Raw genomic sequence first — 245,149 nt, forward strand, 5'->3', positions numbered from 1 at the left:
TGGTTTGGTTTTTCTCAAAGTGAAATACAGGCCACCTGACAAAATGATTCCTGTTTTGACAAAATAATTACAACCGAGGAAGTTAATGTAATAAAGATCATAAACACAGACAAAGTGTTGTCACTGTACACTTAATGTGTACAGGTTTCACGACTGAGCCATCTAATCCCACCACACATCATATTTTGACAGGCTACCTCTGTTCCAGCTACTTACTTTATCTTTTTCACCTGAGGGGAGGCCTGGCTTCAGTTGCTATAACACCTAACCACCCAATAGGCTTGTGAAACATGACCCTGCCATCTTACCTTTCTGTGTGCCTGTTTACATTCATTTCCTCAGCAATACCCAGTGGCAGCGACTTTATGTGCAAGGGTTTGTGTCACGGACGTAGCACAGCTGCCTGTTCCCAGACCCTGATGTGGCATCTGATCCTCAAAAATAAAATAAAAAATGTAACGAAAAAAAAAAGCCCTGCAAACATCTGTCACATGAGTCAGCTGAGGTTAGACATGCGAAGAAGACAGAGGGACTCCACACCTTACAGCTGTAATTCACTTAAGTCTCACATAGTTTAACCGAAAGCATCATTAACGGTCCTATCAGACTCAGTTCTTTGTTCTAAGTCTCCTAATCTTGTGGGGATGGCCATCAGCCTTGGAAAGCCAAAGCAGTGCATCTTTAGAGGAACCCAAAGAAGCTTAGTACAGGGCTTTACAGTGAAAGTCATTTATCAAGAACAACCTGAGAACTAAGTATGAGTAAGATTCACTTGTGGCCATTTTATTAAGCAAACCTGTTCAATCACATGTTTATGTGAATATCTTGTTTGTTTCTTTGTTATTTTGATCATGTAAACAATATAGAGAATTTCATTTAGCAATAAAGAGAAAAATAATGCTAAACTAAAGCAGAACACATTTCAATATCGCTTCACCTCTTCTTATTCAGTAACATATGGAAAATGAGTGGGAAGAAGTGCAAACTTATCAAATCCCACCGCTTCACCATAAATTATACGTTAATATTTATTCAGCTTCCTTACCGATATAATCTGCCGTAATAATAATGATGAGCTAATGACATGGCACCAACTCAATGGACAATCTGGTGAAGTTCACTCTGAGCATCGGAGTGGGGAAGAAAGGGCGTGGTTGTTGGTTTGTTTCAGAAACTGCTGATCTGTTGGGATTTTCCCGTCACACAACCATCTCTAAGGTTTACAGAGAATGCCCGAAAAGGAGGTCTGCCTCCTTTGTTGATGTCAGAGGAGAATGGAAAGACTGCTTTGAGCTGAAATGAAAGCAATAGTAACACAAACAGACTAACATGCTAACTAAGGTACGCAGAAGAGCATCTCTGAACTCACAATGCGTCATGTGCGTGGCCTCAAAACTTTTGGTCAATAGAAGATAACGATTGGATGTCTGTGAAGGTTCTCAGTCATCCAGGTCATCGTAGTCTAAGGAGCTTGGAAAGAAAGATCAGAAAGAAAGATCCACTACCTAATCACATGAGCCAAATGTCAACTTTGACATCCTCGAAAGAGTGACCTTTTGACCCTAGAACTGAAGAAGCTCCTCGGATGAAAGGTGAAACGTCTTCAAGCAACTTAAAGAAGTCCAGACACTTTTCTTTCCAAGCTCCTTAGATAACGATTGGATAAACATTGCCTGGTCCGAATTGTCTCGATTTTTGCTGCAACAGAAATCGTCATAATTGGCATAAACATCATGAAAAAATTGATTCATCCTGCCTTGCATCAACAGTTTAGGCTAGTAATCGTGGCGTAATGGTGTGGGGGACATTTTCTGGCATTCCTTGGGCTCTTTAGCTCTCTGTAGTCCATCCTGCTTCCAGCAGGATAAGGCACCATGCCGCAAAGCTGAAATCATGTCAAACTGGTTTCTTGAGCACAACGATGAACACACTGTACTTTGTTGGCCTCCACAGTCATCAGTTTTCAACCCAATAGAACACCTTTGGGATGTGGTGGCATCATGGATGTGTAGCCAAGAAATCTGCAGAAACTGTGTGACGCTGTCATGTTAATATAGACTAAAACCTCTGAGGAATGATGAATCTGTAAGTGAAAGGGAGCCCAACCTGGTACTAGCATGGTGGAACTAATAAAGTGGCCAGCAAGAATATATCATGTCATACAAATGTGCGTAAAACTGGGAGCTCAGACCTTAAACCTAAGTGTAGAACTATGAAATGAGTAACTTCCAGTTTGTGTTACTCATCATTTGTTAAACCGCTAAACGTTGATGTTACCACATTTGCTTGACTGGTGCACATGTTTGAACCAGCCATGCTCCCTTCCGTCAAACAGACACGCTAAGACAACGCAATTTAAAAATTCATCATGTCATTGCTTTTTAATTTTACAGTCATACAATCTTTTTTTGTTTCTTTCCAGTGTCTCAAAACCATAAAAAATAAATATACATTATGTTACAAAACATTTCCAGTGTCTCAGATTATACAAAAACACACATCTTATCAACAGCATTGATTACATAAGGGCAAAACACTGGGCGTGTACAGGATGTAAGGTACAAAGGCATTTAGCGACTGTACATTGTAAAATGACCTTTTACTAGCTGCATAATGCTTCAGAGCTGCTGTCATTTTGAGTTTTAACCCACATTTGAAAACTTAGCGATTAAAAGGCAGCATCAATTACGCAATTTCTGAACAGACCCGCTTAGTCTGTTTCTTACTTTTACACTACGAAAGATCAACAAATGGCTTTTTTTTATTTTATTTTAAAGATTCTGCACTAAAACGGAGTTAAACCGAGCTGACGGCCAACTCTAATCTGCTTATTCACCAGATCTCATGACTTTGGTAACCAGGAGTGTGTCTTGCATTGGATAAACAGGCTCGACAAACACTGGAAAACAAGGCTTCAGGTTCACAGTGCTCCAACTGCAAAGCTGAGTTTTCAGCAGAGGAGGAATTCCTCTTCATTCCACATAATTAAAGTTCATTTACACCGTACTCTTGCGTGTGTGCATGCACTCAAACACAACAGCAGCAGCCTGTGAATGCACCGCCGTAGAGTGGAAGTCCACTGTAGCCTTTTACAGTATTGTGTGAGCTTGTAAGGCCTCGATGCAGCATGAAGGCACGCGGCGCATATTTGTTGTTCTCTGACTGTTAGACCGGCGTACGATGTGATTTGTTCTTTTTTTTCACTACTGCTTTCTTGCTAAAACTGACATAGAAAATAGATCATTTCTTCTTCACTTTTTAAAATTATCTACATGTTACTTACACTCTAAATACACTGCACCGAGAGGCTGTGGAAGCCTTTCTTTAATTAAAACAAAAAAGAAGAGCACTTTGTGTTTCATAGCTCTGCCCAGCATGAACTGTGTCAGACATCTGAGGGACCTGCAGTCTTTGAAATCATTTTGGATTACAACTGTGACGGTACCAGCCTTTAGAGGTTCGTGAACAGTGATTATTACATCTGACACTTTGCTAACTTCACCTAAAGAAACAGAACATATTGATGTGCTCCTCGCCAACACTAGAGAAGAGCTTCATGTTAGGGCCCACAATGCATTCTGGGTGTCATTCTTCATCTTCCGACTCTTCCTAATGATTTCCATTAGTGGTTTTGGCACACGTGGCTCAACCGTGTCTTTACACAGTCCAGCACAGCGTTCCCTTTGTTATCGCTCACATCTCTGCTTATTTTCTCATCTAAGGCAGTCCTAACGTCTGCAATTAATACTGCTCGCCCGAGAAAGGAAACATGACGGGAGCGGCGATGCTGACAGGATCAGGCTTCTCTTCATCCATCCTTTAACACCTCTCCATCTTGCAACTTTTCCTTTCATGTTCCTCGACTCTTGGTCCCCTCAGCCCCGACCTGGCAGGTTGTTTAGCTCCTCCTCTCATAAAGGCAGGCTGGTCTGGGTTTGCCTAACAGGTCAGATCGAAGTCTCGTTACTGCCACTGTTAACAGAGGGGAACAAAAGGACAGGAGGGAGAGGAGAGGGAGGGGGATGCAAAGAGAAAGAAAAGAGGGGAACATGCAAGGTAAAATGAGTGCAGGGATGCGGGAGGGTCCTCATGCAGCATTTAATCAGGATGGTCGCAGTATTTCATGCTCGAGTTAAAGGAATATAGTCATTAAGAGGATTGTTAACACATTTACAGTTTAAAAACCAGGATAGCTTTATCCCAGTTATACTGGACATAAGGGTGCCATCAGTTTTCTCAACTTACTCGCAACAACAAAGCCTTTATGATGCATGCAATATTGCATTAGTTGGCACTGTGATCAGCTTGATTGTTGCTCATTTAACTGTAAATAGTGCTTGCTTGCAAGGTTTTTAAACTTCTACGAACACTGTTAAACTGATTTCGAATCTTTTATTTGTTGGACACACGCTCAGGTGTACTGAGCGGCACCGTTAGTGAGACCTCTCAGTTTCACATACTTGAGGCGTAAGGGTGCACTGTAGAAAACTGCTCAACATCAATTTCTAGGGGGTTAGACAAAGTGCTCCACATTTAAAATGTCAGTCACAATAGGGCCACACTCGTTTGTGTAAAACTGTCATGGCAGCACCTCGGCAGTTCTGTAAAACTTGCAAGCGTCTACAGTCACGGGGAGTCTGCAGCAACTTCCAGAAATCACACTGCAGTTTCCCCTGGAACTGCATGTATTAGTCACTACTGTTGCCATTAGTGCTAAAAACAAGCAGTATTCTTTTCTTACTCTGAGTCTGACTCATTGCCTCCGTTGACCGTCCCAGACTTCAAGTGCATGGCAACTCCGCCATTTGTCTCCCGGTAGATACCCCCTGGAGGAATCTGAGGTCGTGGGGCGACAGGCGGTTTGATGGGGGAGCCGCTCTCGTGGTTGCCGAGTCGGCTTCCTTCGTTGGCTTCCAACGAAGGCGTCCGGGACGACGGGGTCATGATGTTGACGGAGGGAGGGGCTGGGGAGGTGGTGTTGTTGTTGTTGGGGGGAGGGGAGGTGATGGTGGGCGAGTTGTAGTCGCTCAGCTTCTCCCTCAGACGATTCTTCATGTTCTTGTCGGTCAGCGGAGGAGGGTAGCTGATCTTATTCTTCAAGATGCCTGAGTGAGACGAGTGATTTGTGTGAGCAGGCGTGACATAAAGTCGATTCAGATCGGCTCTAAACACTTCTCCCCTCACCTTTTCTCTGCTCTGGCTGGTGGTTGCTGTTAGGCTGACTGGCAGGCGCTGAGTCTTTCATACTGGTAGGAGTCTGTCTCTCTCTCTCCTGCAGAGCCTCCCTCTCTCTTTCACCAACGTGGTTGAGCTTGTTCTCTGGGTGCAGCTCCACGTTCACCTTGGTCTCCACCCTCAGCCTCTCTGTCCCACCGGGGTCCTCGCTGTCACTGGCTGTAATGGCATCTGTTGGCCAGTAAGGCTTCACGTGATTAGATGTTGATTGCCCTGCTGAGAAGGGAAGAGAAAACTTCAATTTAATTCAACATCATATGAAGAAAAAGTGTTCATTAGAGCAAAAAGATGATATCTTAAAGGCACAGTCGATCATTTTTTGATAATTTAACAGAAAAAAACAATTCTACGAGGGCAATCCCAAAAGTAAGGTCTCCTATTATTTTAGAAATACAAACAACCATTTATTTTCCATAATATTTACCTAATTTTAAAGCTTGAAGACTTATTTATTTCTATAAATAATCGCTGTTTCGGTCGATGCATTTTTGTAAACGCTGCGACAGTCATACCCTTGTAGGGTGGGGTGGGTGATGAAGTTCCAACCAAAGTTTTGCAGGAGAGCGACAGTTTGAGCAACGTGTGGACGCGTGGTGTTGTGGAGAATACTTACGCCCTTGCTCAGCATTCATCTTCTCTGGTTCTGAAATGCCCTTCTCAGATTTTCCCAGTACCTGTCAGCATGTATTGTGGTCCCAACAGGCAGGAAGTAAACCAACAATACCACCTTTTGGTCCCAAAACACAGATGCGCACTGTGCGTAAGCATTCTCCACAACACCGCGTGACGGTTTGCTCAAACTGTAACATCTCCTGCAAAACTTTGGTTGGAACTTCATCACCCACCCACCCTACAGTCCAGACTTCGCACCCAGTGAGTACGACCTGTTCCCAAAGTTGAAAGAACATTTGTCCGGAAGGCGATTCTGTGGCGGCGGCTAGCGGGTATGACATGGGCATTGTATAACTGTCACAGAGTCTACAAAAATTTATAGACCGAAATAGCCATTATGTAGAAAAATAAACAAGCCTTTAAAATTTAAAATGATGTAAATATTATGGAAAATAAGCTGTTGTTTGTATTTCTAAAATAATAGGAGCCCTTACTTTTGGGTTTGCCCTCCTATAACAATGAAGAATGCTCATAAATTATTAAATTATTAAAGTGAAAGCAAACTAGTTCTCACAAAATGTCATAAAATACGCAAGCTTATTTGTGTCCAAGTTACATGTACTTCAAAGAGAGTTTCACAAGTGCCAGCTAACAGCAGCTAACAGAGGCTAAGAGGAGCTAACAGAGGCTAAGAGGAGCTAACAGAGGCTAACAGCATCACTTACCAACAGAAAAGTTGCTCAAAAATCCTCAAAAACTCACCTCAGTATCACTGTCGTTGGACAAAAGTGAACTTCACTGATTTATATCAGACTCCTTTCAAAAAGTTTTACAGTCTTGCTCAGAGAAAATAAATGTGGACACTTTTCACCCTGCATTGACAGCTGAGGTAAACAATAGACTAACTGACAGCCTACACAGTTACTTTGTACACTACAGATGGTTTTAAGGTGACAAGGGGTAAAAACGTATTACTGCAAAATATATAATTAACCACATCTAATTTTTATTTCCCAATTTATTGCCGATGTAACAGAACTCAGCTGACAGTAATCTGCAATCAACTGAATCTTCTGCAATCTGTAGTGGGGAGAATTTTACACGCTGTAACTTTAAGAGACTTGTGCATTTACCTTTTGGAGTGCTGTGAAGAGGCCTCTCGTTGTTCCACTTTGGCTTGACATCAATATCATTATCCTCGCTGTCGGAGGAGTGGGAGGAGGCATAGGAGGAGCTGTGTTCATCTACTGAAAGCTCGCTGTCTGAGTCAGAGTCTAATTGAAGAAATGATGGCGAAACAGACCAGTGAACAAATACAGTACATCAGTAAAACAGACCTGGAAATGAAACATTGGAAATGCAATTCAATATAAAAAGCTTACCATCTCCTTTGGTGCCATTTCTATGGAACAGAGGTCCATCCAGGTCCGTGTGGCCTTTAGCTGTTCCTGAAGAGCCACTGGGCTTCTGACCAGACTCCTCCCTAGAAAAACCAAGGACGGCATAGGCAGGCAAGAGAGAAACAGGAGCAGATGAACAGAGGTGTAGATTTAGAGGAGACACAGAGGGGAAGTACATCATTGCTGGAAGTTAATTCAAGCCCCAACTTGTGGTTTTACACAACTGATGTTTAACAGCTGATGCAGCAGACATCTCTCATTACAAAACATCTGGTACTGTTGATTGCCTTGACACAGACAAAGCGAATATGACATTTAGTTTGTGTGTGCTGCTGTTTGTCTAATGTCAGAAAGTCCCAGCTTGATCATTAATACTGAAAAAAATCGAATACAGGTTTACCCTCTCTTCATCAGTTACCGGTCGTGGTATAATTATTGCAAGAATTCAGAATTTTAGCATGTTTAGTAATCATTTAATGGATCAAAATGACAAATGGGTTACGTTTTTCTCTCCTCTCCCGTCCTCTCTGTCTGAAGCCGTTTATTCCAGGTTGGAATGAGAACTTGGCTGGAGGGCAAAAACTGCTACTAGAGACTCTGACCTGTCTGATGGCTGATCTAAGAGAAGCTTCTGGAAGCAGCTGAAGACGTGCCAACAGCTCCAGGGAAGAGGTATGCACGTCTACATTGCATTCCTACCTCAACAGGTATAATTCCATCCCCCCTTCGTTTCTGCTTTTTTCTTTCCACATCTCTCCATTATTTTTCTCCTCTTCGTCTCTTTATAGTTTCCCCACTTTTTGCTCTCTTATCTGCTTCTTTCTACGCCTCACCTACAGACAGCTCGCCACATTTCTTCCCCCACAGCGTTACTACTCTTATTGACCCTAGAGTCAGCTCTTATTACCCAGATGACAGCTTTACGGGCTAGGCGTACAGTCAGACGAAAGTGTGATACTGTAAAGCGCTTAAAAACACCAGGTATATGAAACACAAGCCTACTGTAATGAAAGCATGTCAGTGAACACTGAACAGATACAGCTTGTAGAAGAGGGGAGATTAGCTTAAGATGACAAACATCTATATTTTGGCGCAGATTCATCTTTCAATGTCAACCTTTATAGATATATCAAGAACACACCTGTCACACAGTCAAACTTAGCTTTCTGATTTAGCTGTACTGCTCAAGATCAAACATGCTAGTAGTCTGTAGCTAGCTTGGACCACAAAGCTATATAATTATTATTGTGATGTATTAATGTTATGTCTTTAGTAAGTTCAGTTTGAAGTACAATAATTTCCAGCAAATTTCAACTGCAGAACATTGCAATAACGCATGTATTTAGAAATACCAAGCTAAAATTTTACTAGCTAAACCGGTGTTACTTTAGCAACATATGTAAAACTAATGGAGTTGGCAAGAACACCGTGACGGTTAAATTTTGAGATTAAATTTCATTCAGTCTTATCATCTTATACCAACATGTTCTCACTCCCAAAGCGCCAGGTGACAAATCTTCAGTATATTACGCTTCTGGGCACCGAACACGTCCCCATATTATGAGATTGATGAAACATGAGAACCGTTTGGAATGAATCCACACATGTACGTTTTACTTACAGTGGGGCAAAAAAGTATTTAGTCAGCCACCGATTGTGCAAGTTCCCCCACCTAAAATGATGACAGAGGTCAGTAATTTGCACCAGAGGTGCACTTCAACTGTGAGAGACAGAATGTGAAAAAAAAAATCCATGAATCCACATGGTAGGATTTGTAAAGAATTTATTCGTAAATTAGGGTGGAAAATAAGTATTTGGTCAATAACAAAAATACAACTCAATGCTTTGTAACATAACCTTTGTTGGCAATAACAGAGGTCAAACGTTTACTATAGGTCTTTACCAGGTTTGCACACACAGTAGCTGGTATTTTGGCCCATTCCTCCATGCAGATCTTCTCGAAAGCAGTGATGTTTTGGGGCTGTCGCCGAGCAACACGGACTTTCAACTCCCGCCACAGATTTTCTATGGGGTTGAGGTCTGGAGACTGGCTGGGCCACTCCAGGACTTTCAAATGCTTCTTACGGAGCCACTCCTTTGTTGCCCGGGCGGTGTGTTTTGGATCATTGTCATGTTGGAAGACCCAGCCTCGTTTCATCTTCAAAGTTCTCACTGATGGAAGGAGGTTTTGGCTCAAAATCTCACGATACATGGCCCCATTCATTCTGTCCTTAACACGGATCAGTCGTCCTGTCCCCTTGGCAGAAAAACAGCCCCATAGCATGATGTTTCCACCCCCATGCTTCACAGTAGGTATGGTGTTCTTGGGATGCAACTCAGTATTCTTCTTCCTCCAAACACGACGAGTTGAGTTTATACCAAAAAGTTCTACTTTGGTTTCATCTGACCACATGACATTCTCCCAATCCTCTGCTGTATCATCCATGTGCTCTCTGGCAAACTTCAGACGGGCCTGGACATGCACTGGCTTAGGCAGCGGAACACGTCTGGCACTGCGGGATTTGATTCCCTGCCGTTGTAGTGTGTTACTGATGGTGACCTTTGTTACTTTGGTCCCAGCTCTCTGCAGGTCATTCACCAGGTCCCCCCGTGTGGTTCTGGGATCTTTGCTCACCGTTCTCATGCTCATTTTGACCCCACGGGATGAGATCTTGCGTGGAGCCCCAGATCGAGGGAGGTTATCAGTGGTCTTGTATGTCTTCCATTTTCTGATGATTGCTCCCACAGTTGATTTTTTCACACCAAGCTGCTTGCCTATTGTAGATTCACTCTTTCCAGTCTGGTGCAGGTCTACAATACTTTTCCTGGTGTCCTTCGAGAGCTCTTTGGTCTTGGCCATGGCGGAGTTTAGAGTCTGACTGTTTGAGGCTGTGGACAGGTGTCTTTTATACAGATGATGAGTTCAAACAGGTGCCATTCATACAGGTAACGAGTGGGGGACAGAAAAGCTTCTTACAGAAGACGTTACAGGTCTGTGAGAGCCAGAGATTTTCCTTGTTTGAGGTGACCAAATACTTATTTTCCACCCTAATTTACGAATAAATTCTTTACAAATCCTACCATGTGGATTCATGGATTTTTCTTTCACATTCTGTCTCTCACAGTTGAAGTGTACCTCTGGTGCAAATTACTGACCTCTGTCATCATTTTAAGTGGGGGAACTTGCACAATCGGTGGCTGACTAAATACTTTTTTGCCCCACTGTAAATCGTTTTGTAAAACACTATCTAACGTCATTAAAGTGGTGGTTAAGGTTAGGGATAAGGTTAGGGTTAGGGCTGGAATACATGGCTGGAACGTCTATTACCACGGGATCGTCGTTCTACTGGATTTCATCCACAATCCGGCGGGTAGCATAGGAACGCGGAAAGTCGGCTTTTGCGTTCTCATGGAAATCAACAAATCCCCAGTATATTACATCTCAGGAGTGAGAATGGGCTCCTTATACATAAACTCTAAAGCACATGGACTCTGTCTCCTCTGTGCTTAAAACTAACGTGAAGTACAATAGAAAAGAAAGCTTTACACATTTTGGCAGCACCTACAGTGGTGTGAAAAAAGATTTATGTCTAATTTTTTGTATATTTGTCATGCTTATGTTTTAGATCAAAGAAATTTTAATATCAGACAAAGATAAATTGAGTAAATACAAAAGGCAGATTTTGAATCATGATTTCTTTTATTAGGTTTGGCTTATTTCCCTTAATAAATCCACTCATCATTTGAAAACTGCATTTTGCATTTACTTGTACCACATCAAATTTCACATAAGCAATAGTAGAATCTAATCATCTAATTTAATAACACAGTAATATGGAGGAATATATGTCTATTTGTGTGCATTTAGTTTTTTGCAAACAGGCCATGCATTGGCAAATGTCAGTAAAATTTTCATGCAGAAGGTGCCAATATGTGGCAGAATGCATGTGGTGTAAGAAACAAGATACCTTTGGAGAATAAGGGTGGACAGGGCGTGTGTATACTTATGCAGCGCGCGTGTGTGTGTGATGCAGTAAGGTGTGTTAGTCAGTGTGAGACTTCTGCATCTCAGACATGCAAAAAGGGCACCAAAGAAAGAAATCTGAAAGGAATACCAAGACACGCTCATCACACAGCAGAGTGCAAAAAGCCATGCAGTCAGTCAGCGTGTTGTACCTGAGTGTGTAAGCCAGGTAGCTACTGCGGCTCTTGGCTGACCTGTCCAGTGAGACGGTAGACTCGCCAATGCCTGAACGGTACACTGCGCCGTCCTCTGTGTACATGTTGTTGCAGTTGAGAGAGCGCTGAAGATGGAGGAATATAACAAAGGTTATATTTTAAACAAGAGCTATGTGACCGAAAACCAAATTAAACAAAAGAGCATATAAAGAAATAAGAAACAATGTTGAATAACTTGATGAAATCTTAAAGATACATATTTAAATGTATCGATATATATGTATAGGGATGGGGATTGAGAAGAATTCAGCGATTCCATTATTGATATCACTTATCGATTCTCATTGGCGCCATTTTGAGAGAAACCACCATTGCTAAGGAGCAATAAAGAAATTACATTCATTCAAATGGATTGCATGCTGTGGTTTGAATGTTTGTTGAGGTACTTCCCCTCTTTGTTGGAGCCATTACTTAAAAAAACCAACACAAATCTCTTATGAGGACACACATCTCTAATAAAAAGCTGACTGCACAAAGCCAAGATGTAAACCAGCACAAAAGAGCGATCTCCATAGTGACACTGCTTTAGAAACGTGAACAGGTAGAAAGGGAGCAGCCTGACTGCTCATCTCGTTGTTGCCTGTTGAAGTTAAGGGTCTGGCTGTTGGGGTTGCGATTCACTCAGCTTTCGCTCTAAGTTCTTGGCTAGCTTAGCATCAGCATGCTGACGGCAGATGCTTATAAAGAACCGAAGTTGTGTTAGCAGCATTATGCAGTTGTTTCTGTCCTGGATGCAGTTTTCCACTTTACCATTTATCTCGTCCTTTAGTGCAACAAAAATAAAATAAATGTCCACATTACCAGAGGCCTGGTAATGAACTAATAATTTGATTCAGGTGTGTTGACCCAGGGTGAGATCTAAAACCTGTAGGACACCGGCCCTTGAAGCCTGGAGTTGGACACTCCTGCTCTATACTGAGTCGCTTTTTTCCTCCTCTGATACTTGAACTGAAATCAGCTGATTGTAGTGTGAGTGCAACTGATGAGTGCGATCAGTAGGCAGGCATGCCAACTGCTAACCGGTTTTCCACAAGAACTGGTTCTCGATTCCCATCCCTACTATATGCATGTATATAAAGTAAATGTTTGTTCACTTACTGTTAGCAAAGAGCCCCTTGTGGTGCTGGACTCGTCTTGTATGCTCTTCTTTCCTTTGAAGATGTTCTTGAGGTTTTTCCTCACCTCTTTGTTGAAGACCACATGGAACAAGAAAATGAAGACTCCCTGAAAAAAAGCAGGAGAACGTATGTATGTATTGCTGAGGAGAGTAAATAATCAAATGTGAATTGTTTTCAAAAGTGTGTGTGGATTATCTGTGCATCCAGAGCTCAGTGTGGGGTTAGCAGATACCTGCAAGCAGCTGAAGACAGCAAACAGGTAATGGAAAGTCATTACATTGCTGTTGACTGCCATTAGACCGAGCAGCCAGGTGGCACTGATGAGCACCAGAAGGAGGAAGGCCATACGTAGGGCAGGACTGCGTTGGGAAACATAAAAGTTTTAATAATGGTATAAAAAGACAAACTCAAGGTAGCAACTGGATCCTTTGATGTATGTGAAATGGCTAATGTGATGTGGGAACCTACATAGCTCCTGACTTCTCTACAGCCTTCTGTCTCCGACCACAGGAAGCCTTGGCAGCGAGAACAAAGATCACTATGTTCACCTGTAAGGGGAAGGAAAATATGGAGAATTTGAACTAATATGAATATAAATAAATAAATCTATGAAAAGCTCTTTTTACTCAACTGCTGATTGAGACATAATTAGCGTCTTTTATTATTTTAATGATATGTATGCATTGAGTCCATAGTAACTACATAAATTGCAAAAAAGTGCAATAAACTACAAAAAATTGAAAATCGTTTTTGTTGTTATTACATATATTTCTAGTTAGAGAAATTTAAGAGGTTTATCCCTCAAAACTGTAAATACAAAAAAGTTGTACGAAATAGTTTCTAGCCACAGGAAACTTATTTTGAGTGTCTTCATAGTTTTATTTTTGAGATACACCAATTTTTATATACTACAGGAAAACACAAAAATAAATATTATAATGCAAATTTGCAAAAACACAGCATATGCATCAAAATAAACTATTTCCAGCAGTGCAATTTGAGTTCTAAGCATCCCAGAAACGATACAGGAAAGCACAAAGTCAAACATGACTTTTAAAAAACACCAATATAGCCTTATAAGGTTCTGAAGGAAAAAAACAACTACATTCTCCATGAAAATTATGTCACTTCCGGTTTCGGGCAGGTAATGGCGGACATGCAATAGTTCGTGCTGACGTCTATTCCAACATAGGAAGTGTTACAAACAACTGATCGGATCGGCAAAGCGTGTTTCTGGAATGGATGTGGAAGGAAACCGTGACCTAGGACAAACTGATGGTACAAGATGTAAGTACAACTCCTCCGGTTTGATATGCAAAAAAAATTATTGCGCTAGCTTACGTGGTTGCAGTTCTACTGGGATTTAAAAATAGTTACGCAAAACGGGGCATCCCCGTCACCAGTCTTAAAGGGTTAAAAGAGATATTGGACATACCAGCACGACTACAAAGATGGGCCCTGCAAAGCTCCAGATGAGTGTGTCATGGACAGAAAGCCAACAAAAATCTGGGTTTCCATAACCCTGAGGATCGAGGCCAACTGCCAAACCTACACACAAACACAATGAAAACACAGTGGAGAAATAACATTTTGATCAAATCAGTCTGACTTTATATTATTAAAATATTTTGGATTCTTTTTTTCAGTTACACATCATAATCGCTCACTAATTTTGTCACATTTGGACCTCCGTATATATTTTATATATCTATTTGCCTCTTCCAAAAACATAATCCAAGCATCCAGTGCTGACGAAATCACTATATCACACAGCATCTGGTAAGTGTTTAACAAATTTTATAAAAGTGACACAAGAGTAGCCCTAAAAGGAGGAATCAGACAGAAGGAAAACATATAAACATGACACAAATTGTTTAAATTATATATATATTATTTTTACGCCCTTCTTTTTTTCTCATTTTGACACAATGTGAGCATCTAAGTAACAACCATTTCCTTTTCATTGTTTCTCCTGCTGTCTCATTCAGCGATCTTCCCACAGGGATCATAGCCTTTTCAGAAAAGACGAGTCATGACACGAGTCTCCCGACAATCTGCCATCTCCTATCGCACTGTTGCTTGTCCTGGCGAACATGTGTGAGTGTAACTCACCAGTGATGATAGCCGGTATGCCCCAGCCCATGGCGTAGTAGAACCTCATGTGACCGTAGTTGATGTTCCGCAGCTCGGTCAGCATGCGGTAGATATGCAGCCCCTCCACGAACATCCAGGCAAAGGTGCACATGTAGAAGTAATGGAGGAGGATGGCGATCACGGTGCACACAAACTGCGAGTTTGTAGGACGGGAGAAAAGAAGAGAGTGCCAGACTTTTAGGTACAGAACAGTATCGGCCACTTTGGTTCTGCAGTACCATTAAATCTATATATCAGTGCACGAATCATCCAGCCTTTCAAAATAAGACAATTTTCTGTTTGTTCATCTTTGGATATTCAAGCAGACAACCGGGAAATAAACCATCCAATTTTTGAATATTTTTTAAAATCTTGAAAGCCTTGTCAATAAACTATTCAATTTGTCAAAAAAAGCGATAAATTCGTGAACTGACAGTAAACGTTTTTATGTCACAACGTCTTTTCGTAACACGGCAATGATTCAAACTGTCCCCACATTCCTGTATCTCCCCTCCTCCCATTTTGTGCTGTCTGGTGCTACAGTAGAAGAATGGTGTGTGTCAGTGAATGCTGAGATACGGTGTATTTTACTAATGTTTTGTATTGCTGTGGAGATCAGAGAAGAAGAAGGAGAAACTACTTTGACAGCGTTATAAATCATCCCTGGAGATGGCCCTGGGCACACACCGACAGCATTCCACTGCTCTGATGCACGTTTACCTACACACACACCTAAACTTTGCACGCACACTAGCAAGCGCTTAGCAAATCAAAGGCTACGTTCACACTGCAGGCGAAAGCGCATCAAATCCGATTTTTTGGACCCTATGCGACCCATATCCGATCATGGTATGACAGTGTGAACGGCACAAATTCGATATTTTCAAATCCGATCTGGGTCACTTTCGTATGTGGTACTGATTCCGATACATATCCGATGTTTTAGAAAGCGACTGCTGTTTGAACGGTCATGTCGCATTAAATCCGTCTTTTATGTCACTGACACAAGACAGACGCCAATTATCAGTTCTGGAGAAGACATCGCGAACGCTTCCTGGCCAATAAGGCTACGTTCACACTGCAGGTCTTAATGCTCAATTCCGATTTTTTGATCAAATCCGATTTTTTTGTCTGCTCGTTCACACTACAAATAAAATGCGACAGCAAACGCGCTCTAGTGTGAACGCTCAAAGCGGCCCGCATGCGCAAAAGATGTCACACACAACGCGCTCTGTTTAGACCCAGAGCAACAGTATTGTTTGACTGATGGCCCTTAATATGCAGACTTCGGACTTCGTTTCCCAATTTTTGCTTTAAGTTATTTTGTTATTTACATAATAATGTAAATAACCTAATAATGATCCTTATTGCTGTTTAAGAGAGGAGCGGTGCTTCAAATGATAGCTGCAGATTTCTGTCAGAATCTGCAGATTATACAGTACAAATAAAATGTTCACATTGTCTTCCCAACAGTTTCACTAACATCTACACTGGATGGCCAGGAAGCGTTCGCGATGTCTTCTCTGGCGCTGATAATTGGCTTCAGTCTTGTGTCGGTGACGTAAAAGGCGGATTTAATGCGACTTGACCGTTCAAACAGCAGTCGCTTTCTAAAACATCGGATATGTATCGGATTCAGTACCACATACGAAAGTGACCCAGATCGGATTTGAAAATATCGGATTTGCGCCGTTCACACTGTCATAGCATGATCGGATATGGGTCGCATAGGGTCAAAAAAATCGGATTTGATGCGCTTTCGCCTGCAGTGTGAACGTAGCCTAAGTGTAGATGTTAGTGAAACTGTTGGGAAGACAACGTTGGGGAAACGTGAGCATTTTACTTTCACGTATATTTTATGTACTGTATAATCTGATTAGTTTAATTCTAAAGTCCGAAGTCTTTATATTAAGGCCCATCAGTCAAACAATATGGTTTGCTCTGGGTGTACAGAGCGTGTTGTGTGTGACGTCTTCTTTTGCGCATGCGGGCCGCTTTGAGCGTTCACACTAGAGCGCGTTTGCTGTCGCATTTTATTTGTAGTGTGAACAAGCAGACACAAAAATCGGATTTGATCAAAAAATCGGAATTGAGCATTAACACCTGCAGTGTGAACGTAGCCAAAGAGATGCAAAAAAACCCAAAAACCCCAAAGAGATTAAACTTTCTCTTTTAAGCATCTCCTTGCAGACTTGGCTTCCACTCCACAAAACAATACTCCATAAATATAAAGCAGCATGTGCTTTTACCACCTCATCCCAGTCAAAACATGGTGAGTCAGAACATTTGTACAGACCCAAAGACAAAACTCCCACAACTCCTCTGGCGCCTGTAAACTTACTTGCTTCTCTTTCGCTGTGGTGCATGTGCACATTTGTACTTTAGGGTAGCCACAGTTGAGAAAAGGGCAGTTAATGATGAATACCGATACTCAAGCCGGTTCTGTCAGTCAAATCCAACTGTAAGCTCAGCAGTACATATGTGTGCATGTGTTTATTTTGACATCTGCAGATATCCTTTTCTTTTAGATTTATAGCAGGTTTATCGAAATGTGAAGGGGCTGCTGAATCACTCGTTGTAGGATTCATTTATGGGACCTAACCTTGAAATACGGGGCTGATTTGACATCTTCTGTCATGTGAATGATGAGGTGTGAGATAGTCGTAAATAAAGCACAAACCACTTCCTCTTGAACAGGCTTCGCTTTCATCCCCGATTCATTACCACTGCAAGTACTATTCAGAAGCACATGTATATCTGTTTGACAGCTGGGGGTGGTAGTTACAACCCTCCATGGAGTTACAGGACTGACAGTGCGTCTCCCGATGCCTTGGGTTAAAACATCTGGTTTAACCAGACTACGTAAAGCTGACTCATTAACCTTTAACATGTTGTACTTACAAGGGTTAAGCTTTGAGGTGCTAGTTGTCCTTTTGAGCTGCTACTTATAGGCGGCGCTAGGATCACAAACCAGCACACAGAGATAAGTAAGGCAATGATCTTCTCTAACTCTTGGCTAAAGGGCAAAAAAGTACACCTTTAAATGTATCCTTATAGCTCCCTTTTTAAACCTGATTTCTTCTACTTGTCAATTAAGAGATTAATGGTGTTGTCTGTACCACAGACATTTGAGATTTTTTATCAAGTAAAAACTAAAGCTGTTTTGGGAAAACCCTTGCCAGGACTTACCACCCTGAGGCCAGCTTTTAGAGACAGGTACCAGTCACAGCACGTCTCCACTACTGGCCCACAGAGGTTTGTGTATGTGTATGTCAACAGACTTCAAAGATATCCGATACCTTTTGATCCTTTACTGTATGTATATGGAACTGAGAGTAGTTACTAGCCATATCAGTGACTAACAAAGGCTTTTAACTCAATTAAGGTAGACTACATCCTCACATAAGATTTATCCAGGAATGGCAGCTCACTAACATGAACTTACACGAGGTTATATTGGAAAAGCAGTTTGGTAAATAGCACATTCCTGACTATTACAGTCATTAGTCGACAATCACAACGCATAATCTGTCAGATAAAGAAAGACTCTCAGGTAGGTCTTGGCCCATTAAGTCTTGTACTGCTCTTGTCAACCCAGCATTAGAGGGCTGCCTGAAGGAAAAACAAATATGGTAAGCTTCATGTAAGCTCTGATGAAGTAAACACCAGAGAGAAAGCTCTTTATCCCGCATCTCAGATGCCCCACACCACTCATGTTTGTAGCATATGACTTCATGGTCTGGTTTTTAGACCATGTACATATGTACTCTATCTTGCTTTACATGGTAACGATCAGAATTTAATCATGGTGTAATTTCTCCACCAGTAGTTTCTTATTATATACTGATCTAATTCACTAAATAAAAGAGAAATGAGCCAGATTCACAGTGTCAAGAGTCTAATCCTAGAAATATTCCTACTGTGTGTCAACCAACCCACCTTTGTAGGGAATACTGAAGTATTCCCTACAAAGGTGTGCAGTTTATTCTTTTAAGTTGTTAAATTGCAGCTGTGTATTTGGGGATGCTGTCTGCCAAATCCTGCACGTATGAAGGGAATCTGTAAAGAAATTACACGCATGGTTCGTTGGCTTTGTAACTGATCGTGCAGCTGCTGTGATGGGCTGTAGAGAGGAGCAGCCACACTCCTGAGTGAAAAGATCAGTTCTAATCTGACAGTGCATCATTCACAAGCTAGAACCTGCAGTCCAGCACGCTGTAAAACACTACACAGAGACATTTTCAAATACGTATTAAATCTTAATCGCAAAGGTTTGCTGCTGATCAAAGATTTCCAGATGTGGGTAACAGTGCAGATGACGCTCTGCAGGAAAGGAGAAAAAGCCCATCATCAAAGCAGATTGGGATCTTAGGAATATAGAGGAATCTTTGTTAATTTATATAGCAATGGTATTTTGAGATTATTTCACATTAAATATATGCTCATTTAAGCTGCTATCTTGACAAAAGGTGTCACTACAGCAAACAATCCACATGTTCAGGTGTGTTACACTGGATCCCGTTCATGACACAACCTCGTAGGGGATTTGAATCTACAGCTGGAACTAAACCAGCCTACACTATGGAGCCACACACCATTACACACTGCAGTTAAATGGAACAGCTGCGCAAATAATGCTAAATACAGGACAGATTTAATTCTGGCACGTTAATATCTTTGTATTTCTTGAATTAATCAAATATGTCTGAAGAGGAAAACATGAATCTGAGAATACGGCACACATTAATTTACCTTTTTTTTTTTAAAAGCAGTAATTATATATTTAAATTCTCAACTGTTTTAGTTAAAGTCATGGATTCCTGCAAAATCCAGGTCAACTTCAGCAAGAATTCTGTGGCAGAGGTCATTTTTTACCAAAATTCTTAAGCAGAGCTAGCCCATAACAGCTTTTTACCTTAATAACAACAAACAAACGGGGATGCATACACTGTGACATTTATATAGTTCAACTCACCGCTTAGTAATGAATGAAGAATTTGAAAAACTGCTGCTAGTCAATAACTTTTCAATGGTAAGCCAAAAGTAAATGATAATTATAACTAATTATCCAAATATTTAATAAACACTGCTAGCTAAAATGTCCACCTCTAAGAAACTGAAGCAAACTAGAATCGAATCATTGTCATAATTCGCTTCAATTAGGAGAAAGATTATTGTTGATGAAGAAATATTCATATGACATAGGAAGCTCACATGACAGAGCTACAGGACATCTGACAAAGACGGCTGGGAATAACCGTGCAAGATAAAAAACACTTTGCAGGAAAAAAAAAAATGCACTTACCACATTGTCAGTCTGGTTGATGCCCAGGAGGAAGACAAGCTCGGAGAAGAAGAGCGCTGCCACCAGGTTCCTGTGGATGGCGTGGAGGTTGGTACGGAGCCTGCGCAACAGGCACAGCAGGATGAAGGTGATCAGGAGGAGAAACAGGGACACGGAGACTGTGGTGTACGTGACGATCTTCAGAGGCAGGACATCGCCGTGCTGTGGAGAGCAGTTCCAAGACAGCGAGTTGGTGATCAGTAACAACCACTAGGTGTTTTAAAACGAAACTGAAATGAGAGAAGTTTTAAGCTCTACCTCTCTTTTGGAAATGTCCATCAACACAGCAAAACTGGTCATGTGGTTACACTGACAGCTAATGTGGGTGTTGTTCCTGTTGAGCACCTCGCAGCCTTTAGAGGACCAGCCGCCTGTGCCTCCGCTCCTAAACACGCCAACGAACACAAGCACAGGTGAGACCAGTAATGTATACTCTTAAAGCCATGTGAAAACAATTCATTTAACTACAATGTATTTCAAATTTAACTCACCCGACTGAGTGGTCCCAGAACACGCAGACGGGTTTGGTTCGCTCCTCTGTCTCCAGCAGGGTGTACTCCAAGATGACCGGGGGGTCCAGGACGGTAGGAAGAGGCTGACCTTCGCTGTGGATCGTGGCGCTCACGATGGCTGTGTTGATCACCGGACGGTTGGGGACTCTGGAAATACACATTGTACACTAACATTCGCATAAAGTTTTCTCTGCACCTTCTGGTGTTCACCACTTGTTCATTCTGAGCAAGAAGTCAAGCACAATAGCAGTAGATGGCTTTCACAGAGGTCAGCCATAGTTTACCTCAGACTCCTGCGGTCTGCGTCGTATCTTTCAGGAAGGAGCTTTCCCAGCGACTTGTACACTATCACCACAGCAACAGGCAGAGGGGCAGGTGGCTCGAGATGGCGGCGTTTCCTATCTGAAACTGTGTGCTCCTCCTCTAGGACAGCTTCTGTCTGAGCTGGAGGGGCAGGAGTGGGCTCTGCTGATGTCAGAAAGAAAGAAGATGAAGCTTTAAAAGCAGAAAAAAATTTAATCGAGGTCTGATTGAGGCATCGTTCCCACCTTTGTTTCCCTGAGTACCGATATTAAACTGTGGGAAGCGGACAGAAGACCCGAGCTCTTTGGGGTAGGCCTCCTGGATTTCCTGGAAGCGAGGAAATGTTGCCCTCTCTGGATTCGACACATCCAAGTAGTCCACAGTTAGAACTGAAATAAACAGGAGACACAGTAAAGACTTGTGTTATCGTTTTTTTCCCGCAGCTGAAGCACAATTCAATTACAGTTTGGAGACTCACTCATGTTTTCAGTGACGATGGTGAAGGGCTTCAGGTAGGTTTTCCGGACATTCTGTGCCAGCGTGCTCGCGTAGTCCTCAAAGTTTCGGAGCAAATGTGCGGTCCCGCTCTCTGTCCTTTGGATTTGGTCCCAGTGGTCCTTGGTGTTGGGATCCAGTATGGCGCTGCCTGCTCGCACCAAGTTCTGGAAAAAACACAAATTGCCAAGCTACGATTGAAAAAGGAATTTATATATTCAAATAAAAGCAGTAATGGGTAAAGTTGTTCACCCAGTGAGCATCAACCAGTGGAGGGCAGCATGCCACCAGTGTTCCCAGTGCTCACATCATATATATTTTTTATAATAATTAAGTGCATAAGGCTACCTCATTAAACTCTGCATCCTTCATGGCGGTGAGATCAAACCCGGCCTGGCGGCTTTCGTACTGCAGAACATAATTCAGAAGCTGGGCGGCCATCTTCACGTCATTGCCGTAGTAATGTGACGTGTTATTGGTGGCACTTTGAAGCAAACGCACAATGGTCTTGGAGCGTTCGCTGTCCATCCTTGAACTGTTGCGGTGGAGATCGTCATTCTAGAAAAAGAGAGTGGAGGATGTAAAGAGAGGGAGAACGGGCAGGTCAAGGTAGGGAAAAGCTCCTCGGGTTCAGTCTAATAAAAGCCCCTGTCTGCTTTCATGCTTATTTCTGTCTTTTATTCACCAGTTTTTTCAGATGTGTGAAGGCGACGGTGGTGCAGTTGAAGAGCTCAGGTGCCAGCCAGCCCTTCTCATCACTACAGTGGCGGATGGCAGTGCCTGGAAAAGAACAAATAACATAAAAAAACAGAGGACATGGAAATCAATTTCCTCACAACTGTTACCAACACATGAAGAGAGAAGAAAACACTGTGAGGAAATTCTGTTCTATAGCATTAAAATTATGCATTTGTGCAGTTACACAATTAGAGATTTTGCATTGAGGTACAAATTTGCAAAAAGGGGCAAAAAGTGTAAGTGCAATCATGTCAGAACATTTGACTGTTCTACTATGATCACATATTTTCTCGCATACTTTAGAGATTTCGGTTTTATTACGTGTTTGTCCATGTATGTTTTTTAAATAACGTATTTCATATCTTAACTACTTAACAACTTTTTATTGTTGCCTCAAACAGTTTTATTATCTTAAAATACTTTTCTTTCACATGAAATTAGATATGAACTGCATGTTATCTGTTTGTACGGAGGAACGAAACTGACAACATTATAAAACCAAAACAAAATAAACACAATTACATGAATAAATGTATATGCCATTAAATGCATCAAAGGTAATATTAAAAAATCATAGACATTATTGAATGTATAAAATGCTACATAAAAAACTATATAGTTATATAATTATACAGTCCTGTCTTGCTTTTTTCATTTTGTATTTAATTATTCAATATTTGTTTCTAATTTTAATTTGTTTGTATCTTTTAATAGATTAGCTGGAGGCAACTATTTTGTATGGTAACCAGTCAGATAACAGGGACAAACTGACTTCCCAATAGAATAGAATAGAATAGAATTCAACTTTATTGTCATTGCACATGCACAGGTACAGGGCAATGAAATGCAGTAGACTTTGAATAGACTTTGAATAACAGCCTCCTCACTTATATGAAGAATAAATGAAATTTAAAAAAAAAAAAAATGGGTAAAACAAACATAGCAACGCAAAGGGAAAATTATACAGAACATATACATTTAAAATGTCACACTTTATATATTTTAAATAATTTAAAACACATTAATGATCACAACTAATTATACCATTCATTTTTGAACAGCAATTTTTCAGAAATTTATTTCTTAGTTATTTTTTGATTTTGTTAGTTAAGAAAGATTTGACTGGGCTAGTAAGTAGTATTAAGTACTACTAGTAGTATAGTAAAGATACACATTTTTTAAAAAGGCACAGCAAAAAACTCCAATCAGATCGTGATCAGAACTGTTCTGAAGATTTGCAGCACTTAAATACCTGATGAATGTAAGACCATTCGTTCCAGTCTCAGTGCTTAAATGTAAAACTACACCAAGTTTTTACAGTCAGGTGGTGTTTGGGAAAGTCTCACTGTTGTAAAGGGAGAAATGCCTGCCACTTGGAGCTAAAGGAGGGCACTGAGCAATGCTCACAAATAAATTCCCTATTGAGTGCTGGGAGACAACAAAAAGGGCACCATGGTGACTGCAGTTACCAAGGGAGTAACCAGGAAAGAGGCAACGTTTTACTGGGACAGGTCACTGACCTCGACTCTTGAGCTCACCTTTCTCATACGCACAGTGAGCAAGAGGAATGGTATCGCCGTCAGCTCTTAATGTACCTCACGTACCTTTACACACAAACCTCTACATGATTGGCTGGTTAAAAAGCTCCTCTGGACTCATGAACCAATCAGGGTGCTTTATTGCTGTGTTGTTAAGCCTTGGAGAGTGAAAGACAGTGTGCAGTTAAAAGTACTCACCAAAAGATCCTTCGGGACATTTCATAGCAGCAGGGCGTCCAAATTTTGTCTTGGGCCACCAGATGCCAGAATCAAAGGCCTTTGGGCAGCCCTCATACACCACTGTGGACAGGAGGGTAAGGCTTAAGAACAGTCTTAAAACACAGTAATTACTTTTTATATTGCACGTGGTATGATGCTTAAACTGGGCCTGCTAAAGACAAATGCCAAACTGAGGTTCAATCAGCTAAAAAACAAAACAAAAAAGCATCGCTTTAAAAGGCAAACGTCCGACCCGGCTGATCCGTTTTAACCACCTTATAAAACAGCCAGACGGAAAAACACACAGAAATTCAACCAAATTAATCCTGCAGAGCTGTTGCACAAGCTGCAAGACATAATTCATGTCAGCGTATTTGACAGCCAGGACAAACCAGATTTGGACCTGCAAGCTTGCACAAGCTATGATACATAACTTAGCCAGTGTACTTACTCCAAGCTTCTCCATTAAATACAATAAGAATAATTAAAATAAGGAGTGGTTGAAGGTCTTTTTTTTTTTAAACCAAATTAACTGTGAAGCTGTGTTTAGTCCAGAACAGATATTGTGGCATGAGGTCTATTAAAGGCAGCTACATCTTAGAGTCTTATGAATCTGAAAAAACGCACTAAATCCACTCCAACATTTTGGCTAAACAACAATACTCAGACCATGGATTAGGGTTTCATGTCCTTTAAAAGTCCAAGCACGTTCTCAGCCTCCAAAAGGCTTCCTATTAGGTCAAACAGTAAGCACACTGACATTCATTTTCTGTTCGGGGGCTTTGTCTTCTGTTCATCTCTACTGTATTGTGTGTGTGCAGTCCCGGTGCCAAGTTAGCCACTGAGCCAGACTTGCCTCTTCTGCATGACTGGGTGGTGACAAAGATGCAAAGTTAGCTCGACTGCAGCACCAGCAGATGTGAGCGACACCATTTGTCTCTTTTTGACGCTTTGTTGAAGGAGCCGGACCCAGTTTGTGAACCGAGAACAGCTAGAGTTAGAATGCACCCGACTTTTGAAATGACCTTTTATTACTGTCCCCTTTAGTTATTCTGATCTGACCTTCATGGTGTCCCTTTTCATACACAGTTAATTATTCATGGGCTTCTATGGGACTCAATAAATGTCTATCTATATTGCATCCTGATTTATTAATTTTTAATCCTTATTCACAGAAGTTGAAGTGTACTCTTTTATAAAGGCTAATTAATCAATGATATTTCTACCTTCTCAAATATTTCTTTCACATACCTTCGCATCCAGTGGGAGTGACTTCTGCGAAGGGATTATCGCACTGGTTGCACTGACGACCGATAACTCCTCCCTTGCAGGGACACTGCCCAGTGATGGGGTCGCAGGTTCGAGACTCAGAGCCTATAGGGAAACAGTCGCAGGGGTAACAAGCGTCCTCTCCCTCTGGACGATAGTGATTATCCTGCAGGAGGTTTGGGAGAGAAGACACACATCACTGAGCAGGGAGGAGACTTTGAATATTACATGAATTTGCTGCTAATATGAACTAAAAACCTCCTTCAAGAAGAAACACCGTAATATTTGTAAAATCTCTCTTATTATGTACGTATTTACCTTGCAGCGGCACTCCCCGGTGGTCTTGTTGCAGTTTTTATGAAATCCTCTGCTTGTGTCACAGTTACACGGTCCACACATGGGACTGCCCCACCAGCCCTCGTGACATTTCTCTTCCACTCTGCCATTAAAGACAACAGTAGATGTCAAAATCAAACGCAAACTGCAAAGTACAATTACACGGAACAGAGATAAGGGTGTCGTGGCCAAGGCGTGCCCTTCTCTCCTCAACCTCTTTTCTCTCAAGATCAGCATTAGCTCATAGCAGGTTAACTTGATAAGTATAATTCAAGTGATTTGATTATGTGATTATTGTTATTTGATTTGACTTTTGCTTTGCTCCGGCTAAACTTTAATAAAATATACTGGAGTCAAAAAGTCTAAATTGTGGACATTACCTTTTTAACCCTTGTGAAACACTAAAGGCGAAAACCTGTGTATTATTGTAACATTACTCAAAGGGTGAGGGGCGGGGCTTGACCAGAGGGCACCCTCGGCAACCACACCTTCAGTGGTAGTAGGACTGACAGAGTCTCCTCCCCGGCTCCATCCAAGCTACTGGAGAATACTCATAGGATCAGAGACTTTTTAAACAGAGAGCCAGCTCCAGACCTTCCTGTACTGGGTTTTGCCTGGTCGAGATCTGGTACCAGTCTGATTCCAGTTAAAGACACAAATCCTCTTTGGGGTTGCATCAGGAAGAGCATCTGCTTTAAAACGCTTCCAAATCAAACATGTAAATCTACCTGCTATGGTGACCCCTGTGACCAGGGTGTGGCTGAAAGGAGCTTTTCTAAAAAGCCATGCACTGCGTGATCTGGTTGTGACATGCTGCTGACTCGGTATCAGCGCCTACAATCAGACAAACCGTCGATTATCTCCTCAGTTTATCACCAAATAAACAAATCTACAGTAAACTTCCTCTACACTTTTAAGCCAGTCACTCAGACACACACAGACTTTCTTTTTCTTCCTCGAGATGCGATCACTGCTGGTGCAATGCGATCTGACGGAGGAAGAGCGGCAGGATGAGGGAAGCAAAGACTAAACACCTGTGGAGGAGCAGTCAAGCATTCAGGGGGAATCCCACATCCTGCTTAAGACAGGAAGTGATGCGTGTCATAGGGGACAGGGTTCACAGGGAAATGAGTGATTCTCGATCGGGGCTGGCTACTTTGCAGAAATGCTTACACCACTGCTCGACTAATTCCCAAATAAATGGCTGATCTGTCCCTCTCTCACTCTCAGGCACCCATACACACACTGTCAGGCTCAGATTACTGACTAATAAAACTCCCCTGAAGGACCGGCAACAATACAGAATGAGAAAGAAACCTCGGTGAACCAAAGAGGATTAATGAGCTTTGTCGGAGGCAATATCCATGTTTAGTCTGGTTTGTTTATAACATCTGGATATTGTGTCTCGCACACAGGTCTGCTTTCAGTCTGCTAGCAAATTGATTCCATGTTATTAACATTTTATTACCATCTCAATTCACCAGAGCCAATGGAAGTATCTGACCTGGAGCCTATCTTCAAAGCTACCATTCAAATATCACTGCATTGCTCCAGTGGCGTTATACAAGTTGTACATGTGGTGTGCAAGAAAACCCTTCTCCCTGCTTGCTCTCAGAAAAAAAAACCTTACTTGTTTTCACAGTACTGGCCGAAGTAATTTTGTCCACATTCGCAGGTGTAGCCGTGGGAGGAGCTTGGTTTGCGGACGCACGTGGAAACGTGCTCACAGGGGTTGAGCTTACAAGCGTCCACGCACTGTTTCCCAAAGTAGCCTGCAGGAAAGACAGACAAACAAGAACTGAATTCAAGCCTAAAGGCGTGAAATACAGATGTTTACGTTCACACACTTTCTTAATAGGCAACGTATTGAGCTTTCTCAACCAACTTATGTATGTTTTTTTGCTTGTGCATCTTACCTGGGTCGCAAGCACAGGTGTGTGTGCTCCAGTCGTCAATGCACTGGCTATTCTCTGGGCAGATGTTGGAGTCGCACGGGTCAGCCAGATCACAGCCGTTTTCCACACGGATCTTCAGGCCCTGAGCCATGTTCACATTGGCCACGTTGTTGGATGTCTCACCCATACGCACACCCTAATGGATAGCACACATTCATGAGGGAGACGATCAGGAAAGAAGGTTGAAGAAGAAATAAAATGCGACATTTAAAGTGCACGCCCACCCACCTGTATGCAGCCAACAAATCCCTTGATGACATCGTTTCTCTCCCCGGGCAAACCTCCAACATGAAGAGTTTGCAGCTTGAGGCCTGGGAGGTCATTGCCGATCTCGACTGACTTCTGCTTAAAAATAAGACAATAATTAAAATTAATACAACCTTTCTTGACTACCTTTATCATCTCTAAAGGAAGACGCCCTGTACCTCATACATGCCGTAGTCCAGAGAGACAGCTGCCATGTATTTGATCTCCTTGCCATCTTTGATGCTTTTCAGTTCAATCAGCAAGTGGTGCCACTCCCCGTCATTGACACGCACTTGAGGAAAGCTCAGCGATGCCACCAATTGGTGCCTCAGCAACACTTCCATATGGACCCGCTGCTCACTCACCTGGAAGGGAGTGTGGGGGGGGGGGGGGGGGGGGGTGCAGAAACTGAGAACTTCCCACTCATTTTAGAGGTAGTCTAGAACCTGTATACAAGCTTAAATTGCAAACTGCTGAGGGTGACAATTTTTCCAACAATGCTTCTTACCATGAGGTTGATGGTAGAGGAAGGCCCAGCATTGACCTGCATCAGGGTGCCAGCAGGACGCCGGGTGCGGAACATTAGGCCAATATACCAGGGAACAGCAACAGTGATGTCCGGGTTGCTCCAAGACACCAGTGCCTCTCCGCCAAAGAACTGAGGTGATGGCATCACTGGGAGGGACGAGAATCAGGTCGTACGCACAAACACATTAGTGTTGGAAATAAATGTGTTTAAAAGTCAGATGAGAACTGTAGGAACTACATATGAATCAATGCAGCATTAAGCATAAGAAAACATTTTCTGTGCTGTACATAGCAACCATAGGTAAATAGCAGCAATGACTTTTCTGTAGTTTTTTGGGTTCTTTTTAGCTTTACACCTTTTTTTCTTATTTGTGTATTTGTCTATTTTTAGATATCATTTAAAACACGCAGTTGCTTTAGTTCGTTTACTTCTATAATTTGGTTGCAGTGTTGAAATGATGAGTTTTTTTCCAGCATTTACGTTCCAGCATGTCATATAATTACTACTTTATTCTGGAAAATAAAAGATTACTTCCCAAAAAAATTCTTCTATGAGCATAGTTAAAAAGAATTCTTAAAGTCTAATTAAACTCCTACAGATGCGAGTTTTTATCTAAGCTCTAATTTGATGCTGAGTAAGCAAACAATGTCCTCGAGCTGTCTGCTCTCCTGAGGGTCGATCTCAGTAGGGCACGCAGTGTTTCCACCTCAGCTATACCATGTTCTCTGGTCCCCGGGCTACATACTTCAACTGAAGCATTCACAGATACACTCACACAAAAGCTGTAATTATGAGACAAAGCATTTATTTGTTCATGGTAGCAGGTAACTATCGTGACTTTAGTCTCCTTTGCTGAAGCTTAGTCCTCCGCGAACTAAAAAAACCCTCTTCACTGGCGTAAATTCTCGACCATCTCACACTTCTGTTTAATCATTTTTCTGTTTGATGTTTATTCAGCTGTGTAAAAACCAAGGAGGAACCCACCCGGGGGATTAATAAAGTTTTATTTTATTTTATCTAATCCAATCGAATAACTTTAATCTCAGCCAAACCGATTTACTCATGAACAAATAAAACACTGAAAAAAGCCAAACAATAACATTTTTAGGTTATCTAAGTGACTTCTATATTACGTTTAACCCGAGTAGCGAAAGTCCGCGGTGATCTGAAAATGATGTGCCGGGAGTTGTGCCGTTCTCTGCGGCTCTAGTGACCCTCGAGCTCCCGGTTAGCTATCGAGCTGGTGATTAACAGACGTCTCAGAAAACGTCGAAGCACTTTTGCAAATTTGCAATATCTTGATAAACCGAGCAGATATTTGAAGTTTACACTCCCACATTCTCGCCTGAAAATATGTTAAAAGTTTATTTTGTGACCCAGAAAGATTAATAAGAGTAATTTTAAAACTTAGTAGCGGCCACCATTGCCGGAAACTGGAGTTTGGCTGGGCCGCACTATGAATTTTGGGATATGGTGGGCCACGAAGGACACACCCGACCCATCCGTCAAATTTGGGGAAAAGGAGGACGCATTTGTCGGCTGCATTCGGAGGAGTCTACGAATTTGGACAGCCTTCGGCACGTTGCTGTGACGTAATCAGTCTACAAATGCGGCCTCAGGAGGATGCAGCCCATGAATTTGGACACCCCCATAGTCTACAGCCATGCCATGACGGTGGTCTAAGTGAAATGAAAGCATGTTGGTATTCTAATATGTTAACAGAACTAAAAGAAAAAAAAAAAAATTAGCATGCATCTGTTAGCATGCTAATCCATGCTAATTAGTTCTAAAAGTGTTATGTAGGCTAACCCAGAGTTTGACTTAATGGTGCTAGCTAAAATGTCACAGAAAACGCTAGCCTCTACGGACCATGAGTACCGATCAGAATTGACTTTAAGTCCTAAAACACTTACAGTAGTAGAGTTTAAATACATTAAGATATTTTAGTCTGGGCAGCTTCATGTCTGGAGTCACAAGCGGTGTTGGTAGCTGGGCAACATTAAGAGAACCAGGTAAAAGCTAGAGATAAAGCTAACACCTCAGCTAATATGAATTGCTGAAATGGACTTGTTGATGGTTTCTATTATATATTTATCTGATAAAAATAGTGAGGTTCTTGAAGTAAAAATCCCATTCATATTCGCCATACAGATTCTTATTATGGTCATTATGCTGTGGACTCAAGACTGTTCATTGTCACTGTTAGCCTACTAGTAGACACCTACATCACCTTCTCAACTTATTGCATTTACGTGTTTTTCAGAAAACTTACTCTGACCTTTAGGTCGGGGTCACTGAGATTTGACCTTGTCAGAGATTTTTAGTAGATGCTCCTACGGTATCAATTTGCTCCTATGACACCTCGTTCTCCAGTTATTGCATTCTCAAACGATAATACCCCATCAGCTTTTAGAACAAAAAACATCTATGTATCTGAGGCATTTCTGTCTGTGCATTGCACTCCATCTTGTAATCCAAATATGATCACCTCTGGCTGCAGAAGTCGTTGCAATTGCTACCACCGTCTTTTACATACAGTCTGTGGAATGATAGTGAATGCACATTAGAGCAATTGAACCAGGTCTAGGGACGGGTTAAATTTCTTAAAAAATACACACACACAAAAATAGCAAAGTCCAGTAGTTGGTATCAGAACAATCAAACAAAACCAAGCCAAGTGGGTGACTACCAGGGAGATTCTGTCTCTTTGTGTCAGTCTAGTCTTGACGATTTTGGCTCCACAGCAACAAAATCTCACGTTTCTCATGTGGCAGCGAAGTGTGTGAAGCCTCAAACCAAATGTGTCAACAAGCAACCTAGCAGCCAAAACCTCTTCCCGGCTTGCTATGATCCCGGCCCAGTTCAGATACAGGATACTAGGGCCTGGCACTGACTGGGCGGCTACCTCATAGACGAGAGGGCGAGGATAGGTATTCACACCTTTACACATTGTTTGGAACTCGCCCTGAAGCAAGGATTCAAAGATTCAACTTTTTATATAAGAACACGAGAGGGGTTATGGAGCATAAATAATAATACCTGTTGGCAGATAGAGATGTGGATATCAAGATACCCTTAACAAAACCATTACCTTACACTTTATCTTTCAATATTGTTATCTGTGTACTCTGATTACCCATCTATTTACATGTACCTTTTCCATTATAACATAAGCCACTAGTCACATGTTGGCTGAGGAGGCATCAAAGACAGCTATGCGATCAGTAGAGCTGATATCACACAGAAATTTGAAATCTGTTACACTTTATTTCCATCTTCAGTCTGACACTGTGTGTTTACTCTAATGAATTTCCAAGGATGAGTCCTAATTAGCCACTAGTGACCAGTGTTTGTGCCTTATGCCTCAGGCTCGTGCACACACAGCCATGCAAATTAGTGGTAGTAGTGAAGTGAACTTTGAGAGGCTTCCAAAAAACCTACAATCCAATTTTTCCCATTGGAAGTGTTCAGCTTGACAGTGTTTAGAAACATCTTTAGTCCCGCCCATGGTGCTGATTGGCTAATCATTAATTCCACCACAGCTCTCATTGGTCTTTTTAAACTGAAAACCTACCATCACATCACAGATTAATCAGTAAGAGCACGTAAGATTGAAATTTTCACAGCCCCAGGTGAGTGTGTGTTTATCTTTGATTTCAATCTGTGAGTCTGGGTTTTGATAAGTGACTCAGAGCCAAAATTTGATCTTTTGTCTGAAAACTCCACACCTAAGGCTGTGGTGAGTGATTCTGGTGAACAGAGGCTGCGTGAGTCACGCTGAGTCAAAGAAAATGCTCCTTATCCCATGTGATCCCCCAAACATACACCATTTCCTGGAAATAGGTAAACAAATGTACACACACACACACACACACACACACAGATGAGCAAGCGGACACTTGCACCTTTGGCCAGAAACACGTCTGTCTATAAATGCAATAATATATTATATAAGGAAGCACAATGGATTTATTTTACACTGGATTCCCAATATCCCCAAACACACTGTCCACTTTTGCTTAAAAACTAACCAAATCACCCACACACATTTCTTACCTTGCTCACAGTTCTTGCCACCGTAACCAGTAGGGCAGCCACAAATGTAAGTGTTCCACTTGCTGACGCACGTGCCTCCGTTTTGACACACACCATTTGTGCAAAAGTCTTTCTTTGCTGGACACCCTGAGCATATAAAAGTAAATAAAATCAGGGGAAATTTAAGCTTCGTTTTTGATGACAGCTTTAAAAGTCGGTTCCAGAAATGAGCAAGGATAGAAACGCTGCAGAGGGAACATCTTAACCTTCTGTGGTGCCGTTGTTAGCAATGAAGCTGCCCATGTCGATGGGCTTGCTGTCGATGCGCAAGTTTCTCATGCAGCCTACAAAGTTCCTGTTCCTGACTGGGAAATCCTCTGGCAGGTTGGGAACCCCACCCAGTAACAGCGGCCCTGTCAAGTCCAGTGATCTGCAAGAAAATGCAGACAGACCATGAATGAGATAGATCAAAACTGCAAAATCTTCAAAGTGGGTCTTTTGTGATCTTTTTCACTTACTTTTAGAGAATGGAGTTAAAGAGAGTAGTTTTGGCTTTGGTGTTTTAGCTGCTCCCTCATTCACCTTCACTATGATCGGTATTTCTGGTTAAAGGTTATTGTTTTCAAAAGCCATCACAAAGCAGCTAAAAGGCAGCATTTCCAAGGTCAGATTTAACGTACTTGGTCATATATGAAGCCGCTTACACCCAGAGCTTCTGAAACCATCAAAATCAAAGGTCTAAAGACATTTACGTGGGACATTAAATGTGAATTTTGTTCTTACGGTCTAAATCAGCGGATCCCAACCGGACTGGTACCGGCCCGTGAGTCGTTTGGTACCGGGCCGCGAGAGTTGAGGCTCGGGTGTGAAATTTATGGTTTTCAGGGTTTTTATCGTTAACTCTGTTTACCCTGGGTCTTTTCCCGCGTTGTAGTTGTGTGGCTTATTTTGAATGAAATATTTACGCGTTACCATAGCGACCAGAGAACATTAAGGGGCAGAGAGGAGGATGTTACTCTCATTTCAGGAGGACGCTGCTAATAAAGTTACACAATTACACAGTGAATTCTCGTTTATTATTATATTTACAAAATACCACAGTTTTTGTCTTGGTCGTATCATTTTATTTTGTTGTATTTATCCGCGACACCTTTAAGCCCGTTCTGTGCAAATACTGCCTGACATTAAACCGGTCTGTGGTGCAAAAAAGGTTGGGGACCGCTGGTCTAAATAACATCGCCTGGCTGGGAACATGAAGGGCTCAAACCATGAATCTTCTAGACGTTCAGCAAATCAGCAGAAATCTGCAGGCTTCTTTGAACCAACGTTCAGCCATAAACTTCAGCGCTCTTGGGTGATGTCTTAACAGTTATCTAGAAAGTTCAGATTTTCGTTTTGTTCTTTTATTTAAATACACAAGAATGCAAAAACCATAGTGTCAGACACTCAAAAGCCCGAAGTTCAACTTACAGCTATGATCCAGAATTCATTTGTATGAATATTAATATAAATATATAGCAGTAGAGTTAATGGGTTTTGATTTTTTTTCTGAAGTATTGAAGGAATCCGTGTTATGGATATTTGTGAAAAGATATCCAGTACAGAGACTCCAGTGTCAATACAGACTTGTAGGATATATTAAACTAGTCTTTAAATCCCAAAGGTTTCTTTTTCATAAATTTGTTGGGGTTTTTTCCCAGATACTCCTGAAATTTACAGCAAGAAATATTGTTGGGAAATCCCACCCAGCACTACAGTTGTGTCAGTGGAGTCATGTTTTTCTGCCTCAACAGGACTCACTCTGCAGCTTAAGCCACACTCTGGATTCTGTCAAGACAGCTTCGAAAGTGAAACCTCTCAGGCTCTCGCCACTTTCCACCACATAAGACGCAGCGGTCTAATTATTCCAGCGTGATCAAATTAAAGCATCCTCAAAACGCCTCTCAGCGTCTGTGACCGGTGCAACAAGTTCCTGAAAGTATGTAAGCTCATTAGCTCCCCTTTGAAGCTTTCTCTCTCGCTTCCTTTCAGTCCCCACCCTCTACAAAGTAAATGGGCCTCAGCATGCAAGCTTTCCAAAAGAAAAGGCACACTGTAAAAATATAAATTGATGAGTGTGTAATAAACACACAGTTAATCCTGTAAAGCCTGCGCTGAGATGAGCTTTTGGTTGTCTGACAGCAGAGAGACCACATGGATGAGCACGGAGATTAGGAGATAAAAGCGGGAGAAGATGGCAGAATGTGAGTTGTGTAATCTGCTGTAATGAAGGCGAAGCCCCTGAGGCGCAACACATTCCCTCATTAGTCTGACTAGTTTGAGTGAATGTGTGTGGGAAGAGGTCCAGAGAGAAAAGAAAGAAAAGAAAGTTGGTGAAAGAGGTTCCCTCTTACTTCTTCTGTCCAATCTGGGTACCCTGCGCGGCGCAGGAGTAGTTCCCGATCTGCTTTCCGAAGCGGATCGCCATGGATATGTCACAATCGTCAATGGCGACCATAGCCACTTTTTCTCCGGACGGTCCAAAAGGGTTCCCCACGCTCACCATTTTAGGCTGAAACACAGAATGAAACAGATCACGGTCATTCATCGGCATTTAAGAATGATAGTGGGGATTTGAGAAATCCCACTAACTGTATCTTATTCCCTGCGTGAGTGTGCTTTGTTACAGTAAATTGCCTCAGCTGACTGAATTTGGTTAAAACATTTAATGCTCGATTTCTTTCTTTGTTTCTTTTCACACAATGTTAGAAATCTGGCAGGGACGGCAGCGCGATCAGCGCGGGTCAGCGCTACACAAACAACGTCTAGCTGACTTTAGCGGCGGCGCTCAGGCCTCTCTGGGCTTAAGATGACAAAAAAGCCCATTGTGTATTAGCTCGCACCTAATGATTACAAAGTAGCCTAATTCTTCCATCAAGGCCCGTGGCCGACGAATGCTGATCTGAGAAAATGTGGCTCGGCTTAGAAAATCAGGCCACAAAATCGCTTTCGAGTTTCTAATATCGAACCTGAGAGCAAAGTTCAATGGAGCATTTCCCTAACAATAGCAGCTTTGGAACAGGAGCAGAGTTAAAACCCAAAAGAGTTTCCACCAGGGAAAAAAAGGAAGTGCATTCATGGTTAAAGCTGAGATTTATTTCAAATTCTTTACAAATGAAGCACTCGTATCTTCTTGTCTTGCGTTGAGTGCCTTACAGCAGATGGAGTCATAAGTTATGTCACTCTGCTATCTCTACTAGGGTTATGGTATATTTCTGCAGTGCATAAAGACGGCGGTACTGAAGCTCTGAGATCTGATCGTGGCGCTGTGTTTATATAAAGTTTACATAAGGCTGACAGGCTGAACAATAGCAAGAGAGGCTTTCTAACCACTTAGCAATAGGGGTGGAAATCAGAGAAACTATACCGAAGCGCCTGAAACATCCGGGGAACTGAAGGAGAGCAAAACACCCCCTCAAAACTCTGAGAGCAGGGATCAAGTATTTATTCTCAACACTGTGATATCAGGGTTTACGTGTCTAGTTTAGTATATTTAATGAACCTGAGTGAAGGCTTTATGGTTACGTATGACTCTGCATTATTTTAAGATGAAAAATTAATGCAGTAGAAGAGATGAGGAGACACAGATAGAAAGAAAATGTGTGTGTGTATTCTCTGCTACATTAATCGGTGTAGAGTAATGAGATACTGGTGGGGCTGATACAGGAAACAAAAGAAGAACACAGAGGGGGGAAAATGGCAAAGGACAAAAAAAAGGAAGTCCAGAGAAAAGAGACAAAAGAGAAAATGGCAGACGGGCAAAAACTGAGCAGCACAGGGCTGCACTGTCTTCTATTTTGGCTCAGGTGGGCTCCGGTCCAGGCATAACTCTAACCCACAGGGAGGGTTTTTTGATCACGGCCACTCCCTTCAAAATGCCCCATTTCCACAGATTCTACAAAACACACTTTCACACTTTCAATAAGAAAAACAGGAAGCATGGCACGTCTGACACCGCTGCTGTTTTCTTTCTCTTTCACATGTAATCTCATTTGTACAGGCTTTAGGTGGAAACGTCGTGCACACATACACATAGAGACACAGACAGATAAACAGCTGAGTACAGACAGAAAGCACGAGGCCTTATCGGGCATGGTTGAGCAAGGCATCATGGATGAATTCTCTCATTTTTGCCCGTCTAGGATTCATAGAGTGAATCGATATGAACAAACAGTGAAAATGACATCAAAATTCTCCAGAGTCCAAGGACGTGTCTTAACAGGTTTTACTTTCCTTTTCTCCACACAACAAGCAGCAACTTTAACGTCTGAAAAATGAACATGAAAAACGAGCACATGTGCTAAAAAATGGAGACAGCAGTTCCTTGATTGGCCGCTTGGATCTGGCCAATTTAACAGCAAAATAAACACGTTCACAGCCTGCTGCAACAAACTCTTCTGGTCTCTGTGGCTACTTTTCCCATGAAAACCAGCTAAATAATCTTGTCAAATCTGACCGTCACTTCAGTTCGTTGACTTTAAAAGAAGGCTATTGCCTTCAGGTTTCTAAATTTGAGCCTCTGAGTGACAACAGACCAGGTGGATGCTACCACGTGATTAAATTCTCCCCTCCCAAATAATTAGGTGGTTTGGCTCAAACAGCTTGAGCCGAGTCTAAAACCCGAATCACAAAAATGTAAGACCAAGAGGAAAATATGTGATTGAAATCGTGCTTTTGTTCCTCACCGTCTGAACAAAACCCAGGCTCACTAAGCTCACTGTAGGCAGGTGACACCCCACAAACTCCAAATATGAACCTCTTGCTGGCTGAGCGCGATGCTTTATCGCTGAAAATCTTCAAGTGTCAACGTCATTAGTAAGTTACGTAAGTTGGACTGTTCCTCCTGAGCGGACATGTCGGCAGCCCGTGATGAGACGCTGCACTTTGGGAAACCTGCTTCATAGCACCACTCAGATGAAGGAGTTAAGACACAAAGTATGTGCTTGACAGGCTCGTGGCTGATTTGACCCTGATAATAACGAGGACCTTTACTGCTTAACCCCGCTGTGAAATATGCACAAAAATGTCCCCTGTGGGCCATTTGTGATTAGGGGCACCACTGGACTCCAGAGGAAAATAAGAGCAACATGTGGCTTTCTAAGCTGTAGAACAGGGTTGTCAAACATAAAGGCATGGGGGCCAGAATTAGCCAGGTGAAAACTCCAATCCGGCCCACTGGACAAATTTGGAAAATATGAAGGAAGAGATAAATTTGGGGCTTTTAACTATATTTTACAACTTTTCTTACTCCACCATGGCCATTCATTTCACACCAATTAAGGAATAGAGAAACAATTAAATAGCAGGGTTTTTTTCACTGATTATACTGCACTTCTTTTTCTTATACTGAGATATTTCAAGGATCAAATGTGTCATTAAAAATCTTTACATTGACACAAGGGGAAGTTTCACTGGTCCGGCCCACTTAAGATCAAAGTGGGCTCTATGTGGCTCTATGATGAGAAATGAGTTTGACATCCCCGCTACAGAAAGTGTTAGCACAGTGTTAGAAGAAGCTAAACAGACCTAGGTTTAAATGATCCACATACACACATTATGTATTTTTACATTTTTAGAGCTGCACCTTTATAAAATCTAGAGTTGATCGCATTCAGATTTGATCAAAAATAAAAAATAAAAACAAGGAAGGAGAAGTAGAAATGATCCGCTTTCTTTCCTCGAGCACTTTAGATAAAATGAGATTTAAAAAAATGAAACTAATGATTAAACAATGTAAATATGAGCAAGCGTGGGAGCAGTGCTGGAGAAAAGCCTTTAAAGGGTGAAACAGAAGGTTCTTGACCTGCAGCTGCTCTGATTAACGTCTTATCAGCATCTCTTTAGATTTCAGTGGATGGTGAAATAAAAGCAGGGAAAAAACAACAAAGCTGGGAGAAGAAGAAGAAGGAGAAGAAGGAGAAGAAGAAGAAGAACCGAAACCCGGACTCTTGCAGCTGTTACAGGTGCTGATCACACAGTAAACTCACATGGTATAATGTACACTACATTTACTTGGAGCCTGTGTGTTTGTGTGTGTGTGAGAGAGAGATACTGAGAGCATAAAGAAACATCGACACACACACAAGTGGACGTGCTTTAATACGTGAATGTTTTTGTCACTGTGTAATGCATACTTGCAGCTAAAACTAAGACTCTGCTAATTCATGTAAAGCTGATCACGAGCTAAAGATATGGGTCAGCGATGCATTCTGTGTGTGTGATGTGTAAGCATAGTTCAGAGTTTAAGGTTTAAACGAGGCCAAGCAGAAAGAGTGAACGAACGTTGGTCATGTATCCCAGAGATATCAAAAACATCCGTTTTTGTTAACAGAGCTTTGAGCAACAAGAATGTTTCCGGATCACCAGAAATTCCTTTAAATAAACATATTTTCCTATATTCTGCTGAATAAGACTTGAGACTTCGCTGATTGCCCCAGAAGCAGCAGACTCAGGGCTGACAAAGGCCCCACAAGTCAGCCCCTCACCATAAACTCCCACGCTCAAGCACCAGATGTCGAAAATGGAATTAAAATGTTTAATCAACCGTTTTGGTCTCCGTAGCCATCTTTGGTGATTGGATACTGAATGTGATGACGAGGGTGTGGATCTGACTGCGAAGCTGCACGCTCATTGGCTAAAGATTTTAAAGACTTTAACCCTGTCCTTGGATTGACCATAAATTTAAAAAAATGTAATTAGGATTGCATTCAATATGAAGTCTTCTATAAAAGTCATTAAGAGAATGCAGTTTAGGCCCCACTATAGCTCACCGTGCACTGAAGGGCGGAGTCCTTACTGGAGTCTGCCCTGGGCCGCTATATGTGGCACCCACCCCTCCAATAACACACACACACACACTTCTGTCCCCACCTTCTGCTCAGCACTGTTGTCCAGTAAACTAACGGACAGTTTACATCTTTTGTGTATTCACTTTTCAGATCCAGAAGTTACATCTATCTTTTACCGTGTCTATGGATGTATCTGTGGATCCCTACTGGCAGAGTTGTCATGTCTGTATGGCATAAACAGCCCAACATCTGATCAAAACTAGTCTACTAGTTGCGCCGAAGTCTGCCATCTGTCAAAGTTTTAGAGTTTACGCAAATGCAAAATCAGTTTGTGCTGCTACTACTTTTGTTTTTATGAATTCCCATTTAAATTGCTGTAAATGTTGCCATGTCTATAACTGAACACTAAGTGTGCCTGTTAGCTTCAAACATGAGCTGCTTCAGGCTTCTCTCTGACCCCTTCTTTTAAAGTGCACTTGGCCCTCGCTTTGAGGGGCCCCATGAGAGGCTCTCATTTACCTTCCGCCTGACTCGGGCCGTTGAGGATTCCCTCTCTCTAAGGTGTCGTCTCCAGGGGTGATAGGCTTGCTGCAGCCATGGCAACGCACTTGATCCCCACAGCTTACCACAAAGACGAGGAGGGCGGAGGGCGGAGGGCATGAGGTGATTGGCCGAAAACCCGCGTTGCGCAAGCACACGCACGGATACACACAAGTTCTAGCTTAGGCAAAAATGCAGAAAAAGTGTACACTGTGTGTGTCTGAGGGGGACACTTTCAAGCCCACACACCGTTTTCCTCCCACCAACACAGACGCACACACTGACAACTCCATTATTACGTGCCTGTCTGTCAAAGCCGACATGATAACTTAGTCAGCCCCGCGGCCAGGATAAAGAGCAATGCTGCACAGACTGTTACATGTAGCTCAATGACTGACCCAGAAAACACCTTAAACACTGTCACAATGAGCAACAAGCAACCTGAAAGTGTGTGTGTGTGTGTGTTTGTGTGTGTGTGTGCGTGTGCGTGTGCGTGTGTCGAGTGGGCAGGACAGAAGTGGTGATTATGTCCTTGTTCACGGATGTGCTCGGGGAGTATGGAAAGGATGTCTGCAGAATGCGTTTACAGGCGTGCACATTGAGTGAGTGAGTGGCGAGCTCGTGCGTGCGGGAGCGATGCAGGAAGCGGCGAGCAGCGCTGCAAACGTCCACATAATTCACTGGGATCATAAAGGAAGGAGAGCGCACAGTCTTTTATTTTATTTGCAGTCGCCTGAGGAAACGCCATTGTTACTCTGATGACTGGATGAAAATGGATGCCTGAAAATGTGCCCTTGATGGTTTTTGGTGCTTGCGGTTAAACTGTGCAAACTACAAAATAGGACCAAGCGTGTTTTTATTTTCATAAAGTAGCCGCAAAAGAATGGTTTTAATCAGGGAAAAGGCTGGAGCCAAAATAAAGACGGGCACAGAACCAAAACCAACTCTGGTGTTTGTGTATGTGAGTGAAGTGAAGTGATTTTCGATCATGTCACACACGGGCTCGCGTATCCCACCTTCCCTCTGGCAGCAACAAACTCTATCATGTCCACATTACCTCACCTGCCCTGTGGCTGTGTAAACCTAGAAGTGTGAACACACACACACTTTACACGAGGCTACAATGTACCATGTTCAAGAATATATGTTACTGCCATCCCCATCGTCTCACGGCTTCGATCTATCTGTCAGTGTAACAGACGGACAGCAGCCATTGTTGGCTTGAGGCTTTCAAGAGGCACAACCAACATGCAGACGACACATAAGCGGACGCAAGAGTAACTTTATCCTGTTTGGACCCTCTCGAGAAAATTCCTTCCCCCTAGTTGGCAAAGTCAAACAGCCGGTATGCTGACATCAATGGCATTACCTTCCGAATGATGTGTTTTATCTGCTTGTTGTAATGCTTGAGGTATGTCATAGGCGCCTTTTGTCTGCCTCTTTGTCAGCAAGCTAATGCAAAACTACTACAACTAGGAATCGTGAAATTTCTGGTGGAGGATGGAGGATGGGCAAAAGGAGAATCCTTTTGATCACTTTTTTATTTTTTAAAGTTGACCTTGGTGGAAGCACAGTTCATAGGCAGGCTTTGGCTCTTTGTCTTCTTTTGCTTAATTAATAACAATAAACCTTTGCTCTTCTTTTACATTACTTACTTACATACACAACTTTAGGACTCTGCCTGGTATATACATGTACATATGCAATTAGTAAAAATCCTATTTTTTGTTGCATCTTCAACTAGACTTTGGCTAATTATGATCATGTGACACAGAGGTCTGAGTCTGGCCTCTGAGGTAGGAGCTACTGCTGCACAGTGACCATCTAATTGTTATTTAAAGGGCCTCGCAGAGCTCACAGCATAAAGCGATTAAGGATCATCAGGGTTGATGCTAATGTTTTGCAGGAAAAAAACCTAATGGTGCAATAAAAGCCGGATCTGACAGGGATCACAGAAGAGATAAAGAGATGCAGGGAGAAGAATGAGGAGGCCAAGAGGCAAGACAGGAGGAGGAGAATATTTTACTGCAGGGAGGGCAGAGCAGCTATAAACTGTGTGGATTTTCTCTTTCTCTCTTTCTACTTTTATGCCCACCTCCCCACGAAAAATTCCACTGAATCACTGTCTTTTGCACAGTTAATAAGAGGTTTAGGTCATGCTAGGTGAGGTGTGTGAAATTTCCTCCCCTTAGTAACACCCACACACACACACACAATATTTCACATCGCAGCAGAGTTAGGAAGGAATGTCAAAAATTGGAGAAGGTGCAAAAAAAGCAGATATAAGACAGAAAGGTGTAGTTACTGTATCTCCACAGTCCAAAACACACAATCCACTGTTCCTACTGACCGCTAACTCTGCACAAAACAAACCCGACCCAATAAATTGCAAATGTACTGCATTCATCTAACTTCTCACTACTATTTCATTCTGAGGGCAAATCTTTGAGCGACACAACAGGTGATTAATGATAGCATTTGAAGTTAGATGACAATCTAAACAGAAGCGTGCAAGCTCATGATGATATTTATCATCTGTTATTATTACCAGAGCCTAAGCTTAAAGTTTAGACTTGCCACTCTGATGTTGCCAAGGAAAACACAGCCACTGCTCAGTGGGTGTCTACCCACCTGTTTGTCTGCCTGCCTGCCTAGACTCGAGCGTGTTTATTTCACCTGAGTGAATGCTTATATAGGAAGGCAATGAGAACTGACAGATGATGAGCAACAGCACTGTAACTGTGTCCTTTCTGCTTATGCACTGTTTAGGTATTTGTAAGTAGCAGACTCTCCAGGCAGGCGGAGCAGTGGAGCAGAAAAAGATACAAGTGCTGCATGAGGAGACTCCCTTAGCCCTGGGCAGTATGTTTCTGAGTATTAATCATAAAACTGAATATCATGACAATGTTAGTGCCTACCAAAACTACAAAGCAAAAACCTTTTAATCAGATGTTACACATAAAATTGAACTCCTAAAAAAAAACCCTGACATTGACTTTATTTACTCACTTGAGTATTTTTATACCACCAACTTGTGCTAAATATTGTTTTGAGAAAAGAAGAGGCTCAATACATAAAGCTAGACTGAACCATGGAAAGACATGAGCGTACGCATCAACTGTACCATGTGAGTTTACAGCTGCAGAAGCATAGATTGTATTTTAAAGATGGCCATTCCCATGACGATGTCAACCACCAGTTTCTAAAATCCACATGTTGAAGCTTCAACTTTAGCCTCAATGTGGTTTGAAAACTTAACTTTAAACCCATGTTGGGGTTTTTGGAGCTTGGTGTTAGCATATTTACACGAGTACTAAAATACCAGCTAACGCTAATCAAGGTTAGCTAGCTTTAGCCACAAACTGTGTGGGTTCAAAACAGAGATGATTTCTAGTTCAACCTAAGTATTATACTAATAAAATGCAAGAATGCACTCACCTAAACTGAAGTACAAACTGAAGGCACACTATTTGTCAGATAATTCCATCAAAAGTCTTTTAAGAAGACAGCCTTCAGTGACTTGAATTAGTGGATATGAAGCCTTTAGGCAGCATAGCGATCACCCTACAAAGAAAACAAGCTCCTAATTTGAAGCTTCAACAAAACCTAAACAGGTATAGATTTTGTTTGTAAGCCCTTATGTTTATAAGTTCCTGTATTTTATGAAATGAAAATGTTTTGGACCTGGGTGTGCGTGTTGATCATTTTTTTAGTATTTTGGAGCCAAGTGGCCACTCGAGGAAGAAAAATATTTGGTACTTTAGTCTTGCCTTAATTTTTCATCCCTTGAGATTTAAGTTTTCTAGTAAACAAAGTTTCCAGGTCTGAAAAATGACACAAGCAGAACTCATTCAAATAGTCAGGAAATGGCAACTGCTTCAAAATGAACTGAAAGTCTAACTAGACAGTCTTCTACAGTTTCCGGCAGCTCCACTTAGAGGTTGAGTGGATCATCTCCCTGTATTTTACCTTGTCCATAGCATCCTCTTATGTCACACCTACACTCTGCACGTCCTTCCTTCACTACATGAATATTCTCTTTGGTCTTCCTCTTTTCCTTCTGCCTGGCAGCTCCATCTTCAACATCATTCGTCCAATATAGCCACCATCCATCGCCTCTCTAACTTTCTATCTAGCCTGAGCTGTCCTCTTCCACCATGACAACCTTCAGCTTGGCCTCCTGTGTTTTATAAGAAAATGACCCAACTTCTCACCAGATTTATGACCTCATTAAATGCTGTATACACGCTTTATGGGGTAACTACCTTGTGACTGAGAAGTCACTAGTGTCTGTGGATGCAATGCCCTCATTTTCTTCAGATCTATCCCTTTTTTGACATCCAATTTTTAAAAAACAAGGTGCCGATGGCCTCAATGTTCAGTTCAAGTCTTCACAAACTGATGCATGACATACGCATTAGCTAACTTATTTATAGAGTGTTGGAAGAACACTGTGGAGCAATGTTATGACTCGTGGGTCCCCCTTGTGTTTATGGACAAACACAGGGATGACGTAATAATCATCCCTTCTACCAGTGACACATTGTTATTGGCACGTTGCGGTAATATCATGCAAAGAAGCAAGTGTCCACAAAAGCAGTGAAGAAGCAGACCGCTAGCAAACATGTAAAAATGTTACGATTTAACTAAATATTAGAAGAAGAAAAAAAACGGCCTTAAAAGTGATGCATGACTTCATAAAGAAGTCTAACAGAAAAGCCAGGTCAAAGCCTTCAACAGCCAAACAACAAACCAAAACCACACCATCTACGACAGCATTTTCTACAGTGGAGACTAGACCAGAGCCAAGTGACAGAGTTAGTCCAGTGGACTGTACTAGAAGCAGAGCGAGGACTAAATGAGACCCAGGCGAAGGGGGAAAAAAAGCCCAGTTGGGGACTAAGCTAGAGGTCAGAGGTTACCTCCTTCTTATTGAGCTCCAGCCAGGCGGTATAGAGAGGGAGCCGCAGAGCTCCGCTGGAGTCCACCAGACTCCACCCGTCCTGGGAGAGAGACACCGTGAGAGAGAGACACTGCATTAGACCTGCAGCTCACAGCCAAGCCTCATCAGCATGCGTGTATGCTCTTTACTCACGTGAACGTGTAATTAGTGCATTTTTTGTGATTCTTTTTATACTTTTTGCTTCTTTTGTATGTGCAGATTAATTGCGTCTTTTCATTAAGAAAAGCAATAAATTATGGAAAAAAAAAAATCAAAAGTACGGTGACGGAGTGCGTCTGAATCTTTGTTCCCATCAGCACAACAACAGCGCTGCACGCGAGATGCCTTCATGCTCCGCGGTTACATTCGCTACCGACCAATTTGCCGACAATAACGACATCCTACTTGCCCACTTCAAAAACACCTCTCCCACCACCTCGCACAATAGGCAACAACTCACGCACTGCCGCCTTTGGACAAAAGCGACTGTGGCAGATTTACGTCACGCTGTGAAATGCAACGCTGTGTGAAGAACAGGTGAAATTTACAGCAGGAAAAAAACAGTGGAAACATTCAAACACGTGAACGTCCCGAAACCCGGCTACCAGCATGTCGACAAAGCCAGTAACACAACAGTGACACAAGAACATGTGCAGCACTATGTGATGATTACAGTAAGTTAGTAAAAAGTGATCAATATTTTTCCTCTGAGGGGGTGTAGGTTTACCTACAATGTTTGAACATGAACACATGTTGCTGTATCGTATTACAGTTGGTAAAATAGCAGCTAAAGGTAGCTAAAGGCACTGTGTGTGTTTATGTGTGATGATAACCTCAACTGTCTAAGGTCTGTGGAAACATCAAGAAGAACAAAGAATAACATGGCCTCTTCCTCTGAAAACACACCCTGACTGGGAATGCAGAGTCTGAGGCTTCACCTTAAAAAAAAAGAGAACTACTTAACCTTTTTTAAAAGCACTTAGTAAAGACAACACACAAAACCTTCACCCATGTCTGTGCAGGAACACGAGATAGCACGCACAGACACAATGAGCCCTGTGCCCTTCATCTGCAGCAAACACTCACACAGAAGTGTATGAGTGAGCGTGACACAGTTAAACACCTAAAAAGGAATGCGTGCCACTCTGTTGTGCGACGGCCACCCGGGCAAGCTGATGTAAAACTGCAACTAAAGGAGGATGGATGACTACTTCAAAACCACTGTCGGGCTCTTTGCAGCGTATCTTAAAAACAGTTATCCACTGAGCGCGTGTACGTAAGGCTGCGCGCGCGCGCGTGTGTGTGTGAGTTCACGCTGCACACCCAAATAAATCCTGAAACATCAACAAAGAGATGGATAGAAGCACGAAGACGAGGGTAAGAGTCTGTTTATTTTACAGCACAGACTGAGATAAGTGTTTGGATCCACTCTTCTGGTGACTAAAAGCGAGACAAAGCAAAAATCTGCATTAATATATTTGTATTTGGTCTTTATTTACAGAGACTATTACCAGGAGCCTCCAATATTTTACCCTCTGAGACCTAATAAAATTTCGGTATGCATGTATTTTGAAAAAAGTTGGGATGTCGTGCAAAATGTAACTAAAAGTCAATTAAACTGACACAATATGGAATGGATGAGAGCATATGATGCTATAAACCTGTGTACACCTTTCACCACTGACGGTATACACCAATTATATAAGCTTCCAACTAAATAAATTAGGCACTAATGTACCCCCATACCACCAGAGATGCAGGGTTTTGAACGGAGCGCTGACAACAAGCAGGATGGTCCCTGTTCTCTGTATGTTTTGTTTTTGTTTTGTTTTGTTTTGTTTTACTTTTCCAACATTTTCTTACCCTTGTTTCAATGTTTTTGAGCTCCTTTGAGAATATTTTGACAATAATTGCTACGTACATATTGTTTAACAGATAACCAATTACTTAACTGAGCTGAAAAACAAGCAGAGTGAAAATCAACTTTGTTAAATTTAAGATTTGTACGTTTTCGATACCTTCATAACACAAAACCATTTTTTTTAAATATCAAAAAAAGCCTGTCAGTGGGGGTGAGTAACAGGTCTCTAATTAACCGAGAGGTTCAGTCCTGCAGAGGTGGAATGCAAAACAAACACACACACAGCATATTAAAAAACATTTCACACTACGCTGTGAAGCAATTTGCACTTATGTTCTGATGATTAAAACGCCGCCACACAAGCAACCTCGGTGAGTCCGAGGGAAGAACAGCAAAGGCAAAAGTAAGAGTGAACTTATGGTACTCGCTAAGCCTGTCTGGGAATGCTGTCTGCACACCCTAACTGCAATTATCACAGCCAATATTAGCCGGCACGATACTATGAGCATGTCTAACATCATGTGGGAAAAACACTATAATAAAAATACTGCAAACACACGGGCACGTCATGTCTGCAGACCTGGATTTAGGACCATGAGGATGGGCTACATGAAGGTTAATTATAGGTTATTTTTACATTGTTTTAGCTTTAAATATGATATAAAATGTTACTAAGATTGTTGCTGTAAATTCCAACTTATTAATCATTTCCTTGGTTCCCTTGTGTAAATGTACTAACCAACAACATATTAATAATAATAATACATGAAATAGAGCCACAGGATTATTGGAGTACAGCATATGTGGGAAGTAGCAAACTTATATTTACTGTTAACACTCTGATAGTAACTAAAGAGGTACCTGTGGAGTTCATGAAATTAACTTTAAGGTTGTAGTTGCTGCGAGGTTGAGTGAAAACCTCCATGCAGGTGGCCTAGCAGACACACAATCACGATACAACTCATATCCTGCCCAGTGTCCTAAATTGCATCATTTCCTGCAACAAGAAGCATCACTTCCTGTAGTTAACACACATCAAAACCCAGGAGAAAACCTCCAGCTGCTCCAGGAATATCACTTCAACACACTTTTTATCTGTGTTTGCGTCTGTGCATCCTGTTTGAGTTTGCTAACACAGTCGGCTGTCCTTGAGTCTTTGCTCTATGGAATCTCAACAATGTCTTTATCCTTCCATTGGTATTGTGTGGCATTCTCTAATAGGGGTACACACATTAGCACACATTCAGAAACACGCACACTCTCGATTTGTCGGCCCCCCTCCCCCGGATTTAACCGCATGCACACCCAGCTTTCCAGTCGACTCTCATCACCGCAACAATTGCAAATCCATGTCTGTTGTCATGCCAACCCTCCCCTGACCTTTGACTTTCAGTTTTTATTAAAGGCACCCTAATTCTTCAGATGACAGCTACAGACACTTGAAAAAAGGGGGCAAACATAAAGTCGTACACAGCTTCACTCGCCTCATCGTTTGACCCAAAAACCATGGTGTATGTGCATGTGTGTGTGTGTGAGGACTGCGTGAGTGTGCCGTTAAACAATACAATTAGATTGTATGTGGGGCCAACAACCCTGGATTAAGTTGCACCTCCTTGGGACAACTGCTAACTTGTTTAAAGCCAGTGATTAAAAATAAAGCAAGCCATTATCACGAGCTATTACAGGCTTGAGGGAGCTTTGACTTTACTTTGCGTGTGTTGTTTGTTTTCTTTCTATACAAGGAGAAATGTCAGTTTTGGGTTTAAAAAAAAGTTTGCTTTTAACTGGTTGCCCTGAAGATGGCGACCAATCCTATGACTACTTGCAGTCAGTTGCTGTTTGTGACTGAATGGGGTCGAGATGGCAATCGCATGCAATCTGTTTGAGATAAGATGACTGTGTTAAATCTGTTGTCATCTGCATACAATGAAATTCACATTATCTACTTCATTCAGAGTCCAACCAAAACCTCAGATACACATCATGAAACAGAAAATCCCTCTATTAACAGTGACCTAGTTGCTGCAGGATGGCAATTTAACTGCAAAAGGACATCGGCAACCTTGCTTTTATACGGGAATACAACCACAACACAACCTGTTGGTGCAGACTGACTCACACACTGCGTGTGTTTGAGACAAAGACAGAGAGATCCTATGTGAGGCTTCATCATGTTCCTACATACACATGTCAACAGGCCTAATCTATTGTGAGAACATTACTGCTTTCTGCCATATTCATTTCCACTAATCCCCCCGCCAGTGCTTGGAGGATTATATTACCATCAGTCAATCTGACTTCTGATCATTCAGCACATGAGGAAAAGCTGACCCGGTGTCAGCGCTGCAGTCGGCCTTGGGCTAATTTCACGGAATGTGTCGCCAGCTCTGAAAATCACTGGTCTGTATCAAGACTGACAGAAGCGAAACGCACACGCCCCCCTCCTTCACACACACAAATAACGCTTGTGATACTGGGGCTACAAATGCGTGCGTTCGTGTGCTGCCTACTTGTATCTGCATGCTGGGGAATCGAAAAGGAAGCCTATAGGATCAGTAGAGTTAAATAAAAAAAACAAAACAAAAGCAAACTGCACAGAAAGGGAACAAAGCAGGAAATCTGTTCAGACATGGGAATTAATCTCTCGTTTCCAGGGTGGCGTTCTTACAAATACCTGACAACCCCATGGACAAACAAAACAAAGAAGTCTTCCATGTCAACAGACTGTATCCAGAAATAATACCTGTAGTAGCGATGAGCCTTGCAGCAGCACCGAAGCTGGTTTGAACCATTGTTTCTACAGCATCACTATTCTGTCAAGAAGTTGACAAAAAGGTCATACAACCTCAAACAATAGACGTACAGATGTAACCCAGAAGCTAACACATAAAGTGCGGCAGCCCGATTCATCAGCTTTGATGAATACGTCCCTGTCAAGGCAACCAAACATGCTCAGGGATCTATAGCTCGTGGACACAAGAAAGGCGAGCAACCTGTGAAATGTGAGAAGCTGTGCATTGTAGGCAAGTGTCAGGCCAAGAATCGGGGTACTCTCTTTAACAGGTTGCAAGACCCAGGTGCTGCAGTAATACGACGCCGAGTCAGTGATGCTACAGCTTGCGGCCTCACGTACATTTAGGGAAATCACGAAAGTAAAGAATGAAAAAGATGGAACAATATTTTTTGGATAGCACGAGCACACCTCTTAGCTTCCAAAGAGTAAAGGTAGCACATGCTGATCAGGACAGGATCCATTAGCATCGGGAAGATGGTGCATTAATGCTGTTTCAACTTTCATACACTGGGTTGATGAGTACTCTGTTTTGACAGCAAACGTTAAATGCAGTTATCAAACGTTCAATTTTACAGCAACCAAACACGACACAAAAGCTTGTTCATCCTCAGAAATAGAGCGTTCTCTTATTTCTCGTCTGGCTTAAATTATAAGAACAACGCCTGCAGGGTGGAAGTTTGTCAAGTAACACCAGGAACTGACTGCAATGTAAACCCTTTTAATATAATATTGCAGCTGAAGAGGATACTCAAGCTACACTGTGAAATAATCAAAGTCGGGTTTTTTTCTCATTTAGAAAACAGGACCATCGTGGGAACATTTTAGGAAATCACTTTGAGCTGTGAGTGAAACAAACTAATAATTCCCACGGATGTTGGTGATTAGGAATACCTCTAGACTGCGGCATTATGGAAATATGCTTGGGCTGCATATGGAGGTCATTCACGCTTAACTAAGACAGACATGCTACATTCACTTTAGTGGCCCAAAGGTGAACTTTAACACTTGAAGCCAGGCTATAATTCAGAATTTAGGACTGAAACACAGGGGAACAACCTAACTACACTTTTAGATAATCTCACAAATCACTGGTGAACATCAAAGAAATCCTCTTCACTCTCACAACACAATTCCTGAACTCACTAATCCTCAACCCTGGCTAAACACACTATCACCCCAGTATTATGGATCGCACACCAAAACAGGAAAAAAAAAATCAAATTCAAGCACAAACTCTTCTCTCCCAACTTTGAGCCAGGATCCTTTGTTTTAGTGGTGAGAATGGAAAAAGTTTTCTGGAAGAGGAGGGAAGAAAACACGGAAGTGACCTGACTGCTTGCATTTCTTACCTTGTTGTAGTAATGGAGCTGGACTGAGTGCCACTGACCGTCACTGACTCCACCCGGGACGTAGGGAGCCACTGTGGTCTTTGTCTCACCTGCATGAGAAACAAATTGTTATTAGTTAATTCTGCAACTTGATTTGTGCACATGACTACACGGGCATGCTACTTCTCGATTTGTACACAAGGGCTTAAAATAATCAAATCAAATTGTCAATCAGTGTCAAACTGCTTGCTAAAATTTGCAAAGCGGAGCTGCTTGCAAACATTAGCAGAAAAGGAAGGAGGAAACCCCCTTGAGGATCTTTTATTTATACTAAGGCTGTACTCTCTTTCTTTTAAAGGTTAAAAAGTTTTACCTCGTTGTAACACGATACATGGATCACTTCAATTTTTAAAACATAAACCACTGGCTATTGATAAGTTACTAATAAACATTCACTGTGTCTTATCTTGACATGCACGCACACCACACAGATCATAAATCAACACGCATTAGTCTGCAGCATCAGTGATTCTCAGTGTGGAGACTGTAGTGCACAACGGCACCAGATTTGCAGAGGGTTTACCCTGTTTGTCAAGGGCAGGAGCAGCCGGGGCACACATCCCCTGCTCTGGGAAATCGGCAAACAGCGCGGCAACATTAAGGACTTGAGTGTGTGTGTGCGCGAGTCTTTGTATAGAAAGATAAGGAGCAAACACGATTAACTGATGTCCTACTTCGCCAATGAAAAGCACAGAAAGAAAATTACTACGACTAATCCTGAGAGCTTCCCTCCTACTCCTCTCATTAAACGTGACTCATAATTCAAAACATTTAATTTGATGATTCATGCGTCGAACGTTTAGATATATGTCAGTTTTGAAGCAGGGCACAAGGACTTGGCTTCTCTCCCGAACAGGCTTCACCCAAAATAGTCATACTGAACTGGATTCCTCCCTGTACGCGACCATGGGAAAGTAGACTCAGCTCGGAGAACATGTGTTTGATCTGCATTCAACAGTTACCAGTTGTAACAATGATGCTGGATGTGTGAGCACACTTGAATGAGTTTAAATGCGCTAATGTTTGTACGAATTGATCTTTCAAAAATGTTTAAAACAAATAAGTTGCCACTGTCGTGCTGCTTATGGACCTTAGCCATCATGGATTTTGTGGTGGTGTTTTTTGGCCAGTTAGGTGTCACCATTAATCAGTCCTTTCAAAATAAAACACTCCTATCCTTTAAAGCATCATGTTTGACTCTACTATATTTGGATAATTTGTGTATGCACTAACGTGCATTTGTCAAAATAAAGTGGAGATAGATAAGAATTATGTACCTACGTCTCTGTAAAAGTCACTTTAGATAACGCGCACTTACGCCATATTAATCTGCTTATAATGCAGCCGAGAACTGATACGCATCAGTCGCACACACAAAAGCAGACGATCACGCATTACGGGGCCTAACCTCCAGAGAAGGTGAGCTGAATCTGTTCAGCGATGATCTCCAGGGCGATGAAGTCATGTTTCTCGTTGAACCTGCCGTTGTAGAGGAGCAGGGCGTTTCTTTCCCTGGTAGCAAACCTGAAAAAAAATTTTTTTTGTAAAGATGATTAACTTTGATAAAAGGAACTTTCATATATGTGTCATAGAAAGGGCTGCATGAATTACAGCTGTTTTTCTTTACGGGATGCTCGTGTTTCCCATCACATTTTTTAACGCCTCTCCAACTCAAACAGTGCAGGACTGAAAGGTCGAGAACCTTGCAGAAAGTTTTATGACGAAAAGAACCGAGGCGTTCTTGAGGAAAAGTCACTTGGAAAGGAAAGGAAGGATGTGTAAAGCACAGAGGAAACGGCGCTTCTGAAGTAGACGGTGCATGACTGTGTCTACATGTGAAAACGACACAAAAGACCTGGCAAATGAGCCAGCACCTACTTGTGTGTGTGTTCTACGGGGTTCAAAGTTCAGATGTGTGTGTGTTTGTCTGTGTGTTTGGAGTGTAAGGTGAGGGCAGTGGAGTCAGCCGGCAGATGCTAGTGAGCCCAGGAGGGCAGGAAGTCAGGATGGCTGAAGCCAAACACTGATAAGGGAATCTAGGAAACAAATCACACAGCCTTTCCTGTTTTCACCTCACTGGCAACCTTTCTCACCGTCACTCTGTCCACAGATTTACAAAATCATCTCACCTATTACTGGTAAAAATGAGTTAAAGTACTTCTTTTTGTAATATTTACAGTACACCTGTTTTTCCTCTGGCGGTTTCACTTTGTTTTAAAAAGTGTGAAAGGCACAAATCATAAATCTTCATGTTCAGATGTACTGTGTGAATTATACCTTGGTTGTTCCTGAATGTGCATCTCTATGTACGTATTCAAGGAGGTGAGACACAATGGAAAAGTGCATGCATGTCTCAGCACGTCCCAGCTGGCACACTTAAGTTTGCTGACTTCCACTGTGTTTAAATTGCTGCTTATGACACGCACAAATGCTCACAGGGTGCTGAATTTTAAATAGTGACACTAAATTCTGAAACCATTCGGAAAAATGTCTTTTTCCATAGTTATTCTCAGCTGCAGTCATTAGCATGTCCAAGTAACTAGCTATTATCAGGGATTTAGCTGAAGTCATATTCGTTTATCATGTATATAATCATTGTGCATCTATTGGCTTTACAGCTGCTCTGATCAGAGTTAGCTGGAAGCAACAAAAAGTAAGGCAAGCGTAAAACTGTGATACTTTGCTAACATTAACGCGATTAGCTATCAAGCTAAAGCTGCTAAAATTTTCTCTTTGCTTTTTTAGTGAAATCATCACTAGGGTTTTTATTTTTATTTGGAATGATCATTTATATTAATTAAAATAATGTGTTTCCACACATTAGGCTACCTGTTAATGAATGCCAGAGCTGTTTGGGGTAAACACTGCGTGCATTGGGATTCAATACTTCATTATACACAGGGTGTCATTTTTTGATTTATTTTTTTTTATTCCCACAATATGATCCCATTTGTTTTAACTTCATCATCCCATCATTTTACTACTGCTGTTTAAGAGTGGAAACTACCACTTACTAAGTAAAGGAGAAATTAAAGGCAAAGGCATGAACTTGCTGAACTGCAGGTATACACTGGGGTTGCTGTCTGTGGCATCCTACATTTACCAAGAACTGCTAAGAAGGGCATCTCTGAGTAATGACTATTTTTGTGAATCTACTACAGTGGAATATTTATTAATTCTGACAGCATTTATTGCTGTTGTATTTTGAAGTTGTTTCAGTGTAAATACTGAAGTTAAATTGGCCATGTAATGATAGATGGAAGGGGAGTTTAATTGTGGGATGTTAAATAATGTGTACTGTAGCATTTTACTGTGAGTGTCAGAAAAGGAAAACATGAGGCTAAGACTATTGAATGTATTCATTTTATATATCCAGGGCTGCACATAAGTGGTCCGCAGGTGCGCATTCGCTGTCAAAATAAAAAACGCGCACCAGATAAGAAGTTGCAACGCGTGTTTGCGTACGTCAGATTTTCTGGAGGAGGACAGACATTTGTTTAGAACTATTAAAGATGTCAAAGAAGTAAGCTCCTTTAAGCAATTACTTTGGTGTTTCTCCACCTCCAAAGAAATGTCAGAAGGAGTCCGAACCGCAAAAGAAGCGTGCATTCTCGGAAAAGTGGTTGCAGGAGGTGAGCTGGCTTCAAACAAATGATGAACGCATAGAGATGTGGTGCAGAATATGCCGTGAAAATCCCACTCTAGCGGACAACTCCTTATGTGGTTTGCGTTTTCAAATTTTATATATATAAATAAATTTGATTTCATAGAAATCACCAGCTTAAGTAAAGAAAACGTCCTTCCCTCCCACACTGATCTGATATTTTTGGACCATTTTTGGTGCTAAAAGGTTAAACAAACTTTTCTGCGCACATGGCAAACCCTTTGTTTGTTTGTTTTTTCATAAAGGTGTGGCTTTTTAGGCTTCCTCTTATCATGAGATCTCTTTGTGCAGCACTAGAGCGTGAGACTGAAGGTAAAAGTGTGTTTTAGATGTGAGAGTTGGCAACCATGCTCCCATAATAAACTGTATGTGTGCCATATAAGAACAGTAATCTTGACAGTTGTAATGGTGATTAGTAAGCAAAGAGGTAGACACAAAAGATACAAAACTTACATGAAGGAGACGGTGAAGTGGAACCTTTGCCGCAGGCCTCTGAAGGTGATGAAGGACTGTCCAGGAAAGCTGCGGGTGGTCATCTCACAGTAGGGCTTCTCATACTCCCCGGGTGGACACTCGCACATGAAACCACCTGCAAGCCTGTTGATGCACGTACCACCATTCTTGCACACACCTGGTACACAGCGGTCTGATGATGCATTAATCTCACAGTGCTCGCCTGCAAGAAAAAGAGGGACCAAGTTACACAGAGCTGTTCTGCATCTTTTTTACTGTGAGAAACATTTTGCTGTTAATTGATATGGCCTGTGTTTCTCAGCTGCAGCACTACCAGGGGCGGAGCTAATGGGGGTTCTGGGATGGCACTGGCCCCAACACTATGTTGACATTTTAATGATATCATGGATGCAAATTGTTGACTTCCTCAGTGCATTACTATGAAATGCATAACTAAAAATTAAATAATATATTATGAAAGCTCTTGTGTCAGCAACAGATGCAAAATGAAAAATTTTGAACTAAAGCTTGCATGAGATTTTTTTTTTAATTTCCCATTCTTGCTGGTGCTTGGTCCACCCCCAAATGCAATATAGCAATGATAATAAATGTCATCTGATTGTCTCATCAATTTGTTATCATTATGTTATCTTTTATGCGAAGCGTACCTTCCACAGTTGACTGAAATACAGACCTCACTCAGCCTTAAGGAATCCAGTTGTTTAAACAAGATGCCTTTGATTATCAGCAAAGCACATTTATTCAACTAACATGCACACGTTAAACGTGGCATTAACTTTCTGTTGTTAAAGTCCCTCCAAAAACATCAGTTCAAGAAAGGCACGCCTCCCTCCAAACAGTTAATAACACTGACAAAACCTTGTTTACTGGTCTTTTCTGAGAAGCACACTTCTTAGCCAGAAGGTAATTTGGCCATGTTTGGAGAGAAGAGAGAGTTTGGAAAAAGAGTCACGGTGGAGGGACAAAGACTGCAAAAAGAAAGCAAGCTGACAGGGATAAGACTGCTGGCTTTCCTTCACTAAGCTCAGTGCATGGCTAAACTTATATTTAACTGCACTTTTAAACTTGTAAACCGAACAACGATCAGATAACAGCTGATCAGTTAAATACCTCTTAGAGTGATTCAAGGTTAGGAACAAAAGAAATCCACTTTTGGATGAGTGCATTCCTGTTTGTTTTTACCATCCTGATAATAAACCTTAGGTTAAGTCACTTTGGCAACATTTTCTGATATGCCCGCAACTAAAGGCATAATACCCCTGCAATTAAACAGAATTTTGATATAATTTATTTATTTAGCAAAGGTAGGCACACTTAAGGCTACTTAAAGGTAGGTACACTAGAAACTACCTTTGGTTTTTACAGAAAACAAAAAAAATAACTATACTAAATTTACTAAATTTAAGTACTTTATTAGCAGTGTGTGATTTCATGTTAATTTTGCAGAAAAGCAAACAATAATTCCCCATCTTACATCATAAATACGCTGTGGTTTTTGGGGTACGGGGCATGTTATGGAGTGGATTAATCTTGCCTTTTTTACATCTTTATTGTTTTACTTCTTGGCTAGCAGTATCAGCGAACATGTTAAACCTGTAGCCTCAACCCTTTTCATCCATCTGTGGCTGCTTTGCTTGGCTTCCTGTTCGGAGCTGCTTAAGGCCTGGTCAAACTTACTTGACTACCCATTGGTCATGAGGTTATCGCTACCCTCATACACTTCTCCTTCTCCTTCACATGCTAACTGCTTAACTGAAGCTGCATGGTGGTATCAAATACATGATATATTACATTATCTAATTTAATTTCGCAACAGGTCCGGGAAGGGAAAATTCCTCTAAATGACCATGTGGTTTTAGCTTTTCCAAAATCAGCCAACTGGCCCCAGCTTCCTGGCTCTGCTCATTTAAAATTCCTACGTAAATACGCCAGCAGGCCTCTTTCCGACTGTAATGATATTTGTGATAGGTGCCACCGCGTCCCATTCTGCGTTTTGTGTCAATCTGATGTCTAGACAAGCTCTACTCTTCCAGGGCACACACAGACCCCCAAAACTGCACAGCTTGGAACCAGGTAATGGCCCTTCTCTCCTCAGCATAATCCTTTTTTCCTAGGGGGAATTATAAGGATCTGTTTCCCTGTAATGCAGGAAACCTGAAGAGGACAAAACAGGCCTTCCCCTTGTCATCAGCCCCATAATAGTCCCTGATGGCCCTTGAGTATCAGGAGTTGAACTGTGACCTTCAAAGAGGGGACACCGAGATGTAGGTAAAGGAAATATGATGGGTGGGTGGAGAAGATGGACATGGGCACAAGGAGGAGAAGGCGAGAAGCAGTATGAGTGACAAAGTCAGATATAATCAGGTAATTACTTGAGATAAGATGGAGGATGAGAAAGAGAGGGGAGGCAGAGCGTCGGGAGACACAGAGGGGTGGGAAGCAGGAGGCTGTCAGAGCCCGTTTAGGCTCTATTAGGGAGAGAAGAGTGGAGACAGTCAGGTATCAGATGTACAAGGGGGAAGTATGGGAGGAAGATCACTGATATTCGGAAATATTTTGCAAAGTGCTTGAATGTGAATGATGAAAGGTTCCGAACTTTCCCATAGCTCATCGACTAACTGAGTAATGAGTTACTTTAACACTTGCAAAACACTTGTAATCTCAGTATTTGGAATATTTAGCTCTGCACTGTTTACGTCCATGTTTGAAGTTAGCAGGCAGCTTGCTGTGTTTTGCTAGTATACTGCTAAACGTCTCATAATTAAGATCCTGCAGTGGTTACTTTGTTTTTAGCAAACAGAGCTTAACGTTTACCTGAAGTAGTTTTTCCTTTTATTTTAGACCTCTTGTGGGAAATGTGCAGCTGTTCGTTTGATATGCTCGATTATTTTTAGACTTCACGATTCAGTTTTTCATGCTTTGTACCACTTTCAAAGAAATATAAAACGTTAGGAAATTCTCTTCTGAAACTGACTTCATGCAATCCAGCAGGATACACTACTCTAGCACTCTTTTTGCAGGATTACCCAGATCATTAGTAGGATGACTTCTCATTCAGACTGATTCAGAATGAAGCAGGAGCCAGACTCCTTACACGAACATGCTAATTTGACCATATTACCCCAGTGCTGAAGTCACTTCTCTGGCTCCCAGTTCAATACAGAATAACCTTTAAAATCCTTCTACTGGTTCATAAACTCAATGATCTGATCCCCCACTACACTGTGGACTTTCTCAGTGTCTATAATCCAGCGCAACCTCTCAGGCCATCAAGTGTGTTGATGGTGCTTTCAGTTACTGCGGTGTTATTCTTTGGAACAAGCTGCCCTCTGACCTGAAGTCAATTACACTTGTGTCTTAATTCAGAAGAACACTTAAACCTTTTAGTCTCACATTTCTTTTACATTTCACTGTATGTGCGCATTTTAGCTTATATTTAGATCTTTGTAAAGTTATTCAGTGTTTACGGCACGGAGTTTATGTGTAAATAAATACGCTACATAAATAAAACTGTTAAAAAGTTACAGGTTAGAAAAACAAAATAAAGATGAGCATAAACACGCTGAGATGCTCTGCAGTGCCAAGATGGATTACAGAGATTAGTTATAATTCTCTGGATTTGTCCCTACAAGTCATTCCTTTTTTAATTATAACTTTCCCACTGTTAATAGAAAAATATTGATAGGAGCAGCTTTGAATTGTACTGATCTGTTGAGTCTTGGTGTGTGACTCACTGATATATGAGGATTAACAGGCAATTTATTTACTTGCCAGTACTCTTTACTCGTCAAAAGAAATTAAAGCTACTGTGGTTTTGGAAAACAGGTGAAATGTTATTTCAGATGAAGCTGGTCTGACTGGTGTAGTGAGGATTGTGTACACCCCTTTCCAGCAATACATTTCATGTACTGTATGCATGTGTGGAAGCAGGTGGCTTTACCTGCGGTACTACAAAGCATGTCCTTTCTGTACTGGGGTCAACCTCAAGCTACAACAATGGGCTGTGAGACCTTTTACAACCCGTCTGTGCGGTTTAGCAGCTTTGCACAGGTTATTTAAACTGTTATCACAAACAAAATGAGCTCTTGCACATGCTTATAATAGACTTTTCATATGGTATTGTTGTATATGTGTAATCGGGGATACACAACATAGTTTAGGTAAAAAAGGCAAGCTGATTGACAGCTTTGAATCACTCAATACCTTCTTCTTTGTTTATTTCTTTTTAACTCACCTGTGAAGTCCTCCAGGCACTCGCAGGTATAACCGCCCTCTCTGCTCCGACACCTCCCGTTGTTCTTGCAGGGCCCTGAATAGCAGAGGTCGATCTCGGTCTCACAGTATTCTCCGGTGAAACCGACCGGGCAGCGGCAGCGCAGCCCGTTGATGGGGTGGATAGGTCGAAACAGAACCGTGTCAGAGGCGATGAAGGGAGGGGAGCTGTCAAACTTCAGCACTGATACACACTTCATGTAGTTCTCGCAGGGCTCCCGTAGGCAGATGTTATCATCAAACGGCAACACCTGAATGGAAGAAGGAATTTTAGCTACATTTATTTCTTCTACTAATGCTTCTGATGTTTTTGACCTCAGGACTGTGCGTTACCTCTTGAGTGGATATGAGCCTGAGTCGAGTCCTGTGGAGGTAGATCTGCTCCTGCAGCTCCTCAGATGGGAAGAACATGCCTTTACCAGGAGCCCCTCCGGGCTGCAGCGCCGAAAAGGTTACGTTGAGGATGGAGCCTTGGACGTCGGTGTCGTTTTGGATGTTAAACACAAACACTGCTTCCCGCTTGGTGGAGAGTACATCCGCCACTCCCTCAAGAAAGAGGCTGAGCAGGGGAGATAGAAAACGCTCCTGGGACATGTTCTCCAGACGAACCGTGATGCTGTTTGTCAGCATGTCATCAGTGATGATAGTGACCCGCAGTGTGCAGAGGGCAACAACACGATGGATACCATCTGGAAAAAAAGAGGAGGAAGATATTTTTCCTTTACTTACGGAAAGCTCCAGATTACAGTAAAAGTCTAACAAGGTAAAAAGTTCAGAGAAAACAATGTACCTTTTTGGAATAAAGAGCCCTCGGATATAACAAGCAATGAAGTGAACTCATACAAAGGTATAATGACAAGCAAATTTACAGACAACTGCACAAGGAACCCAACCACAGTTTACATGGTTAAACTTAAGGCTCACAGTGATCTTGGCTCACAAACATGAGACACAATACCAAAACTTATTATCAAAACAGAAGAAGGTCAGAACAAAAGTTGTAAGCCAAAACATTCAATTCATTTTTTTAATATAGTACCAAATCTTAACATCAGTCACCACAAAGTGCTTTAAGGACCCGACAATTCCCGAGAGAAAACCTCAAAAATTAGACGGCACACTAGGAGCAAGCACTTGGCTACATTAGAAAAGAAAAACTCCTTTACATGTCATTGTATGTAGACTTTAACACAGAAATAATTTTACCTCCTGAATAACTTCACATCTCTTCTCTCATTTCTCTCCTGTCTCTTCACCCTTCATCTCAAGAAAAGTCAGGAGGAATCACATCTGTTATCTCTGCCAATTCCAGTCTGTGTTTATCTCAGACTATCTTCAGGAAGTCCAAAAACTCATCTAACAACTTGTATTTGAAAATAAAAAAAATCCAAGAGACTCTTTGAAAATGTATTTATTTAATTTTAAAAACTGAATTACTCTGATTTTGGACAGCGGAGGACAAAATCGGGTATTTATTTTCTTTATTTATCTTATTTATTTATTACTTCCAATAGTGCTAACATACTACACAGGGCATGAACAAGATTTTTTTTTTAATTTTCATTGTAAGTGGGCTAAAGTACTTAATTAAAAGTAGTCTAACATAAATGTAAATGCTGTGATTTGATTATTTTAATAAACCATGTAACTTGGATGGATTCAACGCTGGCGTGACCACAGTGCACACGTCTGCTGTTGCTCACAGTGGTCCAAGGGACGCTCAGGGAGTTTGTGCGTTCGCTCAGACACGTGAAAAATTAGAGGGAACATTGCTATCAAGCCTTTTTTCGCAATAGTTAGCTTGCTAATTAGCCATCATCATATGAATTCGTAATGTTTCTCAAAGAGTAAACAGCAGATTTACATTCCACTTACATTCTGGTACAAGTTTATAAACCGTGGGGTGGGATGAAAACAGGCATTGTATTTTTTTTCATCAGATAAAATGACAGTCATCCATGGCTAATTTTATTAGCAATAGTTAGCCAGCTTATTAATGCGCAGCTAAAAACTCTGCCCTTCAGGAACTTTTAATAGTTCTTAAATGAGAAGTTCACAAAACTGTTTTCAAAAGCAAAATGAATAATTTGTAATTTCTCAGGTTATTGTGCCTGGGAGCCACTATTAAGTATGTCTCAGCTACATGGAGTACCTTTAAGCCACATTGTCTGGACCCAATCCCAAATCTGCACTACTGCTTGACAGCTTGACTTGTTTACTGTGTAACACTTTTGCTGCTAGATTGAGTTAAGAAATTTCAAGTTGGTGTAGACTCAATCTTATTCAAGCCTTGACTCGGAGTAATTAGATTAGTCTAGGATTGCCGCCCCCAGGGTCATGCCTACTTCTTGCAGAGCTCTGTTGCTTATGAAGGGAAACAGAAGGCTCTTGGCCTGAGTGAAATACAGCAGGCAACAGGTGGTGGGGCCAGATGAAATTTGCTGGTGGGGGATAATACTGTTGAAGCTACGAAGGGAGATGGGTCGCATTGCACAGCTTTGCTAGTCCATGAGCACATGAGTGTGTCATATGTGTTTTCGGGTTCACGGTGAGGTCCGACCACAGGTGCCCTGTCACTCTCAGGCTTGCATGAGATCACTTCTCAGGCACTTAAACTCTTCTCGCACACATGAAGATGCACAGATGTCAGTCAGAGCAGGGTGCGGACAAGCGAGTTCTGGATGCCTGCTAACCAGACTGGAGGTCATTTCCAACCACACACAGATGAATAACTCACAATGGGAAGCAACATGGGGGTCGGCTACTTCAAAGCAACCGAGAAACTGCTACGTTGGGGCTCCAGGGATTGTAAGGGAATCATCGGCGGCACGGATAAAACAAAACGAACACACAAGTGTAGACACACATTAACGTCACTCTGCAGGGCAGTGAAATTACACAGCAGCTGCTCTTTATCAGACTGCTGTAATGTGCTGGAATGGAAGTGCTCATTCAGCACAGCACTAACAGGCTAGCTGCTAGAGTAGCTGCTAGCCAGTGTGTTTATTTCTCTAAAGTTTTCAGCACCTGCCTCTCAGTGTGTCTCTGGGAGGACAATGTTATCTCACTTGCTGCAAGAAATCCATCACCTGGTATGCTTAAATACACATATCCTGCACAGATGCAATAAAATATAGAGAATATATGAAGTTATCTTTTAGGAACTGATTTTCGACTTTGATTGCTTGATGATTTTGTACACTTCCAGTGCCAAGTGAAGACATTATACCAGAGAGGCCTAGCGGCATCATCAAATAACTGCCTAAGCATACATAATAGGTGTAGACACAATATTTTATTGTTTTCCCTTATGGTAAAACAGGTAGATCTTTACAAATTGTTAGCTTCTTAGACCGTGTGAGCGGCATATGAGCAGTAACACCAAAGAGCGCTGTGGGAGCCTGGCACTGGGTCTAAAAGTGATGGACCATGACAGAAAACATAATAGAATTTGTAAGGCAAATCTCACATTGGCCATGCACTGACGGATAGTCAATCGTAATCGACACAGTGTGACAATTCTGCGTTCATTATGACCTTTTGGCCAAGAAATAATGCAAGAACAAGTATTTACATTTTTAAAGGTTTCACAAGGTGTTTGTTTCCTTTGGTTTTCCAGAGACATCTCAGGCCAGGCTATTTATAGAGCCCACCAGCTGCTAACATGGGATCACACACATGCAGAGGATGGGCTGGACTGTGGAAAGGGTGTGTCACAGGCAGCCGACGGCATGGAAAAACACATTCTGCGTAAGTATGCCACACACAAACTCACACACAGACAGACACACCACAGTCACACATAGGTGCCAACAGGTCTGCAATGTTTTAATAGACAACCCTCTGATTAAAAACAAGCTAGCAGCATGCAAGCCGTGCTGCTGGCCACTTTGGATGGAAACAGTTTATTATATACACGTTCCCTTATCTTAATTAGCTGGCAATATTCTGCACTGCTTGATTGACTGGCTAAGTTCAGTAATGATAGGCAGCACGTTCAGGCTACATTGTGACTCACTTATTGCACCTTTACAGTCTTACAGCGTCAATAAATATGAAAAACACAGATTAGAGATAAACAACAGAAAAGGAGACTCATCAATGGGCCACACATGCTTTGCAGGTGGTGAGGTCTGCAGAGGTGATAAGACCTGATAAAGAACTGTGAGGCAAGCCACACCGGTGACAACTGACCACACACACACAAACAAACACACACACATGGATGTATACACATAAAAACCTTGTGTCGATCGACAGTCAGTGTGCTTCCCTGACCACATTTTTCTTAAAAGTAGAAAGGCTGTCTATCTCCTTGAGAAGACCCCAACAATCAGATGATCCCCTATGAACTGGCACTCGGCGACAGTGGGAAGGAAAAACTCCCTTTTATTAGGAAGAAACCTCCAGCAGGATCCAGCTCAGTAATATTGCAATAAAGCGGCTCGACTGTTTGTTGTGATTTGGCGCTATAAAAATAAAATTGAATTGTACTGAATTGTTCCCGCTAACTCACGCACTCTGTGTTTGTGGTTGGCGCTGTCATGTCAAACCCAGAGAGCTGACACACATTGTGGCCAGCTGTCACCGTGACGGTCACAATGTGTGCAAAAACAAACAAGATGCTCGCATAAATGCAAACGTCTGTGGTTGTTGAAAAGTAGAAATGTGCTTACGCTGCAGTTCAGCTTCACTTTGATTTACATCAACCACTAGTAGGTAGCACTATTAAGCCTTACAGTTTGAACCTGTGCTCATGAGGTCACGCTGTAGTCCCTTTCAACTCTGGTGGCAACTGTCTGAACAGTGTAAAAGCCAGCGCCGGTGTTTAGTCAGGGGAGGGCGGGCAGTAAAACAACAGAAAACAAACAAGACATTTGTATCTGTGGCAGCTTTCAGAGAGGTGACAAGCCCACCAGAGAGAAACACACACACACACACACATTTCCCCCCATCAGCCCCCACTGAAAGGTAGATGCTAACACACGTTTTCCTCTCTAACATTAGAACGCTATTTTATACATCTTTTCATTTTAGCTTCCCCTCTGAAGATAAATCCATCCTGCTGGCATTTATATTTATTTCTGACTAAAGAGAATGGCAATTGAGAGCTTAAAATGCCACAACCACAGGGGACGTGCCCTATTAGAAAAGACGGAAACCTGTAAGGAGACGGGGGGGTTGTGAAAATTCTCTATATTCCAGCACAGTTCGTTTTATAGGTTGTTCTTTAAGCTAATTTTTCCCTTCAGTTTTCTCTTTTTTTTCTCTTCTGCCTCTGGTTTAGAAGAAAAAGTTTAAAATTTTTGAACCAATACAAAGCCTGTAACCTTTACTGGCTTGCAGCCAATCACTGGGCTGAAATTCAAACAACAGCCCCTCCTTCTTGGACACACCTGAACACCTTCAGCCTATCAGGAGGGGAAAACAAACGCCAAGCTTGACTTCAGAGGTGATCTAACACAGAGACTCTTTGAATAAGGCAAGCTGGCAACGTTCCACCCTCTCTTTTTCTCTTTTCCGTTTTCTTTTCCCTTCTTTTTCCAGCCCACCAATAGGAAACGCTGCCCAGAACAATAACTTTCAGGTGCTCTGAACTGATCTTTCTCATCTTTTTGCTAGTCCGCTCTGCCCTCTTTATGTGCTTCATTAAAACGTTTTAGCTTTCCTCAAAGGAAGCCTTCCCCTCGACAATAATCTACAACTGTTCTGTTCGTCTGTCCAGCAAGATGTCAAGTCTCCTCTCGTTTCCTCTCTTCTTCTCTCTCACAGCAACCGGCGCCAACATTGGATCACATATCAGCAGCCTGCAAACACACGTACAGACATCCTGTATGCTGAATGTGGAGGGAAAGCACACTGCAAAGAGTAACTTAGGTTAGCTCAATCAATGGGTCATCAATCAAAAGACTTAAAGCCAGCATAGCAGAAAAAAAAGATGAGCGGAAAAAGGACATTTGTGAGGGCAGGAAATGAATGAGAAATGCCTATGCAGCACAGTACCACCTGAAACAAGTGAAAGAGTGACCCTAAAACTAGAAATGAACTCAGTTGGACTCAGTGTGCAAATTGTTGAAAATCAAAATCACTGTTGCTTTCTACATAAAAAAAAAAATCACATTTAACTATCACATTTGAGCTCAGCAACCTTCGAGCTCTATAGGAACATATCCAGAGTCGAGTCCCAATGGCAACACGTTGGTCTGCAAATGTCTGCATTTGTAAATTGGATAGCAATTATTTGCAAACTTTCAACAGTCTCTCTGAGAGCGATTGCTCTCAGAGCAATCCAGGTCAGACTGCAACTGTTAGCAGAAAGGTTGCCTCCTGTCAAGTGACCTGTGCAAACACTTTGCGATCGAACGTGGTCATGAATGTGCACAAGCTGTAATCCATCGCAGAATGTGAAAAAATTCAACTTAAACACCAGACGCCATCTTTTTTTTTGTAGTTGCAATGAGGTCATTGTCCTATTTTTACTCGTGTGACTGATCCATCAGCTTGCTCTGTATTAGGAAGCAGCTTTGTCAAGCTAAGTGTCTCAAGTATTTTTTGGTTGAGCTGATTTAATGTAAGTTTGCTTGGCTAACGTTATTTCAGGAACACGGTACATGAGATGAGCCCTCGAGTTCATAGTAGTCTCAGACTATTTACAAGATAGCTTTTATTTAGTAAAATTTGGTGTCCATGCACTGATACAATTAAGCTAAAGAAAATATGCTGTATCCCCCGCCCTTTATTATGCATCCCATAACAAAGCATGATTTACAGTTAAATGTTTAACTATGACAAAGTGGTCATTTTAAATGCAAACATGGGTTAACCAGGGGTTAACTGCAGGAATGTCACAGGCAGCAGGTTAACAGATACAGAAAGAAATAATAATTTACTGGTTCTAAGAAAAGTCTGTTAGGTCACATTATAACAGTGCCTTTTCCCCCCTCCCTGACATCTCAAAACAACCTAACCCTAACTTCATGCAAGAGGTTAAATTCTTGCACTCTGACAAAGTGATTTCTGGAGGAAGAGCACAAAAGTTCAACTGCAGCCAAGCATACCTCGCTATCACAGCTCTCCCCTTCAGCGCTATGGAGCTTCACTCTGCAGCCACTCGCCTGCTCATGAGTTTGAGTGTTTTCTCTCATATCTGGAAGCACTCAGCGAAAGCCCCTCTCATCTCCTGCCATAATCTGTCGGCCATATTTTTTCTCAGGTATGCCTATTTGATCAAAGTGTTGCAGAGAGAGTGAGGCTAGGTTTTGAACCCTCACACTGACACGTGGCGATAAAGCTGACAGGAGAGCGGCCCTGCAATCATACGGACAGGGGGGAAAAGGGAGGGAAAGAGGAGAGAATCTCTGGACACGGAGACAGTGAGAGATAGGGAGGAAGGCAGTATTATACCACATGTTGTTTCACATGCAGTAGTTGAAAGGGAAGCTGATTAACTGCAGGGACGGGGTTATCTTGTAGCTCTCAGGGTGTTACACAAAGCACCTTCCATCCTTCTCTGACTGTAGTGACCATTAGCATTCCATCGTATTAGTACGATTCCCTTTCCTTTAATTTATATCGTTTCTTCAAGTTATCAGAAACCCCCTAAAAAAGTATACAAAAGACTCCATTCACCCCTGCACTGAGTGGTGGAGTAGGGAAGGGGCGTTTGTGAGGTATGGGTGTTGGGTGGACGGTTGAGCGCTCAGGCTGTCAGAAAGATAACATCCTGGCCACAGCCGGAGAACAGGTGGGATTACACGCAGACACACTGACTGAACCAGGATCAGTGAGAGAACAAATCAAACAGAAGGCAAACAGGTGGGATGTCAGAGAGAATGAACTTTTGGGTCCCACGGCACAAATGTACAGCTCACATTAGAGAGCCCGCTTGCTTTAAGCTGCCCACCAGTTCAGTGGTAGTTCTCTTTTGGTCACAGTGACAACGTGTTTCCTTTGTTTTTTTGATGACTATCCAAAAGTTACTCTTAGATGAGAAATAAACCATGAAGGTTCCACTGTCCACTTCATTTTTATCTCTTTTTTGACCTGTCCCACTGTTAAGATATTTGTCAGCAGATATCTTCCAGATAGGGAAGATATCTGTTACAGCCTAACTCATTATATAGCATTATGCTATAACACATATAATGCCAGTGTAGACTAACTTAACTAACTAACTGTACTTTTCAAAACCAAAACCGGTACTTCTTGTTCTCGACTACTGTTGGTACGTACTGAGTAGGGTTGTCAAAAAAATATTCACTTTAATACTACTGATGCTAAAAATTATTATTGGATTAGCATTAAAGCATTAAAATGATAATGTTAATGCTGCAGCTAAGGAAGAAAACGTTATCAGTACAGCCTGTTTTTACACAGTATTAATTTAACAGAACACAATTATTTTTCAAGTGCGACTTTCTTTAAATCCTTGATTGAAGCCAAGAAAGCAGCAACTAGACAGAAACAGTGGCAGCAGACCTTACCGAACCAATCAGATCAGCACTGAAATGTGGTGCCAAGACACCAGAACCGCAGGAAGTAAACAGATCTGTAGCTTTATTGTTTGAATCTTTATTTTAAAAGATGTGCCTTTTAATTTTGCATAATTTCCTAGGTATCAATTTCAAGTTTGAAATTCTATGTCTCATGACAAACTTATTTGAACCATCTGTACACATGATTTAGTATCAAAAGAACAATTTAAAAAAAATGCATAACAAAAGTAGCCACATAGCCCCATGTCATGTCCACATTCAGTAAAACCACCTTTTTTCTCTCCTAAAAATAAAAATATTTCCAAAATTGGTTTTATAATATATTAAAAAACTTTTTTCAAAAACTGTGAAATGCTGGTTTGGGTACATTATAAAGTGGAGTGGAGTAACACTTGAAGAAACACCTGTTGTAGACCAACTTATTTTCATCCCAGGGTGTCAGATACTCTTGTTTTTGTTGTTGTGTCAGTAACACAGACAAAGTTAGGGACAAAAATGGGCATCGTACCCAAAAGTTCATAGTTTTATCCCATATAGTGTGTCATATGAGTGATACCCGATGCTGCATCTGAGAAGCCTAGCGACGTCTCAACACAAAGAAATTAGAATTTTTTTTCAGATCTTTCGTGCCAGTTTGATCTGTCCTGTTGAGTTTTTTAACGCTATTATAACAGATGTTTTCTGATCTCAGCATTAAGTCATAAAAACCGTGGTGAACAATGTTGGATTAAATTTTATATACTCTTCTTCTTGGTCCTACCCACATATCTGTAAGGGTGTACTATGGGGGAAACTCCCCCTGTATAAAACCTTTGACTTGCCACACAAGGGAGTTCAAAAGCTCCCACTGCTGTATCAACTACTCCTCCACCTTCACCTTTAATCAGAATGGACTTTCACAAGCTCTCCACAAGTGCCCTTAGTGGCAGTGCTTAAGCAGAGCACTCAGGGGCATCGAGTGCCAGGCCAAGAACCCACCCGGCTAGAATATCTATGTCCCATTTAGGATCCCTGGGAGAGAAGGGGTGAAAAGAATAGAAGCCCTGTTCCTTCCCAGACAATGCTAAACAAGCCCGGATAGGGAGGCTAGACAATGAAAATGAGCCCAAATGAACGCCTGGCTTGATTTTGTGCCTGAGGGGTGACTGGTATTAGTGTACTTGTTAGCTCATCGCCTTGTAGACAACTGCCATAAAATGGTAATTAATCACAGGCCAGGAGTGCAGATTTGGACATGAAATTGAAATCAAAGATTGAGCGAAGAAAAGGCATCCGGTTTGTTGTTGTGACAAGATTCTTGATGATACAATCATTACCTGGTAGTGACTGACATCACATTCTGGTGTTAGATTGAGAATACCCTCGAGATGGGAGGATGGGAAGTGAAAAAGAGGAGGGAACATTTTGGGGAAACAAATTTACTCATCCACCCAGTGTAAATCAATGAGACATAAATTCTTTCTCTTCAAAATTAGGTAGATGTCATGTGGCGCTTACCCTTGCCTGGATCACACAAAGTCAATAATGACATTTAAGAAAGCCAAACACCAGTTGTGTTGCACAACATTACGACTGGAGGAAGCCCAAGCTCGAGAGTGAGCTATCACCCAACATTAGCACTACAAATGTGCAGGCAATCGAAAGTGCTATCAAATCTCTCTCAGTGCAGCACTGCTTTTATAATTGATTTTAAAGCCCTTTTAAATCCACTTAGCTGAGCACTCTGGGACTTTGGTATTTTAGTTGTCTCTGCTCTCGATCTGTCTTCCCAAGTCGTCGCTCTCCTCAGTCAGCTAATCAACTTAAAGCCCTCCATTTCAGCTTATTACAGGTTCAAAGGTCACAGCTTCCAAGCACAGTCTGGCTATGTTTTCACAAGATGATACAAGAGCAAATAAAAGAAAAAAGGAGAGAACAATCCCCTATGGCAAAAGTCTGAGCAGTTTTACCCCATTCTGAAGGTAAATTAACAAGACAGAGAAATGATCTGGGAACTGGTTCTCTGTCTTACTCTAAGAGACAAGTTAATTGATGACTTTATTACAAATTGCCTGTTATTTTCTATTATTCATGCAGTCTCTTCTAATCCAAAGGTTAACTGTCACACGGTTTCCTCAGGAGACCTTCAACTGGTTTCACAGATAGATCTGAGTGCTAACTTATCAACTGTACAATAACTTTGTGGTACATGTTTTAATAAATTGGGAAACAAAGGAAATTAAATGAAGAAAATAATAACTTCAAACACTTCAAATACTACTCAGATCAAGTGCTGAGATGTATGGCGAAACAGCTTATATCAACTGAGGCAAAGAACACATCGATTTAAAAGCTCTGATATAAGTCCAAACTCTGTTGGGTGGATCTTAACATCGTATAACACTTACAGTGAGCATAATTATGGCCTGTCATGACTAGAAGGTGAAAAGAATCCACTCGAAAATAACGTCCAGTTTTAATTTACATAAAACAGTTCCTTATTTAAAAGAGAGCAATGCAACAGGGTTGGGTTACAATACAAAATAACATGTTTTTAACAGGTGTCCTACCAATTACCAAGTGTAACAGCAACAGAGTGACACAATGTTTACCAGTGAGCATGAATGTTCAGATAGTTTCGGTGTGCTAGATTGAGCTGCAAACTCAAGAAGCGATGATAATAGTAACTGAGTTTTTACATAAAATTACTTTTTATCTTGTTTTCATCTTCAACCTGTTAGTCATATTTCATATTATATAAAGTCCAGTTTCCTCAAATGAAAATGCCCATGAACAATGAATGTAGCATTTCTTTGTGAAAGTAGAGAATTTAAAGAAAAGCCTAAGCCACAGCTATGTGCAGCGTGACTTCTTGCAAGTCATCCAATTTAGGTTGTTGTACTTATGATGCAGGACGTCGTCACCACAACTCTAACAGGCCTGTGTTCTTCAGTTCTTCCTGCAAAGTCAATGTCAGCCAACTCTACTGGAAAATTTCATATGGAAACAGACGTTTAAACTGCTTCAGCCTACATACAGTTGCTGCAAGCCACTTTGCAACCCTCTACCATTTCATGCTAATCACGCTGTTTCTGACTTGATAACTGCCATGTTATTTATGGGATAATGTTGCTGTCCTTTCTTTTTTCCTCTCCATATATGCACATGGAAAGTCTGGGAGGTCCCAAAACAGAACCACGCCACCAAATATGAATTACTGCAGATGGAATAATATTCATATTTTAACCGAATTTGGGCTCTACAAAACAGAACAGAAATAAATAAAACAAAAAATTAAGTTTTTTTATTTGACTTGATGCAATACATCAAATTAAAGATATGAATTGTTGGAATTTTGCCAGGCTATTAGCATAAGAACCATGGATACATTTCCTTTGATTTCATTTCATTATGTTTTGCAGTGAGTTCTAATGATCTCCTGCAATATTCTTTTGAGCCTGTTATCAGGCAATTCTAAAAGTCTATCCTTTGATATGATAGTTTTGGTTTAAGCTTGTCTATATTAAAGTTTCCTACCTTTCATATGTAAAGTAGGACATGGGATGCACGCTCACAGGCGCAGACACATGCAGTAATGGTCTTCATGGACAGGGATAGCTAGTAGCCACTGATGTATCACCATGGCGAAAGTCCCGTCAGTCTGTGTGTGGCGGCTGATTAGTATTAGCAGTATAAGATCTTTCCAAAGTCCCCATTCAACAGATCACAGAAAAGGTGAAGAGTCAAATGGGCCTTTCTCTGTTTCAGTGGAAGGGATCACTCAGCTATGACCAGGAATGTGTGTGTGTGCATGCAGACACACACACACACACATGCCCAAACCAGAGCTCTTGCTCTGCCCACACAATCTCCTCACACACAAACATGTGCTGTCACATTTCAAGCAGCCAGTGCAAACAAATATGATTATACACATATATGAATGCAAAAAAATTAAATCAGATTAGCATTTATCTAATTCCCAACAGTGCACACACGTATTTAAATGCACATGCTGCTCTTCCTCTCATGCACTCTCTATCAGTGATCCCAATTTGATAAGCTGACAGCAGACAAATAGTTGGTTTGGTGGGAGGTGCACGCTGATCAAAAGCCTCCCAACAGGTCGGCTCGCACCGCTCTCTTAAGAGCTACCCAGCCATGAATGGCCTAATAGGACCCACGTATCTGTTACACTGACACTAGATCCCGTCTTTCTCTCTGCTTCTTTCGTTAGTTGCTGCCTTCCCTCGCTTATCCCATCTGTCATCCTGCAAATCTGTATGTGTTATTCAGTTTTATTAGGGATGGTATTTGAGTAAAAATTTTAAGATTTGAACTAGTAAAGTATTTTAGAAGAGTACCCATAACATTTAAAATATATTCAAAGACATAAGATAATGCTAAAGACATAACATAACATAATCATCAACAGATTTTTTTTCTGGAAATTTTTTTCTTCCGTTTTTATCTCTTTGCATACTTTTCTTTCGTTGTCTTGTTCCAAATCTTTCTGCTTTCCTCTGTCTCTTTCTCTCAAAGGAGGTGTCGGGTTACAGTTATTGTTGGTGCTGGTTACTGATAAATAGGGTGCCTAGTTACCAGCCAACGCACGATTGGCTCTTTTCAACAAAGCGCAGAAGGAAAAAAAAGAAGGGGGTGGGGTATACGAGGGTCGCCCAGGGAAACCATGAGACTTGTGTCAGTTTAAATAGAGAGTCGGGCAAATCTTGGAGGCATTTGCGTGTGACTGTGTGTGTGTTCAAATGCATAAATGTGAATACGTTTCGCCATTACCGCTAGGACAAAGCTAGGGAGACACTGACCCCTCCAACGTCCCTGAATACCGCCGTCAGCACCTGCTGAATGCCTGCTGTGTACCCCATCCTCCCTCCACCCCTGCTGGCATTAAAGAAGCCCTGTGCCAAAACTCCACCCACAAAAACACAAGCTGCCAGAATAAAGGGACAATAAGAGTGAAGTGATCTCATCTGAAGCTTAACTGTTATCACGAAAGAAGTTCACACCAATAGACATATAATACTGAAACCTAAGATGCCAAAAAAGGTAAGTGATAAATGGCATTTTATGCAGAGTATAAATGCTGAAATTATATGAAACCCATTCTTCAATAAACACTTGAATATGAGGACTGAAGCTCTCGGGTGCACTAACTAAAGCTTAGTAAAGCTGCAACTTAAGGTTAACATAAAATGCTCACACTCAGGTCCATTAAAACAGATTAATTTGCTATAATGTTCAAAACCATTTGAACATTATAGCATATGCATTACATAGTGATGTAGAAAGGTGCAGAAAGACCACGTGGGCTACAAATAAGACAAAGTTTGCATTTAGGAAAATGTGTTTTCTGTAGGAGAGGGGATACCTATGTTTGGCATGTGCTTGAGACTTTACAGCTTCATTTTTTATACACAAAAAGCCAAAGTGCACTAAAGGAAAGGGGAAAAACCCACAAAACAATGACATTCTTTGGGTAAAATGCCCTGACTTATTTATAATTTTACCGGCTAAAATTGATCTTTCAGGGATCTTTGCATACATATAATATTTTATCTCTGACAGCTTACTTATTAGGCTAGTTTTTTCTTCAAGCACACATATCCTCCCCCTTTTTTAAGATACCTGGACCCCAAGCAAGTGGCAGGATTGCTAGTTACAAGGATGAAAAGAATAGCTGACATTCCTCATTTGCTGTTTTTACCAGGACAGGAAAAAGCAAATCAAACATGAGGGAATAAAATAACTTTCACAAAAGCAGACTGCTATAATTGTTAGTTTTCATTCCTAATTAGCCACAGTAAAAATGTCTCATCCTCTGTTCTCCTGTTGAGTGATTGAGGCCTGGAGGTTTGCTCTCAGCCCTGCTGTCAACTTCAGGAAGTCTACAGAAATATTATAAATTGTTAATGTATTAAGCAGAACTTTGATGCTGACAGTTGAAGAGTGAAAGCTAACAATTATCAGAAGACAGCACCACAAATGCTGAGCTATCACAATCTTTAATGGACTAAGGTGTGACCTTTGAGATGCTCAGAACAAAAATCACTATGGTATATATAGTGATGGTATGCAGTTACCTCTCTTTATTGTAGTTTTTAATCTAAAGTGGTATGGAGTGGTATGCATACATAAAACAAGAAGTCTCATTGCTAGCTTCCTTTGGCTAACTCCCCTGACTGACCCACAGTAGCAACATATGCCGTATATCAGCTGTTAGTTTCTGCTAGCCAGTTGGTCTCCCAGCCAAACATTTGTTCAATCAATGAGTCATTCATGAATTCTATTTAGTGTTTAAATAAGTCAGCAAGGCAGCAAGTGAAGCAGTCAAAGCTCACTGATTCATTCATGCGTTCAGTTTATCAGTTAGTCACCAGCAAACCAGCAAGCAGTCCAAAACAGCGCTGAAACAGAGGCAGATGTCTCACTGCTGCTCGGACTCATCCGGCCCACCTGGAGCTGCTGGCTGCCAGCTGATCTCTTGATGTTTCTATCCTCCCCTGGCCCCGTGCCGCCACCCATCCGAACCACATCTGTGACATCTTACTCGCTCTCATTCTTGGATTAAAGATAAATACTGCGGAGGGCAGCTTGGGTGAATTTTTGAACCGACTGCTGTTTACGTTACATGTCCGTTCTTTATTGTCAAGGCTAATAGTGGGTTTAATTTCATCGTGTTTGTTTTTGTTTTGGAGTGGACATCTTTGCTTTCATAACCAGAGAGAAACAAAGAAGCACGGCACCATTAAAAGCTTTTGAACAGAGCTCTTACTAAGACTACTCTCTGTGGAAGCAATAAGTAAATGCAGCCTCGATGGGGGCTGCAGAGGGAGAGGGCTAGAGGAGCGAAAACAGCAGTGTAACAAAGCAGTACGGTTGAGCGGAGAGGAATAATTCCTTCTCACCAGGAGTTTCTTTGAAGTCAGTAAAAGAGGGAATGTGCGGGTAGAAAAATGGAGATTGCCCCCCTAATCTCTTTCTTCTCTCTTCCCCCCTCCTATTCTTACTTTACCTCATTTCACTCTCTTCACTCCAACTCTTATCGCCGCCAGAACTCGCATCCCTCTCCCTGTATCACTCTCCTCTTTTTCTTCTCTTAGCTTCATTTTTCTCCTCCCTTTCTCTTCTCCAACCCCGGGTCACTTAGATGTCACTGTATTGTACTGGCTGACATGCATGACAGGAACAGTGTGTGATAGTGAGTCAGCTTCAGGAAAGAAAGAAGGGGTGGTAGTGAGAGGTATTAGTTTCAACAGCTTACCTGTTGAGCATCTGCTTACATGTCTACTGTATTAGACGGTATAACAACAGTACAGTTGATTTTTCATTTCACTGGCGTCTGCTATTAATGCAGCTAAATAACACTCTAGGGCAGGGGTGTCCGACTCCAGGCCTCAAGGGCTGGTGTCCTGCAGGTTTTAGATATTACCCTGGGTCAACACACCTGAATCAAATGATTAGTTCATTACTGGAGAACGTCAACACATGTTGAGGAGGTAATTTAGCCATTTAAATCAGCTGTGTTGGATCAAGGACACATCTAAAACCTGCAGGACACCGGCCCTTGAGGCCTGGAGTTGGACACCCCTGCTATGGGCCTAGGTCATCAATAAATGGGCCACATTCTGGATCAGGGCCCACATGCTGTTCTTTACAGTTCTTTATAGTAATCTATACAGTATAGTATGATTTATAGTATAGTAAACTCACCTGTGAACTGTATTAAGGTTGCTAACACTGACCAATAGTTGCTAGCTGTCTGCTATGTATCATCTCAGTGTTTAGAAATCACTGTATGAACCTCTCCACTGACTTTTTGCCTACTTTGATTGCCATTCTTGTAGTATATTATTATATTTTAGCACTATTAGATGGTATGTGTGACTGGTTTACCTGTACAGGCTATGGATTCACCTTTGCTAACTAAGCTGGCTAGTTAGCTAGTGTTAGCTGAGAGCTTTACCCTCCATTCCACCCTCTCATCCATATATATGGTCACTTTTCTAAAAAAGCAAGATGAAGACTTGGGGTTTGAAAACAGCAGTCCATAAATCAGTGGATGACATCACCCCGTAAATACTATCTGACATATATACAGTCTATCTGCGTAGTCTAAGTCCTTATATACTCATTGACTGGAAATTAGCAGATCTAGGAAACATAAGGTCATTGGCTGCTTTCTGATTAAACACATTTCCTTCTTTCCCTCATCTCATTTTTCATTCTGTCATTCATTCAAAACCTTAAGGCAATGCTAAACAAACTAATAACCACATCTCGGCAGGAATCTCTCCCTCACTCTTTATTCTGCTACTCTCAGCCCCTTCCTCCTCTCATGGGGGATTTATTAGGGTGGGGAAACAGTAAATTATGACTTTGACTAAGCTTGCAGAGACACGCCTCGACATCACACAGCCATTTAGCCGACCCCAAAGAGACAAATTTTAATAGTCCAAAGAATTACGGCCTCAGCACTACACCTCTGTCAAATGCACTACATCATCACTCTTGAAGAAATGATTGTTATTGAAGTTTGGAGGTTGTGCTATGACATGTTTTAATGCATTCAAACCGAGCGAGGAATGGGTTGTAGGTAAAATAAGAGAAGTGTGATCACTGTAATAACACTCAGGACCTTAGGGTTTTCTGGTTTGTGTGTGTGTGTGTGTGTGTGTGTGTAAGCATGCTGACTGAACAGTAGGCGGACAAGAACATTTTATAAGGCGTCTCCATTGTTTCTTTGGAACAATTTACACAATTATATCTGCATTTCCTGAAAACACACTACGTGTATGAAGATAAGGATGACTGTACATGCACACACAAGCACGCACACTGTCAAATTATGAGGATGTTTCTTGGTTTTGCTTACAGGTGAAGTCATTCCTGTGGTAAAAGCTGGAATGCTGAGATGATTAAAAAAAGCCAGCGAAAGACATCCAAACTATGCCTGTTGATCCGGCACTAACTACAGCTAACAAGATGTTGCTGAATCAAAGTGGGAGGTCCACATTTTAAGACCAAAAACCAAACAACATTGAATTTGCACAGTTGTAGAAAATAGTGGGCAGTTGTATCTGTATATTCAGCCAGTATGTCTATGTCAGAGAGAAGACTGCTGTGGTCTGCAGTCATCCACACTGGTTACAGCAACCCTAGTCACAGTTATTAACGTATCCATAGAATGCCAGATATTTGCTATATTTGCCAAATGGTGGGAAAGAGTGAAAGATTTATTGTATTACCCTTTACAACTAGTGCAGCTGGGACTTTTAGAGAATGGGATTTCTCAATCTGGAACGTTGGGATTCCAGTTGGAATATTTAACAAGATTAACAGTTAAATATAATATGTCATCTGGTAATGATAACTAATAACAAGTAACTAAAGTTATTAGGATCCATACTTATATATGGGCTGATATTAGCTATCTGCCATGGTATCAGCGAAAAAGTCAGCACGAAACAGAAGAAAAACATTCGAGTCATTAAAACATTTGCATCCCACACACTCACTTGGCAAAATGAATTATGGAATAAAAACGTATAGCTGTGCTACGTAGCAACAATGTGAGTGATCAAGAGAAAACTACAGAATACTGCTGTGCAACACATGACAGCTCTGAGGTATGCCAGTGTGTCATACCTGCCCAGAGCTCCTGTCATCGCTTTAGTAATAATAGGCCATTTCCACCTTATCAGCCCTGCAGCTTTTTGGACCCCACTGACTGTAGAAAAGGTACAGAGGCGAAGACTAGACTGACTGTATATGCATTCATGTTAGTGTGTGTGTGTGTGTGTGGCAAATGATGATCATCACTAAACCGACTTCCCCCTGAAGCAAAACCACAACTAACCACAGCACTGCTCTCTCTCTTATTTTATTGATAACATCTCACAAGTCTGATGGGCCTTGAGTCATGCCAGTCTATCCTCGGAAAGCACACTATAGATCACTTGGGAGTAGAGACATCATAAAGGTACAGATGGTCCTCGTGTGTGTTTGTACACAAAATCTGTGGGAAAGGTGTGCAGCGGAAAATGGTAGGTTTGTTTCGACGTGCCTTTCCTGACCTTAAAACACACCTCGTTGAGCAAATAAGAGCACAAAGCAACACAGCTCAAAGAAAATCTGTGTATTTCTTAAAGAGCTTAACAATCAGGCCAACTTATGGAGTCAGAGTCATGAATCATCAACAGCCAATCAGATGTCAAGGCTTTGATTTTATTTTCAAAGAATCTGCTGATTAGTTTCTTTTATTCAGTAAGAGTTTCTTTATAAAAGAATGGGAAAAAAATTTTCCCATTCACATAAAAGTAAACATAAAATTGCTCAGTCTGCAAAATATAATTTACACATGCTTAGATTTCTTTTCTAACCCGTCTCGACTATTAGGGGGACTTTACTGCTGCTCTCTGTGTGAGTGTTGGAAGAGTGATGGATGTGTTCTGGACGTTGCAGTGAACAGCAGTATGTCAGGCATTGAGAGACAGCTGTTGGACCCCCAGTAAGGAAACTGTAACCAATAGACTCTGGAGCCAAACCAGCTCATTCCTCACATCACACACATGGATGAACTCTGAAAGCGTCTGTTTGTGCCCCTGGCTATCCTTCCCTCCAGTCTGAAATACACATGTGGTTTAAGATATATAGTTGAGGACTAGAGTCCAGATATCAATATCAGTATTTGTTGCCCAATATGCAGTGATTTGAAATGTTTTGGTGCACAGTCAGGCAAAGTCTGACTAAATAGCTAATAAAGACAGACACACTAATTTTCTTTTTTAAACATATTTTAAACACACTACTTGTGTATATGCAAGGTATACCTGTTTGTTAATGCAAGTGATTGGTCAATCACATTTTAGCATGTAGACACGGTCAAGACAAACAGTGAATGTTTTGCCAGGCAGGCTGGTTTGAGTATTTCCATAACTGCTGATCTACTGGGATTTTCCCACACAACCATCTCCAGGGTTTACAGTAAAAAAGATGTTCTTCTAGTGTTATTTAAAAAAGCATTGCCTGGTCTGATGAGTCTCGATTTCTGCTGACATTCAGATGACAAGATCAGAATGTGGTGTGAGGAATATGAAAGCACGACTTCTTTCTGACTTATATGAACAGTTCAGGCTTCTGGTAATGGTGTTACAGTGTAGGGGATATTTTCTTGGCACAATTTCACCTCCTACAGATTAAGCATCAAACCTGGGTATTTATACTAACCACGTCTTTCCCTTTGAGATCACAGTGCACCCACCTTCCGATGACTGCTTTCAGCAGGATAAACACACAATGTCGAAATGATCAAATCTCAAACTGTCCTGTTAATATGGAGCAAAATACCTGAGGAATGTTTCACGCAAGTTGTCGACTCGTACCAAAATCCATCAGTTCCTTTTATCACTGCTAGCAACTTTTCCTGATGGTTGCATATTACAGCACATTAATGCCAAACTCATGATAGTGGAGTTTTTGGACACCTCAGGCGAATGAATACATTTCTTTCTACACCTTTTTTTAGACTTGGAAATAAGGTTACATTGATGCTAAAACCTATGCAGGGCTACTTTTCCCCCCCCAATCAAATCACAGGGTGACAAACACAACTGACGGTTTGTGTTGTCATAGCAACAAGACCAATAAACAAGCTCAGAATAGTGAAAATGACCTGTTGTAATACTGTAATTTCATTCTAGTCATCGACTAGGTGTTAATAATTGAAATCACCCAAGAATCATGTAGAGGAAAATTGAAAAAGGCTTCCATTCATTCCCTTTTCAAATGCCTCGTCTTGTGACCCCATTATAACGTGTGTGAGTCTTCACACGTTGAGACAAACAGCTCACACCTACAACACAATGCTCCTGATGCCATGTGTAGAAAAGCAAGCAGCTTTTAAAGAAACATAAAGATCCAGGTGTTAAACGTAATCAACAACAGTGTGGCTCAGCAGAGAGTTAAAGAAAAAGTGGATGAGAAACAGGAAGATGCAAATGAACACAACTTCTGTGAACTCTCGCTTTCCCTGGAGGGCTGGGAGTGGTTAGTTCAGACTGCAATGTGAGTTCTGTACCTGCTTGGCTTTGCCACCTTTATGTTGCACAGTTCAGTTAGAAAACAGCACAAACCTGAATTTCCTGGACCCAAGGCTGTAAATCATTACTCTGAAGTGTAAATGATTGTTTTGGTCTATCCATTAACTGTTTTCATGAGACTGGAATTTAAATGTCTAATCCACCAGAACTTCATTTGGGTGCACCAGTGACATATGACAATAAGTATTTATCTGGCCACTGAGAAAACAATTAAGTGTATTGCACAAGGCTTTGGCCATATAGCGAATCAATAGGAGTGTTGTTTACATGGGGGAATAGTAGAATTAAGTACAGAAGAAGCAGAAACACAAACAGAAGCCAAGAATAGATACAACCAAGCAACCTTATCTGAAAAGAGCTTTTGTGATTGTCAATGTCTACAAAGAAAGACTGACATTATCTCAGACACACAGAAGGTAAGGTAGAGTGGCAGTTCACGTGACCCTGCAACAAGTGGAGTTTTAATCAGATAATGCCACTGTTCACAGTCGCTGAGCTCACAGCTGCTACAATGTAAGACCTGCATTTTGTTCAGAAGGTCAAATGACAATAACCAGAGGTCAAGAATGTCTGACCTGCACTGCTTGATCGGGTAATTTTACAGCCAGACAGAAAACAGGTACTAACTGGTGGCTAAGCTTGATTGGCAAGTTGGTTTTATGATTGACTTAGCAGCATTTACTGACAAATAATTAAAAATAGACAGCAAAGCTTTGTGGAAGGAGATGATTAATCAGTGAAGATCACTTCTGTTGGATGACAGAAATACTGAGGTTAGGATATCCCAAGCTCTTATGTTGGTGAGCGCTGCCATTTTTGCCTCTGTTAGCCTTTGTTAGCCTCTATTAGCTCATGTTAGTTGGTGTTAGTCACGTTTTCTTTGAAAAGGATAACACTGTTATACTCAAACACTACGTAAATAAACTCTCACACGATGTAAAGATTTAATCAAACTGTTTGGGTAAAAGTGTGATTTTTAGGACATTCGGGCCTAACATTAGCTAGCATAATGTTAGCTTATAACCAGCTGTTGTTTAGCTAGCTCAGTAGCTGTCTGGAAATGGAAGGGTTGCACCGCCTTTCTCTACCATGTATTTTTAATGGATTAATTCTAAGTTTGTGAGACTGCATCAGTTTGTTGGAATACATAATTACACATTTATCAATGCATATTTATGGGTACAATATTCTTTTTTCCTATTAAATAACCTAAAAAAGAACTGACAGTACCTTTAGCATGCAAAAATTCAGTATAGTTTCATATTTGGCCCCAGTGATGTGCAGGATGTACCTTGCTTTTTGGTGAATGTTAACTCGGAAAGGCTCCAGCTCCACTCCAAGCCTAAGTTTAAAAAACACACTTATGAAAAAGGATGGATGGATCTTTATAAACTCTATCTCAAAACTCCTTCAGCTTGCCTGCATTTATGTTTAAGTGAGAGGAAATGCTGTAGCTCATCTGCAGGCATTAAAGTTCTATAATGAGTCTATTAAGAGACGATAGGTACATTATAGACTTGGCAATCAATCCTGGCAGTGTTTTAGAAGACCCTGAGTAGAGTGTAGTGCTCAACATCCCAGTGTACTGGCGTTAGTACCTGGGGAAGGACACTGAGCGCTTCTCTCTCTCAATGCATTTTTTGGAGGGTTAGGAGTTGGCGAAAGGCCTAGGGCACTAGTGCAAGTAGCACTGGCCAATATCCTACTTTGCTGCAGTGCATTACAGTTTGCACTGAAGTATCAGAAGAGCGAGGATGGAGCAGTCACAGAGGGGTCAGTGAGGTTGCAGACATTACTGTTTTACAGTGCTTATCTCCTCCAATAGAAACTATCCCCCAATAGCTCCTCTAATGACTTGGGGCTGATTCTTACCATGAACGTGATGCACACCCACAGCCAAAACACACAAACAGATCTTCACTGTAACCCAATCTGTAATTTGATTAGAGGCTGAAGGTAGAAAGCAGCACGGAGGTCATTTTCAAACATCACATGGGATGATGGGAGATAGAGAGAGCCATTGTTGTTTTTTGGTTCTGCTCCGTAACAGAGGTGTCAGGACTGCTGCTAAACATCGAGCTGTTTTCACACATGCAGATGAACTGAACTTTTCTCAACATTACCTGGTGGAACAGCTTTAAAAGAATCCAAATGTCAGAGTAAGTTGCAACTGACATTAAACAAACCTTACCCTAGCAGCTCCCTTACTCCCAATGAAGCCAGTGTGGAAATTAAACAGGTAACTATTCAGAAAATTCAAGGTGGGCAACCTAAGAAAGTGACCAGTAGAGCAGGGCGATATGGCCAAAAATATTTATCACGATATATATTTGAAAATTTGCGATAACGATATAACCGACGATATAATTGATGCGAGACAAAATACAACTCCACAACATTACTAGCGCAAAAAGACAACCTTCCATTTATTTTCACTTAAACAAGCTGGTTTTTATGTACATTAAAGCTTTATAAAAATGTAACAGTGCAAATGCAAATTCCTTGCTGAAAGTTTAACCAAAAGGCATTTCCACTAGAAATGGGCTGACATATCCTGAGCATAACCATGTATAATATCCACTGAAGTTAAAAAGAGGTGCTTTGCAACATTAAACTGCAGTGTGCAGTACGTATTTTTCGGACCATAAGGTGCACGGGATTATAAGGCACATTAAGCGAAACAAAGCAGTCAGATAAATCAAACTTTATTCAACTCATTCTTCTTGCTTCCTCCACTTCTGTACCATTGATTCATTAATGTTGAATTCTCTGGCAGCTGCTCTATTCCCATGTTGTTGCAGTATATTAATGACTAACCTCGTATTGTGGATGGATTATCTCAGTTGTTCTCCTGACTGAAGTTTGGTCCGTTTACAGCATCCTGCCATGCGATTGCATTTGTTTCTAACCATGAAGAACCTTCACGTTAACTTTTATAAGTGGAAAAGTGTTAGTGTTCGTCCTCCAGCTTCACTGTTTATGTTATGCTAACATAGCTGTGTCGCTAGCGATCACGTAGCACATCATTATATACCAGCTAGCCCAACTTCAGTAACCCTACAAACGTCACTGCTGTTTAGTTTCCTGTCTTCATTTATGTTGGAAGTGATAGCAGAGCTGTACGTTTGATTTTTTTTCAGAAATCTCTCAGTCAGAACATGCAATATCATGCTTAGGTAACTAGCGAAACTAGCGAGCTAACTTCCGCTAGCTTCCTGCTAACTTCTAACTCCGTTAAATGTAATAACTTTTGTTTTCATGGATGCCTGGAAGTTAAACTTTATAGTTACACCTGGTAAAGCAGCAATGCTGATCGTTTTATTAAAGATGAAAGAATTTAGACAGTTTTTAACTCTTAAGTGATGCTGCAGTGTTGTTTGAGTTTAGGACCCAGATTACTCCCAGATTTAAGAGCATCTTAGTCCGACAAATACGACAATAACAACGGCCGCTTGCATGTTCTGCAAAAAAATGTGCTTTGTTGTGTATCTGACGGACAAACACCAAACCAGTTCCACATCACGGAAGTTGCACCATTTTTACAAACCAATTCTGGTTCATCTGTTTCACTCAACAATCGGCCATGTGCGTATGAAAACAAAGGCACTGCGCATGCGCGTTTTACTCCCATTCTATTGCGATATTTCATTTTCCTATCGTTGCCTAACATTATACCGGTATTACCGTGAACGGTATAATATGGCCCAGCCCTAGTGACCAGACTTGATTCTCCCAACACTGTCTGGAATTTGGGCGTGAAAACGACGGTTCGATGGATATCTCCCGACGATGTGTTTTCATTCATCTTTAACACTCTACATCAAAGGTCTTCTGCAACTGTGCATCTATTTTCAGTGGTAAAAATACGTCTTTTTACTGATTTGAGTTTATACAGGCACATCTATACACGAAGACTAGAACACAGACAAGACAACAGTGGATTGGAGCTCATGGGGTTTATCACACACTATTGATAAGAAAGTTATCACCAAATATGAGAAACTGTACACCAAATATTGACTTGCAGCTCTTTTAAAGGCTAATGTGTTGTCCTGTCCCCGAAGGACAAAATTTTACTTCAATGCATGTGCAACTGAAGACATTTTGGGAGGGTGAGGCATTTTTTGGGTTGCATATAAAAGGTGGAGAGGATCTCTGTTTGAAACACTCGAGGCAAGGAGATCAGGTGCTGCAAAGTCCAAAGTGTGATCTACATCAACATGAAGGCCGTGAGTGTGCTTATACACGCTTCTGTACAGTTTACAGATGAGTATGTGTAAGAGTCACACTATCCAAAACGTAACAGGAGGATGTCTTGGTTGAAAAAAGCATCCTGACAATGTATCAAAAGGCAAAGGAAATCCATTATACCTCAGAGCTCCCTCTGTCTTCATCTATGTATCTGTATCTCTAGCTCCCTGTTAAAAGACGAGGCCTGGAGGGCTGGAGAAAACATACAAAGCTTCAATCCACACGTCTTAGTCAGGTCCTTTGAAATGCTTACAGATGCCTAAGCCGCTCCGCCTGTAGGTGACAAGTGTGACCGAGGGTGTGGTGCATGATTTGCCTACTCCACCTCCGCTACTCTGTATTAAAAAAATAAGCTACTCTAGACTGTTCCATGTGCACTCATAAATAAATATCTGCTTGATTTGACTATGTATAAGCTCATACGACTAGTTCCTGTTAGTTCTATGGTTACACGTTAATGTGTCACTGTTTAAACACAAGAATTTTTTCCCCTTAACTTGACAAGACGGAGTTACTGTCAGAGTACAACACAGTGTGCCAGGAGGTTGAAAGCTGACACCAATGATGACAGCAGTGTGGCGACAGATATTGCTATGGATCAGGGTTCAAATCCCCTCATGATAATAAACACTCAGGCCGCAGAAGTGCCTTGGAGCAAGATCTAAAGCTAAAGAGTGATTTTTATGCATTCTAAATGTCCGATCATTTCAGAAACTGGCTTCATCAATATGTTGAACATTTAAAATAATGTTTCTCGTGCTTAGATTCAGGGAAACTCCTGACTTTTACTCAGAGATATTTGTTATTAATGTTAATGGACAGTACAACAGTGTTTTCAAAAATTTAAAAAATCAGAGAAACTAAAACGTATGTTTGGATGTTCAGATGAGCCAGTCATACGTTCTAGTGGGCTTTAGAAAACATCTATTACTGTAAAACTGTGCCTCAGTAAGTGGGACGATATGGGCAACTATCTGGCTTTGTAAAGTAATTGTTGTCTCCTGCTTTTCTCTGACAGAGCAGACACCCCATAATACATTCAGAAAAAAAGACACCTGAAAACACCTGTAAGAAACAAGTCAAACCTCAGATAATGTTAACATTTTGTTAAAACATGACTTAGACTCATTTCTGGGGAATGTAATTCAATACAACCATGCTAGGAGCCCTAGGCTAATTGCTAGCAAGCTAGGTACAGAAGGGCTTTGAGCTAATGCTAGCATTCTGGCTGGTGCTCTCATAATGAAACTTACATTACTTGGACTTGAGCAGACCCTCGCAGACTTTCAGAAGACACAAAATTCACCGAAACAGATAATTCGCCAAAGTAAAGCGTGAGGAAACTACCACAAAAATGAGCTCAGAGCCAGCTGAAAGCCCGCAGCCTCAGTATGAGCAATAAAAGGATCAAAGATGTAGCTATCAACACACATGCAGGGATTTCATGAAAATGTAACATTTTGAGAAAATCAAATGCTGACAGCAAGTGAGACAAAAAGAGCCAACAATTTGAGAAGCAAGCGTGCATCAACAAGTTTGCACACAGAAATTAATAACTGTCAAGATTACACCTGTCACTGGCTTCTTCCCTGGCTGAAGGGGAAATGACTAAAACTGACACCTCTGTGAACACAATCTGGCATAAAGTCCTTCTGTGGAGTCCAACAACACTCACACAGGATCAGTGTTAAAGCCCCAATCAAGGAGGTTTTCTATGAGAGGGTAATTACAGAGAGATATCAGCTTTCAGGAAAGCTGCTGAGAGAAACGTTATCAGCCAACTCTAATGCAAAGGGGATTTCTATTGAAACCTGGTATTTAATCCATCAAACAATATATGGAACAACCTTCTTGATAGTAATTTTCTTTTATTTAGAGTAAGGAGAGCTATGTTGGTCACTTTTTATGAAATCTTCTTGGATAGCATTTCAGCAGAAGGGCACGTTTTTGTTTAGTTTTTAATTAAGCAACGGCCCTTTAATGCCAAACAGATATTGGTCTGTTTGTGCCTATGAACTCAATCCATTTAAGCCGTTTGACATTTCATCCTAATACCCGCATTGTCAGTGCCAATGCCAAGTCTTTGTGACGATCACAGCCAAAGGTACTGCACATAGGGCACTACACGGGTATCAAAAAATGTTCCTTAGCAACGACTAAGATTACACTTCTTGGGAAAAAAAAAAGGAATGGTGAACGGCAGAACAGAGTGGATGGAGTACATTTATGAAATGTTCTTCTTACCTTCTTCCAAGCTTTTTAACCCTCTCGAGGCAGGCGTTGCCGATTTGCAACAGTTAACCCTTGTATGGTGTTCGGGTCTGTGAGATCCGTGTTCAGTTTTTTTCAAAAGAAAAATTAAACAATTAATTATTTTTTCACGTGTAAATGTGTTGTGTCTTTCCACTCACTCCACTTGATTATAACTGATTTATTTATAACATTTTATATAAAAGAAAAACGAGAAGCACATTAATTCATAAATGTGATCTAACAAAGGTAAAGGGAAAAAATTAACCATGTTTGCTGTTCATATGTCTTGTAATTGGGATGAAGTAAACATCTGTTGAGTAATTTAACATAAAATTGTTTGATAGTGTTAATTTGGAAAGCCAAAACTCTAGCGGGTCCACCAGACCCATGAACACTGGCTGAGTAACAAAAATACGAACACCACACAAGGGTTAAAAACTAACAACCTGATTACCCCACATACATATTTTATGAGTTTTTTTTACTCAGAAGTACCACTGCAGGACTTGGTTGTGCATTAGCAACAAAAAGTTTAATTTGAGCCTGAGAGGGTTAAAAGTAGTTGTGGTTTTTCATGTGAAGCATGACGGCAAGTTATGGGTTGATGGCAAATTCTCTGTACTAACTGTTAGTTAGCCATTAACATTGACTTTCTTGAGTTGCCTGCAACAACATGATGAGTTTAATAAGCATAAGATGTTTTCCACATAAACTCTGGAAAGCACTGTAAGAATTATTCTGGACTTATTCTGAAGTTGTTCCTCACCTTTTGAAGTACTGTGTGGGGTTTAGACTAAGGTGTAGAGCAGGTAAGAGACCACATACATAATGATTTGCTTGCTGGGAATTCACATGACTATTACCTGGCGCTATTCTTATGATGTCACCAATCAGAACTTTTGTGTTCCCCCATAGTCTTGTAACGTCTAGAACATTTCAGGGCTGCTGAGGATGTGTACAAATAGCTTTAGTTACACAAGCCAGCTGACTGCTTTAGCATTACATCTGCCGGAGAAATGGAAAAGGTGTATTTGTTAAAACATCAGATGAAATTGCCTACACGTTAATGCAAAGCGTTAAATATAAGCATTGATTTTACAGCAAATTGCAACTTAGTATTTATCTGGTATTGTCTAAAGCAATAGCATGGTGGTTGTGTTTGTCAAATCACAGTAAGAAGGCCCTGGGTTCAAATCCACCGGCTGGCTGAGGCCTTTCTGTGTGGAGTTATACTCTGGGTACGTTGACTTTCTCACACGGTGCAAAGGCTAACTGATGATTAACCCAGTGACCCTGAATTGGAAAAGTGGAAGAAGACGGAAAGACCTTCAAAAGCCACTCAGAGCACACTAACATTATGATAGTAAGGGCAATTTCTGGATAACTAGGTTGGTGTTTACAGTCTTCCTTTCTTACAAGTAGTCTATAGCAGTAAGCAGTTGCACTAACTGCACTTTGTGTTGGATACATTCATACACCTCTGCCAAGTGAGATTCCAAAAAGTTCAGGGCTACAGTGCATGTGTGAAAATGGTCTAAATGTGATCCACCGGCAAGAGCTGCTGCTGAATTATTTCAGCTGCGGACCAGGTGGCATCTTAAGTATTTAAAGTAGAGGTTGGAAAATGAGTTTATCACTTTATGGCCCGTGAAAATGAATGCTTTACTTCCTCCTGCCTTCACTCTAAAGCTAAGAGCAACCTGGACACTAGAGGGTAAATATCAGTGATGGACCTAAGAGCCAAACCATTCGAGGTTTGCAATAACATCTTTTAAAGTTTGCCTTAAAACAGTTAGTAGCAACTAAAATTTGCATTAAAAAGTTTTAAACTGATGCTACATACTGTATGTTTCAAATATATCCTCATGCGGTCTGAAGTTTAGTAATTGGCATCCCAGAGCACAAGTTGAACAGAGTCACATTATGTTGTTACCAGCACATATTAGTACAAAATCTGGACACTCGGTATGCCACCTACATGTGACTGCTATTCTAAATTTGTCAGTGTTGCTCTGACAACAAGTCAACGTCAACTGCACTTGGAGCCAGCGTCAGCAAGGAGGAAGGGAAAATAAACAAGAGGGTTGTCGCTAAAAGCAGGGAAGCAGAACTTTATCTGGCACAAGTTCTGACTTTTCTTACTCGATGTTTAATTCGCTTGAGGGTCATTCTCAAAAAATGAGACATGACCCTCCTCCATCACAGTCGCACTTGTCATTCACTCAGGTGGATGACAAAGTAGGTGAAATTCTCAGCCCCCACCCCTCCAACCCGCCGTCGCCACTTAACATTCCAGCAGCTGGTCATAGCATATCGTGACGCATGTAATGTCACACTCGTGAGCCGTTAGCAAGCAGCAGAGCCCCCCCCTCCCCTGCATCACCTCCCTGCTGTGAGACACAAAGAAGAGTATTGTGTATTCTGAGTCAGAGAGAATGAAAAAGAAAGCGAGACAGAAGAGAGAGGTGCGTCCAGTTACAAGGACCACCCCTCCACCACCCAAAACCTGTCACCGTCTCACTGTCTTGAAGCATGTAAACAAGCAGCAGGCAAACAAGAGATAGCCTTACCCAAGAGTGTGCGTGTGACCGAGAGGGAAGGGGGGGAGGGGTCGTCTTTAAACAGCACATCCTTCGACACGATTCAAAAATGCACAAAATCACACACTCAAACTTACAGAAAAGCCAAAACTCTAAGGTAGAACCACATTTTTACTTCCTAACCCATCTCTAACCCAAACCCTGGGCATGGGTGTTTGCAAACAAACACCCCCACTCCTTTGAAATCCCCACAGCAAACACACTTGCATGATGGGAAGGCACCTCACTTTCTAGCTGACTTTCCGGGCAGCTACAAGAGATTTCCTGCTGGAAACAAAAGCATGAGGATTAAGTCTGCGGGAGGAAACGTGTCTGAAGTAAAAAAGGTGGACGGATAAGACAGATTTGGATGTAGTTAGATAAGCAGATAATACTTTGGCCGGGAGGCATAGTCGATGTGAAATATCGTTTTTGATCTGGGAGAAAGTAAAATGAAATCTCCAACAAAGACAGTTTTCTGTCATATTTCACACAAATTAGAAGCGATTCCTTTAGTGAGAAAAAAAGTGGATCCTTGTCTAACTTATCAGTGTGCGGCCATATTTCTTTTCGCAGCCAAAGACGGCATCAAGCAGACAGCTTTAGATCCTTAAACGTCCCTCGACTCTCTAGCCTGTAATTGAGGATTCAGACATCAGTGGAGTTCCACAGTGACCTGTCTTGATCCCCTGGTATTTACACTTCAAACTCTAGACTACAGCCTGGAGGTGCACATGCCCACATAGCAAAACACACACACACACACACACACACACACACACACACACACACACACACACACACACACACACACACACACACACACAACACATTAGCCCACAGTAAATGTACAAGATTAAGCATGAATGCGATTCCTTTCTCGCTCATTGAGCACACAAACAGAGACGAGGAGATACGAACACTGTTATTACACTTGATCTGTGTTCTTCTCTACCCCGCCTCAGGCCAAAGACTCAATTGCATTTTCAGCTCTAACAAATAAAGTGCTTTAGACACGGCTGGCCACACATAGGACAAAAGTGTATGGAGCAAGTTAAAAACAATATAACTGTGATATCTTTAACCTGCTATTTTGAGCATTTTTTCCATCTTTATTTTCCTGTTAAAGACGAAAATGTGGGAGAGAGGTCCCGAGCCGAGCCGCCCGCTCAACCAGGTGAGCTAAACTAGCACCCAGAAATTCCGCCTTCTGACTTCAATTGGAACGCATTAATTCACTTCCTATTGCTCACGTTGCTGCCAGAAAACATACATACAACGTATCGTATCGTGAGTGACATATTTCATTATTAAAAGGGGAAAGCGAGGCTCAGTGTGCACGTCTGCATGCCTTACAATTTACTTACCTACAAGACCGATAACTATTTATAGGTCCTCAAAGACTGAAAAATACATTCATGAGGACATCTACTCATCCCTACTGCCAACAGCTGCCCATGTGCACTTTCACAAGGGTTTATAATCCCAACATAAGGGTCTACACTAGGATCACCTTTAGGACTGTCAATCCATGCATGAATTCAGTGTGGACTGAGGCACTGAACCTACTAATCAACATCAACGCATTAAGCCACGTGCCCAAACCTATAACATTAGACGCACGCAAAATGGAAAGGACAAGCAGCTTGACAAGTGAGCGAGACAGAGACAGACAGGCATGGTAGAGAAAGGAGGACAGTAATCTAATAAGTTCCTGTAACGACTCAGGACAGATTTAGCCTCAACAGGCACATGGAAGGAGAGCAAAACTATGCAGGCGCATGTTCGAGCAGTGAGAACCTTTTTGAGGAAAGTACAAGAAGTGACAGAGATAAAAACATGGTGATAGAGAGGGAAGAGGCTTGGGGAAATCGGTTATCGGTTGCTGTGCATGCCAAACGCCAAACACACTGACACAACAGGAAAACTTTAAAGCCAGTGCGATTGGCCAGTTAGAAAGTTTGAATATCACATATCAGGAATAGTTGTGGAACACGTTTCAAGTTAATGCATTTCTATTTCCATTATTGACATTGACTTAAGAGACCAGACTTTTATCCAGCTGTTGTTGGTGAAATGCACAAAAACAGCTACATCACAATTCTCTCTTCCTCCTTCTTTTCCCTATAGTCCGCCCCCTGTCTGTCCCATCCATCAGCCTGAGGTCATGTGTCATGTGTAGAGGAGTTATTTCTCAGCACTGACTGTGTATGTAAATGCCCCATGTCCTGCTTTGATCTCACATGTGAAAGGTCATGTCTGCCTGTGCATCACCACAACTGCTTCCAGTAGAGGAACTCGAGGAAGAACACCAAGAACCAGGGACGGGGGCCAAAGAGAGGAAGGTTGGATTAGACTATGTTTTGGCTAAAGAGATTGAAAAGAATGAAAAGCCACAAAGAGCTGCATATTACACCCAACACTCTGCAGTGTATGATACAAATGCAACTACACTGATGTTTCCTTATAAATTGTAAAGCCGTGGTTCTCACAGGAATGTTTTTAAGTGGTCTGCCTGCTGAAATGAACCAATCAGAATACATTATTTTACTTGGCCTGAATTTAGAGCACACTCAAAGCTGAAGTTCCTGTCTTATGGCAGAAATCGAATTATGCATATTATAAAAGGGGAAAGCACAGAAAGTGGTGGGGGTCGTACAGGGACGAGAACAGAAATGTTACAAAGCTCTGCTATGCAACTCTTCCAACAGGATTAGGAGCCAAACCCATTGCAGGGAGGCTTGGCAAAAGCCCCATGGGGAAAAGATGGGGAAGCAAAAGGAGGCGGGAGGTGGAGGGAGGAGTGGGGTGAATGCATGCGTGTAGCATCATGCCGTCTCAGCTTGAGTGGAAAAAGATGATTTTGCATAAATCATTCCTAATTGTTTAAGTGATGGCGTGCTTTGCTGCATCAATGAGTTATATGGCACAACTCCTCCTATAGCCTGTTATTGCATGCTTTAACAATTATAAACCTTGCCCGAGATATAGTTTCCCTGGAAAAAGGGAAAAAAAACAGGCAATGCGTTTTGTATATATGATGAATGGGAGCTACAGAGATGAATAAGCTAGCAGCTAACATTATTGATCTGCCCAGTCCTAAAAAGGAACATGCACCAGCTTTATTGCTATTGACATTTGCCTTTCCTATGTGCACTGTGTTCACAGTGGTTAATGAAACAGACTTACTTCAATCACATGTAAGATTTCTACTGAGGTCAAACATTAATTAAGATATGTATAAAGTCCCGTTGCACCAACACTTAAAGGAACATGTGTAAACTCTCACCAGTACAGATCAGCAGACTGCTTTCAAGTGATTTCTGTTTTTTTTAGCGCTCCCAATTGAAGTGCATAAATTGCAACCACTGCAGGACAAACAAATCTGGCTGCCGTTCATCTGTAGTGAGTGTAGCCTGACAGCCCACTGTGAGGCTGCATATGACAGGTATCCATGTTTATTTACACCTGGCCACCCCATCACAAGGGCTGGCCAGGTGAGTTGAGGATATCCTGAACTTTTCTGTGATAAAGTGTTGCTGTATTTTCTGCTGTTAGCCTCTGTTAGTGAAACATCCTTTGAAGTGGATCTAACATCGCTAAACTCCAACAAGTAGTGAATAAACTTGCATACAGTGTGAGAATGTAAACAACTCTTTATCAGAGGAAAAGGTAACATTAGCTGGCATGATGTTAGCTAACAACCAGCTGTTGCTGTTTAGCCAGCTCGTTGTCAGCTGTCCGGAGGATCACATGTCTAATCTGCTGACAATAAGTAATTGTGACAGTATCAAGAATAAATAAGTATATTTATTCAAGTTTTTTGTGTCTTACAGCTCTGTCTTAAGTTCAGGAGATAAGGCCTGAGGTGAGGAGGAAGAGGATGAGGTGAAAATGAAAGAGCAACGGTGGATAAGGCAAGATGACAAGGAGGTGGAGAAAGGCATAATGACACGAAGAAAACATACATGTACAAGTGTTAAATGTCATATATAGTTTGAAAGAGGTAACTTCAAGCTGCGTCTCGAGACACGTACATAAAATGTGATTAGGTTAAATAGCGATGTCTATCTCGCCACTGCATTCAAGATGGCAGGGCAACGTGGCGGAAGATGTAATTATACACTAATCTATGTATATTTGTCAAGAAAATGTTTTTTGTCTATTAAAGAACCTAAAAAATTGACTTACTGTACAGTTAAGAACATCAATTATTATTCAGACTGCAAACTTCATGACAAAAGACAATCTTGGCCTTTAGTTTTTCAATTCTGGCCACCAACCAGCATGGTTTGCTTGGTTTTACAGCCGTGAGTGGAACAAAAGAAAGCTGGCTGACCAGTTTCATTTACAGTAAAACTCAAATAGTTTCTGCTGTACCCACTCACAAACCTGTCACTGTCAGGACTTTGGTGCACCAAATGTTTACATATAATCTTACATATAGCAGAAAAAAAACAAAGAGTAGGTACATTACACTCAAATAAAGTACAGCTATGTCTTTGTGCTCATCATAAAATGACAGATACTCATCTTTCAGAAAACAGAGAAACCCCAAAGGTTTAAAGTGAAATTTGACAAGCTAAGATAAGAGCTCTTACAACCGGAACACACAGCCCACAGCTGTGGAGCAGAGCTACCACACACACACACACACACACACACACACACACACACACACACACACTGAGGGAGATTGAGGACAGATGGAACAGTGTTGTGGCTAGCAAAGTGTGTTAAGTGAGTGTATCTCGGTAGAGTTATCAGAGCATTCTTGTGTTTCAGCAGAGAGCTCGGGAAACATTCTCAGGCCTCCTGTTTGCCAGAAGAAAAGCACCTGTGCATGACTTACACAGGTTTTAGGAGGAACTTTGATTAGTAGCATAAGAAGAGTGACAGCTTTCAACCTTTCCCTCTCTAAATGAGACAGTGCTCACTTCAATACATCAATAAGTGGTCTTATGTTCTGCTGATGGGGCTTGTTTAAATGAAAATAATACGGTGTCATCACTCTCATTGTCAGATGTATAACTAGTCACAACCTATTCAAATGATATGTGGAAAAGGTACGCACACCCACAGAAAGACCCAGTATGAACTGGGCCTGATGAAAGGGATACAAAGAGGTCTGCCAACAATTAGACTGGATCCATACGTATACACTGTATAGCAATATGATTTGGTTCTGGTCCTGAACTGGAATTTGGACCTAATTTAGATTTGCGACAAAGAAGAGGTCAAAAAATAACTACACAAAGAGGGGGAAAAAGCCAGAGGGAACCTAATTTAAGACGGACTGAAACACAGCTGGTGTACTGACTCACAGTACTTGTTAACTTGCTGATAGCCTAAAATTCCCCAAAAGCTTTCCTCTCCAGAAAGCCCAAAGGTCAAAAGGCCAAGCCATCAGCAGTAATGGTTGCTTAACACTTGACATCACGAAAAGAAGGGAAAAAAAACAGGGGGTTGGAGCTCTTCAGTGTAAGTGTGCACATCTGTTTAATTGTGCATGAACGTGTGCGTACTTATATTTATGTGTTTGGGCGCACAAGGCCACAACTAATTAAGAAGACTGCCTGCCCCCCCCCCCCCCCCCCCCCCCCCCCGCTTAAGGGACCATCAAGAGGTCACTGTAGTCAAGGATACAGCAAGACCCGTCAGCTGTCAATGACAAGCATGAAAGCAGAGACAGCGAATGAGGGCTATACAGCCTGTAACCTGCTGAGCCGCTGGGGTCTCAGATGCTCCGCAGGTTGACTACAACAGCAATAAAGCACTTAGAAAAGGACAGTCAGCCTTTTGTCTGAGACAAAGACAAAGGCACAAGTCCTCCAGCAATGAAAGGTCTTCTTGTGAAAGCCTTGCACTGCCCTGTGAACCATGACATGGAGGTCTAGCTCGATTCCAGCTGCATTATCACACCAATGTTTCTGTCAGAATACAGAGAGGAGATTGCAAGACCAATATGGCTAACTGACAAAAAGACACACATTTTCTCACATGTAATTTCATCTTAAATACTTTTACCAGTCACAATGATCTACAGTGCAAAAAGCTAGACTGATGGACTGGGAATTCAGATTCCCCTGTTGTACCCTGGATCATAGCAGCTCATCTGCATTCTACCAACAAGTGCATATGTTAGGAGACATGACAGAGTAACAAAAAAAAGCTGGGAGAGCTCAACAGATCAAGCTGTGTTATGCTGTTTGCCCATTTTGGGGGGTTTAAAGTGCTCTGGTTGATCAAGCAGAGAAAGCATGAGAGTGAGAAAAGAATAAGAAAGGCAAAGAGAGAGAGACAGCAGAGAGGTTTTGCAGCTACTGACAGGTAACAGGAGAGCTAGAGAAATACATTTATTCTTCTTGATTAATAGCTAAGTGTGAACCTCTGTATCTGCTCATCTGTGCTGTAGAAGGTATCCTCTGACTTTGGGTGTGAATGTCCAAATGTTTGCATTTGTCTAATCTTTAACTTTAAAGAATAAAGTGTGCTTCTGTCTTGGAGAAAAAGAAGCTCAGTGCAAATTCTTTCTACATGACTTAGCAGGGTTTGGATCTAAGCCTTCAGATCCAACCCCCCACCACAGAAACGTATCCAAACTTCTCTTTCATTCAAAAATCGATGTGTGAAAAACATGCGCAAAGCACGAAAAACTACAAAAAGAAAAACTTCATCCACCGCCCACTCCCTCCTGCAGTGAACCTGCACATTCATCCCATGAACTTTAAAGAGTGCTAGCATGGACAAACTCCAAACAGTGAGAAAAGGAAATCAGCAGCCTTCATATATCTGCACTACATGCATGAGTGCGCGCCGGCTTTTTCACCAAAACCCACATAACTGCAACAACAAAGCCACTGAGCTATGAGGGTGCCCTGTGAACGGCACCTTTTTATTACCTCTACCCACCACTTGCAGACAATACATTTATCAGCAATTACGTAAAGCAGCACAACCGGATGCTGCACAGAGCCTGCAGCAAACACTTCACTGATCATACAGTCAACAGTGCAGCTGTCTCTATTCATGAGAAAATTCTACACTGACTCCAAAGTGTGGTGATGAATCACATATTGGGGGAAATTTCCATCTTTAACACATTTTATGAAACTGACAGGAAAAGTGGGATTTTCTCAGAAAAACATGGTTGACTGCTTACCTGAAACAGAAATAGTCATGGGTGCTTCCAGAGCCCTGTCATTGTCCAAATCCCTGCTCAACCTCAGATCCCCAGTTTCTTCATTCAACAGCAGCAGACTTAGCTCATTTCCAGACTCAAACTTGTAGCGCAGTTTATCCGACACATCCGGGTCATGAGCCGGAACCTTTCCTATTATTCCAGATGGAAAACTGTTGGACTTGTTGGTGACATAGTTATTAAAGAGAATCTCAAAGTTGTGCAGCACTGGTTCGTTGTCATTCATGTCTACTAGGCGGATGTGCACAGTAGCACGGCTCACTAGCGGTGCTGATGTGGCCTGAACGACTATGACATACTCAGTTTTGGTCTCATAATCCAAGTCTGTGAGTGCAGTGAGGTCTCCATTGAAAATATCCAGCTGGAACACTTCTGGAATATTTCCTTCTACGATCTGATACATGATCTGAGCATTAGTGCCATCATCGGGGTCTGTGGCAGTGATCTGGGCCACGACTGATCCCACTGGGCTGTTCTCTTGCACGTCAATAAAAAGCTCATCCTTCTCAAACACTGGAGCATTGTCATTTATGTCTTGGACTACAATATGAATAGAAACAGCAGCTTTCAGAGGCGGAACACCTTTATCCACGGCAAAAGCCTTCAGGTTATAAACATGAACGTTTTCCCGGTCCAGCTTGCGAGCGGTTCTGACGATGCCAGAGTGAGGCTCTACGTGAAAATCCCCGTCACCGTCATCCCCACCTTGAAATGTATAGGTCACCCTGCCGTTTGATCCACTATCTCTGTCTGAAGCAGAGATCTGGAGCACACTAGTGTAGACAGGTGCATCCTCAAGAACACTCCCCTGGTAGATGTCTCTGAGAAAATGAGGAGCATTATCATTGGCATCACTGATGATGATCTCTACATAAGTGATGTCAGATTTCTGGGGGATGCCATTGTCTTTGGCAGTGATGGCTAAAGTGTAGGAGGCCTGATCCTCATAGTCAAGCTCCATTTTGGTTACGATGGCACCTGTATCTGGGTCAATTTCGAACTGAGGAACATTGTCTTCCATTACGTATGTGATACGAGCATTTTCCCCCGTGTCTTCATCTGTCGCACTGATCACTATCACAGTGCTGCCCACTGGTTTGTCTTCACTGATAGACACGTGGTAGCTGGCGCTTTGGAAGACAGGCCGGTGTGTGTTGGCATCGGTGACATTGATGAACACCTGGGCGGTATCGTAAAGTGTTCCATCACTGGCGGTGACTGTCAGGACATACTGGCGTTCCAGCTTGTAGTCCAGGGGAAGGGCTAAGGTGATGAGGCCACCGCCACTCTGGCTAGTGATGGCAAAGCGGTTCCTGGTGTTGCCGCTGGAGATCTGATACGTCACCATGCTGTTAACATCCCTGTCCACAGCGGTCACTGTCAGCACACTGCTGCCGACCACAGCATCTTCGTTGATCTTCAGTGAGTAGGTCTTCTCTGAGAATGTGGGTGTGTTGTCGTTCACATCCAGCACTGTGACGCTGACACTGGCAGAGGAGGACCTCATAGGTGTCCCGTGATCTCTCGCCTCCACGCCAAAGGTGTAAAATTCAATTTCCTCCCTGTCGAGCGGCTCACTAACTGTAATCCAGCCTGTGCTGTTGTTGATGGTGAACGGAAAACCTGGCGTGGTGTCGGTAATGCGGTATTCCAGGAGAGAATTTTTCCCTGAATCGGCATCAATGGCTTGAATGTGGATGACAGAGTAACCAACGGCCACATTTTCCAGCACTGTAGCCTGGAAAGGTGTGCTGACAAACATGGGTGTGTTGTCATTGACGTCCACCACTTGCACCACCACCATCCCTGTGCTGTTTATCAGCGGAGGCCTGCCTCCATCCTGAGCCTTAATCCTTAAATTATACTCCCGAATCATTTCATAGTCAAGAGGATTGATGACATCAATGACACCAGTGGGGGAGTGAATGTAGAACTGCCCTTTAACGTTGCCACTTATGATGCTGTAGTGAACTTTGGCATTGTTTCCCTCATCTCTGTCCGTCGCCTCCACCTGGATCACTTTGGTGTTGACTGGCACGTTCTCTGGGACCTGCACCACGTACCTCTTTTCAGTGAACTGTGGGTAGTTGTCATTTTCGTCTTCCACAGTGATGTAAACTGTGGCGGTGGCACTGCGGGGACTTGGCTCCTTCCCCTGATCGTTGGCTTCGACGATCAGTTGGTACTGGGACCGGGTCTCCCTGTCAGGCCGCTCTCTGATCCTCACCAGGCCGCTCCGGGGGTCAATTTCAAACACAGAGTTGACTTCGTCTGCGTTCACAATTTTATAGATCATGTCGGCGTTGGAGGGAGCATCACCGTCAGTGGCCCGGACTGTCTTAACTTCAAAGCCCACTTCTACGTTTTCTCGGATGCTGACTCGATATTCATTTTGCTCAAACACAGGGGTGTGGTCGTTGGTGTCACTTACAGTGACAGTGAGGTAAGAAGTGGCAGATCTTTTGGGGGTGCCATTGTCCGTCACAGTAACTTTGAACACATGGGTGTCTTTGACTTCTCTGTCCAGAGCCTGGATAGTTGTTATGCTTCCAGTCTGTGAGTCTATGTAGAAAAAGTCATCAGACCTTTTATCAAACAAGGCTTCCATGCTGTACTCCAGCCTCCCCGCTTCTCCATCATCTGGGTCATTTGCTTTTAGGGTGATAACTCGCGTCCCAGCGGGCTCATTCTCACGCACAGACACCTGATAGTTGGGAAGTTGAAACTGGGGAGATGAATTAACCTGCCGCTTTCCCCTTCTGATCAGCACAACAGACTGTCTGTGGATGGTTTCTGACGGGCTTTGGTGTTGTTTGCGCGCTTTAACGAGCGTCAAATGAAGCTGCACAGAGAGCCCGCTGCCCGGAGAGCTGTGCAGCGCGCAGTGAAGCTTCTCCTCCGACTGTCCACTGTGTTTAAGACACAAGTCACTAGCCAGGAATAAATCTCCGTGCCTGATCACCCCGACAACGTTTCTTCCTACACACTCAGTATCCAAAAAGGCAGTGTTTTGCGTGAAAGAGGGTAAAAGTTTTGTTACATTCAAAAGTAGAATACCTGCAGGTAAGCAGGAAGTTGCCTCCAGTTTTGAAAGGTGTTTTATTTGAATGTCTGGCTCACCTGACGCTTTCTTTCTCTTGTATTTAATAAAACAGTCCTGGCCGTGAACGAACACATTAAAATGCGTCAGGATAACGTCTCCGGACGCGGAGGAGACAGTTCTGAAATAAACAGGCGCAGGATTCCTGGGTGTGCGCGCACACTGAACTTTGTGGGACAGGCGGATAACACCGTCGAGCCTCCCAACTTGGAAACAACTCTGAATGAAGTTGGGAGATAAAGTCCTGTCAAGTTTATAAGTCCACCCAGGGCCGAGCGACAGGTTGGCCAAAAGGCTCCCGGGCTGTGAACTCTCCGAAAGGTGCATCTCCAAACATCCCGCGAGCGGCGGCACGGTGAACAGAACCCAAACCCAAACCCAGCAACACATCGGCGGCTCCATGCTTGTAAACCTGCCGAATCCCGTTCAACTTCACCGAAACTCCTCCGCAAAAAAAGTAAAGAAAAGCATTAAGTCTCCCTCTCCCAGCACCGCGTCTTACTTTTCTCCCGCATGGTGAAGTAATTCTCAACGTGGAAAAAGACGCTGGGTATCCATAGTATCAGTGTGTCCAGGCGCGTCACGGCTGCGTAAACACACACTGAGTTTAAAATGAGTACAAAATGGCTCCGCGGCTCTCCTCCTCCTCCACCTCCTCCTCCTCCTCTCTCCTCCTCAGAGACTTATTACCATAAACCTGCTGTGTTCCCCCTCTGGGACGCTTTCGGGTGGGGTGGTGGCGAGGAGGCTTTCTTTTTTTTTTTTCTCATGGAGATTTAGGAAGTGCCGCTGTCCGGGTGACCAATACGCACAGGCGCATTGTTATTACAATAGGACGAGATGTGGGTAAAATTCCTGCTGCGCGTTTAAGTGTCGCTCCCTCTTCAACTTCTGTGTGCTGAAGCGTTCTGAGCTGTGATGGTACAATTAAAACAGACCTGAGGCTCAGTGAAGGAAGACTGAAAATGTCATCATCACAGCTTTAACCAGCTCCTACTCATCTATGGAGGGGAGAAAGTTGAACAGTTATTTATATGTCACATCAATGTAGTAAATATTAGACACAGGGAACTGTGGACTGCACCACAAAACTACAGGAATGTCGCAGAGGATCTCACTTCCTTCACCCGTGCAGTTTACTTGTGTGCGTCATGGTCAGAGATGAGTGTTTTTTCTTCATTTGTAATACAGCAACAACAATATAATAATAATAATAATAGGTAAAATCAGACAGCGTTTCAGGCATCTAAGTTTGTATGATTTTAGAACTTTATGTTCATTCAAACACATTTCCTCACGTTTCATTTTGTTTTGCCTCAACAAAACGATTTTTTTTTTTTTAATTTAAAGTTTAAGCTGACAAAAAAAATGACTTTTCTATTCTGGAAAAAACTCCCACAACAACGATTATATGCTGCACTTTAACGTGTATCACGAGGCAATGCCGTTACTCTCGGGATTCGTTATGTTTGTGCTAAACAACGTTAACTCCAGAATAACAGTTGACGTTAGTCTTGTACAACAGCGCCCCTACGAGGACCAGCAGCTTTACAACAGTTGGCCCACAGCTGCCGTATCCACTGATGAACTTCCTTATGCACACCTTGCTGGTGCCGGGTTGGACCCGTTTTTACCTGCACAACTTCCTTAACTTTCCGTTGCACAGATTCAGCAAAGTCCTGGAAACATTCCTGAGATATTTGAGTCTGTGTCAACTTGACAGCATTACAACTTCGATCCCTCGCTGCTCCAGTCTGCATGCCAATCAGTTGCTTTCCAATGAAGTGTGAATGTTAGACAGCATGTCGCAAAGAGTGCTTGTGTGTAAAATTCTCCAGTAGAGTAGAAGTGCTCTAAAAACCAGCACATGTACTCTATGGCACCAACAACCGTGTTATTTTAAGAGTCACTTAAATCACCTTTTTGTTCAAATGCTCAGTTTGAACATCGGCAGGTCATCTCGACCATGTCTACATGTCTGATTGGCTGATTAGACATTTGTGTTACAAGCAAAAGAAAAAGAAAAAAAAGGTGTGCCTAACAAAATGACCATTATGTACATAAACTCAATTTTGCCCAAGAAAAATCACGACTCTGGACAGAACATGATATGGCACATTTAAACACAGGCGTGTGCAGGGAAAGCAAATGTCACTCTTCGCATTTATTTATTTGTTTAAGTCCATTTTTCAAATGTACACTTTGTACAGAGTTCGTTCTCCTGCGCCCGAAGAAAGCACTGCTGTTTTTTAAAAAACATTAACCTGGCATTTTAAATACAATACAGCATTAGAAATCATCTTTCTTGTAATTTACAACTACTGAAATAAATGGCACAACCGATGGATAAAAACATCCAATACTCTCACATTTCCTTTCTCTCCTATCAGGCATTTTTTTAGGTCATAATTTAACCACCGTCAAATCCACAACAGAATAAACTTGGATCATAGAAGTTGTGAAACATACAAAAATAATTTTTTAGTAGCCTTCAAAGTTTTTAGCTGGTCTGAAAAAAAAAAAAACAAACTACATAAACTCTTATTACACCAATAAAGTACAACAAGCCAAGAGTCAACCAGATCTGCCCACAAGGTAGTGTCCTCTGAGGAAACGTGAGCATTCTGACAGTCCAGCAGAACTTCACAAATCTTCACCCAGGTCTCCCAGTAAAGAGAAAGCAGAGCTTTCAGACCACAAAAAAAGAAGCACCGTCTACAGTTCAGAAAATGCTCTGCTTAACAATGTGAGCTCATTTTTTGTTTCTGCTTTTATGAAAACACACAGTGCACTGTAGAAATGCACAAACCTACTCGTTTACACAATTTCAATTAAATAATTGCATTTCACGAGTGCATCTTTGTCCTCGTAGTGAAGCCAACAACAAGCAGTACCTGGAAGTTATCTCTGTGGTGTTGGTACAGATCTTGGACGGAAAGATTATATTAGGTTAAAAACAGTAGAGATCTACTTATGTAAAAAAAAAAAAACAAAAAAAAAAAAAAACCCATAAACAAAACACTGCTGTTTCCTGGAGCCTTTAAAAAGCCAATCAACCCTCTGCTGCCTCCCTGAGCATCTGCCCTGTGTCACTAAAGCCGGTCCAACCATCTCTTGGACTGGCTTATGTTCCTCACAGGGTGCTCGCAGCTCATGTGCTGCACACAGTGCATTTCCCCCACAGCCGGACTGTGAGCTCCTCTCAGCTGTCTGGTTCAGGGGTCGACTGCTCTTTGCGCTGAAAGGCTGCTACCATCCGCTCGCGGCCCTTCTGCAGCGTGAATTCGCTTGGCCCAAGCTGGGTGATCTTCCCACTGCCCAAACACTCGTCCCCTTTGTAGAGCACGGCAAACTGTGGAAGGAAAACAAGAACACTCCGATAACACAAAGAAGCCACACATGTAGTGTGATGTTAAAGAACAGTCCTGAACATGTTAGCCGCTACCTGTCCAGGTGTCAGAGCTCTGACTGGCTGGGAGAGCAAAATCCACACAGAGCCGTCCATGTTCAGAGTTACTGTGCAGGGAACTGGAACGCACAGTTGAAGCTGTGTTTAATGTTTGAGCCGATTTTCAGTCGGCATTAATAATCTTCTCGCAGGCACTGATAACACAGAACTCACCGAGCGGCATCTGGTGGATGAAGCGGAAGTGACAATCCATCATTTGGGTCCTGGCTAGTTCGGGGGGCGGGTCTTCTGTTACCCAGTGGAAACGCTCCGTTCGCACGGTGTCGCGGAAAAGAGCTGGGTGATTGGTTGTCGGAGCCTGAGCCACAAGAGGTGTAACAAATCAAGTACCCGATTAAAAATGGTCACGAATTGCAACACGTTGCTCAAGAAACACCTAAGATGAATACGCTGCCTCCTACAGGGAGTTACAGGTATTACCATCCTCCGTTTCATTTTACAAACTTGGTTTTTGAATCTACAAGTCTATGGGCTCAAAATGTGGTCATAAATATTTTGTACTTGTAAATTGGTTTTGTACTTGTAAAAAAGATTTGTATGTGTAAAAAAAATTTGTACGTGCGTAAAAAAGATTTGTGTGTGGACTTAGCCAAAAAAAAACCCTGCAAGTTACAACTACGAATTTTGACCCTATTTTTCTTCCTTTCATCTGATTGGTGAATGTCATGTCAATCACAAATGTAACAATCCAATCAGAGAACAGATGGGTTTGGCTGTCGGAGGGGCGCTTTTTTTGAACTGCAGGTCTTTGAAGGGAATAAATACCCTTTTACATGCCAACCCAGCGTTTTCCTTCATCACCACGAAGGAAAACAGTCTGTGGTCGTCTGAGTTTGATGATTTTTGTGTCACAGGTCTACGTGTTTAATACAGGACCTTCCACAGCCTTTTCAACAGCGCTGTGGACACGGGGGGGGGGGGGGCAGTGTTTTGGAAATGACAGTCTTCATTACAAAGCTTTCTTCGTTATGAATTAGCATACATGTTTTTATTGAACATTTGAAGAACTAGCAAAAAAACCAGAAACTCTTGTAGTTCACATAAAGTCAGCGATAAAAACGACAAGGAGCAGGTGCATCTAGTACAGGTAGAGCTGCTGCAAAAACCCACAGAGCCCAGCAGCCAGCGTAACAAATTCTGGATCCTTTGCTTTTAGTCAGCAATTAGCATTAGCAGCGTATCCTGCATCCGATGTGAAAGGACTTTTATGCTGCGCGCTGTGACTCACAGCAATGGTCCTGGGTCAGCCCTGACTTTGTGTTAAACTAATCTTAAAGTAATAATGGTATTTCTAACCACTGATATACCACAACTTTATCCTTTCAACAGCTGCTGAAAGTAAGGGGACCTAACTGCTATCGGATATTTATATAGAAATTACCCTTCAAGGACCTGCAGTTCAAAAAAGCGCCCCTCCGACAGCCAAACCCATCTGTTCTCTGATTGGATTGTTACATTTGTGATTGACATGACATTCACCAATCAGATGAAAGGAAGAAAAATAGGGTCAAAATCCGTACTTGTAACTTGCAGGGTTTTTTTTGGCTAAGTCCACACACAAACCTTTTTTACACACACACAAATCTTTTTTACGCACGCACAAATCTTTTTTACACGCACAAATCTTTTTTACACATACAAATCTTTTCTACGCATGCACAAATTTTTTTTACACATACAAATCTTTTTTACAAGTACAAAACCGATTTACAAGTACAAAATATTTATGACCACATTTTGAGCCCATACAAGTCGACACATTCATGAACATTAAAACTGGAGAGAAAAAAAAAAAATCGCTCCTAATTGTAAGGGAACATCAGGAGAATGTTAAGATGGATGCGTTGACATTTGATAACTTAAACACAGATGTTCTCACCACAAACACATCTCCAGTAACGATGTCTTTGTCCACCACGAACCAAGCGTCTCTCTGCCCGCCTATCCTTGCCCTTTGGCCCAGTGTCAGTGTGAACCAACCTGTATGGACAGAAACACATAAGAATATGAGAAAAGAAGGGACAAACAGGTGTCTGATAGTTTTATACATGCGCATATGGACCAAAACAACCTCTGTAACCTTTAACATGTGACTGCATGGGAAATAATTTGACTTTGAAGTCAGCCTCATGTGGCCATTTGAGGAACTGCATATTTCAGCACTTCAGACGTTGCTTTGTTTTTAGCTCCAGAGAATGCTGCCTGACTATAATACATTTTAGTCAGGTGTACAGTAGTGGCACACTTTTATTTTTTTTAAAAAGATGTTCACAAACACACCTTTGTGGGTTCCCATTACAGTTCCATCCTCAATGGAGACAAAGTTCCCAGGTTTGGGGTCCAGATACTGAAAATAGAAACAAAGCAGCTGAAGATCAAAATGATCTGAGGTCATCTTAAAAAGAGATGGAAGGTTTTGTCATAAATCCTATGAAAATGAGATACTTTTGCCATGTGAAATAAATACTTGCCTCCAAGATGAAGTTTTCAAAGTTTCTCTCTCCAATAAAGCAGATACCCATGCTCTGAAACGACACACCAGTCAATTTAAATCCTGTGTTCCTCTCCTCTCTCCTTATTAAAGTCTGTAATATATTTGAGCACCTCTTTCTTCTTCAGCACGTGGTGAAACCCGGCCTCAGCAGCCATCTTTTTCACAAATTCTTTGGTGAGTCCAGCGAGCGGGAACATGGTTTGTCGTAAGGCTTGTTGTGGGATCTGACTGAGAAAGAAAGTCTGGTCCTTGAGGAGATCCGCCCCTTTGTACAGCTTCACAGCTGGTGATGGGAACGCAAGAAAAAAAGACAAACTTCACTCGCAGAAACAAAAATAGTGGAAATTAGTGTAAAAATCAGAGATATAAGAGGTATAAAGGGAAAGTCACACTTACGATTTCGGATCTCAAATCGATCTCTGAACAGTGTGGTGGGCGGAGCTGTGTGAGCCTGTTCGAAAACTTCGTCATCTTCCTGTGATGTCCTGGCATAGTGGCCTGTTGCCATGGCATCAGCACCTACAGGAAACAATGTGTCTCTTGGAGTGTGTCTGAGACTTAAGTGATCATATTTTATATTTCAACCAATAAGCATGAGAATGAAAATAAAACAGCGTACCCAGGGTGTCGATGGCATATTTGTGGAAGTGGTTAAATTTGATGTGCTTGTTGCATAGTATGTCTGGGTTTGGTGTTCTTCCCCTCTCATATTCCTTCAACAGATTACTGCAAACCAGACAGAGAGAAACTGCATTCAGTGCTCAACACTGGATAAAAAAACAAGTAAAAAATTTGAGAGATTCCACATTCTGATCCTAGTTTTTGTTCTAAATCTCATTGAAGTCAATATCAATTTTAAATGTAAATCAGAACATTTTTCCTTATCAGGAATCCTGGAAGCTCGCCTCATATTGCATTTTTTAAGCTCTTCCAGCATGCACACAGTTGTTGCACATCTGCAAGCCACTTTGCAACCAGCCTCCAACTGAGCTCCTACTTTTTAATGCTGCATATGAACATTGTAGATAGCATGTTGGTTTGATAGTTAGTGCTGTTGCCTCACAGCAGGAAGGTAATGGGTTCAAATCCACTGACCAGCTGGGGAGGAAGCCAGGGAATCTGGAGTGAACCCACATAGGATCTATGTTGCGTCTGCATGTTCTCCTCGTGCCTGCATGGGTTCTCTTTGGGTACTCCGACTTCCTCCCACATTTCACAGGCACACTTTAGGTTAACTGGTGATTCTTAATTGGTCGTAGGTGTGAATGGTTGTCTGTCTGCCTGGATGACCTGCCCAGGGTGTAACCTTCCTTTTGCCTTATGACAATTGGGACAGGTGGAACAAAACAGGGAATAGATGTAGCCCTCTCTTCTGTGCTTACTGCCACCTACAGCTTTCCATGTATGTACACAGAAGGGCAGGAAGCCCACACAACAGAAGCATCCAAATATGACTTACTGCACACAGAAATACCTTTGTGTATCGTGGTCCAAATGACCTGCAACTGTCTTTTTAGCAGCTCTTTAAACTAGTATGTTTAGAAACGATATGCTGAAAATCCCTTTGGAGCATTTTCACAAAAACGGCATTTCTCAAATTTCATTGGAGATGGCATCTGTAATGGATAAAGTATGTTGAACACAGCGCCGACAGGACGATATACAGAGGAGGTGGAAAGGGGATGGAGGCAGATGATAAGCTGCTGTGAGCCCTAAAGGCAGCAGACAGAAGAAGACAGAAATACCTGAAAACTTCATGCCAGTACTCTTTGACATAGGAGACTTGATGAAAGGGGACATCCAGGCTCTGGCACACTCTGTATGCGTCCTCACAGTCCTTCTCTGTGGTGCAGACCCCCTTCTCATCCAGAGAATCCCAGTTCTTCATAAAAACTCCAGTCACGTTGTAGCCTTCAAACAACACGCAATCACAATGAGACTCACTTACAGCTTTACTTTGGTTTTTCTGACTTTATTTGATTGATTGATTGATTTCTTTGATTCGTATACGGCGGCTTCACCCGTCTGGCTAACCTTTCCCCATCACAAAGCCAGTACAGGTGTGCTTCAGTGTTTCCACTGCCAGCTTTTCTCACCTCGTCTCTTCAGCAGTAACGCTGCGACGGAGCTGTCAACGCCGCCGGACATGGCGCACACCACGTGCTTTATCAAAGCCATGTTTTCATATTACTGCAGTCTGTCTTTGAACACTTTCTCGCTCACGAAGCTAGAATATTTCACCCAGCTGCTCCACAGAAGCCGCCATGTTTGCGGTCCACTCAGCAATAACGTTCGACTTGAAACGCATTTTATGCCGGAACCATCGAGCTGCAGAGGAGGGAGACGAAAAAGTTGTAACACTAAACTTCAAGGAGCTGAGTGAAAACAAATAATAAGGTCTGTGTAAAAAATACCGAACAGAATAAATATACATTTTTGGTTTCGTTTAAAGGCGAAACATAGTTGTTTTATATATAATTTAACTTTCACGTTTTTTCCTAATAAATCAGAGGCTCCGAACTGCTTACAAATTAAATCAACTCAATTCTTTACATTTTCCGATTATTAAAGCGGTGAACTCATGGTTGAGAGCTACATATTTTAAATTAACCCTACAGTAACTGCAAAAATATATTAATAAATTAATGAGTGTCTTTTATACGTTTATGTAAAACTAAACTACTGGGTGTGATGATGTTTCTCTGTTTCTGACCCACCCAGATGTGTGAGGTGTCTGCAGACCCTGTCACCCTGGACATGCTAAAAGAAGCGAGAGAGACGGTGAGGAGCAGCCCTCTGGGTGTCATCAACACCCCCATGATCGCCTGGAGGCAGACCACCCTGCCTCTCAGCATTGACTGCAACATCCACATCAAACTGGAAAACATGCAGAGAACTGGTTGGTGAAACCCACTTTGTTTGGCTTCCCTGACACTTTGCTGCAGGTTTATTGACTTCCTGTTTTTGAATGACAGGGTCTTTTAAGATCAGAGGAGTAGCCAATCAGTTTGCCAGGAGACCGGCGGGTGGCCGTTTTGTCACCATGTCTGCTGGAAACTACGGCAAGTCGTTTGCATATGCCTCAAAACACTTTGGGTCAAAGGGCAAAGTGGTGATGCCTGAAACCGCCCCAGAGAACAAGTCCATCTTTATACAGGTCAGAGGTTGTTTGTGGCACAGTTAAGCAAAAGACAAAAGCCTTGAAAGTTAAATACAGACAAATAAATTACTTCCTAATAAGTGTGAATTTATTACTTTGTCATTTTCATGGAGTGGTTATTCTTGTCCTCAGAGTTTAGGGGTGGAGGTGGAGCGAGCGCCTACATCCTGTCTGATAAATGTGGTGAACCGTTGTGTTCAGGAGGACAACATGACCTTCCTGCACTCCTTCGATGACCTGGATCTAATTGCAGGGCATGCCAGGTACAATCAGGGCTGGATGCTAGTGCATAAGAGTGCTTCTATCTTCGTGTTTTATTGGTAACAATTACATTTCTAATATCTCTGTCTTTTATTAATTACGTGTGCACATGCATTTAGTCTTGGTATGGAGGTGCTGGAAGTGATGCCGGAGCCTGATGTGGTGGTGGTGTGCTGCGGTGGAGGTGGGCTGCTGGCTGGAGTAGCTGCTGCCATCAAACTGTCAGGTTGCAGTAAAACCAAGATCTACGGCGTGGAGCCAGAAGGAGGTAAAAAGTCACCGACAAACTGATGTTTAACTTGTTTTTGTGTGCAGAAACTTTAAGTGTGTTTCTGCTTAATGCAGCTTGCACAATGTACAAAAGCTTAATTGAGAAGAAGCCAGTAGAAATGGACAGCAAGAGCATCGCGTCAGGTCTTGCACCACCTTTCGCAGGTAGTTTTTGTCAAATTTCTCTCCAGCATATCTGGGTTGTATGTGAACTGTTTTTTTTTTTTTAATTCCTTGACTTTCTGTTTGCAATACATGAGAAAATAGAAGAGTTTTCTTGCGCCATCACCAGGCAGGCTGCCCTATCAGCTGTGCCAACGTTACGTGGAGGGGATCATCCTCGTTAGCGATGAGGAGATCGAGGCTGCCGTGTCCACGCTCTACAGATCCGGGCTGGTAGTGGAGCCATCAGGCTCTGCTGCTTTTGCTGCCATCGTTAACAACAAGATCCCAGAGCTGGAGGGCAAGGATGTTGTGTGCATCCTCACCGGAGGGAATATCGGAAAAGCCGAGCTTGTGAACTTTCAGGACTGACAAACTACAAATCTGTGACTTCTTACAAATCCGTGCCAGTAACTCTCTCAGATAACAATTTAGAATAAACATTGCTAATACCCATGTTTTTACTGCTGTCGTAATTCTGCGTCTTTCTGGTATGTTTTTTATATTCTTAAAAGTCTGACAGTGTGAGAGAGTGTGCCGATCAGAATGTGTAGGTAAGTGCTTGACTCTGATTGCTGATTGGGAATGACAGCAACTCAGCCATGAAGTGGTATACCACATAACATCACAGAGCGAGGACAGCATATGTTGATGCGCATGGTGTGCAAAGACCACCACCTTCCTGCAGACCTCCAAACTTCATGGAATAGGTTTCCATGGCTGAGCAGCTGCATCCCAGCCATGGGCGATCGTGGCTCAACATTGTGGGAACTGTTTGCAGATGTCCCCTTTCTGTTCCACCAGGACCAGTGCACAAAGCAAGGTCCATAAACACATGAGAGAGTTTGGTGTGGAAGAACCTCAACCTGATAGAACACCTTTGGGATGAATTAGAGCAGAGACTGCGAGCCAGGTCCTCTCGTCCAACATCACTGTCTGACCTCACAACTGTGCTTCTGGAAGAATGGTCAAAAATTCCCATAAATCCCTCCTAAACCTTTCCACAAAGTTTGGAGCCTCTCGGAGCAGTGTAGCTTATTGTGTTATATACTGTTACATTTCAAATACTGTGATTCTCATTAACACTTTGTTAATGAATAGTAATTACTTTGTACTTTGCAGTAAAATGCCAATTGATGATTATAATGCAATGCTCTGTAATCTATAAGCATCTGAATGGTTATGATAGTTTCTGATCCTCCTTCACTACGTCCATGAATCTTCTCTGAGGTCTTCCTCTTTTCCTCGTGCCCGGCAGCTCCACATTCAACATTCTTTATTAAATATTTCTATTATTATCATCAACAGACGTAAAAAGTGCAATTTTGTCAAACCTAACTCCAAACTTTTTAAAACAAACAGCAGATTTATTATTCATGCCTCCCCAGGCTGACAGCCATTGGCTGAAATTTGGCTCGACTGAAGTGCCTTCATGATAGTGCTTCGGGGCATTTGAGCCTTTTTTTTTTTTTTTTAAATTATTCAGAGGTCTGGCTCACATCCACCTCAAAGCAATTTGGATTCATAATTCAGCTCTGCTTGCAAGAGAGCAGCTTTACATCGCTGAAAAATCATCAGAAAACTAACCTTCAGTGCACGGAACCAAAAAACACAGTGAATGAAAAAGTTCAAAGGTAAAATAAAACAAGAAATAGGATGATGCTAAATAATAAGAAACGTAAAGATTTCTCCCTACGTCCTACGACATGGCCGTGGCAAAGAAGAGATAAAAAAGAATAAACAAAGATGAGTTCACTCAAAGGTTTAAGAAAAATAAGATTTATTTTGACTGAGCCCAGTGTACACAGATCAAGACTGACAATTTCTGTTGGTTTAAACTTAAGAGTGTGCTGGGCTAGTATTAAAAACAGACATAGATCTATTGACAACGGATCTATTGTTAAACTGCTGTGAAGAGAAAAAAAAACACATTTTCTCAGATATTATTAGGTATATCCTGGTCTTACAAGGTGTGATCATAAAGTTCTGCAACTCTGCAAAAACAAAAACAGTCCCCCCTCGAAGGTGGTCTCTGGTGCAACACTGCATGAATCTGTTACATTTGGCTTCATTTTAGAGAACAGAGTCGTATCTGGCTGTATGTAACCAGTGGTGAGCTACAAAAAATCCCAACCTTTGGTGTTTTCGATTTACAGTGTACAGATTTACGTCATTTCTACTAGATGCCGTCCCTTGAATGCCTCAGGATATTAGATCCTTGAATAAGTCTGACCTTGGTGCACAACGCATGAATGCTGGGGAAAAAAATCGTCTAGATCCTGATGCGTTGCTTTTGGATTGTGTGCTGTTTGGTCGGTGGGCTGTAGGTGGACAAGCCGCTCTCATAACCTTTGATGACCCTCCGAGTCAAAGCTGTTTCAGCCTGACACAGAAGTTAACGTTTGAATTGCTCCAGTGGACAGAATGAGACGTTCAAGGAGTGATCTAAAAATAGCAGCGGTGCTGGAAGTAGTCCAGTCCTGCACAAGGACAGTGTGTTGAAGTGGAGCTCAAAGCGTAGTCTTTCATTTCTTTAAGGGTGAAGTCATAAAAGTCACAGAAGTTTCTAATCGCACCTAGTATATCCCGCCGAACCTACATAACATCCTTGGTGGCCATTCTGCATACGACCGCATCAAGCAGACTCCCACATTTCTCCTCCTGGGGAGTGACTTTGTACAGCTGTAATGGAGGGAAAAAATAAATTAAAAATATTCTTTAAATTCATCAAGCAAAGTGTTAAAGCGGTAGTGAGGAAACTGCAATTGATTATGTACTCTGTGGGTTATAACATGATTTTAGGCCCAGTTTTTTTTTTCTTTTGTCAGATCTTCCCTGAATTTTTCATTTAGTCTGGGACTGGATATAATCCACATCTGAGAATGTTTTGGGAATAAAGCAACATTAGGAGAAACAACTGTGCAGCCTGTCACCCCTGTAACATAACAAGATACAAGTGTGGAATGCAGATTAATTAAAAGCAGCGACCTTTTTGATCTTTGCGTGGTCTGACAGTGAAGAAATCTCTTCCACTGGAACCTGCCGGCCCTCCACCCTGGCTGCAATGTCTGACACGACCTGGGACTCATCTTTGCTGTCAACCATAACGATCAGAACGGAGTCATCACCATCTGAGATCCCAAATCTTTTAAAGGCCTCTGAGATCTATATTAGTGGAAGCATACAGATAGCTTACATATCTAAAACTACGTTAAGAGTAACATATTTTTTTCAAAAATCGGAACATGGATCACAGAAACATCTTCTTCTTCTCACTTACATTATTTGTAGGGGACAGATTGAAGATGATCTCCGAGTAAAGAGTTCTTGTCTTCATTTTTTCTATTTTCTCTAAGTGAACGGCTTTATTGGCAGCTACCAGCACTTGAAAAGGATCCACCAGCTGGAAATGGAAGCACAGGGTCAACGTAAGCAAACAGCAAGACTCCAGGTAATTCTCAATTTTTATTTTTCAGTGAAAGACACGAGTACTTAACGGTTTTATTAGTATGTGTTTTATACAATAAAACACAGGCGTATTTTGAAAAAAAGCATTGCTAAAACAGACGGAAAAGGCTCACCATCGTAGGGTTGATCAAGGCACCGTTTATTTTCCCTTCCATGGCGCTTTTTTTCAGCTCTGCAGCATTTTTGACTTCTTTGAAGAGCATCTGGGTCACTCTGTGGTCGGGGAAAAGCTCCAGCTTTTGTGTTAGATGCATTCTCAAAACACACACACACAAAAGGTTGGATAAAATTCTATAAACGGCACACGGACCACGGTGCTTCACGTGAAGTCTCTACACGGCGGGGGGAACCATAACACGGTGACACCGCGTCAGAGGAAATCTCCTCCTAGGAGGAAAAAAAAGGATATCACAAGGTAGTAAAACGGCAGTCAATAACATAATCATCCAAAATAAATCATACATATGTGTAAGGCAGATATTACTCGACAGATAATCCAACGCTAAAGTATTTAGCATAGTACCGGAACCTATGGTTTTACACGAGTTTCTGTACCGAGCCTATTTCTGAATCGGACCGCCAGCTGTCAAAAATCACAAAAATTCTTCCGTTTAGCAACGGTGGACATGTTTCAGACAGTTTCCTCTAAATTAACGTTTTCCCGCGGTTTAAATTCTGGAGTCTAGTAGTTATGCGAGATACTCTAAAGTCTAACAGCTAGCTCTGGTCTGAACTTTTCTCAGTTTTACACCGTGTTTCGTCGTCAAACATGGAGAAATTTGAAGGCTACATGTTCACTGCTCTGTGCAGCACCAACTTCTTAATATCCTGCCTGCTGTTCTCCAGAGTGACCCGCGAACAAAGGGAGCCCTATATGGACGAGATCTTCCACGTCCCCCAAGCTCAGAAATACTGCCAGGGAAAATTCAACGAGGTAAAGTGTGAGTGATGAGGGTGAGCCCGCCATTATCAGGCGGATTAAGGTTAGCTAAGAGCAGCGGGGCTTTCGATTAGGGTTAATCTCCACACTGGGCATATAGGGCTGTATCAGTATGGTATGCCTGTCTGGATGGGTTATATTTATTGATGTCACGTGGGCCAGCTTTAAAAAGAGCAAGGGACTTTGTGGTGAAGTGAAGCTTAACTGCTCAGATCTGTATGAAGCTCTGTAAACCTTACATTACTAATGGCTATCTGTAAAGACATGTTGCATGTTCATCCTCATGTGACATGATGCATGGCATCTGACTGACAGTGAAAGCAGTGTGTGTTAGAGGAAACTAGGCTAAACGATGGTGTTTTAGTCAGGGATCCATGAGAGAGTGAGAGTTTTCTAAAAAGTGTTAAAGCCTTGCAGAGAAAAGATTGGGGTGGTTATTATTCATCACAGCCCTGTCTGGTTCACATGCAGCAGAGTAACATGATGCCTGGGTCCAAGCAGATGCCTGCGAGGCTCCAGGCACGTAGGACAAGAGACCAGTAAACGACCGCCTTGGCAGCCCAAAGAACCTTGTGCCTTCCAGCAACCACTAAAGGAATGAAATTCACATTTTCATTGGCTAAGTGGTTGTCATCAGGGAATACACTTTCCTCCTAGCAGTCAGTGGTTGCAAGAGAGTTGGCAATCAGTCTCTAGGACTGTCTGACAGGGGGTTGTCTTTTCCTACAACCAGACTCATGTTATGCCTGCAATCTACTGGAGCCTCTTTCCTTGTCTAGGGCTAAATAGATAAATAATTGGATACAAGCATAAAAATAGTTCTCCTATAACACATCGTACGCATATTAATGCATGACGTTTTATCAAGTTCAAGATAAAGTGACACGTTTAAGTGTGTTTTATAAACTGTTATGAGCTGTCTTTGTTTGGTGAGGGGGACGTTAGTGCCCGTAGTGAATCTGGGAGTTTTGGATTTTAAGGATTGGTAACGCCTACCCGGAGCCAGCAGTTCAAACAGATGGTGACTTGGATGAGAGCAGTCTTTGATGATGATTTGGGGCTGTTCGCAATGTCTGTGAGGGAAGGAAGAGAACAACAGTGTTGGTGATTCTCTGGAGGGCCTTTTTATCTGCTGCTACGAACCCCATGTACCACAGTGTAATGAACTATGCTCTCAGCGGTGGCTCTGTAGAAGCACAGCAGGAGGAGCATTTAACTGAGATGATTCTTCCTGAGTGTCCTCGGGAAATGCAGGCCCTGCTGGGCCTTCTAAATGATGGCTGAGGTGCCACTGGAACAGGAGAAAACATTAGACCCATGGTGGATGAAATTTAAATGACTTTATTTGTAAATTTGTGTCGTCACATACTCCATTGGACGACATTCATATGTATCAACAGACTGCTATATCATTTGGGCTGTAATTTTAAGATAGCATATAGATGAAGATTCTAAAAAAAGGCTTTTGTCTTGTGGCTCAGGAGCCAGAGCAGGTCGTCTACTAATCCAAAAGTTGGTTGTTCGATGCCTGGCTGTAATAATAAAGTGAGTGCTGATGCAAACACAGGTTGTTTTTTTTTTAAATACTTGTATCACAGACTAGCCAAGAGAACTGACAGTGCTATGAAATATCCCTGTGGAGGGCCACAACAATAAGATTATAAAGGGATACAATTAATATTGAGCACCGTGAAGCTCAGCTCAGCTTATTGGTGTGGCCCTTCACAGCGGAAGCCCCCCAACTCCCCACTCAAGAGCCATTATCCGCTCACTCCACATGTTAAGTGAACTTTACACCTTGTGTCGTGTTAACATGTTTTTAATTCATGCAGTGGGACCCGATGATCACCACTCTCCCAGGCCTTTACCTCGTCTCAGTGGGAGTCATCAAGCCTGTGGTGTGGCTCACCGAACTGACAGGCGAGGTGGTGTGCTCCACGGCCATGCTGCGCTTCATCAACCTGCTCTTCAACTGTGGCAACCTTTACCTGATCTATCTGCTCCTCTGCAAGCTGCACCTCAGGGAGAAGGTAAGTCCAGGACACGAAGACAAGACCACAAGTGACTTAATTTTTTTTTTTTCTGATGTCACATTAACTTCTCTTCTAGATGCGGACAACCTCACGCCGAGTCCTGTCAGCGCTGTCTCTGTCCACCTTCCCTGTGCTCTACTTTTTTAACTTCCTCTACTACACCGACGCTGGATCTACTTTCTTCATCCTCTTCACCTACCTCATGACCCTGTACGGCTGCCACAAGGCCTCTGCGCTGCTGGGCGTCTGCTCCGTGCTCTTCCGTCAGACGAACATCATCTGGGTGGCGTTCTGTGCAGCCACTCTGGTGGCAGGGAAAATGGATGACGCCTGGAGGGTGGAGCATACAAAAAAGAGGGACGAGAAGTCTGCACCGTCCCAGATCCCGCTGTCATTCAGCGGAGCTAAGAGAATCCTGCTTTTCACTCTGGAGTTCCTCACCTCACCCAATCACGTGAAGGCGGTGCTGCTGGTGGCCTGGCCTTACGCGCTGGTCGGCGTTGGCTTCCTGGTGTTTGTGGCGCTCAATGATGGGATCGTGGTTGGCGACAGGACGAGCCACGAGGCCTGCCTCAACTTCCCCCAGCTCTTCTACTTCTTCTCCTTCTCCCTCTTCTTCTCTCTCCCCGTCTCGCTGTGTTACCACCGCGTCCTCCGCTTCCTGCAGGCTCTCAAAAAGCAGCCTTTGTTTTTCCTCCTGGTCACCGGCATCTCTTTGCTCCTGGTGTGGAAATTCACCTTTGTCCACAAGTACCTCCTGGCTGATAACCGCCATTTCCCCTTTTATGTGTGGAAGAAACTTTTCCAGAGGCACGAACTGGTGCGTTTCCTCCTCATCCCTCCGTACATCTTCGCCGGGTGGAATTTTCTGGACTCCTTTAAATCGCGCTCTCTCTTTTGGAGTTTGGCTTTCCTGGCTTGCCTCGTGGCCACCACAGTCCCGCAGAAGCTCCTGGAGTTCAGGTACTTCATCGTTCCATACCTGATGTATCGCCTGCACATGCCCCTTCCCTCCCTTCCCAGACTCATCGGGGAGTTCCTCCTGTACACGGCCATGAACGTTGCCACCATCTACATCTTCATCACCAAGACCTTCCACTGGCCGGACAGCACAGCAACGCAGAGGTTTATGTGGTGAGGAAAAGACTAAAGTAATCATTTCAGGATTTTCTCCTGTGTTACAGGGGACCAGAACATCTTAAAAATCAAAGCAAAGCCTCTGTTACATCTCAGTATCAGACCGACACGGTCATATCATTTTTATACACTAACCACACGGCTTTGTTCTGAATTTGTAGGGTTTTATTCTCCCTACAGACAGAATCAGTATCTCCAGTTTGTATTTGACTGGCAAAAAAAAAAAAGTACTTTTCAATGACACTCAAAACACTCATAGGTAAATCCTGCCAGTCAACTGTGAATCATTTGATGACTGAATGAAATTGATATTAACAAAAAATGTTGGTAATAATAACAGTGGGAGATCTCAGTATTGTAAGAGCGCTGGTGTAGATTTAAATCATAATGAAGAATGTTTAATATACTGTACTCGCATGTTGTTTTTACCCCAAACAGTTTTTTTCCCCCTTCAAGCATTGATCCTTGTCGAGGTTAAAAAATAACATTTCAATATGGAATAAAAAAAAAAATCGGGCTCTCAAATAAATTAGCTTCTTTTAAGATTCATAATTCTGACATAAGAAATGTAACTGATTCAGGAAATCAGAAGATTTAATTTGTAAATTTAACAAAATGTTTATTTTGTTGTGTCAAGTCTACTTATGAGGCTTCCTTGTTTTTGTACGGCAGTTTTTTCTACAGCACTTGTAAAATGTAGTACAACAAAATTATTCTTTTGCAAGTATAATTAAAGAGACCAAAAATGATATAATCGTAACGTAAAGGTTAGATTTCTTTTGATGTGGGACGGTTTTTTTAAAGCATTTTGTGCCAGTGATGGACGCTGACAGAACTTTATAATAATGGGACTATTTGAAGATGTACATACATTTTTACCTCGATATTCACTGTGACCAAGCCATACGAGTCCACTGGAGGTGACCAAGATGTGTGTCGAGATGTTCACTGTTAATTTAGACGTTTTTGTTTCTGCTCGTCTGTACGTGCCCTCGTGCTCGATTTGTGGATGTGGTTAATTCCGCTGCTTATTTGTTGTCGTTTTCTTTATATGCACGAGATTTCAATCATAAAATTCATCCTAACGAAAATCCGATCACGTTGGTTTGTGACTCACGCGATCAAAGTCAGTCAAATCTGAATGTGTAATTTGTCGTGTTTAGTTTGAATGCAGTGTGACCTGTGTGTAGGTGTGAACACGAGTAAACGTTGTGCATTGATGCTGTAAGTATGCTGCTCCCATCTTCATTCAACTGTGGAATAAAATATTCAAAATCAAGTCTGTAGAGCACTCGTTTGAGTTTCACGTGAAGATGGACGATAGCGTTATATGTGCACTTGACGGTCACTTTATTAGGTACACCTCCCTACTTCCTTTTTGAAGCTTCTTTTGCCCCCTCGAGATGATTTGAGCTTTTTAACATGCTGCGTTCTCTCGCTGGAAGCAGCTGTCAGAAGATGACTACACTGTCGTCATAAAGGAATGGACACGAGTATTCGGGTCGGCAGAGTTAAAACTACGGGGACTAAAGTGTGCCAAGAAAATATCCCACACATTTGTTACACTACCAGCAGCAGCCTGAACTTTTGCTACAAGCCCGGATGGATCCATGCTGTCATGTTGTTCATGCAACATGCAGACCCTACCACCAGGCAACGTTTCCCAGTGTCCTGATAGGCGTGACCCCGTGTGGTCTTTCCTATCAGCTCGAAGCAGTCTGCCATTCTCTGACCTCTGAAATCAGCAAGACATCTTCTCTGCTGCTCGCTGGATAGTTTCTGTAAACCCTCGAGATGTTTGTGTGGGAAAATCTCAGTCAGTCAGCAGCTTCATCCAGACCAGCTGCCACCAATGTTGTTCACTGGCCATTTTTTCCCCCCTCTACACTACTTCCTCTGTTTCGTGGTTCCACAGAATTGTATGATGAAAACTATGAACACCTTTATTAAACACCTCGTTAATTTGAAGGAACACAACGGAACAGAAATCAAGTCATTTAGAACTTAATCTGATTAATACTGTGACTATTTCTCCTTATTGACATCAAGTGGTACTAACACAGTTTGTCTCAGTCGGATCAGCCAGAGTCAGCCACCAGGAGGCGCTATAATGCAGCGCTAGAGACCTCTATGAACATGAAAGTGCAATTCACCATGAAGTAAATGAATTCAACATCTGAGTAACACTGGAAAGTACTCAAGCATTAATCACTAGATGTTTTGTTTGAAGTCGGCCTTGAGAGATATTTAAGGTTCAAACTGACTCAGTGAATTGATATAAAGGCCCTGACTCTAAGAAACACACGTTTACAGGTGAGCATTGTTATTGTTTTGCTCAAAGAGTATCTGTGATGTAAGATTCCTACTTTAAGTAAATGTAGCACCGAGTTTGAGGGCCGTTTTTGTCGTATTTCACGTTTCATGCATGTAATATTTCCAGTGGGTGACCGGTCTGGGCTTTTCTACAGAGCCATGCTGCTGTAATAAGTGCAGAATGTTGTGGTATTGTCTTGCTGAAATACTAAAGGCCTTCACTGTTAGAGACACCATGTGGATGGCAGCCTATGTTCCACTGTGAGGTATATTTAACGCAACACAAATTCTAATCATTTCTATACAAAGTGAATTTATTGAGACTTTCTGGGGTGTCACCTTCGCACACGGTCATGTTATCAATTAACTGCAGCAGTTGTGCAACATTCAGTTTTCTAACATTACACATTTTAATAATGAGTACCCGGGCTGGTACATAAAAATAGAGAATTTAAACAATTAATACATTGCATCTTTATGTTTTACGCACACAGGGTCCTGACTTTTTGGAAACAATGTGGTAACATTATGGAAAAGGTCAATGCTAATTTAGAGCAGTATTTTAGAAGACAGCAGACTCAACTGTAAGAAAGCAGAAAAAAAACGCATGGCGATGATTGCTCTCCACGCCACCTGTGTCGTTACTGGATTCTAATTACAGTAAGAAACACTGGGCCAGCTCACAGCTCATAAAAGTCGCACTGGGAAGATTACACAAATGTTGACTGCACAGCCAATCTGAGCCTGCTGAAAGGACACACTGTATGTACTGTTGTCTTCAGAGCAGCGTTCACAACATCTGCTCGGTCACTTCATGGTTTATAATTGAGTTTTATTTTACTTTTTCAGATTTGTCCTCCTTTCACTACATTGATTTTTTTTACTCTGCCAATTGATGAAAGTACAAATTAGTCTTTCTCATCAGGGTGTTTGGGCATTTTGAAAATGACAGTCTCAAAGGGATCGTTCATATATTCGATTCATTTCCTGATGCAATCAATCAAAGTTTGTCCTTGACGATGTGGAATATCTTATTCATCACTGATTGTGTTTCAGGAAGACCTGATAAAATAAGAAAAAGGTTGGAAATGATTGACACCAAGCGTGATAAGTATTTCAGGAAACAGAAAAAAATGTAAATATCAAAGTCAAACTGTGACAATTCACCTTTTCCTGCCAGTAGTGTGTGGAAGAGTCATAGTTAGCTCTACTTCAGTAAACCTGTAAACTTGAACCTTTTTTCCTGAGTAAAATCTTGACACTGCACATGTGCAGTAGAGCACATGTGAGGATAGTGTGCTAAATACAGCTTCGGCTCAGTCTCAGTGCAGCCTAGCAACACACAACTAGGTTCAAAGAATAGGTGTGCATCTGTACACACATATCAGTTACAATGATACATGTGTGCTGATATTATCTCTCAAGAAGCAGTTTTTAAAGAAGGTAAACAGGTTTGAGGTACAAAAAAAAATTACACAAGAAGTGGACAGTTTTGGTTTAATGAGAAAGCACTGAGCGTCTATAGCTGTAAAACATTTTCAGCATCACAATGATGCAAACAATCAATGCAGTAAAAGCACACCAGGAAAGAGACAAACGCACAGTGCAACACTATGAGTTATGGATTGGCCTCCCCAGAGCCCGGACCTCAACACTACTGAAGCAGAGTGGGATCATCTCAACAGAGAACAAAACAAAAGGGAGTCAACATCCAAAGAAGAGCTTTGAATGTTCGTCGAGAAGCTTTCCTGAAGACTGCGTAAGAAATGACAAGAAAGCTGCGCAAAAGAGGCTGTGTTGAAGAATAAAAGTGGTCATGAGCTTCAAATACTGACTTTCAAGCTTGTTACATACAAACGAGGGATGACTCAAGATTTCGACAGTATTATAAATAGTGATAATTTTTAAGGTGGGCGCCAAATGTGGAAAGTGGACGATATCTGTGTTATTTAATTAAGGACACGATCTGTATCGTAAATATTTATTTTTCTGTCAGTGGTTGGATAACAGGATTTTCTTCATTTACACTTATAAGAAGAAATTTGTTGGATAGTACACTCAAAAATACATCGTCTCATAGAACAGAGTTTAAAATTTGTATCAATAATGAACCCCCACTCTTCCACAAAACGAGCGCAACTCCCCTCAAAGTGCAAAGACTTCACTTTTATGGCGTTTTTACGCTGACGTCAGCCTGTTATGGCGTCATTGTGACGTCGTAGAGTGTTGAAAATCTAAAGAGTGTTTTCTACAGCTTTCCCATGCCCTTTCATATAAAATTATTACTTTTTTTTTTGCTAACAATGAAGGTAAAGGTCGAATGCTTGGCCAGCTTAAGGTCTAATTTATCGCTGCGAAGTTTGACGACGACCCATAAAAAGTTGTGGGTAATATAAAGTTTTTACTGATTTTCCCATTTGGTGTGACTTTGACCTCGACCCGATTTTCAGCAAAATTGAATCAGCTCAAGCTGTTATTGGTATCTACCATCAAACAACAATTGAAAATGATATCTTAAGCAACTGTCGATGCTAGGCTGCTAACAAACAAAAAGCACTTCCCAGAGGACAAATGTGCTGCTCGCAACGGTCTTTGTCTCACCACAAATCCTCTACGTATATGGAGATTTCAGAATCCTGAGTTTCCTCTACCCGACCAAGCTCCTCATGAGAAATTGTTCAGTCTCTTCTGAGACAGAAACACGAGAATAGCAGGAGATCAAATACACAGAGCTGAGACTTGAATTTGATCACTGAGACGATGTTTTGGTATCGCTGAGGTCTATTTATAAGCCCATCAAGTTTTCCCATTGTGTCCTCTACTTATTCCAAGAACCCATTATTTGTTACAAATAAGAATCAGTGCAGTCAGAGAAAACGTCGGTTCTTTTTCCAGGTGCTAAATTCAAAAAGTATGAAGCAATTAGAGGCAGACCCTGAAGAAGGAGCTATTAGTATTTAAAGTCAAAGGTGAAGACAAGACAGTTTGACACTTGTTGATCTGTTACGGTTACATAAAAAGTTAAAACAGTAGAAAATAATTAGAGGGAGAAATAAAGGAAGAAAAAAAGATAGGCTTAAACGATCTCATGACTAATTCTTAGACCTAAATAAAAACATCTTCTGCCTTTTATTCAACAAGGTCAGCGTGACACAGAGAGGAGTCTGAACATTTTCCATTCCATGCTCACACAAGTACATCACATTTACTGAAGACCTACACTCTGAAAATACAAAGTAAAATGCAACTGAAATAAGTAAGTAAGTAAGTAAGATACCTTTATTAATCCCACAAGGGGAAATTTCATGTTTATATGTGAAATCAAAGGTTTGTTTATATTAAGATTTAATCATTAACAGACAATAGATGCTCAGTGAAGAGAATTAAATAGGGATGAAATAAAACGAAAAGACAAAACATTCATTTTACTCTGAAAGTCAAAAAAAGGTGGAATCCAAGCAGGTGGAGTTGAGGACACGGGTGGAACCAACTGGGCTGACAGAGAACGATCAATCAACCTCAGTAGTACAACTCAACAAAGAAAGCATTAAAGCGCCAAACACAGTTAACACTGGACATACATATGATGGGATATTAACTTGCTGCTTGGTTTGCATCCGTCGCATCGCTTGGGTGTGACAAATGAATCGTGGCCTCCTTAATCTGTGGCTCTATTAGGCATTTGAGGGGCAGATGGAGGGTCTGCACATCGCTGCTGGGTGTGGATGGCTGTGGTTTCTGATGAGTGGGCTTGATGATGTAAAGCCTCCAGTGGTAAACGTGCTGTGGTCAGAAATGAGTCACCAGAGTTTTCTGGCGTGTGCTGTTCATCTCTGCTGCATGGTGGCAGGGGGAGGTCGTGATCCACTCTGCATCCCTCCTCACAGCCTCAGTGTGTCAAAGTATCTCTGAGAAGATTTATCTGTTTCATCCTCATCACTGCTTTTTTTTCTTGAGCTCTCTGTCTGTCTCTGCATTCGTGCTTCCACACTTCCACTTAATGCTCTCAGGTGATTTTCTATTTCAACAAACTCATCTCTCTGCACTCTTATCTCTTTTATTCCAGCTGCATTAGCCGTCTTAATGTTCCTTCTTGCGGGAAGCCAAAATGTTTTCCCTAAACATGCACAACACTCATGGATCCTTCTTCATGCTTTTGCTTCACCACATTTGGAGACATGAAATCCACCACTTTGGAGCTGGGGATCGGTCCGCCAGGGCCTCACTCTACGCCACCGCCTGGCACACAATGCAATACGGCGCCTCTTGTGAGTGTTGGGCCTGACCAGTCGGGCCCATGGACTAAGGCTCAGCCACCAGACGCTCGCCCTCGGGCACCCTACTTTGGCCTGGCTCCAGGGTGGGGCCTCGGTCACCCTATCCTGGGCAGGGTGAACCGTTTCCTTGATGTTCTACTCATAGGGGTCTTCTGAATCGCTCTTTCTCTGGTCCCCCACCCAGGACCAATATGCCATGGGAGACCCTACTAGGAGGCAGAATCCCTGGACAATTTAGCCCCTGGGATCCCTGGGACACACTGGGAGGAGGCCCTGGGGCAGAACCAGGACATGCTGGAGAGATTATATCTCTTGGCTGGCTTGGGAACGCCTTGTTGTCCCCAGGACAAGCTGGAGAAGGTGGCTAGGGAGAGGAAGGTCTGGGCTTCCCTGCTTAGGCTGGTGCCCCTGCTCATGGATGTGAGCACAGGGAAAGAATCATATTCCTGTTTTCTTTCTGTTTTTCTCTCTTTTTTGCCTTTTTTGTTTTTTTAAGTTAGAACTCTAACCATTTGTGCATCAACGTGGTGCATTAGCTGGATATCCCAGTGTAGGTGGTTTGGGGTCCAAGAGGTTGGCTCTCTTCGTGTTTTACCATCTCAGACCACAGATCCCGTCAGCCATCGAATCCCACTTCTCTGACACCAAGCTTGTTGTGGAAATTAAGATACAAAGACCACCTGGTTGTGTGTGAGTTTTATTTGCTTTGTAAACGGGTCAAACAACAGTACAGACAGCATTCGTTACCCTGAGGCACTGTAACCATTGACTATTTATAGAGAAACAAACGCCGGATAATAAAAGAAAACTCTGAGATCAACATGCAGTCTGTCTGAAAGTTTACACAGAGAGGGAAGAACACAATATGGAGCCTTTCATCCGATAAGGTCAGCTTGACATTTTCCGCTATGTGTTCCTTTTTGATTCTCCTAATTACATATATGCTAGACATGCAATAGTAATGACAGCCGTTTATTACTTTCTTTCACAGTCTTCTTTACATTTATGAGTCTGGAAGGATGCGGTTGCAAATTGCCAAACGACTACATGGTAAAGACACAGAAATGTTAGAGTGGCCACTGTCACCGGAAATATCTCAAAGACATTCTGGAGGATTATCATCACCCTTACAGCGGATGGTTACTAAGAGACGTTTCCCTTTTCCACTCTGCTTGCTGTGGGGAGAGCACGGAGATTCAATGGGACTGAATTAGGAATAACAATCTCTAAAATTCTGGGGCGTTTTTTTGTTAGTGGTGATGTGATGAAGAAACACAGCTGACGGTGTGATTGAATTCTTGTCAGACAAGCAGTAAGTGGCAAGAGAGCCAAAACATCTAACTCATTCCTCCTTAGAAACAGCTCAAGGTAGCTAATGCCTACATTCCCACATTATCCTATCATTTCTTGTCTTAATCATCCCATAATCTGGAGATATTAGGCTTACTTTTGCAGTGATTGCCATCTAATTAGCTCCTTCTGTGGATTGAAAAGCACATTACTGGAAACGTGTGTAAGTTTTCTTGAGATTGTGACTTAATTAGAGAGCTAATAGCATTTACTCGTGTCTAGAAGGGTCTTAGAATACACATCCTTCATGGCCAGCAACCCATCTCACAGTTTTAAAGCCATCTGGATCAGGACCAAATTTCCGTGGGTCCACCTTCTCTAACAAGTTTCATGAAATTCGCCTTGGCAGTTTGTGCGTTACTAATTGACAACCAAACAAACGGCACTGAAACTGTACCTCTGCCTCGGCTCGCACCCTGGCACACTTGGAGCACAGGAGGCACAAAGAAACAGATGGAGTTACAGAGGACACCATATGCTACCACGTCGTGAAGGAGCACAGGCACGTCTCCGTTCTCTCACAGTGGAAACCGTGCCGGGAAACTTTGCTGTTTAAATGTATAGGTGCATTGCAAATTAATCTCAGAGTAGGACAACAGCAAGGCTGAGACTGGATGGCAGCTGTGTCGGGCTCTACTGTTGCTAAAGCCTAGATTTTTGGCACGCCACCATTTGCTTGTTATCGCTTATATAAAGGCCAGATGATGCTGGGGAGAACGCCATTATTGCGAGTAAAGAGGTAAAAAAAGAAAAGTAATGAAACCTTTTGGGATCACTGCTAACGCTAAAATAACTTGACAGTGAAATAAAAAGACGATTTCTCAGTTTTTTTGTGATGAACGTCAAACTGCTCAAAAAGTTGACCAAACATAAAACAACTCTCATAAATCCCTTTCACTAGGTCCGTTCCTTCTAGAATTAAGTGATTCTTCCAACAGCAAATTTGGTTATTATGAAGGTTTTGAGGTAATCATGTACCCGTTTGTGCACCGCAGTATAAAGATGGACATGGAAACCTATGACATCATCCACTGGTTTTGAAATTTGAGCCTAGAGAGCAGTCAGGATCTTTCAAATCCTGTACAGAGTATAGAGAGTGTACAGCATGGATTTATTTTAGATCGTGGGCTACATACAGCTCACTCTGATCTTAAGTTGTTTGGACGTGTAAAATTCCGCTTTATGTCATTTTATGATGTTTAACTGCACAATTAGTCCCTGAGATGTCTTAATACAAGATAAATAAGTTTTAACTGCACATCTCAGTTTTTTCTATATGATAAATTAGTAAAATTATAGAAAACGTTCTGGCAGTTCACTGCCCAGGCTGTGCCATACTTATTCAACATGACGTATTTGGTTCAAAGGAATTTCTAAGTAGACGCTGAAAACACTGTCAGTCTGGCAGAGGCAGAGTGTATGGAGTGGTGAAGTGGCCCAAAATGCAGACACGTAGAACAAAACTTGAATATTAACAGAAAGCGAGACGTTTATTAAGGCTGGTAAAAACTTTACAAAACAAAAGGCAGAGGTGACGCTAAACAATAACCTAAACTGGGGAAACTACAGATAAACATAAAAAACCAAAACATGAAACCTGACGTGGATACAAAGATGCATGGAAACATGGCACAAAGGACAACAGACAACCTGACAAAGACCGAATAAGAAAACAAACTGAATACACACAGGAGGATAACGAGGGGATGGGGAACAGGTGGGAACACAGCTGGGACAAATCAGACCTAACAAGACAAGGGAAAGCAAAATTAGACACACTGCACATAAGACAAGGACTTTCACAATAAAACAGGGGTCCGTTCTTCGTACCTCGCTTACTACATCCAAGATCAAATGACACATCCAAGATCAAATCATCGCGCCAACTTTGAGCTCGCTATTCCGGTTCTCCGAACACACCTGTTGTTGACGATTAGTACAGCTGGATGAAGTAATGTGAGATCACTGGGTGGCTTAACAGGGGCTACGCATCGATAGTAGAAACATTGATCGGCAACCCTTTGATTGGTCGGCGAAAATGTCGAAGGAGCGCGCTCGGTATTTTTCGGCAGCAGAGCAAGAACTCTTGAGTGAGGGATTTCAGGAGTTTCAGAGTTTAATTAAAACGCAAGGGAACACTGCAAAGGCTGCAAAAGCAAGGAGAGAGGGCTGGCAGAAAGTTGCTGACAAATTAAACTCGTAAGTAATTTAATAATAATAATAATAATAATAATAATAATAATAATAATGGATTGGATTTATATAGCGCTTTTCAAGGCACCCAAAGCGCTTTACAATGCCACTATTCATTCACTCTCACATTCACACACTGGTGGAGGCAGCTACAGTTGTAGCCACAGCTGCCCTGGGGCAGACTGACAGAAGCCAGGAGCTTCGGAGAACCGAATGATCCAAGATCACGCGAAATCGTCAACAATCAAATCCAGCTAACTTACTTAGCGAGGTACGAAGAACGGACCCCAGGAAACAGAATGGAAAGCAGACACGACAACGCGAACTTGACAACATAAGACACGCGACATGAAACACTTAGAGGGTGAGGGAAACTTAAATACAGGAGTAGAAAACACAAAGGGAATCTAATAAACAAATGAACTTAGCTAAACTGAAGAACTTAAACTTAAACATAAACATCTAAATAAACTTAAACTTAAAATACTGGGTCAACAGACCCAGGAACGTGACAAGAACATTAACCTTTCTGTCATGTAACTGTTTATTCATTACTTAACTAATTTGGTGTAGCATGAATGGCTGTGGGGGAGGTCTTTATCAGCAGGAAAAGCCCCAAAATGTATAAAAATAAAGTCCTTCATATTTTCCAAAGCTGCCCGGTGGGCCATTTGGTCTTAGAGCCGAAAGATCTTCGAGGATGAGAATGTTTTCCAGAAACTTGAAGATGTCCAGTTGCTTTTCTTTCCAAGCTCCTAAGATGATTGGACTAGAGTGAGAACAACAGAATGGAAGTGATGAAAAAAGCAGATTAGCAGCTTAAATACCCGGAAATGCAGGCAAAAGAGTGAATACTGCACTTTGTTTATTGCCCTTACATGTACTCTTTATTGTGTTAGACAAGTGACATAATACACATCCTACTTAATGCTAGACGTTGCAAAATGCAACTCTTCAGAGTTGCATTTTGCAACGTCTAGAGTTCCTGTGAACTCTAAACTCTACTGTGAGTGGAAATATCTTTCTAAATCCAGCCAACAAACAACAGTCATTATATCACAAATGATATGAATGAAGGCAGTCTGTGTGTGACTAAGACTTACTGGTTAATGAGTCTCCTAGCACGCCTTAAAATGGGCTCCAATCAATCCAGTCCAGGGACAACTTTGAAGGTGGCCAAGTGGGGGCCAACTGCCCCACTGCTGCCAACTTTTTTGTCCTTAAAATATTTGTAAAAACCAACTGCTTGTTTGTCCAAAAGCTTCTTATAGTCTTTGTTTTCTTAGACGGGATGATACATTAAATAATTATAAGTATTTTGTCGATTCACTTTACATATAGGAGATTTCCACACACTTAACTGAAGAGATTTGTGCCACCCTGGCTAGACCTCTTGTCCCTCATTTGGCCTCCCATGTAAGATTTTCTAGATCCACCACTGGATTGCAATCACACTTTATATCTCTAATATTTACATAATTTTTTGGAATTTATCTCAATGATTTAGAAGGGAAGAGCTTAGCAAAACAGGCCACAATGAATTATGCAAACCATTTAAAGACTTAGCATTTGCACCTGCATCGCATTTAGTCCTAAGCTTTGGAAGGAAACTGTGCTTGCACCGAGAAGAGTGTTGGTGGGCCCTGTTCACTCTGCAGCTGGAAAAGTGTTGTATTCTGTTTCTCTATTAATGCATCCACACTTAGAATGAGACTTCTCCGTCTCAAGGCTCAGCCTGCCTATGAAGTGGTTAGACCGGTGGAGACCCAGCAATGTCATTCTGATGGAGAGGCACTGAGCAAAAGGGTGAAATAGCAACACATCAGAACTCATTTGAAGTACACTCAGGTAAAAGTAGCTCTCAGTGGAAGCAGCTATTTGCTTACACTGCTAAATAAAAACTCACTTAAACATTACATATGCTGCAGGAAAATTATTCTATATTGCAAAAGCTTATTAAAACTCTATAACAGGCACAGAGCGCATGAACCTGAACACATCAGCTACAGTACGTGCCGTCTCTTTGCACCTTTAAAAAAACAATTAAAGCACATGAAGAAACTGTTCTATTTATATAAGAACGGTGGGAGTTCAGTGGGCGGAGCGGCCAAAGCATGTGTTTTGTTTTATTAGAGGCACGCAGTAATTATGCAACCTGCCCACATTCATATGAGTGGCGTGACGTCTGGAGAAAGTTTGATGTCCTGTGAGGGACGCGTGGGAGGCGCTCAGGGTCATCTGGAGCCGTCCTGATGGCTTCACGTTTGCAAAAATGCAGCTTCGCCGTAAATATCGCACTGAACACCTGACTGTCCTCCTCTTTTTTAATTTTCTGAGGGATATTTAAATGAGATCCAACTTTAGCTCTGTCTCTGTGCCAGGTTGCTAAGCTACAGCCTGTGTCAGGAAGTGACAGGCGAACATAATTACGACCCTGGTTGACAGACATCGACCACAGTGTTCATTAGACATACTCAAGCATTAAGACATCAAGTCTTTTTAAAGGACAAAATCCTGACACGACCTTTTGTATCAACTAATTACCACATTATCATTTGGTGAATAAGTATTTAGACAGTTAAAGACAAAGGAGTTGGCTCTGGTTTGATGTATGGACGGAGTTTTGTGGCACCACCATCCAGAAATATTGCATTTTACTGTATTTTGTACAAATAAATATATAAAAGCGTTATAATGGGTTTACTGCCACGCTTCTCAATTTCTTAGACGTGTCCTCGTCTGAATTCATGGTCTTGATGTTTTGCTCTGTTGCTGCTAATGAGCTGATTGTGTATGTCGAGTGTTGTTTCCTTGCAGTCAGCATTGCGATGTGCTCTCGCTCTGTCTCATTCTCTCTCCATGCTGCCCTCGCTTTGACTGACAGTGATATTAGCACCTTTTCTTCTCTCTGCCTCTCTTCAGCCTTCAATCATCGCATCTCTTCCTTTGACCTCAAGAGATGCTGGCAAAATAAAGCTATTTGTAGCGGGCAACAGGCGATGTGCAGGAAAATAGATACAAATGATTTGTACTACTCAGAAATATTCACCTGATTTGGAAACAATCAAATCGTAATGTGGAAAATGGTTTTGTCAGAAAAGAATAGCTTAGGAAGCTGTTGAAGTCCTGTACCCAGGACTGAGCGTAAACGTAGAGATCGTGCTGTTGCTGTAGCAGCTCCAAAACTGTGGAACGATCTCCCTTCAGAGATTAGACAGGCTTCTTCCCTACAGGTTTTTAAATCACTCTTTACACCGGCCTTTGACACCACGTGAGATCTTGGTTTTATTTTTAGTTTTATTTTAGTTGTTTTTAGTTGATTCTATGCTGTTTTATCTTGTTTATTAATATAGGGCTGTTTTTATTTTTTATGTATTATGTGTTTTATTTAGTTGGCAGCACGGTGGCACGGTGATTAGCACTGTTGCCGCACAGCAAGAAGGTCCTGAGTTCAATTCCAACATCAGGCCGGGGTCTTTCTGTGTGGAGTTTGCATGTTCTCCCCGTGTTTGCGTGGGTTCCATCCGGGTACTCCGGCTTCCTCCCACCGTCCAAAGACATGCAGCTTGTGGGGATAGGTTAATTGGATAATACAAATTGTCACTAGGTGTGAATGTGAGTGCGAATGGTTGTCTGTCCCTGTGTGTTGGCCCTGCGACAGACTGGCGACCTGTCCAGGGTGTACCCCGCCTTTCGCCCTATGACAGCTGGGACAGGCTCCAGCGCCCCCCGCGACCCTGAAAAGGATAAGCGGAAGCGAATGGATGGATGGATGTTTTATTTATTTATTTTTGCTGTTTTCTGTTATTCTATTGTTTTTAACTTATTTTCTGTACAGCACTTTGGTTCTGTGCTGGGTATTTTAAAGTGCTTTAAAGTGATAGCCTCCACCATGTTTTGGTTTTTTTTGCGTCTTTTCAGTAGCACCTACTCGGCTCAACTCAACTTGACTTGGTTTCGGTCATTTTTTGGTCACAGCTCAGCAGCCTTTGTGTTTAAGGAAACTGACCCAAATACAGACACTGAAGGAGACAAAAACAAGGCAAAGGCAAACAGGGGCAATGCTAACTGAAAACTAACTGGGAAAACTAAAAAATCTGTGACAAGACTGAGGTAACTATGAAAAACTATGAAACAACTATAGCGACTATGGTGACTACTAGGACATGATGTGGAGGGAAAATACACAGACGACCTGACTGAATGAAAGACAGAGACTAAATATACACAGGAGTTGATCAGGGGAAGTGGAAACACATGGGGAAACAGCTGACACACAAGGGGACATAGAAACTAAACTAGAATAACACTCAACTAAATCCTAACTGATAACACCAACACAAGAAACAAAAATACAAATTCATGTTTCATGAAGGAGTCGCTCCCATGAGTGATTCAGTGATTCACTCTTTGACAAATCAGTGCCATGCAGCCTGCTGACATCACATTTTCAGCTCTAATCAGCTCGCTTGGAACTCTGGTCCACCAGGAACAAAACAAAAGTACCTGGGTACAGGTGTAAAAGAAAACCCTAAAAACAGAGTGGAGTCGAGTAATAGTAACAGTGTGGAAAAGTGTTTAGAGAGGGTTGTAGACACTTAGTAACGTATTGCTCTCCTGACCATCTCCATACATACTAAAAACGATTTGAATAAAAAAAAAACTCAAATTAGGATTCATGACTCCATAAAACCTGCCGATTCAACTCAAGAGCTAGGAACAAATTATGCGTTTTTGATCATTTTTGCTATTTTTAATTATGTAGACACAAAACTGGTTCATCCCTTGAATCTTTTTTTAAACTTGAATGACAAATCAAACTAATAAATAAAACAAAAAAAACAAACAAACCAAAAATCCAAAACATTCCTTTGAAAATATTCAGGTACAAGTACTGCTGTTGAGGATTTAATGCAAAACTTCAGTAATGGATTAATATAACATTGGATAAGGGGAAGAATTTGTTGGATTGGTGGTTTGCGACTAGATGAAAATAAACTGGAGTCACCTGTTGTACTTTGTTCCAGAAGAGTTAAAAATCATCTCAATCCCAAGATGTAATCAATAAATACACTAATTTACGGTGGCCCTGAGAGGCCAAACGGACTGCAACTTAAGAAAACACCAGCAATAAGAAAAACGCTGGAAAAGCACACAAAACACAACGGAAATAGGAAAAAACAGATTTTCCAAAAGCACGGACCAGTTGCAGGAACCAAAACATGGTAGGCGTGTTTTATCATGATTCATATAATACTGATGACGGATTTTAAGGCTAATAGGTAGGCTAACACACTTACCTTTCATCTTTTCTTTCCTCATAAAACCGATCGATCCTCCAATTCTTTTAAGTGTCTCCCAGCGCAATTCGTAGCATATTTTGGTTCCTGCAACTGGTCCGTCGGGTTATTGTCTCCCCAGAAACACTTCCCTTGCGCTTTTGGAAATCTGTTTTTTCCTATTTCCGTTGTGTTTTGTGTGCTTTTGCAGCGTTTTTCTGGTGTTTTCTTAAGCTGCAGTCCGTTTGGCCTCTCAGGGCCACCGTACTAATTAGCTGTATTTTGAAGTTCATTAAAAGCATAATCCCTTGATGAATAAGTAACACGATGTATATACTGAAAAAATGTTTATCTTTTAATTTGGCCAGACTGTGGGTGCAACAGTAGCATTTAAACAGACATCATTTCTTTGAATTCTTTCCGTCAATCTGGCTGTCCATCAGATTTTAACCTGTTAAATCAAAAACACTGATTTTTTTTCCCCCCTCTCATTTCATCTTTCACACATAAATATTGAAACTTCATCTGCGCTATATAATTTGACTTCACTTCATGCAGCCAACCCACAATTTCAGCCCTGATTTTTCCGCAGGCCAAATGTGAAGCCAACTGAGTGAATTTGTTTTGCAAATATATGCAAATACGGTCTGTAATAAGGAGAATCCATCAGCTAATTTTGTCCGCTTTCTAAATTTACGAGTGCATTTATGGCTGGGGAATAGATGGGCCTACACCTGACATCTATCTCATATACACAAGAGGGTTGATGATGATTGAGTGGGGCGTCTGTGGATAGCAGAGACGCCGTGTGCATGCTTGATTATATCTGTCACCATCAGCCAGCTTTATTATCAGCATAACGCTGACATATTTACAGTGGATGTCTTACTTTAATTTGCCCAAGACAAGCCATTTTAAAATGTCAGGGATGTGTGCAAGTGTCATCCATCTCTGTTGTACCTACAGGTATTCACTTTTTTGTTCTATGTCCTGCTCAGTCATTTCTCACAAGTCCCAGAATGCCTTTTAACAATCCCAAGAGGGAGGGAGAGCAGTTAATATGACAGCACACAGTGAGATATTGTCTGTCAGCTATGAACTTTTATTTTATCCATGATAATTAATTTTTATACTTGGTCTCACTTTTAAAAAATTTTATTTATTTATTTTTGCTTAAAAATGATGAACACTGATGTATGCTATGTGTCCATATGACACAACATTGTCTGCTCATCTGTACTGATTATTACTTTAGAATTTCAGTGTTAACACCTTCTGTGCTGCTCCTCAAGGAGATAATTGGTAATGAATCTATTGTGATTGCTTTATCTGATAGAACATGCTGTTTACCAAAGCGGCAGACCAGAAGGTGACAGCCTGCCAATATACAGACTGTTATATGCCTGATAATCGTCCCAGCAAAAATGCAAAGTTAATGGAGGTTTAAGTGAACGAATAATGTTAATCAGGCACAAGAATAGCAAAGTTGCCATGCAAACAGCAGCTCACATGTACGTCCACGTGAATGCAAAGCGAATGCAGCGATTACATAGTTGTTGGATGGAAAGACAGTGAGCAAAGCTGGATGCTGACCTTAAATCCAAGTCAGCATCAGTGGATTTTGCTCCAAGACATGATAAACAGAGAAGTTTTTTGAAAAAGGGTCAAACAATGCTAAACTCTCTTGATGCTTTGAAGCTAATTTGTTTTTAGCCAATCAGTATTATTGTAGATTTTATTATTGTCTGTGCAACCAGCTACCAACAGATACCGCTTTAGAGATTTGTGAATGCAAAGTAGTCATGTAGTGTCTTTATCGTCAAAATAAATGCAAACAAACAATATTGTGTTGTAAAAAAAGTTGCAGAATTTGTGCATCTTGCAAGGTACAAGTAGTTGCTATGCTACAGACACATAGAAATGACTGGAGATTGCAGCACAACCACAATGACGGAAACTATGTGAATAAATCCCTGTCTTCAAAGTGGTTGCTTTACTTTGTTGTTAGCAAAGAAATGAGATCAAGCTGACGATTAGATGCAGTTTATTTGTGGTAATACTATATTGAACTGCTATTAATTGGTAAACATTGCAAATCTATTACTGTGTGTTGCAAACCTGTCACCATTTATGTACAAGAAATTCACATTAAACAGAAGTTCACATTAGCTATAACTTTATGAATTTGAAACAGGAATTCATAAAGTCAATGACAATTAGCTTTTATAGAGGAATCTAACCAATTGATTTCCAGTTGGGAACCAGTGGAGTCAAGTCCCCTACTGCAAAAACAATCTAGTTTGCAATGTGTCTGCATTTATAAGTTAGATGCTGAAGCTCCAGCAATGCTTTATTGCTCTTCTTTCACCAGTGTATTTGACCAATAACTTATAGCTTCAAGCTCTCAAGACTTTATTTTCTTCTCTGTGCACCTTGGAAGTAGGTGCACAGAGAAGAAGTAGGTGTTTAAAAACCAGATGAAAACCTTTTTTGCTCACTGCGCATCCATTCATCCTATTTTTATTCTAGTGTGACTGAGCCATTAGCTAGCTATTAGCATAAAGGTTGAAAACGGTGTGGAAACCTTGGGTTTCACTGTAGTAAAGCTAGTAAAAAAGTAAAATTCAGTACTCTTAAATACTCTTTGTGCCCTCAGAGTGTTAACTAGTGAACATTAAAAGGGTTACAATGGCAGATGTGTGAGCCCTAAGACTTTTATTAGTGTAATGGGTGCAAAAAAGGAAAAAGAAAAACAATTCATATTTCATTTTAGTCACGAGTTTAGTCCATTTTTAGATATTCTTAACTGAGCTGAAATTTGGGTGTAAAAGCCAGGTTTAGTGTAGGCACATCACCAAATCTTTTGTATTGATGGTGTTCTGATTGTTGATAAATAATAATAGAATGAAAAACAGTAGTGGTCCTAAGATTGAACCCTAAGGCACACCTTTGGTTGCACTCGTAGAGCTAGAAGTAATAATTTCTGTCTTTACATACTGAGCTGTGCTGGACCATTTTCAAACCATTTCAAACTGTTTACTCTGCATGGGCAAGTATTTTAATATTGTATGACATGTATGCCAAAAGCCTTTGAAAGGTCAATTTAAAAGGACTGCAAGATTTGTTTTTAAAAAATACACATGGCACAAACACATTTGTATTACACTGCTTGTTGCCTGCAAGTTGATGAGCAGCTCGACCATGAAAATTACTGGAGAGTTACAGTTTTGATGGTGTCAGCTAGAAGGAAAGCCAGGCAGTACACACACGTATGAAACCATCAGTCATATTTATTTTGCAGTGAAGGTGCTGGAACACTGCATTCTCCTTCAGTGCCACTTTCCCCTAAAATTTCACACTGTTTCTCCAAGGTTAAGTAACATCTTTGTTAACAGTTTGAGGAGAATCACTCCTCCGGATGTAAACAGCTGAGAGACAATCACTTCACAGCATAACTGCATAACCCCTCTGCTCTCTGAAGCTGACAATATCCGAAAACGCAAACAAAAACAAGCTGGATTGAAAGTGCTGGAAATCAGGGATCTCAGCACCTGTCAGAGTGCTTGCAGAGTTACTGGGTGCTGCTGAAGAACAACATCAACCCCCAGCAGATACAAACTGCACGGTTGTGTACTTCTGTGTGTCGGGGCATTGATGGTTTTGCTGATTGCCAGGTGAAAATACAAACTGAGAAACATTTTTTCATTTTACAAGAAATAACTGCCACCAATCAGAAAGATGACTCAGTAATGGCAACTTTCAAAATAACACAAAAGTTCTTCATGTTCTGAAGCGGTGCCTAGTTCAAGATTAGTGGCCATGTGTCTGTGCGGTTTGTGTGTTTGTGGTGTGGGTAGACTTTCTTGTACTGTAATTATCCTGTCAGATGGAGCAAACCTGATATTAATCCTAACAGGCTAGGGCTGGAAAAACGAGAACAGGGAAAAACACGGAGCAGAAATCCAAACATACAGTCATGTGAAAAGTATACAAGTATACATACACATCATAACAAAAGCTAAACTAATTTCCCCGTGTGGGACAGTAAAGAGTTTGAATTGAAATTGAATTGAAAAATCATCTGGGCTCTAGTAGGTCTTAGAGTTAGGTAAATACATGAACAACATATGAGACATTTAAAAACAATAACTTGGAGTAATGGTTTGACTTTATCAGTGTCTCACATAACTGTGGAGGAACTTTGGCCCACTGTTTTTCACAGCGTTACTTTAGTTCATGAAATGTTTGCGGGCTCCTAAGGTCCTACCACAACTTTTGGATTTGGACGCCACCTTGATTCTTTTCTTTTTCAGCCATTCTGTTGTAGATTTGCTGTTGTACTCAGGATCATTGTCCTGTTGCATGAGCCAAATTCAGGAAAGCTTTAGGTCAGGGGTGGGAAACTCCAGGCCTCAAGGGCTGGTGTCCTGTAGGTTTTAGATCTCACCCTGGGTCAACACACCTGAATCAAATGATTAGTTCATTACCAGGCCTCTAGTGAACTTCAAGACATGTTGAGGAGGTAATTTAGCCATTTAGATCAGCTGTGTTGGATCAAGGATACATCTAAAACCTGCAGGACACTGGCCCTTGAGACCTGGAGTTCCCCCACCCCTGCTTTAGGTGTTGCACAGATTGAGCAGACTTGACTAGAATATGCTAATATAGTAAGGAGTTTTTGGTCAAGTAAATGCCTGCAAAGTGCCCAGGTCCTTTGGCCGCAGAACAAGCCCCAATCATTACCCCTCCACCACCGTGATTGACAGTTGGTGTGAGACATTTATGCAGACATGCTGTGTTTGGCTTTCACCAAACACGGTGCTGTGCAATATGGCAAAACATCTCCACTTTGGTCTAATCTGTTCAAAGGACAGTGTTTCAGAAGTATTGTGGTTAGTCAGATGCAACATAACAAATCTATTTAAATATGCCAAGTGTTGGAGAGATCCTAATTTGAAGAGGCAGACTGTTCCAAACTTTAGGCGCAGCAATCCCAAAGCCCCGGTCTCCTCTGTGTTCTAGTCTGCTTCTAGGAACAATCAGAATCAGCTGACCTAAGAGTTCTAACATTAGTGTAACATACAGAGGATTTGTCACAATAAAGGTGATTCTAATTCTCTTGTGTTTTTTGCAATTTCTCTGAGCATTGCTGGCCGGCAAAACTTCTACTTGTATAGAGGTGGTCACATTTGCTGATGATCAGCTAATCACCTGCATTTGATTGGGATTGGTAGCATCTGGCTGAATTCCTATAGAAGCGCTTTTAGTTTTTTCACCCACTACTTCTGCATTCAGTATATCTTTTACTAAATGAACGGTCTATTAAGGGATGTTGTTGTTAACGTGAGGCTGTATTTACCTGAATTTAAGAGCTGCCGAGGACTACGTTATTTTTTTAAATAATACTTTGATATGTAAAACCTCTGAACAGAGAGAAGGCATGCTTTCTTTTCCATAATTGTGGGGTAAAAGGAGAAAATAAATTTACTTTTAACCTTTGACTGGCTCAGAGGGGAAAAAAAACAACTCACAAAATGTCGTTTAATATGAATATTTATTTAAAAATCAATAGTTCAATACAGAAATAGTCATCTGTTATATGTATTATCAGACAGTCAGTACTTCAACCATGCTTTCTCTGATTAATCACGGTCTCAAAAAAGTACAAGAATTTTTTTTCCATTATTGAGCTTGTGCAAAGAAAACACACTAGAAAGCAATAGAAACACTGACACAAAGTAGATAACGATCAGTTCCTTTGAACAGTTCATTTTCCAGAAGAAGGCATCGCACAATTCCAAAAAGATCAGTCAAAGATTTAAGGCCATTTTGTACAGTTAATTTTCATATAGATTCGTATATTTCAAAACACTCAGTTTTCAACAAAAGGAACTGGTGCATCCTTTGTAAAACTGTACATGCAAACAGTGCACATTATTAAGAAGATATGACGAGCATACGATACATTATTTGGATATCTTTAGTAAACAAAGATCTTACGTGTGTTAACACCTCACATGATCTAATAAAACACGCTTAGAAAAGGCGCCTCACAGGCACACGCGCACACACACACAAACACACGCTCACGTTCGCGCAGTATACATCAAATGTGTTCACACATATACACACTTGTGGCTTCATGAGGCTTGTCAAAGTTAGTGAGCCGTGTAAAACTGTATGGAAGCTGAGAAAGGTCTGAAAATATGATCCTTACTTACATATCATTCCAAAGTAAGAAACTAAAAAGTAGTAGTGCTTAATTTGAAATATTGGAATTTGAATGGATCGAATTTGGGTTTAATTAGTTTTCTGTTTTTTCAAAGTCTAGCAAGAAAATTTCAAGTTTTCCAATTTCCAGAGCTTCAAATTCAATTTTACATTCAAGTGTCTGTGTTTCAAACCTGGTTTGATTTTAAAAAGTTGAAAGTTTCTATCCTGAATTTCACTAAACCAGGTCCAGCAACTTTTTGTTGGGTTTTGTTGTTTGTTCATCAGTAAACAAACAACGAGAAAAATGGCCTAAAATCCTAAAATCAGAGAGAAAAAAAAACAAGTTTAACTATAAATGAGGAATTTAAATGACACAATTACCTGATTTTCACAACATTTTAGATTATGGTGACAACATCAAGTATTTAAATCAGCTCATAATTGACAATTTAGCCCTGATTAGCTGGTCTTCTCATGAAATTTGGTGAAATTAAAATTAGGGAACAGATGTATTTTCCAACCTGGAAAGTTTTTAATGATGAACGTGTGACTACAAGAGGTAGTTTGTTGTTCAAATAGCATGGGTTTAAATCTGGGCAGCCAACTGAAATTGGGATTAAAGCCAAGCTGTTGTTGTAGTCTGCAAACAATTCAAGTTGTAGTTTACATCCATGTGTGTCCAGACTCGTATTATGTACAGCCTGTAGCATATCTGCAAGGAATCAAACAGGTGGGCAACTTCTATTAGGATCATCAAATCAGTATCTGACTCATCATCTCCCTGTTTGGCACTGAATAATGGTCAAAAGTGTTTTTGCTAGAAAACATTTTGACACTTTGGATATAAAAAATTATAATTTATTCCCATTACACAACATTTGTTGTTGGTGGTATTTTTTAAGTATGAATTATATGGTCAAAATTGTATTCACAGGTCACAGTGTGTTTGACCTTTAACCATGCAGTTCCACCTTAAGTCCAAGCGGATGTTTGTGTGGAATTTAAAGAAGCAATATTGTTTTTTTTTTAATTGCTTGGTCCACAGCTGTCACCAGAGACAAGGCAAAACAAAGAAAGGAAAAAAAGAATGGAAATATATAAATGACCTGTTGAAAAGGTTTATTCACATTTGCCTCTCTATCACTCTTCTAGGTTAGATTTTTAAACCGTAGTGTTTCAACTACTGATGAAAAGCTGTATTTATAGGCAGTCCTGGTATTTGCAAAGAGTGTTTCTTGCTCTAGTAGTTCAGGGAACTTCTCTGTTTTTCAGCAACCGGCTATAGCAAACTAATTCTATCTGCTCCAACAGCTTAGTCTGGGATTTTGCAATGTCTCATGCTGTGATGACCTTGAGGTCCACCTAGGGTTTGATCAGGTGCTAACTATGTCTCTGTTTGCTCTGCAGGGACTGAATAGGTTACATAGAGCGAGCATAGAGGTGCCCTGTCTAGGCAATGAGCTCTTAATGTTGAATTATTATGCTTATTTATGCTTTCAACTGAGCAGTTGGCCACAAGAAGCCTAAACCAGCACACACACATTCATTTGATAAATTCAGCGAAATTGAGTTTCTGCTACGGTGACAATACATGGGAGAAGACTGTAAAAAAGAAAGAGAAATGTGAGAATGCAATAAGAAATGCAGCAATGTACACACCAGTCTCACAGCAAAATGTAAAATTGTCACAAAAAATAGTTTGTTCATGTTCCTAGACACAAACTATTGTCTTTTGTTTCGTTTTTTTTTTTTTTGAGTGATAAACTGTATGAATTATGTAACTCTTTTGTGCCTGCAGCACCTGTGGTTCAGACAACGTAGTAACAATTATATTTTATTAATGAAAACTCGTTTGCCTTTTAAAATTGGTAAATGAAAATTATTTTGTATATATGTCACTGGATACAAAAATAATATTGTGAAAAGTCCTGTTGGGGAACATGAAACAACCGTAAAATTAGTATCCAGAAACACAAATCAAAAGAATTTGTGACTATTTCTCAAAATACCGTGAGGCTGCGGTGCAATGTAAAGTATTCCAAAGTATGTAAAAAATTCCAGTTACAATTTTTTATTTATTTATTTTTTAGTGTTGCTTTCGGGGTTACTCCTTTTTACAAGGAGATGGAGATAGCACATGAATATTAAAATGTTGCATTCCCACTTAATTTAAATATTGTATCTACTGTTGTTTTAAAAGGTTATTTCAATCGACATCCATATCTCAATCCAAATCTCCGCATTCACACACACTTGTGACAAAAATAGAAGACTTTAAATTGGAAACTTGTCGAAACGGTGAATACAACTCGCATGCGTCATCCTCGTTCATATGATTAGCACATATAAATACACATCGTAAAAACAAAGCTGTATCAAAGCTAAAGGTGTAATAAAAATGCACTCAAGTACAAACACACTACACCCACGCAAAGAAAAAATATAGGGAAAATGTGTTTTTCTCTGCATTTTTGACCACTGGGCTCTTTTTGCTCAAACAGTATTTTGTTTGAGAGCAGCTGCTATTGTTTTACACATTGGGCAGGAATATGTGACAACACAATGAGACAAAACCCCTGGGCACGTGCGCATCCTACTGCCAAGGCAGTTTGTAGCGGCAAGACAGACACAGAGAGACAGGGTAGCCATGTTTCCATTCAACTCTCAAGTAGTGCTACATAAACAGCCAAAAAGCTCTTCATTGAGCTTGGATGGAGGATTAAAGTAAAATATAATAGGGTCAAAAAATGTAAAAACCGAATATGTAACTAATATTAGCCACATTTTAATTTTTTGTTGACTTCACAGTCATGCTAACAGGATCATTCTTTTAAAATGCTAACATTAAGGCTGCTAGCATGTTCACAACGATAATGCTAGCATGCTAATGGCTAGCAATTAAACTATTTGCGATGCTCACCGCCTTGGCGTGTAAGCATATTAACAGTCACTAATTTGTGGTAAATATAATTTGTTTTTAATGATACTTTTTTCTTTTTCTTGTGACTGTATAACAACGTTACACATTAATATGGGAGTTTTCAATCTTTATCAACGACGTGTGCTAGCTAACCAACTGTGCTGTTCCTTGAGTATTTAGCTTACATTTCTTTAGGATGAACAGAGAGTCTAGGTTTTTTAAATAATTTCCAGTCAAGTTAAATCCTGTATGAAGGTCATTATAGTACTTGAACAAAAAAAATAAATAAATAAAAAATAACTAAATAAAACCCTTCTTATTTCTGATTAGCATAAAATTCTGACTTTTTCAATTAAACTAGCTAAAAAAGAAGGCTGGATGGAAAGACAGCTAAAAGTGACAAATGTAGAAAAGAAAGGATTGAGAGAGATGGAAAGATAAGGCTGAAGAAGACAGACGAATGAAGATACTGGCAGACAGACACTCATCCCCCACAGACAGACAGATGGATAAAAGAGGTAGTGCAGGGCCACTATATGCATGCAGTTGACTGAGGCTACACTCATGCAAAAGTTTAATACAAACACTAGAATACAGTACAGTACGGTACAGAAGGGCTACCAGGACCTGCACTGCTGCTACCTGGCATGGATGCCAGGAGAGAGAAAGAAAGAAAGAGAGTATTACAAGCTTCATATTGAAACTATATAAAAGTATCAACAGTAAAAATCCTCGTTAGCATTTACTGTAAACAATGAGTGATTTGGAGAGAAAGAGAAAGAAAGAAGTTATATATGTCCAGTTATTTACAAGTGAAATTACTGCTCATTTAAGATCATGTAACTCCTTCATTTGTCTGGAGACATTCTCTTTAAAAAGTAAGATCAGCCATTTTATACTGCTTTTCCTTTTTTCTTATTTCTGCCACAATTTGAATTGAGACTCTCTGAACTTTCTCCAAAATCTTTCCAAGCATAAAATAAGCAGGTAAAAAAAAAAATCAAAACAATGACAGGAATGCTTGACAGTGGAAGTAAACAGACTCTCATCTTCTTTTCCTGCCCTCAAAAGCGTCACTCTCCTGGCCCGGCATGCAGCTTTCTGAACACATGAAAGACCACTGTGATCCACAACCACAAGGCATGGAGAGCGGCTTTAAGGAAATGGAAGTATTTCGCGTGACAAGTTCAGCGAACCCCTGACTCCAAAACCTTTTCCAGCCTTGCTCCTCAGATCTGGGTTTGGATGGGTTGCCCAGGTGGTGTGTATGGAGGCGGCGCCGGTGAAGGCTTTATCCCACGGGTCCGCATGTAGGAGAGGAACTGGTCTGGAATCTCAGCCAAGACATCTTTGGCGAGCCGGGCCATGCTTAGGATGTGGTTCCCCGTACGATCGATGTAGTCCCTGAACGGGACAAACTGAAAGGTAAGAGGAGGAAACAGATGTTGAGACAGGAGTTGGTTTGAAGAACAATGCGAAATCAATCATATATAGGTTTTATAGGCACTGCAGGCTTGTCAGGCAATTTCCTCTTGCATAATTCTGCGCGTCATAGCCATCAACTCTTAGCTAGCTAGCCAGCCAGCTAAGTCAGCATCATAGGCAGTGTAAAAGGTGAACAAATTTTGAAGCTTTGCCATTAGACCTTTAAAAATATTACAGTTATCGTTAACCAAGCAGAGCTGATTATTTCCTTATTGATTGTTGGTCCTGTTGTAATTGAATGTCACCCTACCAAATAAATGACTACTATCTGCTTTCCATGTGGTTTTACTGTATTTGATGTTGTTCTGCACTGAAACTGACCAGTTAGTCACGTGACCAGAGCTCAAACATCTGTCTGTCGCTTCTAAGACTTTCTGAAGAAAAGCAGTCATAGAAAGTTCTGTCTTGATGAACAAAAATTGGACTTTTGTCATTTCAGGCAATAAAACAGCTCAAAGCTAGAAAGCTTTTACCGAAGACGCTGCTTTAAAAATAACTTTATGGAAGTAGGACCGGCCAACTGATAGGACTTATAGAGGTGAAGATATCGGTGAAATGTGTGGGAAGACAGTTGGGTTTGGTAAAGAGGGGGAAAATGAGAGAAGTCACAGAGAGGATAGACGGCAATAAGGAAGAAAAGCGCAGATGGAGAAGAGACTGGGTGAAAGGAAGAGAAAGGGGGGTGAGAAAGAAGGAGGGTGAAATATGGTGAGGTGGGGTGGAGGGGGGAGCAGTGGGAAGAGCCACACAAACGAACGAAGAAAATGAAGAAGTTGAATTAAGTAATTCATCTTCTTTTTGTTACAAGTGGGAGATGTACTTGTGAACTGCAAGATTATTTTTGTAAAAGTACAGCTGTACAGCTCACCAGGCTAGCAGCTGCCTGTGAGAAGAATCTAGCCTAATTAAGACGCTGCAGAATCGCCCGGGCGGCTGAAACTCTGGCGTGTAGCTGTGCGGCGATCGGGCTACAGCAAATTGTAAAGGTTTCGCCTCAACTGGGGTAAAGAAAAGTCAGAATCTGTAACATCACCTAGCTGAGCAGAACATGTAGAAAGATGAAATGTGCATATTTTCATCCAATTTTTCATTTTTCTCCTGAGACTTTTGGTAATAGAGTCTCCTGACACGGTTTGGGGCTGCTGGAGTGAGAAATTGAGCAGTTGGAAGCTTTGAGATAAGGCGAAAATACAAGCCAGCAGCTACATAACAAGCACCAGTTAGCTCTAGGAAAAGTCAGGGATTAATGGGATCAAATATTAGGCTGCATAATTTATAGTGGTGCTGAAAGCATACGTGTATCCTAAAACACCAGTCACCGTATGATCACTGAAGTTATTTCACTTTGCTGATATAAATCTTGTAAATCTCTCTCATAATGTCCCTCCAATGGAAGACAAAGTCACTTTTTATATTTACTTAATGAGATGTTGTCACCTGCAATCACAAGATCACAAATGGAGACAATTTGTGCTGGAAACACTTGCTGCAGAAGTTAAGCTTCACCATGACACTTGGGGTTATTAGCTTTCTGATAATGAGATCCTGCAGGCTGAGCTGGTGTAATGTTCCCGTACAGAAACGTAGTTTTTCACTGCCACCAGGTCTTTTTCTGCATGGAGCGCTTGTATATGTGTGTGCTTGAGCTTGTTAAAAAAAAAAAACCTAACTAATGAGCGTGGCTCTGAGGGAGGGTGCGAGAAATAAGACTATGACGGCGGCGGCATAAAGGTCACGGAGGAGGAAAACGTGACTTCTCCGTGTTGCAATCAAACAAGTGGTTTGCTGTGAATGTTCGTTTTCTTCTACTTCTTTTATTTCGGTGCTAAGATTAAAGCTGCTTTGGGATTACCTGCAACCGTGAAGTGATCCCCTGCAGCAACACAAACAGGAATACAAAGAAAAGGGAAGGCAACGAACGCCTGGCTGAACTGGATGATTGAAGGGATGGGTGAACTAATACTGCATGAAGTACGACTGTGACTTTATACATTAAAGGCACGTCTATGTGGCTGCTTTGCTAACCTAAATGACCTTTTAAGAATAAAGAACTTAAGCACACAGGTAGCGCTGTTGTGGCTATGCCGAAGCCACATGGGGAAAATTCTGATCTTTCTGCGCTGCACAGGTCCATCTTACATGGCTGCCTGCAGACCCCACAATGCCCTAGGCTTTTTAAAATGGGCATTAAGCCAGGGGTTAGAGCTGAGGTTCACTGTTCATTCACTTTAATGAGGAAGTGAGACTGAGTAAAAGATGGAGGGGATGGCGAATTGGCTCTTCACTGTTACTGGGGAGCCTGCCATTATCTTTCTGTGTGTGTGTGTGTGTGTGTGTGTGTGTGTGTGTGTGTGCGCGTGTGTGTGTGTGTCTGGGGTATGAGCAGACAGAACCACCACATGGTTGGTTCTGTCTGCTCATACCTCCCAGGCCCAATAAAAATGCATAGGCCCTGAGTTTGGCTGGAACTGGAATTTTGTTGGGAATGTGCATTGCTAAAGCATCAGCTGATAGGGGTCTTCAGGTGGGTCCCACTTAATTAGCTAATTTGAGCACTTGATTTGTCAGGTGTAAATGAAGCACCTCGTAGCACAGGTATTGTTTCAGCACACACAGTTTGTACAGTTAAATCCATAACTTGTTTTGGATTTAACTGTCCTGTCTTCCTTCTCTCACCCCAACTGGTCGCAGCAGATGGCCCCGCCCCTCCCTGAGCCTGGTTCTAGCGGAGGTTTCTTCCTGTTAAAAGGGAGTTTTTCCTTCCCACTGTCGCCAAAGTGCTTGCTCACAGGGGTCATATGATTGTTGGGTTGTTCTCTGTATGTATTATTGTAGGCTCTACCTTACAATATAAAGCGCCTTGATGCAACTGTTGTTGTGTTTGGCGCTGTATAAATAAAATTGAATTGAATTGTCTCGTGGGCAGTGCTGCTCCATGAGGATGGGGCTGGCTCACACCAATTTGACTCAACTCCACTTTCCAATTAATATTCACAGGCTCTATTTACAAACAATCATTTGGCATGCAATCCCAGTGAGGGGACACCCGTATGACCTCCATTTAATACCCTTAAGACGTCTGTATACTCACTTTAAATATATTGTCACAGCAAAGCCGTCAGAACACAGAATGGACCGAAAACGCAGACCCAAGACAGTGACACAGGTTAGTGTAATGAGGATGAGTAACGATTTAAGAGACTGAAGGCAGACCTCACCTGAACAATGTCCCTCTCGGCGTATCTTCCTCTAGAAGAGATTCTGACTTCATCACCGTCTAATTCAACCATGGCTGTAAAGATTAAAGACAAAACTAAGCTGGCAGCAGTTTTTCCTACAAAAAAAATCTAATCAAATAAAGGTTTGTTATTTTAACCCACATGTTTCAACATCTTGTTGACTTACCATCAAATTCTGCAGGCCCTACTCCCACAATGATAATTGACATCGGCAGGCAGGAGGCCTAAACGAGAGCGAGAGGAAGAACAATTAATATTTCAAAACATTCAAAGCTGTGAAAATCTTTACTTGAGTGTAACGCCATGCATGTTCACCCGTGTTGGACACTGTGGAGGTTTTTCTTTAGTAAACAAATCATGTCACATTCATGTCTCGCAGAACACATACAATATGTGTGATCATGTGTGTTTTCCACCCCCGGAGCGCTGCGTGGGTTGAGCCATCACTGTAATTAATATTAGAAATGAGACACTCAACTCGCTGACAGCTAACAAATGACATGTGTTTGTGTTGTACGTGGGCGCATTCGTTCAAGTGTCACAGAGTGTGTATGCAGTCCATCGGTGTGTGAGTGTGTTCAGTGAGTAATGTTATGACCTCAGGCTGCAGAAAGATAGATGATGTTATCGAAACATCTCGCTTATTTTTTGCTCCCAGTGGTAGAGGTCCTCAGGTTTCTAATTCTGCTCCGCTCACCCCCCCCCCTCATATCTCGCATATGTCTTCCCCCTTTTTTTTACCCAAGCCTTCTATTTCTCCCGTCGAACCATCAAACCCCCTGTCCTTTGTTGTTTTCACAGGCCCTGAGATGGATCACTGGTTTCAGAAACATGGCTTCCGTTCACTGTTCATTTTGTTTGCATTCTGGGCGACTCTGGACTTGACAGTGATGGAGAGGATGGTGCGAAGGTTAACCACATGCTGGCAAAAGCAGCACAGCAAACACACATTATAACAGAAGGAACCGCTGCCAGTCATGGATGTCGTATCAAATGCGAAATTCTATTTTTTATTAAATTCCCTCAACTGTGCACAGTTCACATGCGCTTTCACCCCTCTGCTCATTTGCACACAGTTTTGTCTTGACTGTAAATGTTTACAATCCAGAGTATTTATTTATGTTTAAGATTTGGTCCACAGTTATTTCGGCGTGTTTCCTAACTTTTCCCACCACAACACCGCATGTAACCAGCACAACAACAGAAAACTGTGACTGCTACCCGTGCACTATAGTGCACTAACCCTGATGTGTGAAAAGCACACTGTGACTTGCTGTACATGCTAACCCAGTATAAAAGGAGGATGTAGCCATGGCGATGTCAACCGCTGGGTTAGGCCTCTACACTTTGAAGCTTCAAAATGAGCCACCACACAGTTCTTATTGATGGTTTTTTGAAGTTACTATATTTGGACAAAAGGGCTGAATTATCTTGCTTTGCAAGCTGTCTCCACAAAGTGTACAGACATGCATTGCTCAGTAATAGTCTAATAGTATATTAGAATTTCTCTCAACCGAAGCACAAACCACACAGCTATAACATTAATCAGATAATCCATTAAAAATGCCCCAACAGGCATAAACACAGTAGAGAGGTCTACTTCAGTGAGTGAAATTAATAGAGGGAAACTAATAAACACATATCAGAGCCAGCTCCCTGTGTTGGGAAACCTGTCAATTAAAACAGCCATGCTTCCAATCCAATTATCCAGGTGGATGAGCTTTAAAGAAATCATCCCACTCAGAATTCTAGAAATGAAGAAACTATCCACAGAGGCCAAAACTTATTCTTGTATGAGGCTATAATTATGCTTTTTAATGCTATAAAGTTGGCCGTTTTAACATGAGAGTCCATGAATACGGACTCGAGAGGATCTGCAGTTTTTGCCACTTCTGCATTTTCCCCTGTTCTAACCCTCAATGATCAAAACTTCAGATGATACAGTAATCATCGAGCACAAAGCAATTTTCATCTATTTAGGGATGGGAACATCATCAGTGCTAACAAACTATCTAGAAGTGTGAGATTTAGATTGTTGCACCTTTAGCTAATCAGGTTGTGTTTTGATGTTTGATGGTTGTAGTGTTGTGGTGTTGTAAATATATGCGAAATGGGGCAGCTAGCATGATGGTCACGGTCATTTCTCTTTGCATTCGCCTCCATGGTGATTCGTTGCTTCTTTAGCATAAAGTACTGCTTCGTAAAGTTTAATTAAGGGATGAATTGCTTCCTTCCTTGTTTGTCGTTCATGTTTTCATTATTTCCTCATTCCTTCAGCCAGTTTTTGGTTTTGAGTGGCATTGGCTTTATTTACCATTATTATAATTAAACTTTTGCAACTAATATTTCTTCAAAGGGTGAACTTTCTGAGAGGTGCAGGCTCAGGTGTTCACAGCTGCTCTGCACGTCCTTACATTGACAATAGATTCCTTGGTCTGGGCCATGTCTGAGATGACCCCGTCTGTGATGATGAGGAGCACAAAGTACTGGGAGCCATCCTTCACAGATGCTGCGTATCTGTACAAAAACACACAAAGAAACAATTTGTGGTTATTTCTGATCTCCTTACATGTTTTTGTTACAAATACAGCTCATTACTTGAGTAGATTATGCATCACACTGTGTAGTTTAATTACATGTAAAGCATTTAGTGGCTTTATTTAATAAAGAGCAGAAACAGATCTGTGAAAACAGGGTGGTATTGATGCTCTGGATAACAGGATAATCTGTCAAACACATCTTTATGTCAGTTTCACAGATTCTTGTCTTATTAAGAATTTTAGCCACTCTGTTACCAAGTGTGTCCTTTCACTCCTGTCTGAGTCGTGACCTGATATTATTCCAACTGCTTCAGTTTCTTTCAAGCATCACCTTTCTGTGCAGCAAGCTACGTCTCCATCTCCTAATAACTTCCACTATAGACCATCACAACACTGTAGATAGAAGGATGAAATATAGCAAAACAAGTCGAGTCAGAGACAGCGAGAGACCAAGGAAGACAAAGTCGATAATTACTAAGCTGTATGGGGGAGTGGAGTAAGAGATAGCAGAAATGATAAATGGGGGCTGTGCTATCAAAAAAAGAGATGCAGAGGCTGGACGGGACTTAAAAGAACTGCAAGCCTAAAGTTGATAAATAAGTCTTACAGTTGCAAAAAGATGTTACGTGTCCCCATAACAACTAGAGTTTAAACTTTTTAATGAGGTTATGAGGAGGAATTTATGCAATGTGTTCTGATTAGTTACGTTCTTATCTCACACAGCTGAACCAGGTCTGAGAGTTAAAACTTTTAGAGCAAAAACAGAGTTAATGATCTGCAGTCTGGCTCGGGGGAGGATAGAAGTTTATGAAAAATGCAGCCTTGTTTACGTCTCTGAGAAACGCTTAACATATTTATGTTTAAAGACTTGGTGATATATATATATATATATATATATATTAGGGGTGCAACGATATTCGTATCGATATTGAACCGTTCGATACAGTGCTTTCGGTTCGGTACGCATATGTACCGAACAATACAACATTTGTAATTTATTTTATCAATTCTCCTTCTGACGATGCTGTCTGTGTTGAGCGCTCAGTGAATCTGTGTTCGACTACTCCGCCTAGGCTGCACTGTCCAGCGCAGATCCACTGAGCGCTCAACACAGACAGCATCATCAGAAGAAAGAGCGCAGGGCAAGCTAGCGAGACAGAAGTTAAGCTCTCCTTGCAACAGGCAAATTGAACCTCATTCAGATCTGGCGTTTGGAATTATTTTGGTTTTCATGTGACGTATGACCCTGAAGGTAAGCGAGTCATGGACTAAACTAAAACAGTATGTTGGATGTGCCACGCAATGCTCAATTACATTGGTGTGAACTAGTGTGTTAGCGCAGTTAGCTCGTTAACGTGTTGGCCATCTAGCCCCATGCACAGAGCGATCGGCGGTAGCTCGTTAACGGAGATTTGCCGTGTTGTGGCGTTAAGGTCATTTCAACGACATTAACCTGAAAGCACTAGTGGGAACACAACGAATATGACTGCACATTTACGCCGACATCATCCTAGTGCAAAGACAAGTGGAAGCAGACAAAAAAAAGCAAGCATGCTACTAACTTTAGCTGAGTCATTTAGACAGTTGTTAGCACATGATTCTCCTCATGCTGCTGAGAATATAGCCCAGAAGAAGCGGATAGTATAGCTTTTATTTTGGAAAGAGACATTTCTCTGTAATAAACTCTCTTTTCCAAAGATGAGTGATTCCTCAATCAGATACAGGGCTCGCAATATCGCTAGCCCGACGTCCCGGAGCTAGCGATTTTTTTCAGTCGGGCTACCAAAATCTATCTCTTCCCTGCCCGTCGGGCTATTGTAGGAAGGAAAAATATATGTCAATGCTTTTGCATTCTTTCAGAAATGTAGCTGGGTAATTATGTCATTGGCATCGGTGAGCCACTGTCAATATGTGACATATTGAAGTCGCGTTTGAATTTGCGCTTGTTTTTTTGCTTTCACTTTGCAATCGCGCGAACTGTGTATAGAGAGCAACAGCACTGATCTGTGAGTGATGATAATTTGCGCACCAATTCCTCTGACATCGTCTTATCAATTGTTAGCTTACTATGCAAACATGACAAGTGAAATCTCCCGCAGCTTAAACATGTGAGAGGTTGATCGCGCAGAGAATCGCTGAGCTTATGTGAGTGCGTGTGTAAAAGCATTTCAGTTCTGCTGAGCCAAATAAGACAGGTCGGGGTGAAGAAGTGACAGCCAAAGAAAAGCTTACCACAAAACGGAGAAGTTATGACAAATCAGACTATAAGGCAAAAAGAAAGTGCAGCTTTATGGTTTCATGGACAAAAGAATTTCTGTGGCTGCAATATGATGAGCTAAATAACCAGGGCTGCACATAAGTGGTCCGCAGGTGCGCATTCGCTGTCAAAATAAAAAACACGCACAAGGGTTAGGGTTAAATTTAAAAACTGTACTTTTGAGTTAAAATATATATTTATAATTTTAATAAATGACAAATTAAAAATGCATGAACATTTTTTTGTATCGAAAAAATATCGAACCGTGACACCAAAGTATCGAACCGAACCGAACCGTGAATTTTGTGTATCGTTGCACCCCTAATATATATATATATATATGCATGCTGCAAGCATACATGCTGCAGTTTTGATTGGGTTTGTTATTTGAACTGAGGAGAAGAATATTTCAGGCACAGAACAAAAGCAGCAAAATGAACAGCTTCACTTTGTTTAAAGAACTGGCCTGGCTCTGAGTCAGGGGTAACAGAGCTGTGCTGTTTCTTATTGTTACTATTCAATTCAGTTAAATTTTATTTATATCGCTCCAAATCACAACAACAGTCACCTCAAAGCCCTTCATCTTGTGAGGAAAAGATCCTACAAGAAATACAGAGAAAACCCCAACAAACTCCCCTTTCACCCGCTGGGCCCATGTCCTCATTTGAGGTTTGACAGCGGTTTAGTAGATAAAGGTGAAAGGCTTGGACATGAATTGAGCTGCGGTTTGGGGACTGGCAGTGGCTCACGGGCCTGGCAGATCCCCATAGTTTACCCATAGTACTACATAGAAGTGAAGAAGTGAAAGAATTGAAAAGGGGAGGGAGGGTGGGGCACGTAAACGCGAACAAACAGCTTGTAGGACTTGGGGAACCTACATAGATGAGAACCGGAAGGAGCGTGTTTGGAGGTGTGGTCCTGCTCCTAAAATTCAGATACTTTATCTCCAATTAACAAGAAGAAACCAGCAGAACAGGTTCATGGAGGGACACAAGACACAAAACATGCTGTGGAAATGCAGAGTGGTGTCTAAAAATAGAGCAAGTGAAAATTCCAGCGTAATTACGGGAGGATTTAGGGTCACCTGATCCAGCTCTAACTATAAGCTTTATCAAAAAGGAAAGTTTTAAGCCTAATCTTAACCTCTTAAGCCCCAATGCTCCAGATACAGGGGCATTGTCTGTCCCTGTGTGTTGGCCCTGCGACAGACTGGCGACCTGTCCTGAGCTGTGTGCGTGTTTGAGGTTGCTCATGCCTTGGTGGAGAGGACGGTCTTTGAATCATTTAACATGTCTGACTTGTTCTCTTTTGCTTCGTGACCAGCTTCTAGACTTTGGTGTGCTGCTCTTCCTCTTGATGGTAAAGGCGGTTTGTCTGTTTCCTTTAGTTTAATCAATAATAAATACCTTTTGATTTAATGCCAACTTTGCCACCTTGTCTCCTTTGGACACTTTTTTACTTCCCAACAACCACTGAATATTTTATGTGACACATGGATGTATAACCTGTGACCAGCTGCATCTCCGTGTGGTTCAGCAATTGCAGAGTCGGCAACCTCCGCCAGCTACAGCGGATTGTTAAAGCAGCTGCCAAGATCATCGGAACATCTCTCCCTCTGCTACGGGACTTCTTCCACAAGTGCTGCATCAGTAAGGCCTCCTGGATCGTGCTTGACCCCTCACATGGACTTTTTTCTCTCCTTCCAATATTCAGATGCTATCGCAGCATCGAGGCCCGATCCTCCAGACTGTAAGATAGCTTTTTCCCCACAAGCCACCGGACTCTTGAACTCACTACAGGCTCTCCCACTCCCCCCAACAAACACACCCACACAAACTGTTAACTAACTGCCTCTATTGCACTCCACATACCACTGCCTTTGTAACCCAGATGCTGCTCTATGGACAATCCTGCTCTCAAGAATCCTGCTCATGGTCACTTTAAATCACTTCAACCTGTAAATTGTAAACTGTTATTGATCCTTTTACCTTAGTCTTATCTGTGTGTGTGTGTGTGTGTGTGTGTGTGTGTGTGTGTGTATATGTATGTCTTTTGCACTGAATGGAAATGAACTGAACTGCCTCTATATTCTGTACTATATATATAGCAGAGATGACAATAAAGTTTACTTTGACTTTGATAACACACACCACAACCTGGTGACAGGCAGTGCTTTTGGGGTAATTATGGAGTTTTCCTGCTGTACTTGGGCACTCAAAACACTTTATACAACATGCCTCATGTAACCTTACAGGCACCTTTTTCTAACATTCACACATCAGAGAGCAACTTGGGGTTCAGTATGTTGCCCAAGGATACAAAGGGATGCAGATTGGAGCGCCAATGATCTAACCGTCATAGCTTTATGCTAAGCTAAGCTAATAAGTTGCTGTTGCTCAAAGGGACTGACCAATGGGTTGGAAAGGGCTCAAATACTACATAACCAGTAATCGAAAATGTGCAAAATACTGAACTCATTACAAGCTGGTTAGGCATCTGTGTTATGCTCTATTTGTATGTGTAAGTACACGATTAAGATGTGAGTAAATTATCTCCTAGATATGAAAAGCAACCTGACGAGAGACCTCGCTATAATTACATACTTGCATGAACAGATTCTTAATGTATTTTTCTTTTGGAAGTCTTTTTCTTGATTGTCCGCCTGCTCGTCTTCCCCCGCAGCATAAATTACGTTCTCATCGGTATACAGACACAAACAAACACGCAATCATCCGTCAGGCACCTTCTCTGTTTGTGTCCCGAGGTTTTTCTCCTGCACTCTAACTCTTCTTAGCTACATTACAAACATCTGCTTCAGAGAGCTCATTACAGAAAATCCAAGAACACACGTTGAGTGTCGGAGTGAAATGTACTCTCCGTTCTTTCACGCGTACTCAAATGATACGAAGTTCATTTTAAAGGAAGTGATGACAATTACGACAGCGTAAAACAGCGTGCTCAGCGTACAGAAAAGCAAAAACCGAGAGATGTAAATCAGACACTTAAAATCACTGGTGTACGTGTGTTACCTGGCCACATGGTTGATAACAGGAGAGAAGTTAGTGGGGCCGTAAAGCTGAACCGACTTAAGACTCTGGTAGTAGGCTTCCATTACACCATCAATCCCTGCACAATATGGGTTCTGAGGGTTCCCGTTCTGCAGAGGAAAGAAGAAGAGGGGATTACCTTCCATGATTGATTTGAGATGCATTCAGCAGGGCCACAGGAAGAGGGAAAGCAAGTGAATCATTTATGTACTCTCTCACTGGATGTTTGGGGAAATCCCATCCGTTTGGCAACAACAACCATGCCACAAGTAATTAAAATCACCTTTCTTCCTCATTCTGATGCTCACTTTGAACTTCAACAGGCTGCTTATTAGGGATGGGTATCGTTTAGGTTTTATCAGTGCAGCTGAATCTTGCATCTTTTTGAAAGAGCGTAAACACAAAACATTATTTTATTTTATAAGCTGGAATATGCAGAAAATAGGTTTAAATGTTAAACAAATTTCTTCACGTCAGAGACAGTTTCATATAATAAATTTTTGCTTGATGCATAAAGTTAAAAGATTACAAGTTTTTAAAAGAGACCTTTTTCTTTTGATTAAATTTTATATGACGGATTATGCATAAAAATAGAATTCGGCTGAAAGGTCTATTGCTTTACTCAGGTTGTGTATCATGTTTTTAAAAAGTAACTAAGTAAGAAAGTAACTAATTACTTTGAAAATAAGTAATCAGTAAAGTAACAGGATTACTTTCTTGGAGAAGTAATCAGTAATTGGTAACCAATTACTTTTTTCAAGTAACTTGACCAGCACTGGTCAGGACAGTTTATCCAGTTTATATCGAGGAACCTTTAAGACAGCAGGATTTACTCTGAGACTGCTGGTTGCAACAACTTTCATTGTCAACAACACCATATATACATGTTTGATATTGCTTTTGACATTTTGGCTGGTTGTATGAAAAACATTAGAACGGATGGTTCAAAGGTCACAGTAAATAAATGCAACCATCAAAGGCTAGAATGACCCTCGAGTTATTCAAATGTAAAGCATAACTCACAACTTTTCCGTGTGACTGGGAACATTTGAGACTCTCGTAAATGAAGACATTTTTTTGTGTTTTTGTTGACAGGAGCTGCATTAAATTCCACAATGTAAAAGAACTGACATTAAAACCTGAGCCTGTCAATTAGCTGGAAAACTCCTCAACTGCTGTGTTACAAATATGCAAATCTCCATAGTACCCGTCAAGCGTGTGAATACGTAACACACCACTAAGCAGAAAATGGACCCGGAGATTAAAGAGCATCCACGGTTGTTTACCAGTACAGTGTTGTCGACCACGTTAGAATAATGCAGGCAAGCCACGAATCTACCTTTCAGCTTTGTGAAGTGAAAACAGTTCAGTGTGAATACAAATGAATAGAATAAATTTAAAAGTGTTTATGTAATTGTTTTAGGGAAATAGTAATTTTCCTCTCGTTCCCTCTCTTGCGCTCTCCAACACTAATCATAGGTCACCTATTATAAATGACTCTCCATTGACTGCAAATGGCTGCTAATTGCAGGGTACAAGTCTCAGTCCTGTACTTACCAAAGCAAACTCATGGGACACCCGTCCATCGGGTGGCAGTTTGGCTCCAAAGCCAAGTGCAGGGAACATCTTATCACTGTCGTAGTCCTGAATTATCTCTCCGACTGCCTTCAGAGCCATGGCGTAGGCATTCAACTGGTAGGGGCTCATGTAGTGGAGTGAGGTGGGCTGGGCTGGGTTACCTGTTGTGGACAGAGACAGAATCTTCAAAATCACAAGTAAGTTAAGTCCAAATTCGGAGATTTCCTTCCAGCAAGCACATAAAACAGACCGGGCCATCATGGATTGTCAGAAGCTGCAGGAACCATGATCACTGCTAGAATAGCTGCCTGAAGTTGTAAATGTTGTTTTACCACTTCTTGATTTTTCGCACATCTTTGTCACAGAGAGCTCGTCCAAAAGTAACCATCCAATAAATCTCTAGTGGTTCATGATGTGTAAATTTGTAGAAAAACACTTGAGTCATGATAGCTTCAGCGATGGAGTTAAATTAGCTGCTAATTACCTTACAGCGGCGAGAATGTGTTGCTTATTTTTTTTGTTTTATCTATCCGTATGCGACTTTTTATATCGCTACGTGGGTTGTTTTTAATAAACTGCGGTGGCTATTGAGGGTTTTGTAATTGGCTGACAAGATCAAGCGCACCTCAGCCTCTAACACATTTATTACAACTACAGTTGAAGAGTTTTTATTTCATTTAATAGGACAGGCTGAACAGCCTCAATCGTCCACCTACTACTGAGCTCAAGGGTAGATTGATAACACAGCCCTTTAATCACGGCCATCATAGCACGTTACCGCCAGGTGTGATGGAGAGGGCTATTAGGAAACACTTGATTCTCCCATCTGCATATATTTGAATAAATGCTCTCCAGGCATTCAGGGCACTCTGTGTGTCTAAATGTGTGTTTATGAGAAGACTCACCATTGGAAGCTGTGAAGTCGATGGCCACGGTGAAGTTAATCTGGGTCCTTGTAAGACAAAAACACAGAGATAGAGATGGTTTAAAAACGTCTGACCAGATTATGGCACTGGATCACCAGAGCTCCCATAATTCAGAGGCTTCGAATTCCCTCATACTGGCACTCAAGCAAGTAGCTGTGATATTTCAGTGAACGGTCGGAAAGCTGCGGATGACCAAAAAACATTAGGATTCATGCTTTAGAGATCATGAATGTCGCTGGATTAGTCTTGCGAACAACTGGGAAGTTGTTATCTAAGAGAATGCGGAAGCAGTGAAGATGGAGGAAGACTGAACAAGACCAGGAAAAATAACACACCACGGCACCCGGGATGAGAAAGTGGCACATCTCGCTTCATCAAAAATATTTTTAACTTGTGAACCTGCAGGAACAGGATGTGGTTAAGAGCTCTGTAGGCCCACTACAGGTTTTTTCAACAGCAATCCTCACCTCGCTGCCGCACACACAAACACAAAAGCCTCTTTGTCTACCTTACACACGTCTTAAACACCCAGCAGCTCATCATCTTTGGCGCTGCGCAGGGGGGTGCAGAAGAAGAGTGAGCGAGCGACGAAAAGTTCATGACACATTTAATGATCAGCCCACACGGCAGGGGGGCTCTGACATGTGTACAAACAAATTCTATTAGTGAAAAATTACCAAAGTTTTTCCACTTTGGGCTTAAAAACTACATGGAAAAGCAAGTTCGCTCTGATTTTTCTATGAAGGGAAAAAGATCAGTCGCTGCCAGTCAGCTTTTATTAATTAGACTGTGTAGGTGGAGCTGATTGAAATCATAGCGTCTTTGTGTGCTGTGATATATGTCGTTATACTTTCTAATGCTTAGTGTCACCCTGCTAGCACGAAAGATCGAAATGATGGTAAATCCGTCATTTGTTTACCTGCTTCATACTTCTTTGCTGTGAGCCTATCATGATGACTTTAACTCTGTTTTTCAAGAAGCATTCAACTTTTTAAGGACTGTTTCTTACTGTATACATGAATCCCCAATATTAGCTTATCACAGATATATCAGTACAAAATGTACAAATTGTCTAACATAAAGATTTACAGAATGAAATCAATATTTGGAGCAATGTAGAAACTATGTATTAAAATAGTCCAGCAAAGTAGCTGCAAATCACTTGTAGCTGAGTAGTATAACAAGATGAGGTGGTTTACTCAAGTGCCTTCACTGTATATTGATAACTAGTTTTTGACCTGTTATATTTATACTATATTTAACCAAAATTAGTAGCAATATCAAGGAAAAAGTGCCTTTTTTCTGATGCAAGTACAGGAGGGCCTTGCCTCCTAAAGGCAAAGCACCAGACCACCAGCTTAAATTATGTTTTCTCTCTTTACTGCTCACCTTATTTCACTCTGCGTCATAAAAATCTGACAGAGGAAGTCAAATTTTGTCCCAGTAAACAGGCAACCGGTAATAATAAATAACAAAAAGGGAATGGCAGAAAAGGAGGAATGCAATTCCCAGTTTAACACATCTCGGTGAAACATTAGTGCAAGAAAACAGCAATGCCATTGTTGCATCAGATGAGTCAGAACTATGATGTGCAATTTTAAAGCTGCCAAGAAAATAACAAACAAAAGCAGGGACAACATCAGAAGCTCCAAAATGGGGAATATTGGCTGAGTCCTTTTCAGAAGTGAGTTGCAATTGTTGAGTCACTCTCATTGATTAGCATTATCAAACCTCCACAGTTTGACTGGGAATATTTTGGGCTGCAAAATCTACAGTTAATAGCAGGATACGAATGACGTCAGAGTTTCTGAGATTTAAGCGGAAATTGTGCTTCATGCTCAGCATCTATTAACCAGACACAAATCCGAGCAAGACTACGGTTTAACTGGCTTTTGATGATATTTCTGGATTGCAGTCTAAAGGTATAAATCTAAATGTGAAGACATGAAGGTTGTTAGGCAACATGCTGGTTTCCATGGTATATTTCTTGGTCTAGACTTACATTCTGTCTGTCTGTCAGTCGACACATAAATAGTTTTAAACACACACACTTCATTAATAGTCCCTTTTTCTTTATGCCAAAAATCAGCAAACAGCAACTGCAATAAATAAATGATATAACTAGTAGAATATTTCCAACTGCAGTTATCAGCCATTTTTGCACTGAAGGCAAGCAAATGGAGATGTGCAGCAGAGCACTGCTGCAGAACAGGTTGAAAAACAAGATTTTCTGGCAGTCGTGATAAGGGATTTTCACAGGCAGTGGTCTTCACCACAACATCACATCTCTGAGTTTCAGTACAGGGAGAAGAGCTGTGAGCTTAGCTTGTCTTATAAACTAAACCTTATCATTCACACTTCCCTGAACCTTTTCAAGGCTGTTAGCAGCTTTATCAAGTCATTATTTATTTATTTTTATTGGGCAGTCTACATGCCCACCTCTTGTCAGATTCCCCCAAAACTTCAGCAGACGTCTTACTTTTGGGTTTACTTGCTAAAGCATGACTCTAAATAACTGAAAACAGAACAAAGATCCCCTATTATATTCAGGGATAGTGCTTTGTTGTTGTTGTTTTTGTCTCAGTCAATGCATTATTTAATATTAATGACATGTACACAGCTACGCACAGCAGATGGACAGTACAGTATGAACAAATACACCTGACAAACATCTGGGAATATTCATTCAGCAGTATTGGCACAGCAGTGGGTTGTGGGTCTTACCCATCCACAGTAGAAAAAAATATAAAAATAAGATACAATGTATTGTTTTAAAATAAAGGAATTTTCCATATTCAAGTCTTAAGCATGTTTTTTTTGTAGTGACTGAAAATTACAAAAACATTTTCTGTTTTTTCAATGTATAGTTTTGTTTAATTTTTAATGTAACAGGTCAAATCACTAAAACCCTTTGTTTATCATCCTGTGACAACATGTAGCAAACTTTCGAGGACCCCAACAATGTGTTTCTCGCAACGGTTTCTTCTTTCGACGCGATGTTCTGTTAGAGTTCAACAAGTAATAACTACGGCTATAAGATATGTAGTATGTCAGCAGCATTCGGGGTAAAGGAGGAATGCCTCTTGTACTGTATATATACAACATTATACAGTACATAACACACACACCAACTCCAAACAATAATAATTTAGAACCTTTAAGGGCGAAAACACAGTCCTGCCAAGGGTGTCAAACTATGTCCTTGATCCACTCATGGTAGCAACACGGCAGGAAATACAGGAGTGTGGTTGCAAAGGCTGAGATGGATTTAGAAGTCTGACACTAGCAAACAAAAGTGAAACAATACTGAGATGTACGCAGTAATGCATGCTTACTCATTGCAGATTCAGCACAGACTGCAGCCAGCAGCTCTGCAAACCACGCTTAAATTCTGGCAGCTACGAGGCTAAAAGCCACCAACGCTCATTAGCGTTTCTTTTTAAAACCCAGAAAAACTTACAAAGTTGAGGAAAGTCATACAGTTACTGGAACTTTTTTTATCTAAAAGTGAGAATGTTCCAACATTTTAAAAAAATGTCCACAGAAAGACTACTTTCCTGTAATACCCAAATGCCAGTGGGAACCATGTATGCATGAGTGCACTGAGTGGCCTAAAAACAGCATCAGAGGTTGTGTGATGTGACTTCTCCTGATGATATGCAAACAGATGTTGCTGGTTGGACAGTATCCATCTGGCTAGAGGAGAGGAAAAGAGGTAAAGCGAGTGAGACGAGAACAGAGATAAACAACCCATACTTGCATTAAATCTGTTAAATTAGCCAAACACAGCTATTGGCAAGCACATTGGACTTGTTCATCTGCAAGGTGCATCGCCCAAAAGTCAAATGTTGGCATCCCTTTCAAGGGTTTTTAATACCAATCTTTGTCTTGATGTCTGCTCCTCTACCTAATGATAACCTCTCAAGCAGAGCCCCCTCCTGCTTCTATTCTGGTTTCAATGCGCAACTCACAAACCAAAACAAGGGGAAACAATATCTGTCACTATGAGTGACAGGGCTGCTTTCAAAGACACAACTCAAAATGAAAGATACAGCCAACAATTCATCATTTTATCTTTGCGGTCACAAAGAGAGGCCTCTTTGTTGAAATTCATGGGTGGCACTAATGCTTTATCAAAAGGATGAGGGAAAGACTGAGAGCAGCAGTGCTCTGGAGTGAGATGAAGCTTTCCCTCCCCAAAAAGAAAATCAGTCATTTATGCTAATGTTGCCAGCAGATCAAGTTCCTAATTAGGTCCAAATGAACAATTAGCTGATTGGGATGAAGCTGCAAAAAAAGAGCTATCAATCAGAAGATGAGAGCAGTGGGAAGAGAGACGGAGGGAGGACTGAGGCGAGATACGGGAAAACCAGATGAAGAAATTCCTTTGTAGCCAGTCGATCCAGCCCGAGACACAGAAAGGATTTCTAGGAAATGTGTGAGAAACTAAATAGCTGTGTGTCCTGCGCTTGCACACATGGGTGTGTTTACATTTTTAGGTTTGAGTGTGCATGCTTGAGTGTGTGTCTGTCCACAAAGACCTGGTCTGCCCATTATGCAACTGGAGTAAGTGCAACTGGACCATTACAGTCCATTTAGGTTTCAAACAGTGAGACAGCACTTGGCACTTAATTTAGTCACACAAGCGTGTAAGAGCATCCAGCTCACGCTCCCAAAGCACTGCCAAGTTTCAAAGTGCTCTCTGACTTGCGGTGCTGCTGGGAACACGGTCTTGTTTGTAGGGAGACTTGATGATGCGATTTCTCCATTAGCAGTTTAGCGACAGAGCAAGTAAACATGCGGTATGTGCGTCTAATATGGATCTCGTCCGCCCAGCATTCAAATATGACTAAACTGTCTCCCGTTACACAAATATGAGAAATACAGGGATTATACTTACTACTTCTGAATAATAATTTCCACATGCGACTGTAACCAGAACTCAGTTGTGCATATAGATTGTACAGAAGAATTCACTGGCTAAGTGTTGTGGGCACAAACAGTCTTCAAATGCATTAAAAAGTTCAATTCCACGTGCTGGCTTCTATCAAGGGTTTGGAATTGTACCAATTCTATCACTTCAGCAAGGTCATGTTGTTGAAGCACTTTATATTATAAGGTAAAAATCAGACAATAATATGCTCCCTATGAGCAAGCCCTTGCAACAGCAGGAAGGAAAAAACAATAAAAAACATGGTAGTCTGGTGCATTTTAACACTAAGAGACCTTTGGCTTGTGCTGCGATCGGTTGACAATAACCAAAGGTTAAATGCAGAGTGGAGTTGTCTTCTGGGGTGGAGAATGCATATGTATGAACCAAAAAAGCCACAAGCTTTCTTAAAGCAATTAAACTGTACTTTTAAATTTAATGCATACACCAATAAACTCAGCTGCCTCTCAGACAGACAGACTGGAAATCCACTGCTTTGCACTGCAGCTGGCACTCTTTCTTCTGCTCTGCTTGGTACATGAATTACTGCATGGAGCAGGTTCTGGGTAGTGTGACCCCCAAAAGCTTGCGGTGGATCTCTGGAGCAGAAGACAGTGCCAGCTGCACAGCTGCAGTCCAAGATGTGAAGAGTTGAAGTCCCTCTGGCTGCGGGACAAGATCGTCTCTGCATTAGCACCTCAATAAAACCAAGGACAATAGATCTATTTTCAGATCCAAGCCAGCCGGTGTGGAAACAGGTTATTGTAAGGGGTGGAGCCACCTGGTTAGCAGCAACTGAACTTTCAAAATAAGAGTGTGAGGATCAGAGGCAAGAGGATTCTCTTTAATGCAGAGAAAAAAAATAAACAATATCGAGAAAGACTTGTCAAATATAATGAGGCATCTGTTAGAATCTGTTTGTTAATGCATCACAATTTGTGTGAAAACTAATTGTGCAAATAATATTCCACAAACTGCCAAAAACAAATGTCTAAACTGGTCAGATTTTGCAGCATTCAGTCAGTATAGCGTATTATAGCCAGCTAATTAAAAAGTTAATGAATAAACATTATAATGAAAAAAAAAACAACTAATTTTACTGCAAAAACAGTTAGCAAAATCCCCCTGGGTAGTCCCGGATGGAGGGAAAGGATCCATGACAGGACCCTTTTTCCATGGCAAAGAAGTTTCAGCTCGTATGATAACAAAGCTACCTAGCACACACTGAACTTGGGGAAATGATGCAAACAAGAGCATGTAAAAATAAAAAAGAAGGTGAATCTAGAAAAGAGAAGAAGGAAGTTTGGGATAAAGACTAGCAGCCCATTCACAAGGAAAGGGAGAAATGAAAGCCTGATTGGCTAGAGGCTGTCAGAGAGCGTATGGGATACATGAGAGCTTGTGATTGGCTATACATTGCCAAAAGCCAGAAAATAAAAAGGAAATAAGGTGCTATGATTGGCTCAGTGCCTTAACAGGCTAGACGGAGAGGTATGAGAGCATGTAACTGGGGAAATGTGAAGGCCTAAAATTGGACGTGGAGAGCTTTGAAAGACTGAGATTGACTAAAAGATTATTGAAAGTCAAAAACAGGGAAACGAGAGTCTGTGATTTGCTCAGGGCCATTGAAGACTAGATGGTGAAATCTGAGAGATGCGAAGATCTGACATTGGAGAGTGAGAGGTACGAGAGACTTGGTATAGGAAGTTATTAGAGCCTGAGATTGGCTAGAAGCTAAGAGCACCTCAGGGTCCTTAAGGCTTGAGGTACAGAGAGGATGACATCAGAATTAAGTCTGATATGTAAAGCATGAGAATCAAATGACCATGGCCCAGTGGCTAAGAGAGGAGGATGAAAAAGAGAGGTCTGAATAATGCCGAGGGATTAGACGGCACATGAGCAGTCCAATTCTGAATAAATTTAGACACAGAGGGATTGACGTAAAACTGAGAGGAGGCAGAGTCTAAAATGTATCCAACTTCAGAACGTTTAACAAGAAAACATGAAAAGAAAAAGGAAGAGCACTTACTTAAGGCTCTTTTGGCTTTGGCATGAATCAGAAATTAACAGCAGAATTGGGTAAAATCAGATGTGGAAATGCCAAACTGAGGACTGAAACAAGAAGCACTCAGAGAGCACAAACCACCCCCAGCTCACTCTTGTTATTCCTAAGGGAATATCACTACATTTTCTAAAAATCCCTTTTCTTTCTTTGTGCTTTTTAAATGTAGTTTTGTAGTGCAGTAAAAACAAGTAGACTTTTGTTGTTTGCACATAAATAAATAAATCTAAACCTGCCATCATGTAATATCTTGCAGACTGCAGAAGACTAAAAGAAACCAGACCTGAAAATAGAGAGGTGGCTAACGGGAATGGACTGGCACAACAAAACAAGGATTCTGCACTTGGCTGAGATGTGTGTTAGTATGCACTGTGACTGGCTAATTTTATTATCTTGATGGCATTTTATGTGTTATTATTATAAGAGAAGCTTATTAGAGTAAAAGAATGATGTGCCTCTAATCGGGGCTATTGATGCTCCGAAGAAACAGATCAAAAATCAACTCGGGCCAGTTGAGTTTCAATTTATCGGCTTTTCCCAGAAGCTGCGTCTCTCATTCTGTAAATTGTGACAGACAAAAACCTCTCTAATAACACCAACACAAAAAAATCCCTTAAGACTAAAATGGCTAAAAGTCCATTTTATTTACAAGAACATTTTGATTCTTTCTTTCCCCACACAGCTTGGTTTCCTGTCTGCGAATGGGCCCGGGGGGAACTCTCAGGCAACAAGGCATACGAAAGAAGCCGTAATTCAAATGAAAGCAAAAGCTACCATTTAATAACTGTGAATATGTTTGTTGTAGAAACTAAGAAATTGACACTGACAGCTATTTCATTGTGAAGTTTAAATGGGGGGAGCTGCTAGAGGGGTTGAAGACAAAAAAAATGTGAAAAGCAGGCACCACAGAGGATCTGAATGGCCAAATGTTTATGGTTGGGATTATTTCATTAGAAGGTCATCCAATCACAATACAATCAGAGAGGATTCATACCAGTCAAACATGTATTCATGCAGCATAACAATGAACTTAAACATGCATCCAGTCTTAAAGTAGTCTCGCGACGAGAACAAAAATGAGGTCTTGCAACATTCCAGTATTTTCCCAAGTTAGTAGTAAAAGAAGACTTTTTAGCAGATAAATACCCAACCACCACCAGCTAGTCCGTCTGCTATTTACTGCAGCACCAGACAGGCAGCTTCCCAGATGAATGTGCCTGATCCCATCTGCCGGTGGATCACTGACTTCCTGACGGACAGGAAGCAGCATGTGAGGCTGGGAAAGAATGTCTCGGACTCCCGGACCATCAGCACCGGCTCCCCTCAGGGCTGTGTTCTTTCTCCCCTGCTCTTCTCCCTGTATACTAACTGCTGCACCTCCACCCACCAGTCTGTCAAGCTAATCAAGTTTGCAGATGACACCACCGTTATTGGACTCATCTCGGACGGGGATGAGTCTGCCTACAGGAGGGAGGTTGAACGTCTGGTGTCCTGGTGCAGCCACAACAACCTGGTGCTGAATGCCCAGAAGACAGTGGAGATTATTGTGGACTTCAGGAAGCACACAGCCCCACTCCCCCCCATCATCCTGACTGACACCCCCATCACCTCTGTGGACTCATTCCGCTTCCTGGGTACCACCATCACCCAGGACCTGAAGTGGGAGCCCACCATCACCTCCGTCATTAAGAAAGCCCAGCAGAGGATGTACTTCCTGAAGCAGCTGAAGAAATTCAACCTGCCAACACGGACGATGATGCAATTCTACACCGCAATCATTGAGTCCATCCTCACCTCCTCCATCACCGTGTGGTACGCTGGAGCCACTATCAGGGACAAACAGAGACTGCAGCGTGTTGTGCGCTCTGCTGAGAAGGTGATTGGCTGCAGACTCCCATCTCTGCAGGACCTGTACACCTCCAGGACACTGGGGCGTGCAGCTCGGATCTCAGCTGACCCTTCTCACCCTGGACACAGTCTGTTTGACCTGCTCCCCTCAGGCAGGAGGCTCCGGTCCATTTGCACCAGAACCTCTCGCCATAAGAACAGTTTCTTCCCCTCTGCTGTTGGACACATGAACAATAACCGTATGACTGTTCCCACCACTAACACATGACCCTACGCTGTGTTCACTGCATCATTCCATGTTTGGCACTGATCACCACCTGCACTCATGTATATATCATGTATATATCTATCTATCTACTTAGCACTTTTAATTCTTATTCTCATTTTTATTTTCATGTCTATTTAAGCTTAATTTATAACAGTATGTTTGCACTGAAGCACCGCAGCAATTTCCTAATGTTGTAAACCCGCTCAACATTTGGCAATAAAACCCTTTCTGATTCTGATTCAGTGAGTTCAGTGTTACTTTAACTGATGGCGTGAGAATAGTGAGAGTGAACTAAAGCAGCTAAGTTTTATTGTCAGAAAACAAAAACAAATCGATAAAGGAGGGAATGAAAAATACAGTGATGATGCTTTTAAATATGCAACTGTAGAAATGTCATCTATTGTTACCCTTGAGTGTGGCTGCTTTAAAGTAAGCTAAATGTGTCCCTTAGGGAAAACGTTTCTCTTTGGACATTGGCTGCTTTTTTGTGCTAATTGTCCATCTAGTCTTTGTGCCTGACCATTTTTTCCCCTTTGTTAAGTCGCTTTACACTTATGAATCGCTCAGTAGTAGCTCAAGGCACAAACCAGTGTTTTGTCCACTAATTTACAATTAGTTTGGAGTCGTAGCAAAGAACCCATTTTAAATTCAAAAAGTTTTAAGAAACTGGACAAGGAAGACGTGACAGTTCTAAAAAAAAAAAAAACTACATACAACAGATGGTTAATATCTTAAATTTATGCCCTTAAGAAATAGGAAAGAAATCCACCAAGTCAACTGATCCATCTACTGTTCACCGAGGCCTCATTGGCAATGATCTCGGTGGAAGAGTAACTGTCAGGAAGCATTTTTTGGGAAAGAAAACAAGTAAGCCATCAGACAGTCATCTGGTAAACATAGTGAAGGCTATGTCAAGGTTTGGGGATTTTACGAGGATTGATGGAATTATAAACAGGAAAGTACCATCAGATTTTGATCCACCATACAATACCATCTTGGAAGCTTCTGATTGGAAACAACTTCATTTTTCAGCATCACAATGATCCCAAACACACTACCAATGCAATCAAAGCATACCTGGATAGAAGAACACACAGTGGAACACTATCAGTCATGGACTGGCCTCCCCAGAGCCCAGACCGCAACATTGTTGAAGCAGTGTGGGATCACGTTGACAGAGAACAGAACAAAGTAGCCAGTTTTCCTGTACTTCAAGCATCCAAGGAGCTGAAGACCAAGCTCCTGGCTTTTATTGTGATAGCAATGTCCCCCAAAACAATAGTAAACTTCCTTTATATTCAGTATTTGGCCCATACAGATTACATTACCCTACGTTTGCTTCTCTCCCACTCCCTTATGCTCACATGTACTATATTTTAATACACTTGAGTTCCCAATAAAAGTGCTCTCATTTCCATATTTTTCTGTTTCTGCTGTCAGATGAAATGACCATGAAGCAGTGACACAAACACAGCCATTAGGACTAATATAAGCCAGCTGTCACTTTGAAGCCCTTTTTCAACCCTTTTTGCTACTCTGCTCAGCTAAAATACTAATGTTATAACAGCGATGACGTCTGAGAAAGATATCACCATTCACTAAGTTTAGGCAAATGCCTCTGCTATATTTATATGTAAAATGATCCTTCTACAAATGGTAGGGACAAAATGTCTTAAGCTTTCTGTTAGCAGCTGACGGCTCGTGGAGGGCAAAAGAGGCAGAAAAGAGGTGCTGCAGTAAAAGTTTTACATTTTTGAACATTAAAGTCTAATTGGGCTACTTTAACCTCCTAGGACCTGCCGTCTACATATGTGGACATCACATTTTGGGTTATTTAGACCAAAATACTCAATTTTGCTCTACATGGGCCTGATATCCACTTATGAGGACATTATACTGCTACTGTTCTTTCAAAATTTTAAATGAATATCCTCATATGTGGCTCTCATTTTTCCTAAAAACAAAAATAAGGTAAAAAAAAAAAATCTGGTAATTCTTTGTTTTTACATTCATCGGGCCCCAATATGCCCAAATATCAAAGAGAAATTAAAAATGCATGTCGTGGAAGAGTTTGGGTCTTAGGAGGTTAAACTTTGATTAAAGATTTCTGAAGTTTTAATGAGAATGAAGATTTTAATGTAATCAGGGTTTTTGGGGAGTTGCTACTAGTTGTACTGTAGTTGAAAAATTACATTTTAGTTTTGTGCAGAAGAGAAAAAATCTATTTGTGTCCCCTCCTGAATTCCAAAGGCAGCAGGAAAAGAGGAATACTCGCAACTTTGCAGACACACACACACACCTTTCTCCACGTTGACAGTGAATCTAATGTCTGTGTCTAATGTCCTCTTGTCTGTGAGTCTAATGAAAGCAGAGTGTGTGGGCGAGCATTTCCACCACGCCTGGGTGCACGCGGTCAACCCTCCTGAGCAACATACATACACAAGCACATGCACAGAGACACACAAACGAGCACACACGATGGCACGAGGCTCGGGCAAGTGCCAAAACACAATACAAGATTACACACAAGGACAGTCTCTCCCTCTCCACCTTTCACTTTCTTCCTCTCACATGCAAATGCACTTTTTTTCCATCTGATTCACTCACACTGAGGGATCATTATCTTTGGCACATTGCAGACACTGAGCAGTGATGGGGCCGTTATCCAAGCAGCGACGAGCACACCCAGCATGTCAATCCTCATTAAAAGACTGCAACCCCCGACTCTCAGCGTGGGCTCGGTGATTGCATAGTCATTGACCTACCCTCCTTTGATGTAGTCCAGGAAGGTGACTTCAGTGTCCACCAGGAATGACAGGAGGGTTACCTGTAGGTGATAACACCTCAGTCAGCCCAAGCACTGTCGATGATGTAACAAAGTTATTCTGTCTGACACAATAAGAGTGCCATATTTCAAATCTAGTTCAGAAATCATTCCTTACTGTTCCAGAGTTGAGGTATTTTTTCTTCTTTCCTTTCTTCTTTGGATTTACCACCTAAAGAAAGAGCACATTTTCTCCATTAAATTCAAATATACTTTGTAAATCCATCCCTTAATTTGAGTGTCGTTTATAAGTTTAGAAATGGTAACGTGTTTTAAGTACTTTTGCTTTTTTAAAAAAAAAACAACAACACAAAGTTGTCATATTGTCTAGTGCCAGACTGATATAGGATTTTTTAGATAGATAACGATATTTGGCGATTTAGGCGTCAGTTTTGGATGAGCAGGCGACTAAATGCCACATAGCTGAGAGGAGCCGGCCCTTTGCCGCATGTCTTTCCTTCCACTTTCCTGTCAATCTTCACTGTATCTGAGTAATAAAGCCACGTCCCATTTATATTCAACAGTGTTTTAGCAGATAAAGGTGAAAGGCTTAAACGTGAATTGAGCTGCGGTTCGGGGAAGGCCTCAAAGGGGACTGGCAGATCCCCATGTACTACATAGAAGTGAAGAAGTTAAAGAATTGAAAAGGGGAGAGAGGGAGGGTGGGGCACGTAAACGAGAATAAACAGCTTGTAGGACTGGGGGAACCTGTATAGATGAGAACCACATCTCAACACTTTTCAGCATAATTTATTACTGGTTGCTGGATCCGACACACGGCTGCAGTTTTTCAGCCGCCACACACAAACACCAATAACAACAACAGGAACCAATTCATCTGTTTTAAGCTGGCGAGGCAGCACACCGCGCCCCCCCGCCACAGATATCAATAGATCAGCAAACAGCTAATATCATCCCACTACTAAATCAGTCAAGCTTTAATGGTTACACCTTGTAAGCAAACAGTAGCAGATACAGAGCAATGTTAACATTACTTAAAAATAATGTTTCCAGCCCTCTGATAAAAGTAGGCATAATAACTTCTCGCCAACTCCTGGTGGAATTATCCGGCTCTTCAGTTGCTAAATCTGGTAAGAGCTCCATTATACTCAGCAGCTATTTTTTAAATATTATTTTTAACTTCATCTGTGCACCATCTCCTCCTGTGAAAGTAACATGCAATGGACATTTAGAGCTTCTTCTCCAAAAATAATTTAGTGTCACAGCCAAAAATACTGTTAAACTATCTCAACAGAGTTTTGGGAAATAAAGGAGCTGATAATTCTCTTTTGGTGCATTCCTACAAAGCTTCCTCAAATATGACTGCTCATAAAAATACTCAATAGTCTACTGCATGTGACTTACACAAAGGTCAAGGGAGATGTCTTCACTTTATATGCAAACATAACAACATCCTTCAGTGTAATACCAATTAGATTCTGTAAAATTAAAGCATGCTTGGCCCTAAATGCTTCAGTTTGTGGGGATAATATGTGATAGCTGAGGTGGCTTTGCAGTATACTTCATATCCCCTTCATCGGTCCTCAGATACTTCCTTCCCTAAACCAGCAGCTACCATGCTAGGACCATTCAGAGACTTGTGTGATGAGGGGACCAGACACAACCTCCTTTTGAATGCCAAACAGTGGATATTAAATCTGAGCTTTATGGTCTAATTTAGCTGTGCCAAGGTTAAACAGGAAGACAGAAGGCCTCGGGGAAACAACATACAAATGTGTGGATTTATGCATTTCTCCTTGGTTCACTTTGGACTGGCACCCGCAAGGACGCATTTGGCTCTGGAGGTGAATTGAAATGTGATTGTGACACAAATACACACAGAGACACACAAACAAAATGCATTTAACACTGCAAAGTCTTTGTCTCGCTTGCTGCAAGTCGAGGATTAAGCAGTACCACGAAAAAGGCCAGAAATCCCAAAATGACTTGTGTGTGTGTGTGTGTGCGCGCACATCTGAGGACTATTAGGCAAACAGCAGCTGTTTAAAATGAGACTCCCCTGTGTGCGTTCTTCTCTGTGTGGTGCCCTGTTAATCAAGAAATGTTGACTCTTCCTGGGAGAAGACAAGCCAGCGATCCATCATAACTGTCAGAGATTGTGTGTCTGTGTGTGTGTCACAGACAGCCAGGCAGAATGGAAAGGAGTTTCGGCTTAGTTTTGGTTCACTCTGCCAGGAGAAATTATTATTTTATTATTATTATTTACACTTTTCAAATTTTTCAAGCAAGTAATTTCCCCAATTATTTCTCCACATAATATATGTGGCCATATGGTTCAGTACTTTTTATGTGTACCAAACAATCTCAATCCTCCTATTTTATTGCAAAGATATTTTTCGATATTTGCTGTTGAATTGCCTCTCAGTATTACTCAGGATGAAAGGCTGCAGTTGTAACAGAAACTTTTGTGTTTGGCAGCATCCAACAGTAAATTATGGTCAGAGGTTACCTTGTTTAGGTGTAGGCTATTAGCTTTATGACTACAGGATGAACTTTGATATGTGTTTAAAAAGAAAAGGCTTTTAACAGTGGGTTTATAAAGCACGTAAGTTAATGTAAACTGTAAAACTCACTAGAAGATTCAGCTCCTGGTCTACTCTCTTTCTGCTCTTTCTTGAATTTTACACTAGCTTTGTAACTGACTATATATCATAAATGTCAGTAACATTTGCAGTTCCTAATCCTTCATATTGTGTATGCAGTAAAATGAAGATTGCCCTTACAGTTAGACAAACAGAAATTCAATGCTTATTGTTTTGATCTGCTATTAGTTCTTAACGCCTCAAGTCAAAGCGCCTTGTTTTTACTTACTTACTTACTTACTTTTAAAGGCATTTGCTCTATTATAATTGAACCAACCAACAAAACTTGCATTTTCATCTTTGGTGAGTGAAATTTTGCTTTTTTATTTGAATGTTTGCACTAATTAAACAGTATCTGTGCACCTTGCTAACCATGATAGCTAGCATTAGCTCATAAATTAGCACTTCACCCTCTCATCTCAATGTCATCATTTTTTGCAACAGCACAAATATAGTGATAGATATAATGCTGAACTTAAGGCTTCAAAATGGCGTGCGATATATACCATCTACTGCAAAGTTCATGCTATCAGCAACAACATCAACTGTATCTGTGAAAATTTGTAGCTTCAAATTACTGGCTTTATTAAAACTGGCTTAGAGTCAGTCCCTTCTTCATTTTTCCCTAACACTTACGATACAGTTTGACTTCAGTGAAAGCCAAATTCAGAAAACATAATTGTACTCTTTCAGTGTATTGACTGAGGCTGCAGTTCCTCTGGAACTGATGGGGAGTGTGTACACCTACGACTGCTTTAGTCTAACCTTACAAAATTGTCACTTAAAAGTCTGGTAACTAGATCTGCTCAAAGGAAGATTCAGCTTGTTTTAACATTCAATATCCTGTGTTTGAGACAGCTGGCATTATTACTGTGAAATCATTCATGTTCACTAGACTAAAATTTTAGCAATGGCTAAGATTATATAAATGCTTAAGCTAACATAGTGTAACTAATGTTATATCTTGTAGAACCATTAGTAGGAAACTTGGTAGAACGTTAACACTTTCTGTTCTGTACAGTTGTTTCTCTTTTTTACTGTTTACATTATTTAAAGTTCAGTGTATTTTTTGCAGTACAAAATTGAGCATTGAGAATGCTGTAAATGTCCTTGGATTGGAACTAATTACATTTTTGGTATCATGACATCACACACAGGTTAAACTTCAGCAGAAAGGTTCCAGACAAAAAAAACCCCCAAAACACACTGTAAAACCTGTACACTGGTCTCCATAGGAGCTTCAGCTTTGAATTTAAATACACTAACATTCCTATACATGCAGGAAAAACTCACCTCATAGACGTTGAACTGGCTCTGTCCTGTGGATAGTTCTCTGTAGCTGGTGCTAAATTCTCCAATAAAGTCATGACTACAAACAGAAATGAAGAAGAAAGGAGACAAGAAAGAGAGCTTGAAAAAACTTCAATCTTGTCAATTAATTTTAATGTAATTTTTCTAGTTTCTAATCCAGAGATCATTAAAAAGCCAAAAAACCTAAAAAAAAAAAAAAAAAAAAGGCAAAAGAAGTTGTCGTCTTGTGATTTAACAAGATTCCATTTTATGTTTGAAGTTTTTAAATCAACATGAAATGATAAGAATCCCAGAAAAAAAACAACATCATATACACCTCAGAGCAACAATTAGGAGGTTTGTTGTTACGGAGGATTAAAGCAGGATTAAAACACTTCATGGACAAAAATCACTGCCAGCATTTCTTCCCCACTGAAAAAGATACACCAACACACTATGGCTCAGATTAGGAGTGACACTGAATAGATTCCAAAGTACAAAGAATAGAGAAATAACTCCCTGTTAAACTACAGCTTGACAAATGTTGCTGCGTTTTCTTTCTGTCTGAATGCCAGCAGCCAGAATCCAGACTCGTCATTAAGCAGTCAATCGCTGACGATCGTGTACTCAGCTTTCTTACCTACTGAAAACATAGACTTCTGTTAATTATGTGTGACTTAGGGATTAACTGGGTGCAGGAAGCTGACATGTTGAATGTTAACGCAATCAAGACACGAAGTAATAAGGAGAGGCACTGCTGTCTGTTTATCAGTGATTGCTAGCACTGAGGTTATCAGCGCATATCAGATTAATATCTGTACAATAAGCCCTGAAAGCCTTACAGTCACACTCAGCAGTTCTGGAAAACTATCCTGAAAAATGTAAAAATGCAGAGCTTTAACAGTTATTACTTTGATCTTTTCTGTCTTGTTCCTGATCAACTGCTTGTGCAGAACACCTTATTAGATATTGATTTGTACCCCACCTTTACACCAATTAAGATAATCTGAGCCCAGTTAATCACCTTAGACGACCATATTAAAATGCTCAGCTTAACAGAAGAAATAAACAAGCTTGCAGCTTGAGAAGGAATCAAAAGCTATAGCTATTTTCTACAGTGGCCCTGAGATGCCAAACGGACTGCAACTTAAGAAAACACCAGCAATAAGAAAAATGCTGCAAAAGCAAACAAAACACAACGGAAATAGGAAAAAGCACAGGGAAGTGTTTCTGGGGAGACAATAACCCGACGGACCAGTTGCAGAAACCAAAATATGGTAGTCGTGTTTTATCATGATTCATTTATTACTGATAACGGATTTTTAGGCTAATAGTTAAGCTAACACGCTTACCTTTCATCTTTTCTTTCCTCATAAAATCGATAGATCCTCCAATTCTTTTAAGTGTCTCCCGATGCAATTCTTAGCATATTTTGGTTCCTGCAACTGGTCCGTCGGGTTATTGTCTCCCCAGAAACACTTCCCTTGTGCTTTTGGAAATCTGTTGTTTCCTATTTCCGTTGTGTTTTGTGTGCTTTTGCAGCATTTTTCTTATTGCCAGTGTTTTAAGTTGCAGTCCGTTTGGCCTCTCAGGGCCACCATCATTTTCCCCTCTCATAACAACTTTATGGAGGTGGAAATGTGTTCATAACTCATCTTAACATTAGGAACATCCAACTTAGACTGTCTGCAGTCACTCTCAGACCGACTGGCAAATGTTTGCAAATAATTAAGAACAATAATTAACAGAAAGCAAAAGATAGCAGACTGACTCCAGCTTATTGCCATTTTATCGCATTTTATCACTTTGAAAATAGCAACTGGCTGCGAGTGGCTGCAGACCTGTTGCTATTTTCAAAGCAACGATTTCAAAGGAAAAAGGATTGACGTTCACTGCAAAATGTAACAATAAATGTGGTCATCTCGTGGTCTCCAACCACTGTTGTCTCTAGTATGATTGTTGCCATGGTACAGGGTCGTGTGACCCAGTGTTTGAGTTTTAGCTTATTTTGTTATTAATTTGTGTTCTAGTTTCAGTTTAGTTTATCTAATTTCTACGATGCCTACGTTGCTGTTCTAGTCGTTTGTTTGTGGATCGTTTTGTGTCTTCTCCCCTGTTTTAAGTCTCCCTGTTTTGTGTGTCTACCTGTCATGTTTCATGTCTCTGTGGTTCTTGTTGTCAAGTTCGTGGCATGTCTGCGTCTTGTCATGTTTCCTGTTTATTTTGAAAGTCTTGTTTCCATGTTCTATGTGCTTAGTTTATGTTCATTCTTGTCAGCTGTTTCCTCATGTGTCTCTACCTCCCTGATCTCCTCATTTGTGTATTTAAGTCCTCTTTCTTCCTGTGTTCAGTGTCACGTTGTCGGTGTAACCTTCCCAGTTATGTCTCGTCGTCGTCACAGTTTTCACGGTTCTCATAGTCACAGTCATAGACTTAGTCTTCAGTGTCATAGCTTAATCACTGTTTCATAGTCTTGTACAGTAATTAGTATCATAGGTTTTCATAGTGTGTTTTCCAGTTTAGTTGTCTTCCCTGCACTCGTCTTTGCTTTTGTTTTGCCTTCTGACATCAGCTATAAAAGGCTCGGTTTTTGTTTAAAGTTCGGTCCCATCTCCTCGCCCGTGTCTGCTCTTGGGTCCACCTCACTCACACTCCACACATGACAATTGTAGCATTACACAACTACATATCCCTGAAAAAAATTCAGTCCAACAGGCCTTGAAGTTTGTACCATTTGAAAATGTTCATGTAATATAAACAGCAAAAATACATGTCTGTAAATCTGATTTTAAAAGCAATAGCAGCAGCACAGGAATGCCAGCATTTATTATTTTAGCTGTAGAGTATTTACACCTTACGTGAGCTGAGTGAAGTGAGCTTCTGGAGCCTGTAATGTAAAAGCTTACACGACAGATGACTTGTTACTATAAGTATTTACCTGCCGTCTCTGTCCCAGTCGTACACCTCGATCTTGATTGTTCTGTTAGGGGAGGAGCAGATTAGAATCAGGTTAACAAAACAACTTTTTCTGCTGGTGTGCAGCTAAATTTTATACTCCTGGAGGCATTAAAATGCTTATTTGCACCATGCAACATATTTAAAAAGTAAGACACAATGTTGCAAAATGATGAAGTACACCGAGACCAGAAGAATGCCAATTTCTTTCTTCAATGTCATGGAGCTTTTAGTGGAAGCAGATCCATTCTGCAGCTTATCTTTATTCCAACACACTGTTTGCCTGTCACTGTACACCTCATCTCCAAATACATCTATTTTCTGCATCCTATTGTAGCTTATGAGGAAGCTGGTAGAAAAATAAATAAAAACAGAACAGTCTGCAGGAGGCAGATAATGCTGCGCTATCATGCCATCAACTAATATCTGCAATATGAGGGTTATTTCTGCCTGATAAAAGGGAGTGACACATGGAGGGTGTGTGTGTTTGTGTGTGGTGGGGCATAGAACAAACAGCAAATTAAAACAGAGGAAGCAAAAAACACTCTGCTGGAGAGAATGAGTACTCATATAATCCCAGTCGATTAAGGCTGTTGTTTTCACAGTGAAAAGCAGTTTGGGAGCACGCATGCTGTACCACTTTCTAAACTTGCAGTATCTAATTGGAAATCAAAGCCAAAGCTGCACTTTTTCCATCCTTTTTATCTCCCAGTATGAGAAAGAGTGGAAATGCAAACCATCATTAATGGGCCTTAGAGCTGCTTAGTGAGACAGATGGACATTAAAGGAAAGAAAGCTGTAAAGATAAGGAGTGGGAATGGGCTGTCTGATAATGATGAGCACTCTGATGATGAGTGTGTTTCCTGGCTGGCGTAACGTTGTCTCCTGGAGAGGTACAAGTACATGCTGATCTGTCTGGCATAAATGTATTTTCATGTGTTTATATAGGCGGGTGTCTTATTAAGTCGGTGTTGTGCCACAGCTCAGCAGGAAACATCCTGTCACGGTGAGCTTTGATGATGTGATGAGAAACTGACAGCAGTTTCACAGCCTCAATGTACATGTTTGTGTGTGTGTGTGTGCTTGAGTGAGAGTGAGCAAGTGATTGCAGGCCGACCACAGCATCTATGCACAGACAGACACAGTTCCCTATTGTTTGCCAGCCTGAGCTCCCCGTTATCTATTTTCCCAGACTGTAGAAACACACACTCGACTCCTGCGTGTCTGTGTTTCTGTGTGCGAGTCCAGTGAGCTTCCTGACTTTTCTATTGATAAGGCACGCTGTGTCTCACCTCATCCAGTAAGCTTACTGGACCAAACTTCAGATCGATGCTGCTGTCTGTTAGTTTAGCTATGTTAAACCCTGTTGTGTGCCCTTTTCCCACACAGCTGCTGTCGACGCAGGAGACGGGACTCACATGGCTGTCATAAGAGAGGCACACACTTTTATCTGCTTTAATCTGCTTTCTCACTTGGACTTCTGCTGAGATGTAAAGTAAAACAGATGTTGCACAACAAATAATTACACATAGCGATGTTTCTTTAAGATATTCGAGGATATTATGCAAAAATGTGTCAGCTTTGTCTTTATGCCTAAATTGTAAAACTTCTAAAGGGGACCTATAATGTTCCTCCTTATATTCGGGCATATATTTACTACTAATATGGTGTAGATATTAGTGGGCAGCACGGTGACACGGTCGGGGTCTTTCTGTGTGGAGTTTGCATGTTCTCCCCGTGTTTGCGTGGGTTCTCCCCGGGTACTCTGGCTTCCTCCCACAGTCCAAAGACATGCAGTTAATGGGGGTAGGTTAATTGATCAATCTAAATTGCCCATAGTTGTGCATTTGGGAGTGAATGTGAGTGCGAATGGTTGTCTGTCTCTCCCTGCGACAGACTGGCGGCCCATCCAGGGTGTACCCCGCCTCTCGCCCTATGACAGTTGGGACAGGCTCCAGCGCCCCCTGTGACCCTGAAAAGGATAAGCGGAAGCGGATGGATGGATGGATATTAGTAGTTCAGGGTGCTGCAAATGCTCAGTTTCAGTTTTTCTCCTCTTGGCTGTGCATGAGTTTGGTGAGAAAGATTTCCCTAACATGCTCATCTTTGGCAAAGTTCACAATTTCTTAAAAGAAAGCTGAATGAAATGCTGGGTAGCCTTTTAAGAAGAGGACTTAAAACAGCTTGTTTAAAGATTCAGAGGCCTTGAGACCCACTAGTCCTCTAGAGAAAAATGTATCTCCAACTGGTGGGTGAGTAGTTGCTGGCTGTCACCAACAGGGTGATTGCTGTGATGATCCCAGTTGTTGCTTTAGTTGCTTACAAATTGCCACAGTCACCCAAGCTTTATATAGAAGACACCGTCAGCAAAGTGATAGTTACAAAATCTGAAGCAAAGCAAAAAATGAGACATTTTACCTTCAAAGCAAAAGCTTTGCTTTACTACTACAGTTTTAAAGCTTTCATTGCACTGATGATTCACCTGGTGACTCCAAATGCAATCAAAGTAATCCCCTGAAAGTTTTCGGTGCATCACTGTAAACCACTTTGTGACCAATTTCACACTAGCCGCTGACAGCAACCTCCAGCAATGCACACTTTTCCCTAAAATCAGTGTTTATCAGCAGATCACTGACATTTCTCTAAGCCTGCATCCTGTGGATTTAGCGGCTGCCAGCAATTATTCACCGACTGATCAGGAAATACACATTTTCCTCTAGTGACCACTGGTTGCCAGATACTTGCAAGCAGTTCTCTAGGCCTGTGTGACAGGAACAAGACATTACATTAGATGCTTAAAGCTGTCCCTTCCCTGCAGAGTTGCTTTGATTCAAACAGATTACATCAACATGAGCAATGTCATTGCTTGCCTGAAATTTTAACAAACAGCTAACCAAAATATGTAGATATCTTAAGGAGTGGACTCATACATTTTTGCCTCCGGTCGAATAAGTATTCTTGCCATTTGTTCAAATAAGCTCATCTTTAACCGGTTAGGCCCCCAGGGTTTTCTGAGCTTTCTGCTCGAAAATGAAATGCCCAAATTAAATGGAGTATTTCTCTGCAAGTACGAACTCCGTGTATACAATGTTGGTATCAAAATAAAGCTAATACCTGTGGAATTTTATCAGAGGTGTAAATATTACTGCAGATGTTACTATGTCAAAGGTACTGTGACTCAAACATAGAACAATTTTAATTTCCATCGCCTAATTTTTAAAAGTATTTTCTAGCATATAACACCTTTGAAAATATGCTTTGATGCACATTTAACTCCAACAAATCACGTAACTGTTTGGTGTCTTTGCTTTTTCTGGTGGTTGTAGAAATGGTTTATATAAGATTCAGATGTTTCTGTGGATGCTACACACGTCGAGACTTATATTTCTGACCTTGTGTTATAACTGATTAATTGCGATCTCGTCCCTTTTGCCCCCGGTACTGAGGTGCTTAACTAGTTAAACTGTTTCATCGCCAGTTTTTTTGCAAAGAAATCTAAAGAGAAAACAAACATCAGTTTCTAAATCAATGGAAAAAACAATAAGATCAGATATTTTGTAACATATAGTGTGTGTGAGTGTGTGTGGGGACTGAATTGTACAAACTAAATGCTGGGGGCAGACAATGAAGAAATGCTGCTCTCTGGATCTTTGCTTCACTTAATCCTGGTATGACAAAACCATTTCTAGCAGTCTGTTTCTTGTGCATTGACCCCACTAAACTAAATATAAACCCGACCACCAGAAAATAATATGTTCTTTCTTCCAAAGCGACTATGAAGCATATTTCTAAAAGCATTGTTTGGATGACACATCAGTCACAGGCTTCATTTAGAAGTCAAACCGCTACGCTGCTTTCAAATGTATAAACATGCACCGACTTTGATGAAGTAATCTTACTATAAAACATGACAGCCAAACACTTTTCCAGAGGAAAACTAAATCATGCATCTACACTCATCAACTTTTCCCTCCTGCTGAAACTGACAAATGTAATATTTAAGCTTGGCAGCTGCAAACAGTATCATGCATTATTCATTCGCACTGTACTCAATTTAACAAATGCTAATTTCCTTGCAAAATACAGTAAATATATTTTCACTGTCACATTTATTTACATCAATTTCAGGATTATTTCTAAAACATGGCTTACAGTAAGAGACCTCACAAATTAATCATAATGAAAACGCTCTATGATGGGCAGCTTCTGTGATTTAAAATGAACCCTAATAAAAAAGTGACACAATAATTGACTCTAATTAACCCCCTATAGATAATATTGTTCTAAAATAAGCAGATGAGAGAGAAAGTAAGGCACAGACACCCATGTAATGTTTTAGCGCTACGCAGCCTGAAGAGGCCATCAGACACTGAAATCATCAGAGGTGCATGTATTACTGAAAATGGCATTTTTGAGTGCCTTTCGTACTGAAAAGAACTCCCCTGGATGATTCAGATGGCCGTCTTGGTCGCTGCATTGTACTTAACCTGCCATAATAGCTGCTGTCTAAAAAAAGAGACATACCTGTCATAATCACCGTTGCAAAGAGCTCGAACAGGGATTTTAAAAGCCTGCCAAACAGGGTTCAGTGTATTCTTCACCACCTCTGTCTTATGGCAGATGGTAAACCTGCAGAGACAACAAGGAGGAGAGGCAGTGAGGAAAGTGCAACACTGTAAAGCCAAAACAGCTTAATGGTGTTTGTCCGAGTAGTATTTCCTGGCTTTGGTTTACTGCTGCTATCACTGCTAGACCAATAAGTTCTATTCCTTACTACATATATGACGGAAGTACCAAGATAAAGAAAATGGATAAAAAGAAGACTGATTTCCATTATTCTGCTAATTTATTTACACTGGTGTCATTTCAGCTCAGCGGGAGAGTCATTACAGGTTACCAGATAGTGCTGTCATTTACGGTCATGCTACTTTTTCCTTTTTTTGCTCTCGGGCTCACTTTGAGCTCACCTGCACACATCTCACATGTGAAGTGGAGCTGACAAGACGCAGGTGAAGTGAGGATAACATTAATCGAGTGGATGACCTGTTATGTTGAGAGCAACCGAGAGGCAGAAAAACGGAGAAGGAGGAGGTTTGCAGTTAGTTTGCAGAAACACTAAGAAAAGCTGCTGGCGTTGCAGCCACCGAGTCCCTCCACACTGTTCTTGGCTTCCTCCACGCTACAGTAGCTCTTCCTCTAGCAGCTGGGGCGCTAGAACTGAGATGTATAGATCAGCCCCATTGTAACTGACTGTCCCAATTTACCTTGTCAGACGGGGCATCTCTATCTCCAAGATTTTGCACTAACTGGACGTCACATGTATTTCGTACATGTTAGTGAAATGTAGCACAGGGATGACTGTTGGAGTTTCCAAGTTTGTTGCTCAGAAACCCCAAAATAAAACAAAAAACAATACAATATAACATCATTTTATTCATTCTTATTGTGCTTTCGAGCATCTCTAGCTCCACCAGGGCAAGGCAGAGCACAGAAACAGCAGCAGGAGAAAGGAAAAGATGGATTTAGGAAATAAACATAAGCAGGAATAAAAACAAGAGTATTCAATTAAAGAGACATCCAGCTAACTTCCTGCCACTTTGAGTGGAAGAGTGTGCACGCTGCAGTACTTTCCTGATACTCAAACACACAGACATAGAGGGAAAAAAAGCTAATTTCATTAGTCCCTCAGCTAGAAAGTGGACTTGGTATCTCCCACTCAGAGCAGAAGGCTTTATCTGACTTGTAACACACTGCAGGATGGAGAGGAGTGTTCATGGGGCGCTCTGGATTGAAAACACAAACAAAACGGATGTGCGCGCACACACACACACACACACACACACACACACACACACACACACACACACAAAATCCTTATCCTATTGCTTCCAGATACACTCACATACATCTGTGCGCACGTTGCTCATGTTAGTGTCTCCACATGTCACTCACATAAATGCTTAAACAGGCAGGATGGCTTTTGATCTGAGACAAATCAATGAAAGCAATTTCCTTTGGATGCAGGGAAGGATTAAACCAGACCCGGAAGGGGAGAGGGAGCAAAGGGGGCGCGAAGCAATGAAGAGACGGGAACTCACGTGCCGTCCTCGTTGCTCCTGTAGAAGACCAGGAAGGGGTCGGATTTGCCAAAGAAATCCTTTTTGTCCAACTTGTTTCCACAGAACTGCATCATCACTGATTCCTAATGAGGAGAGAGTGAAAGGAATATATTAAGTCAGGGTGGAAGGCTGAATATTCTGATTGCAGCATCGTTTATAATATGGGTTTCCTCTCAATATGACTATGATAGCACAAAGTAACTGTAAAGAAAAATAAAAAGATCTTACATGATGATAGACTGATCCAAAAACTGTATTACTTATCGTCTACAGTTGTGTTTTATTGAATCTGCTAACCTCGGTTCTCTATTTTGTGGGCTCGGGAACTGCATGAAACATATATTCAAAGGGAGCTCGAGCCAGTTCAGCTTCTTGCCAACACTAAAAAGAGGTACGCCATTTTTCATGCAAAATTAAGACCGACATTCAAATAGCTGCTGTAACTGGGGAAGCATCATTACAAATTTTGGACCTGAAATCCATCCAATCGTGACTCATAAGGCTGAATCGAATAACCGTCATAATCCATTTAGCTTATTCTGCTAGCAGCAGAGCTAGCATACTATGAAGGAAACAAAGTGCACAGGGTCACACCTTTGAAGGAATGCTTCCTTTCACATTGTTGTGATGTCATAGTTTTGCAGCATGGAAAAAACCTGCTGATGTGGAATAAAAAAGGAGGGGAGGGGTTAATGTTACAGGGGTTTGGTTTTTGTGTGTCCATGGTGCTAAACCATGAGATCACAGCAAGGTGACTGGTCACCTGGTCGAACCTGGACCAACATTAATTATGATGACTCAGGAACAACACCGACACGGGGATATCAGACTGTGCCAGTATAAATTATTCAATCTCGGCAGATGGCAAAAGTCAAGCATTAGTATTATGTGGAAAAAGGAAAAAGTTGGATTGGTAACTTTAATTTTCCATAGTGCCTTAAGCACTTGTACAAAGTGAAACATGCAGAGAAAACGGACACATGCAGCATTTAGCAAACAGAGGTAGAAGTCACTTTCTCACCCTGCAGTTGTTCAGCTCCTCAGCTTTCACAATAATGGTCCCGCATTTCTTCCCTGGAATGCCTCTGTTTATGATACAATACAGCAAAACATGAGATTACAGTCACCAACAGCGTATTTGTCATCACCACAGTATTTTGTCCACATGTATTCTTCCGCCTACACTTCAGGGTTAAATGACAAGTTGAAAAACACAGGAAGACGGCTCACGTTTCCTTACTCGAGCTGCCATCAGCTCAGGCGGTAGAGCAGGTCATCTACTGATCGGAAGGTTGGTGGTTCAATTCCTGGCTTCCCCTAGTCTATTAACCCCAAATTGCTCTCCGATGCATCCATCGGAGTATGAATGTGTGTGAATGTTACAGCACTTAGAACAATGTGCTTGTGCGAATGGGTGAATGGGCTTTGAGTGCTCAGAAGAGTAGAAAAGCGCTATATAAGAACCAGTCCATTACCATCAGAGCAGTCTATACAGTCGAAGAGCAGTCAGTGAACACATTTAGCTTGTTTGATAACAGTGGCACTGGTTTCTAGACATCCCGCATAAGGGTTCAGGCGGGACTGTGACCTTCTCACAGCAGGAAGGGGACTTCCATGTGTCTGAAACCACTCCCGTCCTGCACAGACACACGGTCAGTCGTATTTCTGTGTGTGAAAATGTGTCAGGTTTGTTTGCTTGCTCACTGTCAACCACAGGAGACAGACGGAAAGCTTCTTTTCTGAAAATGAACCCAGCCAGTGTTGAGATGTTTTTCTCTCATCGCAGTTGATTACACACTACGTATTGTTGCTACAAGTTTCCATGAAACACGCCTTATATTTTTATATTGTTACCAATATTTCCATCTATCTATCTACCTACCTACCTACCTACCTACCTATCTGGGTCATGATGTAAGTAGTCGAACCCTTAGCGTGCCCTGGGTCTGCTTTGCAGCCTCCCAGCAAGACATGCTTGAAGACCCTCACCTGGGAGATCTCAGGAAGATATTCTACTGAATATTTTGATATTTTACTATTCTACTCAGATGCCAACTGACAATGATATGACAGGGTAACGTGTCATCATTGTAGTCTTTGCAGTTGCAATCACCCAGGACCAGTTTGCACTGGTTCACTATACAAGGGGCAAATTCCACTGACAACATGGGATCATTCGGACACATAAAGGCCCTAAAGCACAACAAAGTAGCAAATCATAGAAGCAAGTTAATAAATTTGATTAAGCAGACAAAGCTGTTTAATATCCGTGATTGTCACCTCTCAAATTCGCTGATATTCCTATGATGTATTCCAGAAAATCAGGAATTTTAGATTTACAAGCAGAGCTGGGAGGAAAAACATCACTCGCATGTTTTATTACCTCATTTCCAAGATATACTGTTAGCAAAAAGGTGTTTGTGTTTCTGTGCTGTTTGTGTGCGAGTCCACACATGAATCAGCTTCTGCTCCTGGGAAGGGCACAGAAGCTGTAGCAAAGACTGGAAGGTGAGAATAGGTGATGCACGTCGGTGTGGGTGTTTAACGTGTAAGCGCTTTCTCTGCATAAGGTTTTCAAGGTGAAGTCACCATTTACTGTACCTCCTCCTCCTAAACAAATATGCTCTTTAAACAGTCCCACTGCACACACACACACACACGAGCACGACCAAAAACTTTCAGTGTTCTCGATTTTGGCACTGAAAAAGTTGAACTACACCTACATTTATTTAAATATACAACAAAATGTGGGCTGAAAAAAGGCGACACATGCAACATAAACAACATATTACCACCTAATCAAGCCAACGTAACCGATGCATTAGCAAACAGAGCACAACTCCCATTTATGTAGAGTTTTCTTTCTGATCCTGGCAAATGCAAGTCAATCATTTACTCTCCTCGAGCTCTGTGGACACCCACCCAGATCCTCATGGATTTGCGGTTACTTGCTCTGGACTGCTTATTATGTCAGGCAGCTTGTCGATAACTTTGAGTGTTAGCTGTTTGATGACCCTGGAAATGTAGTGTTAGATTATCAGCATTTGAAAGCTTTGCTGCACCTGGAAATGAGCGAGATGAGAGGAAAATTATGGTCTGTAAGATGCTAAAACTCTTTGAGGTTTGAGGGCTTCACGGAAAAACGAATAATAATATTATGGATAAATTCTTAATCATGAGGATTGCAGCAGAGAAATCTTCTGTTCTCCCTCGCTGATGTAGTAAAAGCACGTTCTGTGTGCATGTGAGAAAGCGCAGGATGACATAATTTGACACAGATTTCGAAAGAACCTACATTTCTGACAAAGAGGAATGTGATGAGCTCCGCTACGAGACACTCACCTCGCTGGGAAAGACTCTCACAGTCATTAAGTCAGCTCAGAACTGGGGTCTAGGACTTCTGTGTGAATGTAATTCAAATAGTCCTTCTCTATTTCACTCTGGTCTCGTGCATAACGGGCCGAGAGTAATACGTTTTACAAATGGGTTTATCAGATCCTGCAACCTCAGAGCCTATGGAACGCCATATGGTTGTTTCAGAGACTATAAAGCGTAAAAAAGAAAAAGAAATGTAAAATTAATATGTAGGTTTTCTTCTTTTTATCCAGACAGCACACAGAGGTGGGTCTACACAAGACTGAGAGGACTGTAACAACGAGGATAAGGCAGACAGAATGATAAAAATAAAGCCCTGATTCATCCAAATGCAACAAATTTAATAATGTTTGCCACTACAGTCTCTTTGGCTGCTTGGACACCGGCAGTGATTCTTAGGGGGAGTTTAAAAATGCTAAATTGTAGCCTAGCAGCCGTATGATGAAACACTAAACACAATCTAAATAGGCTTGTATGTAGTCCAAACACAAGAATTCCAATAAAGAAAAGCTGGGGAAAAACACATCTTTACAGATGACATTAGCATAGAGATGGAGTGATCAGGAAGGATTAGAGCAACAGGGGAAAAAAATCAATAAAGCAATACTGATTTAAAACAACAGCCTGCTTAAAATCCCAGTAAAGCCTTCAGCTCGCGAATTTTAAGTATGATTCACACGCTTTACTGTTTTGTTTCCGCATGAGCGATGATGCGGAACATGTACAAAGTAGTGTCTTTGGATTGTTCACATCCTCTTGTAAATGCCTGATATCTGAATGGCTGACTGCAATTATGGATGTCTGCTCAAGTACACGTGAACAAATAGCACCAATGATACCCAAAGAGGACTTGAGACACTCTGATTTCAGCAAATCAGAAGCCACGGAAAGACCCACAGTGTTCCCACTCACACACCTGAGAAGGTTTTCAATGACTTACAGCTTACTCGCACCTAACGAACAACACAGCCAACAAAACTGCATTTCCATATTTCCACTTGACTTTGCACCCCTTAATCTAATTTTCAGTGGTTTCAGAATAACATTTAACAGCTCTCAAGTTCCAGATATCCAAAGTAATTACTTCATTTACATAGACTTCCTGCTCTTTGTGCTACGGTTCGACAGTGGCAGCATGAAACAATAAAAGCAGAGCAGGGGGTTGTTGGCAAATTGGACATAAAAGAAGAGCTGAGCTAATTAAAAATGTTGAGCTGTGTGGGTTCCAGTCAACTACAAAATAGAGCATCATCAACCTTCATCAGCACCTCTGTTAAATCATTTGCTGGCTTTAAATAATGATTCAGCTTCAGTACACAAGTCCCATTATTTTAGGCTATTTCATAATGACACATTAGTACTTTGCAAAGAGGAAAAGCAGGATTTGATATACAAATACTCACAGCATAGCTACAGATTTAACTTTAAAACATGCCTGTATCTATAAAGTGTTAAATTAGCACTACACAATAACTGTACACGAGTACATCTTACTACAATGATTATAGTAATGTAACTACTATATAAAATGCAAGTGTCCCTGATTATCAACATATATACATATAGCGCTCAAATCCTTGCAAATCATATATGTACATATATTATGTGTAGTTGCAGATTTTAAAACCAGTCGCGACATTACGTGTACGTTAGGTTTATGCATACGTTGTTGTAAATACGTTTTGCTCAACTACAGGGCTGCCAAAAGTAATAAAACACTCGGCCTGAGCAGTTATTTACATGATTATTTGATTTAATGTACGTAAGTGATCACTGGTGACCACTAGTGGTGTGAAAAAGTGTTTGCCCGCTTCCTGATTTCCTTTTTTTCCCGCGTGTTTGTAACACTTAAATGTTTCAGATCATCAAACAAATATTAGACAAGCAAACCACAAATGCAGTTTCTACATCATCAGGGCATTTATTATCAAGGGGGGAAAATGCAAACCTACAAAGGCCTGTGTGAAAAAGTGATTGCCCCCCTAAAAGTATATGATCGGCAGGCTAATCACTAAACAGGTGGTTGAATTTTTTCCCCACACCTGTAGCTTCTGAATGTAAAGATGCCTTAACAGCGGTTGAACAAACACAAGGTGATTCTTACATAGCGGTGAAAGTTTCATAAATTTTCCAGACGAGGAACAACATACAAACACTTCATCGCCTACAAGTTTCATGTTATTGGTTTTGGGATTCAGCGTAACTGAGCACACGCGAGGTGGAACGATGGTGTAACAGAAAAAGGAAAACACAACACAAAGTTGTAAAACTCTCGATCACTGTCCATACAGCCCATTTTACTTGTTGGTATCCTCTTACTCTCCACCGTGTCGTCTCACGGCAACAATACACATGAGACACTGATGTGTATTGATCGGTGTCGCTATGACAACTCTTCCGAGCTAGGTCCCCTCCGGCGGGACATCGAATTGGATTCCCATGCTCGTTATTTTCCTAAATGCCTGCTCTCGCTCCACTATTTTTCAGAAAGCTGCAATCATTATTCTGACAGAAATAAAATAATGCGCAGGTGGCAATCGAAAGGATTGCATAGTTACAATAGATGAATAACGTATCCCACAGTTGTGCCTTACATACAAACGCATACATGCACAGACACACGTGTGTGACAGATGTGATATAGAGCTGGAAGCTCAAACTCCTCCGGGACGATATGTACGAAAATGACAAATTAGCACAATATGGGTGAAACGACAGCGTATACTGATGCTCGTGTTTCCTGAAATCAAGTAAAGCAACACAAAACAGTCTGTGTTTAAATGAATACACATCTCTGAGCTCATCATCGTGCTCCAAACCACGTTCCTCTTTTTTAGTTTATCAAAAACACCTAAGCTGAAAGGCACGCCAGGAGCATCTCTTCTTCTGCGTCTTCCTGCATGCGTGTGAGTGCGTCTGTGTGTGAGGAAACACTGTGAATCCTCTAATCAAGACACACGGATATGCAATCAGTGTCTGGCAAGAGACAGCTAATTAAGACTGGGCCACTTCTGTGCTGTGCTTTTCATTATATTCCCGGCGAAGGTGGACTATCTGAATGAGACATCAGTTGTCATTATAAAAACATCAGGATCTGCCTATTCTTGGTCATGCCCCGACACGCAAAGAAACACAGTCGCGCACGCACTGTCATTGAAAAGAAAGCTCATAACTATAATTCTGCTTAACAAAAGGCACACTGACATCAAATCCATGTGACACCAAAGGCAGATACACTTTCTTTTGTCCTTTCTTACAAATGCTTACAATCAGGCTTGTATTCACAGCTATCAGCCTCTGAGTGTGTGTGTGTCTTGGTTCACTTGTATTTAAAATTGTAGACTACTTGGCTCTTCTATAGTTCCACGGGGCTTCTCTATGACCCTCTTCCCATTTACAATGAACACCGAGATCTTGTTTGAGGGAACAAAAGTGTCAAAAAGAGCATGAGCAAGTGTGTGAGCAAGACAGAAATAGAGAGTTCTGGAAAGAAAAGCGCAAAGGGGAAGAAAAAAAAGTACAAAGTGAGAAAACTGCCTTGTTGATTATTCAAAAATATTCAGGAAGCAACAGGATCAGTGCTTCAAATGAAAATGGTATTAGTAATAAAGTCATGATATTTATGAAATCAGGGGTGGTCTCAGGCTAATTTTATCCAACAATAAGACTAACAGACTCATTAATTTATGGAGTTAAAGGTCAGAAAAAGCTATTGAGGGATTTACTGGCTTCAACATGTAACTCCTGTTTAATATAAAGAAAATTAAATTTTAAGTAAATCGAATGAAACTTCTAAGTCCAAATAAGCCTGACATGATCTATAATATCTTTGCCATATTATGAAAGAGTTTGACATTTAGAGAAATGCAGATATTGTTAGGTCCCCTGGGTTTATAAAGTCCCAGTGTTTTGAGTTTTTTCGTTACTTTATGTATTTCCTGGTTTTTCTATAAACTGATATTCCAAAGTTTTGTTTCTCATTTAGTTCATTTGATTCACTTTTATATGATGCATAGTGGCAACAAATAGAATTGGGATAACAGGTCTATTGCTTTACTGCGTAACTGGTAACTAATTTTCAAGTAACTTGACCAACACTGGTCTCTAGTCCCTTTGTGTCAGTTTTGTGGTCATCTAGTGATTCTGGTTTTAGTTTCTCTGCTCTGAGTTCGATTCTGGTTTATTGGGTTTTGTTTCATTCCTCGTTATAATGATCATGTTTCCCCCGTATTCTCTAAGTAATGGTCTGCTTGTGATTCCAGGTTTTGTTACTTCATGTTGTACCTTAGTAATCTTTTTATTTTCTGGTTCTTCTCGGTTATGTGATATTCAGTCGTCATCCTCTGCATCTGTATGTGTCCCATCTCAGTGTTTACATTTCAAGCCTCCATTTCTGTTTCCTTGTTAAGATCATATATGTGGATCTGTCACTAGTTTAGTCATTTCCCGTCGTTTCCCATTCCAGCTATGTTTATTGTTCCCTTCAGTGGTCCCTGTCTGTTTCTCCAGTCTGTCCCTATGGCTGTCTGGGTCTCTGTCTTGTTTGTGTGTGTGTGTTTGTTTCTTTTCTTATTTTGATAGTCTCTTGTCCCATGTGTGTTTGTTGAGTTTTGCTATCCTTGGTTTGTTAGTTGGATTCTGTCCCCCAGGTGTCTTCACCTGTCCTTATTTAATGTGGGTGTTTAAGTCCTCAGTTGTCTTCGTTGTTGCGTCGTGCCTCATTCTATGGTACTGTGTGTGCCTCAGTGTTTCCCTAATTCTGTTTCCTACTGGATTACTTTGGAATTACTTTGAGGAAAACAAATAAAAAACCACTTTGGAATTTGCTATTTGAGACCAACAAGCAATAAATGCTCATTGTGTGGCGTACTCATGAATCCCCTGCCCTCCATCCTTTGGGTCCTAAACCTGCCTACCACATAACGTCACATGACACCTACTGGGTTTTTATATCATATGTCCTTCATACAATAATAATGAAAAAGACACAAAATGAAACAGTGAAAGTGATAAAAAAATAAACAAAAAACATGTTCAAACAATAAAAACTAAAGTGAAATAAGAAAATCCACTGTGGAAGCTGTGAAACTAAAGTGAATTAAAAACAAAAAGTCAAAATGCAATAACAATAAAAAAAAAACATTAGAAAATACAAAAGAGATGTAGAGTTTTAAAAATAAAGTGCGAGACGCCGACTGGAAATGTCCTTGGCACGAATAGAGCATTAATGTGTAAGTGCAACAATTAAGAATACAGACATTGTATTAATGTAACAATCTTAGATGAGTGTTCACAGACTGGCCATAGGTCGGATAGAGTCTGTGCCAGCAGAGGCCTCGGGCATCATTAATAAGGCCAGAGCTGCAGCTGAAAACAAAGTGTTTTTGTGGTGAGAGGTTTTGGCTAAGATGGGCGGCAGGATATATCTCAAAAACACGATGTCCGAGGTGGGAGAGATCAGCCATAATGTTTCCTGCTCCGTGTCTTGGAGGTGTGCAGGTCCTGTACAGAGAACAGGCAGCAGCTCTCAGCAGAGAGGATGATGGTCTGCAGTCTGCCCTTTGCTTCGCAGTTAAAGCAGGGTACCACATGGTGGCACAGGATGTGAGCATAGACTCAATTACGGGGGTGTAAAAGTGCACCATTATTGACTTTGGCAGGTTGAACTTCTTCAGTCTCTGCTGGGCTTTTGCTGAGACTACTGACGACTCAAGGTCCTGGATGATGATGGTTCCCAGGAAGCAGAAGGACAAAGTGTTAACTGCAGAGTCACACATGGTGAAGGGAGACCCGCATTCCTTCTGGATGCCACAACAATCTTTGCTGTCTATCGAGCACAGTGTGCCAAGAAGTTCTGCTACACCGGATAAATTCTGCAAGTGCTAAAGTAAAATACATAAAGAAAGAAAGAAATACTAGCAGCATTTAATACTCATAGATTAAAATGTTCTTCAAAAAAGCATAAACTGCTTCCATAAAAATACTTCTATCACATTTCACTGGTACGACAGCATGTACCGTCTAGTGGCTGTAGCTTCAGATTTGCTGTAATGCAAATGCGAGATTTGTGTAAATATTCTCCAGAGGCCCCTGGCAAGAAAGCAAATTAGAATCTTTTTGGAAATGTCAAGCTTTTCCATTAAATTGCTTTTGTTTTATTGAAATTATATTATAAAGAACAACAAAATAAACTACCACAGCTATGCAGATGACACACAAATATATATCACAATGTCACCAGGAGACCGAGGCCCTGTACAGGCTCTTGGTAAATGCATTGAGGAAATCAATGACTGGTTGTGCCACAATTTTCTCCAACTTAACAAAAACAAAACTGAAGTAATAGTCTTTGGCGCCAAAGAAAAACGATTACAGGTCACCAGAGAACTTCAATCTATACATCTAAAAACCACAAACCAGGCGAGAAGTTTGGGTGTAGTGATGGATGCAGACCTAAACTTAGACCTAAACACATTAAGACAATAACAAAATCAGCTTACTATCACCTCAAGAATATTTCAAGGATAAAAGATCTGATGTCTCAACAGGACCTGGAAAAACTAGTCCATGCATTCATCTTTAGTAGGCTTGATTACTGTAACAGCATCTTTACAGGTCTACCTAAAAAATCAGTCAGACAACTACAGCTCATTCAGAACTCTGCTGCTCGAGTCCTCACTAAGAACAAAAAAGTGGACCACATCAGTCCAGCTCTGAGGTCTTTACACTGGCTGCCTGTCCGTCAGAGGATAGACTTTAAAGTTCTGATGCTGGCCTATAAACCTCTGAATGGTTTAGGACCAAAATACATCAGTGACCTCCTGACCCAGTATGAACCTTCCAGATCCCTCAGGTCATCTGGATCTGGTCTTTTATCAGTTCCCAGAGTCAGAACCAGACACGGAGAAGCTGCATTCAGCTTTTATGCTCCTTATATCTGGAACAAACTCCCAGAAAGCCTCAGATCAGCTGAAACAGGTTGAAGACTCACCTGTTCTCAGCTGCATTTGAATAAAGCACCAAATCCACACTTTTAAGCTTAAATTTCAAAACTTACATTTAACTACTGATTTTATCTACTGTTCTGATTTTATCTGTTTTGATTTTATATACTGTTTTTTTTGTTTGTTTGTTTGTTTGTTTGTTTGTTAAGTGGGTTTAGAGCTCTGGGTAGCTCCCCAGCTGGGTCTAGACTGGGTCTAGAGAGTATTTTAAATTCAGGGAATTTAAAATAGAAAGTAGCTCGTCCACAGAAGGACTGGTAGCTCCCCTTACGATAAGGGTTCAGATCGCGCGAACAGGTGTGAAATGTGTGTGTTTAGTTAGTTTGTTTGTTTGCTTGTTTTAATCAATTTTAAATCATGCTTTTTATTTGTTTTTGTTTCTAATGTCTCTGTAAAGCACTTTGAATCACCTTGTTGTTGAATTGTGTTATACAAATAAATTTGCCTTTGCCTTGCCTTGAAATTAGAGGTAACATTTTTCTAATAATGGGCATCTCTTGAAGTGTTTACGGCATGAATTTGGAGCAAGGAGAGACAGTGCTGCATAATATCTTTGGACAATTTACCCCAGTATGCATCAGTTTGTTTACATGTGACCTGGTAATGAAATTTAAGTCAGAGCACTCATGTCAAAGTGTATCATATTGTAAGGAGAAGGGCACACGAGGTCTGAGAACCAGGAAATGAGGTTTGTTAGGAGGGTAGCGGGAGGCTCATTAGTTAGGGTAGGTTGTCCAATAATCAGAAACTGACTGAGGCGCAGCAGAGTGGACGTTCGTGAGAGGCAGAGGTGATAAACTTTGACCTACTTTTACATTAATTATTTAAAATGTCTTTCTTATGTTTTTGTAGCCAGCAGTGAGGTCAGCTTTAAAATGTAGGCAATCAGCTGTTCAATCTGTTTCACAGTGAGCGCGTTTTATACCGTCTAATACCACACGTTACCCCAAATTCATTTTTGCTTTTCATATTGTTATGAAATCTTAGGCAAGGAAATAGTTGTTCGAAGTTTTTTTTGTACGCTTTATTAGTTTACTCAAATGTGCATTTTAACTTTAAGATCTAAATAATAAAACCCATAAATATTAATCTTAAATACTTGTTTTGTCTGCTCTTAAAATTAGAAGAAATAGATGAAAATGAACGTGACTTATTCAAGAAATTACGCTTTTGCCATTACTGCTGTTAAAGTGACCCCTCCTGATGGTTCTAGTGTAAAGCTACAATCATTATTATTACAGTAATTATATTTTATGATAACTCTAGCACATATACGTTGAGTTAGGGAAACTCTAAAGAAGGAGGAAAAAAGGCATGTTGTCTGCTTATGGTCACTGATTAAATGTATTCATTATTAATTAAGGTTTGGAGCTCTCTTTAGAGATATATTATCCTCTCTTGATAATGTAAACGTGTACTAAACTTCCAAATGTGTCTGTTTGCACACAAGCAGAAGCTGCACCTACACAGTTCATCTGTTTCAGCTGTTTGCAATATGGCGGGTGGATAGTGCTAAGTTAGCTGAATGCTACGTTAACCATGTGCCTCACCATTGCTGCACTTGATGATGCGTTTTGCTTCTTGTTGCTGGTTACTCTAAGTGTCTCTCTCACACACCCACGTGCACACACTCCTAAATGCCCACTGGAGTTACACTGAACAATGCAATATGTTAAAATTGTTAAGCCCCGCCCCCACGTCCTCCGCCTGTCATGTCAGGCTGCAGGTGTATGCCTGACTGTCGCTTACACCCACGCACATATATAAATACTGACACAACCTCCAGAGCCAGAGAACAGCTGTGTGTCCTGCCCCTTCATTTTTAATGAAAGTTGAGTTTTCCTCATTCTGCACCAAATCACTCTTGACCTCTTATAAACGGTCGATATTGGTCGCACATGTGAATGTAACAAACCTGTTTCATTCAGCGTTGATTGTTTTGCTTTTTTCTCATCTGCATATATTTGCAGAAGCGTGGCACAACGTACGGAGAGTGAACGTCTTCAGGACCTAAAGCAACCAACCTCCACATTTTACACAGCCCTGAATATCAAAGAAAGAACTCAATTCACACCCCATAATTTAACTTTTCTTCCACAAACTGCTTTTGTGATAACCAAGGCACACTTTGCATTTGATGTACTCGAGTAGCAAAACAAAGAAGGAGGAGTAACATCTCTATTCCTCAACCGGTTTTAACAACATGTTTGCAAAAGAACAGGCGCTGAATATTTTCCAATATACACATCCATTCGTGGCGCAGCTGCAGGGGAGGCTGACACACCGGAGCTCCATCAGCTCATCACGCCTCCCCTGTATAGAACGTGCTGGGACCTGAGGTTGGGGTTGTTGTTGTTGTGTGTGGGACACAGCTGAAAAGCTGCGGCCGTCTGTTAGAGAACAGCAACCGGCATAAAAAGTGTTAAACGTGTGAACTATGTAGTCGGGTCTGTCATTCATGCCACAGTGGTGCCGAAACCCAGGAGACGGCATGGCGGAACCACAACTGGGCCAGTAGTGGAGGCGCTGGCCCGAATGGTGGGCGAGTTCGCAGCCATGCAGAGGGAGCAGGTGGCCAGGCGGAACAGCTGCAGGACCGGTCCGAGCGTGGGATGCAGCTGATAATGAATCTGGCAGCTTGATTCGGTTCCTGGCTGACCCCCACGTGTTCATGGAGGTCAGCGCGCGGGAGGGACCTGCCCAGGCTGAGTCGGAGGTCAGTATGCCGTCTGGACTTGCTCATAACAAGCCGGAGGTCCGCACCCCGAAGCGACCTGCCCAGAAAGAGTCGGGGATCAGAGTGCGGGAGGAACTGTTCTGCCAGAGCTGGTGGACAGCGTGCGGGGAGGAACTGTTCTGCCTGACTCGGAGGTCGCCATGCCGTCCAGTCCAGAGGCGTCCTCACCAGAGGCCAGTACGCTGTCTTGACCTGCCTCAGTTCCGCCAGAGGTCAAGATGCTGTGTGGTCCTGTGTGGCTGTATGGTCGCCTGCCAAGCCGCCTGCGAGCCCCAGCTCGTCACGTCCACCGCTGGACCCGCGGTCGGCCCCCGGACCCAGCTCGTCACCGTCGCTGGTGATGAGGTGGGCCCCCTGGTCAGGTCCGTCATTCATGCCACAAGGACATTTGAGAAAAATTAGAACTTTTATTGCGGCTAGTTTCTTAAACCACTTCATAAGATTGTTTGAGGGTTAAGAGTTTCTTCTGAGGTAAGATTATTTTAAGGGGCTCATCTTGTACCCAGAAATATAGCCAAGCAAACATTTTTGTGTGCGTGCAAATGTAAATAATCAAGAGAAATACAACTGAACTATATGTGTGGACCACTCCAAAGACGTGCACGCTTTCCTTCCTTCCCTCTCCATGGGAAACCTGCCTCTGCAATCACCATGGCGATTCCTACTCAACAGGATGACAGTTTTGCTTTGACGTGAAGAGGAGATATGCAGTAAGCACACACACACACACACAGGTTGCCAGGTTCTTGACAATGTTCCCTGTTATTTCTCCCCTTAACAACGCTCTTTGCAGATCTAAAGGCTCATCGAGGCTTCAAATGAACAAGCTAATTGGATTAAAGAGACTCAATTGAGAGAAAGCCAAGTGGGCTTTCTCATGAGAGAGAAAATATGTAAATAAGAGGAGGCCACTAGAGCAGCATTGTGGACAAGAGTGATAAAGAACCACAACAAGACTGAATTAGCTGCTTACAAATACAATAACGATAACACGAGGACGAATAAAAACAATGCAGGTTTATTTGTTAATGTGACAGCGGTAATCAATAAGCCACTGTGGCTGTCAATAATCAACAATGTATTTAAAAAATTAGCAAATTAGCCCAGGGAAATATAATGTGAAGAGACAAAGATTTGCTCTCGCTCATCTAGTTTGAAGAGTCAAAATTTCAAGCTAAATATGTCATTTCTCCATTTCTCTCTGATAAAAACATCTTTATGGTGTTTTTGTGAATCTGGGCTGATGCCACTATCATCAGGCCTGACTAAAATTTGCAGACTGTGGATATAACTCTGCTAGTGCACCTGCAGTTCATGCGACTTTTGATCAGATACTCATTGAGATGTCTGCACACCTTTTTCTGCTACAGCTATCTGAGCTCCTACTCACCCAAGAGGTTTTTCCAAGCGACTGCCCAACGATCCGACTATCTCTCCCAGAGTACAGTGGGCTTGTCCGAGAAAGTCCTGCAGAGTCAAGGAGAAAGAAGTGAGCCGACACATGTTTTTTGTCAATCAGACATTGCATTACTCCCAAACCTGACCTGCTGATCAATACAGAGTCCACCCCCAAAGGCCCAAGTCTTTTCAAATACCACTACCTTCACCTTTGATAGATCATATTAGCAAGAAGAAACTGAGCCTTCCTCCCACCAGCCCTCACACCTGCCCCAGTGTGCTCCTCCACTTCCTTGGGAAATTAAACTGCCTTCACATATTGAAGCTTTAGAGCTGATGCTGAGAGAGCCAGAGACGTGAGTGCACCCGCCGCATCCTAGAAACCTCATGGATTTAAAACAATGATAAGTTGCTTTTCAGTGTCAAAAATGACCAGCCTTCAGAAAACATGACACCCATAAAACCCTAATTTCTCCCATATAAATATATTTAAATAAGGATTATAGAAACATGCCTTCTTCATGGGTCTTTAACTGGGGGTTAGATCATTTGTCTTTGTTAGATAGTATCTCTAATATTTGACCAGAGCAGCTCCAAGCACCACTAACATATCGGATTCTCTTTGGTCCATTGATTAGCCTCTCAGCTTTATCTCTTCCCATCTATCTCATCACAATTACATTCCTGCAGCCACACAGTGTCAGTCTGCTATGAACATATTTGTTTTGGTGGAAACGTGTGCCGAAATTAGACCAAAATAATAATGATGATAATAATTTCCATCCACCATGTAGAGGTGAACCCGTAAATCCACAAATTACCTAGCAACTGTGTCTGCTGCCTACATGAGGTCCATCTGAGAACTGGCTATATGCAACTAATGGCTAAATATATAACAGCATGAGCAAGAAAAATATTTAATGAGAAAAATAGCTGTGTGGGTGTAGCACCTTTCAGCACTTTTACAGAAAGAAATGAACTATTTTATGAGATCCAAAGAACGAGGGAATGTGAGCAGATGAATCTAAATCTACATCTTCAAAAGGATTATAATCATTTTGGGGGGTATCTCATAGCTTTTTAAAGCTCATATATACAATTTGACAAGACTGTGTTATGACCAGTTTTATCACCTGCAGTATTGGAAGATAACTAGAGGGAATTCACTATTAGCTATTTAATTCTGGAAGTTTCCTGATGTTTAAAAGCTTTAGGCTTGAAACTCTGTTGACTTATAGGCTCAACTGTCACTGTGGGCTTTCATGTTTCTTGATTTCTTATCGATACACAATCGGTGGTTTTACAATAAAAAACAACGCATGTTTATATAAAAAAAACATAGGAAAGAGGAAACATACCATAATAGCTAATTTCAGGCAGTAAGCCAGTAAAATACTATGTTAGATAATAATTAGCAATTACTAAACTCAAGAAAACAGCTCAAAACAAATGAGAAGGGGATGTTTTGCTGATGGATCATTGCACAGAGAAATCTGCCTCTGTCCTGACAAAGAAGGAATCACAGCTAAAAGATCTTGTTTAAAAGAAGGACACATATGCTTTTCCATCTGGTGATGTGAAGCTTGAAATTCTTTACCTGCAGTTTATATTTAAACTATTTATTGTAAATGATCAGAAAGCAGATTACAGCAATGAAGAGTACCAGTGCTTGTTTCTGCTAGTACCACATTGCAGATGTGGTACTAGTGCAGTTTTACTATTGAAACATCTGAAACCTGGCTATTTGTTATGATTTTTAAACCAAAGCCTAAATATTAAATATATTTCTTTTAGCCCAGACATTTTTAGTAGCTACCTCTTACATTAAATAAAAGCCAATCAAAAAGCACACGATGTGAATATACTGCACTTACTGTACAAAAGACACCCTATTTTTCAGGGAACATGTTTCAAATTTGGTTAATGTCATATGGAACGACCCAGATATATGGATAAAAACCGAACTGGACACACCAACATTGAGTGTTTTATTTTCATCCTTACTCTTTCTGCTTTTCCTTCTATTTGCCACACTAGTTCTCACCCAGGTCCCAGCTGAGTCCGCAGCCTACAGCTCCCAATGTTAAAACACCATCTAATGGGTTAACTCCCCGGCTTCCCCCATAGGAGCCACACCAAGGCTGCTGTCTCTGCCTGTATGAGATTATTGATTTCAAACGAGTGAGCCAAGGGGGAGCAAATCCAGAGCACGGAGGGAAAAGAGAAGAGTGAGAGAACAAGGGTATGGCAATGAAAGAGGATAAAAAGAGGAAAAGAAAAAAGAAACAGCTAGGGGCATCACAAGAGTAAATGGTTGCATCCAGAGAGACATCAAACCCAATAAAATAAGAAAAGAAATATCCTGAAGGGAAATATTAAGAGACTAAACCTGCATTGGAGACTGTGTTTTGCACTGTAGCACCCAATTTATCTCCTTTTATTTCATACACTTGTCATATAAACGCCAGCAGTACATTTGCAGTCTTTATAAATGTGAGCAATCAATTTTAGAAACGATGTTCGGCAAAACAGTAAGTGATAAGGTAAAGTATATGGTTTTGGGTTTTTTTTTAAAGGTCAAAACATAAAACACGATTACTGTGGCTCTGCATTAAAATCAGTGTGACTGTTGTACTTCCATTTGCGCCTATTTAGCCGGAGGCCACATAATGATAACGCACAGCAGTCAACAGGTGCATGGGGCCTTAGTGAAGGTGAAATATAAGCCTGGCTACAATGCCTCCACAAAGGTTCCAATTACAGCTATTATATTTACTTGTATTGGCTTATAACTGGGCTGAAGAAATACCATAAAAGAAGAAAATAGATCATTTTGACAACAGTGTTGCTAGAGGGAGAAAGCAGTCCACGTGTCCTCAGGCATTTGTTATTCTTAATCAAATAGAACAGAGGACATGTTGGCATTTAGATGGAGTTTAGTACACAATGCTCCATTTGAAGTGTACAAAAATGCTACCATTATTTCTTCTTGTTTTTTTACATCACCATAAAGGGTATGTGTCTGTAATATGCTACGCAGGCAGACTTGTTGAGCTGGATACTAAATGCCATGCAATGATAAGAACTAATGGCTCCAGTGTTTCACCTTGGGGAAAAGCAGCATTGGCTGTTTGCAGCTGTGCTCAGAGGTAGACGTTGACACAAAAGTCAAGTGAGTGAAGGTTGAAAAGCAAACACACTTTCCAAAAAGTACAGTCTGAAACAAAAGAGTCGTTTAGAGTGTGTAAGACTGTGGTCTGCTTTCACCTGCTGCTTGGTTACAGTTGGAGAAAACAAATATTTGGTTAAATCGAAGTAAAGACTTTGGATAACCTTTTATAAACTTTACAACATGAGATCTACTTTTAAAATGCTCAACTATTCTACATTACTGGACTGACGAGTTCCTAATATAAAGTTCAGTTAAAAACTATCCCCCTCCTTCTTGATTTCTTAGATTTTTTTTCATGTTTGTCACACTTAAATGTTTCAGATCATCAAACAAATTTAAATATCAGAAAAGGATCATAACAGAAAATACGAAATTGTTTTTTTTTTTTTTTATTATTATTTTATTTATTATGAGAAGAAAACAATTCCAACTTACCTGGCCATATGTGAAAGACTAATTACGCCCTAAACCTGATAACAGGTTGTGCCACCCACCCCAGCAAGGAATGCAATCAAGCGTTAACTGTCAGTGAGTTGGAGAAATTGTGGTCTACTCTTCCGTTCAGTCGAGTTGGAGAGTTTGAGCGGGGAACTCAAGGGTTAGAACAGGTAACCCACTGATCAGAAGGTTGGTGGTTCAATCCCTGGCTGCTCCATCTGCATGCCAAATATCCTTGGGCAAGATACTGAACTCCATGCCACTCACCGATGCAACCATAGGAGCGTGAATGTTAGAAAGCACTTAAGCATAGAAAAAAAGTGCTTGTATAAAATGGATGAAGGAGCTAAGGTGTATAAAGCACTTTGAGTGCTCAGGTAGAGTAGAAAAGTGCTATTTAAGAACCAGTTCATTTACTCCTTTGAGTCGTTCAGAGGTGGACTTGGTCTATTTTGGATCATTGTCTTGCAGCATAACCCAAATGTGCTTCATCGAATCTGTTCTGAAACATGCAAGTGTGACAAACACAGCAACGTGTGTTATGGACACTGAGTGAAAAAGGAGAAAAAAAACTCCCTTTTAACAGGAAGAACCCTCCGACAGAAAAAAAAATGTGCACACACACACATCTGAATACGCGAATATCAAGATTTTTAATGCCAATTCTCTTGTCACCTTATATTCTTATTTATAGACTTTGGTCCATGTAGACAGCCATCTCTTAAAACCTTTGATGTTTTTGTGTTTTTTTGTTATGCATTCAACTGTCACTTTCCTGGGCACACCTGTTCAACTGCTACTTAAGGTAAAGATGTAATCAGCAGAAATTCAATGCATTTAGATGTGTAGACTTGGTCAAAGTAAACATATGAAGGGGGAATACAGATGATTTAAGTGACTTTAAAAGTTGCACAGTAGTTGGTTCCAGATGTGAGTGTTTCAGAAACATTGCCTGGTCTGATGAGTCTTGTTATCTGTTGTGAGTTTTACATGGCAGGCTCAAAATCTGGCATAAACAACATGAAAGCATGGCTCCATCCTGCCCTGTATAAACAGTTCATCCTGTGCTTGTGATATAATGGTGTGGGGGATATTTTTCTGGCACCCTGTGAACCCCTTAGTATTTACCGAGCACCATTTCAACTCCATAGCCTGAGTACCGTTGCTGACCTTGGCCATCCAGCAACACTTATGACCACAGCGTACCAATTTTCTGATGGCTGCTACCAGCAGGATAATACACCATATCACAAAGCTCAGATTACCTCAAACTGGTTTATTGAACATTACAATAAGTACATTGTACTCAAATGGCCTCTACAGTCATCAGATCTCAATCCAATAGAGCACCTTGGGGATGTGGTGAAATGGGAGATTTGCATTATGGATCTGCAGCAACAGTGTGATGCTGTTATGTCAATATGGAATAAAATCTGTGAGGAATTGTTTAATTTATGCCACTAAGAATTAAAGCTCCATGTCCGAGCAAGCTGTACCTAACATAAGGGCTACATTTGTTCGGCATAAAGATATATTCAGACCAAACGAAGTTGAAATTGAATCATACAACTCTAGCTGACAATTTCATGAATTCTAAATACATTCGATTTGCACTGACACACATTTGCCTTTATTTATTATTTATTCAAGTGTGTCCTGAACACACCACAAGTCAGCAGACTAATGACCGGAGTACTCTTATGTGGTTGGAAAGAGTCTAATGACAGGTAATGATATGGTCAGCATTTACGTTCACAAAAACACAAAACAATACACAAGCACTCACGTGTTTCGACAGGTTGGCACTCTTCGAATCGACATCATACCTGCAGAAAAAAACAAAAACACACTGTGAATGCATTAGAGAGTGATGGAGGGTGACAGGAGCTCGGCTGGGAACACAAAAGGGATTACAGAGAGGGTAAATCAGTAATGGGGTTAAGCATCTTGTCACGCAGAATCTCAGCGGAGGCTCTGGGAATTCACTTCCCAACATTGCAGGATCACAGTCATCCTCTATTAAAATGACACTAAATGGACTAATTGGCAGTCACAAGTATATCTGCGAGGCCATACGTGTGAACGACTGAAACAGAAACGATGAACTACTGACTTGCTAGGTGAAGAAGTCTGTCCTCGTTTGTTTTCATCTATTTTCATTACTGTCACACACGTCTGAACAGTACTCACAACTCTCAATCCTCAGTTTCACCTGGCAACCTCTTAAACACACAATATTTGCAGCGAGACAAACTTCTCCAGAAATAGCCCCTCCAGCTCTGAAGAATGGGAGGCAATCAGGCGACCCATTCACTCAGCAATCTGAGGTCATTTCACAGCTCAGGTCATTTCACCCACCACTAAATATGGATTGGCCTCTGCTGGGTAATACAGTGGGGGAGAAATGCTAGGCAATTTTGTTACCTCACATGGATGTTAAAGGTGATGTACAGTATATTCTGTGTGTGGCAGGATTCTCCTTTAATCCAAATCCAAGCATAACCAATATTTAAAATGTCCCATTTCAACTCAGTGGGACATGTGACGTGCTTTATCTTTTTATCTTTTTAGCTGTTTAGAATGATATCGGTATATGCCTCAGCTTAGGGAAGTGTAAAATTAAAGACATATATCAGTGCACTATACTTCACAGTGAGCCCTGTGGAACACAATGCACTATCATAATTCATAGTGAGAGGACATACTGTAGTATTTCATAACCTCTGCTCTGTAACTGTTTTGTTTTCATAGAGATCTCACTGCCATAAGCCTGAGGGAGTAAACATTCTTCAATCTGGTATCATCTCAGACAGCGTTACCCTTTGCAGGCCAGCAGGACCAGCGACATTCAGTCGTTGATGAGAGAAGCAGCAAGGCTGCACGCACACATCCGGATACTGTAGACACTGTAGCTTTTGAGGTTTAAACCTGTACTATTTCTAATGGCCAGCTGAGGTCAACTTCTGTAGTTGGAACGTCTCATTATATAAAAGGCTTTTTGGGAAAAGATTTCACATTACTCAAATTTCTTTGTTCCCAAAGATTGTTTCTTGGTGTAAGACTGCAGTGTCCCTCAGACCAAAACCAAATCACATCAAGGCGGCGACAGTGAAGACCCTTGAGACTTCAAGGCATGACTTTCACTCAATGGGAGCCATCACGGTGGCTATCTTTTATATGCAGTCTATGATAGACACATTCACCAAAAGCGCCACACATAGGAGTCTCACACACGGATGCACACGCTGAATGTTACTGAAAATGGCACATAACCTACTCACAGACCCACAAAAAGCCTGTTTGTTTTTTCCCTCAGATGTCCAGTTCCATTCAGAAAACCACTCAAGAGACACAGAGTTATGCATTCATTCATTTATAATCACATAACCAATGAGCAGACATAGACGCAACACGCAAACACACAGATGTCCTTACATGTCCCCATCTTTCTATGAGATGTCATTCTTCCAATAGATTTAAACTTGCTCACCTGATATTGCAAATACAATGATAAGTGCTAATCCAAAACCTGCACACCTCTAATGTAAGAGAGCAACAGAAGACAGGCGGGGAAGCCACTAAAAACGTCCACATAGAGCCAATAGGGCATAAATTTAGCTTAAAGATCATTTGCTTAAGAAGCTTCGGTTGCAGTGACATAAGCGGTAAACATCGGAGTCTCTCCCATCATTCAGCTCATCTTCATTTCATCTGAAATACTACAACACTCATAAGCAAATAACAGTTCAATAACTGAGCCCCACAAAGTCGGTAAAACACAGAAAGTAACTTGTTTGTGTACATGTGAAAATGTACACCGGGCTGTAACATGGTGTGGAACACAAGTGGAGCAGCCGCCATCCCCCAGAAACCCTGGTTGTTATGGCTACCTGCTAAACTTCACACAAACTCACAAACACATGCACCCAGACACGCACATTGTCACCATGGTCACGCATGTGGCAATGCACACACAAATTGCACGCATCAATTTGGGTTTTGTCTCTCCACCACAAGACCCTGCGACACACCTCCTGTACATATGAGCTCAACACATTACTCCTGGCTTAACGTGCAGTCTTAGTCAAGAGCAGATATGAAATAGAGACCACATTTGTTTGGGTTACAAAGTCACATTTGACGTCTTTGTGTGTGTCTACCTTGTTCTTTCCCTCGTTTTGCTATCTATCATGAATCGACTAACATCGACGCAGACACACTAGCTCCTCTTCACGGGAGAACTTTGAGATCCCGGTGGTGCTGTCGCCATGGCTCCCTGCTTTATAGATTAGAATATAAATAATAAAGCCACTGAAAGCCCCATAATTCAGTAACAAATGTGACCTGAGAGCCACATGAGATGGAGAATCCCCTCACCTAATCTAAGACCCTACAGATAGAATCTTTTGCCTCCATGGAAAGAAGTATGAGACAGCTGTGCTCATAGCACATGACTCAGTCATCAGGACATCACCAGCAGAAGAGAATCAGAGCTGTGTACTAGTAATATATGAGACAAGACAGTCTAAATCCATGCATTAGATACAGTATATAAAGACTGCAAACTATGGGCAACCGTGGTAATCTGCTAGGAACCAAAGCAATCACAAGGAGGCTTCTGGTGCAACACCCACCCACCTTTCACAGGAGGTGTTGCTGCTGCTCCGACCTCCTACTTTCTTTGCTTAAGCATGGAGAAGCCTCAGAACCATAGAGATGGAAATAACAATCATCTTTGTGACTATGGTAAAAACAGCCACATTTACCACTTAGAATTTTTCATTTCAATACCTCTCAAAGCTTTCATGAAAGCCAAACCGATATTCAGTGAACTATAACATCATCTATATCCAGAGTCTTAAATGCAAGTTTAGGAACTAGTCATGTCACAGTGATGCAGAAACACACACACGCACTTGTACATGTTACTTACAGGTCAAACCGGAGGTTCTGTCGCTCCTCAAAGAAGTAGTCCAGAATGAATTTCCGAACAAAGTCTGGGTTTAGCGTGTTGTCAATCACCTCTGTTCTGCCAAACTAGACAAAAAAAAGAAAAACAAAGATTAGGAGACAAACAGTTTGGAAATCATTCAACTTTTTACAGTCTACAAGTTTACAATCTATAATATGTGAGTATACATTTCTGCAACTCGCCACGCTTAAAAGCTCTAACCTTTCCCAAATCACAGCTTTTACCAGCACTTTATGACGCTGCAGTGACTCGTGTAAATATTGTATCCACCTGCAGGTTTTTCCTCTGGAGACACATTAGGCGAGAGGCTTGTTACAGAAGATTATGTACAGCTTTAGTGTAATGAATGCACCGCAGCTGAAGTATCAAGTCAAATGGGGTCAGTTGGGTTCCGATTTGGCATTTAACTCAGCCGGTTAATAATGCATGGAGATGACGGGCTACTCGGATCTATGAATAACTGCGAATGATTGGTGCTGAAAGAATTGCCCCCTGATTTGCATTCATGAATATTTACTGTAAAACGTATTGTTGATGGCGGCTCGATCGTAATGAAACGTGCATGCGTTCTCTTAATAAAGTGGTGGCTGTTGGTTATTTCTACTAACTCTCGAGCACTACTACATCACAAGCCTTTCAGTTTACACTGTAAATCTTCGCGTCATTTCCAGATACCTGAACTGTACAAAAGCAGGCAATTAAATCTCACAGCGTCATTAGCCTAGGCCTAATCAAGGAAACTACATTTGCACATTGAATCTCTTCCCTCACTGAATCACTAACATAACATGCCTCAAATCCCACAAACGCCGGATTGAAAACAGTTGTATTGTTGCACTTTGTGTATTATGCAACACTTTGGTATTGCATCCATGTCATAAACATTTTATAAAGTACTGTGAGCTGTATTTAGAGTGTATACAACACTTTAATATTTTCTACTTTCCTCGACAATATCCCGTAGCTACTTAGTATTTAAAAATACTTACAGGACATTATTTTACTTCTTTTGTCTGTTGGTCTTGCCGAAATATATACTGCACTAATATAGTAGTAGAGGCTAGGGTGCGTACACCAAACAAGTGTTAAATGTCACCTTTCTAACTTGTAAACCACAGCTGAAAGTAACCAAACCTTAAACACTGTGTATATAAGAATGGTTTTAATAGAGCTAGTCTTTTTATATTGAGGTGTGTTTTAGTTTTTTTGGCATAGGTAACGTACGTAGGCCCAGCCACCACTTGAGTCCAAATTGAAAAATCTCACCTGCTACTGGAAATGAAATTTTGTGCAGATGATTCATCGTGACCCTTTGACTTAATTAAAGTGTTACCAACAGGCTGATATTTGTGAAAAAGAAAGCAAACCCTTTTTCAATGCCAAGGTTTTATGACTCAGGATATGACAAAAAATGATTTGGTTTAGTTTAACATCCTCAGATGAACAACAACGCGTGGCAGATTATAGAGTATCGTCATTTATTTAACAGAAACAAAACTGAAATGTAGAAGCTGTGCGTGAAAAACACCGTGTTATGTGATAGCTTGTAGAAACACGTTTAGCAGCGATAACTTTAGATAACAATTTTCTGACTTTATCAGTCTCTTATCGTTATGGAGGAACTTTGGTCCACTCTTCTTTAAAACATCGCCTAAGATCACTGAGGTTTGTGGGTATCTGCTAATGCAAGGCTTTCAGTGCAACACCCTGATTCTTATCTATTTCAGCAATTCTGTTCTGGATTTACCGTCGTTGCTTGGAATCACTGTCCTGTTGCTTTAGCTGTCAGATGGTTGCACATCTGACTGTGGAATACTTTGGTGTACAGAGTTCATGGTTGGCTTGCTGACTGCAAGGAGCCCATGCCGTGTGGCTGCAAAGCAAGCAGTGGTTTGCACATTTGCTTGATAAGCAAAAGGTTGCTGGTTTAATTAAAACCAGAGTAGCAATTCTCCTTTAGGGGTTGTGCTAGGAAGGGCACCCGGTGTACAGACAGAGCTACCTGCTAAGGTGACCCCTTGTGATAAAGGAACAGATAAAAGTAACTTTTATTGTTATGAAATTTAACCGAGCGCTGTGGAGTCTGAGATGTCAGAGCATTACATGACTGGCCTTGTGGTGAAATTGTTGGGGCATCCATTCCTGGAAAGACTAATGAATAATCTTTCTCACTGTTTCTGACATGACTTGACCAATTTCAGCCAATTTCTAGCAACTATGCAAAAAGAACTCTGTTTTCTCCATAGTGTGTACATGGAAAGACAGCAGTGAAGTGGACAGAAGTTTAATAAAATGGAAGGAAATGTTTCAAACCCGGTTTGCACACACTCACCTCTCTCCACTCCCTGTTGCCCATGGCTTGTGTGTAGAGTACACATACTGTAAAAAGAGGCACATAAACAGTAGTTTTAATCATTAACTCCTTACTAACACTCACTTAGCAACTGCCCAGCCATTTTAGTCAGTGTCTACTTTATAATCATGTATAATATATAAGAAACGGGCAAGCAGTCTAAATAAATATTATTATATTGGTATTTACAACCAGCTTTTAACTATCTGACAGGTTGGCTGACTAACGGATGAATAGGAGAGCCTTACTTCATAAGACAGCAAGCAAATAAAATCAAAAAACAAATCAAATGTCATGGTATTTCATGGATCCATTAGAATATGACTGATAAGCCATAAATGCTTGAATTAGAAATATATATTAAACAAAGAAAAACATCAAAGCGTCTAATAGTGTCATTCACGAGTCACAAATATGTGCATTATATTCGCCGGCTTCAGATTGTGAAAGACATCATTTCGGGTGATTATGCAATTTCTCAAAACAAGAGAGTTCTCTAAAAAGCAAATTACGCAGCTCGCTCATCGTATACTTCATTCCTCAAGGCCTTTGATGTTCTTTGATGAGGATATGTACACATCCAAACACCCACGCAGACACATAAAATGTTGATTTTGCGTCTGACAGACAAACACTGGGGATACTTTTGGAGGGAACAGAGAGATTTAAACTTCGTTTGCCTGTATAGATCACTGCTCTTTCGATTTTTTAGGTATTTTTTTTTTTACCACCGAGTGACATATCCAAGGTATCGTTCAGTTTTCAGGAACTTTGACATCCTGTTTTCCCGCTCTCCTTCACCTCCTTGCTCCTTCCTCCTGTCAGGCTGCTTCATATCAGGGGGCTAAAGTCAGTGAGCTCAGCATAATCACAGGAGCTACTCAGCATAAAAGCAGTACTAAATTTATGGTTAATGCCCATGCTTCCTGCTCCTAATCACTGTCATCTTCATCACTGTACTCATCACTGCCATCCCCATCACCTTGAGTCATTTTTCATCCATGCACGTGGGAATGTGCTGACATGCTCTGTTTTGCTTGCTGACTACGTGTGTGTGTATTAGTGGTTCATTACAATAGTCATCGCAATATCTTATTTTTATGATATGACAACAATCGCTGTTTCATTTTAGGGAGAAATCGATCTCACCCTACCCTCACTCCCAATGCACACGCACCCATACATGCACACTCCTCATGTGACTCATGCAAACAAATAATGTGAATAAATGTCTTTTAATTTTTGAATTTTTTCATCTCTAGTAATTTAAACAAATATTTTCTTGCTGCATTTTATTTTGAAAACTAGAAAAGCAACATTTCAGCGTCAAACTTCCAGCTTATGCGTGTAACACTGGCATCAGGTCGGTACTGCAGAACTGTAAAAATTTGGATTGGTGTATCCCTAGATAGTCCTCTTTGTAGCATTAAGAATAACTAAACAATGGAATATCAATATTTTCTTGGCGTGAGCTTAGTTTTCATATTGGACAGCAGGCAAGGTGTCACTGAAGTATGGCTGCTTGAAGTAAATATGCTGTGCCTTCTTAAAAAGAAACAAGATATTCAAGTACTTTTTTATGCAGTCCCTGCTTAAACTGTCTGCAGACACATTTGTCAAGCCAGCGCTGAAGCCCTCCTTCAACTTTATGCAGTAGCCCTGACAGTGTTATTACATTTATTTTAGCTGTGGGAAGAGGAGCGTGAGAATTGCCGCCCATTCTGTGAATCTATAGGGAGAAGCTTTCAAGCTCTCAGGCTTTGTGTATTAGTCAGCCGTGCCTCAAGCCAAGACAACATATTTAGTGAGAAAATACTCAAACACAGATTGAGTCACAGCAAAAGAAATGCGCTTCGTTCATCTCCAAATTAATTGCTTATTTCATTTCCTTACAGCGCTCCCATAGCCCTTATTTTTCCCAAGTTTTTTCTCATGTATTCCTAACACTGTTCTTTTTGTTTCCTTTCTTTATGCAAATCAAATGAAAAGTTTACAGACACATCATGGAAATCATCAAGGAATCCCCTTTGTTTCCTCTTTATATTTCACTGACGCAGTGAAAAATATAAAACTAACTAAAACGTGGTCTTAGTGAGCGATAGAGAGATGTCGTCTTACTTGGGTCTGATTTGGAGAAGGTGTCCCTATCCAGCAGGTTTCTGTGGAGACACAATATGGAAAATAATTAGAAACACAGTTGCCTTGGAAAATGAATCCACGCTAACACACTGACTATTTATGTTCCCGGCTTCACATTGTGTTTACAGTAAACCTGCGAAGCGTCCTGATGAGGTGCAGGAGTACAAAAAATATAACATCCAAAGTGCTGTGTAACCACATTAGACACCATGCTGCTTATATTCACAGTTAACATATACAGTACAGACAAAGATAACCCGAGTAATTACAAAATGCAGCTTTTGAATGATGATTTTATTTGTTAAGGGAAAACAATATCCAAAGCTACTTTGCACTGTGAGGAAAAGTAACTGCTCCCTAAACCTAATAACAAGAACTGCAATCAGCCGTTTGCAGTAACTGGCAATGAGTCTTTTGCTTAGCTTTGGAGAAATTTTGAACCACTCTTCTTTGCAGAATTGTTTTAATTCAGCCACACTGGAGGGTTCCTGAGCATGAATGGCCTGTTTATGGTTATACCAAAGCATCTCAATCGGATCAAGTCTTCGTTTTGCTTTTTGAGACATTGAGAGGATCTGCTGGTCTGCTTTGGATCATTGTCCCCGCTGCATAACCCAAGTGCGCATGAGCTTCAGAGCATGAACTGATGATCGGCCATACTCCTTCAGGATTTTCTGCAAGTCGTCCTGAAGCAGCCAAGCAGCCCCAGATCATCACACTACCACCACCATGTTTGACCGATGCTTTGATGTACTTTGTATGAAATGCTGTGTTAGTTTCATGTCAGATTTAACAAGATACAAACCTTCCAAAAAGTTCAACTTATTCTCATCGATCCACAAACTGACTCCACATTTTTCAAAAAGTCTTCAGGATCAACATTTTTTCTTGTCAGATGTGAGGCGAGCCTTTATGTTCTCTTTGGTCCACAGTGGTTTTTACTCCCATGGTCAAGTCTCTTGCTTATTGTTGAATCATGAACTCTGACCTTAACTGAGACAACTGAGGCCTGCAAATCTTTAAATATTGTTCTGGGTTCTTCTGTGACTTCCTGGATAAGTTGTTGTACCTGCACTCTTGGAGTAATTTTGGTACTCTAGGCTGGCCGATCCTCGAAAGCTTCACGACTCTTCCAGATTTTCTTCCTTTGAGGATAATGGCTGTCTCCATGGTTCTCTGGGAGTCGCAACACTTTATTTAAGTGATTTCTTAATTTGCTAGCTCTGGCAGTAATCAGGCCTGGGTGTGGCTAGTGAAACTGTACTAAGTCTTCCCAAAAAAACATGCACGTATTATTATCCTCCACGTCAAATACCTGAAAACCTTTTGATGGTTACATCAACATTTAGAGAATAAATTCACAATAACAACACAACCGCTAGTTTATACAACTAATAATAGAAGTTCAAACTTTTAATGGGAATTCAGTCTTCATGGTGCTTCACTCCTTGCTTCAAAAACACCAAGTTTGAGCTAATCTTCTCAGTGATGACTCATTGTAGTGTGCAGCCCTCCAAACTTGTGTTTCAGCCAAGATGGGCATTAATACAACCATGAAGAATTTATGCTTCCCCCCCTCCAACAAAGAAAAAAGCTGAGATGATATAAAAACAGCATGACAGCTTATGATTACTTCTGATTTCTGAATAATAAGATCGAGGATGCTGAGGATAGTCACACCTGGAGAGGAGAGAAGAAGAGATCAGAGAGCAGAACACTAACAGGATCACTAACTTGTCACTTTGGTGAAATCAGCCTGAACAGAGCTCTGCATGAATAGAAATCTTCTTCCCAATCACTCTAATCCATGTGACATGCCCCGGCTGCACAAAGGGCATGAAAGATATGGATAATGTTTCCCATCATCCTTTCAATCCCAGGGCTTGTGGCAGACTTTTAAAGGTTCTAAGACAAAGCCCTGAAACCATCGACGGCTTAAGAGTATCAAGGCTTCGAGCTGCTTTCCAGTACCAGTGTTGCTGTCAGTTTTGTTTCTTTCAGCCCACTTCTCTCTCTGTTTCTGTACTTACTTCCTCTCTGTCTTTCTTTCATGTGAACCTATCAACACAATCTATGACATGTTTCTCTCTGTCTCACTCTTGCATTTGCTCTAAAAGCAAAAAAACCCAACCTCTTGGTATCCCGGCGGTCCTTCCTGCTTGTTTGCTTCTCAGCTCACTCTGTCGCTCATTTGAAAATTGTAGCCTCACTTATGTCAGAGCATTTACTGCAAATGCAGCACACATAATGATTTGTTGTCACTCTGACGCGGTTATTTGAACTCGAGTATGTCAAATTAAAGGTTTCAGGTCAGATTTCTGTTTGAGTTTCCTCCCATAATCCACAGACACACAAATCATTTATATGTCTAATTGCTTGTTTTGTTGTCTGTCCATGGTGTGACTACACCGGCCTCAGTGACCATTTCTACACGACCACAACAATCCAGCTGAGATGTTTACAGGGCGGGAACAAGTCCACCCATTATCCAAGGTACAAAACACCTCCAGTTACAATGATTAACATAACAAGAAAATATTCTGTGGTCTGTTACAGGTGAACACAAACTCTGTGTCTCTGATCAGCACGTCTGTCTATTACAAAAAGATATAAAAACCTGAGTCAGATATTTTTATGTCTCCACAAATGCCACCATTCAACACGGGATATTTTCAGCAACACAAAATCTGCTATTTGGCGGCATCTTTGTCGATACATGCCTAGACACCAGCCTAAATCTAGTTTGTCAGCTGAGCTGCACTAATTAGGCTAACCAACATTACTAGATCTCACATGTCAGAAAAATTATTTTTGCTAATGAATTGTGTGCTTTGAATTCTTCTTAGATCACTGAAAGTATTCTTGCTGATTGAAAACTAAAGTGTCAGTTTAATGGATTTTAATTGGGCTGCTTTTAACTGCATCAGTCAGCACATAAAATTGAGAATGATAAAAATGAGACTGTACTGTCAAATGACACAACAAGTGTATTGGTCATAGTGCCTTTTACAATAAAGTAAATAACTAAATAAGCATTACTGTTTTGATCTAGCTGGTAGGTGCTGTTGCTTAAAAACCTTAGAAATTGTCTGATTTTAGAAGACAGCAATGAAAAAACGTTATGTTTTTAACTGAAACAAGCAAACTAAAAAGTGCAGTTGTTCTGTGTTTTACTGGGCTTCACATGAATAACTCACTCCTATTTAGTTATAATGAAAACATGCAACATGCACTGTAATCTATAAATCAATCCAACATTGATTAATTTTGGAGGAAATATCAAATAGTGCAGCAATATAAATTCTCCTCAGGCCTGTTTGTGTTGTCGACAGTAAATAAAATCCAAGTACATTTATTTCCAAAGATTTTAAAGCAAATAAATTGGATGAACTGCAAGTAAAAAACTAAATGGACACTGTTTAAGTGCCCATTAATGCAAATATCTGATCAACCTAAGTTCAAACTCAGCATGACAATGGAGAAACAGGGTGATTTAAGTGACTTTAAATTAGGGCTGTGCAATATGACCAAAATCTCATATCCCGATAGAAGACATTTATCGTCCTGACAACAATATATATTAAAAAATGTAACATTTTCTGTAAATTCTGTGAATCTCGGGCAACTCGACTTGTTTGAAGTGTTTTCAGCTGGCGTCGTGTACCTGGAGTCGAGTGTTTTGACCGATGCATGAAACTATACATTTTTAGGCATAACTTGTAACGGCTACCGTTTTCTTTGTGAGTATTTATTACACGGCGTGCTGCGGGGAAAAGCCTGTTCTAACGTTTGAATCTAAGCTTTATTTGGAGCACCTGACAGCTCTTTTTTGCTTCTCATTAGTAAACTCTCTCCATACTCTTTTACGTGACTCTTGCATAGGTGATCCGTGTCAGACTTTTCATAACCAAAGCATGCCCATGCTACAGAGGTAGCCCCTCGTTTAGAAATAAGGTCCTCAATTTGTTTTGACTGGTCTTTCTGTTTGTCATCGTTTCAGTTTATTTTGAAAAATCTCAACAGGGTCTTCCGCTTTATTGTGAAAGGTTTATGTGGAAAATAAACAAGCGGACGGCGGAGCAGTGTTTACCGTCGTTGTAAAAACAGTCGCTTATCCATCAGTAGTTTGGTTATTTTAAATATAAGAGAAAGAAAGAAGTTTAAGAAATAAATATAGCTAATACAGTGACCATCAAAACAATGAAAAAAATATTGCTGTAAACGGTTTATTTTGCGACACCACAAAACAAACAATAGCGTAATATAAAACGATAGACATTTTCATATAGTCATCCGATACATATCGTTATATCGAACAGCCATACTTTAAATGTGCAGTGACTGCTGGTGCCAAACAGCTCCAGCTACTCTCAGGATTTGACAAACCGCTGGGATTTTCCTAAACAAACACGTCTAGGTAGTGCTGGGCGAGATGACAATATATATCGTGTCGATGATAGAAAAGTGTCTATTGTGCCATTTGTCTTCTATCATTTCTATCATTTCTAGCCTAATTTTATAAATTATTACATGAAATATACCATTAAAAAGCCTGTGGCAAATATATTAGTGTTGTCTTCTCACTATACATACTCTTAACTTTATGCAAGAGAAAATAAAGTATGAAAAAATGATATTTTTCGCAAAGAAACTCCGTCTTGTGGTTTTGCGACATGGTGCTGCTTTACGTGCACCCGGATTTGCGACATGCTTTACGGTAACTCAAAACGATGGACGTGCGACAGGTTGCAGTTTCATGCCCGGACATGCAACAGGCAGAGACAGCTAGACAGGCAGCCCAAGAGGAAGCACTTTTACCGAAAAGAGGGGGTACATCTGTGATTTGGTTACATTTTGGGTTCAACAGCACCAACACGGAGCAGAAGACGCCCATTTGCAAGCTATACTATAAAACTATTCCTGCACCCGATGGCAACACAACAAATCTCTCCTATCACCTACAGAAGGTCCACGAAAAAGAATGCTCAAGAATCCAGAAAATCCGAGCTAAACCAAGTTGTGGAACGACAGGAGCAAGTTGGGAAAAGAAAAACTATAGCTAGCCAAAGATACAGCAGTCTTTCACACAAGGCCCTTATAAGAAAACGTCCCAGCGCCATAAACAAATCACAGGAGCCGTCTCGTGTTACATTTGTAAAGGCATGGCCCCTGTTTATGTAGTTGAGAAGGACAGCTTTCGTGACCTCATCAAAGTCCTTATAAGTCGAGTTGCCTCGCTTATATGACGCATGCCGGGCCAAAGTAGAGACGGATGTTTGCAGTGTCGTGCATTATGCCTTGACGACTGACCTATGGACGAGCAGAGATACGCAGCCCTACATGAGCGTAACCATCCATGTCATTAACAAAGACTGCACCCTCTGCGCTCGCTGTTTACAGACTGCGTACTTTCCAGATGACCACGGGTCAGGTGGTATATCGTGATATATATCGTCATCGTGATATAAAATAATTCATATCGTGATAAATATTTTTTCCATATCGCCCAGCACTACGTCTAGGGTTTACAGAGAAGGGTCCGATAAAAAGAAAATATCAAGTGAGCGTCAGTTTTCTCGAAGAAAATACTCGTTGATGTCAGAGGTCAGAGTGCTTCCAACAGTAACTCAAAAGCATTCATTACAACCACAGCACGCAGAAGAGCACCTCACACAACATACTAAACCTTGAAGCTCATGAGGAGACGAGGAGAAGAATGCTACTTGTGTCAGGTAAGAACTGAGGAATTGTTGCCTGGTTTGATGTGTCTCAATTTCTCAATTGCTGTGACATTTGCATGGTAGGGTCAGAATTTAGTATAATCAACATGAAAACAAGCATCCATTCTGCCTTAGTATTGATGTATTTTATGGTTATTTTATAGTTTTTTTCTTAGTCTTTTATTTCTAAATCCCCTTAATCACGTAACAAAGCAACTAACTCAGCTTTGCCCTTTCTGAGCTCATGTATTACACTGATTATACCACTGCAAGCACAACTCATTTATTTGATAAATGAATGAGCTCATTTGAGGATTAGCACACACTTCTTTTTTTAAACAAGCAGTGCATCCGTTTTCTGAACCCTTAGGTAAACAGAGAGAAGCACAGGGAACACCGGGAAATAAATATCCTTACAAACAAAAGAAAATAACAGACAAACAAAACAAATAAATAAATAAGGACACGGTGGTGACAATTATATCCTTGCCCTTTGTCAATTCGTTTTGAAGTAACTGTGAGGCCTCACAGCAGAGCTGCTCATGCTCATTTAGCACAGTCTTTAACACTCGCTTTTTTCTGATTTAGCTCATTCAAGATGGCTTCTTAAGCCGTCAAACTATAACTAATCTTTACTTAACTAGGGAGAGAAGGAACAAACCACTTTCACCGTGTAACTATGGTAGCCCTGAAAGGTCAAGTTTCATTTATTTTTGTGCAGTAGGCTAGTAAGGTTTACACTACCTCACAACACTTTGGCCTTCGATCCACAGACTGCATATAAAATGGTCATTGCCAATTAGTTTTGACTCCACATTTTGACGCCTCATTGTCAGTCCTCTGAGTGACACAGTATTATCTTTTCATAGCCAGCATTGAGCATATTTGGATAAGAAGTAGGGGTGGGTTTTTATAATCGATTTATCAATTAAAATCGATTCTGGCTTGGATAACGTAAAATCGATTCATTAAAATCCTGAATCGATTTTTTTAATATAAATTTATTTTGCCCGAAATGCCAGAATCTCTGGTGAAATCTCACAAACTTTCAACAACCACCAAACAGCTAAGACAGTAAATGAGAGCAGGAACACGGCACAAAGACTTAAACACACAGCGCGACCCGCGGATCAGAATCAGTTAGATGTCGCTTTTCTCACAGTCGGGGCTGAAAGCCGACAGCTCGCTGATTCTGATCTGTCGGCGGGTCCGCGCTTTGTGTTCACGCCCTTTATGCGCTGATTCTAAAGCTGTTAGTTTGATGTCTCTCCAAAACAATATTGACCGAACCAGCAGCAAAAGAAGATCCAAACTACGCTTCACATAAACATCATCATGAATTCACTCTGACTTTTACTGTTTTGCTTCCACCACGAGCCACAGCTCTCTCTCTGTACTTCATTATTGGCTTGCTTGTTACGCACAAGTCTACCGTTGTTTACAGGCTGTCGGCCTACGTTTTTTTTCGTTTTACTTACTTCCGAAAAGAAAACCTAATTTCTGCTGTTCAATACTGAACAAATGTAAACTTTTTAAAATTATGCAAAATGCAAAACGCAGTGTCTCTAATAAAACCGCTGTAACTTCAGAGGTAATGTTCATATGTTGATTAATGGTTTTCTTTCGTTTTTGATGTACTGCGGAATATTTTGTAAATGTACTGATCTGAATTATAATATTTCTGACTGTCAAAATTTCCCAGATTCAAATCGAATTGAATCGAATCGAATTAAATCGAATCATGAATCGAATCGATTCGGGACCTTGTGAATCGGAATTGAATCGATTCTAGAAATTAGTGACGATACCCAGCCCTAATAAGAAGGTGAAGTTATCCACTAACGCCAGCAAGCTAGGTTAGCTAGCGACATCTCTTAATCCTGCAGGGGAACAGATACGCATACCTGCTAAGTAGTGCCCGGTAACAGATAAATAAAATGCTACAATATTAAATATCCCAGTTCAATGAGTGTTACTATTTGTCAGCTAATTGCATTTTAATGCTCTTAAAGGCACCAGCACCACAGTAACAGCCAAAGGTGTGAAACGCAAGGCCTACTAAACTACTGGCTGCAGCCCCCTGTTTGGCATACCGGCAATCGGCAGCAGTCGTGCCCCTAACTTTAAAGATTAACCGACTCCACACAGGTGAGAACTTAAAAGAATTTCCCCAACCTACATTTTTTTATGAAGGGAGACTGCCCATGTTTTTGTACGGGGCAATTAATATGCTGTTTAATATTAAGCTGGACATTTTTACAGATTCTGAGAGGTGGACTGAGATGGGCCTCAAGCAGCTGTTGGAACATCTGCAGTTTTTGGCACTAAGGTACACATTATTAGACAGCTTCATTATCTTGAGGGCACCGGGGTGCAAAAATGCTTTTTAATGCTGTAACATTTATTTTTACTTACAGAGGTGCTCGCTCTTGGACCCCTCCTCAAGTGGCCATTAGAGGAACTGCAGTTTCTGGCACTTTTGCAGTTGTTCCATTTTCCAGCCTTGTAGTTTGATGCTTGGTTATTTTTTGCAAAGAGATTCATACTACTTCTGATTCATGATGTGTTGGTGACTGTCATAAAGACTCAACAGAAACTACAGGAAGAGAACTGATGCATTTAGTGATCACTAACCATTTAAATTGGCACACTGTAACGGTACCTTTAGCTGGAGTTACAGTTTCTACTTCTATCTGTTACCATTTCCTGACAACTGTATTCCCGACTGGTCACAAGGGTTCAAAGTGCAGCAGCATGACCATTACTGCACACGCACCCACAAGTGCTGCATGTAGTCAGTGTTGCACATACTAAAAACAAATGTGTCACAGCCAAGATCATAACAACAGAAACAAGCCACAGTCACAGTGACAGCTATGTCATCCCGTGTCTGCTGTCACAATCACAGGCGGTGATGGTGAATGGTGAATCAACTCTCCTTCTTTCGAAATAAGTCGGTGCGGCCACAGCCTCCTCTCGCTGTAAGCAAAAGTGTGGCGAGGTAAAGCAAAACAACCCTCTAAGAAGTCTTATTGTGACTTTACGAATAAACCTAGACATCAGATGATGAACACACACATTTATGCTATAAAACACTCTCACCACTGCAATAATGTGTCAGCATGGAGGTGTAGTTAGGGGCACATGTCCGAATAGAATATTCAAGAGTTGAATCTGAGGCTCTACAGACTGACTGCTGCTCAAAGCACATCACACATGGTGGCACTCCAAATGAGCTCCTGGGCTCCCCCTGCATGCATATACTCTGTGAGTGTGTGTGTGTGTTTTCGTATGTGTGATTACGTTGTCAGGATTTCCACTTCAGAGGATAATGTGAATGAGTCATGGCTCACTCTTTTTCCTCTCGCTCCTTCTCTCTTTTTATCCAGAGGCAGACAGCGGAAAGCGAAAAGCTGCCATCCGAGTCACAGAGAGGTCTGCAGGAATAAAGACTCAAATAGTGTTTGTATTTTTAGCACAGAGTTTCCCAGAAACGCTCATCTCGTGGCAGCGATTTGGAATTTTGATGCTTTTATTTTTGTAATTTAAATGTTGTGCAATATTTTGCAGTCTACACTATGAAGAAAGGAATAAAATTCTACCACTGGCAAAAAAAGCGCACCTCTCATTCCCCTCTCAAAATATTGATTTCTACAATAAAGTACCCCGAGGCTTACCACTTTGGGTATGTTTACAGCTTCCTCTCTGTGTCATTCTTCCCAAACACCACCTTTGGCATCTGCTCTAGCTCCCAGTCATTCTGCTGCTGCTCAGTGATGGAGAACTCATTTTCTTGATTCCAGATCACAAAACAAATCACAAATGTTTAAGTGAAGGAAATGCTAAACCCTTTGGTAACTTAGTTACTCCTACATGTGTTCATTCAGGGGGTTTTCTTTGTGGAAATACGGTTATTAAATAACAGTAATCTTTTCGCTACCTCAAAAGAACTGCTGCATTATAAATCCTGCATGCCCTACTAAAATAATCGAGATTTCAGCTGTAAAATTTACTTTTCAACTGATAAAGGCCATTTTCCATGCAGTCACCTCTGTGGCTTTGTAGAGGTGATGGCCAGTACAGGCAGAGGACCACAGATCCTCCCAGTTTAATGACTGTGTTGTTGGACGCCTACATTTCTGCCTTTTACCAAAAACGTTTAAAACTTCAGAATTGGTTAAATGACTACAGCTGTTGTTTCTTTTCCTTATTTTTTGTACATGTATGTATGTTATGCTAATGCATTTGTGAATGCAGAGATCTCTGTTATGCACGGAAGCCCCACCCACTGGCTGTTCAGGCAGCCAATCAAAAGAAAGCTCTCCTTAACAGGAAAGGAAAAAAAAAAAAAAGCTGAAACAACTGGTTTCAGAAAAGCAGATGAACTGAGGACCCGACTGGTATAAGATCGAGGTTACGTTTAAAAATCGATGAGCGTAGGCGAGTCATTTTTCATGGTTCATGTAACATCTGCTCAGGAAAAAAATGCTTATTAAATACAAAACAAAAATGATTAGCTAACAGATAATGTCGCTTTAACACTGGTTTGTTTTGGGGGGGTTTTATTACTAGATTAGAAGTGAAGTAATGAGAAGCTTCTCTTTTCTAATGTATTTCCTGCAGCCGGGACGCTGCACTAATTAAAACTCATTCATTATTTAAGCAACCTACTCCAAGCCAGCTAGTTAAGTTTAGGCACCAAAACTACTTAGTTTGATTTAGGAACTATTGTGGTTTGGGTTAAAATATGCCCGTGTACAACATTAACCTTCACACTGCAGAGCTTCAAAGTATCTAGACAACACCAGTTTTTACCAATTCTCTGCAGATTTTAAGGTCCAAGCGATTAACTAAATAGTTAAAAAAAAATACAGCAAATTTACCTTATGGTGATCTCTTGGGGCATCGTCTTAGTAACATCATGTATTGATCTCTGATTAATGTTTGCATTATTATTATTAACTTTACAAAACTTTACATTGTGAATATGTTACACTTATGTTTAAAATAAAACTGATGATGTGACATCATAATGTAAGTTCAATTATGTCTCTGTTATGTTAGAAAAACACATCACATTTACAATATTCTACTTTTTTTTGCAACATTACAGAAGAGTCTCTGTGCAGACTGGTTACTTTACTGGTTACTTTACTATTACTATTACTATTTACTATTACTTTATTATTACTACTAATACTATTATCAATATTTGTTGATTTAACAATACAATACAATACAATATTTTGGATGATATATTTTTCTTTTAGACATGAAACAAACAGATTTCCCCCACATTTTTATGTAGACTGGATTTTGTTGGATTACCATCTGCCCGACTCTGCTTGCAAGGCAAGGCAAGGCAAGTTTATTTGTATAGCACAATTCAACAACAAGGTGATTCAAAGTGCTTTACAGAGACATTAGAAACAAGAACAAATAAAAAGCATGATTTAAAATTGAATAAAACAAGCAAATAAACTAACTAACTAATTAACAAACAAACAAACAAACAAACAACAGTATATAAAATCAAAACAGATAAAATCAGAACAGTAGATAAAATCAGTAGTTAAATGTAAGTTTTGAAATTTAAGCTTAAAGTGTGGATTTGGTGCTTTATTCAAATGCAGCTGAGAACAGGTGAGTCTTCAACCTGGATTTAAATAAACAGTGAGTTCTATGGATGGCAAAATATTCCCCCACATGGGTGTTTATCCCACCTGTCCTTTTCCATTTTTCATTCATCAGGCCATGACAAATCCAGGTACCGATAGATCAATAAATAGCTAATACCTTTCAATAACAGCTCAGGTTGGTCAGACTCTACACAGAGCAATGTTGTCACGACTGTCACGACTTACACACAGACTGGTTACTTTGCAAGAACATGACTGATGGAGGAGCAATGTTGTCACGACTTACAACATTTGACCAGATTGACTTTTTAACAAGCAGTTCTGTTTACTTTAGTTTCTTAAAATGCAACAAGAATCATATAAACAAAGTTTGTTTGTTTTTTTCATCAACTTTAGTCTCATGCTCTAACCCTCTGCTGCACAGATTCAAAGTACAACTCACATAACACAAGCAAAAGTCACAGGCAGGTATGACAGTGCTGATCCCAGACTGCTGTCGAACCGTGCCTCCTCCCTCCTGGGGGCAAACGATAGCAGTACAGTCCCCTGCCATCCCGGCCCTGCCTCTGATGCATCACCTGTGACAGCTGTCAGTCACTGCATCAGGAAGGGGAAATCCGATATACCAGATGGATAGCAAAGACTATTTTTTAATGCTCATTTCCCACGTCAGCCTCCCTCTAAGCATGTAAAAACACAAAGGAATAACTTTTTAAAAAAAAACACGGGGGAAGGCAGGGGGAGAGGAGAGGTATGTCACTGTGACAGACACAGAGAGAGAGGGTGAAGCAGCATCTCCAGCTAATGTGACAGCCCTCTAATTATATGATGAAGCTTCAATGTGGGGTCAGAGGGGGGTTATTGCTCTTTGTCTCCTACCTACACAAACTGGAGACACACTCCTGTGAATTTGCTCATCGGGGGTGGTGCTGGTTGAAAGCTGCATGATAGCAGGAGTGTGGGGACAGTTACCATGGCAACTGCCGAGAGCCAATTGGGACCACTTGACTGAGTTGACTGACAGTTGCTGTATTGCGTTGTTTTTGCACCCGACTCAACGAGCGGAGGGATGCCATCGGTGCTGAGATACGCTCACCTTCCCCACCTTCGTTTTTCTCACCTCCACTCTCGGGTCTCAGCCTCCCCTTCCCTTTGATCTATTTTCTTCCACCCCTCCGTCCTTTTCCCACTTCCCCTCTTCATCTCCCCCCTCCTATTTTTAAATGAACAAACACATTCCTAGTGCCGGATTCAGAGGCCGCGTCCCGGACAGTGTGTTACCTCTACAACGCAGCAGCAAAACCCCTTGGGAACCTTGCAAGCCTGTCCAATGTTACAGAAATAAATTGGGTTTTTAGCCCACTCGATGAGGGCAGAGAGAGGAGAGGAGAGGAGAGGAGAGGAGAGGAGAGGAGAGAGCACTACACCGGGAAAAACACAGGTGTTGAGTGAAAGAGTTACATACTGAGAAAAAAAGAAAAACAGCAATCCATCTAATTATCCGTCCCAAACTGTGAAAGCAGCAGCAAGCGGAAGCTTTTGTGTGTGTGTGTGTGTGTGTGTTTCAGACTGTGTCTTAATCTGCTCTATTTCTGTCGTTTGGACTCTATTTGCAGTCCAGGCTTAACCACGGGCACAGAGAAAGAGAGAAAAGTTGAGAGGGAGAGTGTGAAAAGAGGAGAGGGGTTTAAAAGCCACAGAACATGGAGGTGCAGAGAGCAGCGGCGGCGCAGCGGTGGCTCAAGCTGGAGCTCTGAGGCTAAGATTTTCTTTTTCTGTAAATGATGCCATCATCTCACCCCACGTTTTCTGTTCAAATTTTCAATTTTGGAGCCAAAAACAGGAAATCCAAGCAACCTTGTGAATCAGTATTTACGCTTGACTTGCAGTTTTTGTTTTTTTCTTCAGTCAGTCTAATTGTCTAATTAACTTAAGAGTTTAAATGTCATTTTGGATGAAGACTACTGTAAATTTAGACAAAATATTGAACTTTTTGTCATGTTGTCATCATCATTTTTCAGATTAATATTATTTTTGCTGTTGTCGCCTCTTGTAGTTGGTGCATGAGCACATTTTGGCTGTCAGTTATTGGTAACACATTCGACAAAGAGATTTTTCCACTCTACATTTCAAACGTGGTTTCATGTAAAAATAACAATTAACAGTTTCCTACCATCCAGTATTTTAAAAAAAAAAAACGCCAGCTTTAACAGTCCCATGTTATCACACATTTCCATGACACCTTACAGTGCAGAGTAATCGCTTAACCCGTGTGCAGAGTGTGCCTTATGTCAGCCTCATTATGTTGACTTTACGGTCAATTACATGACATGATGTGACAGCGGAGTGAATGTCTTTTTCCAGGACAGGGACTCCTGGAAAAAGACTGAAATCCCGCTGTATAAATGAGGAAGCAGCTCCTTTGAGCTATACCGAATGCCCTAAACTATATATAAGTATACTTAAAACAGTGCTCCGCTTCAAATGAGGAGGCTAGATTAACTGCTCCACCTCCAAATATTCCTGCTGTGATTCAAATGAATTGTATTTCTGAGATTCATTCGTTTGAGATTAGCATCCACACCACTGTGCAGAAACGGTTTACACATTAGTGTTACTGGTTTTCTAGATAAGTACTGTTTTCCACCTTCCTTAATTACAACTTCCCATTATGTGGAGAGAGGCGTTGCCATGTTAAAACGATAGTTACTGGTCTTCTCTGGAAGTCAGAGAGTCTGGTTGGGAGCATCTTTTGGCATTGATGGCGCCTTTATAGACATACAAGCTGCCATTTCACCTGTACCATCAGAGACGTAGTTATTCTCCACTGTAGTCTGGAGGACACAGTGTCCATATTTTCTAAACAGAAGTTCAAATTCCAATTCGACTAACCGCTGATGAGTTTTCCACTTTGCTCAGTCATTTTAAACAAACTTTGGCTGAGCCGAGCAGCATTTCTGGATGTTCACATAGGGCTTCTATTCTAATGTGCAGTCGTGGCTGCATGGTGACCTGTGTTCTCAAAGTGTTCCTGAGCCCATGCAATGGCTTCCATGACACAATCACGCCTGTCTTTAATGCAGTGCTACTTGAGGCCCTGAAGATGATGATCATCAAATACCGATTTTCAGCCTTGACACTTGCAAACAGAGATTTCTCCAGATTTTTATGCTTTGATCATATTATGTAATGCATATAATAAGACATTCAAAGTTTTCACAATTTTACAGTGAGGAACATTAGTGCAAATTCTTTTTCCAAAATTAGTTACTTCTCTAAATTAAACTAAACTAAACTCTAAAACTCTAAAAAACTCGAAATCTCTAAGATGCCCCTCTCATACAACGTCATGTTACTCACCCATTGCAAATTAACCTAAGGAGTTGCAATGCATTCTTCTTTTTAGAGATACATTGCTGCCATCAAATTCAAAATGGTGGCAATTAGAAAGGGAAGTTTTAAATGTCTGGCTGACTAGTCTCAAATATCCCCACTAAACTGTTTTTTCTGTAAAAATAACTGTCACCTGCTCAGATGCAGAACACAAGCACGTCTTATTCTGTCTCCACTTTTCTAACCTCACCTGCACTCAGCTGAGCTTTTACAGATCTTGAAATATTCTCCAGTCCTTAAATCATTACTCTTCATCCTTACTGCAGTATTCTTTATTTCCAAGTCTCCTGTTCTCATGGGAGATGGGTTTCTCTCACTGAGAGTCCTGAGCATTAATTCCTGCTGTTTACTCCTTCTTTTCTCCCCAATGCTCTCCCTCTCTCCTTTCTGTCGTTCTCTAGGTTTGACCATGACCTGAATAGGCTTTGTGCAAACTACACCATCTCACTGAACTAGTTACAGTTACACACATGTAGACACGCACAAAACCACACAGGACATCCTGTGTATGGTCCAGTGATTTTCCAGTTCAGCTACTCCCGATGTACACTGCCTCACTGATGAACAACCTGTACTCATATGCACAAATGAACAGGAACTTCCCAATTACTGTATTAATACTTCAGATTTAACAACTCTTCATACATCAGCTTAATAACACACACAGGCAAGTCTGCGATACCGAGACAGCACTACTGTAAGGGTGCAAATCTAGACAGTTCTTGTCTTAAAGAGTCTGCTATAAATACATGAGAACAGTACCGTACACAATTCAATCATGATTTCATAATCAGTACCAAAAATGGCTACTGAAGAATAGAGGTGGGTTTGGGAAGTCTTTACACTTGCGTACAAACATTAGGTTGTCTATGCATGGAAAAACAAGGAAACTCCACAAGGAAAAACGATTACTACTAATCCTGGCATATTAAAGGAGATCTATCGTGCTTTTTCTTTGACTCTGTCATGCATTTACAGTTACCGTGGCTAATACTCATCTTAGTTTTGAACAGTAACCAACAAGTAACCACTGAGTCAAAAGCTGAGTCAGGCTTGAGGTTACTCTAAATGCTCTGTTTCACTGTTTTCTTCCCCATCTTGGCCTTGCATTATGTCATAGAGATAGAGGGCATCTAAGGCACAGAGCTCAGGCTGTGAGCACAGATGCCCTGCCCATCTGCTCAGTCATCCAATCAAAAGAAGGCTGGCTAAAAAAGTCTCAAAACTACAAAAGATGAATAAGAATTTCTTAAACTCTTAAATATGGCTCACAATAAAAATAAACTGAGCAAGACAGGACCTGTTCAAGCAAGCATACCAACAGCTAGAAGGAGCAATAAATGGCCTGTAGGTGTATAGCGCTTTACTTAGCCCCTATGGACCCCAAAGCGCTTTACATTACATCCAGTCATTCACCCATTCACACACATATTCACACACTGGTGATGGCAGCTACATTGTAGCCACAGCCGCCCTGGGGCGCACTGACAGAGGCGAAGCTGCCAGACACTCTGACCACCACCAGTAGGCAACGGGTGAAGTATCTTACCCAAGGACACAACGACCGAGTCTGTCAGAGCCGGGGCTCGAACCAGCAACCTTCCGATTACAAGACGAGCTGCCAACTCTTGAGCCACGATCGCTTAATTGTTCTCTACGGGTTTAACATCAGTTTTCTTATAAATGCAAAAGCAATTTATATATATTATATATACACTGGCACAAATGGAATCAAATGTAACACTTAACAAATAGAAATGCTAAAAATAAATCAGAAAGTGATTCCAAAAGAAGAGAGAATTCTTCTTTTTCCTGTAAGTGCAGACCTGCCAACCCTGAGCCGGAAAAGGCACCGGGAGCTGTGAGCTGCTAAAAGACTCGAGTGTTTATGCTGCGGGAAACCTTTTCACCTCGCTGGGAGTGCTCTCATTAAATGTTAATACCAAAAATAATGCTTAATGGAGCTTTAAGGGCTTGTACCGAGAAGTGAATTCTCCTATTATCACAAGACTGCTGACCGAGAGGAAGGCTTTGCAATTTTTTTTCTCCCAAACAGTCTATTTAAAAATGAATCTGTAAACACTAAAATGGTTTAGAAATCATGGGGTTTCCATCACCCCAGGATTCACTTACTGAGTTTATGCGTGTGTGCGAGTGTGTGGCCACGCTTAGCAACAGACCAGGAATATTCTTGGAAACACGTGGAGCGAGAGGAAACAACTGAGCATGCTCAGCCGCTCTCAACAGGTCGCTGAGCACCGAGCTACACGTACCTGCTTCTTGGCTAGCTCTCCTTTGTGCCCACCCCTCATTTTTACTGATTTATCCAAAAAAATTTTCATTTGTTACAGAGCGTGAAGTAAAGCACATGCTGGCACAATCAATCCCCCCCCCTCACGGTTTCTCCCTCCCACACACACACACACACATATATTGAAGGAGAGCATCAGCAGCTTGTATTCTCTCTCTGCTTCTCTAGGAGGGCTGCCCTAATTCTTCCTGACAAGGGCTGGGAGAGCCAAGAGAACATCTCAACACACACAAACACGCGTGCCGAAATGTGCCACGCCACTATCACTCACGCACAGCACACAGCTACACATCTGTGCTAGTGGCATTTTACCATAATCGCCTTTGTCACCGCTTTCAGTGCAGTTTAGTCCAACTCGGCTAGCTTCCTCCATCAACACATGTCACTGGCCAACGTATGACCGCAACTGCTAAAAAGGAACGAAGGTCAAATGTCTTCATCCAATTGAGAGCCGCCGAGCGTGACGTGCTTAGTCTGATAATATATATTAGTTTTAGATCTTTACGGTGCCGTGTTGTGTTACCATACAGCAGATGATAACCGAGGCTCGATCAGATAGAAATTCCTTGTGCTTGTGTGACGTGTTAGTGTGTTTGCGACTGATTAGCAGTGTGTAATTAGAGGCTACCCGGAGCTGGTGTGGGGGATAAGAGTGAGGAAGTGAGGAGGATAGAGGCATTTCTCTTTCTTTGTGCGGTGCCAACCTTCTTCCTTTCTCGTGTGTGTGCATGTTAGCTTCTGCCTGCTTGCAGTGCTATCAGTGGGGGAGAGAGACTTGTGTTTGTGCATGTGAGAGAAGACATGCTTGGATGTGCAGGCTGAAGCTAGGGGCTTCTACATGAGGGAGACAGACAGGGAGAGCGGCAGCATCCCTGAAGGAATTCAAGCAGCCTCTATGCTATGTGACCAGGATAGAGATGACTTCATTAGGCCAGTCAGTTTCTCTCTCCCTCCCCCTCCTTCTGTCTTTGCCTTCCCCTAGCTGTACATAAAGCTGCGAGGGAGCTCTACTGTATGTCAAGTAATCTTACTTGTCAAATAGTCCAAATCTGGGTCGCAATAGCAATCTGAAAGCTTGGCTTGTTGTGTTTTTGTGAGACAGCGTGGAAAAAAAAATCCCAATCTGATATAGCCACTTCTCTATCCAGATATCAAACACACAAAATGTCAAAAAAATCTAATTGGCCGGGCAGATTCCACGGGAGATGTTGTGATTTGTTTTATTTTACCTTTATGTCTCACAGGACAGGAGGCGACTGACATCGGTGTGGAAATAAAATGTCAGAGCATCAAATGTGACTGAATTTTATATGTGTGTGCTGAAAATGTCATCAGCTGTCTGACTGATGGGGGGGGGGCACAAGGCAGCACAAATGCCTGCAAGAGTGTGTGGGCAGGCGCGACTGGTTAAACACTTTGAAATGCATGTGTGCACATACAGTGTGTGTAATGTAGGTGTCAGCCCATATGGAGTCCTTCAGCTGAATGGCTCCATATGGGCTTTTTTTCTGTACATCTAGCTGATGGATGACTTTGCTCTTCTCTACTGTTCTTTGATGGAGCATTGAGTCTGTGCTTTTATTGCCTGTGTCGACCAGAAGGTCAACAGGTCTTACTGCATAGGTCGTACTGAGACTTAGTCTCCACTAAATAATTTCAGGAAAATTACATCTTAATGAAAACAATCTGATATAAAATGTCTAAAGAACAGCTAGAAGCATGCGAAACAGTGTAAACATCAAGTATAGAGTCAGCCGAGTCCATAAAGTCAAGCTCAGCTACAGTCCCAGCAGATGAGCTGATTACTGTGATCTGCTGTATATAAAAAAGAAAAGCTCGGTACATGTTAACATTTTCATCTCAGTTCCAGTTTTGAATGGATAAAATTATTGCTGTTTTGTTCTCTTTTTTAAAAAAATATATATTTTTAATATATTTAATATATAGCTACTGGTTCATCTGGTTTTATAAATCAAGTGCACCAATTTTCCTTTACAGTGGTGCAGAACATATTGCCTCTTATAGGAAGGGGCCAGCAGGGCGAGCAAAGGCGAACTCACAGTTTAAGTAAATGGAGGCACTAATCGGCAAACTCCATCTAGAAGAAGCAAAAGGTATCTGCAGTAAAACGTGTTGCCTGAGGCTGCATTTCATTTCCAGATCTTTCAGTAGCACTCAACTAAGGCCTTATCAGGGTGTTAGCTTCACTTATCCACTGCAACTACCCTGCTGGTTTATGACCATTCACAAGTTCACAGCCACCTAGGCCTTGTGTTGCCTCCGTCTCCCCCAGCAAACATCTTGTGGTGCAGGCTGTAGACTGGCAGACAATGGTGCTAGTACTTATGAAATGGGCTTTAAGTCTGTACTTAATAGCTTAGACTATAGAAAACTCTGTGGCCCCCAGCACTTCTTAATTATCATTTTTTTTTATTTAAACTTTATTTAAAGTTTAAGTAAATCCCCAAGAAACAGAAACTATATCAAGTATTTAAATTGTTTATTATAAACCTGCCTACAGTTGCAGCTCATCTGCAAGCCACTTTGGAACCCACCCCCACCCCAGCTCTCGTTTCACATGCTTCTAATGTTAACAGTGTTACATCTGTTATGCACATGGATGGACACTGAGATCCCAGAGCCACAGCAAGACAATGTTAGCTTTGCTTTATCATAATAAATACCCTGACACTAAATATGATAGAAAACAACTGAATATGGTGAAAACAATTTTAGACATCCCTGCTAGGAAAACACAACAAATATAAATTCCTGCAGAATGAAATCCCTTAAACCGCAACCGGGTCATGGCAGATGGCTGCTCCACCCCGATCCTTCCTGTTAAAAGGGAGTTTTTTCTTCCTACTGACGCCAAGTGCTTGTTATAGGAGGATCAGTTGATTTGGGGGTTTTACTCTATTGTTTTAGGGTGTTTACCTTACAATATAAAGGTAAACTGTTGTTGTCATTTAGCGATAATAATAAATAAAACTGATAAATAAAACTGAACTAAATTAAAATGACAATCTTCCTTTCACTTAAGTGATCCTGACTGAACCCGCTTTTTCACAACTCCAAAGTGACTTTCCATCATTTATTCCCGAGTCCATCAGTGACTCGGGAATAAATAATGTAATCTTACAGCAAGTTGCTGGTGTTAAAGGTGTGCGTGTCCTTGAGTCCATGTTTTATCACCTCCATTTAAAATAACACCACAGCTGTCCAACCTTGAGGGTCGGGCCATCATGTACGCTTATTTTCCCTTCACTTATTACTTCTGCATGCAGCAGTCAAGTAGTACATATCTGCTTTCTGTTTTTAATAGTGTGTGTGTGTGTGTGTGTGTGTGTGTGTGTAGCCCTTGACATCTGTCAGTGACTTCTCTTCACCGTCTCCATCAGATCTTTATCAATGCATTTCTTCACCCTTTAGCTTTCCAGCCAGATTGATGGTGCAGAGGGATTGTATTAGCGTGCAGCTTGCATGTTGTGTACAGTACAAATAGACACACACATGTTGCGGCACTTTGCGCATACGCACCCGTCGACTTGCATAGCAAAAAAAAAATAAAAACAAAACCACAAACTAAACACCCACAGTGAGCAAACAACAGAAGAACCAAGGTCGATAGTAATTTCCACAGAGTGCATAAATCTTTACTGACTTGAAAGCTCAAACCTGATTACAGAAAAGCACTTTGGCCTATAGCTTGCATATGAGACACTCTCTCGGATGTATATTAACACACTGCGAGAGCAGCTCAGAAAATACTCAGAAAACAGAGCCGGGGTACAACAGAGAAGACAAAAGCATTACTTTCCAGTAGCACAGAAAGGGTTTCTTCAATACAGCTTTGTCTCAGTGATTGCCACCACCACTGTGTTCTCATCCAAAATCATTTGCGCTCCCCGCTGTTGAGAACCGCATGTAAACAGACGAGGGGAGAAAAAGTGATCGGCTGCTGCGTCACTACACACACACAGTCTTTTGTGCTTTTTGCCAGCATTGAATCAGCGCACAGCAGGCAATTCCATCTTCCCTTCAAAGTGATGGTTGTCAGCGACGTCTTCAATAAGAGCACTATTATGCGAGCTCTATGGGGCCAAAAAGGTCAACGCAATCACTTCCCATAGAAGGAGTGGGTGTGAGCACCCTGAAAATAGATAGCCAAGAGGGTCGTGACTTGTGATGTTAAAGGCTGGTAAGTGGTTCACGAGTAGCGCTCGGAGCAAAATAGTAAGCCGGGTGGTAAAATATTTTCCTGCAGCAAGAGAAACAGCAACCCACCTTTGTCCACAACAGCAAGAGAAGCACAGGTATAACTAATGATAGTAAAAGCGATGGAGACATTTAAAAAATATATATACCTGAATCCACCTGTGCACTTCCTGTTATGACAGGTCAAAAGATCTTCAGGACTTTAAGAGGGGCTTTAAAGGCGCCGCATGCAATCCAAAGCATGTGTCTTCAGGCGGTGTTACATTTTAGCTACACTTTATCTCAACAAATACCTTCACACTAAAATCTTTGATGATAACATTCTCATCATGAACGATAACAATTTCAGACGTCACTGCCAGGAATCCACAACAGAGGAACACATGAGTTTACATCTTAACATTAGTCATCCTTTCTCTGGGGGGGGGGGTGTTGATGACCAAGAATGCGTTCATGATGGCTCAACTTTGCAAACTCTTGTGTGTCCAACCTACATTCTCCCAACCTACTTTTCATCCTTTTCTTGGCAGTGTCCCAATAACTCCAAGTGTCTTCCCTCTGCTTGCTTGTGATTCAATTAATTCACTCTTCGCTCCGTGTCAAAGCCTTGTTTCGTGTTATTTGCCCTCTCGCAAACGCTTTGTGATCAAGAACACACAGTGTTGGGGAGTAACGGAATACATGTACCGCCGTTACGTATTTAAAATACAAAATATGAGTAACTGTATTCCGTTACAGTTACCGTTTAAAAAGGTGGTATTTAGAATGCAGTTACTTTGTTGAAATAAATGGATTACATGGCGGTATTTTCCTGTTTCATATTGTGGCGGGTCAGGACTGTTTGGGTTTGGTTTGACAGCTATGCTCTGTTGTTCCAGGCGGCAGCGTTACGGTTGCCATGGTTACAGGGTGACGCTCTCTCTCTGCGACTGTGTGTTTCCTGGGTGTTGTTGTTGTTGTGCTAAGCTAATAGACAGAATGCTACAGGCATAGCCCTAAAGAAAGTAGCCTCATGGGCAGTGTAGTCCGTGCTGCAGGGAGAATGGACTGGCATACCCGTTATGTGTCTGTGAGCGCGAGGAGGGAGAAAAAGGAGAGTGGAAAAGTAGTTATCGTAGCAGAAACGGGAGCTGGAAGCATGTAAATATAATAATAACCACTGCAGCCAAGAAGAGTGCCTGACGAGCCCAGCTGTAAGTAAGCTATTAAGACTCGACTGTACACCGTGTTCGTGTTTTCCTCCGAAACAATAAGTTCCGTTGGAGCAGCCTTTCAACGCCTCTCTCTGTCTCAAACTTGACCCAGACAACAAAGTAAAGCTATTTTTCGGCTACAAACCCAACACAGAACCGACGTATTAGCCAGAAGTCCCTTTACTATGGAGCCGCAGACCTTCAGTAACAGTAATAAATCACAGCAATAGTACATCCATGCAGTTGTAAAAAGCATGATAATATATTAAGTAATCCAAAGTATTCAGAATACGTTACTCTCATTGAGTAACGTAACGGAATACGTTACAGAATACATGTTGGGGCATGTATTCTGTAATCTGTAGTGGAATACATTTTAAAAGTAACCTTCCCAACACTGACAACACAATGTGCTAATAAGGAGACCGAAATCAATCCATTTTCCTTGCCTTGGGAAAAGATTACTGCAGACTGGAACACAATATTCATCTTTTTCAATCTTGGTGAAAGTTCAATAAAATATTTGGGTTGTCCTAAATCATCATTGAAAACTTTTAAAAAAAGAACCACAAGGCTTAGCAACAGAGTAACCTGTATGTTTCACGATAGAAAAGGATTAAACCTGGAGAAGGTAAATGGTGAGGTGGTCTACAACTTCTGAGGAATGGAAATGTGGACCTTACTTTTATATTTATTGCTTAATGTGACGGTAAAATGCAAACTGCACAACTGCTGGTAACAAAGTGACAGTGACACAATACAAGCAATGGCACAGAGAGCATGCTGACACTAAGCCAGTAGTGAAGAGCTGACAATGATGTTAAAGCTCACTTCTAGCACTGTAGTCTTCACTTTTTCCTATACCTGTTTCTACAGCAGAATCACTATGGCGATGCTGGGAAGTGCTCTTTGGGCTGGTTTCAGACTCCGGTGGCTTTGTGTTTGTACTGCACTGAAATAAACACCTCATGTGTCCTCATTATTATAGGAATTTGTGTTTTTGTGTGGTAATGCAAACTGGTAATTCTGCAACAATGTATCTCAGGCCTCTTTACAGAGTAATCTAAAAGTAATCTAACGAGCAGTGTATCAAATTACAAACATCATTTAACACTCCCACTATACGACTAACAAAAAGACTAATCTTTTCATAGCATTCATTCCAGCCAGAGAAGTGCCAGATAAAAGTGGTAGCGCTAATGCAAGATTGTCAAAGATCAAAACAGTATTTCAGCGTACGCCTGCAGTAGGCTGCTCTTTTACCGCTGCTTTACTGTCCTTTCATATACACAGCTATAGATAACACATTGTCCTAACATTGTAACACTGTGACTAAGCAGAACTGAGTTTGCAAAGCCATTTCATTCTGCATCAAGTCTATGCATATGAACAGTGTTGGGACTAACGCGTTATTAAGTAACGCGTTACAGTAACTACTAGAGATGGCACGATACCACTTTTTTATGTCCGATACCGATACCGATATCATAAATTTGGATATCTGCCGATACCGATATGAATCCGATATAGTGTTTTTTAATCAACAAAACTGTTTTTTAAATATCTTGCTGCATTTTGTATAAGTTCATACTCAAGTTTAAAACAACAACTACACTAAAGCTATTCTGTTATACCTGTATGCAAAAAATTTTTTTTCATAGTTCAGCAATACTGATCAATCTAATAAACTTAAACCTACACCATCCTCCCTATTCTGGTATTTTAAAGAGTACTTAGCATATATATTAAGCAACCTAACTAATAGAGTTCCAACTCCCAGCAACAATAAAAATAAATAAATAAAAAATAGGGAATCACCCCTCACGCTCCACCTCATGATGCTTAATCGACGTAATCAACCTTAATTTGATGCAGTGTGAAAAAAAAAATGCACAGAAATCAATTATTTTTCAAGAAATATTAAATAGATTCAACATCTTTCTTCAACAAAATTGCAGACTGCACAGATGGTACCTTCCCAAAGGAAAAAGTACTATAGCTTACTAGGGTATATATATTAGACTTAATAGTTACTATATACAGTAATTGACTTCTATTCATTTTACATCAAATTAAAACTTTGGGTGTCAGATAATTATTTATTAAAAGCTCGACATTTTAAATGAGAATAAGAAAGAAAAGTATGTCTTTGTGCCCCCTTTTCCCTGTTAATGCCCTATCGGCCCCCCTGGCTAAACTTTGCTAGATCCGCCCCTGCACAGTTACCAGCGTCAGCTACGTAGAAAAAGATCCTGGAGTAGAAAGTAATATTAAATACATTCTAACAATAGCTGATCAAGCTTAAACGTGCTGCTGTTGTTCAGCCGCTGGTTTCCTCTTTCTGGTGCAAAGTGGGCCAAAAGCAAACTAGAGTCACGGACTCGCGACAGAAAAGCCGATCAGCTGATCGTTAAGCAGTTTCATGATTGAAGTAGCAGCAAGAAGAGGCAGTATATCGTTTGTTAAGCTTAACGCAGGAATGCTTTACAAACATTCAGAGATGGACTTACACACTTGCTTTACTTCTCTCGGGATAACTTTATCGGAGATGAAATGCCGGGTTGCTAGCGAAGCTCCAAATGCTATCCAGACCACCGACAGGTCCCGCATGCCACAGCCGCTCTATCACGTGATGCATACTGCTCCGACGTGCTAACGTTCTGAGGTGAGTTACGGGGTGTTGCAAGTTTTGTGAGGTGCTTTCGTGATATTTAATGGATCGGATTACATTTTTTATTTTTCTCCGATATCCGATCCAGTAATTTAGGTCAGTATCGGACCGATACCGATACGTAATATCGGATCGGTCCATCTCTAGTAACTACGTTATTATTGCGGTAACGAGCACGGTAACTAGTTATTATGCCAAAACCGGGAACGCGTTACTCGTTACTGGGATTTAGATAGGCTCGTTATTCGTTACTTCGTGTCGTGGCTATAGCGGAGCTTCCACAGATTCAATAACATTAGCAAGTGGTGGAAGCCAGCAGGTGGATGAAGGAAAAGGGAGGCAAGAGGAGAGACCCGAAGCGGCCGCTGGTCCGAGAGTGTCAGGTGAACTGAACTTCAGGTAAGAAGTTATAACCTGCAGTCCATCTGGGTCAGATATAAACTAAGTTTAGGTGGAGTTTATTTTCGTTATGCTGACTTTTTCGTACTGCGTGCTAGCTAGCATGACGAAGTTTCTATACAGATGGGTGGGTGCTATGTTACTGATGTTGAACTTTATTTTGTTCATAAGGTTAATTATTAGAGTTGCCAACCGTCCCGTAAAAAACGGAATCGTCTCGTATTCAGAGAAAATATCATGCGTTTCGTATTGAGGTGAAAAGGAACACAGTTTGTCCCGGACTTCAGCTAGAATGGAAAAAGACACAAAGCTGGAGTTTTTCTGCGTCTTTACGCTGTCAGCTGCCTCTTCTTCTCTCATCCTCTCACCCTCCCTCCCCTGTTTCTACTTCAATCATGAAACTGATCAATGATCAGCTGATCAGCTTTTCTCTCTTGTTTATTTATCGCCCACTTTGCGCCAGAAAGAGGAAACCAGCGGATGTCGCGGTAAACAACAGCAGCACTTTTAAGCTTGATCAGCTGTTGTTAGAATTTATTTAATATTAATTTCTAGTATCAGCTGATGTTTGCTGGAGCCACAGCTGTAAAGCTGCTGGTCATGATGTCGGTTTGGTTATGAGATGAGAGGGAAACATGAAGATGAAACCAGGAGATGTCCTTACTGAATCATCAGAGCTGTGATGGAGAAACAGGTTTACCTTTTAGGTGACATGAATGAGTTGAAGGGAAGTTATGAGCTGTTTCTGAGAGACAAATAACCCCAGGATACTTTTTTAGGTAGCTGACAGCTGGTAACTGTGCAGGGGCGGATCTAGCAAAGTGTTGCCAGGGGTCCATGTAGGGCATTAAAAGGGAAAGGGGGGCACAAGGAAATACTTTCTTATTCTCATTTAAAATGTCTCGCTTTTAAAAAAATAATTATCTGAGTCTTACAACAAACGATTGATAGATTGATGCATATATACCATCAGAACAGTGTACATCACTGTCACAACAGCGTTTATTTTCATTCAAAGGCTTTATGATTTTTCCTATAAAGGTGGGCCGGTCTCTAGTCAAAATGCCCGGGACGATTTTTTTGTCCCAGTCCAGCTCTGTATGCAGCTCATCTGCAGTCTGGTGTTACCTACATCTTCCTATTCAGAAGGCAGAATTTCCGAGTTCTGAGTACAATCGAAAGCACCACGACTGCAGTTTTTGTGTTGGATGTAAAAAGCAGGCTAGGATAGAATCAGGTGTGGGATTTCTCTCATGGAAATGTGCACATTATTGTTTTCCTTTCTATAGGTGGCACAGTGCACTTGTGGCAAGTATGCAAGCTAGAAGACTGGCACTCTTGCTGGGTATCCAGTTACGGAAGCAACACATTAACAAGAGAATTCTGAGTAAAACCAAAGTTACTTTCCCTAGTAACTAGTTACTCTGAAAGTAATTAGTAACTTGAAGTAACTGAGTTTCTTTTGATAGAAGTAACTAGTAATGTAACTAAGTTACTAATTTAAAGTAACTTACCCGACACTGCATATGAAGTAGTGATAAAGCTGTCAGCACAAGATTTTGTGTGTATATATAAACAATATTCAATCAGCATAGTTATTCAGGTGCTGTTGCATCAGCCTTGTTGGCAACAGAAGGAGCTTTTTAAGTTAGTTTAATGAAAAACCAAGGAAGGTGATGCAGTTTGATCTCGGTGGCCGTCTTTCTGCAGTTTCAAACTGTCGGTATACACTTGTCAGCATATACTGACAACTCTGCTGCTAAACGAGACCTCTAAAAATAAGAGAAAAGTCAAGGTTTCCCCTAGCTAACAGAATACAACTGACCTCTTGCACAGCATGGCAGGTAAATTATTACCTCGCCTGTCCACTACCAGCTGATTTGAGGCTATATGCACTCTATGTGGGACGCCTCCATTCTCCCATTGCTGCTTAAGCAACAGGTAACAACATGCTACCAGTTCCTAACAGCACTTAAGCAATGGACACACGGTAAAGGTTACATCTGAACTCAGTGTGGGCTCTGCCTCTAACATTAACTGAATTTACATTTTGTTCTTTGATAAACAACAACACATTTCAATATTTCTACTAATGTACTGAGAGCACAGCAGTTATTGTGAATGCTCAGTGTGGACAAACATTACATTGCATCATGGGATTAGCCTTCCCGTTCTTACAGAGAAATACCAAAAGCTGCAGGACTACTTGTGGTTTAAAGTAGATACAATGACACATTTTTTCAGTGAATCCATTAGGATCACAGCAGTCATGTGTCCCAGCCTTCGGGCCTATACAAATATGACCTTATTTTCAAATTTGGCCTCTTTTCACATTTCAAAACAGTCCCTATTCAAATGAAGACAACCTGTATAGGCATGGCAAACAGTATGTTAAGATTCATTCAGATGCAACTATCATCCATGAAACAATACACACACACATATATATATATATATATATATACATATATATATATATATATATATATATATATATATATATATATATATACATATATATACATATATATATATATATATATATATATATGTGTGTTATGTGTGTGTGTATATATATATATATATATATATATATATATATATATATATATATATATATATATATATATATAACACCCAGCACGCCCCTGCGGGCGGTTTATCCCTCAAGCTCGGGTCCTCTACCAGAGGCCTGGGAGCTTGAGGGTCCTGCGCAGTATCTTAGCTGTTCCCAGGACTGCGCTCTTCTGGACAGAGATCTCCGATGTTGTTCCCGGGATCTGCTGGAGCCACTCGCCTATCTTGGGAGTCACCGCACCTAGTGCTCCGATTACCACGGGGACCACCGTTATCTTCACCCTCCACATCCTCTCGAGCTCTTCTCTGAGCCCTTGGTATTTCTCCAGCTTTTCGTGTTCCTTCTTCCTGATATTGCTGTCATTCGGAACCGCTACATCGATCACTACGGCCGTCTTCTTCTGTTTGTCTACCACCACTATGTCCGGTTGGTTAGCCACCACCATTTTGTCCGTCTGTATCTGGAAGTCCCACAGGATCTTAGCTCGGTCATTCTCCACCACCCTTGGGGGCATCTCCCATTTTGACCTCGGGACTTCCAGGTTATACTCCGCACAGATGTTCCTGTACACTATGCCGGCCACTTGGTTATGGCGTTCCATGTATGCCTTGCCTGCTAGCATCTTGCACCCTGCTGTTATGTGCTGGATTGTCTCTGGGGCATCTTTACACAGCCTGCACCTGGGGTCTTGCCTGGTGTGATAGACCCCAGCCTCTATGGATCTTGTACTCAGAGCTTGTTCTTGTGCTGCCATGATTAGTGCCTCTGTGCTGTCTTTCAGTCCAGCTTTGTCCAGCCACTGGTAGGATTTCTGGATATCAGCCACCTCCTCTATCTGCCGGTGGTACATACCGTGCAGGGGCCTGTCCTTCCATGATGGTTCCTCGTCTCCCTCCTCTTTCTTGGGTTTCTGCTGCCTGAGGTATTCACTGAGCACTCGGTCAGTTGGGGCCATCTTCCCAATGTATTCTTGGATGTTTGTTGTCTCATCCTGGACTGTGGTGCTGACACTCACCAGTCCCCGGCCCCCTTCCTTCCGCTTAGCGTACAGCCTCAGGGTGCTGGACTTGGGGTGAAACCCTCCATGCATGGTAAGGAGCTTTCTTGTCTTTATGTCAGTGGCTTCTATCTCCTCCTTTGGCCAGCCTATTACCCCAGCAGGGTACCTGATCACGGGCAGGGCGTACGTGTTGATGGCCCGGATCTTGTTCTTACCATTCAGCTGACTCCTCAGGACTTGCCTGACCCTCTGCAGGTACTTGGTGGTTGCAGCTTTTCTAGCGGCCTCTTCATGGTTCCCATTCGCCTGCGGGATCCCCAAGTACTTGTAACTGTCCTCTATGTCTGCAATGTTGCCTTCTGGTAGTTCAATCCCCTCAGTTCTGACTACCTTCCCTCTCTTTGTTACCATCCGACTACACTTCTCCAGTCCGAATATATATATATATATATATATATATATATATATATATATATATATATATATATACACACACACATATATACACACATATATATATATACAGTGGGGCAAAAAAGTATTTAGTCAGCCACCGATTGTGCAAGTTCCCCCACTTAAAATGATGACAGAGGTCAGTAATTTGCACCAGAGGTACACTTCAACTGTGAGAGACAGAATGTGAAAAAAAAAATCCATGAATCCACATGGTAGGATTTGTAAAGAATTGATTCGTAAATCAGGGTGGAAAATAAGTATTTGGTCAATAACAAAAATACAACTCAATACTTTGTAACATAACCTTTGTTGGCAATAACAGAGGTCAAACGTTTACTATAGGTCTTTACCAGGTTTGCACACACAGTAGCTGGTATTTTGGCCCATTCCTCCATGCAGATCTTCTCGAGAGCAGTGATGTTTTGGGGCTGTCGCCGAGCAACACGGACTTTCAACTCCCGCCACAGATTTTCTATGGGGTTGAGGTCTGGAGACTGGCTAGGCCACTCCAGGACTTTCAAATGCTTCTTACGGAGCCACTCCTTTGTTGCCCAGGCGGTGTGTTTTGGATCATTGTCATGTTGGAAGACCCAGCCTCGTTTCATCTTCAAAGTTCTCACTGATGGAAGGAGGTTTTGGCTCAAAATCTCACGATACATGGCCCCATTCATTCTGTCCTTAACACGGATCAGTCGTCCTGTCCCCTTGGCAGAAAAACAGCCCCATAGCATGATGTTTCCACCCCCATGCTTCACAGTAGGTATGGTGTTCTTGGGATGCAACTCAGTATTCTTCTTCCTCCAAACACGACGAGTTGAGTTTATACCAAAAAGTTCTACTTTGGTTTCATCTGACCACATGACATTCTCCCAATCCTCTGCTGTATCATCCATGTGCTCTCTGGCAAACTTCAGACGGGCCTGGACATGCACTGGCTTCAGCAGCGGAACACGTCTGGCACTGCGGGATTTGATTCCCTGCCGTTGTAGTGTGTTACTGATGGTGACCTTTGTTACTTTGGTCCCAGCTCTCTGCAGGTCATTCCCCAGGTGCCCCCGTGTGGTTCTGGGATCTTTGCTCACCGTTCTCATGATAATTTTGACCCCACGGGATGAGATCTTGCATGAAGCCCCAGATCGAGGGAGATTATCAGTGGTCTTGTATGTCTTCCATTTTCTGATGATTGCTCCCACAGTTGATTTCTTCACACCAAGCTGCTTGCCTATTGTAGATTCACTCTTCCCAGTCTGGTGCAGGTCTACAATACTTTTCCTGGTGTCCTTCGAAAGCTCTTTGGTCTTGGCCATGGCGGCGTTTGGAGTCTGACTGTTTGAGGCTGTGGACAGGTGTCTTTTATACAGATGATGAGTTCAAACAAGTGCCATTCATACAGGTAACGAGTGGGGGACAGAAAAGCTTCTTACAGAAGACGTTACAGGTCTGTGAGAGCCAGAGATTTTCCTTGTTTGAGGTGACCAAATACTTATTTTCCACCCTAATTTACGAATCAATTCTTTACAAATCCTACCATGTGAATTCATGGATTTTTTTTTCACATTCTGTCTCTCACAGTTGAAGTGTACCTCTGGTGCAAATTACTGACCTCTGTCATCATTTTAAGTGGGGGAACTTGCACAATCGGTGGCTGACTAAATACTTTTTTGCCCCACTGTATATATACACATATATATATATATATATATATATATATATATATATATATATATATATATATATATATATATATATATATATACATATATATATATATATATATATATATATATATATCATGAAGGTGCACTGCCAATGTTTTGCCAACAGTGATTAGTGTAAGTGATGCATTTGTCCTCTGCATAACTATACAAGTAAGCAGGACGGAAGCAGATAACTGTTACAATGTTTGCATTTTAAGACACCTTTTTTAGCATAAACTGAAGAATAGGATATCATATACTGGGTTGGACTACTGGACCAATATATATGGCTATTAGTGATCAGCTAGTTGTTGATATGATTGTTTTTGTGAGAAGGAATTTCATTATTTTTGTTGCTGTCCACTTTGTCCTCAAGTCCACTGCTGGGTCGGACCGCATGGTTGAGCGAGAGCTGTGATTTGTACACATCTTGTATGCAGTGGCTTGGAAACCTGCCACTGTGTGGTTGAAGTTAAGTACTGTTGTAGCATCAAAGTGTAAGTCTCACCAGAACGTCTGCTAATCCAGAGACCATGCTAGGTCTACCAGTGGTGTGCTGCTTTGTGTTTTTGATTTCTTTAATCACAATCATGTTATCCTAATAATTTATCCTAATAATTTATTAGGGTGCTTTAACGCTGTTGATTTAGAGACTGCAAGCGCTGCATTTGTTATCTGATTGCATCATTCATATCCTTTGGTTTTTGTCCAGTTTAAAACTAAATATATCCCACCTAGGTGATATTTAGCAAGTGGGCGTATGCAGTTCATCTCCTCACACATAGCTCTTTGGATATTATATCAGCAATCGCTAGTATAGTGCTGCTAAATTACCAGTAATCATCATGGCTGGATGGACCATTTTAGCACATTTCCCAACCCATATACTCGTGCAAACAAACTAAAACACTGACCCTACAGTTAAATAGAAAGCAAGTCGTCTGTACTCAACAGCACTCTATTGACTCACTACACATTTCTCGACATTATAAGGCTGGGACAAGCTTTACAAGCAAAGACTTTTAGAATGTCATAAGCTTATGTCTGGGTTTGTGTGCTAAAAAACAAACAAACAGGTGTGTGCTGGTCAGATCGATAACTGTAACAGAATATCTGGACTTGAGGCCATTCACCAGTATACAGTATGTGCGGACAGACTGCTTGTGTGTTTTTGTGCAACACAGTAGGCAGAGTTGGTAGCGTACTGATTCTAGCTGATACCTCGGGCTCTCCCATCGATCAGCCAAATGTCTTCAGCACACTGCTGACTCCGAGCCGTGGTCTTATTTCCTGTCCCCATAGAATGGGAGCATTATCTGAATTAGTCAGGATTGCAAGTGAAGAGAGTGTATCAATATTTTTGCAATGGTTATGTCAAGACTGACTATACAGCAATTATATGAAGAGATCTACTTCAAGCGCCAGTCTCATCTTCTTTTCTTGACTTCTCTCTTGCGTCATCTCATTGCAGCAGGTCGTTCATGACTCAACGAGTGTCTCCCAGACGTTTGCGTTAGTTTGAGCAGCAATTAAACATGAGTGCTGAAAACGATGACTGCAGAAAACCAGAATGGGCATCTAAAGCTTTTCAAGAATTTGCACTTAAAGGAATTCAAATTAATTCATCATTAATTGGTAGTTTTTGCACTCACTGCCATTAAAAAACACCAAACCCAACACTTGCAACCATGTTTAACACACTGCAATCCACACTATCTGATATCATGACCACTCACTCGCATTGTTCTCTCTTAAGCCACTGTCTCACTCTAACACCACCCTACACGCACAGAGGGGAACCTAAAAGTAGTAACCATGGCAATATTCAACACTGCCCACCGGGTCCACTGACAAAAACTATTAAACAACACACAATGTATATGGTTTAAGCTCACAGAAACATGTAACTGTAGCATTCCTGCCCCCCCTTTGGTCAGAGGTGGGAGGATAGCCACTAAAACACCCCCCGCCCCCTGGGGCTGTGGAGCTGGGTGACTCAGACATTTGCAAACTCTGACAAAACATGTTCATATATACAGCTGGTAGATGACATTATCCCTCTGTTACTAAGGAGATGAAACCTTCTGGAAATACAGTAGCTACAGTGTCTGAGGCACTTGGGCAGCACTTCTACCAGCAGCATCACAACAACTTGTAAAAATTTGGAAAAAAACAAAAAAGTAATCTGTGTGGAAACAGTGCTCAAATATAGTGATGTAGTGTCACGGTGCTATGGTCAACTTATTTGGTTAGTATGCTATGATCCAACAAAATTCTAATTGGTGTGACAATTGGAAAACGAGGTAGCCCTACACCAACAGCCTCCAAAGAATAATCCATTATTTTTAGCAGCGGGTAGAACGTGTGGTTACATTGTAACCTGGGTTTTCTGAGTGAGAGACCATCTCTTCATTCCATATATAAAGAATATGTAATGGTGGATTACTGGACTTTCACTCAGAGCTCCAAACACAGTTTTCAGGTATGTAAAGAATATGTACGTAAACCTACATTCTTTAAAATGGTCAGCAGGGGCCAACCCATCTTGCTCTATAACCGTAAGCCAGTCACAATTAGGCAATGAGTGTCTGGTTTCACAGTCATTTCCAATTTTTTCTTGCCTAGTCGGACTTCAAAACACCAAGATGGAAAAAAAAAAAAAGCGTGATCGCACGGTGGCTACATCCAATCATAATGCATATGCTCAAAATTAATTTACACCATGTCAAAATCTCCAGTGAGGCTGTATTTTGTTAAACCAGATGGGCGAAAATTTTAGTAAACATAATAAAAATCTTACTGCTCAACTCCCGACAAGGTATAGCTTCCAGAAATAGTAAACCAACATACATCTTTTGGGATATTTTGCCAATCTCATAATCGGCCACCACCAATACACTACTGGATGTTGTGCCGGTATGATTTTAGTCAACTGTCTTTGGTTGATCACAGTCTGAGTAAAATGTAGCAAGTTGAAATTCCAATAAAAATCAATAACTGAACAAAATTTGAACTTTATTACTCAGCAAATTACTGTAAATAATTATTAAGATTGTTAACACTTTTAACACTGCTTCTTCGGAAAATTTCAACTTATTGTAATGTGACCCAAGGTACACGTTCTGTGGGTAGGGTGTTCCAGTCTATCACAGGATCAACACAGCGACAGACACTCTGACAGCCACACCTCTTTTTTGTGTTTGTTTGGAAAAGCCACAACAATGCTCTGACTATGAAGAGTTACACAACAGCATTTTCAAAAGTGGCTTCACTTCGCTTCATCCTCGGTGTTGAACCTGTTTTTTTAGTTTCTGGAAGAACTTCTCCTTTTCAAAGAACATTTCCGTTAAACATCTGAATAATTGCGGATTTACATATTTCATATATGCAAACTACACAAACCTCATTTTATCAGAGGAAAATCTTGAACCTCCAACACCAACAGATGCTGCACCAGTGATGACATTCATCTGCACCAGAGCTTTACCGCTTGTATCAGGCTGTCCTAGTCTAAACATTTACGGATCTATCAAGTCATGACAGAGGACATCGCTGACAGTGTCTATTTCATTTGACGGCCGTCTCTGCCTGCCTCACACTGGGGCTCTGGAGAGCATGTGTCTGACCCGTGAGGCACACAGCCCGTTGGGTGAAATGTCTAAGATGTCTGGATCTAAATGTTTATGAGCAGACTGAAATGACAAAAACTGCTTTAGCTGTGCCACAATAATGTCCTCGTTTGACAGGTGACCGGGCAGCAGCAACTGTCAGCTGTCACAAACTGCGATAACAACACCAAACAACCGGGCAGACAGCGAGGCAGCAGGAAAATCCCAATATAATAAGCAATAACACCTTCTAAGGTGTTACTGCCTAATATATCTTTGGTATCAAATAACACGTTTATACTTCAAGCTTCTGAGCGGTTGTCCCGTTTTCTCTGGTATTACCATGTTATGTCGATATACGGAGTCAGGTTGGTTTCGTACGTGGCTTGTCACACTTAATAGGCTCTATAAATTTAGCTAATACTGCAAAGTTAGCACATCTTCATAAATGACTCTTTGCTAACCACAGTGAGGTTGCCATATTTCATTAACTTAATCTCTAACAGCCCCGTGTTTGCGTTGTCCTTTTTCATTAGCAGTCATAACTAGTTTTGACACTAAGTGACGCAAAAGTGAATGATTTCGCTAACACAAAGTAAATGTAATTTCTTCACGCCATAAACTGAAGAGCAGATGCGACGTTTTCCTTGCAGGTGCTGTAAAATGCGCCGAACTGAAACTAAACGCAAACTTGCTCGGAGTTGAAGCCCAGGTGACTTCCAGCTCGGTTTTTTTTTCTCCCTCGTCTCCCTGTCAGACTTAAAACCAGGTAAAACACACACACACACACACATTCCCCTACCTGCAGGACACCGTGATTTCAACTTTGGTGGCAGGAACAGAAGGGTTGAGCGGGTCGAAATCTACTATCGACGCCATGCTTAGGAAACTGTTGTTCATCCTGTCAATGTTTTTCCTCCTTTTCCCCTTTTACTGCGGTCCTGCCCCTTTTTACGAGCGCTGAAGGAGGATAGCGAGAAACTGTGTTTGCGCCTCGGCGAGAACTGGAGCAAAGGTGCCAGAGAGAGAGGGGCTGGAAGATGTGATGTCACACTACTCTCGCCTCTCTGTGTGTATTCCTCTCTTTCTATCGCCCTTCCCTCTTTTTCTTTTATTTTCATTCTGCCACACGCTTCCCGTCGGTGTCTTTCTGTCTGTGTCTCACTCCTGTTCAGTTCTGCTGACTTCTGTTTAGGTCATTGAATTTCCTCACATTTACAGCCATGGAAGTGCTGACAATGATACAATTTCCTGTGCATGTGTGTGTATGTGCACACACGCACACACACACATATTTCTCCTGCCCCTGTCTCAATACTCTTATTCACTCTACTTGAATTCAGTTTAATTCAGTTCAGTTCAATGTAGGCTTTTGGCTGAAACACCCCTAGCCACGTCTTCCATGGCCGCATTAACCTCTTAAGGGGCCTAGGGCAACAACATCCCCACTTCACCATCACCCATCAGCCCTAGGTCATGTCATTAATATCGTTTAGCTCAGGCTTGTGAAAAGGCTTGTCCATACATGAATTCTTCTCACAAGATAAAAATATCACTTAACTTCTTCTTCCCCCTTTTTTTTTAAATATATATACATACCGGGTGAGGCTGTTACCTACAAATGGGGTTGGCATCTTTTACTACAGTCACACAGTGGTTGGAGACTTTGGCACCACCTGAAAAAGAAGGGGACTAGATCTGCAACCACTTGCAGTCAGCTGCCATCTTCAAATCAGCTCTGGTGCACTAAGATGGCAGTAAAATGATAACAAG

General features: G+C 41.3%; 6 protein-coding genes across 16 annotated transcripts; 2 read left to right on the forward strand and 4 right to left on the reverse strand.

The window, feature by feature from the left end:
• Nucleotides 1-2,354: 2,354 nt before the first annotated feature.
• On the reverse strand, nt 2,355-99,848 carry celsr1a (cadherin EGF LAG seven-pass G-type receptor 1a). Of its 9 annotated transcripts, none has more exons than XM_082510784.1 (37): nt 95,857-99,848; nt 59,352-59,707; nt 58,981-59,269; nt 54,726-54,948; nt 52,017-52,132; nt 50,570-50,658; nt 44,546-44,626; nt 34,650-34,807; nt 32,523-32,686; nt 32,278-32,403; nt 28,201-28,367; nt 27,872-28,057; nt 27,675-27,788; nt 27,408-27,582; nt 27,122-27,263; nt 25,474-25,594; nt 25,138-25,321; nt 23,866-23,967; nt 22,077-22,171; nt 21,740-21,949; nt 21,375-21,558; nt 21,142-21,285; nt 20,878-21,061; nt 20,573-20,740; nt 20,340-20,466; nt 20,043-20,243; nt 14,717-14,891; nt 14,040-14,152; nt 13,073-13,152; nt 12,837-12,963; nt 12,585-12,710; nt 11,424-11,551; nt 7,230-7,330; nt 6,981-7,121; nt 5,185-5,448; nt 4,742-5,105; nt 2,355-3,939 (listed from the first exon to the last, which is right to left on the reverse strand). In XM_082510784.1, exons 1-37 carry the CDS (start codon nt 99,395-99,397, stop codon nt 3,912-3,914), a joined length of 9,294 nt encoding a protein of 3,097 aa, XP_082366910.1. In that variant the 5' UTR covers nt 99,398-99,848; the 3' UTR covers nt 2,355-3,911. The 9 variants fall into 9 exon arrangements, with proteins under 9 accessions (XP_082366910.1, XP_082366911.1, XP_082366909.1 ...); XM_082510785.1 differs by having other exon boundaries at nt 2,355-3,972; nt 95,857-99,847; XM_082510783.1 differs by having other exon boundaries at nt 5,185-5,451; nt 20,878-21,058; nt 95,857-99,844.
• A 1,281-nt stretch (nt 99,849-101,129) lies between these two features.
• On the reverse strand, nt 101,130-107,241 carry trmu (tRNA 5-methylaminomethyl-2-thiouridylate methyltransferase). Its single transcript, XM_082510342.1, has 11 exons — nt 107,055-107,241; nt 106,704-106,869; nt 105,578-105,684; nt 105,355-105,477; nt 105,069-105,241; nt 104,936-104,989; nt 104,745-104,811; nt 104,344-104,444; nt 102,618-102,762; nt 102,441-102,523; nt 101,130-102,347 (listed from the first exon to the last, which is right to left on the reverse strand). The coding sequence occupies exons 1-11, from the start codon at nt 107,134-107,136 to the stop codon at nt 102,198-102,200; spliced, it is 1,251 nt and encodes a 416-aa protein (XP_082366468.1). The 5' UTR covers nt 107,137-107,241; the 3' UTR covers nt 101,130-102,197.
• Nucleotides 107,242-107,256: 15 nt separating this feature from the next.
• LOC309692127 (L-threonine ammonia-lyase-like) lies at nt 107,257-109,271 on the forward strand. 2 transcript variants are annotated; one of them, XM_082510343.1, is made up of 7 exons: nt 107,257-107,355; nt 107,680-107,857; nt 107,934-108,115; nt 108,251-108,381; nt 108,499-108,647; nt 108,725-108,814; nt 108,942-109,271. In XM_082510343.1, exons 2-7 carry the CDS (start codon nt 107,680-107,682, stop codon nt 109,181-109,183), a joined length of 972 nt encoding a protein of 323 aa, XP_082366469.1. In that variant the 5' UTR covers nt 107,257-107,355; the 3' UTR covers nt 109,184-109,271. The 2 variants fall into 2 exon arrangements, with proteins under 2 accessions (XP_082366469.1, XP_082366470.1); XM_082510344.1 differs by having other exon boundaries at nt 108,910-109,156.
• Nucleotides 109,272-110,570: 1,299 nt separating this feature from the next.
• tprkb (Tp53rk binding protein) lies at nt 110,571-131,948 on the reverse strand. Of its 2 annotated transcripts, XM_082510805.1 has the most exons (6): nt 131,823-131,948; nt 114,216-114,292; nt 112,393-112,666; nt 112,092-112,214; nt 111,800-111,976; nt 110,571-111,493 (listed from the first exon to the last, which is right to left on the reverse strand). In XM_082510805.1, exons 3-6 carry the CDS (start codon nt 112,531-112,533, stop codon nt 111,407-111,409), a joined length of 528 nt encoding a protein of 175 aa, XP_082366931.1. In that variant the 5' UTR covers nt 112,534-112,666; nt 114,216-114,292; nt 131,823-131,948; the 3' UTR covers nt 110,571-111,406. The 2 variants fall into 2 exon arrangements, with proteins under 2 accessions (XP_082366931.1, XP_082366930.1); XM_082510804.1 differs by lacking the exon at nt 114,216-114,292.
• On the forward strand, nt 112,836-117,668 carry alg10 (ALG10 alpha-1,2-mannosyltransferase). Its single transcript, XM_082510803.1, has 3 exons — nt 112,836-113,213; nt 115,052-115,249; nt 115,329-117,668. Exons 1-3 carry the CDS (start codon nt 113,049-113,051, stop codon nt 116,388-116,390), a joined length of 1,425 nt encoding a protein of 474 aa, XP_082366929.1. The 5' UTR covers nt 112,836-113,048; the 3' UTR covers nt 116,391-117,668.
• Nucleotides 131,949-140,969: 9,021 nt separating the features above from the next.
• Nucleotides 140,970-244,556, reverse strand: LOC309692381 (copine-8). Its single transcript, XM_082510799.1, has 20 exons — nt 244,179-244,556; nt 208,473-208,513; nt 206,334-206,380; nt 203,963-204,066; nt 200,816-200,855; nt 195,412-195,488; nt 181,927-181,990; nt 180,885-180,988; nt 179,311-179,415; nt 174,770-174,811; nt 171,835-171,910; nt 168,057-168,110; nt 167,880-167,941; nt 155,986-156,032; nt 155,060-155,241; nt 153,485-153,612; nt 148,073-148,175; nt 145,825-145,882; nt 145,638-145,711; nt 140,970-142,352 (listed from the first exon to the last, which is right to left on the reverse strand). The coding sequence occupies exons 1-20, from the start codon at nt 244,274-244,276 to the stop codon at nt 142,164-142,166; spliced, it is 1,695 nt and encodes a 564-aa protein (XP_082366925.1). The 5' UTR covers nt 244,277-244,556; the 3' UTR covers nt 140,970-142,163.
• Between the last annotated feature and the right edge of the window lie 593 nt (nt 244,557-245,149).

The sequence above is a fragment of the Aulonocara stuartgranti genome, assembly GCF_965226115.1.
Source record: "Aulonocara stuartgranti genome assembly, chromosome: 17".
Classification (NCBI taxonomy): Eukaryota; Metazoa; Chordata; class Actinopteri; order Cichliformes; family Cichlidae; genus Aulonocara; species Aulonocara stuartgranti.

Coding starts and splice junctions, on each gene's coding strand:
- trmu (XM_082510342.1), bottom strand. CDS start 107,136: ATGGCTTTGATAAAGCACGTGGTGTGCGCCATGTCCGGCGGCGTTGAC. Junction 105,242..105,354: donor TCGATTTGAGATCCGAAATC/GTAAGTGTGACT, acceptor TCCCATCACCAG/CTGTGAAGCTGTACAAAGGG. Junction 102,763..104,343: donor TTACTGGAGATGTGTTTGTG/GTGAGAACATCT, acceptor CTTGTGGCTCAG/GCTCCGACAACCAATCACCC.
- alg10 (XM_082510803.1), top strand. CDS start 113,049: ATGGAGAAATTTGAAGGCTACATGTTCACTGCTCTGTGCAGCACCAAC. Junction 113,214..115,051: donor GCCAGGGAAAATTCAACGAG/GTAAAGTGTGAG, acceptor TAATTCATGCAG/TGGGACCCGATGATCACCAC. Junction 115,250..115,328: donor AGCTGCACCTCAGGGAGAAG/GTAAGTCCAGGA, acceptor CTTCTCTTCTAG/ATGCGGACAACCTCACGCCG.
- LOC309692127 (XM_082510343.1), top strand. CDS start 107,680: ATGTGTGAGGTGTCTGCAGACCCTGTCACCCTGGACATGCTAAAAGAA. Junction 108,116..108,250: donor ACAAGTCCATCTTTATACAG/GTCAGAGGTTGT, acceptor TCTTGTCCTCAG/AGTTTAGGGGTGGAGGTGGA. Junction 108,382..108,498: donor CTAATTGCAGGGCATGCCAG/GTACAATCAGGG, acceptor ACATGCATTTAG/TCTTGGTATGGAGGTGCTGG.
- tprkb (XM_082510804.1), bottom strand. CDS start 112,533: ATGCATCTAACACAAAAGCTGGAGCTTTTCCCCGACCACAGAGTGACC. Junction 112,215..112,392: donor CCTTGATCAACCCTACGATG/GTGAGCCTTTTC, acceptor TTCCATTTCCAG/CTGGTGGATCCTTTTCAAGT. Junction 111,977..112,091: donor ATCTGTCCCCTACAAATAAT/GTAAGTGAGAAG, acceptor CCACTAATATAG/ATCTCAGAGGCCTTTAAAAG.
- LOC309692381 (XM_082510799.1), bottom strand. CDS start 244,276: ATGAACAACAGTTTCCTAAGCATGGCGTCGATAGTAGATTTCGACCCG. Junction 204,067..206,333: donor GCAACAGGGAGTGGAGAGAG/GTGAGTGTGTGC, acceptor TTTTTTGTCTAG/TTTGGCAGAACAGAGGTGAT. Junction 153,613..155,059: donor TGTCCCATGAGTTTGCTTTG/GTAAGTACAGGA, acceptor TTTCCTCTGCAG/AACGGGAACCCTCAGAACCC.
- celsr1a (XM_082510781.1), bottom strand. CDS start 99,397: ATGGAGCCGCCGATGTGTTGCTGGGTTTGGGTTTGGGTTCTGTTCACC. Junction 59,708..95,856: donor CATGACTATTTCTGTTTCAG/GTAAGCAGTCAA, acceptor CTTTTTTTCCAG/ATGGTATCCATCGTGTTGTT. Junction 50,659..52,016: donor TCAGCTCACCTTCTCTGGAG/GTTAGGCCCCGT, acceptor TTTCTCATGCAG/GTGAGACAAAGACCACAGTG.